Below are 288,358 nucleotides of genomic sequence, written 5' to 3'. Positions count from 1 at the left end.
GGAAAGGATGATGGTGCCTTCCCTCAAGTGTATTCTCTAATGACCAAGCCAGAGCACTGCCTTTCCTCTTCCAGGAGGTTTTTGAAGAAAGCTATAGAAAAAGATGATTAGTATCCCTCCCTGGGAACTTTTATTTTTCCTTCTCTGGAACTCAGTGCCTGTGTCCTCACCTCCCCCTGGGCTCCTGGGCACAGAGTCACACACACCTTCCTTCCCCGGCTCCAAATGCTTTGACCTACCTTGAGAGTTAAAGGTAGCCTGAACTGCTATTCTGGCCAGACCTGGCAGGATGTGCTGTGACTTTTGCACTGTTAATGTGGGACATACAGGCACCCTCTAAGAAGTGTACATGTATAACAGAAGGAAGAATTGTTGTAAAATTTTGCAGAAACCTTCCATCTGATATGGACAGGAAAACATCCTCCTTCAGGGGGAGTCCTGGCCACAGCCTGTTTACATCTCTGTGTTCACATCCCTGCTTGCCTTCTTCATGTTCCTTTTATTCCCTCTTTTACAGGTTTAATTGGGGATATCTATCTGAACAATTTTCCTTTAAGAAAATTTAAAATCTATAGCCTGGATATGAAAACTCAGTTTCTACAAAGGTGGGTGCCAGATCATTGACTCAAGGTGACTGATCAAATATGGTTCTGATTTAGAGATGGAAAGAAGCTCAGAGACCATCCAGACTAACCTCCTTAGTTTTCAGATGAGAGGTGAGATCCACAGTGTTGAAGGAAATGACCCCAAGTTTCATAGTTGTCTGGGGCAGAGTGGTGACCCTCCCCTCATTCACCCAACTCCTGGTCTGCTGATTTTTTGTTTGTTTTTTTCTGCATTGTGCCCCCTTCAAGGCATGTGCCTGTGCTATAAGATGAATGTCGGGCTTGGGCAAAAAGGAGACTTACCTCAAAATTCACAACTGACACACAAAGAAGGGCATGACCTTTCTACTGGTGTTTGATTCCCTCTTAGGGACCTTCCTAACATCTGGAAACCAGCTTTATTCAAACATCGGGGCCCTGCCTTCTTCCTTGGTATCCTGAGAATGGGTAATTACCCCAGAGACACCTTCATAAAAATGGAGGTTAGTGATATTTCTCCCTTGCCCATCCCCCCGGCCCCCATCCCAAAAGGATATTTGGGAAAAATCTCCTTGGTACATGGGCCCTGTCCTGTGAAAGGAAATGTAAGCTCCCTGGGACATCAGCCACTCCACAGCTATCTGGAGGCTGTCCCTTCCCTGGTGTTAACAAGGGTGAGGGGTGGAAGCTTAACAAATGCAACAAAGACATAAGTAGTATATTTTAGTGGGGACAGCTGTAGAATCTAGTGCATGAAGAATTTAGTGAGTGTGATCCACTTGTCCCCAGACATAATCCAAGACATTGAGACCCTCAACCCCTTTAAGACACACATCCAGTCTGTGGTGGGGATGTTGAGATTTTAATGTACATGTACGGCCAACCCAAAATTCTACAACTCAAACTATGCTTTGGGCCCAGCGAGTTTTGGTGAATGCCTGATGGTCAATGGAAAGACCCTTCCCTGACTTGGCACAGATGAGTTAGAAATCAGTACCTTCCTTCTTGAGGCCTGGGTGTTGAGCCAGCCCCGGGTCAGGGGCAATAACATAGACCTGTCCAGGTAACCTTCCATTTAAGACCATGTGTGGTAATCCACTCCATCTAGGTGTGACTCTGACTATGATCGGGTGCGTTTATGGGGTGTGTGTGTGTCTTCACCCTAGTTTCATTACATCTAGAACTCAGGTCTTGAATCCTTCATTCCAATCTTTTCAGGGCTGGACAAAAGGTGTAATATTCATCAATGGACGAAACCTGGGACGCTACTGGAACATAGGTCCCCAGGAGACCCTCTACCTTCCAGGACCCTGGCTTCATCCTGGATCAAATGAGGTAAGCTCCGCCCTACACCTCCCTCATCCCAGTCCACTTCCTTTGGCCTTTGCCTTGCAAAGAGTCAGAACTTGAATCTCATGGCCACCCAACCTCCTTCTTTACAGATCATTGTGTTTGAGGAATTTAAACCTGGCCTGGAGATCCACTTCACAAACATATCTCATCTAGGTATGGTATTCTGGAGGGTAAATTTGCAGCCTCTGAGACAATCCTTCTGGGTCTTTCTAGCTGGGCTACTATCTCCCAGGAACCTGAGTACCTCCTCACTGCCTTTGCATGATAGCCAGGTTTTCTCTTAGACCTGGCACAGCTCTACTCACCACCTCCCATTTCCAAGTGACCTGACTAGCTCACTCCTCTAACAGCCTTAACCCAACTCCCTGGGCCTCCCTTCCTTCCAGATGTTTCCACTGTGTTCTCTGGATCCCTCCCTTATTGTAAACCAAGGTCCCAACATTTTGCACTTCTTGCCTTGCTTCATACTGCTCTCTCTTGTGCTGCCATGTTTCATCATCCCAAGGCACTTTTCCTAGTACTGTTTCTCAGGTTGCCAAAGGGAGGGACTGCATGGCCCAGTTGCCACAGGTGAGAAGGTTGCAGAGTCTGCCTGCCCATAGTGGATGACTGGTGTCTGTGTGCCCAGCCTCCCTGATCCTCATGTTGGCAGCAGGATCCAGATGTCCTTTTGGAGAATCACCCTTGTCCCCTTCATTAGAGTCTTTGTGGGACTGATAATCACGCTGCCCTTTCTTCCCACTTGCAACTGTCCTTCTCTGCCAGGGGCGGGCATATGATGTACAGTAGACCAATCAGACTTTCTTTTCCAGGATATTGAATCTTGAGTATTATGACATAACGTAGGAAATTGATTGAGATGAGTCGCTTCAACAGCGGGGCTGTGAGTAACCTCTTTATCCTGACACGTTGCTGGAACTACCCTGGCTTCTCCACTTACCCAGTCCCTGCTTCGAGTCTACCATTCTCTTCCTAATTTGCTAGTACATTCCTCTTTTGGCGTAGGTTAGCTAACCTTTTTCTGATGCTCATAACAAAATGACCTACTTAGTGCATACCCCTTGTCATATTGCTACAATAAAGGCTGTTTGACCACCAAACAAAATGCTGAAAAAATGAGATGCTCAGAATACTTGACCCCACAAATGTAAATTTGAAGCAAAAGCGATCTTTCGAAGAAATCAAATAAAATGTAAACATTAATGCAGTTCATATACACTTTGTGTTTTCAATGTATTAAAAAAATATATTTTCCTTTTACCCTTCAGTGCTCGTTCCATACTATACCACTGGCTTTTCCATAGTCAGGGGAAAGCCCTGCTTCTTTGAAACTCATGACACCAACTGCCTGGTCTGGTGCCTCCTTATCACCTTATTATTCTTTATCCACCTTCTGGCTACCACCTTTAGTACCTGATATGCAGCTCTTCTTGAGTCCATGTTGTACTCCCTGTCCTCTGGGTGCTGCAAACCTTCTGAGCCATAATGAGAACACAGGGAGCCATTTAAGTGTCGGAGATGCATCAACTGCCTGGGCAGGCAGAGGGGAGATCTGTGGAACTTCACTTTCTAAAGCTGCTGCAAATTTCAGCATGGTATAAACTGGCCCTGGGGTTAGCTGACAGGCTTCTGGGAAACTTGGGGGAGTGGGTCACCATGAAGGTGAGTTGGCACTGCATCAGGAGCTGTTGAGACTTGTAAGCCAAGACCAGAAGGAATCACAGCCAGACTTCAGGCCAGTTGTACAAGAGGCTGCATTCCTCCCAGAATCAAGATCCTGAGTCCACTCTTTGCATCTGCAAATGCCGGGGGACCAGCAGCACCCATGTGGACCAGGACTTCCACAGCCCAAGGAGGTCGGAGAGCATGATCTCCCTGCTTGGTCCTTCCTTCACTTTCCACTCCACCACCACATCTCTCAGTCCAAACCTGCCAAGGAGGAAAGAGCAAGCTGGCAGCAGGATTTCTTTCTTCTATCTCTTGGTTCCCCACCCACCATCACCCAGAGCTGGAAAGGATCAGTGGTCCTGTGTCATAGCCTCTGACTTCCATAGAGCATAAGCCTTAGTGTGGGCACCACCTGGAGGGCTTGTTAAAACACAGATTGCTGGGCTCGATTCCCAGAATTTCTAGTTCAGTAGATCTGGGGTAGGGCCCAAGGATTTGCATTTCTACCAAGTTCCCAGGTGATGCTAATATTGCTGGTCTGAGGACCACACTTTGAGCACCTTTGTCCTAGAGCAGGATCTCAACCTGTCTTAACACTTTTACTCTTTTGAGCCAGAAAAGTCTGTGTGGCAGGGGCTGCCTGAGTATTGTAGGATGTTGAACAGCATCCCTGGTCTCTATGCACTAGATGCTGGTAGCACAACCCCCTTAGTTAGGACAACCAAAATGTGTGTAGATACTACCCAGTCTCCTCTGGGGGCAAAATCCCTCCAGGTGAGAAACACCACCATAGAGCATACCAGGTTCTCCTAGTCAGAAGTGATGCTTTCCTTGCCTTACAGTAAAGCACAAGGAGTTGGGAGCCTTGGGGATCAACCTTTTATAAATAAAAGGCAAAGATGACAGAATTTGGGAAATCTTCTTTCAAGACAATAGTCTATGACTCTGTTTTTCTTCTGCATGATCCTCGTTCTGAATAACAGAAACAGCTTATTCTTTCTTTTTTGTGCTACTTTTGAAAGAAATTCTAATATCCTCACAGATAAATGGATTCCTAGGGTAAACTGGGGTTAAAGTCCTATATGGGGTAGACTGAAAAGAAAAATCACATTACATTTTTACAAATATTACTCCCTTTACATCTATAAACAAACAAGCACAATATGGTGTGATGTTATAAAAGGTACAGCTCATTACTAGTGTCTGGTCTTCATGATTCCTTAGGATCCTGGGTAATGTAGACAACACTCAGGCCACTCAAATATTCTTACCTAATCCATGTTATCCTACTGGAAGAAGCTTTAAAGCCGATTTAATGTTATTTTTTCCCCCAGATAACCAGACGTTAGTGCCTTGGGTGAAATACCAGGTTAATTAATAGCCTAAATGCAATTTCTCTATCCAAATGAGTTGCAGTGTGAATATTTGTCCTTCTTTAATTGTTGTGTCTTTAGGGTCAATCAGTGTTAGGCAAAGAGATACTCAAGCAAAATTTAGTGACACTGAATATTTTCACATATATTCTGCCAAAAAAGCTCAAACAGGAGGACTAAATGCCTGTTCTGTTCTTCCAGGGGCAGGTTGAAGAGGTTGAGGACTGACAGAGAAGTCTGTCCTCTCCTGTATCATACAGATGTCTTTGTATAGTAGGCAATATTTCAATCCATAAGCTGCCTACACTTCTAACCTTAGGAACACAAATCTATCTGGGAAGGGAGTGGAGAACCTGAAACTGTTCTGTAATCTGCTAAACACTTAGCTGGTTTCTAGAAGTCCTTTCTCTCTCACCACTCTAAGCAACCTAAATTTATACAGAAAATACAAGCTCTGCTCAGTTTTTGACAAATCCATGGAAGGAGAGAAAGTTAATCAACATGGGGGCCTGGGAGGTCATGTTTGTTACCCTCTGTAAACTTGCTGTCTCTCAGGTGATAACTTGCTCTCCATTGCTGCGCCAGTGTAACACCACCGAGGGCACAGACATCCGCATCCAGGTCCAGCCCCTCCCTGCCTCCTGAAGTCCAGCTGATAACTGACTCCCCATCCCTGGCTTACTAACATTTGGGTGAGCAAATGTCTCACTAGTTTTGACTGACCGGGAGAAATCCTGAGTGGCAGCCTCCAAATTCTGAAGATACTGCAAAACCAATCCAATAGAGAACCTTGTATTCTGGAAACAAGAGCGGTAGATCCATTTGTCACCTAACCATCAGAGAACCATCCTCTGAGGTCACTTTAGTAGCTGTTGCCCCTAGACTAGGTGACAGACCCTCCATGACTGCGCAGCACAGACCAGAAGGGAGGCTCCTCAGGGAGAGAGGACAGGCAGTGGTCCCTGCAGGAGCTGCGGTGCTTCTCTGCTTGATTACACCACTTGCAGTAAGATTCCTTTCAGTAAAAGCAAGACATTTCCTCTTGATATTTTGCTTACTGAAACCCATGAAAAGGAAGAGTGAACCCACATCTTCTGGAAAGAAGAGATTTTGTCAAATAACAGATCCAGGATCCAAATAGAGTTAAGAAAGGGGCCAAATGCTCTTGACCTGTATAAGATAGTGGTTCTTCACTCTTGGTGTATATCAGCTCATTTGGAGAACTAAAAAAAATATAGTGGTCCAGGCTTACCAAAGTAGCATGAAGCCTACACCTCATAGTCTTACCAAGTTCCCCAGGTGATGCTAATAAACACCAAAACTTGAGAACTTTGTTCTAGGGCACTAGGGCACTAGTTCTAAACTTGGCTACACATTGAAATCATCTGGGAAAGTTTATAAAAATAATGTTTAGGTCCCACCTCCAAAGGATTTGATTTGATAGGTATGGAGTATAGTGTAGATATTGAGTTTTCTTTTTCAACTTAATTATTAATTCACTAAAAATAAATTCAATAAACTCATTTTTTATTAAAAAAATTTTTAGGGGCGCCTGGGTGGCTAAGTCGTTAATCGGCTGCCTTCGGCTCAGGTCATGATCCCAGGGTCCTGGGATCGAGCCCCGCATCGGGCTCCCCACTCCACGGGAAGCCTGCTTCTCCCCCTCCCACTCCCCCTGCTTGTGTTCCCTCTCTCACTGTCTCTCTCTCTCTCTGTCAAATAAATAAATAAAAAATCTTTAAAAAACTTTTTTTAAAGTATACTTTAAAAATTCAGTGAGAAATATATCATTGTTTTACACTTTGGCAAATGTCTTTAGGCTTAATAGATGATATCTGGATTCTCATATCTGCTTCTAGATTCAATCCATTGTGTTATGTTGTTTTGGTTGAAGCATATGAAGAAAATACAGCTTAACACAGTTCTGTAACTGGAAAAAGATAAGTATTTTAATAGTCTTCACAGGAAATTATTTTGGATATTCTTCTTTGGTATTACACCAAAATTTTACAAGAAGTAGTTTCTTAAAGATTAGTAGAAATGTGGAATCTAAAATCATATAAATAAACTTCTTGAACTCAGTTACGTTAAAATCCATTGGTCTGACTTGGCATGGATCTTTCACTCAAGCATGATCTGGTAATGTCATGCATTGGTTCACAGAATTATTCCAATCTTCAAAATATTGACATATTTCATTATCCAATAGAAAAAATTCAGTAATTATTTTTAAATTTAAATTCAATTATCCAACACATAGTACATCATTAGTTTCAGATGTAGTGTTCAGTAATTCATCAGTTGCATATAACATCCAGTGCTCATCACATCACGTTCCCTCCTTAATGCCCATCACCCAATTACCCCATCCCCCCACCCACCGCCCCTCCAGCAACCCTCAGTTTGTTTCCTATAGTTAAGAGTCTCTCATGGTTTGTCTACCTCTCTGATTTCTTCCCATTCAGTTTTCCCTCCCTTCCCCTATGATCCTTCTACACTGTTTCTTATATTCCATATTCATATGTGGTCCCTGCAGGAGCTGGGGTGCCTCTCTGCTTGATTTCACCACTTGCAGTAAGAGTCCTTTCAGTAAAAGCAAGACATTTCCTCTTGATATTTTGCTTACTGAAACCCATGAAAAGGAAGCGTGAACCCACATCTTCTGAAAAGAAGAGATTTTGTCAAATAACAGATCCAAGTGATAATTGAAAAAAATCCACAGTCATTAATATCACCACCAATATCATAGGAAAAGTCTTTCAAGATTTTAGGAGCTGTCAAGCTACTGGTGGTGGATACAAGTTTTCCGAAATACTAATTTTTAATGGAAAGCTCAAGGTTTTTTTTTTCATTAGCAACAAGTACTGCCAGTTGTTATCCTTCAGGCGACAGGCTCACTTCATTTTTCTCTTTCTCTTTTTAAATAACAGTTTTATGGAACAAACATAAAACATATCATAAAATCAATCTTTTTAAAGTGTAAAATTTAGTGGCTTTTAGTATATTCAGAGTTGTTCAGCCATCACTACCATCTAACTCTAGAATGTTTTCATAGCCCCCCTACCCATTAGCACCAACTCCCCATTTCCTCCCCCTCCCAGCCCCTAGCAACCACTATTCTACTATCTCCAAGGATTTTGCCTATTCTGAACATTTCATATAAATAGTATCCTACAATATGCAGTCTTTATGACTGGCTTCTTTCACTTACCATAATGTTTTCAAGGTTCATCCATGTCATAGCATGTGCCAGAATTTCATTCATGGGATAGCTGGGTGGTGCCGTGGGTTAAGCATCTGACTCTTGATTTGAGCTCAGGTCATGATCTCAGAGTCCTGGGATTGAGCCCTGCATTAGGCTCTGTGCTCGGCATGGAGTCTGCTTCAGATTCTCTCTCCCTCTGCTCCTCCCCCTGCACTCACTCTTGAGCATGCTCTCTCTCAAATAAATGAATAAATCTTTTTTTAAAAAAGAATTTCATTCATTATTTTGGTTGAAGAATATTCCATTGTATGGATAGACCACATTTTGTTTATCCTTTCATCAGTTGGTGGACATTTAAGTTGTTTCCACTCTTGGGCTATTATGAATAGTGCTGCTCTGAACATTCATGTGCTAGTTTTTGTGTGGACGTGTATTTTCATTTCTCCTGGGTATTCTCCCAGGAGTGGCATTGTTGGGTCATACAGTAGCTCTATGTTTAACATCTTGAGGAACTGCCAAACTCTTTTCCAAGGTAGCTGTGCCATTTTACAATCCCACCAGGAATATATGAGGGTCCCAATATCTTAATGTCCTCACTAACATCATCAGCTGTCATTTTGGTTTTAGTCATCCTTGTGATTGTGAAGTGGTAATTCAATGTGGTTTTGATTTGCCCTTCTCTAATGATGATATGATGATAATGAATGATAGTGTGGAGCATTTTTCGTGGGTACTGGCCATTTGTTTACGTGCTTTGGAGGAATGTCTATTCAAATCTTTTGACATGCCCTTAATCATTTTTAAAATTTGGCTTATTTTTAATTGCTGAGTTATGAGTTTGTATATTTTAGATATAAGTCCCTTATCAGATATATGATTTACAAATATTTCCTCTCACTCTGGGGGTTTCTTTTCATTTTCTTTTTCTTTCTTCTTCTTTTTTAAAAGATTTATTTATTTATTTTGGAGAGAGAGAGTGTGCGTACATGTGCACCTGGGTGGGGGGAGATGGGAGGAAGAAGGAAAGAATTCCAAGCAGACTCAGTGCATAGCGTGAGCTCAACACAGGGCTTGATCTCATGACCCATAAGATCATAACCTGAGCTGAAACCAAGAGTCAGATGTTCAACTGACTGAGCCACCCAGGTGGCCCTTCATTATCTTGATAGTATCATCTGAAGCACCATACATTTTAATTTTAATGAAGCCCAGCATATCTATATTTTTTTCTTTTGTTGTTCATGCTTGATGTCATTTATATCTAAGAAACTATTGCCTAGCTCAAGGTTATAAAGAATTTAATTCTATGTTTTCTAAGAGCTTTGTAGTTTGAACTCTTAAATTTAGGTCTATGATACATTTTGAGTTAATTTTGGGGGTCCAACTTTATTCTTTTGCACAGGGGTCTCCATGTGTCTCCTCACTATTTGTTGAAATGACTGTTTTTCCCCATCAAACTGTCTTGGAAGCTTTGCCAAAAATTAATTGACCATAAATGTATGAGTTTATTTCTGGACTGTTAGTTCTGTTCCATTCACTTTTATGTTTATCTTTAGGCCAGTACTACACTGTCCTGATCACTGTAAATTTGTATTAAGTTTTAAAATGAGGAAACGTGAGTCTCCAAATCTTGTTATTTTTTCCAAAGTTGTTTTGGATATTCTGGTGGACACAGAGATTTTTAAATGATTTCCGGATGATTCCATTTTGCAGCTAGGTTTGAGAATCATTGTTTCTAGCAGACACAAATTATCTAGATATCCTTGCCACCTTCCTAAAACTCATCACTTGTAAGTTTGTCAGTTGTCTTTTAAATCTTTTATCTACAAATTCTGATAGTTTCTGTCTACTTTTTAACATCTTAATCTTATTTTCCTTTTTTTTTTTTTGTATTACTGGATTGGATATAATGACAGCAAAATTGTTTTCTATTCAAGTCTTTCCCTTTTCTTCCTTGCTAACAGACCATGATTTTGTTGGAAGGCAATATACCCCTGGACATCAGATTTAACTGTCATCAGGTTAACAATCAATATTATCTACAAATCTTCTACCAAGTATATTGTGGAAAAATAGCCACATTAAATTCTGGAGAAACACAGGAGCTCCACTATTATTACCATCTTTCACCATTATGTTGGCAGTCCTAGCCAACAAGACAACAACAACAAAAATAATATGTAGAAAAAAGGGTTGAAATATAAAAGGCAGAAATTGTAATTGGTCGTCTTTATACAAAGCTCAGGAGAGTCCATTAACAATCTATTAGAAATTAATAAGTTACTAGATTCAAGGCTGAAATATAAGAACTACTCAAGAGCCTACACACCAGCAAGCAGCAATTATAACATGTCATAGGAAAAAGATATTGCTCATGATAGCAACAAAAACTATAAACTTTCTGGAAATAAGCCAACATAATGTGCAATACCATTATGGAGAAAAATATAAACTTCCTTTGAAATACATAAAAGAAGACCTTAATAAATAGAAAGACATACCATGTCTATGGATCGGAAAACTTAATATTATTAAAGTTTAATTAATGTACACTTTAATGTAATTCCAACCAAAATCCCAAGAATTCATAGCATTTATCAGAGTAATTCTAAAATTCATGTGGTCCAATAAGAAAGCAAGTTTCATTCTGACACTTATTAAAATATATAGCAATAATTTCAAACATTTATACAGTGTTCATTAAATGCTAGGTACTGTTCTAAGAGCTTTATATTTACTATATTCACTAATAGGATCAGTCCTTATAAGTGGACCTATATTGTAAGCATATTAATTACTAAGAGAACTCATGTCAAGAAGCCCTGAATGAGGCCCAGAGCACGAGAAGGCTGGCAGAAAATGCAGGGCACCTGGCAGGTTAACAATCTGCACCTAAAAAACAGCTCTTGACTCAGTGCAGCCCTGAGACACCAAGGGATCACCACATTAAACTGCTATTGTAAAATGCTACATTTGAAACCTTTCTCCTAAAATAAATATGTGAGAAACAGGGTCCCATTATTTTCTTAACTCCAGATTTTCAAAAAGGTAGTAATAAGCTGGAGCAGTAGGGGGAAAAAAACAAATCCCAGGCAAATGCTCTCCTCTGCCAACTCCCCACTCTGTCCTTAAAGCCTGCTGCCTGCCTTTCTGTCACTGGTCCACTGTCTCCTTCTGCACCAGGTCAGCTAACTTGGTCATTACATCTTTGCATATTTTTGGGGTTGGGCTAGGAGACTTGCTAGTGTAGATCTTATCAGGAAACAGGAGTCAGGAACTGCAGTATTTTTCTGTTTTAATAATTTTTAAAAATAAGATGCACAAAAAGAAGAATTTTTTATTTCAAAGCTTAATGCATATGCAAAAGACATTGCAATTAATGATTCTATATAAAAGCGTGAAAAACAAAATATTAGGAGAGAGAAGAGCTCGGGGTTGTTGCAATTCTAAAATAAGTAATTAAATGTATTTAGCTCTTTGTAAACATGTAATCAAGGTTTCCTATTGCTGCCCAACACATAACATGAGAGACTCCCAGGAGAGGGAAGGAACAGAACACCTCACAGACATGCTGATGGTGGCAAAATTTATGCTAGAGTTTTAACTTTTACTATGCTAGGGAGAAATTTTGTTTACAAAGAATCCTAGAGAGACAGCAAATACTGAAAAACTCAAAACCCCACAAACACAGAGGGCTGTCATTTGACATGTGCTTCAGTTTGGATTGAAATTTCTGGTGTTCCAGTACTTTAAAAAGATTTGTAGGGCATCAGGGAACCCCTGACATAATTTAAAAGGCAGAAAGTGAAGGAAAAGAGAACCTTCTTTTAGTGGTTCAGATTTTGGGTGAGAATTGTTTATTTTATTTTATTTTTTATTATGTTAGTCACCATACAATACATCATTAGTTTTTGATGTGATGAACCACGATTCATTAGTTTTTTTTGTTTTTTATTGTTATGTTAATCACCATATATTACATCATTTGTTTTTGATGTAGTGTTCCATGATTCATTCTTTGTTCATAACACCCAGTGCTCCATGCAGAATGTGCCCTCTTTAATACCCATCACCAGGCTAACCCATCCCCTTACCCTCCTCCCCTCTAGAACCCTCAGTTTGTTTTTCAGAGTCCATCATCTCTCATGGTTCGTCTCCCCCTCTGACTTACTCCCCTTCATTCTTCCTCTCCTGCTATCTTCTTCTTTGTCTTTTTTCTTAAAATATGTTGCATTATTTGTTTCAGAAGTACAGATCTGTGGTTCAACAGTCTTGCACAATTCACAGCGCTCACTGTAGCACATACCCTCCCCAATGTCTATCACCCAGCCACCCCATCCCTCCCACCCCCAACCACTCCAGTAACACTCAGTTTGTTCCTGAGATTAAGAATTCCTCATATCAGTGAGGTCATATGATACGTCTTTCTCTGATTGACTTATTTCACTCAGCATAACACCCTCCAGTTCCATCCACGTCATTGCAAATGGCAAGATCTCATTCCTTTTGATGGCTGCATATATTCCATTTTGTATATATACCACATCTTCTTTATCCATTCATCTTGGCTCTTTCCACAGTTTGGCTATTGTGGACATTGCTGCTATAAACATTGGGGTGCACGTACCCTTTCGGGTCCCTACATTTGTATCTTTGGGGTAAATACCCAATAGTGCAATTGCTGGATCGAATGGTAGCTCTATTTTCAACTGTTTGAGGAACCTCCATACTGTTTTCCAGAGTGGTTGCACCAACTTGCATTCCCACAAACAGTGTAGGAGGGTTCCCCTTTCTCCACATCCCCACCAACATCTGTCGTTCCCTGACTTGTTAATTTTAGCCATTCTGACTGGTGTGAGGTGGTATCTCATTGAGGTTTTGATTTGGATTTCCCTGATGCCGAGCGATGTTGAGCACTTTTTCATGTGCCTGTTGGCCACTTGGATGTCTTCTTTGGCAAAATGTCTGTTCGTGTCTTCTGCCCATTTCTTGATTGGATTATTTGTTCTTTGGGTGTTGAGTTTGATAAGTTCTTCATAGATTTTGGATACTAGCCCTTTATCTGATATGTCATTTGCAAATATTTTCTCCCATTCTGTCGGTTGTCTTTTGGTTTTGTGGACTGTTTCTTTTGCTGTGCAAAAGCTTTTTATCTTGATGAAATCCCAATAGTTCATTTTTGCCCTGGCTTCCCGTGCCTTTGGCGATGTTTCTAGGAAGAAGTTGCTGCGGCTGAGGTCGAAGAGGTTGCTACTTGTGTTCTCCTTTAGGATTTTGATGGACTCCTGTCTCACGTTTAGGTCTTTCAACCATTTGGAGTCTATTTTTGTGTGTGGTGTAAGGAAATGGTCCAGTTTCATTCTTCTGCATGTGGCTGTCCAATTTTCCCAACACCATTTGTTGAAGAGACTGTCTTTTTTCCACTGGACATTCCTTCCTGCTTTGTCAAAGATAAATTGACCATAGAGTTGAGGGTCCATTTCTGAGCTCTCGATTCTGTTCCATTGATCTATGTGTCTGTTTTTGTGCCAGTACCATACTGTCTTGATGATGACAGCTTTGTAATAGAGCTGGAAGTCCGGAATTGTGATGCCGCCAACTTTGCTTTTCTTTTTCAATATTCCTCTGGCTATTAGGGGTCTCTTCTGGTTCCATACAAATTTTAGGATTATTTGTTCCATTTCTTTGAAAAAAGTGGATGGTATTTTGATGGGGATTGCATTGAATGTGTAGATTGCTCTAGGTAGCATTGACATCTTCACAATGTTGTTTCTCCCAATCCATGAGCATGGAACATTTTTCCATTTCTTTGTGTCATCTTCAATTTCTTTCCTGAGTATTTTATAGTTTTCTGAGTCAGATCCTTTGCCACTTTGGTTAAATTTATTCCTAGGTATCTTATGGTTTTGGGTGCAATTGTGAATGGGATCGAATCCTTGATTTATCTCTCTTCTGTCTTGTTGTTGGTGTACAGGAATGCCACTGATTTCTGTGCACTGATTTTATAGCCTGCTACTTGACTGAATTCCTGTATGAGTTCTAGCAGTTTTGGGGTGGAGTCTTTTGGGTTTTCCACATAAGGTATCATATCATCTGCAAAGAGTGAGAGTTTGACTTCCTCTTTGCCGATTTGGATGCCTTTCATTTCTTTTTGTTGTCTGATTGCTGTGGCTAGGACTTCTAATACTATGTTGAATAGCAGTGGTGAGAGTGGACATCCCTGCCGCGTTCCTGACCTTAGGGGAAAAGCTCTCAGCCTTTCCCCATTGAGAATGATATTCGCTGTAGGTTTTTTGTAGCTGGCTTTTATGATATTGAGGTATGTACCCTCTATCCCTATACTCTGAAGAGTTTTGATCAAGAAAGGATGCTGTACTTTGTCAAATGCTTTTTCTGCATCTATTGAGAGGATCATATGATTCTTGTTCTTTCTTTTGTTAATGTATTGTATCACGTTGATTGATTTGCGGATGTTGAACCAGCCTTGCAGCCCAGGGATAAATCCCACTTGGTCGTGGTGAATAATCCTTTTAATGTACTGTTGGATCCTATTGGCTAGTATTTTGGTGAGAATTTTTGCATCCATGTTCATCAAGGATATTGGTCTGTAATTCTCCTTTTTGATGGGGTCTTTGTCTGGTTTGGGGATCAAGGTAATGCTGGCCTCATAAAATGAATTTGGAAGTTTTCCTTCCATTTCTATTTTTTGGAACAGTTTCAGGAGAATAGGTATTAATTCTTCTTTAAATGTCTGATAGAATTCCCCTGGGAAGCCATCTGGCCCTGGGCTTTTGTTTCTTGGGGGATTTATGATGACTGCTTCAATTTCCTTAGTGGTTATAGGTCTGTTCAGGTTTTCTATTTCTTCCTGGTTCAGTTTCGGTAGTTGATACATCTATAGGAATGCACCCATTTCTTCCAGGTTATGGAATTTGCTGGCATAGGGTTGCTCATAATATGTTCTTATAATTGTTTGTATTTCTTTGGTGTTGGTTGTGATCTCTCCTCTTTCATTCATGATTTTGTTGATTTGGGTCATTTCTCTTTTCTTTTGGATCAGTCTGGCCAGGGGTTTATCAATCTTGTTAATTCTTTCAAAGAACCAGCTCCTAGTTTCGTTGATCTGTTCTACTGTTCTTTTGGTTTCTAGTTCATTGATTTCTGCTCTGATCTTTATTATTTCTCTTCTCCTGCTGGGTTTAGGCTTTATTTGCTCTTCTTTCTCCAGCTCCTTTAGGTGTAGGGTGAGGTTGTGTATTTGAGACCTTTCTTGTTTCTTGAGAAAGGCTTGTATTGCTATATACTTTCCTCTCAGGACTGCCTTTGCTGTATCCCAAAGATTTTGGACAGTTGTATTTTCATTTTCATTGGTTTCCATGAAATTTTTTAATTCTTCTTTAATTTCCTGGTTAACCCATTCATTCTTTAGTAGGATGCTCTTTAGCCTCCACGTTTTTGAGTTCTTTCCGATTTTCTCTTGTGATTGAGTTCTAGTTTCAAAGCATTGTGGTCTGAAAATATGCAAGGAATGATCCCAATCTTTTGGTACCGGTTGAGACCTGATTTGTGACCTAGGATGTCATCAATTCTGGAGAATGTTCCATGGGCACTAGAGAAGAATGTATATTCCGTTGCTTTGGGATGGAATGTTCTGAGTATGTCTGTGAAGTCCATTTGGTCCAGTGTGTCATTTAAAGTCTTTATTTCCTTGTTGATCTTTGCTTAGATGATCTGTCCATTTCAGTCAGGGGGGTGTTAAAGTCCCCCCCTATTATTGTATTGTTGTCAATGTGTTTCTTTGCTTTTGTTATTAATTGCCTTATATAATTGGCTGCTCCCATGTTCGGGGCATAGATATTTACAATTGTTAGATCTTCTTGTTGGATAGACCCTTTAAGTAGGATATAGTGTCCTTCCTCATCTCTTATTACAGTCTTTGTTTTAAAATCTAGTTTGTCTGATATAAGGATTGCCACCCCAGCTTTCTTTTGGTGTCCATTAGCATGGTAAATGGTTTTCCACCCCCTCACTTTCAATCTAGGGGTGTCTTTGGGTCTAAAATGAGTCTCTTGCAGACAGCATATTGATGGGTCTTGTTTTTTAATCCAATCTGATAGCTTGTGTCTTTTGATTGGGGCATTTAGCCCATTTACATTCAGGGTAACTATTGAACGGTAAGAATTTAGTGCCATTGTATTGCCTGTAAGGTGACTGTTATTGTATGTTGTCTGTGTTCCTTTCTGATCTTTGCTGCTTTTAGGCTCTCTTTGCTTAGAGGACCCCTTTCAATATTTCTTGGAGGGCTGGTTTCGTGTTTGCAAATTCCTTTAGTTTTTGTTTGTTCTGGAAGCTTTTTATCTCTCCTTCTATTTTCAATGACAGCCTAGCTGGATATAGTATTCTTGGCTGCATATTTTTCTCGTTTAGTGCTCTGGAGATATCTTGCCAGTCCTTTCTGGCCTGCCATGGTCTCTGTGGATAGGTCTGTTGCCAATCTAATATTTTTACCATTGTAGGTTACGTATCTCTTCTCCTGAGCTGCTTTCAGGATTTTCTCTTTGTCTCTGAGACTCATAAGTTTTACTATTAGATGTCGGGGTGTTGACCTATTATTATTGATTTTGAGAGGGGTTCTCTGTGCTTCCTGTATTTTGATGACTGTTTCCTTCCTCACATTAGGGAAGTTCTCTGCTATTATTTGCTCCAATATACCTTCTGCCCCTCTCTCTCTTTCTTCTTATTCTGGGATCCCAATTATTCTAATGTTGTTTCGTCTTATTGTATCACTTATCTCTCGAATTCTGCCCTCGTGATCCTGTAGTTGTTTCTCCCTCTTTTTCTCAGCCTCTTTATTTTCCATCATTTGGTCTTCTATATCACTGATTCTCTCTTCTGCCTCATTTATCCTAGCAGTTAGTGCCCCCATTTTTGATTGCACCTCATCAATAGCCTTTTTGATTTCGACTTGGTTAGATTTTAGTTGTTTTATTTCTCCAGAAAGCGTTTCTCTAATAACTTCCATGCTTTTTTCAAGCCCAGCTGATATCTTTAAAGTATGATTCTGAACTCTAGGTCCGACATCGTACTAATGTCCGTATTGAGTAAGTCCCTGGCTGACGATACTACCTCTTGTTCTTTTTGTGAGGTGATCTTTTTCGTCTTGTCATTTTGTCCAGAGGAGAATAGATGAATGAAAGGACAAAATGGTAACAGGTTTACAACATCCTCAGCAAATATACTGTATACAAATCAGAAAAGACCTGAAACCAGGGCAAAAGAAAGGGAAAGAAAGAAAAAAGAAAGAGAAAAAAATAAAAAAAGAAAAAAAAGAAAAAAAGAAAAACAGAACAATACAAAAAAAGCAGAATATGATCAAATATGATCAGGCTAGTGCATAGATCAGTGCCACACACTACATTTTGGGCGTATTTTGGTCTGTTAGAAATAAGTGCCTCCTAAAATTTTAAAGGAAGAAAGACATATATGTACAAAATAAGAGTTGATACAATGAAGTGTAAAAAGATGACTGTAAAGATGGAAATTATAAAAGATTTTATAAAAGGACTTGATAAGATAAGAAGTTGTTTGAAAAAAGAAAGAAGATTAAAAAAAAAAAAGAAAAAAGGGAGAGAATGTGATCAGGCAGGAGACTAGAACAGAGCCATACACTAGTGATTTAGGGTATATTTTGATATGTTAGAAGAAATTGTATCTCAAAATTTTAAAGAGAGAACAACTTATATATATATATGCCAAAAATAAGGGTAACTACTATGAAGGGATAAAATATGACTCTAAAAATGAAAAATAAAAAATGTTTTTTTTTAAAAGAGATTGATAAGATGTTGGTTGAAAAAGGGAAAAAGAAAAAAAAAAACAGTTAACAAAAATTAACTTTGATGAACTAATGAATCATGGTAAAAAGAAGCCATGAATTCTATGTGCCTTATTCCCCTAGCGCTGGAGTTCTCCCGTTCTCCTTGATTGGTAAACTTGGTCTTGGCTTGCTGGCTGTTTGGGGTGATCTTCTGGGGGAGGGGCCTGTTGCTGTGGTTTCCAAATGTCTTTGCCGGAGGCTGAATTGCCCTGCCCTTGTCGGTCCGGGCTAAGCAAGCTGCTCGGGTTTGATCTCAGGAGCTTTTGTTTCCTGCAAGGTCTCAGTACAGCCTTGGAGGACCAGGGCAAAAATGGTGGCCTCCCAATCTCCACCTGGAGGAGCCGAGAACTCGGGGCCCTGCTCCTCAGTGCGCCCACAGAGAAAAGTAGTCACTCCCTTGTCCCAGGTCTCCGGCCGCTCTCCGTGCTCACCTGGCCTGTGACCGAGCGTTGCTATCTGTGGCACCCAACCCCGTGTGGAGTCTCCAAACCCAGCAGATCCCTGCGGTGCGTTCCCGCGCCGCTCCTCCCCGGGAAGGAAGGGGAGTCTCCCCGGATCTGCCACCTGTTGGGTCCCTGCTGGAGGAGCAGTGGCCCAACTGGTCCGCGGATCACAGTTTATGGCAACCCCAAGCTGAGAGCCCGCGCCTCGGCTCCGTCTCTGCAGCCGGCTTCCCCGCTCCGATACCTGGGAGCTCTGGCGCACTCAGGCTCCCCTGGTCTTTCTGTGACCCCAAGGGTCCTGAGCCCACACTGTCCCGGGAGGCTTCCACCCCCTGCTTAGCCACTGCAGCGACGTCCCTCAGCGGAGCCGACTTCTAACAGTTCCGATTTTGTGCTCTGCGACTCTATCACTTGCCAGAAGCGGCCGGCGGAGGCCCCTCCCCCGCCGTCTATCCTCCTGAATATCGCCTCGGATTCACTTCTCCGCACGTCCTACCTTCCAGTAAGTGTTCGCTTTTCTGTTCAGAGAGTTGTTGCTACTCTCCTCTTTGATCTCCTGTTGAGTTCGTAGGTGTTCAGAATGGTTTGATCCCTATTCAGCTGAATTCCTGAGACCAGACGAAATCTAGGTCTCCTACTCCTCCGCCATCTTGCTCCGCCCCCCTTCTTCAATTTCTTTCATGAGTGTTCTGTAGTTCCTAGAGTATAGATCCTCTACCTCTTTGGTTAGTTTTATTCCAAGGTATCTTATGGTTTTTGGTGCTATTGTAAATGGAATCATTTCTCTAATTTCTCTTTCTACAGTTGCATTGTTAGTGTATAAAAAAGCAATTGATTTTTGTGCATTAATTTTGTATCCTGCCAAATTACTGAATTGCTGTATGAGTTCTAGTAATTTGGGGGTGGAGTCTTTTGGGTTTTCCACATAAAGTATCATGTCATCTGCGAAAAGAGTGAGTTTGACTTCTTTGCCAATTTGAATACATTTATTTCTGTTTTTTAAAGATTTTATTTATTTATTTAATTGACAGAGAGAGAGAGAGACAGCAAGAGAGGGAACACAAGCAGGGGGAGTGGGAGAGGGAGAAGCAGGCTCCCCACTGAGCAGGGAGCCTGATGCGGGGCTCGATCCCAGGCCCTGGGATCATGACCTGAGCCTAAGGCAGACACATAATGACTGAGCCACCCAGGCGTCCCTGAATACTTTTATTTCTTTTTGTTGTCTGATTGCTGTTGCTACGACTTCTAGTACTATGTTGAACAATAGTGGCGAGAGTGGGCATCCTTGATGTGTTCCTGATCTTAAGGGAAATGTTCTCAGCTTTTCCCCATTGAGGATGATATTTGCTATGGGTTTTTCATAGATGGGTTTTATGAACTAGAGGAATGTTCCCTCTATCCCTATACTCTGAAGAGTTTTAATCAGGAAAGGATGCCTTATTTTGTCAAATGCTTTTTCTGCATCAGTTGAGAGGACCATATGGTTCTTCTCTCTCCTCTTATTAATGTGTTCTACCACATTGATTGATTTGCGAATGTTGAACCACTCTTGCATCCCGGGGATAAATCTCCCAGTTGGTCGTGGTGGATGATCCTTTTAATGTATTGTTGGATCCTATTAGCTAGGATTTTGTTGAAGATTTTGGAATCCGTATTCATCAGGGATATTGGTCTGAAATTCTCCTTTTTGATGGGGTCTTTGCCTGGTTTGGGAATTAAGGTAATGCTGGCCTCATAGAGTGAATCTGGAAGCTTTCCTTCTGTTTCTATTTTTTGAAACAGTTTCAGGACAATAGGTATTATTTCGTCTTTGAATGTTTGGTATAATTCCCCAGGGAATCCATTAGGCCCTGGACTCTTGTTTTTTGGGAGGTTTTTGATCACTGCTTCAATCTCGTTACTGGTTTTTGGCCTATTCAGGTTGTCAATTTCTTCCTGTTTCAGTCTTGGCAGTTTATAGGTTTCCAGGAAGGTATCCATTTCATCCAGATTGCTCAGTTTATTGGCATATAGTTGTTGATAATAATTTCTAATAATTTCTATTTCAATGGTGTTAGTCGTGATCTCTCCCTTTCATTCATAATTTTATTAATTTGGGTCCTTTTTCTTTTCTTTTGGATAAGTCTAGCCAGTGGTTTATAGATCTTATTAATTCTTTCAAAGAACCAGCTTCTAGTTTCGTTGATCTGATCTACTGTGTTTCTGGTTTCTAATTCATTGTTCTCTGCTCTAATCTTAATTATTTCTCTTCTGATGCATGGCTTAGGCATTGTTTGTTCTTTTTCTCTAGTTCTTTAAGGTGTAGAGTTAGTTGGTGAATTTGGGATTTTTCTATTTTTTTTTTGAAAGCGAGGCTTGGATGGCTATGTATTTCCCCCTTAGGACCGCCTTTGCAGTATCCCATAGGTTTTGAACCAATATGTTTTCATTCTCATTGGTTTCCATGAATTGTTTAAATTCCTTGGTTTCCTGGTTGACCCAAACATTCTTGAGCAGAGTGGTCTTTAGCTTCCAAGTGTTTGAATTTCTGTCAAATTTTTTCTTGTGACTGAGTTCCAGTTTTAAAGCATTATGATCTGAGAATATGCAGGGAATAATCTCAATCTTTTGGTGTCTGTTGAGACCTGATTTGTGACCCAGTATGTGGTCTATTCTGGAGAAAGTTCCATATGCGCTCGAGAAGAATGAGTATTCTGTTGTTTTAGGGTGGAATGTTCTGTATATATCTATGAGGTCCATCTGGTCCAGTAATTCAAAGCTCTTGTTTCTTTGTTGATTTTCTGCTTAGATGATCTGTCCATTCCTGAGAGTGGAGTGTTGAGGTCTCCTACAATTAATGTATTGTTATCAATATGACTCTATTTTGGTTAACAGTTGGCTTATGTAGATGGCTGCTCCCATGTTGTGGGCATAGATATTTACAATTGTTAAATCTTCTTGTTGGATAGACCCTTTAAGAATGATATAGTGTCAGGGGCAGGGAAAGATGGTGGAGGAGTAGGAGACCTGCATTTCGTCTGGTCTCAGGAATTCAGCTGAATAAGGATCAAACCATTCTGAACACCTACGAACTCAACAGGAGATTGAAGAAAAGAATAGCAGCAACTCTCTGAACAGAAAAGCGACCACTTACTGGAAGGTAGGATGTGCGGAGAAGTGAATCCGAGGTGATATGGGAGGATAGACGGCGGATAGCGGCCTCAGTCGGCCGCTTCTGGCAAGTGCTAGAGCCGTGGAGCACAAAATTGGAACTTCTAGAAGTTGGTTCCGCTGATGGACGTCACTCCAGTGGCTAAGCCGGAGGTGGAACCCTCGCGGGACAGTGTGGACTCAGGACCCTCGGGGTCACAGAAAGACCGGGGGTGCCTGAGTGCAGCAGAGCTCCCAGGTATTGGACTGGGGAAGCCGGCTGCAGAGACTGAGCCTAGGCACGGGCTCTGAGCTCGGGGTGGCCATAAACTGTGATCCGCGGCCCAGTGGGGCCACTGCTCCTCCAGCAGGGACCAACAAGCAGCAGAGCCGGGGAGACTCCCCTTCTTCCCCGGGGAGGAGTGGCATGGGAGCACACCGCAGGGATCTGCTGGGTTTGGAGACTCCACATGGGGTCAGGTGCCAGAGACAGGAACACTCAGTCACAGGCTGGGTGTGCACGGAGTGCAGCCGGAGACTGGGGAGATGGGAGTGATTGACTGCTTTTCTCTGGGGGCGCACTGAGGAGCAGGACCCCAAGATCTCAGCTCCTCCAGGCAGAGAGTGGGAGGCCACCATTTTCACCCTGGTCCTCCAAAGCTGTATCCAGAGCTTACAGGGAACAAAAGCTCCTGAGAGCAAACCCGAGCAGCTTGCTTAGCCCAGACCGACAAGGGCGGGGCAACTCTGCCTCCGGCAAAGACATTTGGAAACCACGGCAACAGGCCCCTCCCCCAGAAGATCAGCACGAACAGCCAGCAAGCTAAGAGCAAGTTTACCGATCAAGGAGAACGGGAGAACTCCAGCACTAGGGGAATACTGCACATAGAATTCATGGCTTTTTTACCATGATTCATTAGTTTTTCAAAGTTAATTTTTTAACTGTTTTCTGGGGGTTTTTTTGAATTTTTCTTTTTCCCTTTTTCAACCAATATCTTATCAATCCCTTTTTTAAAAAAAAATTTTATTTTTCATTTTTAGAGTCATATTTTATCCCATCTTAGGAGATACTCTTATTTTTGGCATATATATATAAGTTGTTCTCTCTTTAAAATTTTGAGATACAGTTTCTTCTAACAGATCAAAATATACCCTAAATCACTAGTGTATGGCTCTGTTCTAGTCTCCTGCCTGATCACAATCTCTCCCTTTTTTTTCTTTTCTTTTTTTTTAATCTTCTTCTTTCTTCTTTCAAACAACTTCTTATCAATTCCGTTTATAAAACCTTTTATAATTTTCATCTTTACAATCATCTTCCATCCCTTCATTTTATCAACCCTTATTCTGTACATATATAAGTCTTTCTTCCTTTAAGATATTAGGAGGCACTTTCTTCTAACAGACCAAAATACACACAAAATCTAGTGTGTGGCACTGATCTATGCACTAGCCTGATCATATTTGATCATATTCTGTTTTTTTTTGTTTTGTTCTGTTTTTGTTTGTTTTTATCTTTTTTTTTCTCTTTCTTTTTCTTTCTTTCCCTTTCCTTTCACCTGGTTTCAGGTCTTTTCTGGTTTGTTTAGAGTATATTTTCTGGGGATGTGGTTAACCTGTTAGCATTTTGTTCTCTCATTCATCTATTCTCCTCTGGACAAAATGACAAGACGAAAAAAATCACCTCAGCAAAAAGAACAAGAGGTAGTACCATCTGCCAGGGACCTACTCAATACGAACATTAGTATGATATCGGACCTAGAGTTCAGAAACATGAGTTTAAAGATTCTAGCTGGGCTTGAAAAAAGCATGGAAGTTATTAGAGAAACCCCCTCTGAAGGAATAAAAGAACTAAAATCTAACCAAGTCGAAATCAAGAAGGCTATTGATGAGGTTCAATCAAAAATGGGGGCACTAACTGCTAGGATAAATGAGGCGGAAGAGAGAATCAGCGATATAGAAGACCAAATGATGGAAAATAAAGAGGCTGAGAAAAAGAGAGATAAACAACTACAGGATCACGAGGGCAGAATTCGAGAGATAAGCGATACGATAAGATGAAACAACATTAGAATAAATGAGATCCCAAAAGAAGAAGAGAGAGAGGGGTAGAAGGTATAATTTGGAGCAAATTATAGCAGAGAACTTCCCTAATGTAGGGAAGGAAAGAGGCATCAAAATCCAGGAGACACAGAGAACCCCTCTCAAAATCAATAAAAATAGGGCAACACCCCGATATTTAATAGTAAAATGTACGAGTCTCAGAGACAGGGAGAAAATCATGAAAGCAGCTCAGGAGAAGAGATATGTCACCTACTATGGTAGAAACATTAGATTGGCAACAGACCTATCCACAGAGACCTGGCAGGCCAGAAAGGACTGGCATGATATCTTCAGAGCACTAAACAAGAAAAATATGCAGGTAGAATACTATATCCAGCTAGGCTGTCATTGAAAATAGAAGGAGAGGTAAAAAGCGTCAAGGACAAACAAAAACTAAAGGAATTTGCAAACACAAAACCTGCCCTAAAAGAAATATTGAAAGGGGTCCTCTAAGCAAAGAGAGAGCCTAAAAGCAGCATAGATCAGAAAGGAACAGAGACAATATACAGTCACAGTCACCTTACAGGCAATACAATGGCACTAAATTGATACCTTTCAATAGTTACCCTGAATGTAAATGGGCTAAATGCCCCAATCAAAAGACACAGGCTATCAGATTGGATTAAAAAACAAGACCCATCAATCTGCTGTCTACAAGAGACTCATTTAACACCCAAAGACACCCCCAGATTGAAAGTGAGGTGGTGGAAACCATTTAACATGCTAATGGACACCAAAAGAAAGCTGGGGTGGCAATCCTTATATCAGACAAATTGGATTTTAAAACAAAGTCTGTAATAAGAGATGCAGAAGGACACTATATCTTACTTAAAGTGTCTATCCAACAAGAAGGTCTAAAAATTGTAAATATCTATGCCCCGAACATGGGAGCAGCCAATTATATAAGGCAATTAATAACAAAAGCAAAGACAATAATACAATAATAGTGGGGGACTTTAAGACCCCCCTGACTAAAATGGACATCATCTAAGCAAAAGATCAACAAGGAAATAAAGCTTTTAAATGAAACACTGGACCAAATGCACTTCACAGACATATTCAGAATATTCCATCCCAAAGCAACGGAATACACATTCTTCTCTAGTGTCCCCATGGAACATTCTCCAGAATTGATCAGATCCTAGGTCACAAATCAGGTCTCAACCGGTAACAAAAGATTGGGATTATTCCCTGCATATGTTCAGACCACAATGCTTTGAAACTAGAACTCAATCACACGAGGAAAGTCAGAAAGAACTCAAATACATGGAGGCTAAAGAGCATCCTACTAAAGAATGAATGGGTCAACCAGGAAATTAAAGAAGAATTTTAAAAAATCATGGAAACCAATGAAAATGAAAACAAAACTGTTCAAAATCTTTGGGATACAGCAAAGGCAGTCCTAAGAGGAAAATATACAATACAAGCCTTTCTGAAGAAATAAGAAAGGTCTCAAATACACAACCTAACCCTACACCTAAAGGAGCTAGAGAAAAAAAAGGCAAATAAAGCCTAAACTCAGCAGGAGAAGAGAAATCATAAAGATCAGAGCAGAAATCAATGAACTAGAAACCAAAAGAACAGTAGAACAGATCAACGAAACTAGGAGCTGGTTCTTTGAAAGAATTAACAAGATTGATAAACCCCTGGCCAGACTGATCCAAAAGAAAAGAGAAATGACCCAAATCAACAAAATCATGAATGAAAGAGGAGAGATCACAACCAACACCAAAGAAATACAAACAATTATAAGAACATATTATGAGCAACTCTATGCCAGCAAATTAGATAACCTGGAAGAAATGGGTGCATTCCTATAGATGTATCAACTACCAAAATTGAACCAGGAAGAAATAAAAAACCTGAACAGATGTATAACCACTAAGGAAATTGAAGCAGTCATCAAAAATCTCCCAAAAAACAAAATCCCAGGGCCAGATGGCATCCCAGGGGAATTCTATCAGACATTTAATGAAGAATTAATACCTATTCTCCTGAAACTGTTCCAAAAAATAGAAATCGAAGGAAAACTTCCAGACTCATTTTATGAGGCCACCATTACCTTGATCCCAAAACCAGACAATGACCCCATCAAAAAAGAGAATTACAGACCAATATCCTTGATGAACATGGATGCAAAAATTCTCACCAAAATACTAGCCAATAGGATCCAACTGTACATTACAAGGATTATTCACCATGACCAAGTGGCATTTCTCCCTGTGCTGCAAGGTTGGTTCAACATCCACAAATCAATCAACGTGATACAACACATTAATAAAAGAAAGAACAAGAATCATATGATCCTCTCAATAGATGCAGAAAAAGTATTTGACAAAGTACAGCATCCTTTCTTGATCAAAAATCTTCAGAGTGTAGGGATAGAGGGTACATACCTCAATATCATAAAAGCCATCTATGAAAAACCTAGAGCGAATTTCATTTTCAATGGGGAAAAGCTGAGAGCTTTTCCCCTAAGGTCAGGAACGTGTCAGGGATGTCCACTCTCACCACTGCTATTCAACATAGTATTAGAAGTCCTAGCCACAGCAATCAGACAACAAAAATAAATCAAAGGCATCCAAATCCGAAAAGAAGAAGTCAAACTCTCACTGTTTGCAGATGATATGATACTGTATGTGGGAAACCGAAAAGACTCCACCCCAAAACTGCTAGAACTCATACAGGAATTCAGTCAAGTAGCAGGCTGTAAAATCAATGCACAGAAATCAATGGCATTCCTATACACCAACAACAAGACAGAAGAGAGACAAATCAAGGAGTCGATCCCATTGACAATTGCACCCAAAACCATAAGATACCTAGGAATAAACTTAACCAAAGAGGCAAAGGATCTGTACTCAGAAAACTATAAAATACTCAGGAAAGAAATTGAAGAAGACACAAAGAAATGGAAAAACGTTCCATGCTCATGGACTGGAAGAACCAACATTGTGAAGATGTCAGTGCTACCTAGAGCAATCTACACATTCAATGCAATCCCCATCAAAATACCACCCACTTTTTTCAAAGAAATGGAACAAATAATCCTAAAATTTGTATGGAACCAGAAGAGACCCCGAATAGCCAGAGGAATCTTGAAAAAGAAAAGCAAAGCTGGCGGCATCACAATTCCAGACTTCCAGCTCTATTACAAAGCTGTCATCATCAAGACATTATGGTACTGGCACAAAAACAGACACATAGATCAATGGAACAGAATAGAGAGTCCAGAAATGGACCCTTAACTCTATGGTCAACTCATCTTTGACAAAGCAGGAAAGAATGTCCAGTGGAATAAAGACGGTCTCTTCCACAAATGGTGTTGGGAAAATTGGACAGCCACATGCAGAAGAATGAAACTGGACCATTTCCTTACACCACACACAAAAATAGACTCCAAATGGTTGAAAGACCTAAACGTGAGACAGGAGTCCATCAAAATCCTAAAGCAGAACAGAGGTAGCAACCTCTTCGACCTCAGCCGCAGCAACTTCTTCCTAGAAACATCGCCAAAGGCAAGGGAAGCCAGGGCAAAAATGAACTATTGGGATTTCATCAAGATAAAAAGCTTTTGCACAGCAAAAGGAACAGTCCACAAAACCAAAAGACAACCGACAGAATGGCAGAAAAGGTATGCAAATGACATATCAGATAAAAGGCTAGTATCCAAAATCTATAAAGAACTTATCAAACTCAACACCCAAAGAAGAAATAATCCAATCAAGAAATGGGCAGAAGACATGAACAGACATTTTGCCAAAGAAGACATCCAAATGGCCAACAGGCACATGAAAAAGTGCTCAACATCGCTCGGCATCAGGGAAATCCAAATCAAAATCTCAATGAGATACCACCTCACACCAGTCAGGATGGCTATAATTAAGAAGTCAGGATACGACACATGTTGGCGGGGATGCGGAGAAAGGGGAACCCTCCTACTCTGTTGGTGGGAATGGAAGCTGGTGCAACCACTCTGGAAAACAGTATGGAGGTTCCTCAAACAGTTGAAAATAGAGCTACCATTCGATCCAGCAATTGCACTATTGGGTATTTACCCCAAAGATACAAATGTAGGGGTCCGAAGGGGTACGTGCACCGCGATGTTTATAGCAGCAATGTCCACAATAGCCAAACTGTGGAAAGAGCCAAGATGTCCATTGAGAGACGAATGGATAAAGAAGATGTGGTATATATACACAATGGAATATTATGCAGCCATCAAATGGAATGAGATCTTGCCATTTGCAGCGACAGGGATGGAACTGGAGGGTGTTATGCTGAGTGAAATGTCAATCAGAGAAAGACATGTATGATATGACCTCGCTGTTATGAGGAATTTTTAACCTCAGGAAACAAACTGAGGGTTGTTGGAGTGGTGGGGGTTGGGAGGGATGGGGTGGCTGGGTGACAGACATTGGGGAGCGTATGTGCTATGGTGAGCGCTGTGAATTGGTCAAGAGTGTTGAATCACAGATCAGTACTTCTGAAACAAATAATGCAATATATGTTAAGAAAGAAAAATGAAGAAGAAGATAGCAGGAGGGGAAGAATGAAGGGGAGTATGTCGGAGGGGGAGACGAACCATGAGAGACAATGGACTCTGAAAAACGAACTGAGGTTTCTAGAGGGGAGGGGGTTGGGGGGATGGGTTGGCCTGGTGATGGGTATTAAGGAGGGCATGTTCTGTGTAGAGCACTGGGTGTTATGCACAAACAATGAATCATGGAACACTACATTCAAAACTAATGATGTATGGTGATTAACATTAACAAGAAAAAAATTTAAAAAAAAGAAGTGGTATATATACACAATGGAATATTATGCAGCCATAAAAAGGAATGAGATCTTGCCATTTCAACGACGTGGATGGAACTGGAGGGTGTTATAGTGAGTGAAATAAGTCAATCAGAGAAAGACATGTATCATATTACCTCGCTGATATGAGGAATTTTTAACCTCAGGAAACAAACTGAGTGTTGCTGGAGTGGTGGGGGGTGGGAGGGATGGGGTGCCTGTGTGATAGACTTTGGGGAGGGTATGTGCTATGATGAGCACTGTTAATTGTGCAGAACTTTTGAATCACGGATCTGTACTTCTGAATCAAATAATCCAATATATGTTAAGAAGAAAAAAAGAATATAGCAAGATGGGAAGAATGAAGGGGAGTAAGTCGGAGGGGGAGATGAACCATGAGAGACGATGGACTCTGAAAAACAAACTGGGTTTTCTAGAGGGAGGGGGGTTGGGGGATGGTTTGGCCTGGTGATGGGTATTAAAGAGGGCACGTTCTGCGTGGAGCACTGGGTGTTATTCACAATGAATCATGGAACACTACATCAAAAACTAATGATGTAATGTATGGTGATTAACATAACAATAAAAAATTTAAAAAAAGAACAAACAACCTAAAATGAAACAAACAAAAAAAAGAATGATATAGTGTCCTTCTGTGTCTCTAACTGCAGTGTTTAGTTTAAAATCTAATTTGTCTGATATAAGAATTGCTACCCCAGCTTTCTTTTGAGGTCCATTGGCATGGAAGACGGATCTTCATCCCTTTACTTTCAGTCTGGATGTATCTTTAGGTTCAAAATGAGTCCCTTCTAGACAGCATATGGATGCGTCCTGTCTTTTTATCCAATCTGCAACCCTGTGCCATTTAATGGGAGCATTTAGGCTGTTCACGTTGAGAGTGGTTATTGAAAGAAATGAATTTATTGTCATTATGTTGCCTGTGAAGACCTTGTTTTTATAGATTGTCCCTGTAAATTTCTGCTGTATATCACTCCTGGGGGCTTTCTCCTTTTATGGAATCCCCCTTAATATCTCTTGCAGGGCCGGCTCAGTGGTCACATATTCTTTCATTTTCTGCCGGTCTTGGAGGCTCTGCCTCTCTCCATCCATTCTAAATGACAGGCTTGCTGGATAAAATATTCTTGGCTGCATGTTCTTCTCGTTTAGTACCCTGAGTATGTCTTGCTAGGCCTTTCTGCTTGCCAGGTCTCTGTGGATAGGTCTGACGTTATTCTGATGTTCCTCCCTCTGTACATAAGTAATCTCTTTCCCCTAACTGCCCTTAAGATGGTTTCCTTGGTTCTAAGATTTGCGAGTTTTACTATTACATGCTATGGTGTTGGCCTGTTTTCCTTGATCTTGGGAGGGATCCTTTCTGCCTCTAGGACATGAATGTTTGTTTCGTTCCCCAGAATAGGGAAGTTCTCAGCTACAATTTGCTCAAATATATCTTCTAGTCCTCTCTCTCTCTCCACCTGCTCCGGGATTCCAATAATTCTGACATTGGAATGCTTCATGGTGTTACTTATTTCTCTGATTCTATTTTCATGGATTCTGAGATGTTTTTTCCTGGCCTCCTCTTTTCCCTCTTTACTCTATTAAATGGTCTTCCAGGTCACTAATTCTTTCTTCTGCCTCACTTACCCTAGCTGTTAGATTATCTAGATTAGATTGGATCTCATTGATAGCATTTTTAAGTTCTGCCAATTCAGCTTTCATTTCTGCCCTTAGAGACTCTATGTTGCCATTAATTGATTTCTCCATTCTAGCTATTGTCTTCACAATTGCTAGCCTGAATTCCATCTCTGACATCTTGGTTATATCTGAATCCATTTTTAAATCTGTGACATAAGTCATAATCTCTGAGTCTTTCCTATTTTAGGGTTCTTCCTCCTAGTCATTCTGTTGAGGGGTGGTTGAGGGAATGTATAGAGTACAAATTATTGACCACAACCCAAACAAGATGCACCTGTTTTCTTGGGACCTTAGGGTTGCTGGCCTCTTGTTTTCCCAGCCTGTCCTCTGTGGGAGGGGCCTGCTGCACTATTACTCAGGCAACTCTGTTTGGGCAGAGTTGCCCTGCCCCCTGTGGCAGGGTATGGGCTCAGTGGAAACCGGTTTTTTGGGGCTTTTATTCTCTGGCGGCTTTCTGCGTGTCTTCTGAGAGTCAGAGCAGAAGAGACCATTTCCAATCCTCTGCTTCAGAGCAGAGAGATCACACACAGTCTGTTCTTCAGTGAGCTCTCCAGGCCACACTATCTCCATTTCTGTCTGTGCTGCTATAAACTGCAGCGTCCTGGGTTGTGTGCCCCTCCGCAGGGCTCCCAGTCCTCACCTCCAGGTGGGGCACATCTCTGCACTTTGTGCTTCTAAAACCACCAGCTGTCCCCAGTTCGCACGTGCAGCCCCACTGCTCTGGTTTCTATCTGGGGAGTTGCCCTAAAGTCCTTTCCCTGCCACTACTGGTCTGCGAGTCTGTGCCAGGTCCCCAGTGCTGGAGACTACCACTTACTGGCGGTGTAGTTTCCCCATGGCCAGACTCCCTCCTGCTGCTGTTTATCCTCTGATATCAGGGCTCCCTGCTTCATACCTCAAAACCAACCGCCTGCAATATTCTGTTTGTAGAGATTCAGATCTATCTTCTTACATCTCAGGCTGATTTTGTGGGTGTACAGAGTGGTCTGGTAGATATCCAGCTCAATTCCGGGGACCGGTTGGGATAGGGTCCCCTACTCCTCTGCCATCTTTTCCCCCTCGAGCATTGTTATTTTAGTCTTAAAATGGAAATGCATCCATTTTTCTTTAAGAACTCTGATCACAGAGGCATTCAAGCCTGTCATATGGGCTTATAAATCTGGAATGAACGCTACCCAATTATTAAAGAACTAGAATCAGGATCATGTGAAACTGGTCTGAGCAGGCTCAAGCAGACTTGTTTCCCCACATGCCCTGCAACCCCCTCCAGTGCACTCTGGCCCTTAAAGCTGCATCATCCTTACCTCATGACTGGCATGAGGGGTGACATTTCTCAGAACAGATAATCAGAGAGAAAAGAAAAGGAAGGTGCACTGTAGATGAGTACACCTATAGGCCAGTAAGATAAATGAATGAAGTATCTTTCAGACTTGCCCATTTATGGCAGTAGTCATTGAGGGAGTGGGGGAAGAAAAATAGTCTTTCAATTTCTGGTCCTTAAGAAAGCATACTTCATTATAGCATTCCACAAACATTACATGGCACCCAAGCACAGCTGATTGAGAAAGGATGGGTATTGAATGAGGACAAAATCCAAGACCTAACTTCCTAAGTGACCATTTTAAGAAATATCTTTGGGCTGTAGCCTGAAGGGACATTCTTCAACCAATTAAAGGTAAACAGCTGGTCCTTTAGCCACTAACTACAGAGGAAAAAGCCTAACACTTGATCAGCCTTTTTGAAAATATCTAGACAATACATCTCACATTAGGGAATTTCACTAATGCAACTACTGAAATGCAACTGGCCAAATTTCACTGGGACTCCCTACAGCCAAGAGCCTTGTAAGTAATCTAGGAGAGAATAATTCATCCTTGTCCCAGATCTCCTATCTTCTCTGATTCCACAGAATTACAAGTATTTGTGGCCATTTCAGAACCAAGTGGAACCTCTGAAATAAAGCTCCACTGGCATTATCAGTCTCTGTGCTTTTAGGCTTGAGAACTTCTTCCTTTTTCTGAGAAGCTATGGCAGACAGGTTGCCTCATAGAATAGTCATGACTCTCTGACCTAGCATTTTCATCTTGAAATTGGTCCTCTCATGGGGCGCCTGGGTGGCTCAGTCGTTAAGCATCTGCCTTTGGCTCAGGTCATGGTCCCAGTGTCTGGGGATGGAGCCCCGGGTCAGGCTCCCTACTCAGCGGGGAGTCAGCTTCTCTCTCTGTCTCTGCCCCAACCCCCGCTCGTGCTCTTTCTTTCTCTTCAATAAATAAATAAAATCTTTTTTTAAAAAGATATTATTTATCTATTTGACAGAGAGAGAGATAGCGAGAGCAGGAGCACAAGCAGGGGGAATGGGAGAGGGAGAAGCAGGCTTCCTGAAGAGCAGGGAGCCCGATGTGGGGCTCAATCCCAGGACCCTGGGATCATGACCTGAGCTTAAGGCAGATGCTTAATGACTGAGCCATCCAGGCGCTCCAAATAAATAAAAATCTTTAAAAAAAAAAAAAAAGAAAATGATCCTCTCATCACTAAATTTCTGTTTTTGAAAATTTGCATTCAATTAGCCATCATATAGTACATCATTAGTTTCAGATGTAGTGTTCAATAATTTATCAGTTTTGTATAACATGCAGTGCTCATCACATCACATGCCCTCTTTAATGCCCATCACCTAGTTGCCCCATCCCCCCACCCACCTCCCCTTCAGCAACCCTTGGTTTGTTTCCCAGAGTCAAGAGTCTTTCATGGTTTGTCTCCCTCTCTGATTTCTACCCATTCCATTTTCCCTCCCTTTCCCTATGATCCTCTACACTATTTCTTATATTCCACATATGAATGAAACCATATAATTATTTTTCTCTGATTGACTTATTTCACTTAGTATAATACCCTCCAGTTCCATCCATGTCAATGTGAATGGTTAAGTATTCATCCTTTCTGATGGCTGAGTAATTTTCCATTGTATATATAAACCACATCTTCTTTATCCACTCATTTGTTGAAGGACATCTCAGCTCCTTCCACAGTTTGGCTAATGTGGACATTGCTACTATGAACATTGGGGTGCAGGTGCCCCTTCATTTGACTACATCTGTATTTTGGGGGTAAATACCCAGTAGTGCAATTGCTGGGTCATAGAGTAGCTCTGTTTTTAACTTCTTGAGGAACCTCCAAACTGTTTTCCAGAGTGACTGTACCAGCTTGCATTCCCACCAATAGTGTAAGATGGTTCACCTTTCCCTGCATCCTTGCCAACATTGGTTGTTTCCTGTCTTGTTAATTTTAGCCATTCTGACCAGTGTGAGCTGGTGTCTCATTGTGGTTTTGATTTGTATTTCCCTGATGCCAAGTAATATTGAACATTTTTTCATGTGTCTGTTGGTCATCTGTACGTCTTCTTTGGAGAAGTGTCTGTTCATGTCTTCTGCCCATTTTTCTTGACTGGATTATTTGTTTTCTGGGTGTTGAGTTTGATAAGTTCTTTATAGATCTTGGATACTAGTCCTTTATCTGATATGTCATTTGCAAATATCTTCTTCCATTCCATAGGTTACTGTTTAGTTTTGTTGACTATTTCCTTTGCTGTGCAGAAGTTTTTTATTATGATGAAGTCACAAGAGTTCATTTTTTCTTTTGTTTCCTTTGACTTTGGAGACGTGTCTAGCAAGAAGAGCTGCAGCAGAGGTCAAAGAAGTTGCTGCCTATGTTCTCTTCTAGGATTTTGATGGATTCCTGTCTCACATTTCGGACTTTCATCCATTTTGAGTTTATCTTTGTGTATGGCATAAGAAAATGGTACAGTTTCATTCTTCTGCATGTAGTTGTCCAATTTTCACAGCACCATTTATTGAAGAGACTGTCTTTTTTCCACAGGATATTTTTTCCTGCTTTGTCAAAGATTAGCTGACCATAGAGTTGAAGGGTCATTTCTGGGTTCTCTATTCTCCTTCATTGAACTACGTCTATGTTTTGTGCCAGTACCATGCTGTCTTGATGATCACATCTTTGTAATATAGCTTGAAGTCAGGCATTGTGATGCCCCTCACTTTGGTTTTCTTTTTCAACATTCCTCTGGCTATTCAGGGTCTTTTCTGGTTCTAGCTCTGTGAAAAATGTCTATGGTATTTTGATAGGGATTGCATTGAATGTGTAGATTGCTCTGGGTTGCATACACATTTTAACAATATGTATTCTTCCAATCCATGAGCATGGAATTCTTTTCTATCTCTTTGTGTCTTCTTCAATCTCTTTCATGAGTATTCTATAGTTTTCTGAGTACAAATCTTTCACCTCTTTGGTTAGGCTTATTCCTAGATATCTTATGGTTTTTGGTGCAATTGTAAATGGGATCGATTCCTTAATTTCTCTTTCTTCAGTCATATTGTAGTGTATAGATATCTAACTGATTTCTGTGCATTGATTTTGTATCCTGCCACTTTACTGAATTCCTGTATGAGTTCTAGCAGTTTTGGGGTGGAGTCTTTTGGGTTTTTCACATAAAGTATCATGTCATCTGCGAAGAGTGAGAGTTTGACTTCTTTGCCGATTTGAATATATTTTATTTCTTTTTGTTTTCTGATTGCAGAGGCTAGGACTTCTAGTACTATGTTGAACAACAGTAGTGAGAGTGGGCATCCTTGTTGTGTTCCTGACTTTAGGGGGAAAGCTTTCAGTTTTTCCCCATTGAGAATGATATTCACTATGGGCTTTTCCTAGATGGCTTTTATGATATTGAGGTATGTACCCTCTATCCCTACACTTTGAAGAGTTTTAATCAAGGAAGGATCTTGCATTTTGTCAAATGCTTTTTCTGCATCAATTGAGAGATCATATGGTTCTTGTCTTTTCTTTTATTAATGTGATCTATCACGTTGATTGATTTGTGAATGTTAAACCACCCTTGCAGCCCAGGAATAAATCCCACTTGGTCGTGGTGAATAATCCTTTTAATGTACTGTTGGATCCTATTGGCTAGTATCTTGGTGAGTATTTTGGTATCCATGTTCATCAGGGATATTGGTCTGTAATTCTCCTTTTTGATGGGGTCTTTTGCCTGGTTTGGGGATTAAGGTAATGCTGGCCTCATAGAATGAGTTTGGAAGTTTTTCTTCCCTTTCTATTTTTTGAAACAGTGTCAGTAGAATAGGTATTAATTCTTCTTTAAATGTTTTGTCGAATGTCCCTGGGAAGCCATCTGACCCTGGGCTCTTGCTTTTTGAAAGGTTTTTGACTACTGCTTCAATTTCCTTGCTGGTTATTGATCTGTTCACATTTTCTATTCTTCCTGTTTCAGTTTTGGTAGTTTATACTTCTCCAGGAATACATCCATTTCTTCCAGATTGCCTAATTTCTTGGTATATAGTTGCTCATAATATGTTCTTAAAATTGTATTTGCTTGGTGTTGGTCATGATCTCTTCCCTTTCATTCATGATTTTATTAATTTTGGACCTTTCTCTTTTTGATAAGTCTGGCTAGAGATTTATTGATCTTATTAATTCTTTCAAAGAACCAGCTTCTAGTTTCGTTGATTCGTTCTACTGTTCTGGTTTCTATTTCATTGATTTCTGCTCTAATCTTTATTATTTCTCTTTTCCTGCTTGGTTTAGGCTTTATTTGCTGTTCTTTCCCCAGCTCTTTTAGGTGTAAGGTTAAATTGTGCATTTGGGATTTTTCTAATTTTTTAAGAGAGGCTTGTATTGCAATGTACTTAACTCTTTGAACCGCCTTTGCTGTATCCCAAAGGTTATGAACCAATGTGTTTTCATTTTCATTAGTTTCCATGAATTTTTAAAATTCTTCTTTAATTTCCTAGTTGACCCGTTTAGTAGGATGATTTTTAACCTCCAAGTGTTTGAGTTCCTTCCAAATTTCTTCTTGTGATTGAGTTCAAGTTTCAAAGCACCATGGTCTGAAAATATTCAGGGAATAATCCCAATTTTTTGGTATCTGTTGATACCTGATTTGTGACCCAGTATGTGATCTATTCTGGAGAAAGTTCCATGTGCACTCAAGAAAAATGGGTATTCTACTGTTTTAGGATGGAATGTTCTGTATATATCTATGAAGTCCATCTGGTCCAGTGTGTCATTCAAAGCCTTTGTTTCTTTGTTGATCTTCTGCTTAGATGATCTGTCCATTGCTGTGAGTGGGGTGTTAAAATTCCCTACTATTAATGTATTCTTATCAATGTGCTTCTTTAGTTTGGTTATTAATTGGTTTATATAATTGGCTGCTCCCATGTTGGGGGCATATATATTTATAATGTTAGATCTTCTTGTTCGATAGACCCTTTAAGTATGATACAGTGTCCCTCTTCATCTCTTATTACAGTCTTTGTTTTAAAATCTAATTTGTCTCATATTAGGATTGCTACCCCAGCTTTCTTTTTAGGTCCATTAGCATGGTAAATTGTTCTCCAGCCCTCACTTTCTGTGTGAAGGTGTCTTTAGGTCTAAAATTAGTCTCTTGTAGACAGCATATGGATGGATCTTGGTTTTTTATCCAATCTGATACCTTGTGTCTTTTTATTGGAACATTTAGCCCATTTACATTCAGGGTAACTATTGAAAGATATGAATTTGGTGCCATTGTATTGCTTGTTAAGTCCCTGCTTCTGTAGATTGTTTCTGTTTCTTTCTTGTCTATGTTACTTTTGGGCTCTCTCTTCATTTTCAGGATCTGCCTTAATATTTCTTGCAGAGCTGGCTTGGTGGTCACTTATTCTTTCAGTTTCTGTCTGTCTTGGAAGCTCTTTATCTCTCCTTCCATTTTGAATGACAGCCTTGCTGGATAAAGTATTCTTGGCTGCATATTCTTCTCATTTAATACCCTGAATATATCATGCCAGTCCTTTCTGGCCTGACAAGTTTCTGTGGATATGTCTGATGTTAGCCTCTTCTCTTGAGCTTCTGTCAGGATTATCTTTTTCTCTGAAATTTGCAAGCTTCAGTATTATATGTTGGGGTTGTTGACCTATTTTTATTGATTTTAGGAGGGGTCCTTCTACCTCTTGGACATGAATGATTGTTTCCTTCCCCAGATTAGGGAAATTCTCAGCTATGATTTGCTCAAATATTCCTTCTGGCCCTCTCTCTATCTCTTCATCCTCAGACACTCCAATAATTCTGACATTGGTATGTTTCATGGCATCATTGATTTCTCGGAGCCTCTCTTCATGGGTTATTAGCTGTTTTTCTCTCTTTTCCTCAACTTCCTTTCCATCAACCTGTCTTCTAGATCACTTATTCTCTCTTCTGTCTCATTCACCCTAGCATCCAATTTAGACTGCATCTCAGTTATAGCATTTTTAATTTTGGCCTGATTAGATCTCATTTTTGCACTAAGAGATTCTCTAGGGTCTTTTATGCTTTTTTCAAGCCCAGCTATTAACTTTAAAATTGTTATCCTGAATTCCATCTCTGACATGTTACTTGTAACCATATTGATTAGATCTGTGGCAGACAACATTACCTCTGGTTCTTTCCTTTGTTGTGAATTCTTCCTTGTAGTCATTTTGCCCAGAGAAAAATGGGTGAGTGAGAATCAAAATCAGAATCAAAAATATCAATCATGACTCAAGCAAAAATACACTCTAGACAAATCCAAAGAGATCAGGAACCAAAAGAGAAAACAAAACAAAACAAAAAGCGGGGAGGGAGGGGTGAAGAGAGAATATAATGTTACAAGGTGGACAAAACAGGATGATCCACTTGTTCCTGAGTGAATTTTGTTCTGTTTGTTAGAAGACACTAAATCCCAAAATTGCAAAGAAAGCAAAACTTATATATATACAAAAATAAAATTGAATAGAGTGAAAAAAGGCCATAAATGAAGCATATATCATCAAATGTAGATGTAAAAAAATAAAAGTTAAAAAGTGTCAAAAACAAAGAGTTGAAAAAATAAGGAACTAATTTAAAAGGGAAAAAAGAAAAAAAGAAGTAGAAAATTTTAGACTGAAAGATAAATGAATCATGAGGAAAATCCTCAAGTTCTATATACTACTTTACCCTAGCACAGGAGTTTTACAGTCTTGTGGGATCCATAAACTTGTGCATCTGTTCATCCAGTTGGTTTTCTGGGGGAGGGGCCTGTTGTGCTGCTTCTCAGGTGTCTTTGCCTGGGTGGAGTTGCACCATCCCTTGTGAGGGGCTGGGTTCAGTGTAAGATGGTCTTCTCTGTGGCTTTTGTTCCTTGAAGGCTTTCCGTTCCTTTTTAGAGGATCAAAATAAAAATGGCCATGCCCCGATCTCCAGCCTCAGAGCCGAAAGATTGCAATCCCCCACTCCTCAGTAAATCCTCTGGGACAAACAGTCTTCACTTTTGTGTGTTCCAGACTCCACAGACTCCTGCAGTGCGTGCCCACAGCTATCCTCCCTTGGGAGTGTGAGAGTTTTGAGTTACTGCCCTTTGTAGGGCCCTGGGGCCGAGAGCAGTTACGGGATCGTGTGCATACCCATTCTGCCACTCCTAGGCAATGGTACGGTCCCTGAGTTCCAGTATGCTGCTGGATGCTCAGGCAGAGAACGGTCACCTGATCTGGCTGGCTCGAGTTTTCTGGCAAACCGAGCTGAGAGCCCCCTCCTGGATTTGCTGATGGTAACCAGTTTCCCCACTCCACTGCTTTGACATTCTACCAGCTCAGGCACCCCTGTTAGTTCTGACTCCTGTGGTCCCGAGACCACACTGACCCACCTAGAATTCTGCCCATTTCATCTCCTGAGCCCCTTTCAGACAGGGATGTCTCTTACTAGAGCAGATTTCTAAGAGTTCTGATTTTGCCCTCCAGGGCTATATCACTCTCTGGTAGCCAGCTTATGGAGGCTCCCTCGCTCCTTCATTTATCTTCTGGTATCTCCCCTCAGATTCACTTCTCTGCACTTCTTACCTTGCAAAAAGCAGTTGTTTTTCTGCTTGTAGAGTTCCAGATATTTTATTTTTACATCTCAGGCTGAATTCATGGGTGTTCAGATGGTTTGATAGTTATCTAGCTAAATTCAAGGGACCAGATGAAACAAGGTCCCCTACTCTTCTGCCATCTTGTCTCCTCCTCCTCATAGCTAAATTTCCATCTGGTGAAAAAAAAAATTCCAAAAAGTTTCATTGTGATATGAAACTGATACATCCTATTATGAGCTACACTTGGCCCCAAAGACCAGTAACACCTTCATATACAGGGGTCCTTCTCTTCACCCCAAGTTACCCTTGCCTATTATATTACTGGATCAGGGTCTTGTCTATAAGATTTAACACCTGAAAAGACAGCCTGGTTCACAGGTGAAATAGTTTGCCCTAAGGTGGAAATAGCCAATAGAATTTGCATCCATCTAACCTATAGGTGATGAATTGCCAATAGCCCCACAGCACTGAATGCTTTTACAGTAGACTGAATTTCAGATGGTGTTCTTGGCTACAAAACAAAGGCTGAATACCTTTACACAGACCAATGGACCAATAATAATGTCTTAACTGTAATCTAGGACTGGATTATGAAATACCTCCCTATGGAAACAGATACAATTTACTAGGTACTGTCTTTATGTTACATGTGGATACAACAATGCACATGTGCATGAAGCAACTCTGTCTAAAGAAAGGCATTTGGTGATTCAAAGGGGCACATACATCCCAATGTTTATAAAGCAATGTCCACAATAGCCAAAATATGTAAAGAGCCCAGATGTCCATCGACAGATGAATGGATAAAGATGTGCTATATATACAAAATGGAATATTACTCAGCCATCAAAAAATGAAGAAATCTTGCCATTTGCAACCATGTGGTTGGAGCTACAGGGTATTATGCTAAGGAAAATAAGTCAGAGAAAGACAAATACCATATGATTTCACTCATATTTGGAATTTAAGAAACAAAACAGATGAACATAGGGGAAGGGAAGGAAAAATAAAATAAGATAAAAATTGAGAGGGAAGCAAGCCATAAGAGACACTGAACTCTAGGAAACAAACTGAGGGTTGCTGGAGGGGAGGTGGGAGGGGGAAGGGATAATTGGGTAATGGGCACTAAGGAGGTCATTTGATGTAATGAGCACTGGGTGTTATATGCAATTGATGAATCACTAAATTCTACCTCTGAAACTAATAAAAAAGCAAGCAAGCAAGCAAGCAAGCTATCTGGACTGACAGCCAACCAAACATGTAAAACCATCATATCTAGGAATGAAACCACTATAGAAGACTGGGTTCCCCCCAAACAGTTCTTTTAACATGTATGGGAGCTACCATTCTCTCTAAAGACAGCCTCCATGGAATCAGCTCACATGGCTCTTGTCAGTCATGTATGTGTCCCTCACAGCCATAGCACTCTATTCTTGGCTTAGCAACTAGGTACCCAGAAATGAGGAGCTGGGGAACTAGGAGAATTTGAGGAGGAACAGAACATTTCTCTCCCTTTTTTTATGGCACAATACCCAGCTCTTTTTTTTTTTCCCTTTGTGTCTGTTCAATCTCAGCAGACAGATGGATATAGATCACACTGTGCTTTCTTTGAATTCAATGGATGGTCTGACAGTTCATATTGGTCAGAACCAAAACCCACCTGGAAAAACTTGAACTTGGACATTGCCTCATGTTGTCCTCTGGCCACCTCATTAGCTTCTTTGGTCACTTGTAATAACAGCATGGCAACAGTGGACATCATTGCTCTGGAAAAAAAAAAAAAAGACTGGCTTATTTTTAAGAGAGGATGATAAATTTTATTTTTTTAAGATTTTATTTTTTATTTGACAGAGAGAGAGAGACAGCGAGAGAAGGAACACAAGCAGAAGGAGTCAGAGAGGAAGAAGCAGGCTTCCCACCGAGCAGGGAGCCCAATGCGGGGCTCAATCCCAGGACCCTGGGATCATGACCCGAGCCGAAAGCAGACGCTTAACCAACTGAGCCACCCAGGTGCTCTGGGGATGATAAACTTTAATTAGTTGGGCATATGTAAATCAGAACTTGAAGAGTGGGATGGGAAAAAGGTAGAGTGAAAAACTCTCTTTTCCTATTACAGAAATGGAACTAAGAGCCCCAAATAGCCTTCACAACTGTTCTAGGCAGTAATTCATCATGAGAACACCTCATGATGCTGGATATGTTACCTTCATCTGTCCTTGGGATATTATTGATGTCTCATTCCTAGACAGAGTCGTGGAAACCACTATCAATGAGAAATGGTAGAGATAGAGATAATACTATATTTAATGAGCCCTCAGGGATGTGGCACAGTGGATTTATAGGTGATAAACCTGAATGACCCTGGAGTTTCCTGTTCTCCTAACATGTCATTGTCTTAGCAGAAAGCTGGCTTAACAGGTCTGAGTTAGTTCAACAGAAGGCTAATATGAGCTGATATCAGCCTGAGATTTTTCTTTCTAAGAAGATCACTTCTGGGGTGCCTGGGTGGCTCAATCGTTAAGCGTCTGCCTTGGGCTCAGGTCATGATCCCAGGTTGCTGGGATCGAGTCCTGCATCGGGCTCTCTGCTCCATGGGAAGTCTGCTTCTCCCTCTCCCACTCCCCCTGCTTGTATTCCCTCTCTCGCTGACTGTCTCCCTGTCAAATAAATAAATAAAACCTTTAAAAAAAAAGAAGATCACTTCTTCAACCAGAGAAACCCCATTATTGTATAGACATGTAGATGTTTCCTGCTCTCCTGACCTATATATATGTAGGACATTATAGGTTGGGGCCATGATGCACAGTGGCCACTTAGCTTAAGCACTGGGATGATAAGAGCTGAGGGGAGGGAGAAATTGTATGTGTTCTACTACTTTACTGCTTGTACGTTTGTCCCCAATAATGCTTCTTGTGTATATGTATTCAGTGGCAGTAATGGTGTATGTTTGGGATTCCTTTGTACAACATTTCTGAACATCCATTCTTTCATTCTTCCTGGTGTACAAAACTTAAGCTTTGCTGTGGGAGCTACACCTTAGTAAAGGATAACCCTAATTGCTGGTAGAACTCGATTTTAATGCTGTAAGCCAATTATGGTAATCCTGTTGTGTTTGTCAGTGATTGGTTTGGAGGTGGGCCTATGCTCCTATAATGAATCATGAGACACAAGGGAAGTCTGCTTGAAAACTTTCTCACTTTTAAAAAAGAGATATACAAATAGGGGCGCCTGGATAGCTCAGTTGGTTGAGCGTCTGCCTTCAGCTCAGGTCATGATCCCAGGGTCCTGGGATCGAGTCCCGCATCGGGCTCCCTGCTCAGAGGGGAGCCTGCTTCTCCCTCTCCCTCTCCCTCTACCTGCCATTCCCCTTGCTTGTGCTCTCTCTCTGTCAAATAAATGAGTAAAATCTTAAAAAAGAGAGAGATATACAAATATATATGAATGCTGATGTGGCTGAGTCTGCATTTGATGCCTGAAGCCCTCACAGCACCAGGCCACTAGCTGGCTGCCATCTGAGCAGTTTGGATCTCAATGTGCAGCAGAAAAGATGAGAAAAGGTGAGGTGAGTAAATAACTGACCCTAGAATCATTCTCATACAGATTTCTTGTTTTGAGAAAAAACAAAATATTATTGTAAGACAGTTGAATAAAAACTTTTTGTACTGATGCAGTACCTTTTATGTAGAAGAATTTCCACTCTACTTCTAGTTTTCTGAAAGTATTATTTTTAATTTTATATGTATATTGAATGCTTTTCTCATCTATTGAGATGATTAAATGGCATTTTTCTTTTGATCTGTTAATGTGGTAAGTTACACAGATTTTTCCCCATGTTGGAAATGAGCAGCTACATTGCTCAGATAAACCCGACTTAATTGTTATTGTTTTGGCTTGGATTTGCTATATATACTTAGAATTTTTGCATCTATATTTATTAGTCATTTAGTATTATTTCATTATTATTATTTTATTATTTTTCATTATTATTTTATTATATCATTTACTATGATTTTCTTTCTTTTCCTACATTCCCCTTGTTTAGCTAGTTTGCTGCATAAAATGGGCTTGGTAGATTTCTACCTTTTTCTATTATATGGAATGACTTGTATGGGATACAGGTCATCTATTTTTGTAAACATCTCCTGTAACTTTGTTTGAGCTTATAGTCTTGCTGCCTCTGAAACAGCACTGGTGTGCAGGGCATTTATCAGGAGTGCTTGGGATCAATACCTTCCCCCACTCATGCACAGGCAGCAGTAGAAAACTGCAGGACTTCTGTCCTCCCAGAACATAGAGAAAAGCAGAGAAAACTCAGTTCCCCTGTGTAGTCTGGCTCCACAAAGCTCCAAATGTTGATGTGTAGCATACCAATTCCATTCAGTTCTAAGAATTTAAAAATATGTATTCTGATTTCTTTTTTAATCCATGGATTATTTTAATGTATGACTTTCATTTCCAAATACATGGTTTTTTAAATATTTTTTTAGAATACAAATAAAAGTTTATTGTACAAAATTGAGGCTTTCATATTCCATAGTTCACTAAGACTAAACAAAGACTAGGTATTTTTTTAATCATTCACAAAAATTTCACTTTCTTTCCCCTCCAACTATTAAAATGGCCTGACCAAATGTTATCAAAACAAACACTATAAATAACACCAAGTCCTTTAAAGACAACTATCCCATAGCTTATATCTTGGCATAGGTGATCTTCATGGTGTGGGATGGTGTGATTTTAAATTCCTGTAAAGCATCCTTAGCAGATCTAGCCTTTCCATCATTTTCAAATTCAACAAAAGCAATGTCATGCTTTGCAGGTACCAAACAATATCTACCATGTGGCCAAGCTGAGAAAACAGGGCATTAGGGATCTCTTAACTCTTTTTTAATTTTGTCATTCATATTGTTGTTATAAACTGTATGATTTGGTCTGACACCCATGTTTTTGGGTTGAACTGTTCAAATAGCCTGAGGCCTACACTGGTCTGCTATTTTATTTGTTTGTTTGTTTGTTTACTCCAAGTTTTTATTTAAATTCAAGTTAGTTAACATATAGTGTAATATTGGTTTCAGGAGTAGAATTTAGTGATTCATCATTTACTTATAATACCCAGTGCTCCATGATGTGATGAACACTGGGTGTTATATGCAACTGACGAATCATTGAACACTACATCTGAAACTAATGATGTACTATATGTGGCTAATTGAATTTAAATTAAAAAAAATACCCAGTGCTCAATGCAATGAGTGGCTTCCTTAATGTCATCACCCATTTAGCCCATGCCCCCACCCACCTCCCCTCTAGCAACCCTCAGTTTGTTCTCTATAGCTAAGAGTCTCTTATGGTTTGCCTCCCTCTCTGTTTTTATCTTACTTTATTTTTCCTTCCTCTCCCTTATGTTCATCTGTTTTGTTTCCTAAATTCCATATATGGAGTGAAATCATATGGTATTTGTCTTTCTCTGACTGATTTATTTCACTTAGCATAATACACTCTAGCTCCATCCATGTTGTTTGCAGATGGCAAGATTTCATTCTTTTTGATGGCTGAGTAATATTCCATTGTGTATATACATCTTCTTTATCCATTCATCTGTTGATGGACATGTGGGATCGTTCCATAATTTGTCGATTATTGACAGTGCATGTACCCCTTCAAATCAGGACTTTTGTATCCTGTGGATAAATACCCAGTACTGCATTTGCTGGGTTGTAGGGTAGTTACATTTTTAACTTTTTGAGGAACCTCCATACTGTTTTCCAGAGTGGCTGCGCCAGTTTGTAGTCCCACCAACAGTGTAGGAGGGTTCCCCTTTCTGCACATCCTTGCCAATATCTGTTATATCCTGAATTGGTAGTCTGTTTTTTTTTAATCTTTTTGATGTTGATTTCCACTTCGGTGTTTGTGTATGAAAAATACTCTTCATAAAATGTCAATTACTTGAAATTTTCTAACACATCGTTGGAACCTAAAGTGTAGTCAAATGTGGAAAAAATTTGTATGTGTTTGTTGTGCCTGTAAGAGACTCTGTATACCTCTTGACTTAAGCTTATTAAAAACATTATTCAATTTATTTATTTTTGTCTGATTGAGCTGTTTTCAGTGAAGTATGTATTTAAAGTCCCCTATTTAACATTGAATTTGTCAATTTCTCTTTGTAATTATGTTACTTTTTACTTTATGTATTTTGAGATTACATTGTTAAATTTATATATGATCAGGATTGTTAGGTTTTCTTTGTAGATTTCCTTTTCCTCACTTAAGTTCTAGCATTCCTTAATGCTATTAAATCTGTTTGCCTTAAACCCTATTTTGTCATTTATTAAGTGTTACTCTACCCATTATTATCTGTGTCTATCTCTTTATATATTTTTTCCTGAGCTCAAGTCCTTTCAACGAATTCTGTCTGCTCTAATTTTATATTTTTGTCCCCCTTGGCCTAGCTTAACACCCTTAGAACCAAATCCCATACGTGATCCCCAGACTCCTGTTGATACCAATTGGTAAAATCCTGACACTCTTTAATCTATAGACCATTTTCTCCTGGACCAGGCACTGCACTCTGCTAGTGGGCCATGGTGGGATGGGGGACAGCTGATTTAGGGGAAGGTTGGAGGGATTTGTTCTCAGCTCCATCTGTGTCTGCTGGTGGCATGACTGAGTCCACTCTTACTATACTAGCCTCCATCAAAGGCTTTCTTTTTCTTCCCTTTCCCTGAATTGGACATTCAAAGCTTTTAAGTTGTCTTTTCTCCACTTTTCTTGGGCTGTGTACACATCCTGACTACTTTAGTCTTTGTTGCCATGGGAACCAGTGCCCAGCCCCTTGATCTCATGCCTGCCTTTCACCTGCACTCCACCCCATGCCTGTCTGGTGACGGTTTGAGTACTCATGCCACCCATCAACACTGTTGACATCCCATTTCCCTCCAACAAGAATGTTATCTATGTGGTTATTAAACATCTTTGTAACCTAGTCCCAAAACCTCATCTTAAGGGTTTATTATCTGAGGCTACTTCTGGTATCAATTACTCTACCAGTTAGGTTTCCATCAGGGAAGAGGGGTACACTCAGAAGAAGTGTGATTGAGGTGAGTTTTGTTAGGGGTGAAGTTAAAGAAAACCAGTGAGGGATGATGAAACACTTTGGGGCTTGCACCAGAAGGAACTAGGGATGCCACTTCCACCCATAGGCCTAAGGGCCAAAGGGAGTGAGCTGCTACCAGAGCTGGCAAGATCTGCAGTTGGATCAAAACACTCTGTCTACAGTCTGTCCATTGGCCTCCTATAACTCCCAGATCTCATCACTCTAAGCCTGGGGCTCCCATATGTTTCTCCTTTCTTCTGGGGGGATAGGTCCTCATCATGGCCATTCTAAGTGGTTATGCTCTCTTACAGAATCCCATTTGCTTTCTGTTTCTATGGGATTCCTGTTTTCTGAACCTCTGAGCTTTTTTCCACCTTGCTTTTGAATTTAGTTATATTCACTTATTGAAAATAAAGTCTTGTCTTCTTGATCATTTCCACCATTTGGTATAAGGGAGGAAGATTACAGATATGTCCACATAGCTAAATTGAAACTAGAACTCTATGTACATTGCAATAGTAATGTCAAAATTTTCAAGTTTACAATCCCTTATGCATAATTCTGGCATTTACAAAATTTTGTGAAACCTTGCATTTTTCCCCCAAGTCATTTGACAGCACATCTTGAGCCAATGTGAGTTAATTTAACAAAATTAACAAAATTAACAAAACCTGTTTTGAATTTACCTGACACTTTTTAATTGTCTTTATTTATCCTCCTTAATATGAATGTCCAGATGTATCACTGCAGAAATATATATATATATGTATATATATATAACTTCTATAGATTTATTCTGTTAAAATATCCCTTTTCTATGATTTCAGGTTGGTACAGGTGGAAGAGTTGAGCAGGTGCACCCAGTACTTTGTGGAACCAGTTCTGGGCTCTCCCACTTTGGGCAAGTTGTTCAGACAAAACCTTCATTCTGCAGATAGAAAATGCAGGTCATATTTGTACTGATATCAGTTGGCAAAAGTGAGATAACAGCCTATTTTGTCTATTATTTAGCAAAATGCTTGAAGCACAGTGAGCTCTCAAAACTTAGAGGCTGTTACTGTTACAATGATCTTTTTTAGCAAGCAACTCACATATGAATGGGACTGTACTGTGCATACTGTTCTGTAACTTGCTTTTTAAATTAAACACTAGTGTGACCTGGTTTTCATGTCATTAATTTGATCTTTGTGTTTTCATGGTTTTATAGTATAACCTCTACTGACCCCTACAATTGCATTCCTTCTGATACCACCCAGAAGTGCTTGCTGAAATATGAATTTGAGCACATGTCTCTCTGTTCCAAACCTTACTGACTCCTCTTTCCTTAAAGTGTCAAGTCTAAAATCCTAGCATAGACTGAACACTCTGCTTCTGTAACCTCAGCTGCTGAGCCCATCACTTTTGGGTTCTGCTTTAGGAATTCCAAGGAGTTGTATTTCACTATTTCTGGAAAATTCCTTGTAATTTCTTGGCATTCTGTTTTTACACATTTTGTTATGGCCTAAAACTCCTTCCACATTTATACATCTGAAGAATTTCTCACTTTTCAAAAGCCTGTTCAAGTGAACAAATCCTTTCCTGACTGAATGAATCCCTTTCTCCTCATAATGCCTTGTGTAGGGCTCTCTCCACTGTGGTGCTTAATACTGTCCAGAGACTTGAACTTTTCTTTATATGATTATCACCTCATCAAGGCTCAAACAACCTGAGGGTAGGTAACATATCATTGGTCTTTGAGTCTAGCACAGTATCATCCAGGAGATACACACACGTATTTTTGAACAAATAAAAAATTTGATTATGTTGCACATACTTCTCTAATTCTAAATTTCAGGAAGTAAGGTGATTTCTTTGAAACATTATCTGTGTCCTCTGGTAAAAGGTAATCTTGTGGAGGACCTGTGCCAGATCTCATTTGTTACAGCTTCCTCACTGTCTTGTACAGTACCTAACACAACAACTAACAGTGGAAACGTAGCAAATAGGACTAAATTTAACCATGAGGAGAAGCATCTCAGAGAACTAAGTAAATTATCTGAAGTTGTGCATTTAGCCAGTTGAGGACCTGAGGTTAGAATTCTGGTTTTCACATTCTGGGGATGTACTTTTTCTTGTCTTTGCAAATATCCTTTCTTCTTCAGTTCCTAGCTCTGTGCTGACCAGTTGATGTGCTTCTGCTCTGTCACCTAGAGGTATTCAGTTCTTTACGTATCCTCACAATAGCTTTTAGCATCAAAAGAGACTTTGTTTCTCTCTTTCTAGTCAACATAAATTTCTCTCAGATCAAGTTGCTTGCTGGGGTTTATTTTTTGTAGTAGTCACATCAAAGAGGTTTGGTAACATCTCTGTACTTGCTCAGTATTTAGAAAAAGAAGCCACGGGGCGCCTGGGTAGCTCAGTTGTCAAGCGTCTGCCTTCGGCTCAGGTCATGATCTCAGGGTCCTGGGATCAAGCCTCACATTGGGCTCCCCGCTCAGCGGGAAGCCTGCTTCTCCCTCTCCCATTCTCCCTGCTTGTCTTCCCTCTCTCGCTGTCTCTCTCTCTGTCAAATAAATAAATAAAATCTTTAAGAAAAAGAAAAAGCAGCCACAACAAACTTGCAACACAATCTAGAGTCTTATATTGGATTTATTCTCACCATGGAGTCTGACTTCCACATGGTCGGGGCTGCTCTGCAGGTTCCCAGATTGCCTATGAAGAAAACAGTAGGGGATATAAATCTCCTTTGGTTTGTCTTTCCTTGTTTTCTCTGGATTTATTTAAACTAGGAGGTGGGGGAGTTAAGGGATGGGCAAGGGAGGTCCCCTCCATCTTCACTTTCTGCCTTTCTTCAAGCCGGGAACCTTGTGCTTGGGCTCTCTTTGTCACAATCCCCAGGGCATTTTTTATTCTCTCCCACTCGAGTTTACCACCCACACACTTCCAGCGTCCCTTTGACTTGTTTTTTTTTTTTTTGTTATGTTATGTTAATCACCATACAGTACATCATTAGTTTTTGATGTAGTGTTCCATGATTCATTGTTTGCATATAACACCCAGTGCTCCATGCTTTGACTTGTCTCCCTCATCTGGCCCCACCTTACCTCACTGAAAACTGAGATCAGTTTTACTTGTATATATCCTCACCCTCTGATTTATTCTGCCTCTTGGCTGTAACATATGTCACTTTTTAAAAATATTTTTTTTATTTATTTGAGAGAGAGAGCGAGCATGAGCAAAGGGAGAGGCAGAAGGAGAATCTCAAGCAGACTCCCTGCTGAGGGCAGACCCAAATGCAGGGCTCAAACTCATGACCCTGAGATCATGATCTGGCCAAAACCAACAGTCGGATGCTTGACTGACTGAGTCACCCAGGCGGCCCTCACTCCTTTTTTTTTTTTTAAAACCAAAGAGAAATTTCTAGACCCCAATCCTACAGCTGTTCCACTTGAAAGTCCCCACTTGAAGGTGGAAAATCAAACTACTTTTTTTCATTTATCAGTCTTTTTAGGGTCTATAATTCAAGCCTTTCCTTAGACTGGAGTGATTTGTCTCTAGCTAAAATAGTTTTCCAATCTACCATAGGTTAAGACTCTTTCTTAGAGTGACTGAACAGGAAACTGCTCCATTGAGGACAGCCATCGGATATTTTCTTAACTTTGGGTGTCTCTTTCTTATATTATTGGGAAGCCAGTTTATAGGTCATTCTTAAAAAATACACACTCAGCTCTTCAGTGACAGCATCTGGTCCTGAAACCAGTTCTCATCTGTCCACAAACTCTTTTATGGGTTTCCCTGGGTTACACTTCCCACTCCTGATAATATGGATGCCAGTCCCATTTGTGGGGAGAGCTGCAGGTGTGTACTGGCTCCCACTGGGTTAAGTTTGGATTTTAAAGTGCACTAACTTCAGGTCACAGAAGTAGTTATGGAGACATGTGAACTCATGGTTCTTTGTTTTATAGATATTTTTATTAATTTCACCCTCCCTAGTAAAATTAAAGTGCACATTCATTTCAGTGTAGAGAGACTATTAGAAAACCCAAGACAACTTTGACAACTCAGTTCTAATGGTATTCCTATTAAGTCATGCATGTTTTTTCCTAGTGGAAGCATAGTTAGCTAGTTTCACAAAGACCGATGACTTGTCTTTTTATCTCAAAGGATGGCCAGTCCTGTGCTCTTGCTTCTTTCTTCCAAAACTCATTCCCAAGACTCCAGAGGCTTCCCTCCTTCTGAGCCTGTACTTCACACCTCAGGCTGGCATTTCTTTCATATTAGGAGGATCCAGCCCTTCTCCTGCAGTTGTCTAAATCATTTATCAGTCTTACACAATTCACAGCACTCACCATTGTACATACCCTCCCCAATGCGCATTACCCAACCACCTTGGAGTGGAGATTTAACACTAAAATGAGGAAGATTTGGCCACTGACATGAGAAGGTCATTTTCAGGACAAGGAGAGGAGCTGTGTGTGAGCTCCGAGAGCTGGTATAAATGGGATGAGGTCTTGGGGTCCTATCTCTGGTAAGGTATGCAGGGCCTTGCTTGTTCACAGGCTAGAATCATGTCAGTGACCTTTATTAGTGTCAGCCCAGGTCTCTGTGGAGACAGCTAGTGCATTTGTTGGTGGGGCCATTTTTATATGTCCTACTTCATGAACCATGATAGGGGGTGTTAAAAGGTAAACTGAGTCATATTAAAAAGTTTTTAAGTTTATTTGAGCAAATCTTCGAATTGGGCAGCATCTAGTCTTGCAGAGAGAAAGAAGCTCTGGGGGTTTAAGGAAATTATACTGCCAAAAGAGTGGGCTGCTTTATGCAAAGTTACTTTCCTCTAGGGGATGACAGGGGTGTATTAGCAGATTACCTCACTAGTGCTGATCAGGTGATTGACTACTTTAAAGTTCCATTCCTGGGAAAGCTGAAAGTATAATTCTCAGTTTGGTGACACGAGGCTTCACTTAGGTGACTCCATTGGGCCTGTTGTCTTGATATCTTTTAGTTTCAAAGAACATGCAAATTTGCATTTTTCTTCCATTTCCTTATCAATTTGGGGTTATTTCCAAGAGGATAAGGGGAAACCACAGCCTTTGCTCTACCATTTAAACAATGGAAATTCTCCTTATTTTATTTGTTAATCCAATCTTTGCAATTGTTCTTTTCTTTTAGTATTTAGATCGACTTAAGTATTTGGTAAATTCTTGAGAAAGACAATGAGAAACATCTTTCTAAACAATTTCATTCATAAAAACGAGCATCTTTTTAGTGTTACCAGATAGGAGCATTTGGATATCAAAATTCACTGTTTACTGCATTAAGTTTTATTTTGAGTGACTACTTCATTTAAGGAACTCAGATTCTAGAAGGGGACAGGATAAAAGGCAGATTTAGAACATGTTTTCTGCCTTCAAAAGGCTTATGATTTAATAGGGAAATTATAAGACATTCAGCTACAATGTTAGTTCATGATTCATCCATGTTAGCGGGAGAAAGCATTTCAAACTGGAGGGATTTGAAAAGAAAGGACTCATGAGGGGGGCATAGATTCAAGATAAGTCTACAAATAGGTAGAATGTCTGAAGTGAATGGGGAAAGTGGATCCCAGCTGGAACAGGGGTGGGAAGAGAGTTGCAGCATGTGTTTGAGGAGGCTGCTTATTTTTCAGCTTATGGTGGTCTGGGGAGAGTATGGGTAGGAAAGTCCAATAAAGTTGGAAAGGTACATTGAGCTTGAATTTAGAGAGTCATACATGCCAAGTTAAGAAGTTTGAATTTTACTTGATCAGCAAAATACACAAGATGTTTTTAATCAAGAGAAATGTTGAGGGTGATGCATTTGAAGGAGAGTTTGAAGAATGGCTATGGGGAGGGACAGTAGACTAACCCAATCAGGAGGTGATGGTCATAATCAAATGCATAGTAATTTGAGTCTCAACATGACTGCAGGTGAGAATGGGCAGATGTGAGGGACAAGGGGGCTGGTGCTGAAAATGTCCAGCAATGTGACTGCCTTTGGGAGGTTCATAAGCTAAGAGGTCTTACACAGATCTAAGGGACTCACTGGATGTTATATTTTCTCTTTCATGGTTTCGCTCTTCTTTAAGGACATTTGGTGAAATTGTAGCATGATTAAATCGACATTTCTCACAAACACTCTTAATTTTGTTTTCTGAAAAAGTTCCCAAATGGGGTCTATAGTTAGCAAGGATGTGATGCTTACTGCAGAACACCAGAAAGCTCTGAGCTATTGTCTGGCATTTTCCAGTTACACACAGAAACAAAAAATAAAATGCTGGTCAATAACCTTTGATTGAAGAACATCTTCTGTGTGACTGGAGCCATACTAAGTGCTGGGGGCATACAGAAGACTAGAAGACAAACTTTACCCTCTGAGGGGCTCATTGTTCTAGGAGGGTGGACAGACACATCTGGAGTATAACTATAATAGCTATTTAACATCCTTTTCTGCTAGTTCCTTCACATGTGATAATGTTTCCACTGATTAAATTTTCTCCTGGTTCTGCATCATACTTTCCCTGGTAATTTTTTAAAAGATTTATTTATTTATTTATTTGAGAGAGAGAGGGAGAGAGAGAGAGCATGAGCAGGGAGAGGGATGGAGAGAATCCTCAAGCCGACTCCCCACTGAGCCAGAGCCTGATGCAGGTGTTGATCCTAGGACCCTGAGATCATGACCTGAGCCGAAATCAAGAGTTGGCCACTCAATTGACTTAGCTAGCCTGGTGCCCCTCCCTGGTAATTTTTGATTGTATGATGGACATTGTAAATTTTATGTTGTTTGCTGGATTTGCTATAATTCTTTATGTATTTCATCCCAGAACGGGATGTCACTATGTCACTTGGAATTAATTTGATCATTTGAAGGATTGTTTATAAGTTTTTGTTAGAAGGAATATATATTGCAATATCCTTATTAGGACTCTACTGGGTTCTCCACGCATGAGGAGATCGTCTTCCCACTCTGGCTGGTGAAATGTGAAACTTTCCTAAACCTGGGAAAGCCCTGAGGATTATTTTTCTGCTTATTCTTTTTTAGTAATTCTTTCCCTGGTCTTGGTAGTTTTCTCACATGCATGCCCAGTTCAGAACTCAGACAAAGACGCGTGGGAACCTCTCTGCAGATCTCTGGAGCTACCTGTGCAGATTTCTCTTGGGTACTTTGTTCTACAAAGTAGCTGTCTTTTTTTTTTTTTAATTTTTTATTGTTATGTTAATCACCATATATTACATAATTTGTTTTGGTGTAGTGTTCCATGATTCATTGTTTGTTCATAATACCCAGTGCTCCATGCAGAATGTGCCCTCTTTAATACCCATCACCAGGCTAACCCATCCCCCTACCCTCCTCCCCTCTAGAAACCTCAGTTTGTTTTTCAGAGTCCATCATCTCTCCTAGTTCGTCTCCCCCTCTGATTTACTCCCCTTCCTTCTTCCTCTTCTGCTATGTTCTTCTTTTTATTTTTCTTAAAATATGTTGCGTTATTTGTTTCAGATCTGTGATTCAACAGTCTTACACAATTCACAGCGTTCACCGTAGCACATATCTTCCCCAATGTCTATCACCCAGCCACCCCCTCCCTCCCACCCCCGACCACTCCAGCAACCCTCAGTTTGTTCCTGAGATTAAGAATTCCTCATATCAGTGAGGTCATATGATACATGTCTTCCTCTGATTGACTTATTTCACTCAGCATAACACCCTCCAGTTCCATCCACGTCGTTGCAAATGGCAAGATCTCATTCATTTTGATGGCTGCATAATATTCCATTGTGTATATATATATATATATATACCACATCTTCTTTATCCATTCATCTGTCGATGGACATCTTGGCTCTTTCCACAGTTTGGCTATCGTGGACATTGCTGCTATAAACATTGGGGTGCACGTACCCCTTCGGGTCCCTACATTTGTATCTTTGGGGTAAATACCCAGTAGTGCAATTGCTGGATCGAATGGTAGCTCTAATTTCAACTGTTTGAGGAACCTCCATACTGTTTTCCAGAGGGGTTGCACCAGCGTGCATTCCCACCAACAGTGTAGGAGGGTTCCCTTTCTCCACATCCCCGCCAACATCTGTCGTTCCCTGACTTGTTAATTTTAGCCATTCTGACGGGTGTGAGGTGGTATCTCATTGAGGTTTTGATTTGGATTTCCCTGATGCCGAGCGATGTTGAGCAATTTTCATGTGCCTGTTGGCCATTTGGATGTCTTCTTTGGAAAAATGTCTGTTCATGTCTTCTGCCCATTTCTTGATTGGATTATTTGTTCTTTGGGTGTTGAGTTTGATAAGTTCTTTATAGATTTTGGATACTAGCCCTTTATCTGATATGTCATTTGCAAATATTTTCTCCCATTCTGTCGGTTGTCTTTTGGTTTTGTGAACTGTTTCTTTTGCTGTGCAAAAGCTTTTTATCTTGATGAAATCCCAATAGTTCATTTTTGCCCTGGCTTCCTGTGCATTTGGTGATGTTTCTAGGAAGAAGTTGCTGCGGCTGAGGTCGAAGAGGTTGCTACCTGTGTTCTCCTTTAGGATTTGGATAGACTCCTGTCTCACGTTTAGGTCTTTCAACCATTTGGAGTCTATTTTTGTGTGTGGTGTAAGGAAATGGTCCAGTTTCATTCTTCTGCATGTGGCTGTCCAATTATCCCAACACCATTTGTTGAAGAGACTGTCTTTTTTCCATTGGACATTCTTTCCTGCTTTGTCAAAGATAAGTTGACCATAGAGTTGAGGGTCCATTTCTGGGCTCTCGATTCTGTTCCATTGATCGATGTGTCTGTTTTTGTGCCAGTACCATACTGTCTTGATGATGACAGCTTTGTAATAGAGCTGGAAGTCCGGAATTGTGATGCCGCCAGCTTTGCTTTTCTTTTTCAAGATTCCTCTGGCTATTCGGGGTCTCTTCTGGTTCCATACAAATTTTAGGATTATTTGTTCCATTTCTTTGAAAAAAGTGGATGGTATTTTGATGGGGATTGCACTGAATGTGTAGATTGCTCTAGGTAGCATTGACATCTTCACAATGTTGGTTCTCCCAATCCATGAGCATGGAATGTTTTTCCATTTCTTTGTGTCTTCTTCAATTTCTTTCCTGAGTATTTTATAGTTTTCTGAGTACAGATCCTTTGCCTCTTTGGTTAAATTTATTCCTAGGTATCTTATGGTTTTGGGTGCAATTGTGAATGGGATTGACTCCTTGATTTGTCTCTCTTCTGTCTTGTTGTTGGTGTATAGGAATGCCACTGATTTCTGTGCGTTGATTTTATAGCCTGCTACTTTACTGAATTCCTGTATGAGTTCTAGCAGTTTTGGGGTGGAGTCTTTTGGGTTTTCCACATAAGGTATCATATCATCTGCAAAGAGTGAGAGTTTGACTTCCTCTTTGCCGATTTGGATGCCTTTGATTTCTTTTTGTTGTCTGATTGCTGTGGCTAGGACTTCTAATAATATGTTGAATAGCAGTGGTGAGAGTGGACATCCCTGCTGCGTTCCTGACCTTAGGGGAAAAGCTCTCAGCTTTTCCCCATTGAGAATGATATTCGCTGTAGGTTTTTTGTAGATGGCTTTTATGATATTGAGGTTTGTACCCTCTATCCCTATACTCTGAAGAGTTTTGATCAAGAAAGGATGCTGTACTTTGTCAAATGCTTTTTCTGCATCTATTGAGAGGATCATATGATTCTTGTTCTTTCTTTTGTTAATGTATTGTATCACGTTGATTGATTTGCGGATGTTGAACCAGCCTTGCAGCCCAGGGATAAATCCCACTTGGTCGTGGTGAATAATCCTTTTAATGTACTGTTGGATCCTATTGGCTAGTATTTTGGTGAGAATTTTTGCATCCATGTTCATCAAGGATATTGGTCTGTAATTCTCTTTTTTGATGGGGTCTTGGTCTGGTTTTGGGATCAAGGTAATGCTGGCCTCATAAAATGAATTTGGAAGTTTTCCTTCCATTTCTATTTTTTGGAACAGTTTCAGGAGAATAGGTATAAATTCTTCTTTAAATGCCTGATAGAATTCCCCTGGGAAGCCATCTGGCCCTGGGCTTTTGTTTCTTGGGAGATTTTTGATGACTGCTTCAATTTCCTTAGTGGTTATAGGTCTGTTCAGGTTTTCTATTTCTTCCTGGTTCAGTTTTGGTAGTTGATACATCTCTAGGAATGTATTTCTTGCAGGTTATCTAATTTACTGGCATAGAGTTGCTCGTAATATGTTCTTATAATTGTTTGTATTTCTTTGGTGTTGGTTGTGATCTCTCCTCTTTCATTCATGATTTTGTTGATTTGGGTCATTTCTCTTTTCTTTTGGATCAGTCTGGACAGGGGTTCATCAATCTTGTTAATTCTTTCAAAGAACCAGCTCCTAGTTTCGTTGATCTGTTCCACTGTTCTTTTGGTTTCTATTTCATTGATTTCTGCTCTGATCTTTATTATTTCTCTTCTCCTGCTGGGTTTAGGCTTTATTTGCTCTTCTTTCTCCAGCTCCTTTAGGTGTAGGGTTAGATTTTGTATTTGAGACCTTTCTTGTTTCTTGAGAAAGGCTTGTATTGCTATATCCTTTCCTCTCAGGACTGCCTTTGCTGTATCCCAAAGATTTTGGACAGTTGTGTTTTCATTTTCATTGGTTTCCATGAATTTTTCAAATTCTTCTTTAATTTCCTGGTTGACCCATTCATTCTTTAGTAGGATGCTCTTTAGCCTCCATGTATTTGAGTTCCTTCCGACTTTCCTCTTGTGATTGAGTTCTAATTTCAAGGCATTGTGGTCTGAAAATATGCAGGGAATGATCCCAATCTTTTGGTACTGGTTGAGACCTGATTTGTGACCTAGGATGTCATCAATTCTGGAGAATGTTCCATGGGCACTAGAAAAGAATATGTATTCCGTTTCTTTGGGATGGAATGTTCTGAATATGTCTGTGAGGTCCATTTGGTCCAGTGTGTCATTTAAAGTCTTTATTTCCTTGTTGATCTTTTGCTTAGATGATCTGTCCATTTCAGTCAGGGGGGTGTTAAAGTCCCCCACTATTATTGTATTGCTGTCAATGTGTTTCTTCGCTTTTGTTCTTAATTGCCTTATATAATTGGCTGCTCCCATGTTCGGGGCATAGATATTTACAATTGTTAGATCTTCTTGTTGGATAGACCCTTTAAGTAGGATGTAGTGTCCTTCCTCATCTCTTATTACAGTCTTTGTTTTAAAATCTAGTTTGTCTGATATAAGGATTGCCACCTCATCTTTCTTTTGGTGTCCATTAGCATGGTAAATGGTTTTCCACCCCCTCACTTTCAATCTGGGGGTGTCTTTGGGTCTAAAATGAGTCTCCTGCAAACAGCATATGGATGGTCTTGTTTTTTAATCCAATCTGATAGCCTGTGTCTTTTGATTGGGGCATTGAGCCCATTTACATTCAGGGTTACTATTGAAAGGTATGAATTTAGTGCCATTGTATTGCCTGTAAGGTGACTGTTATTGTATGTTGTCTGTGTTCCTTTCTGATCTTTGCTGCTTTTAGGCTCTCTCTTTGCTTAGAGGACCCCTTTCAATATTTCTTGGAGGGCTGGTTTCGTGTTTGCAAATTCCTTTAGTTTTTGTTTGTTCTGGAAGATTTTGATCTCTCCTTCTATTTTTAATGACAGCCTAGCTGGATATAGTATTCTTGGCTGCATATTTTTCTCGTTTAGTGCTCTGAAGATATCTTGCCAGTCCTTTCTGGCCTGCCAAGGCTCTGTGGATAGGTCTGTTGCCAATCTAATGTTTCTACCATTGTAGGTTACATATCTCTTCTCCCGAGCTGCTTTCAGGATTTTCTCTTTGTCTCTGAGACTCGTAAGTTTTACTATTAGATGTCGGGGTGTTGACCTATTTTTATTGATTTTGAGAGGGGTTCTCTGTGCCTCCTGGATTTTGATGCCTGTTTCCTTCCTCACATTAGGGAAGTTCTCTGCCATTATTTGCTCCAATATACCTTCTGCCCCTCTGTCTTTCTTCTTCTTCTGGGATCCCAATTATTCTAATGTTGTTTCGTCTTATCGAATCACTTATCTCTCGAATTCTGCTCTCGTGATCCTGTAGTTGTTTCTCCCTCTTTTTCTCAGCCTCTTTATTTTCCATCATTTGGTCTTCTATATCACTGATTCTCTCTTCTGCCTCATTTATCCTAGCAGTTAGTGCCCCCATTTTTGATTGCACCTAATCAATAACCTTTTTGATTTCGACTTGGTTGGATTTTAGTTCTTTTATTTCTCCAGAAATGGTTTCTCTAATAACTTCCACGCTTTTTTCAAGCCCAGCTAGTATCTTTAAAGTCATGATTCTGAACTCTAGGTCCGACATCGTACTAATGTCCGTATTGAGTAGGTCCCTGGCTGACGGTACTATCTCTTGTTCTTTTTGGTGAGGTGATTTTTTTCGTCTTGTCATTTTGTCCAGAGGAGAATAGATGAATGAGAGAACAAAATGCTACAACGTCCCCAGCAAATATACTGTATACAAATCAGAAAAGACCTGAAACCAGGGGAAAAGAAAGGGAAAGAAAGAAAAAAGAAAGAGAAAAAAAAAAGAAAAAAGATAAAAGATAAAAACAAAAACAGAACAATACAAAAAAAGCAGAATGTGATCAAATATGATCAGGCTAATGCATAGATCAGTGCCACACACTAGATTTTGGGCGTATTTTGGTCTGTTAGAAAAAAGTGCCTCCTAAAATTTTAAAGGAAGAAAGACATATATGTACAAAATAAGGGTCGATACAATGAAGGGATAGAAGATGCCTGTAAAGGTGAAAATTATAAAAGATTTTATAAAAGGACTTGATAAGATAAGAAGTTGTTTGAAAAAAGAAAGAAGATTAAAAAAAAAAGAAAAAAAGGGAGATAATGTGATCACGCAGGAGACTAGAACAGAACCATACACTAGTGATTTAGGGTATATTTTGATCTGTTAGAAGAAACTGTATCTCAAAATTTTACAGAGAGAACAACTTATATATATATATATATGCCAAAAATAAGGGTAACTACTATGAAGGGATAAAATATGACTCTAAAAATGAAAAATAAAAAATGTTTTTGTTTTTGTTTCTTAAAAAAAAGAGATTGATAAGATGTTGGTTGAAAAAGGGAAAAAGAAAAAGAAAAAAAAACAGTTAACAAAAATTAACTTTGATGAACTAATGAATCATGGTAAAAAAAAGCCATGAATTCTATGTGCAGTATTCCCCTAGCGCTGGAGTTCTCCCGTTCTCCTTGATCGGTAAACTTGGTCTTGGCTTGCTGGCTGTTCGTGCTGATCTTCTGGGGGAGGGGCCTGTTGCTGTGGTTTCCAAATGTCTTTGCCGGAGGCTGAATTGCCCCGCCCTTGTCGGTCCGGGCTAAGCAAGCTGCTCGGGTTTGATCTCAGGAGCTTTTGTGTCCTGCAAGCTCTCCGTACAGCCTTGGAGGACCAGGGCAAAAATGGTGGCCTCCCAATCTCCACCTGGAGGAGCTAAGAAATCGGGGCCCCGCTCCTCAGTGCGCCCACAGAGAAAAGCAGTCACTCCCTTGTCCCTGGTCTCGGGCCGCTCTCCGTGCTCACCCAGCCTGTGACCGAGCATTTGTATCTCTGGCACCCGACCCCGTGTGGAGTCTCCAAACCCAGCAGATCCCTGCGGTGCGTTCCCGCGCCACTCCTCCCCGGGAAGGAAGGGGAGTCTCCCCGGATCTGCCACCTGTTGGGTCCCTGCTGCAGGAGCAGTGGCCCGACTGGGCCGTGGATCACAGTTTATGGCAACCCCGAGCTGAGAGCCCACGCCTCAGCTCCGTCTCTGCAGCCAGCTTCCCTGATCCGATACCTGGGAGCTCTGGTGCACTCAGGCTCTCCCGGTCTTTCTGTGACCCCAAGGGTCCTGAGACCCCACTGTCCCGCGAGGGTTCCACCCCCGCTTAGCCACTGGAGCGACGTCCTTCAGCGGAGCCGACTTCTAAAAGGTCCGATTTTGTGCTCCATGGCTCTAGCACTTGCCAGAAGCGGCCGGGGGAGGCCCCTCCCCCGCCGTCTATCCTCCCGAATATTGCCTCGGATTCACTTCTCCGCACGTCCTACCTTCCAGTAAGTGGTCGCTTCTCTGTTCAGAGAGTTGTTGCTACTCTCCTCTTTGATCTCCTGTTGAGTTCGTAGGTGTTCAGAATGGTTTGATCCCTATTCAGCTGAATTCCTGAGACCAGACGAAATCTAAGTCTCCTACTCCTCCGCCATCTTGCTCCGCCCCTACAAAGTAGCTGTCTTGATACAATTTAGCTGACTTGGTCCTCCTGCATTTCGACCTCTATTTGGATGCCTCTCACTGGTGCTGTACCTCTGGAAGCTGCTTGCAAGCGCTAAGCTCATGCAGTCATAGGGCTTATCTTGTTGGCATCCCTTATCTCAAGAATCCCAGTCCTGTGCTGCCTTCTGTCCAATGTCTGAAAAACATTGTTTTAAATATTTTTGTCTGGTCTGGTTTTCTAGCTGTTTAAGGAAAGACAGTAAATCTGTTGCATGTTTTAAATGTTATATGTTACACCTTGGTTGGATCAAGTTCTCTAACTAGATTTTAAGATTATGGAAACTGCTCTAATTTTCATCTTATTTAAATGCCTAAATTTAATGAATGATAAATATGAGAAACTGAATAATATATAGTTTCCTATAGTAAGGATAATTAATTAAGAATGTTGGGTTAATTTATAAGAAATTTTCAGAAGTTGGAAAAAATATATAAATATGAGAACCAAGCAAGAAGCCTGAAGTTTTTTAGAATATTGAGTAATAACTGTTAAGTAAGGGTTGTATGATCAACATAATCAATATAACATATATAATGTACTATACTATAATTTCTTAGCTATGATTTTGATGCTTCACATAGCAATGTATTTTTACCCACAAAAACAAATACCATGATCCTTTATTATATTTAATTTTTTTCCTTGAATGTATTAGAAGCAAGAGAGAGAACTATGTCCTAGATTCATTATGGTTATTTTGTCCTAATATTTTCCCACTAATACAAAGGCATTTGGCACATTTTCTATTACAGATTATTTTCATTTCTTATTTCTTAAGATCATTATAGCATTTTCTTCCTTCCATCTGACAACTTTCCTCCTGAATACAATCCAAATAAACTAAAAATCTACTTTCTTTTCTACAACCAAATACATGAATTTCAATTTGGAGACATTACCAGATGATATGACCTGTTCTAACAGTTATGGCTTTAAATATTTTTATTATCCTTGTTTATATCTTAGTGTAAGTAGTTTTCAATTTCTATGTATAGGACAGTTCTTCCAAAATTGAAAGTGTGACAGATTTTGTACACATTTCTTTTAGGCTTAGGTTTTTGTATTAATACTCCAAATAAAATACCAAGTTGTCAGTTAGAATAGGGACTCCCTTTCCGTATCCAGTGACACCAAGGCAGGCACAATAGGAAGAGCTTCCAGCAACAGCAGGGGCCACTTTGGGGAGTCTCTCTCTTTTTGCAGTCCTGAGACACTCCTGTGTCCAAAGACATCAGGGTAGGCAGGGACATAATCACAGCAGGGGATAGAGGGAAAGATCCAAGAATTCCCAATTTGAACAACAGAGAGCAAATAGGCCAAATAATAATAATAATAATGATAATAATAATAATAATAAATCAGAAACTCAGGGACCTGTGGGAAAGTAACAAATAATAAAACACATCTAAGATTTACATCATTGGAATCTGATAAGAAGAGGAGAAAGAAAGTTGGGTTGAAAGAATTTTTGAAGCAATAATGGTTATCCACTCCAAGGAACATACCCCACAGGTTAAGGACTCAATCTCACATGACCATCCGCTGCCTACCCCATTTGATGCTGGTCCCAGGATGTCACTTGTATTTCTGATTGGTTACAAATCAGTTTTTCAAAACTCTCTCCTCATGTTTGATATTTGCTAGAACTGCTCACAGAACTCTGGGAACACTTAGGTTTACCAGTTTATTATAATATTATTATACCAGTTATAATTTTGATGCAACTCAAAAGCAGCCAGGTGGAAGAGATGCATAGGGCCAGATATGAGAAAGGAGCATGGAGCTTCCACACCTTCTCTGGGCTTACCACCCTCCCAGCACCTCATCACGTGTCCATCAACATGGAAGCTCTCTGAACCGTTTCAGTTAGAGTTTTCATGGGGACTTCATTATATGGGCATGATTGATTAAATCACTGGCCATTGGTAATTAACTCAGTCTTTGGCCCCTCTCCCCTCCCCAGAGGTCAAAGCTGGGGTTGGGAGGGGAGCAGAAGCTGAAAGTTCCAACTCTCTAATCACATGATTATGTCCCCTGGTAACCAGTTCCTCATCTTGAGGGGCTTTCCAAAAGTTACCTCATTAACATAAATTCAGACATGCTTGAAAAAGGCTTGTTAGGAATAACAAAAAATGCTCTTCTGTTCTCTTTCACTCTGGAAATTCCAAATATTTTGGGAGCTGTGTAGCAGGAACTGGAAATGAAGACCAAATATATATTTCTCATTATATCACATAATATCACACACCTGCAAATTCTATATCTGGCAAAAGTATGTTTCAGGAAGAAAATTAGGATGGTAATGTTATAAAAAATGAAGACAGGATCCAAGTATTTGACAAAATTCAACACCATTCATAATAAAAACTCTCAGCAAATTAGGAATAGAGAAAACTACTTCAATGTGATAAACAACATATACACAAGCCCCACATCTAACATCATACTTAATGCTGAAAGACTGAATATTTTTTCTCTAAGTCTAGGAGCAAAGTAAGGATGTCAGCTCTTACCACCTATTCAACATAGTACTAGAAATTCTAGCTGCCACAATTAGATAAGAAAAAGAAATAAAATACATACAGAAAGAAATACAACTGTCTGTATTTGTAGATGACATGATTGCCTCTGTAGAAGATCCCAAAGAATTGGATTTTTAATTCCTAAAACAACCACCTAGAATGAATAAGTGAGTTTACCACGGTCACAGAATCCAACATCAATACAAGAAACCTAATGGCATTTCTAGATGCTAAGACTGAACATGCTGAAACTGAACTTAAAAATATAACACCATTTAAAATCACTCAAAAGAAATTGCAACACCGAGGTATAAACCTGACAAAACATGCATAGGATCTGTGTAAAAAAAAAAAAAAAAATCACAAAATTCTGATTTAAAAAAGTGGAAGAAAACCAAAAGAAATGGAGACACATAGCATGTTCATGGATTTGAAGACTCAACATAGTAAAGATGTCAAATCTCCAGAATTGGATCAAAGGGCGATAGCAATTCCTATCCAAATTTTAGCATGGCTTTTTGTAGAAAGAGACAAGCTTATTCTACATTTTATATGGAAAGGCACAAGCCCTAGAATAGTTTTTAAAATCTTGGCAAAGAATAAATGTTTGTAGCTCTTAAAACCAAATTTACAAAACAGGGTATATTCAAAGAAGATAAATATCATTCTTCTGTGTAAGATGTGGAAAGACCCAAAAATCCATTGCTTCCAAGCTAAGACTGAGAAAAAAGATGGATAATCTACAGAGTTGCTGAAAAAAGTATACGTATAATAAGTGAGACAACAGGAGAAAACCCATCATATTTCCTGAAAACTGTAGTCCTAATTGCAACCTGATACCACAGGCTTTGTTCTTTCAAATGGGAGAGAAAAAGCAAAGACTTCGAAGAGAAAAATCAGAAGGCTTCTCTTCATTACAGGGACTTCAAATCCAGCAGGTTCCAAGCTGGGTACATCACTGTTCTCTGTTTAGTCAAACCTCTGCCACTTCCTGTGTTTCTCATCTCAGAAAATGTCACGACCATCTACCCCAGTCACTTAGGCTGAGACACGGTGTCATCCCAGACTCCTCTCTCTGTATCATCTGCCTCATCCAATCACTTAATCAAAAGCTACCAGTTCTACCTCCCCAAATTTTCTTAAATCAACTCCATCCTCTTGCTTAATATTACCACCATGAGAACAATTCCATCCCTTATCCTGGGATCACCACATATATTGGGATGACCTGTCTGTTTTCCATCCAGCCTACACCTTGCAGTCTCTCCTGATCTCCAGAAAATTACTATCTGACTTAGTTTCTGCTTGAAATCTCTGGAAAGAGGCGGACTGAAGCAGTTCATTGTCTCCACTGCCCTCCCTGGCCTGCCTCCTCCTGATCTGATCTCTCCAGCCCCATCTCCTGCTAGTTTGAAACCAAAGAATTCCACGCTGTACTTCTTGCATAACCTATGTAGATACTTCCAAACTGTTCCACTGATAGGAACAGCACTCCCTTCTCTGCTCTGATAACTCTCTTATTTTACAGACTCGGTTTGGTTAAACTATACTCCTCCAGGGTAGCCTGTGTCCCTCACCTGCACCTCTATCGCACCCTGTAGAACCTTTATTTTGGCATTTACCCATCGTTTTGGAACTATTCGTCTGTGTGCACACTGTATCCATTGGTTTGGACGCGCTGTCTTCAGCAGAGGGGCACTCACCACAGTCGCTGAGCCCGCGGAACACGCGTAGGCAAAGTTTTCCTTTTTTCCTCCCATTTATCGCTGCCTTTCCCTCCCAGTTGGCTGGTGACACACAGTATAGGAAAACCAAGGTCATGGCCATAGCTCAAGACCCTCCCACATTACTCGCACCAGCTGAAAGGCATCTGCGCACACAGGCAGTTCGGACACGCTGGGTCGGGTGTGGTGCCCGGCCTTCCCTGCCCCCTCAGAGCCCGAGACCTCCTTGGCACTGCTTGGCAGGCTCCCCCGCTCCGGTGCGCGGCGTCGGGGTCCGCGGAGAGGCGGCGGGGAGCAGCGCGGGACCTCGGCTCCCCCCGGCGGTGCGTGATGGGCAGCCCGCGGCGCTTCAGGTGACCTTGCCCCGGCAGCGCAGCCCGCAGTTCCAGGCGCAGCGGTCCTTGCGCCCAGCCGGGCTGCTGGGTAGCCCCGAACGCGCTAATCCGGGGGCCCTGCTAGAGCTCCCTCCCGGTTCTGTTAGTCAGCCGGCCATCTACAGGAGTTTATTTCGCTGGGCCCCGGGTCATTATGTGGAGCAAGGGCCCCTTTGGACTGGGACGTCGCCCTGGGTCCTCCTATCTGTCTGAGCTTCTCCTCATCGACTCGCCTTTCAAGCTTTCGGTCCTCATGCTCTTCTGTCCACACCTTAGATCCGCCCGAGCCCTGCTGAGAGTCTGTTCCATTATCCCAGAGAGAATAAAATCAGCGTGTGGATGGTGACAAAATGCCCCAGGGATCGGACACTGCAGCCTTTCTGAGAGCTCCCACCTCTCATTGAGCCCCTTAGCCCTCCTCCACCTTTTCCTAGGATCGCCTCTCCCCAGTTCCCACGGTTGCCCTGTCCTGTTCCTGGCTGTGGGCTTCGAGGACTGTCTATCTTCATCTTTCTGTCGGGACTGAGGTGGGCTGTGGGACAGCCGGGGTGGTGCAGGGGACCTCAGTGGATGCAGGTAAAGCCGCAGTCTCCCTGCGCATTAGGCTAGCCTAGAAGACCTACCTTGATGTGAGTCTCCTCTGTGGCTCTTGCAACTAACCTGCCGCTAGAGCAGCATTTTAATCCTTAGAGTTTGATGAGCCCAGTGCCTTCCCCTGGTCATTGCCCTTTTTTCTCTTTTCAGCCGGTGTCTCTCCTGGAAAAGAATCCTGTGCATCTGTTTCGTGCCACTTATCTTATCAGGTTTTGCTCCCCGAGTGAAAGATAAAGTGGGTCTTATATATGCAAATGCACAGCTACAGCCAGCCCCGTACAGGTTTGCCTGAGTGGGGGAGGGGGGTTCTCCTTTCTTGGAGAAGATAATAGCAGCAGGATGCTCAGAGAGTGTCCTGCCCAAGAACGTCCCTTTCCGCTAAGGCTATGGCGGCCTGGCCGATCTCTCTCTCTCTCTCTCTCAGCATGTTTAATTGGTCTCACCTGACCCCCCTCACACTGAAGGACCGATCTGTGGGACTTGAGACTGAAAGCAGAGTCGGAAGTAAGCCATACTTCACCCTGGGGGGTCACAAGTTCCTGATTTTCGGGGGCTCCATCCATTATTTTCGGGTGCCCAGGGAGTACTGGAGGGACCGCTTGCTGAAGCTGAAGGCCTGTGGCTTCAACACCCTTACCACGTGAGTGCTGGCCCTCTAGCCCTCTGTGACCTTCCTACCCTATTCCTAACCCCTGCATCCAGGCTCAGAGCCTCTGGACTTGGGACCCCCGCCTGAGGGTTTACCTTCTGAATAGTCATCTCTAGCATGTGCCTTATATGCTTCAGTGTCACACTTCACACTTAGTTTGCTGTGGTCAAAACCTTGGGTAGGGATTAATGAGAGAAAGACAGAAGGAGTAAGTGATTGCCACAAGAATCTCTCTAATGGGAGAGTCACTGGGTCCCTTAGGAGCTCTCAGTTTAATGACAAAGGCTCCAAGTATACTTAGAGATAAATAAATACATGGTGTTTTTTTTTAAAGATTTTATTTATTTGAGAGAGTGTGTGTGTGCGTGTGTGCACGTGGGCACACACAAGCTGTGGGTAGGAGCAGAGGGAGAAGCAGACTCCCTGCTGAACAGGGAGCCCGATTAGGGGCTCCATCTAATCCCAGGACCCTGGAATCAAGACACCCGGGAGCCTCAATACATGGTGTTTTAAAAACAATTTTTATTTATGTATATGGAGATGAGCTTGTAAAGGAATAATAGTATCAAAAGAAATGAATACGTCAAAGGAAATCCCAGTATCACTAAAGTGAAGTTTAATGGCATTAAGGGAATGAATACTGTAGCTTAATGATTAAGAGCATAGGGATGCAGGGTCAGACAGACCTGTCTTCAGTCCCAGCTCTGCCTCCAAGCATCATATCCTAGGGCCCTGGTGTCCTCGTCCATAAATGGGCAAAATAAAAATTGCTTCATAAATTTGTATTGATGATTAAATGAGATAAAACCTTTACCTTATTTATGTGAAAAGTGCCTATCACAATGCCTGGCACGTATATGTACTAAATTCTAATGGCAAAAAAAAGAAATGCAAACTTACTTTAGTCAATCATAAGAATTTAAATATAAATGTAACGTGATTAAATATACATTTAACACGATAAATTTAGCGTGATCTTTAACATGATTAGGTGTATAGTGACAAAAGGTAACGTGTATTTAGGGTCTACTGATGGCTGGGCATTTTGTAATTATCTTCACAAAATCACTTAATCTTCACAACTAGCTGTCCTGTGAGATGGATAGTGTAATTCTCACTGTGCAGTGGGGTAAATGACAGAAGCATAGAGGGCTTAACTAGCTTGCTCAGGGTGAGTCTCCTCCCACCTTCTTCTCAGGGTGTGACCCTCCAGCTGTGAGTGAGGATGCTGTCCAGCTCACACACGGGCATAGGCTCCTGCCTGTGCACAGATGGCCAGTCAAATGAAAACCAGCCCGAAGCAAAAATCACATTTGAGTTAGGAACAGTGGCGATTCCTTCATAACAAACCTATTTCCAAAAATGCCTTGAAGTTCAAAAAGGGAGTTGATAAAAGTAGGTTATTAGGTAAGCCTCAAGAAACCATTCCAAGGAAGGCAGCCCTGTAACAGGTGCACGTGAAAGAACATGAGGTTAACTTCATGGGAACGGTGTTTTTGGAATCGGAGAAAAAGGCTGGGGTGCCTGGGTGGCTCAGTCGTTCAGCATCTGCCTTCGGCTTGGGTCATGATTCCAGAGTCCTGGGATCAAGCCCTGGGTCCGGCTCCCTGCTCCACGGGAAGCTTGCTTCTCCCTCTCCCACTGCCCCTGCTTGTGTTCCCTCTCTAGTTGTCTCTCTCTGTGTGTCAAATAAATAAATAAATAAATAAGTCTTACAAAAAAAAAAAAAGGAGAAAAGGCAGGGGAGCCCACCCTTCATATAACAATGCTGCCATTGACAGAACACTGAGATCCCCATCTACATATATCAACACTATAAAGTATGACAACCAGTTTTAGTTATTCAGCGAACATGTATGTAGTATTTACACTTAGCCAGGCATGTTCTAAACCCTAGAAAATATTAATTCACATTGTCCATATATCAATACTAGATGGTGAGTAGGGTAATCACTATCTTATATAGGTGAGAAAACTCAGGCACTTGCTCCAAGACTCATAGCTAGTAGAGCTATGCTTTGAATTCAGACACCTGGTTCCAGCAGCTAAGCAACTCAACCGCCTTTCATAACTGTGGACTTCGAGACTGAGGATGACATTCAGAGCACTTTGCAACCCTGCTTGTAAAGTCTTGTAAAGTTAAGTCCCCTCTGCAGGGCATTTTATCATTTTATGAGACAGAACTCATTTTTCTGTTTCTTGGTGAGATGTTTATCACCAGCAATCAGAAGGATATGTTGTCTTCATGGTCAAGCTGTGGGATTTTATTAGTAACATCAGGAAAAAGTAAAGGCAGCCCCGAGAGGCTTAAACTTACAATATAGAAGGGGAAAGAGCAGAAAAAAATGTTAGCAAAACTCTATGGGGCATTTAAAGTAATGTAATGTTTTACATCTGTAACGATATTAATTATGTCAATTGAAAAAATAGTTGAGTTCCCTTGCCTTTCTGGGCAATTCTACATTGGTTGTTATGGATTATACTTACAATGCATTGATTATTTAAAAAACAAAGAACCACCAGATGTCCTGACCCACCTACACCACTGATAAGACCTAGCAGGACCATAGAAATGCAAAACCTGCACTGCAATCAGAAGAGACGCCCCTTTTCTCCAGAATGTCTCTCCACCGTCCTCTTGTGGCAAAGATAAGCACAGTACTCACTACAAAGGACAAACTGCTTCAAGGTCAGGCTGCATCCATTACTGCAGAGCCGATACTAAAGGTTGCATCCGAAGCTGGGAGGCAGTAAATTGATAATTGGCTCATCTAATATACAAAGAATTTAATCAAAATAATCATTGAGTTTTATTGAGAGCTTTTCTACATCTAATGAAAAAATTATATGGTTTTTCTTCACTTCTTTATTAAAGTAGTAAATTATAGTGACAATTTTTCTGATATTCAACCAATCCACAGCTCTGGGATAAATTCTATGTGGTTACGAGACATGCACATGTGAATATGCAAACACACATGCACACATACAGATTGCTAGACTTGATTTATTAGTGTTTTATTTCAGATATATATATTTATGATTATAACTGAAATTGATTTAAAATTGTATTTCTGTCAGTATCTTGTCCAGTTTTGATCAGTCTTATAATAAACTTATCAAGTGACTATATATTTTTTCTCTTCTCTGAAACTATCTTGCAAAAGAATTCTCTTTACTCTGAATGTTTCTTAAAATTCACCTGTAAAATCTCTGTGACTACTATCTTTTGTGGTTGTGAGGTGAAGATTCAACTTTCTTGAATGGTTATTGTTTTTTCTTCTAGAGTATATACTATTTTTATTCTGTAGATCTTTTTTCCTTTTCTTTCTTCTTTTAGATCGACTAGGACTTTTAAAGATTCTCCTTTCTTTCTTGGAAGTTGTACATCATATTGTGTATTTAGGCCTTTTTCTTTTCTTGTCTAAATATTTAGTCTTTTCAAAGAACTAGCTTGTAGCTTTATTAATATTCTCTATATCTTTTTGTTTTCTAGTTGATAATTTCTGAGTGATGCATAATTTCCTCTCTTCTACCTTATTTGATTTAGTACCTTCTCCCTCTCCTCTCCTCTTCCCCTACTTGCTCCTCCCCCTCCTCCTCTACCTTCTCCTCCCCCTCCTCCCTATCCTCTACCTTCTCCTCCCCCCTCCTCCCCCTCCTCCTCTACTTTCTCCTCCCCCTCCTCCTCTACCTTCTCCTCCCCCCTCCTCCTCTACCTTCTTCTTCCCCTCTCCTGCCCCTCCTCCTCTACCTTTCCCTCCCCCTCTCCTCCCCCTCCTCCTCCTCCTCCACTTCCTTCTTTTCTCCTTTTCTCCTGAGTTGAATATTTAGTTCATTTTCTTTCCAGGATTTTGCATTTTCTAATATATTTATTCAGGGATATGAGTTTACCTCTAATTATTGCTTTGGTTACATATCCCATAAATTTTGCTGTGTAATACTTTGTCATCCGGTCTCAAACATTTCAGCTATTTGGGAATATGCTTTCTGTTTTATTTATTTATTTTACTTTTCATATTTTTAAAGCATAATTTTCTAATGTAGTTGCCTTTATCTTGGGGTCATGGACTATGTGATGTAAGTTTTTGAGATCTGTTGAGATTTATTTTGTATTTTATGACTGTTGCATATGTTTTTAAGAGTATATGTGCTCTACGTTTGGCTACTGAGTTCTCTATGTATTTCTTAGATTCAGCCTTTCATTTGTGTTATTCAAACTTACATCCTTACAAGTTTTTGCTGTTATTTTCTTTGTTTCTTAGGGAAGTATTTTAACTCTTCCCACTATGACTATGGATTTATCCCTTTCTCTGGTTCAGTAAATTCCTCCTTGACTTGAAGTTATGGTTACAGAGCACATGAAGTCGTGATTACTGTATCTTCTTGATGGATCATTTCCTTTCTTTTTATTTGATGCCTTTCGACATCTATTTGTGAGGGATTTTTTTTTTTGCTTTAAATTCCATTTTACCTGCAATTTAAGATTGCTAGAATAATTTTGCCTCATCTATATCATTTTCCATCTTTTTGTTTTCAACTTTTCCCAGCAATATCCTTTAAAGTAAGTCACTTGTGAGCATCATTTAGCAATTTTTTTCATTCTGTTCTCTTAGTGCATAGCTATAAACTTTATCATGCATTTTTAAGTCTTGAGCAAACCAACTTTTCATTCCTCCTCACAACGAAAGATCTTTAAAAAAGTCAGTTCTACCACAATGCAACATATGGATTCTAAAAATCTACATTGTGCACAATTGTGTAATAAGAAGCTAACGAGGTATAATACAGAGCTAATGATAAAAATGAGGTTAGATGCACAACCCTCAAGAACTTTGTTGGTGACAAATACAAAAAAGATAGTCATCTAATAAAAATATCACCTAATAAAAATTTTACACATATCCCTTTGTCCCTATAGGCTCAGCCCTGTGGGGGGAGGTGCCTAGCATGGTCCTTCTTGCTAAATCTAAAACTGGCACTTTTCTTCATTGCATCTCCATTATCCTTGTAGGAAGTCCTCCTCTATTCTTATTTTGGTTAATTCTTAGCAAAAATTTCTTGGCATACGTAGGCATTTGAGGGTTTTATCCTTTTCGTTATAGGTTTAATGGGTATTACGTAGAATGGGGTGGTGAGTGGGATAATTTATGTATAAATTCAAGGAATCTAGAATCATAGGATTATTGGCAGCCTGGACCACAACTGGGTAATATTGACAATAATCAATGTTCACATAATACATATTTAATTGCCATTAGAAACTCCAACTTATTCCAAAATAGAGCTATCCCAGGTGTTGGCATGGATTTGGGGCTGACCTAGGAATTTAGAGGAAAGAAATCTGAAGATGTTTATTGTACTTCCCCCTTCCCTATTACAGCTATGTTCCGTGGAACCTCCATGAGCCAGAAAGAGGCAAATTTGACTTCTCTGGGAACCTGGACCTGGAGTAAGTGCTCTTGCTGCTTCTATAGCCTGGCCTGGGGTGGGGAGGCAGAGAGGTGGCCCCTTGGGGTTGATCAGGAACCATGGGACCATCTCGGTTCTGCTTTGAGAACCAGAGAGAGGCGGGTCAGGAGCCTTGTTCTCAGGACCCACATGCTCTCCATGAACCTGTTACTCCTGGGGGTCTGGGTCTGCCTCCTCTGAGCCCAGACCTCTTCACTGCAGCCCAGAGATGCCTAATCCCCAGTGTCTGCCCTGCTTTGCAGTGTGGGCCAGCTGCCTGTGCTGGGACTGCAGTTGCCCCTCTATGGTCTCAAGGCTGTTGGGGTCAGGTTCACTGTTAGGACCCCCCCGTACCCTGTTTGATGCCCTTCCTCCTTATGCCCCCAGTGGGGCTGTGCAGAAGGTCCTGGGCTGGGAGCAGGTGAGAACCCAGCTCCCAGGGCCTGTGAAGGGAGGGAGGAGAGGAGCTGGGCAGCTCCACCACCTTGTGATGCTGGGCTTGTCCCCATCCTCCCCTCTGTGTCTTGAGAGCTGCTGACACTGACCTCCCTAGGGCCTTTGTGCTGATGGCTGAGGAGATCGGGTTGTGGGTGATTCTGCGTCCAGGCCCCTACATCTGCAGTGAGATTGACCTTGGAGGCTTGCCCAGGTGAGTGGGGCTGTGAGTCCAGAGTTGTGGTTGTAGTAAAGTTCATTTGTTGGCTTTACTAAACATAAAACTTCAGTCTAATAACAAATGAGCATATCCTCTGTGTCTTGCGCTGTTATTTGCCTTACATACATCATCTCAGGCAGTGGTTGCAGTAATATGGTGAGGTGTAGGTGCTCTTGTAATCCCTATTTTATAGATGACACATCGTCCCGGTGCTCTGGGTGTGTGGCCAAGAGTGTGCAGGGGGAGAGGAAGCATCAGGATGATCATAGTCTTTTTTCCGCACTGAAGGGAGCTATGCCCAACTCTGGCCTGTGGTGAGAAGAATGGGAGGAAGCCTTAGACACTGAAGAATGGGCTTGTTCTAACCATGTCTGATTTTTCTCTTATTTTGTCAGTGGAAGACCAAATTCTCTGTACTAAGAACCTTCAGTCCCCCTCCTTTCCCTCTCATTTTTCTTTGCCTGATCTCTCATCTGTGATGCTTGCCCTCAATGCAAACAACTAAGGTTCAGGGTGAGAATTCAAGAATGCTCTTCTGGTACTGTCAGAAGCTGACAGGACTGCCCATTTAGTCCATGGCTCTGCTCCAGGCGAGCACTTTTACTTTCCTTTGTCAGGTAAAAGCATTACTTTTCTCCAAGATGAGCTTGTTCTCCCATCCCAGCTCAGGAGCAGAAAATACCTGACCTTGAAGAAGAGGGTGCCTTAGAGGAGAAGCAGTTCATGGTGCAGGTTAGCTGGATCCCTGCCCAGTATTTTACAGGTGATCTGGAGGTGTGCTTACTGGCTTATAAGCTCTTACTCTGTGCTGGAAGTCTCAGCTCTTACAGGAAATGCAACCTCTGCCCAAGGTGTATACACTGTGCTCAAGAAAAATGTTTTTAATGACCTGAACAAGAATAGAGGAGAGTATTCAACGAAAGGTTAAACTACCTCTCATTAAGATGTGGGAATACAGGTCTTGATAGTAAGTTGTAAAGTGTCATGTCGATGGAGTTGGTATCTTTTCTTCTAAATCTGTGAGAATGGTCCAAAAACCTGACATGGACACATCCCTTCAGGACCCCTGAGTGCTCCAGGACCATGGACATGAGCTCAAAGGATGTAAAACTGCGAAAGCCCCACCCCCACTTACCCTCACCTCTACCCTCCCACCTCCGACACTGAGCTTGTCCCCTTTGGCCCCCAGCTGGTTGCTGCAAGACCCCAAGATGATATTGAGAACAACCTACAAGGGCTTTGTTGAAGCAGTTGATAAGTATTTTGACCACCTGATTTCCAGAGTTGTTCCTCTCCAGGTAAAGCAAATTTCCTGTTCCTTCTTTTATTTTTTTTTTAATATTTTATTTATTTATTTGAGAGAGAGACAGAGAGAGCACAAGCAGGGGGAGGGGCAGAGGTGAGGGAGAAGCAGGCTCCCCACTGAGCAGGGAGCCCAATGTGGGACTCAATCCCAGGACCCTGGGATCATGACCTGAGCCAAAGGCAGATGCTTAACCAACTGAGCCACCCAGGCACCCCTCCGGTTCCTTCTTTCTTATCTTTGCTTTAGGAAATTGTTTTTCTGGCTTGTTCACAGAATAGGCCATGCCCAGTCTCTAAGAGAATTGAAGCTGACATTCTTGCAATTTTCAATTCTAGACCCTCGTCTTAAGTACAGCCTTTACCCCAAGGTTTCTAGAGAGACACACATCATACAAGGGACTGACAAAGGGTGTTCATTTGTGGTTGTCATTGTTCTGAATGTACTCGATATTCATTAAGCTCACTGACCTTCATACTGCTTATTTTTACTCTTAAATTATCTTTGTTGTTTTAAATAGTTAATACAGGCCCTTGGTGATAAACCTCAAAAGAATATAAAAGAGTTAATGGTGAAATAATTCTCCCCTCTTACCCTGAGCCAAAGCCATTCAATTTCCTTTTCAGAAGATAATCAATTTTGCCAGATTTTTGTGTGTCTTTCCAGAGATTTCCTACACATATAGAAGCAAGTTATTTATACATACACTTACACATGTGTATGTGTATTTATGCATACTTTTTAATTAAAAAATACACAATTCCCACTGACCTTTTTTTCACTTAAAAATATATTTTTGAAACCCATTCTTTTTAATGTCTGCATAGTATCCCACAATTTGTATATATTGTGATTCATTTAACTAGTACCTCATCACGGACATTTGATTTTTCCAGTTTATGCTATAATGCATAACTTGGCTCATATGTCATTTAGTACCTGTGTGAGGATATTTGCTATTGCTTACATTCCAGTTTGTTTTAGTTTCATAAATGCACAGAGCACAGACCCCATGCATTTTCCTTTCTTCATGGAGTCTCCAGATCTTATGCAAGGTACCCACAGCAACACAGACCAGTCTGTGATAAAAAAGAACGTATACCCTGCAGTCTACAAGGCAGCAATTATTTGGTCATTATGTTTGATTTTTAAAATACAACTCTTTTCCAAAGAAGAGGAGGCACATGGCTATTATTTAAATAAAAATAAATCTTATTTTGAGAGCATATATCTTGATAAAACTTGAGAGGCGATAAAAACCAATTATTAGGTAGTAGACCAATAGCTTATTATCGTAGACTCTTTTTTGGGGGGGAAATATGATGCAGATCTAGCCCTTTGTAACTAATTCTCAATTGTGAATTATGAGTTACTCTTAGAATAATTTTAAAGAAAAGAAACTGCGGATTAGGAATGGAAATAAAGGGAAAGACAGATTAGGAATTATGTCTCTGCAGTACAGCTTTAGGAGAGATGACCAATGCTGCGGGGAAGAAGACATCGTCGTTAGGATTAAACTCTGGGTCTCTTAGGCGGAATTGAGGTACATCTTTCATTAGAAGGGCTAAAAACCATATGTTTCTGGCTGCATTTCTGCCATATAGGGGGGACCAGATGCAGGAGCAAAAATCTCTGAGCCTTAAAACTAGAAAGACTTTGGATGTTTGGCTGGAAGTTCAGGCACAAGTACAAATGCCACATACCATTAGTACAGATGCTGCAAGCAAAGCAAATTTACAAACACCCCACTGAAATTATGAGGTAGGAAATCCTAGGAAACTTTTAAAAAGCAAGGAATTTTAAGTGCAAATGAAATTTAGAGGGCTTATCATTACTAAATTGTTAGTATTTTAAGGTTTTCTATTTGGTTATCTTGTTTTAATTATTACATTTAAGTAATTTTTATTTATTTATTTAAAGATTTTGTTTATTTTTATTTTATTTGAGAGAGAAAAATGAGAGATAGAGAGCACTAGAGGGAAGAGGGTCAGAGGGAGAAGCAGACTCCCTGCTGAGCAGGGAGCCCAATGCGGGACTCGATCCCAGGACTCCAGGATCATGGCCTGAGCCGAAGGCAGTCACTTAACCAATTGAGCCACCCAGGCGCCCCTACATTTAAGTAATTTTTAGAGTGTCTTCACTATTTCACATGGGACTTTCATCCTTCTAACCCTGTTTGTTTTGTAAGGTCAACTGTGAATTTATGATGCAGTTTTTAGAAATCTCACCCTCCAGGTTGGGGAGAAGATATGGTTCAATAATACAAAAATTTTTCTTAATTCATCAGTGTGGAATACTTATGTTCACTCAATGGGTAATTACTGAGCACCTGCTATGCGCCAGGTGCTGTGTAGGAGCTAAGCTTCCAATGGTGAGAAGGACAGACATGGTTCCTGCCCCATGGAGACAAATGACCACTTACAACATGAGGGATAGTTGCTGCAGTGGAAGAAGTGCGGGACAGCCCTCACAGGGTAGCATCAAGGGAGGAAGGGAGGCTCAGGGCATGGCTTTCCAGAAAAAGTAACTTAAACAGTGACCTGAGGCATGGGCAGGCATTAGCAATGGTCAGGAGGATCCAACATGGGTAAGGATCAGAGAGCAAGAGACAGAATGAGGAGTTTGAAGAGCTGGAAGTAGAAAGTAAGGTGGGAAAGAGGCAAAAGATGAGGCTGTAGAGGAAAACCCACCCCACATGCTCACTCTCTTCTGTTCCAACACAGGGGCATGCTCATTCTCTTCTGTCCCATTGTCCGAAAGGGAATACCTCTCTCTAAAATTGGCATTTACTCTATAGGCCATAGGAACCATGTGGGGGGTGGAGTGGTCAGGCTGTCAAGAGCTCACTCTGCCTTCAGTATGGAGAGGCTTCTGCACTACAGTGTGGAAGGACATTGAAAGATTAAGTTAAACAGTGAAAACTTATAATGTCAGTATAATTTCAACTAGGTTACTGTTGATGACAGGTGGCATGATGGCATTGGCAGAATTACCGTGGTGGTTTGAGGGGTGGAGTCGAAGTGAGAAAGCAAAGCAAAAAAACCAAACCAAACCAACCAAAGTGAGAAAGCAGAGAGAACTGAGTGTAGACAAGCAGTAACTCTTTTAAGAAACAGGGCTCTTAAAAAGGGAAGAGCAAGAGAACTGTGGGTGGGCTAATAGTCCTGGGTGCTCTCCCTCTCCGATGTGAGGGTTCCGAATACGTTTCCATGATGCTGGAGGTCAGTTGATTTGGAAGGAGAGGTTGAAAGTACAGAAGGTAGACGGAACAGGGCAGAGAGTAGGAAGCAGGGAGACTCCACGCACAAGTGGTGGCATTATCCTAAGGCAGGAGGGGGAAGGAACACCTCTTTCATTTGCTGGGGAAAGGGGCTAGAGTGGGCAATGAAGCTGGGGAGTTTGTAGGTTTGAGATTCATATTTAAGCAGATAATTAGTATGAGAAATAGAGGGAAAACTGTGGGAGTTGCTTATCTCCAAAGACTAGGGAAGGCAGGACTCTGTGCAACAGCTGAAGTGCCTGGAGGTGATTGAATCCAGGACCTGGGGGAAGAGAGGGAGCACCAAAGGAATATGAGGTAACTACTTGGATCAAAGCTTACCGCACCAGGTGTGTGATCTTAGCAGCAAACTCAGAGAATCCAGCCTTCTCCCACCCGTAGCTTCACATTTCCCCTTGATTTGCTTGTTTCTCAGTACCACAGGGGAGGCCCCGTCATTGCAGTGCAGGTGGAGAATGAATATGGTTCATTTGCCAAGGATAAAGATTACATGCCTTATGTTCAAAAGGTAAGAGACACTTGGTGTGTCCTCGTATTTACATGCTTCCTTCCTCACTCTGTCATTTTTACAGGCATGCATTTTCGAGGCCCTGCTGCATGGGTGACCCTGTGGTAGGTGCTGTGGGGGATGAGACTATGTGAGATCAAGTTCAGTGTCTCTGCGAATCTGCAGTGTTGTCAAGATGTACTCAGATAACTTTATTAAGAGATAAAACATGATGTGGAAAGATTATACCTTTCTCTTGCTATCTCTATGACCCATAATTCTCCTTAAACCTGGGGGCTGGTAAAGTTACATCCATAGTAAATAATGCTTCATGAACTTAATGACAACAGCTCTCGTCCTGTGGCTTTCTGACCTGTAGTGTCAACATTCTTTCTTCTGTTGCCTTTACTCCTCCATGGGGGGCGGGGCATGTCTCAGGCCAGGGAATAACTGCAGTCTTGCCTGGTTGCCTTTCTGATGGCTCAGGACTCTTCCCGTCCCTGATTTCCCACAGTGAAGAAGCTGATGAGTTTCGAGTGTAAACTGGACCTCCTCCCCAGGTTGCTAAGCAGAATGCAGGGTCACATGTTAGCTGTGCCCACACATAGACCCCTGGGAGGGACGACCCAGAAGGCAGTGGGGAAGAGCTGCCTCCTGGGCAAGGAAGAGTGAGCCGGTGACAAGAGGGGGAGGAGGGCAGTGCTGGGCTCCCCGGACATCCTGGCTCCTGCCACACAGCTCTGGCCTCTGGGGCTGGACAGGCTCTGTGAGGGACTCCCCCCTCTAACTTTTCTCAGGGGCATCACATTAGACCCCCTCAAATCAGTCTCATTGAGCTAGCGTTGTTTTTCCTTGACTTTCAAAATTTACTAGCCTACCCCGCCAGGCCTGGACATGGCTTAGTGAATAGGTAAGACACACAGCTGGGGTCCTCTTGCCCTCTGGTCATCTGTCTGCTCCTCAGCCCTTAGTAAATGCAATCTGCAAATTAGATTCCCCCTCCTTCCCTGAAGCCATGACAGACTTTCTTACTTCCTTTGAGTGTCCAGGTAGGACCCAAGTTTTATGAAGTTTATCTGTGATCCCCACAGCCTTGGCTTCTTCCCTTCAAGCACAAAGTGCTTCAAAACCTCTCTTTCTCTTGGATTTAGAGCCTCCCTCAAGTGCTTCCTCATAAAAGTCAGCCTTGGGGTTTTCCCCTTGAGACTGTGACCATGGATGTCAGAGCTCCTAACTCAGCTGCTCTTGTGGTTATCCCTGGGAACAACACAGGCTGGGACAGAGACCAAGTTTCCCCTAATTTACTGAATTGCAGATGGTCAGACTCTAAATTCAAACCTTTCTCTCTGGCTCACACATTGCCCAAGTGAGCCCAAGCTATATTTTTCCCTAATTTCCTTATATGTCCTTCTTCTCATGGGAGCAAGGGAAGTAGGTTCATTTTGTCCAGTTTTCTCAACAGGCCCTGCTGGAAAGAGGGATTGTGGAACTGCTCATGACCTCGGATGATACAGAAAATGTGCTAAAAGGCCACATAAAAGGAGGTACAAATTTAGACTTATTTTAAGGAAGAACTGAGCCTCTTCACCAGCCAATTTGAATCTTGAACCAAGTATATCTCAGATGTCTACATTGGAGTGGACTCCAGAAACTTGATACTGATGAGGACTCAAGGTCCAAGTGAAGAGCTCACACACCAACCCCATCTCTTTCCCTCAGTCATGTTGTCTTTAAACAGAGCTATAACTGAGATCTTCTGGTCTCAGTACACTTTTCCATCTTTCATAATTTTTCCGTGGGCTAAGAATCTGGATTGGTGCTGGGCATGGCTTAGAATCCCGGTCTTCTGCACCAATGTGGAGAGACACATGGAGAAACAGAAGATAGATGTGTGTCAGGAAGATGGCCTAGGCCAAGTTCTAGTCCTGGGATCTTATAGCCAGAAACTCACTGTGGACTCTGAGTAGAGTTCATCCTAGAGAGTGAAGTAACAGAACAGTTCAGACCAGAATCATAAGGTGATGATAGTGAGGGAAATGACCGTGGTATTATCAGCAGCCATTTGGGTCCAAGGGAGTATCTGTCAGGTAGTCCTTAGTTCAAGACCAGTTACTTCCATATATTGCTGTTTTCCCCTCCTTTTTGGTGGCTCTTCCCCTCACTATTATGGTACAGTGAGAAGTGTGCTGAACTTGGGTCAAGAGACTTGTATTCAGTTCCTAGGTCTAATCAAGTTGTATGATCTTGGCTTGTTCTACTTCTCTACACAAAATGTGGTTAATTTCAATTGCCCTTCTTATCTTGCATTGTCCTTGCAAGTGTCCAGTGATGTGAAGACTTATATGGCAGCCCTTTGTACTTTGCAAAGTGGAATATAAGTAGTGTCTCATTATCCTTACTAATTAGCACACTTTCCTTCTGTGTGCCGGGGCCTCCAACTATCCCCTGGTGGCACTGGCACAGTACCTCATGCAGCACCTGTCTCTTTCTATAGTTCTGGCCACCATCAATATGAACACATTTGAGAAGAGTGCTTTCAAGCAGCTTTCCCTCCTGCAGGTAAGGATGTCTTAGAGATGAAGAGTCTTTGCTCCTTTGCCTGCCCAATCCTCCCTAGCCTGTGCAGCTGGTGTTCAATGAGAACAGGCCTGGCAAGGTAACTCCTGCTTCCCTCCACCCCCCAGGGCCTCAACTAGGTTCCAAAGCAATTTGGGGAGTTTATGCCTTTTGTAATGGGGAATGAAGACGAAGTCCTGCTTCCATCACCACTGTTAGTGAAGCACCTCATGGAGATGACTAGAGGGAAGGTGAGGGGATTATGTGGGGTAAATCAAAGGGAGATGATGTTCTTTTTCCTCTGCAAGGACAGAGCTCAGAAGTTGTCTATATACATTGCTGAGAGAGGACTCATACCTAGCTTTGCTGGATTCAGCCTATTTTAGCCAGACTGCAAATTATGGAAGTGAATAACTGTTGTACATGAATTCATTAACAACCATGGATGGAGTAGTTCCTATTTCCTCTCAGTGGGTTGTCCCTTGTGATAGTTTCAAAGATGGACAAATTATGGTCTATGCCTTTGGGGATTATATCCTTTCTTCACAGAACAGCTAGACTGAGCTCTTAAAGACCAAACTGATTATGGTTTCCTCTGCTTAACATACTTTCCTGGGTTTCCTTTGTGCCCAGGATATATCCAAAGCTGGTGCCATGGCTGGCGAGGCCTGGTAGGACCTGATGCAGTCTTCCATTCCACGCTCAGCCCTCACTGCTCTTCTCCCTTAGGTGGGAAAGCCTTCTTCAGTACTGCAAAGTAAGAGGCGCACTGCTCACGTGGCCAGAGTGTCCCGCGGTGCTTCCTCTGCCTTACACCCTCATACACAAGTTTTAATTAAAGAACAAATTAATCTTATTTCCTCTTCTCACTAATTTCTACACATCTTCTGACCTAGTAAATGGAAGGGACTCTGCCAGGGCTGGCTCCATGGCTTTCTATTTTTTTCTTTTTTTTTTTACCAACAGATTCCAAAAAGTTAACTTTGAGCAAAATCAAATGGTATTTGTCTTTATCTGACTTATTTCACTTAGCATAATACCCTCTAGGTCCATCCATTTGTTGCAAAGGGCAAGATTTCATTTATTCTTTTTATGGTTGAGTAATATTCCATGATATATATATATAAATAATCCCTTCTTCCTTATCCATTCATTTATCATTGGACATTTGGGTTGCTTTCACATCTTAGCTATTATAAATAATGCGGCAATAAACATAGGAGTGCATGTATCTTTTCAAATTAGTGTTTTCATTTTCTTTAGGTAAATACCCAGTAGTGGAATCACTGAATCACATGGTACTCCTATTTTTAATTTTTTTGGGGAAACACCATACTGTTTTCCACAGTGGTTGCCCCAATTTACATTCTCCCTGACAGTGTACAGGGTTCCTTTTTTTCCATATCCTCATCAACACTTGTTATTTCTTGTCTTTTTTTTCTTTAAATTTTTTATTGTTATGTTAATCACCATACATTACATCATTAGTTTGTGATGTAGTGTTCCATGATTCATTGTTTGTGCATAACACCCAGTGCTCCACACAGAACGTACCCTCTTTAATACCCATCACCAGGCTAACCCATCCCTAATCCCCCTCCCCTCTAGAACCCTCAGTTTGTTTTTCAGAGTCCATCGTCTCTCATGTTCGTCTCCCCCTCCGATTTACCCCCCTTCCATTCTTCCCTTCCTGCTATCTTCTTCTTTTTTTTTCTTCACATATATTGCATTATTTGTTTCAGAGGTACAGATCTGTGATTCAACAGTCTTGCACAATTCACAGCACTCACCATAGCACATACCCTCCCCAATGTCTATCACCCAGCCACCCCATCCCCACTCCAGCAACCCTCAGTTTGTTTCCTGAGATTAAGAATTCCTCATATCAGTGAGGTCATATGATACATGTCTTTCTCTGATTGACTTATTTCACTCAGCATAACACCCTCCAGTTCCATCCACATCGTTGCAAATGGCAAGATCTCATTCATTTTGATGGCTGCATAATATTCCATTGTGTATATATACCACATCTTCTTTATCCATTCATCTGTTGATAGACATCTTGGCTCTTTCCACAGTTTGGCTATTGTGGACATTGCTGCTATAAACATCGGGGTGCACATAACCCTTTGGATCCCTACATTTGTATCTCTGGGGTAAATACCCAGTAGTGCAATTGCTGGATTGAATGGTAGCTCTAATTTCAACTGTTTGAGGAACCTCCATACTGTTTTCCAGAGTGGTTGCACCAGCTTGCATTCCCACCAACAGTGTAGGAGGGTTCCCCTTTCTCCGCATCCCCACCAACATCTGTCATTCCCTGACTTGTTAATTTTAGCCATTCTGACTGGTGTGAGGTGGTATCTCATTGAGGTTTTGATTTGGATTTCCCTGATGCCGAGCGATGTTGAGCACTTTTTCATTTGTCTGTTGGCCATTTGGATGTCTTCTTTGGAAAAATGTCTGTTCATGTCTTCTGCCCATTTCTTGATTGGATTATTTGTTCTTTGAGTGTTGAGTTTGATAAGTTCTTTATAGATTTTGGATACTAGCCCTTTATCTGATATATCATTTGCAAATATCTTCTCCCATTCTGTCGGTTGTCTTTTGGTTTTGTGGACTGTTTCTTTTGCTGTGCAAAAGCTTTTTATCTTGATGAAATCCCAATAGTTCATTTTTGCCCTTGCTTCCCTTGCCTTTGGCAATGTGTCTAGGAAGAAGTTGCTGTGGCTGAGGTCAAAGAGGTTGCTGCCTGTGTTCTCCTTTAGGATTTTGATGGACTCCTGTTCCACATTGAGGTCTTTCACCCATTTTGAGTCCTTTTTTGTGTGTGGTGTAAGGAAATGGTCCAGTTTCATTCTTCTGCATGTGGCTGTCCAATTTTCCCAACACCATTTGTGGAAGAGACTGTCTTTTTTCCATTGGACATTCTTTCCTGCTTTGTCGAAGATGAGTTGACCATAGAGTTGAGGGTCCATTTCTGGGCTCTCTATTCTGTTCCATTGATCTATGTGTCTGTTTTTGTGCCAGTACCATACTGTCTTGATGATGACAGCTTTGTAATAGAGCTGGAAGTCCGGAATTGTGATGCCGCCAGCTTTGCTTTTCTTTTTCAACATTCCTCTGGCTATTCGGGGTCTTTTCTGGTTCCATACAAATTTTAGGATTATTTGTTCCATTTCTTTGAAAAAAGTGGGTGGTATTTTGATGGGCATTGCATTGAATGTGTAGATTGCTCTAGGTAGCATTGACATCTTCACAGTATTTGTTCTTCCAATCCATGAGCATGGAATGTTTTTCCATTTCTTTGTGTCTTCTTCAATTTCTTTCATGAGTATTTTATAGTTTTCTGAGTACAGATTCTTTGCCTCTTTGGTTAGATTTATTCCTAGGTATCTTATGGTTTTGGGTGCAATTGTAAATGTGGGATCGTCTCCTTAATTTCTCTCTCTTCTGTCTTATTGTTGGTGTATAGGAATGCCACTGATTTCTGTGCATTGATTTCATATCCTGCCACTTTACTGAATTCCTGTATGAGTTCTAACAGTTTTGGGGTGGAGTCTTTTGGGTTTTTCACATAAAGTATCATATCATCTGCAAACAGTGAGAGTTTGACTTCTTCCTTGCCGATTTGGATGCCTTTGATTTCTTTTTGTTGTCTGATTGCTGTGCCTAAGACTTCTAATACTATGTTGAATAGCAGTGGTGATAGTGGACATCCCTGCTGCATTCCTGACCTTAGGGGGAAAGCTCTCAGTTTCTCCCCATTCAAAATGATATTCACTGTAGGTTTTTCCTAGATGGCTTTTATGATATTGAGGTATGTACCCTCTCTCCCTATACTCTGAAAACTTTTGATCAAGAAAGGATGCTGTACTTTGTCAAATGCTTTTTCTGCATCTATTGAGAGGATCATATGATTCTTGTTCTTTCTTTTGTTAATGTATTGTATCACGTTGATTGATTTGTGGATGTTGAACCAACGTTGCAGCCCAGGGATAAATCCCACTTGGTCGTGGTGAATAATCCTTTTAATGTACTGTTGGATCCTATTGGCTAGTATTTTGGTGAGAATTTTTGCATCCATGTTCATCAAGGATATTGGTCTGTAATTCTCCTTTTTGATGGAGTCTTTGGTTTGGGGATCAAGGTAATGGTGGCTTCATAAAATGAGTTTGGAAGTTTTCCTTCGATTTCTATTTTTTGGAACAGTTTCAGGAGAATAGGTATTCATTCTTCTTTAAAAGTTTGGTAGAATTTCCCTTTGAAGCCATCTGGCCCTGGGCCCTTGTTTGTTGGGAGATTTTGGATGACTGCTTCAATTTCCTTAGTGGTTATACATCTGTTCAGGTTTTCTATTTCTTCCTGGTTCAGTTTTGGTAGTTGATACATCTCTAGGAATGCATCCTTTTCTTCCAGATTATCTAATTTGCTCATAGAGTTGCTCATAATCTGTTCTTATAATTGTTTGTATTTCCCTAGTGTTGGTTGTGATCTCTCCTCTTTCATTCATGATTTTGTTGATTTGGGTCATTCCTCTTTTCTTTGTGATAAGTCTGGCCAGGGGTTTATTAATCTTGTTAGTTCTTTCAAAGAACCAGCTCCTAGTTTCGTTAGTCTGTTCTACTGTTCTTTTGGTTTCTATTTCATTGATTTCTGCTCTGATCTTTATGATTTCTCTTCTCCTGCTGGGTTTAGGCTTTATTTGCTGTTTTTTCTCTAGCTCCTTTAGGTGTAGGGTTAGGTTGTATATTTGAGACCTTTCTTTTTCCTTGAGAAAGGCTTGTATTGCTATCTACTTTCCTCTTAGGACTGCCTTTGCTGTATCCCAAAGATTTTGAACAGTTGTGTTTTCATTTTCATTGGTTTCCAGGAATTTTTTTAATTCTTCTTTAATTTCCTGGTTGACCCATGCATTCTTTACTAGGATGCTCTTTAGCCTCCATGTATTTGAGTTCTTTCTGACTTTCCTCTTGTGATTGAGTTCTAGTTTTAAAGCACTGTGGTCTGAACATATGCAGGGAATGATCCCAATCTTTTGGTACCGGTTGAGACCTGATTTGTGACCTAGGATGTGATCTGTTCTGAAGAATGTTCCATGGGCAGTAGAGAAGAATGTGTATTCCGTTGCTTTGGGATGGAATGTTCTGAATACATCTGTGAAGTCCATTTGGTCCAGTGTGTCATTTAAAGACTTTATTTCCTTGTCATGGGTATCCATTTTTTAATGGCTGTAGTAAGTCTTTTTTGTTGTTGTTGTTAGTTCTTTTTCTCTTGTCACTTTTAAAAAATTTTTAAATTATTATTATTTTTTTAATTTAAATTCACTTAGCCAACATATAGTACATCATTAGTTTCAGATGTAGTGTTCAATGATTCATTAGTTGCATATAACACCCAGTGCACATCACATCACATGCCCTCCTTAATGCCCATCAGCCTGTTATGCCATCCCCCCACTCACCTGTCCTTCCACACCCTGAGGAAGTTTGTTTCCCAGAGTCAAGAGTCATGGTTTTTCTCCCTCTCTGATTTCTTCAGTTTTCCCTCCCTTCCCTTATGATCCTCTGCACTGTTTCTTATGTTCCACATATGAGTGAAACCATATGATAACTGTCTTTCTCTGATTGTCACTTTTTTAAAAAGCAGCTTTGTTGAAATATAATTTATACACCATAAAATTCACCCATTGTCAGTATACAATCCAAGATGTAGAGTTTTACAACCACGGCCATAATCTAAAGAGTTTCCCCACACTCATTTGTGGTAAATCCCCTGCCCCGTCTCCAGCCCTAGGCAAACACTGATCTGCTTTTCATCTCTATAAACTTGCTTTTTCTAGACATTTCATATAAATGGAATCATGCACTATCTTGTCTTTTGTATCTGGTTTCTTTCAGGCAGCTTGATGTTTTTGAGGTTCCTCTGTACTACAGCATGAATCAGCAGTTCATTCCTTTTGATAGCCGAGTAGATAACGTTCTTGTATCCTATGTCTAAAGTCATAGCCAAAGCCAAAGATCATGCAGTTTTTCTCTTATGTCCTTCTTTCGTACACTAATATGGTTAAACATGGGTTTTGAAAGTTGATCCAGGCTTGTATTCCTGGTATTAATTCTACTCGTTTGTGATGCATTATTGTTTTATATTCCACTGGATTCAATTTCTTCATATCTTATTGAGGAGTTTTACTTCCATGTTCATGAGGGATATTGGTCTTTGGTTTTCTTTTCTTATAATGTCTTTATTTTAGAATCAGGGTAACACTGGCCTCATAAAATGAGTTTGGAGGTATTTCCTCCTTTTCTATTTTCTGGAAGAGGTTGTATAGAATCCATAGCATTTCTTACTTAATGTTTGGTAAAATTCACCAATGAAACCATCTGGACCTGAAGTTTTCTTTTTAAAAAGACTTTTAACTAGAAGTTAATGTCTCTAATAGATGTAGCATAATTTAGATTATTTCTTGTTGAGCAAGCTTTGGTAGTTTGTGTCTTTTAAGGATTTATTCTATTCTATTTCATCTAAGTTTATGAATTCATGGGCACAGAGTTGTTTGTAATATTCTGTTGATATCCTTGTAATGTCTTTATTGTCAGTGGTGGTGGCCCTTCTTTCATTCCGATATTGGTAAGTTTGTGTCTTCTCTCTTTTTATCTCAGTCATTGTGACTAGAAGTTTAACAGTTTTATCGATCTTTTCAGAGAATTAGCTTTTGGCTTTTTTTTTTTTTTTTTTTTGCTTTATTTTCTTCTTGTTCTCTATTTCATTGATTTCTTCTCTGATCTTTAGCATTTTGTATTTTGCTTCCTTTGGACTGAATCGGCTCTACTTTTTCTAGGTTGTTTGTTTGTTTGTTTGGTGGAAGCTTAGATTACTGACTTGAGAATTTTTTCTTTTCTAATATGAGCATTTATGGCTACAAAATTTCCCTGAATGCACTGTGTGATATGCTGTATTTTCATTTTCAAAAATGTTTCAAAAAATGTTCAAAACATTTTAAAATTTCCCTTGAGAATTCATCTTTATTCTATGTATCAGAAGTATGTTGCTTAATTTTTGAATCCTTGGGGATTTTCCAGGTATTATTCTGTTGTTGATTTCTAGTTTAATACCATTAAAGTCCAAGAATATACTTTGCATGATTTCTGTTCTTTTACATTTTTTAAGTTTTGTTTTATGACTCATAAGATGGTCAGTTTGGTGAATGTTCCATGTACACTTGAGAAGATGTGTATTTTGCATTTGTTTTTAAATTTCCGTTAGCTTAAGTTGATTGTTGGTACTGTTCAGGTAATCTCTATTCTTACTGATTTTCTACTTACTTATTCTATCAATTATTAAGAGAAGAGTGTTGATATCTCTAAATATAATTGTGGATTTATTTATTTGTCATTTCAGATCTATCCGCTTTTATCTTTGTGTATTTTGAACCACTGTTTTTAGGTATGTGCACATTTAGAATTGTTGTATTTTCTTGGAGAATTCATCCCTTTATCATTATGTAATGACCATCTTCCTTGTTTTGAAGTCTACTTTGACTGATATAAATAGAGCTATTCCAGCTTTCTTTTGGTTAGTGGTTTGCATGATGTATTTTTCTTTATTCTTTTACTTTTTACCTTTCTTTTTCTTTAAGATTTTATTTATTTATTTGAGAGAGAGAGCATGAGCAGGGCAGAGGGGCAGAGGAAGAGGGAGAAGCAGGTTTCCCCCTGAGCAGGGAGCCAGACTCAGGGCTTGATCCCAGGACCCTAGGATCCTAACCTGAGCTGTTAACTGACTGAGCCGCCGAGGTGCCCCAATTTTTACCTTTCTTTAAGTATTCATATTTAAAGTGGATTTCTTGTAGACCGCATATAATTATGTATTACTTTTTAAAATATTTAATCTGACAGTTTTTGTCTCTTAGCTGATGTAGTTAGATAATTCACATTTAAAGTGATTATTGATATAGTTGGATTAAAATCTAGCATCTTGCTAATTCTTTTCTATTTTTCCACTTGTTATGTTTCTTTTCTCTTCTTTTTTTCCCTTCTCTTGAATTAATTGAGCATTTTTTATGATTATATTTTATCTCCTCTATGGACTAAAAACTTTTCTCAGGGTTTAAAGTTTTAGGTGTTGCCCAAGGATTTAAAATGTACATGTTAAATTAATCTGAAAGTACTTTCAAATACTGAACTGCTTCACATGTAGTATCTTATGCATATCTTATATGCGCTATCTTATAATAGTATATTCCTAAATTCTCATTTTAAAGATGCTATTCTATTGTGTTGGGTTATTTTGTTGTTTTGTTTCGTTTTGGCTTTCATGGTTTCTGATGATAAGTCTATATTAATTCTTGCCTGTGGCTTTTGTAGGTGATTTGTCTTTTTTCTCTGACTGCCTTTAGAATTTTCTCATTGTCTTTGGTTTTCAGAAGCTTAAGTATAATATACTTGGGTGTGGTTTGTTTCTTAGAGTTTATCCTGCTTGATGTTCCACAGATTGGATCTATGGTTTGGTGTCTGTAATTAATTTTAGAAAATTCTCAGCCATTACTTATTCAAGAATTTCCTCTCTTCTCTCTCTCTTCTTCTGGAGGTCCAATTACATGTACATAAGATCATTTGATATTGTCTCACACTGCTTGGTTGGTGGTTTTTTTTTTTTCTACTCTTTTACTCTTTATTTTTTAGTTTGGTTAATTTCTTTTGACTTCTCTTTAAGTACACTGATTTAGTCCTCTCCTCCATTGAGTCTACTGGTGAGCTCAGTGAAAGACTTCTTTATTTCTATTACTGTGTTCTTGATTTCTAGTTTTTCATTCACTTCCTATAGCTTCCATCTGTCAACTAAAGTTATCCATCTGATTTTGCATGGTGTCCACCTCTTCTATTGCAAACTTTATCATATTAATCATAGTTATTTTAAATTCCATATTTAATTACAACATCTGTCTTATCTGAGACTGTTCTTGATTATTGCTTTATCTCTTTGAAATGTGTTTTTTCCTTGCCATTTTGTAGGGCTCATAGTTTTGTTTTGTTTTTAAATGAAAACTGAACATCTTGTGTGGGACATAGATACTATCTTGGAGGTAAGCATGCCTTTCTTTCTGCTAGCCTTTTAATGTGGGGGGTTTGTGTCAATCTAGTCAGGAGTTGGGCTGAATTTGAGGTTTCTTGTTGCTAAAGTTATCCTCCTTGAACCACAGCCTTCAAATTCCTCTAGAATATCTCATGTCTAGTGTGAGGGCTAGTTTTTCAGAGGTATTTTCTCTATGTCTGGACTCCTCTTGGCTTCCGTTCTTCCTGCTTTGCATTGCACCCCAAGAGAGTCTGTCTTTCCCACCTCTCCCAGCTATATTATATGTCATTTATACTCTATACTGGTTAGCCTCATGGTGAGGGAGGAAATGCATTCCCTGATGTTATAATTAAGCCTCAGTCTTAGGCAAGCACTGTGTGCCTGGGTCTGAGGGGTAGGCCTTTCAAGGCTCCTGTTTCTTTGCTAGCTGTATTTCCAGGCCCAGCACAGGTTCTTGCTCCTCTCCCAATGGTAGTGTTTTGTTTTGTTGGTTTTTCCCTGCTCTGTTTCTCAGAAGCAGTAGGTTTCTATGAGCGTCCTAAGGTGACAGCTTTTGTTTTTCCTGTCTCTGCAGATTAAGTCTTTTGTTCCCTAGAAGAGAGGAGTATGGGAGATTTGGCAGAGGCTGCCGCTTCCCTTCCCCAGCCAGTATTGGGAAGGAAGCCAAAGTACCTCAGGCCTGTTGGCTTAAACAGTATTTATCTTCTCACAGTTCTGGAGGCTAGAATCCGAGATTAAGGTGTCAAAAGGGTTTGTTTCTTCTGAGGCTTCTCTCCTCAGCTGACTTCTCTGGGCATCTTCACAAGGTTCTCCTTGTGTGTGTGTCTGTATCCTAATCTCTTCTTAAAAGGGTACTAGTGATATTGGATTAGGGTCCACCCTGATAATCTCATTTAAACTTAATTAACTGTTTAAATACCCTTTTCCCGAATATAGTCATATTCTGAGATACTGGGGCTTAGGACTTCCAGTATAAATGTGGGGAGGCCCCACAATTCAGCCCATAACTTTCCACCTTCACCCAAATTTAGGTCCTTCTTGCATGCAAAATATATTAACCCCAGGCCTGCAACCTCAAAGTCCAACTTTTTTTTTTTTTTTATTCCAGCATCAACTCTGAGTCCAAAGTCTCATCTCATACAGGTAGAGATGAGACTCCGGGTATGATTCATCCTAGGCAAAATGCTTCTTTAGGTTTGAACCTGTGAAACCAGGCAACAAGTTATCTGCTTCCAAAATACAATGTAGGATAGGCACAGGATAGACAATCTCATTCAAAAAGGGAGAAATTGGAAAGCAGAAAGGGGTCGTGGGTGGCAAGCAAGTCCAAAACCTTGTAGGGCAAATTCCATTAGATTTGAGGCCTCAGAATAATAATTAAACTTTATGGCTTAATAATAATTCCCTGTTCTCTATGTTTACCAGGGTGGGCTTCCCTTTCAGGCCCACCAGGTGACAGCTCCGTAACCTCAGCCCTGGGCATTGGCTGTGACTCCTCTGGGACCTAGAAAAAGATGACACAGCCCCATCTGCTGGGCTTTTGTGTCTACAGTAGTAGTGGTAGCCTGCTGACTTCTCAATCACCTTCAGCGTCATTCCTCTTTTTTCTTGAAGGATAATGTATATTTGCAGCCTGATAGCTCTATTGGCCCATCCTGTAGAATCCCAGAAGTCCAACAGCTTTCCTTCATTTTGCCTCAGCTCTGTCCCCTTCTGTCCAAGTCAGTAGCATTTCGGCTAGTATAAAATTTTTAAAAACCTACTGGCCTCCCGTACAATTCATGGGAACCCACGCCATTAGACGTGGGAACTTTCCTAGATAGCCCCACCTCTATTCCTGGCCTCTGTTGAGTTGGCTAAATGGATCCATAAGTCACCAACAACCTCTGTAGCAAATGATTGTCCACCCACATCTTTGATGTTCTCTAATTGCACCTTTTCAATTTTTACAATATAGGTAGGCTGAGAATTTTACAAATCTTCAAGTTCGGGTTCCTTTTTGCTTAACAATTCCTTCTTCAGTTTATCTCTTTCCTCTTATATTTCACTATAAGGAACAAGGAGAAACCAGACCATGACATCAACATTTTCTTAGGAATCTCCTCATCTAAATATTGAGGTTCATCAATTGCAAGTTCTGCTTTCCAAAATACTAGAACTCAATTCATCCAAGTTCTTTGCCATTTTATAACAAGGATTAACTTCCCCTTCCAGTTTCCGATAACATTTACTGATTTCCACCTGAGATCTCATCAGAAGCATCTTTAACATTCATATTTCTAACAGCAATCTGTTTATGATGACATTTATATTCTCTAAGATGATACAAGTTCTCTCTCCAGCTCTCCTATTCTTTTTCCAAGCTCTCACTAGAATTGCCTTTAATCCCATATTTCTATTAACAGTCCCTTCAAGGAAATCTAGGCTTATTTTTAGCAAGCACTTCAAGGTTCATCCAGCCTTTCCCCATTACCCAGTTCCAAAGCCACTTCCTTATCTTTAGGCATTTGTTAATTAATAAACAATCACCCCAGTACCCCCCCAAAATCTATATTAATTTCCTTGGGCTGCCGTAACAGAACACCACGGGCTGGGTACTTAAACAACAGTCATTTATCTTCTCACAATTTTAGAGGCTTAGACATCCAAGATTGAGGTGCCAGCAGGGTTGTTTTGATCTGAGATTCTTTTCTTGGCCTGTAGATGGCCTTCTTCCCCTCCTTATGTCTTCACATGGTCTATGCTTGTCTATATCCAAATTTCCTCTTTTTATAAGGACACCACTCATTTTGGAGGCCCTGTAGCCAAATACAGTCACATTCTGAGGTCCTGGGAATTAGGACCTCAATATATGATTTTTTTTTGGTTGGGGGGGGACCCAGTTCACCTGTAATAGAAAGTTACTGAGGATTCTCCCTAGTCTTCCCACAGAACATGTGGTGGGATTTGTGGAGGTAAAATCTGCATAAAGGTGTAAGACCCAACCACATCCAGGCCCCTGGAGGATTCACATTTTCATGCTAGCCCAATATGTTTTCCTATGTTCTTTTTTTTTCAAGATTTTATTTATTTATTTGACAGAGACAGAGATAGCGAGAGCAGGAACACAAGCAGCGGGACTGGGAGAGGGAGAAGCAGGCTTCCCCCCAAGGAGGGAGCCCAATGCGGGGCTCGATCCCAGGACCCTGGGGTCATGACCTGAGCCAAAGGCAGACGCCAACGATGAGCCACCCAGGCGCCCTTCCTATGTGTTCTTTCCCATATCTTTAAAAAGACAATGAGAAATAAATGAAGATAAGAGAATAACCCACTCTCATTATAAAACTATCATTTGTATCTGTTTAGGATTTACTCATTTGGGGTGTTCAGTAGGTTCTTCTCCCTTCTTCTTTTTCTAAGGTTTTTTTTTTTTTTTAATTGAGGTACAATTGACGTATAGCATTATATTAGTTTTAGGTATATAACAGAATGATTTGATATTTATATATATTGTCAAGTAATCACCACAATAAGCCTAGTAAACATCCATTACCATACTTAAAAATATTTTTTCTTGTGATGAGAACTTTTAAGATCTACTCCCAGCAATGCTCAAATATGAACACAGTATTATTAACTATAGTCACGATGTTGTGCATTACATCCCCATGACTTATTTGTTTTATAACTAGAAGTTTGTACCTTTTGACTCCCTTCACCCATTTCACCCAACCCCCCATCTTCCCTTCTTCCCTCCATCGGGCAACCAGCAGTCTGTTCTGTTTCTCCAAGCTTTGGTTTTTGTTGTTGGTTTTTAACTTTTTTTTTTATGATTCAACATATAAGTGATATGATATTTGTCTTTCTCTGTCTGATTTATTTCACTTTTCATAATGTCCTCAGGTCCACCCATGTTGTCACAAATGGCAAGATTTCATTCTTCTTTATGGCTGAAATATTTAGTTTCTCATATATATCACATCTTCTTTATCCATTTATCCATCAATGGACACTTGGTTTGTTTTTATACATTGGCTATTGTATAATGCTCTAATGAACATGGGGATGTGTATATCGTTTTGAGTTAGTGCTTTAATTTTTTTCAGATAAATACCCAGATGTGGAATGCTGGATCATATTGTATTTCTATTATTAATGTTTTGAGGAACCTCTACTGTTTTCCGTAGTGGTTCCACAAATTTACATTCCCACCAACAGTGGATTCCTTTTTCTCTTCATCTTCACCAACACTTGTTATTTCTTGTCTTTTTGATGAGTCATTCTTACAGTGAGATGATATATCACAGTGGTTTTGATACACATTTCCCTGAATTGTTAGTGATGTTGAGCATCTTTTCATGTACTTGTTGGCTATCTATATTTCTTCTTTGAAAAATGTCTATTCAGATCTTCTGCCCATTTTTACATCAAGTTATTTGTTTTTTTGCTATTGAGCTATATGAGTTCTTTATGTATTTTAGATATTAACTGGTTATCAGATATATTATTTTCAAATATTTTCTCACATTCAGTAGGTTGCCATTTCATTTTGTTGATGGTTTCCTTTGCTGAAGAGGAAATTTTTAGTTTGATGTAGTCTCAATTGTTTATTTTTGTGTTTGTTGCCTTTGCTTTTGATGTCAGATCCAAAAATCATTGCCAAGACCAACATCAAGGAGCTTACTGTCTATGTTTTCTTTTAGGAACTCTATGGTTTCAGGTCTTACATTCAAGTATTTAATTTATTTTGAATTAATCTTTATGTAAGGTATAAGATAGGTGTTCAGTTTCATTGTTTCACATTTGGCTGTCCCTGTTTTCCTAACACCATTTATTGAAGAGACTAAAGTTTCCCCATTTTATATTCTTGGCTCCTTTGTTGTAAATTAATTGACCATATGTGTGTGAGTTTATTTCTGGGCTCTCAGTTCTGTTCTACATTGTTTGATTTGTGGATGTGAAACCATTCTTGCATTGCAGGGATAAATCCCACTTGTTGATGGTGAATGATTCTTTTAATGTATTGTTGAACTCAGTTTGCTAATATTTTATTGAAGATTTTTGCATATATGTTCATCAAGTGTATTGGCTTGATATTTTCTATTCTTGCAGTATGCTTGGTCTGGTTTTGGTATCAGGGTAATTCTGGCTTTGGAAAATGAGGTTAGAAATACTCCCTCCTTCTATTTTTTGGAAGAGTTTGGAAAGGATTAGCATTAGTTCTTCTTTAAATGTTTGGCAGAATTCACCAGTTAATCCATTTGGTCCTGGACCTTCATTTACTGGAATGTTTTTGATTCTCTAAAGTTTCATGATTCAGTCTTGGCAGGTTGTATGTTTCTAGAAATCTAAGTATTTCATCTTGGTTGTCCAATTTTTTAGCATATTCATTGCATGTTCATTGCAGTCTCTTATTTTCCTTATATTAATGTGGTATCAATTGTAATATGTCTTCTTTCATTTCTGATTTTATTTATGTGAATCCTCTATCTTTTTCTTGGTAAGTTTAGCCAACCGTTTGTTTATTTTGTTTATCTTCTCAAAAAACCAGCTCTTAGTTTCATTGATGTTTTCTATTGTGTTTTTAGTCCCTCATTTTTTTCTACTCTGATATTTATTATTTCCTTTCTTCTATAAACTTTGGGCTTAATTTGTTCTTTTTTTAGTTCCTTGAGATATAAAGGTAGGTTGTTTATTTGAGATCTTTCTTGCTTTTTAATGTAGGCATTTATCACATGAACTTACCTTTTAGAACAGCTTTCGCTGCATCCTTTAGGTTTTGGTATGTAGTTCTATTTTCATTTGCCTCAAGATTTCTTGATTTCTCTTTTGATTTCCTTTTTGACCTATTGATTGTTCAGTAGCATGTTTAATCTTTTATATACTTCTGAATTTTCCAGTTTTCTTCTTGTAATTTATTTCTAGTTTTATACTATTATGTTTGGAAAAGAGCTTGATATGATTTAAATATTCTTATATTTATTAAGACTTATTAAATAAATATTTACAAATGTTATATCCTCTTGTTGGATTGACCTCTTTACATTGCTCCCCTATATAATGACCTTCTTTATCTCTTATTACAGTGTTTGTCTTAAAGTCTATTTTGTGTGATATGAGTATAGCTTTTTCCCAGTTTTCCTTTGGTTTCCATTTACATGGAATATCTTTTCCATCTCTTGCTTTCAATCTATGTATGTCCTTACATGTGCAGTAAGTCCTTTGTAGGCAGCATATAGATGGGTCTTATTTTTTTTACCCATTCCACTATTCTATGTCTTTTGATTGGAGAATTTAGTTCATTTACTTTTATTTATTTTATTTATTTTTAATTTTTATTTATTTATTTATTTGAGAGAGAGAAAGGGAGGGAAAGAGAGAGCACAAGCAGGGGGAGCGGCAGGCAGAGGGAGAAGCAGGCTCCCCACTAAGCAAGGAACCTGATGCGGGACTTGATCCCAGGACCCTGGTATCATGACCTAAGCCAAAGGCAGATGCTTAACTGACTGAGCCACTCAGGCAACCCTATTTTATTTTATTTTTTAAAGATTTTATGTATTTACTTGAGAGATTGAGAGAGAGCAAGAGCAGGGGGGAGGGCAGAGGGAGAGGGAGAAGCAGACTTCCCGCTGAGCGGGGAGCCTGATGGGGCACTCCATCCCAGGACCCTGGGATCATGACCTGAGCTGAAGGCAGATGCTTAACTGACTGAGCCATCTACATGCTCTTCCATTTACTTTTAAAGTAGTTATTGATAGTAATGCACTTATTGCCATTTTGTTCATTGTTTTCTGGCTGTTTTATAATTCCTTTGTTTCTTTCTTCTTTTCTTGCTCCCTTCTTTTGTGATTTGATGATTTTCTCTAAAGGTATGCTCAGATTCCCTTCTTTTTATCCTTCATATATCTACCATATGTTTGCTTTTTGATTACCATGAGGCTTGCATAGAACAACGTAAACTTATAACCCAGTCTATTTTAAGTTGATAACAACTTAGTTCAAACACATTCTAAAATTACATTTTTATTACCCTTCCCCATGTTTTGTGTTTTTGATGTCAGAATTTATTCCTTTTTATCTTCTGTAGCATTACTTTTTATATTAAGGCAAGTTTCAACTGTTGTTGATATTGCCATACCCGATTTCTTTGTTTAATCTATAAATAGTATATCATTTTTGTGTCATCATTTTACTTTTAATTTTACTGTAACTTTTTAAAATTTAATTTATTTAAATTCAATTAGCTAACATGTAGTACATGATTAGTTTCAGACGTAGTGTTCAATAATTCATCAGTTGCATATAAATATAACACCCAGTGCTTATCATATCACATGCCCTCCTTGATGACCACCACCCAGTTCCCCCATACCCCCACCCACCATCCCTCTAGCAACCCTCAGTTTTTTTCCTATAGTTAAGAGTCTCCCATGGTTTTTCTCCCTCTCTGATGACTTCCCATTCAGTTTTCCCTCCCTTCCCCTATGATCCTCTCTGCTGTTTCTTATATTCTACATATGAGTGAAACCATATGATAATTGTCTTTCTCTGATTGACTTATTTCACTTAGCATAATACCCTCCAGTTCCATCCATGCTGATGTAAATTGTAAGTATTCATCCTTTCTGATGGCTCAGTAATATTCCATTGTATATATATATACACCACATCTTCTTTATCCATTCATCTGTCAATGGACAATATTTATCATATTTTGCTATTTATTTCTTATATCCCAGATATTCTATTTAGGATTATTTTTCTTCAGATTGAAGTATATCCTTTAGAAATTTCTTTAGGGGCACCTGGGTTGCTCAGTTGGTTAAGCATCTCACTTTGGCTCAGGTCATGACCTCAGGGTCCTTGGATCAAGTCCTGCGTTGGGCTCCTGACTCAGTGGGGAGTCTGCTTCTCCCTCTCCTTCTGCCTCTCCCCGACTTGTGCTCTCTCTCTCTCTCTCTCAAATAAATAAATAAAATCTTTTAAAAAAAGGAAATTTTCTTTGTGATATCTGCCTATGACATAGTCTATTTTTTTCCATTTCTTTTTTTTAATTTATTTTTTTATTAGCATATAATGTATTATTTGTTTCAGGGGTACAGGTCTGTGATTCATCAGTCTTACACAATTCACAGAGCTCACCATAGCACATAGCCTGCCCAGTGTCTATCACCCAGTCACCCCATCCCTCCCAACCCCCTCCACTCCAGCAACCCTCAGCTTGTTTCCTGAGATTAAGTCTCTTATGGTTTTTCTCCCTCTCTGGTTTCGTCTTGTTTCATTTTTCCCTCCCTTCCCCTATGATCCTCTGCCTTGTTTCTCAAATTCCACATATCAGTGAGTTCATATGATAATTGTCTCTCTATGATTGACTTATTTCACTTAGCGTAATACCCTCTAGTTCCATCCACGTTGTTGCAAATGGCAAGATTTCATTTTTCTGATGGCTGCATAATATTCCATTGTATACATATACCACATCTTTATCCATTCATCTGTTGATGGACATCTAGGCTCTTTCCATAGTTTGGCTATTGTGGACATTGCTGCTATAAATATTGGGGTGCACGTGCCCCTTCAGATCACTACATTTGTATCTTTGTGGTAAATGCCCAGCAGTGCAACTGCTGGGTCTAGGGTAGCTCTATTTTCAACTTTCTGAGGAACCTCCATAATGTTTTCCAGAGTGGCTGCACCAGCTTGCATTCCCACCAACAGTGTAGGAGGCTCATCCTTGCCAACAACTGTCATTTCCTGACTTGTTAATTTTAGCCATTCTTACTGGTGTGAGGTGGTATCTCATTGAGGTTTTGATTTGGATTTCCCTGATGCCAAGTGATGTTGAACACTTTTTCATGTGTCTCTTGGCCATTTGGATGTCTTCTTTGCAGAAATGTCTGTTCACGTCTTCTGCCCATTTCTTGATTGGATTATTTGTTCTTTGTGTGTTGAGTTACATAAGTTCTTAATAGATTTTGGATACTAGTCCTTTATCTGATATGTTATTTGCAAATATCTTCTCCCATTCTGTCGGTTGTCTTTTGGTTTTGTTGACTGTTTCCTTTGCTGTGCAAAAGCTTTTTATCTTGATGAAGTCCCAATAGTTCATTTTTGCCCTTGCTTCCCTTGCCTTTCACAATGTTTCTAGGAAAAAATTGCTGTGGCTGAGGTCGAAGAAGTTGCTGCCTGTCTTCTCCTCTAGGATTTTGATGAATTCCTGTCTCACATTTAGGTCTTTCATCCATTTTGAGTCTATTTTTGTGTGTGATGTAAGGAAATGGTCTATTTTTTTTAATACCTCAGTCTCTCTCTCTTTTTTTAAATCATTTTTATTTATTTATTTGACAGAGAGACCGCAAGAAAGGGAACACAAGCAGGGGGAGTGGGAGAGGGAGAAGCAGGCTTCCTGCTGAACAGGGAGCCTGACAGGGGGCTCGATCCCAGGACCCTGGGACCATGACCTGAACCGAAGGCAGACACTTAACCACTGAACCACCCAGGCGCTCCAATATCTCAGTCTTTCATTGGCTCTGGAATTCTCACTTGGTAGTTGCTTTCTTTCAGCACATAATCTGCTGAATTTATTGTTGCATTTAAAAAGTCCCTGTCAGGCTAACTCCTCTGAAGGTAATTTTTACTCTGTTGTCTGCTATAAAGAATTTTGTCTTTTGGGCACCTGGGTGGCTCAGTTGGTTGAGCCTCCAACTCTTGATTTTGGGTCAGGTCATAATCTCAGGGTTCTGGGATCAAGCCCCATGAGGTTGGGCTCTGTGTTCAGCAGGGAATCTGTGTGCCGATTTCTCTCCCTCTACCTTGGCCCCTCCCCCCATTTGCACACGCATGCTCTTTCTCTCTAAAATAAATAAATAAATCTTAAAAAGAATTTTGTCCTTGTCTTTGGTGTTTTTTTCACTTAGACCGTAACTTGTTTATGTGTGAATGTATTTATTTATTATTTTTTCCAATTTGTTGAAATTCTTGGACATGTGTATTCTCAGATAGTATCTCTTCAACTATTGCTCCTGCCCTATTGTCTCACTCCTTTCATTCTGAAATTCCAACTACAGTTATGGTAGGCCTCATGTGTGCTTTATATCTGTTTTAGTTTGTGTATTTTTTCTTCTTATGTTTCCTTTTGGATACTTTCTTCTGATCTATCACATTCTAATATGTACTAATTCTCTTTTGAGCTATATTTAAGATCATCTGTTTTATCCAACATCTTTTTTTGTCCTGAATGAGAAGGTGGGTTCAAATAACATAGATCATCATTACTGAGATTGAAAGTTTTCTATTATATCTTTTAGTATGTTTCTTGACTTGCTATTTGGTTTATTCTGTTCAGGGACACAAGTTTTGTATAGTGCAAAATTTTTCATCGGTCTTTCACATGTCCTTTGTCCATTTTTCTCTAATCCTTCTACTTAAGTTCATGTCCATTTAATTTTGTTTACTTTTCACTACTTTTTTTGTCCCTCGCAGTGTTTATTTACCTTTTAGCTTCTTCCAGTTTTGACTTAGTATTTTCTATTTTATCTCCTTTTTTGTTTTGTTTTGTTTTGTTTTACTCCACAGGTTATATTTTAGCTCCTTATGTTTTCTTATCCTGTCCTTTTTGAGTACTTTTAGTTTTGTCTAATGCCTCAATATATAGAAGTAATTGTTTCATTGAGATTTTTAACTTCACACCAATATTTTTGGGCCACAATTTTGACCTGCTCCATTGCAAGTTTTTGGTGTTTCTCCTCTCTAATTTTGTTTTTTCATTTCTCTTTTTTTAAATGGTAAATTTAAAATTAGTTTCTGTTCTTATTCCTTTTTTTTATTAATACTCTGTTTTGATTAGATGAGTTCTTATTGGCTCAAGTACTTAAGAGAAGTTCCTGTAAGTCTTTGAGTATAGGACTGCATTTCAGGGTAACAATATATCTTAATGGCCCATTGTTGTATTCAGGGATGAATTCTTTTCTTTACCTACCTCCTTTTTCCCATTCCTGGCTCTCTCAGGGAGGCAGTTGAAATTGTAAGACTGATGTCAGATACCTCACAAGCAGACTTCTTTCTACTAAATTTTTTATCTGTGATTCTACAATAGTTATTTTCTTTCAAGCTCCTGATATATTGTATTACACAAAATGTACTCCTTTTACCAACTTGTGAACCTCATTCTGTAATTACAAATAAGACATTGTTGATGTACTATAGGGTATGCTTTCTACTTGGAAGAAATTTGTGCTGGTACTCTTTCCTAAAATCTTCAACAAAAAGCATTTTCTTTCTACATTTGTCCAACACTTGATAGAACTTCAGGGCTTTGGCACTCTTTCATTTTAATTTATGTTTTGAAGTTTCAGATGTCAATTAGATTCATGGAAGATGTTTGTGTTTCCATTTCTCATTCTTCATTATGATTTTGAGGATTTCCAAGAGAATGTCAAGTGCACCAATAGCACAGTGCTACTTTAATACCAGAAATCAGTCTTCCCTCTTTAATACAAATGCTATTTATTTAATAAAAGTTTCCAGTGAAAAATAATAACTGCCAAAAAAGAAGAAAATGGAAGCCAGGGAATATATACTTAATTCAGGAAACAAATATCAAAAATGCTTATTAATATGCATAAAGATATGAATAAAATTATTTATGCATGAGATAAGAGTAAGATATTAAGAAAAATGGATATTCAGAGAACCAAAAGAAATCTTTGACATGAAAATCTAATATTTAAATTAAAAGTTAAATATGAGTTAGAGGTAAAGTTGAGGAAATTTCCTAGAAATACAGCGAGTCAACAGGATATAAAATATGAGACAACATAAATGTCTCATAAGATCAATTCAGAAGGCCCAACACCTCACTAATAGTTATGAAAAGAGGACAAAGAACACAGAGAAAAGGAAATTACAAAAAACTAATGTAAGAAAACTTCCTTTAACTGAAGGATATGTATCTCCAAATTGAAAATGCCCTTCAAATGGTCAACACAATAAATGATTTTAAAAAGGGGGGCACCTGGGTAGCTCAGTTGTTAAGTATCTGTCTTTGGCTCAGGTCATGATCCCAGGGTCCTGGGATCGAGCCCCACATCAGGCCCCCTGCTCAGTGGAGAGCCTGCTTCTCCCTCTCCCACTCCCCCTGCTTGTGTTCCCTCTCTTGCCGTATCTCTCTCTGTCAAATAAATAAATAAAATCTTAAAAAAAAGACCCACATTGTAAAACTAATGTGGAATGAGGAAAACTGTAGGCTTACTATATACCAAGCAATGAGAATCAGGCTTTTAAAATATTGACATTGGATGACACAAAGCAATGAAATATATGTTTAAAATTCTGAGGATAAATGAATTTCAACTTAGAATTTTATACCAAGTCTAAATATGAAGAAACTGTATTGCAGAATAAAGATATTTAAGGGCTTAGGTTACTTATTTTCTATTCACCCTTTTTATGGAAATGTTTGGAGGGTGCAGAAATAAGGGATTAATTAAGATAGAAGAACACATAGGATCTAGAAAACATAATATTCAACTCCAGGGATCAGCTAAGAAAAGGCCCTGGAGGACAGGTCTTCAGGCTTACAGTATGGCCATTTTTGATCATGGCAGGATGCTGGAGGACTCCAGGAGTAAAACTGAGAACGCACAATATGAATGCCTGATATATTCCCCAAGAGAAGCCCACCATAATTTTCCATTGTAATATACATGGGACAGTAATTTCCCCTCCTGCTGTGGAGATGTCAACTTTTTAAAAAAGAACCTGCATTTTTCAGTAGCATTGAAATTGTCAGGCTAGAAGCGGAATGCAGGTATCAGACTGAAAGCCTATGGCATCTGACACCAATAATATGAATTTTAAAAGAGATGCCTATATTTTTAGGCAAGAGTTAGTTCAGAAGTTTTGAGAAATGGAATTGCTTTGATATGTTCTCCTCTAGTTTTAGGTAATAAGTCATTTACATTCCAGATGCAATATGGTGTAATGGTTAAGAGTGTGGAGTCTGGAGGGACGCCTGGGTGGCTCAGTCAGTTAAGCAGTTGCTTTCAGCTCAGGTCATGATCCCAGTGTCCTGGGATCGAGTCCCGCATCTAGGTCCTTGCTCAGCAGGGAGCCTGCAGCTCCCCCTGCTTGTACTCTTGCTCACTCTTTCTCGCCTATGCTCTCTCTCTCTCTAGCAAATAAATAAATAAAATCTTTAAAAAAAAAAAGAGTGTGAAGTCTGGAGGTAGCCTGGCTGAGTTCAAATCCCAGTTCTAGCACTTCCTAGCTGAATGAACTTGGATGGGTTATCTGACCTCATTTTCTTCATTTGTAGAATAAAGACTCGTAATATCTACCTTACAGTTTGTTACACAGAACAAAGTAAGTGAAGTACTTCAAACAGTACTCAGCACATGGTAAAAGTTTGATAATCATTAGTCATTTTAATATGATAATAATTGCTTTATATAAATAAAAGTTACAATCCATAAAGACATAACATTTATGAATTGTTATATATCAAATTGTTTATTAACAAATACAAAGTAAGAATTGTTAGAAATAAAAATAAATAAATAAAATAATTACAATGGATCAACACAGATGAGGTAGAATAAAATTTAAATAAAGATATGGAGAAAATGAATGAAATACTTAATAGGTAGTATAACTTAGTAGCTGATAGTTTGGCTTAGACCTGGATTTGAGTTGTAGCTCTGCCTTTACCAGCAACGTGACCTCTGAGCCTCAGTTTTTTTTTTTTTCAAATTTTTATTTAAATTCTAGTTAGTTAACATATAATGTAATATTGGTTTCAGGAGTAGAATTTAGTGATTCATCACTTACACATAATACCCAATGCTCATCATAACAGGTGCCCTCCTTAATACCCATCACTTGTTTAGCCCATCCCCTACTCACTTTCCTTCCATCAACCCTCAGTTTGTTCTCTAACATTAAGAGTCTCTTATGATTTGATTCCCTCTCTCTCTCTTTTTCCCCTTCCCATACGTTCATCTGTTTTGTTTTTTAAATTCCATATATGACTGAAATCATATGGTATTTGTCTTTCTCTGACTTACTTATTTCGCTTAGCATAATACACTCTAGCTCCATCCACACTGTTGCAAATGGCAAGATTTCATTCTTTTCGATGGCTGAGTAGTATTCCATTGTATATATATACCACACTTTCTTTATCCATTCATCAGTTGATGGACATTTGGGCTCTTTCCATAATTTGACTATAGTTGATCATTCTGCTAGAAATATCAGGGTGCATGTACCTCTTCAAACCTGTATTTTTTATCCTTTGGGTAAATACCTAGTAAAGCAATTGCTGGATCATAGGGTAATTCTATTTTTAACTTTTTGTGGAACCTCCTCCATACTGTTTTCCAGAGTGGCTGCACCAGTTTGCATTCCCACCAATAATGTAAGAGGGTTCCCCTTTCTCCACATCTTCACCAACATTTGTTGTTTCCTGACTTGTTCATTTTAGCCATTCTGACATGTGTGAGGTGATACCTCATTGTGGTTTTGATTTGTATTTCCCTGATGACAAGTGATGTGGGGCATTTTTTCATGTGTCTGTTGGCCATCTGGATGTCTTCTTTGGCAAAATGCCTATTCATGTCTCTGCCCATTTCTTAACTGGATTATTTGCTTTTTGGGTGTTGAGTTTGATAAGTTCTTTATAGATTTTGGATACTAACCCTTTATCAGATATTTGAAAATATCTTCTCCCATCCCGTAGGCTGCCTTTTAGTTTTGTTGGTTGTCTCCTTTTCTATGCAGAAGTTTTTATCTTGATGAAGTCCCAATAGTTCGTTTTTGCTTTTGTTTCCCTTGCCTCTGGCAACATGTCTAGTAAGAAGTTGCTACAGCCAAGGTCAAAGAGGTTGCTGCCTGTGTTCTCTAGGATTTTGATGGATTCCTGTCTCACATTTAGGTCTTTCAACTATTTTGAATTTATTTTTGTGTATGGTGTAAGACAGTGGTCTACTTTCATTCTTCTGCATGTCACTGTCCAGTTTTCCCAACACCATCTGTTGAAGGGACTGTCTTTTTTCCATTGGATATCCTTTCCTACTTTGTTGAAGATTAGTTGACCATACCGTTGTGGGTCCATTTCTGGGTTTTCACTTCTGTCCCCTTGATCTATGTGTCTGTTTTTATGCCAGCACCATACTGTCTTGATGACTACAGCTTTATAATATAGCTTGAAGTCTGGAATGGTAATGCCTCCTGCTTTACTTTTCTTTTTCAGGATTGCTTTGGCTATTCAGGGTCATTTGTTGTTCCATAAAATCTTAGGATTGTTTGTTCTAGCTCTGTGAAAATTGCTGATGGTATTTTGATAGGGATAGCATTGAATATGTAGATTGTTTTGGGTAGTATAGATATTTTAACAATGTTTGTTCTTCCACTCCATGAGCATGGAATGTTTTTCCATTTCTTCGTGTTTTTTTCATTTTCTTTCATATGTGTTCTGTAGTTTTTAGAGTAGAAATCTTTTACCTCTTTGGTTAGGTTTATTCCTAGTTATCTTGTTGTTTTTGGTGCAATTATAAATGGGATTGATTCTTTAATATTTCTTTCTGCTGCTTCATTATTAGCAAATAGAAATGCAACAGATTTCTGTATGTTGATTACACCTTGTGATTTTGCTAAATTCATGTATTAGTTTTAACAACTTTTTGGTGAAGTCTTTTGGGTTTTCTGCGTAGATACCATGTCATCTGCAAATAGCGAAATTTCGACTTCTTCCTTGCTGATTTGGATGCCTTTTATTTCTTTTTGTTGTCTGATTGCTGAGGCTAGGACTTCCAGTACTATGTTAAATAGTAATAGTGAGAGTGGACATCCCTGTCTTATTCCTGATCATAGAGGAAAAGCTCTCAGTTTTTCCCCGTTGAGGATGATATTAGCTGTTGGTCTTTGGTATACGTGCACCTCAGTATCTGTGTCAAGAATTGTAGTCAGGTCCTTGTTTATCCAAAGCCAATTGTTTTAAAACCAGCCTCACATATGACAAGGTTAGAATCATAGATGATGATATCCAGGTACAGCAGTGAGGCACATAAAGTATAAGGAGTATGGACAGCATGAATGTTTAGGAGAGGTGGAGGAACCAAAGCTATGGGTGATGGTAAAGGTATGATGGGTGATGGGAAAGGAGGGAGAACAAAGCACTGAATTTTGAAAAAGTGAACAGCATGAGTTCCTTAAATTCTCATCTGTTGTGTTTAGCTTTTCTGGTTTTCTTTTTACATTTTGTCAGACTTGGTATTTGATTTGGTTTCTTTCTAGAGCAATAAGCCCATTATGATCATGGAATTCTGGGTTGGCTGGTTTGACACATGGGGAGGTGAACATATGGTTGGTAATCCTGAGGGTAAGTGTTTTGCAGTGTTGAATCCTGAGTAGAGGTGGTCCTGAGTCATGGATCATTCACACATTTCTTTTCTAATTAATTAGCTCATTCAGCCATAACTATTCATTCAATACCTATATGTACAAGGACTTGGCTAGGTTTGAGTGTATACTGATGAATAAAAATGACCTGGTTTCTACCCCTAGGGAGCTTGTTATTTAGTAGAGTTGACAGAAAATTAAGAAGTAAATCAAGGGTTCCACATCTAACAAGTGCTTTGAAGCAAACAAACAGGTGCAGTGATAGAAAAGACAGGGACAGGCCTGCAGAGGTAAGGCAAGGTGGTCATGGAAAGGGTCTTGGAAAGGCAACATCTCTGAAGAAGGGGATGCATTGCTAAAAGTCTTAATAATCTCTGGCAAATGCACAGGCCACTGCTCTGGTGTTGTCAACTAAGTGGTAGTCATTGTCAGGAAACAACATGCAATGATGGTTTAAAGCATGGATCCTGCAGCCAAAGAGGTCAGGATTTCAATCTCAGCTCTACTAGTCTGCATGACTAGCTGCATGATCCAAGACAGCTTTCCTTGTCTGCTAAGTCTCAGTGTCCTCATTGAAAACAGGAAGTATCATGTAACCTACCTCATAGGGTTGTTGTGAGGATTAAATGCAGGAAACAACTCAGAACAGTGCCTGGCAGATGTTGACTTAATAAAAGTATTTTGCTAGTAAATATATTCTGCTGTCAATATTATGAAAATAAGCTCACTTGTACCAGAAGTAAAGCAAACCAATGAAAAATACCAGGTAACTTAGGAGAGCCTGCTTGGGCTGAAACAAAACAAAACCCACCACCAACAAACAAGTTTTTTGATCGCTTTTGTGTCAGGCACTATGGTATGTTTCTTACCTATATTCTTTCATCAGTCCTATGAGGTAGTAGGAATTAGGACTTTTCATTTAACAGATAAAGAAGCAGAGGCTCTGAGAGAAAAATAGACTGTCCAAGTTAATGCAAGTAGTAAAGAGCACAGCCAGAATTGAATCCTATATCTGACTACCTTTTAACAAACTCCCTATGATGGCCAGTGGAAAGTTGATCATACCTGTTAAAATCATGGTAAAAAAATAAGAGTTTCTCTGGCTGAAGATTGGGAACAGCTACTTGTGGACTGTTGCAGTGGTTTTATATTACCCTAGAAGGGAGTAATGAGATTATACTAATTAATTCTATAATTTCAAAAAATTTAATGAACATTAGATATTTAAGTAACATAAGGGTTCTTAGGCTATTATTTAATAGATATAACATGGAGCCAAATTATGTCCATACTCTGGGGAAAATAATTTCAAAATGGCTCTTGGTATTGATAATACTTGGTTTCCTGGAATAGTTTGGCCAATTCCACCTATTTTCTGGTTAGAATCTCAGTGGAGGTTGAAACACAAAACTGTTAAGTTGATCATGGGGTGGGGTTGAGAATAAGATTTCATCAGAGACTTCTGTCTTAATTTTTAATTTTCCCTGTGTTCTTGTCTTTCTCCTTTACAGATGTTGCGGAAACTGTGTCCAAATTTATCACATCTGAGATCTCCTTCAATGTATATATGTTTCACGGTGGAACCAACTTTGGTTTCATGAATGGGGCCACATATTTTGGGATACACAGAGCTGTTGTCACTAGCTATGGCAAGTGCTTGCTGGTATGGTCACCTCCCAGCATAAGGCGTACTGGAGCTTTACAGAGGAGGCTCCAAAAGCATGTTCTGAGCATCACTGAATTCTTGACTTATAACCTATGCTGAGCATTCAGGATATTCCTATCTATTTTCCTTTCTTCCGTGATGTTCATAATGCCCCCAACAAACTGTCATTGCAGTAGATGGGGTGCCTCAGACCTATAGCCCTGCTTCACTCATCATATATACTGACCCCTTGACTTGAACCTTCTAAGACACACAGAATACAAATGGTGGCTGCTGGCACTGATAGACATACCTAGGCAATCCAGATTGAGGGAAGAAAAGGGTGTACATTAGAAAGTAAAACAGAAGGATGAGTCCAGTGCTTGGCAGCCTCAGATCCCCAGGACGGTTGTGGGGAGTGTTCCCAGAGTGGCATAACACTCCCCCCTCACACACACACAGCTGGGATGCACTGGTCCAGGGGTGGGGAAGATGTATCTTCTATCTCCCTCTGGTAGCCTTGGCCCATCTCATGCCAGCAGTGCTGAAACAGGGTCTGCTGTGGATGATTGCCTGGTCAGTGACAACACTCTTGTGTCTTGCAGACTATGATGCTGTGCTGACAGAGGCTGGGGATTACACAGAAAAATATTTCAAGCTTCGAAGACTCTTTAGATCTGTCTTAGGTACTCAGCAATCATTTTAATTTGAGGGATGGCTCTCCTCATGAAGTGGAAGGGTGGGGGGAGGGAAAGTTCCCCCATGGGCAAAAGCTTGGAGCCTTAAGGCCAAGTGCAACCTTAAGTTCAAATCCCAGTTTTCCTACTTAAAAGATGAGTGGCTTTGCTTGAGTGTTTCAAGCCTCTGAAGCATATTTCTTCACTGAAATATGAAGACAATGATATTCATCTCCTATAATGACTGTGAAGATTAAGTATGTTACTGTTTGTAGAGCTCTTAGTATGATGGCATGGTACCCTCACATACAATAGCAAAAGCCATCCTACTTAGTTTTATTTATTTAAATAAAGTTAATAATATACTATGTGCTAGAAAGTGAGCATTGTCAGAAGGCACAAGGCAGAGTTCTTGCTCCCTGAGAGCCCTCGGTCCATACGACCAACATTACTTTATAGCTATCCATGCATACAAAACTCATTCCAATTTAGTTATTTACAGTTTCTTATCGCTCTTGGAGAAGTATACACATATGCCAGGATAGGACCCATTTCTCTTGTTGGCTCTGGGATATGAGAGTTCATGGGTAGGGATGGGGAAATTTAGAGAAGGCAGTAGTTATTTCAGGCACTTTTTGCCCCATGGCTTATTTTCATTTCAGCAGTGCCTCTGCCCCCTTTACCCAAGCTCACTCCCAAGGCTGAATATCCTTCTGTGAAACCATCCCTTTACTTGCCACTGTGGGATGTCCTACAGTACTTAAATGAGGTGAGTACTATCTGGCACTGAAATGGGGGCTTGGCTATTGGGGGCCATGGGGGAGAAGGCTTTAGGCCACAGAGTAGAGATTCCTTCAAGTACTTTTTATTATGAAGGGTGAAAATAAATCTTTTAGATTTTGTCCAAATTTAGAACTATTGGGTAAGAACCACAAACATTTTCTCTGGGTAGACTGTAAAGGGGTTTGAACTTGAAGAATGAGTAGGGGTGGGGGAAAGCAGGATATTAGAGGATCCTCTTTCCCTGCTCAGATGAACCATCTGGTAGATGCTCTTAGGTGGGACTGCATGATCCATATGGGAAAGACTGAGAGCCAGGAACCCATAAAACTGAGTTTCTGACTCTTCTTCACCATCAAATAGGCCAAATCACTGAACTTTTATATGTCCATATTCTCCCTTTAAAATTAGACTACCTATTATATTTTGAAGAAAAGGTGAAATTGTTTGAAAAATGTTGACTTTTGAATTCATATTAACTTCACCTCTGCTATCACTGGGTTTTAGATAAATATAGTTATTGGCACATTGTAGATGCTAACTAAATGTTTGCTTTAGTGCATAATTCTTATTTGACTTCAGTTATGTTAAAATACAATTTATTCACTTCATTAATTCTCATGATTACAACAATTGTTCCCTCTACGATGCTCCTATTATCCCCTGAGTTTCCTGGTCAGTGGAGATGATGCAAATTATCATATAGCACTTGTTTTAGTATTTCTTATCCAAAAAACTGTTGGGGACCATTAGGAGGTACAACAAAAAATGACAAGGGCCTAAGGAAGAAGGATCCCAACTTCTCATCACCCTGGCTTATGTCTCTCTCATAGCCAGTTATATCTAATACACCAGTCAACATGGAGAACCTCCCTATAAACAGTGGGAATGGCCAGTCCTATGGATTCGTGCTTTATGAGACTTCCATCTGCTCTGGAGGTTCTCTCCATGCTAATGTTCAAGATACAGCACAGGTAGGTGTCAACAGGCTATCTATGAAGGTAAGCAGAACCTGACTGTGTTATTGGGGAGAGTAGTCACTGGTCAACTTTACTATTAGGTGATATTTTCAAGCACCTACTATTTGTGAGGCTTTGGGAATATAAAGTCAAACCAAAGAGACTTGTTTTTGGCTTTATCACAACTTAAGCCTATGAGGTCCTCCTGTTCAGCTTCTAGCCATCTGTGATCACCAAGGCTAGTCTCTTCCTTCAAAATGCTCTGCTTCCTAAACCAGAGCCTCTCTTCTTTCTTCAGGTGGGCCTGTAAGTCTGATGCTGGCTCTTCTTTTGCAGGTGTTTTTGAATGAGATAAGTATAGGACTTCTGGATGATCATACTAAGAAGTTGAATATTCCTAAAATCAAGGTACGTGATTCAAGAGTCTGGGTGCTTCCCTAGACCTCTGACTCAAATGCAAGCATAGCCTGGTCCTGAGGCAGACTACCTCCTTTCTCTGTCACTGCCCTTTGGTATTATTTCTCACTTGGGGTTCCATCAACAAGTACTTAGGGCTATAAGTGTAACTGCATCTCCCAGGGCCAGGTGTAGTAGAGTTGCAAAATACATGCTTCAGTGTAAATGGAACTTTAGGACCCATTAGGCCCTGAGTCAAACATCAGCCCCTGGTTGGGTCTCTGATCAAAGGCACATAGCTGAGTCTCTCTGCCTTTCCTAAGGCAGACCAGCAAATGAAAGGGAAGATTGAGTTTGGAACAGGAACACAAATGGTCCTTATGAGAGAGGAGGACTGCTGCACTCTGGAGCCCCCTTTGCTCCCATTTGCTTGTCTTTCCTCTGGGACTCAGAGAAAGAATGGGTTCTAGTATAAAAACTCTGTGAGGCCATGTAGTCTCTGTGAGCTGGTCTATCCCAAGCAGGAATGCCAACTTCCTTCTTTTTTCTTTTTTTTTTAAGAAATGTCAACTTCTAAGGATCCTGGTAGAGAATCAAGGACGAGTCAATTTTTCATGGAAAATTCAAGATCAGCGGAAAGGTAGGAAATAAGCTGTAATATCTCTTTGTGGTTACTTGGATCCTAAGATTGGGGCAATGTGCAGTTGGGAGGAGAAAATGAGCCCCTTGAGCAGTGGGATACCTAAGTCCCAGGACCAGAGACTACCTCTCCTTTGTCCTGCCTTCTTCAGGTCTCCTGGGTAGAAAAGCAGAACAGTTAGATTGGGCCCTGGCTTATTGTAGAGCAGGGTCCAGTCTCCTACTGGGAATTTCAGAGAAAGTTCTGATACAACGTGGGAAGCTTTCTTGGTAATATGGAACCATACAACAGGAAACTTTTGGTCATAGCGGGTCAGACAAGTGTTTGCCCTCCTGGCTGATTCCTTGTCACAGGCATATACAGTCAGCATTTCTTTATCCCAGACACTGGAGAATGTCCAGTCCCTGTCCATATTTTTTCCTACCCTTACCTGCAGGATTAACTGGATCAGTTACCATCAATAACGTTCCCCTGAAAGGTTTTGTTATCTATTCTCTGGAAATGACAATGAGCTTCTTTGAAAGGTATGTTCCTCCTTACACCCATTAAACACTTGGAAGGATCAGGGGGCTTACAGATGTCAAACTCTTCACTTTGCAGATGAAAAGCTAAGATTTGGAGAACTGAAATGATTTACCCAAGATTATAGAGTGCTTTGGGGTCAGGACTAGAACCCCAGAACAAGTCTCCTGACTCCTGATTTTAATGCTTCTAGTCTAATATATGTCCCTGGATCAGAATCCTAATCCTTGGGTGGGGAAATCTAGGTGTTGGCACTAGAGTGGAGAAGGGGTATTTTCTCTTCTTCAAGGCTCTGTTCTTCCTCCAGGCTCCGCTTTGCCCCTTGGAGGCCTGTCACAGAGAGCTATTTGGGCCCTGCCTTCTACCTTGGTACCTTGAAGGTTGACTCTTCACCCAAGGACACCTTCCTGAGTCTACTGGTAGGTGAGCTGCCCTCAGCTGTTCTGGTGTCCCAACCACTTCTTTTTTTTTTCTTCTTTAAATTTTTTATTGTTATGTAAATCATCATAAATTACATCATTAGTTTTTGATGTAGTGTTCCATGATTCATTGTTTGTGTATAACACCCAGTACTCCACGCAAAATGTGCCCTCTTTAATACCCATCACCAGGCTAACCCATCTCCCCACCCCCCTCCCCTCTAGAACCCTCAATTTGTTTTTCAGAGTCCAACCACTTCTTCTTTTCAGAAGAGTTTTAAAGCAAAGCCATAGTGTTCCTGGCAGGAGTGTTTCCCCATTTTCCTTGTTTTTCTCTTCCTCATTTCTAATAAGACTTCCAACATTTCTGTCTTCCTAATGTATCATTATTTTAAAAATAATAAATCAAAACACAATGGAAAACCTGAAATAATAAGATAGAGAGAGCAAATGATGGAGTTCCTCTTTCCAACACACCCTCCATTCCAATTCCTTTTACTTTTCAGAACTAAACATTACCACACTACCTGTGTCACTGGACCGAAGTGGGACACTCCTTGCTCAGTTACAGACACACTACACCAAATAGGGTTGCCTCACAAGTCATTTATTTATACAAACAAGGAGATTGTGGGGAATAATTTTCAAAGTTCTGTCTTCCTGAAGATGGGAAAGCAGAGCCTTTTATTAGGGCTTGGGATGAATATTTAGAAGGGGATTTTAATGTAATCATGAGGCTGAGGTCACTTCTGGCACTTTCTGGTTCATCTGAACAGGTGTGGCCCTCAAATGTTTCTTTTTCTAGTCTAGCAGTCCATTAGTTCCTTTCTAAAAGGTAAAATCAACAGCTAGGCAGAAGCCTCTAGGAGTTTATTTCCTAAAAGATAACATTGACAGGCAGAAGCTTCTACTAGAAATTTCCTGAATTCAGGGGGTTAGGCTGGTGACACCAACAGTTTGTGGTATTTCATATATAACTTTGCCTAAACATATACACAATTACTTTTTACACTAATGGGTTCATTCCCTAAATTATATTCTGCAACTTGCTTTTTAAAAATACTATACCTCGTATAGCTTTTTATATATAAACACACATAGTGACATACATGCACATAATAAATGCACAGTTCAATAAATTTTCACAAAGTGAACACCATGTACTTCTTTTGAGATGAAAAAAATAAAATATTGTCAGCACCCCTCCCAATCACTGTCTCTCCTTGTTCCTAAAAGTGAACCATTATCTTGACTTCTAACACTCCAATTCAGTGCTTCCCCTTTTATTTACTTCATGTAAATTGAATTGTATAGCATCTTTTTTGTGTGGCTTCTTTTTTGCTAAGATTCAACCATTAAGTGATGTTGTGGTGATTTATTCATTTTCAGTATTGTATGGGGTTCCATTTCATAAAATACCATACTTTATTTAACCATCCTACTGTTGATAGACATTTGTATTATTTCCAGTGTTTGGCTATTGTAAATATTAAGACTTCTTTTGTGTTTATGTTTGTGACTGAGACATCTTTGTCATGTTTTGGTACCATGTTTTAAGACCCCCATAAATGATTTGAGAAGTAGAGTCTGTGTAAGCCTGTTATTACTTCTTACATGTTTGGTAGATTTCACTTGTGAAGCCATTTAGGGTTGACTTTTTCTTTGTGGGAAAGTTTGTAAGTGTGGATTAAATTCCTTCAAGATTAAAGTACTAGTCAGACTTTGTTTCTTTAAAAGTTAATTTTAGGGGCGCCTGGGTGGCTCAGTCAGTTAAGAGTCTGCCTTCGGCTCAGGTCATGTTCCCAGGGTCCTGGGATCGAGCCCTGCCTTGGGCTCCCCGCTCAGCGGGGGTCAGCTTCTCTCTCTCCCTCTGCCCCTCCCCTGATTCGTACTCTCTCTCTCAAATAAATAAATAAAATCTTTTAAAAAAAAGAGGTTAGTTTTAATAAAATTTATTTTTCTGGGAATTTTTCCATTTCCTTTTAATTTTCAATGTGTTATGTTTGAGTTGTTCATTTTTAATGTTTAGATCATCTGTAGTATTGTCTCATTTTGTCTTGATAAGTTTCATCAGAACATTACCAAATTATTAATCTTTCAAAGAATCAATGGTTGGCTGTGACTTTTACCATATCATGTAGTTTTTTTCTGTTTCATTTCTGCCATTTTCTTTATTATTATTATTCTTATTATTTTGTTCTTTTGTGAAATCCTGCACTACCTTTGCAAAGTTTGTATAGATCTGAAACTATTTTAAAATAAAAATATATTAAACATTTTAGTATGTTTCTAGTACATATTATTTTAATTGTTCAACTTTTTTTTTGAAGATTTTGTTTATTTATTTGAGAGAGAGAGAGAAAGCACAAGTCAGGAGGAGGTTCAGAGGAGAGGGAGAAGGAGAAGCAGACTCTGCTGATCAGGGAGCCCGACACAGGGCTCAATTCCAGGACCCCGAGATCATGACCTGAGCTGAAGGCAGATGCTTAACTGAATGAGCCACCCAGGTGCCCCACAACTTTTAAATACTAATCATTTCCCCTATCACGTAGTCCTATAATTTTGCATTTTAAAGTTTTTTATTCAAGTATAATTAACATTGTGTTATATTAGTTGTACAATTAGTTATATTAGGTGTACAATATAGTAATTCAGCAATTGTATACATTTCTTGGTGCTCATCAGTATGAGTACTCACAATCTCTTTTATCTATTTCACCCATCCCTCTACCCACTTCCCCTCTGTCAACCACTAGTTTGTTCTCTGTATGTAAGAGTCTGTTTTTCACTTGTCTCTTTTTTCATTTGTTCATTTGTTTTGTTTTGTTTCTTAAATTCCACATATGAGTGAAATCATATGGTATTTGTCTTTCTCTGTCTGACTTATTTCACGTAGCACTTAGGTCTCCTAGGTCCATCCATATTGTTGCAAATGGCAAGATTTCATTCTTTTTTGTGGTTGAGTAATATTCTATTGTGTGTGTATACACACACACACACACACACACACACACACCCCACATCTTCTTTATCCATTCATCTCTCCATGGACACTTGGGTTGCTTCCTTATTTACTAATATAAATAATGCTGTAATAAACATAGAGGTACATATATCTTTTTTTATCTATTTATATTTTTTACATTTTTAAAGTTTTATTGTTATGTTAATCACCATACATTACATCATTAGTTTTTGATGTAGTGTTCCATGATTGTTTGTGTATAACACCCAGTGCTCCATTCAATACCTGCCCTCCTTAATACCCATCACCAGACTAACACATCCCCTCACCCCCCTCCCCTCTAGAACCCTCAGTTTATTTCTCAGAGTCCATAGTCTCTCATGGTTCGTCTCCCCCTCTGATTCCCCTGCTTCATTTTTCCCTTCCTGCTATCTTTTTCTTTTCTTTTCTTTTTTTAACATATAATGCATTATTTGTTTCGGAGGTACATATATCTTTTTGAATTAATGTTTTTGTTTTCTTTGGATATATACCCAGTAGTGGAATTATTGGATCATATGGTAATCCTACTTTAAATTTTTGAGGAACCTCCATACTGTTTTCCACAGTAGCTGTGCCAGTTTGCATTCCCACCAACAGCGCATGAGCGTTCCATTTTCTCCACATCCTTGCCAACACTTGCTATATCTTGTTTGTTCGTTTGTTTGTTTATTTGATACTAGCCACTCTGAAGGTGTATTTTGTTTATTCTACTTTTTATCTTAGGAGTTATCCTCTTTCTTTTTGTAATTTCTTGAGATGGGTGCTTAGATAACTGACTTTTAGTCTTTATTCTTTTTAACATATGAATTTAGGTGATTTTTCATTTAAGTATGAATTTGGTTGTACCCCATAAGTTTAAAACATTTATTGAGGTGAAATTTACATTAACATAAAATTAATCATTTTAAAGTGAACAATCCAGAGGCATTTGGTACATTTACAATGAATGCAATTCTTCCTTATATCTAGTTCCAAAACAGTTTTATAACTCTAACAGGAAACCCTGTACCCATTAAGCACTTACTTCCCATCTTCCCTTCTCCTCAGCGCCTGACAAACAATACTTTTCTTCCTGTGTCGATGGAATTGCCTATTCTGGATATATATTCCACGTTTTTATATGTTTTATTTTCATCACCAATCAATTCAAATATGTTACAAATTTCCTCATGATTTTTGCTTTGGCCTCTGCGTTATTTAGAAGTGTACGTGTTTCTTATTTTCCAAATATTTGGATACTTATAAAGTAATTTTTTGTTATCAGTTTCTTGTTTGACTGCACTGTGGTCTGAGAACTTTAAAATATAGCACTTGTTTAGTCCAATATAGGATCAAAGTTTTAAAGATTATTATGTATACTTGAAAGAATAGGTATATTCTGCATATATTAGATCAATGTTCTATATATGTCAATGAGTTCAACTTTGTTAATTACCTTATTTTGAATGTTTTATGTCTTTATTGATTCCTGTTTGCTTTATCTATTAGCTATTGAAACATTGTTTGAAAATTTTCCATTACAGTTTTAAATCTTATTTCTCCTGTTATTTCATCAATTTTGCTTATATATTCTGAATCTATACTTTAGCTTTTCTGTATATCATTATCACCCAGGGTAGATTAAGAATTTTATTATCAGGAGATATTCCTCTTTATTTCTAATAGTACTTCTTGCCTTAATGTCAAATTTTTCTGATATTAATAGAACTATAGTAACTTCCTTTCGCTTAAGGTTTATCTATTTTATCTTTTTCTGTTATTCTTTTATTTTTACAATTCCTTTATATTTCAGAAGGTTTTCTTATAAATATCATATAACTGCTTTATTTAATGTCCAGCAATCTTTGTTTTTTAATTGGAGCATTTCAGAGGCTCCAATTTTATGTTAGAACCATTTTGTTATATCTCCTTTTGTCTTCCTGTCTTGTCTGCTTCTCATTCTTCTTTTCTCTGAGCTTAATTTTGAAAACTTTCTTTCCTATTATTCAGTTTACTAATTCTATATTTAGCTATATCTCTATTTAGTTTATCTAGTCTGCTATTCAAAACATCTGTTAAATTATTAATTTTAATTATTACATTTTTTAATTTTAGAGTTTTCATTCTATAACTTGACTTTTTTATAGTTTCCATTTCTCTGTCAAAATTTTAGCTCTTGTCTTTGATCCCTATGAGCATGCTAATTTAATAGGCAATTCTTTTAAAGCCTGAGACTTATAAATCCATTATCTGCATCACCTGTGCATCTATTTTTATTGTCTGTTGTTCCTTGTAGTTTTTTTTATTATATTGTCTTTCCCACCCCATCTGCTTGATTTTTTTGAGTTCCAAAAATTATATATGAAAAATGCTAGAAATAACTTAAAGCCTAAGAGGATGTCAGAGAATTTACATCCATCTCTGGAGTTAAGTGCACTAGTAATCATCTTACTACAATTAAGAGGATGGAAATGATTTGAATCAAGGCTTCTATACAATGGCCAGACTAGTTCTAGTTCACTCTTCTCCTTGGGTATAGGCCCTCAGGATCACAGCCCAGAATGTAAATTATTTAATAAGGTTCCTTGGTATTCAATTTTTGTTCCCTAAGCTTGTGAGGCTATAAAATGTTCTGCTCAGCTTCTCAGCCATCTCTTCCTGAATAAGCAGATGCCTCTATTGGAAAAGCTGTCTCAGTGTCTTCTTGTCTCTCAGTTTTCTTTGCCTAGATCTTGGTCCTGTCACTCATCATTGTATTGCAAGCAGATTTTTTTTAAAAATGTATAGCTTTTATAATGGTTCTTAGCATTAGCATTCATCTTTATTACCTAATACTTATCTCTGGAAACAGAATAACTGCTTTTTAAAAAACCATAGCATTATATATCATGGGTCAGGAACAACAGTAGCATTAGCATTAAAGGTTTGGTTCATGTTTTTCTCTGTCATCCCTAGGCCAGCTACAGCTTAGTAGAGTTTCTAGAACATCCCATTCTAAACTCACTGCCACTTTCAGTGCCACAAAGCATTGAGTCTTGCTCTCACTCCCAAAAGTGCCTTAGGTTTTACCTTGCCAGTGTGAATCTGTTCCTATGTCTTAAGACTCCATTCCTTCCAGACCTGGAATTCTGGATTTGCATTCATCAATGGACGTAACCTTGGGCGATATTCAATTATTGGACCTCAGGAAACACTTTACCTTCCTGGTGCTTGGCTTCATCCAGAAGACAATGAGGTGAGTCACCCCTACCACTGCTTTTATGTTTCATAAATGTTGAGATCTGCCTTCATCCCGAGAATGCAATTCAGGGTCGTTCTCATCCTATACTGAATAGGCTTACACTTTCTTACTGTCAACCTTTTTTTCTCCCTAGATCATCCTGTTTGAGAAAAGGAAGAGTGGTTCATACATACAAACTACAAATGAACCCATGCTGTAAGACTGTGTTATAATACATTTCTAGGATTGTTAGATTTCATCTACAAGCATTTTTTTTAGTAGGAAGATTTATGTTGAGAATATCAGTGTTGCCTACAATAGCAAAAAATGTAAAAATAACCTAAAAAATAAAAAAGGAAATTGTTATGAATATTATAGTATATCCACATGATGTCTATTTTTAGGCTTTAAGAAATCTTCAAAATATTTAATGACTGATTTACCTAGTTAAATACTAACCCTTAGCATATTCTTATTCTCTAATCAAATATGCCTTTAGGCAGATATGAATAAAATAATAACAAATTTTATTTCTGACTCTTCATATTCAGTTGGAAGGGAGAAGAGAGTCTCTGGCTTAAGAGAGAGTAAGGATTACTGCTCTCTCTAATGCCAGAGAAAGTACCGTATATGCTGATTGGCAAATTTCTGGTGTGTGTGTGTGTGTGTGTGTGTGTGTGTGTGTGTGTGTGTGTGTTTGTAAGAGGGAGGGAATACAAGGTGCCATGAACAATGTCTTCAGACATTTCCCTACAGTCTGTGTGTCTCCAGGGTGACCTTATGGGTCATATCCAATCAGAGAAGGTATAGCAATTTGGTTGCTTGTTTCTGACAGGTATGACAGCAAAGCCTGGCATGGAGCACTCTGTGTCTTACTATTTCTCAGCTATCTGGATATAGTCAAGACTCTTCTTACTGATAGTGGACAAATATTAGTCAAACGAACTTCCTCAAATGACACCATTGGAAATGAATCACATTTTTATAATCAAATTATATCACATGACCTAAATTTGAACGATTGCACTATAACAAGATTTTATCACCTAGTTAGATATGGTGCCTAGGAGCTTCAACAAATTTAGCAAATAATCTGATGTCGAAAGGGAAGAAGGAAACTTCCTGCTTGGATGAGGACTAAGGAGTCAGATGATCTTTTCTCCCACTAGTCTGAATGTTTGGCTCACTGAAGGAGAATTTTATCATGCACCCATACAATTTCTACATAAAACTATATTCTCTGGGGCTATAACTCAAACCCATAAAATCTAGGGATAAACTATAGATCAAGGGAAAAAAACAGAAATAATAATCCTGAAGATCATATGTATGTATTATATTTCAGGTAATATATATGTTATTTTTAATCTTAGCAACCATGCAGCTTTTCCACTTTGTAGATAGAGAAACCAAGGTTCAAAGAGGTGTTTGAATACATGTCTCTCTGATTTGTATCTCTGCTTGTTATTATACCTCAGCTCCATACCTGTGTCATTTTTTTATGAATGCAAATATGAATGCAACAAAACTATCCAGAAGATGTAATGTTGTTTTCAGTGTACTTAGAGAAAAGGGCTCACAGCTTAAAACTCTTTACCCAACAACACTGTCCTTCAAGAAAAACAAAGCAAAAGAAAACAAAATATAGACCTTACAGACAAACAAGGGCCAAAAGATTTTATATCATCAAAAGATCCATGTGCTAAAGGGAATTCTGAGGCAGCCTTTCTTAACTGGGGTCCCATAACACCTTACAGAAAATGTTTTCAGTGATTAGTTTCTTATTGTAATATTATAGATGCATACTAGGAAAGTTATTTCATTACAGACCATGGATGCCTTAGGGCATTACAGCTTAAGTCTCTCAGTAAACCTCAGTGGAGAAAAGATATCCTAAAGAACATATGTCAGCCGAAAGAAAATGACCCCAGTAGTAAGATCTGAGATTCAGGAAAAAATGCAAAACAAAGGAAGGATGTTGAAAAATATGCAAATACATGTGAACAAACATTATTTCAATAAAAAAAATAGATCAATGTCTAATTTGAGGGTAAAATCTGTATAAAATTCTAAGACTAGGAGAAAATATCTATAGAAAGGGCTGTAATAGCAAAAAAACAAAGGGTGGGATCTAAGGTTTCTGTAATGCTCAAATATTAACTTTAGACTTTGTTGAATATGTATGTTAATAAATTTAGCTTAACTGTTTATTGTATATAATGCTTCTAACTTTCAAAAAAAAACACAACAAAACAAAGGGGACAAATAGAATGAGAGGGAAAAAGGCAACTAGAAATTTAACCAGTAAAAGGTAAAAGGGAATAGACAATAAAGTAAAAAATAAGTACAAGTAGAAAACACATATTAAGATAGTAGAAATAAATAAAAATATATTAGAAACCACAGTAAATTTTGTAAATGTACTAAACCCTCAGATTAAAAGATAGAAGTTGTCAGACACAATAAAAAATGAAATACATAAGTTTTACAAGAGATACACCTTTAACATAGTACACAACATGATAGAAAGTTAAGATAAAAAACATACCATGCAGGACACCTGGGTGGCTCAGTCAGTTAAGCGTCTGCCTTTGGCTCAGGTCATGATCCCAGGATCTTGGGATCGAGTCCCCCATCAGGCTCCCTGCTCAACAGGGAGTCTGCTTCTCCCTCTGCCTGCCCAACCCCCTGCTTGTGCTCTCTCTGTCTCTCTTACTTGCTCTTACTCTCGCTCTCTCTTTCTCTGGCAAATAAATAATAAAATGTTTTTTAAAAAAATACCATGCATGAATTAGCAAAAAGAAAAATTAAAATGATCCCATTTTCAACTACATCAAAAAGAATAAAATACCAAGAATAAATTTAACTAAGGAAGTGAAAAACCTATACTTTGAAAACTATAAGACATTGATGAAAGAAATTAAAGACAACACAAATAAATGGAAAAATATACCATGCTCATGAATTGGAAGAAGTAATGTTGTCAGGTATCCATACTACACAAAGCAATCTACAAATTCAATGTAATCAAAATACCAATAGCGTTTTTCACAGAACTAGAACAAAGAATCCTAAAATTTGTATGGAACCACAAAAGACCTCAACTAGCTGAAGCAATCTTGAGAAAGAAGAACAAAGAGAGATATCTCACAACCCAAGATTTCAAACTATATTACAAAGCTATAGTAATCCAGTATGGAACTGGTACAAAAATAGACACATAGATCAATAGAACAAAATAGAGGGCCAGGAGATAAACTCATGCCTATATGGTCAATTAGTTTACAACAAAGGTAACAAGAGCATAAAATGGGGAAAAAATAGTCTCTCTAATAAAGGTGTTGGAAACATTGGACAACTACAAGCAAAAGAATGAAACTGGACTACTTTCTTATATATATATATATATACATATGTAAACTTGAAATGGATTGACAACCTAAATGTCAGACCTGAAATCGTAAAACTCCTAAAAGAAAACATAGGTTGTAAAATCTTGGAAATTAGCCTTAGCAATATTTTTCTAGATATGTCTCCCTAGGTGGGGGAAATAAAAGCAAACAATTCAGTAGTTTTTAGTGTAGCATATTCATAAAGTTGTTGTAACAATCTTCTAAATCCAGAACATTTTCATTACTCTGAAAAGAAATCTTGTATCCATTAACAGGCACTCCCCTGCACCCCTCCCCAGCTCCTGGCAACATTAATCTACTTTTCATCTCTATGTATTCACCTATTCTGAACATTTCATGTAGATGGAATCATACAATATGTGGCCCTTTATGACTGGCTTCTTTCACTTGGCATAATGTTTGTAAGATTCATTCATGAAGCATACATCAGCACTTCATTCCTCTTTAGGGATGACTTAAATTTTGTTATCTGGATACCACATTTTGTTTATCCATTCATCAATGAGTGCATATTTGAGTTCTTTTTACTTTTTGGCTTTTGTGAATAATGCTGCTATGAACATTCACGCTCAAGTTTATGTGTGAATGTATGTTTTCAGTTCTCTTGGGTATATACTTAGGAGTGGAATTGCTGGGACATATGATAATAACTCTATGTTTAATTTTTTGAGGAAACACTAAACTTTTCCTAAGTTGCTGCACCACTTTATGTTTCCACCAACAATGAATGAGGGTTCTAATTTGTCCACATCCTCACTAACACTTGCTTTAATCTTTTTATTATTTTTTACTACTACAGCCATCCTAGTGGGTGTGAAATGCTATCTCATTGTCGCTTTGATTTGCATTCCCCTAAACATGTATCCTTTTAAATACTGAATGTAAAAATGTAGCAATGGAGTAATGTAACTATACCTTGAGATAACAAAAATAATCTCTGAAATTTCATCTGCATTTTAGCTTTCATTTTCACAGGGTACTAGCATTCCTCAGCAAGTGTTATGTTAGGATAACTTTTCCTCTCAAAGCATATCAATGTGTTCCTTCTTCAGCAGGTTCAAGAAAATAAATCATTTGCTGTTTGTATGGCCTCCTATGTTGCTATTATTTTCTGTAAAGTATAGTATTAAGGCTTTCTTTTGCTAAAGCTTAAATTTTCTTTTTAAACATGCATTAGCTGCTATTCAATCTTTCTGACCATCTTCCATAAAGTAAAAGGACAAGAGTTTCAAAATACCTTGTGTGTCAAGGAATTTGTTTTTGGTTGAAAAATGCTTACTTTATACTATGCTGAAATTACTTTCTAAATATGAAGCTGAAAGGCATAAATGAAGCTACACATTTGTAATTCCTAAATCATTTATGGCTTTAGCCATGTTTGTCCTTTGCCAATGACAAATACATAGCACCTGTATTTCCTAATTTTTCATTTTATAAATATTTCTTAGTTTGCTGTGCTAGACTAAGAAATCATGGTAACAAAGTAAAGGAGAAGCATAGCTAAATTCATCATTAATTTATCATGCTGTCAAGCTTTAAGAAAATTTCTATTTGTTCCTAAGTGTCCAGATATCTGGTATACAAAATATGGATATTTCATATCACTAACTGATGCATAGCAAAATATAATTTGGGAAAAATGTTTTCAGTGACATGTATTGTAGAAGGACTTCACACCTGGGAACCATAAGTGGGTCAGATTTCAAAAAATCTTTTGGCGAGGCGGAGCAAGATGGCGGAGGAGTAGGAGACCTAGATTTCATCTGGTCTCAGGAATTCAGCTGAATAGGGATCAAACCATTCTGAACACCTACGAACTCAACAGGAGATTGAAGAGGAGAGTAGCAACAACTCTCTGAACAGAGAAGCGACCACTTACTGGAAGGTAGGACGTGCGGAGAAGTGAATCCGAGGCGATATTCGGGAGGATAGACGGCGGAGGAGGGGCCTCTGTCCGACGCTTCTGACAAGTGATAGAGCCGCAGAGCACAAAATCGGACCTTTTAGAAGTCTGCTCCGCTGAGGGACATTGCTCCAGTAGCTAAGCGGGGGGTGGAACCCTCGCGGGACAGTGTGGTCTCAGGACCCTCGGGGTCACAGAAAGACCAGGGGTGCCTGAGTGCGGCAGAGCTCCCAGGTATCGGAGCAGGGAAGCTGGCTGCAGAGACAGAGCTGAGGCACGGGCTCTCAGCTCGGGGTTGCCATAAACTGTGATCCACAGCCCAGTCGGGCCACTGCTCCTCCAGCAGGGACCCAACAAGCGGCAGAGCCAGGGAGACTCCCCTTTCTCCCCCGGGAGGAGTGGCGCGGGAGTGCACCGCAGGGATCTGCTGGCTTTGGAGACTCCACACGGGGTCGGGTGCCAGAGATACAAATGCTCAGTCACAGGCTGGGTGAGTACAGAGTGCGGCCGGAGACTGGGGACACGGGACTGACTGCTTTTCTCTGGGGGTGCACTGAGGAGCGGGGCCCCAAGTTCTCAGCTCCTCCGGGTGGAGATTGGGAGGCCACCATTTTCGCCCTGGTCCTCCAAAGCTGTACCGAGAGCTTGCAGGGAACAAAAGCTCCTGAGAGCAAACCCAAGCAGCTTGCTTAGCCCGGACCGACAAGGGCGGGGCAATTCAGCCTCCGGCAAAGACATTTGGGAACCACGGCAACAGGCCCCTCCCCCAGAAGATCAGCACGAACAGCCGGCAAGCCTGGACCAAGTTTACCGATCAAGGAGAACGGGAGAACTCCAGCGCTAGGGGAATACTGCACATAGAATTCATGGCTTTTTTTTTACCATGATTCATTAGTTCATCAAAGTTAATTTTTTTAACTCTTTTTTTTTAATTTTTCTTTTTCCCTTTTTCAACCAACATCTTATCAATCCCTTTTTTAAAAAAAACATTTTTTATTTTTCATTTTTAGAGTCATATTTTATCCCTTCATAGTAGTTACCCTTATTTTTGGTATATATATATATAAGTTGTTCTCTCTTTAAAATTTTGAGATACAGTTTCTTCTAACAGATAAAAATATACCCTAAATCACTACTGTATGGTTTTGTTCTAGTCTCCTGCCTGACCACATTCTCTCCTTTTTTTTAAATCTTCTTCTTTCTTTTTTCAACAACTTATCTTATCAATTCCTTTTATAAAATCTTTTATAATTTTCATCTTTACAGTCATCTTCCATCCCTTCATTGTATCGACCATTATTTTGTACATATATGTCTTTCTTCCTTTAAAATTTTAGGAGGCAGTTTTTTCTAACAGAACAAAATACGCCCAAAATCTAGTGTGTGGCACTGATCTATGCACTAGCCTGATCATATGTGATCATATTCTGCTTTTTTTGTATTGTTCTGTTTTTGTTTTTAATTTTTTTCTCTTTCTTTTTTCTTTCTTTCCCGTTCTTTTCCCCTGGTCTCAGGTCTTTTCTGATTTGTATACAGTATATTTGCTGGGGACGTTGCAAACCTGTTACCATTTTGTTCTCTCACTCATCTATTCTCTGGACAAAAATGACAAGACGAAAAAAATCACCTCAGTAAAAAGAACAAGAGGTAGTACCGTCAGCCAGGGACCTACTCAATACGGACATTAGTAAGATGTCAGACCTAGAATTCAGAATCATGACTTTAAAGATACTAGCTGGGCTTGAAAAAAGCGTGGAAGTTATTAGAGAAACCATTTCTGGAGATATAAAAGAACTAAAATCTAACCAAGTCGAAATCAAAAGGCTATTGATGAGGTGCAATCAAAAATGGGGCACTAACTGCTAGGATTAATGAGGCAGAAGAGAGAATCAGCGATCTAGAAGACCAAATGATGGAAAATAAAGAGGCTGAGAAAAAGATAAACAACTACAGGATCACGAGGGCAGAATTCGAGAAATAAGTGATATGATAAGATGAAACAACATTAGAATAATTGGGATCCCAGAAGAAGAAAGAGAGAGAGGGACAGAAGGTATATTGGAGCAAATTATAGCAGAGAACTTCCCTAATGTGAGGAAGGAAACAGGCATCAAAATCCAGGAGGCACAGAAAACTTCTCTCAAAATCAATAATAATAGGTCAACACCCTGACATCTAATAGTAAAACTTACGAGTCTCAGAGACAAAGAGAAAATCCTGAAAGCAGTTCGGGAGAAGAGATATCTAACCTACAATGGTAGAAACATTAGATTGGCAACAGACCTATCCACAGAGCCTTGGCAGGCCAGAAAGGACTGGCAAGATATCTTCAGAGCACTAAACGAGAAAAATATGCAGCCAAGAATACTATATCCAGCTAGGCTGTCATTAAAAATAGAAGGAGAGATCAAAATCTTCCAGAACAAACAAAAACTAAAGGAATTTGCAAACACGAAACCAGCCCTCCAAGAAATATTGAAAGGGGTCCTCTAAGCAAAGAGAGAGCCTAAAAGCAGCATAGATCAGAAAGGAACACAGACAACATAAAGTAACAGGCACCTTACAGGCAATACAATGGCACTAAATTCATACCTTTCAATAGTTACCCTGAATGTAATTGGGCTAAATGCCCCAATCAAAAGACACAGGCTATCAGACTGGATAAAAAAACAAGACCCATCGATATGCTGTCTGCAAGAGACTCATTTTAGGCCCAAAGACACCCCCAGATTGAAAGTGAGGGGGTGGAAAACCATTTACCATGCTAATGGACACCAAAAGAAAGTTGGGGTGGCAATCCTTATATCAGACAAATCAGATTTTAAATCAAAGACTGTAATAAGAGATGAGGAAGGACACTATATCCTGCTTAAAGGGTCTATCCAACAAGAAGATCTAACAATTGTAAATATCTATGCCCCGAACATGGGAGCAGCCAATTATATAAGGCAATTAATAACAAAAGCGAAGAAACACATTGACAACAATACAATAATAGTGGGGGACTTTAACACCCCCCTGACTGAAATGGACAGATCATCGAAGCAAAAGATCAACAAGGAAATAAAGACTTTAAATGACACACTGGACCAAATGGACTTCACAGACATATTCAGAACATTCCATCCCAAAGCAACGGAATACACATACTTCTCTAGTGCCCATGGAACATTCTCCAGAATTGATCACATCCTAGGTCACAAATCAGGTCTCAACCGGTACCAAAAGATTGGGATCATTCCCTGCATGTTTTCAGACCACAATGCTTTGAAACTAGAACTCAATCACAAGAGGAAAGTCGGAAAGAACTCAAATACATGGAGGCTAAAGAGCATCCTACTAAGAATGAATGGGTCAACCAGGAAATTAAAAGAAGAATTTGAAAAATTCATGGAAACCAATGAAAATGAAAACACAACTGTTCAAAATCTTTGGGATACAGCAAAGGCAGTCCTGAGAGGAAAGTATATAGCAATACAAGCCTTTCTCAAGAAACAAGAAAGGTCTCAAATACACAACCTAACCCTACACCTAAAGGAGCTGGAGAAAGAACAGCAAATAAAGCCTAAACCCAGCAGGAGAAGAGAAATCATAAAGATCAGAGCAGAAATCAATGAAATAGAAACCAAAAGAACAGTAGAACAGATCAACGAAACTAGGAGGCGGTTCTTTGAAAGAATTAACAAGATTGATAAACCCCTGGCCAGACTTATCAAAAAGAAAAGAGAAATGACCCAAATCAACAAAATCATGAATGAAAGAGGAGAGATCACAACCAACACCAAAGATACAAACAATAATAAGAACAGATTATGAGCAACTCTATGCCAGCAAATTAGATAACCTGGAAGAAATGGGTGCATTCCTAGAGATGTATCAACTACCAAAATTGAACCAGGAAGAAATAGAAAACCTGAAGAGACCTATAGCCACTAAGGAAATTGAAGCAGTCATCAGAAATCTCCCAAGAAACAAAAGCCCGCGGCCAGATGGCGTCCCAGGGGATTTCTATCAGACATTTAAAGAAGAATTAATACGTATTCTCCTGAAACTGTTCCAAAAAATAGAAATGGAAGGAAAACTTTCAAACTCATTTTATGAGGCCAGCATTACCTTGATCCCAAAACCAGACAAAGACCCCATCAAAAAGGAGAATTACAGACCAATATCCTTGATGAACATGGATGCAAAAATTCTCACCAAATTACTAGCCAATAGAATCCAACAGTACATTAAAAGGATTATTCACCACGATCAAGTGGGATTTATCCCTGGGCTGCAAGGATGGTTCAACATCCGCAAATCAATCAACGTGATACAATACATTAACAAAAGAAACAACAATAATCATATGATCCTCTCAATAGATGCAGAAAAAGCCTTTGACAAAGTACAGCATCCTTTCTTGATCAAAACTCTTCAGAGTATAGGGATAGAGGGTATATACCTCAATATCATAAAAGCGATCTATGAAAAACCTACATCGAATATCATTCTCAACGGGGAAAAGCTGAGAGCTTTTCCCCTAAGGTCAGGAACGCGGCAGGGATGTCCACTATCACCACTGCTATTCAACATAGTATTAGAAGTCCTAGCCACAGCAATCAGACAACATAAAGAAATCAAAGGCATCCAAATCGGCAAATCACTCTTTGCAGATGATATGATACTGTATGTGGAAAACCCAAAAGACTCCACCCCAAAACTGCTAGAACTCATACAGGAATTCAGTAAAGTAGCAGGATAGAAAACCAATGCACATAAATCAGTGGCATTCCTGTACACCAACAACAAGACAGAAGAGAGACAAATGAAGGAGTCAATCCCTTTTCCAATTGCACCCAAAACCATAAGATACCTAGGAAGAAATTTAACCAAAGAGGCAAAGGATGTGTACTCAGAAAACTATAAAATACTCATGAAAGAAATGGAAGAAGACACAAAAAATTGAAAAATGTTCCATGCTTATGGATTGGGAGAACCAACATTGTGAAGATGTCAATGCTACCTAGAGCAATTTACACATTCAATGCAATCCCCGTCAAAATACCATCCACTTTTTTCAAAGAAATGGAACAAATAATCCTAAAATTTGTATGGAACCAGAAGAGACCCCGGATAGCCAGAGGAATATCGAAAAAGAAAAGCAAAGCTGGCAGCATCACAATTCCAGACTTCCAGCTCTATTACAAAGCTGTCATCATCAAGACAGTATGGTACTGGCAGAAAAACAGACACATAGATCAATGGAACAGAATAGAGAGCCCAGAAATGGATCCTCAACTCTATGGTCAACTAATCTTTGATAAAGCAGGAAAGAATGTCCAATGGCAAAAAGACAGTCTCTTCAACAAATGGTGTTGGGAAAATTGGACAGCCACATGCAGAAGAATGAAACTGGACCATTTCCTTACACCACACACAAAAATAGACTCCAAATGGTTGAAAGACCTAAACGTGAGACAGGAGTCCATCAAAATCCTAAAGCAGAACACAGGTAGCAACCTCTTCAACTTCAGCCACAGCAACTTCTTCCTAGAAACATCGCCAAAGGCAAGGGAAGCCAGGGCAAAAATGAACTATTGGGATTTCATCAAGATAAAAAGCTTTTGCACAGCAAAAGAAACAGTCCACAAAACCAAAAGACAACCGACAGAATGGGAGAAAATATTTGCAAATGACATATCAGATAAAGGGCTAGTATCCAAAATCTATAAAGAACTTACCAAACTCAACACCCAAAGAACAAATAATCCAATCAAGAAATGGGCAGAAAACATGAACAGACATTTTTCCAAAGAAGACATCCAAATGGCCAACAGACACATGAAAAAGTGCTCAACATCGCTCGGCATCAGGGAAATCCAAATTAAAACCTCAATGAGATACCTCCTCCCACCAGTCAGAATGGCTAAAATTAACAAGTCAGGGAACGACAGATGTTGGCGGGGATGTGGAGAAAGGGGAACCCTCCTACACTGTTGGTGGGAATGCAAGCTCATGCAACAACTCTGGAAAACAGTATGGAGGTTCCTCAAACAGTTGAAAATAGAGCTACTATACGATCCAGCAATTGCACTACTGGGTATTTACCACAAAGATACAAATGTAGGGATCTGGAGGGTTATGTGCACCCCGATGTTTATAGCAGCAATGTCCACAATGGCCTAACTATGGAAAGAGCCAGGATGTGCATTGACAGATGAATTGATAAAGAAGAGGTGGTATATATATACAATGGAATATTTTGTAGCCATCAAAAGGAATGAAATCTTGCCATTTGCAATGACGTGGATGGAACTGGAGGGTGTTATGCTGAGTGAAATAAGTCAATCAGAAAAAGACATGTATCATATGACCTCACTGATATGAGGAATTCTTAATCTCAGGAAACAAACTGAGTGTTGCTGGAGTGGTGGGGGGTGGGAGGGATGGGGTGGCTGGGTGATAGACACTGGGGAGGGTATATGCTATGGTGAGCGCTGTGAATTGTGCAAGACCCTTGAGTCGCAAATCTGTACTTCTGCAACAAATAATGCAACATATGTTAAGAAAAAAGAAAAAGAAGAAGATAGCAGGAGGGGAGGAATGAGGGGGGGTAAGTCAGAGGGGGGGACGAACCATGAGAGACGATGGATTGTGAAAAACAAACTGAGGGTTCTAGAGGGGAGGAGGGTGGGGGGATCGGTTAGCCTGGTGATGGGTATTCAAGGGGGCACGTTCTGCATGGAGCACTGGGTGTTATGCACAAACAATGAATCATGGAACACTACATCCAAAACTAATGATGTAATATATGGTGAGTAACAAAAGAATAAAAAAATAAAAAAAATCTTTTGGCAGTTGGAAATGACTGAAAATAGCAAAATAGAGCAATTATTTTGAGACTTTATTTTTAGCCTCACTAGACTCAAATCTATAAGAAATTGTCTTCTTAAAATTTTATAAGTCTGTCCTTTTGAAGTTTGGTAGTGAGAACAAAGTGTACCTAATTTTTGTTTAATGATTCCATCCTTTTTTCACATGTTGTTCATTCTTTGTTCTATCTGGATTGAACATGGTTTATCATAGATGTAGCTGCATATCATGTTGTAGCTTTTCCTCCTCATGAAATTTCAAGGTGGCAAGAGTTCCCAAAGATGACTTTTTTCCAAGACTCACAGCTGCAATGAAATTATGTGATACAATTAAATTCAGCTTACAAAAAGTATGCTGTTTAATGTTATGAATGGTAGACATCAAACAGTTCTAAAGTAATAAAATTGTGATATAACAATATTGATAGCTCTTAATTATTATGTATATTTTTAAATTTTTAAGCTATATAAATATATGTCTATCATCTTTATTTTTTTAAGGTTTATTTATTTATTTTAGAGAGAGGGAGGAGAGAGATAGCGCATGTGGGGGGAGGGAAAAGGAAGAGGAAAAGAGGGAATGTTTAGCAGACTCCCTGCTGATTGCGGAGTCCAACATGAGGCTTTATCTCATAACCCTGAGATCATGACCTGAGCTGAAACCAAGAGTCAGATGCTTAACTGAATGAGCCACCCAGGCGCCCCTATCTTCTTTATTTTCTAAAGATCATCTATTTACATACATTTGTTGGCTCAGAGAAGATATCATATTCTTTCTTAGAACTTATAAAGCTAATGTACTCTCTTAATATTCTTAGTGGCTATTAATGTATTTCTCCATATGCTTAAGAATTTGAAAGTTCTTAATAATTACTTCTGTACATTATGGACACACATATCCCAGAATATTATTAAGCCACTTGCAACAACATGGATGGACCTTGAGGGCATCATGCTAAGTGAAATAAGTCAGGCAGAAAGACAAATACTATATGATCTCACTTATATGTGAAATCTAAAAAACAAATACTGAACTCAGCTGCAGAGAACAGATTGGTAGTTGCCAGAGGCAGGGAATGGGTGGTGGGTGAAATGGGTGAAGAAGGTCAAAGGTACAAACATCCAGTTATAAAATAAATATGTCCTGGGGATATAATGTAGGGCATGTTGACTATAGCTAATAATACTGTTGTATATTTGAATGTTGCTAAAATAGTAAATCTTAAAGGTTCTCATCACAATAAAAACAAATTTGTAACTATACGTGGTGATGGATATTAACTAGCCTTACTGTGGTGATTGTTTCACAATATATACATATATTTAAGCATTATCTTATACATCTAAAATGAATATAATGTTATATGTCAATTATATCTGAATAAAAAATTATGAACATGCAAAAAATTACTTCTGTACATTATGGTAATAGTTTTCATAATAATCATTAATCATTATTTTGCTTAAACTTATCAATAAAATTTTAATGTTTTACTTCATGTCACATCTCAAATGTATACATACATTTGAAAGTTAATAATCAGATATTAACAACAAATTCAAACGATGCGTCCAGTTCTCATTTCTGACAATGTTGCACTGTCTGTATTTGAAATTAACCTAAGTGATCATTCTATCACAGAGAATACAGTGATACCTTAAATGATCCTATATATGCTGACTCGGTCACCCGCCCCTATCCACTTCACCTACTCAAGGATATTGCTCCAGAGATTCTGCAAGGGATCTGCTACTTCACAGTTTTCACTCTCTTTTGATCATGATCACTCTCAGCATATGAGTATGTGGTAGTTTCTATCTAAAATAGAAATGAAGATAGAATACTACCCCTGACTCCGAGTTAAGAACCACCAGCTACTGTTCCAATTATTGATTCCCCTTTCACTCTTAGATTCTTCATCCTTTCTAAACCTATTCCAGTCAGCTTCCCTGACCCTAACCCCCACCTCCACCTAAGCTGCCTGCATCCTAGTCACCAAACCCCTCCATGTACTGAATCCACTGATTCATTACCAGCCTTTCCTTAACTTGACCTGTCAGCACCATGTAACAGGTCATTACTGCTTCCTCCATGGTAACTTCTCTCTCTTGGCGTTCAGGATGGCATCTTTTCTGAGGGTTCTTCCTGCCTCACTGGCTGCTCCTTCTAGTTCAACTTTGCTGGTTTCTCCTCTTTTCTCAGTGTCAGGTGCCCCAGGGCTCATCCTTGGTCCTCTTTCTCTGCCTGCACTTACTTCACTGGTGATCTCACCCAGGCTCATGCCTTTAAATACCAACGATATATCAATGTCTCAATTTACATCTCCATGCCAGACCTCTCTCTTGAACTTCAGGCTTGTGCATTCAATAGCTTATGTGATATCTCTACTAGCACGTTCACAGCTATCTCAAACTCAACCAGCCCAAGTTGCGCTTCCGATATGTTGGAGTCATTCTTGAATCCTTATTTCTCTCACCCGACAAATGATCCTGGAATCACAACAATCCCCCAGTCTCTGCTTTCAAACTATTTCCAGAAATCCAACACTTCCCATCACCTCCTTCCTACCACCCTTGTGCAGGCCAGCATCATCTCTCACTGGGATTGCTGCCTCAAAGCGGGTCTCCTTTCTCCTGCTCTTGCCCACTTCTGGTGAGCCTCATCACAGCAGCCAGAGGAGACTTTCAAAGCATAATTGATGTCCAAAGCCTGCAATGGCTCCCATTTCATTTGGAGTCAGAGTCCTCCTCTGAAAGGCCTTCCATCATTAGGCCCCCGTACTTCTCTTACCTCACTGCTTGTAGTTCTCCCCCTCCCTTTCACTTCCCACGGGGACCTTGCAGTTCCCAGAACACCCTGTCATGCTCCTGCCTGAGAGCCTTTGCACTGTGGGTTCTCTCTGCTTGCATAGCCCTTCCTCCAGATATTTGCATGCATGGTTAACTCTCACCTCTTTCAGATCTTTGCTCATTAACATTGTTTCAGTAAGGCTTTGTCTGTGCACAACCCTCCCCCCAAGGCTCACAATCCCCTTCTTTTACCTACTTCCTTTTTGCAATGCAATTTATTACCTTTGGACATACTCTACAGTTTACTTATTCATTTCTTAATTTTTGTCGTTTTTCTTCCTCAGCTAAAGTATAAATTTCAAAGGGAAGGACCCTCATCTGTTTTGTCCACTGATGGATTGTAAGCACCTAAAACAGTGTTCAGCACATAGTAGTCATTAAACATTTGTTGCTTGCTTCTTAATGAAAGAAATATTGAATTAGGTCTTTGGCTTTTCTGCCTTCCAAAGGCTGAGGCTGAAAAGTGATATTTTTGGACTACAAAGGCCAATGATGAAGTTCAGTGCATCCCTCCCCGATGGATACAGGTCCCTTCCAGTCCCAGGGACACATCTCTTGGAGTGAGAAGCCTTGACTACTTATCTCAACTTGATTCTGCTTTCTTTTTCTCTTTCCAAGGCCAAAATCACCTTCCTGGGACTTTCTATTTTCTTTTTGTCTACGGTTGAAATTGCCCTCATTTATTCCCAGAAATTCCCCCATGTTCTTAATTTCTTTGCTCAAGACTCTTTCACAACTTGACATCATAACAGGTCTTGTCATGTAACATGGAGCAAAAGAGCTGGAGGGGGTGGGTGGGGAGGGTGGGTCCGGGTGTCTGTCTATAAGGAGGAGGGTGAAGAAGAGCTGGTTGTATCATGGTCCAGGGGCCCAAGTAGCTGCTCTACAGAAGCCATATTTTGCATCTTGTTCTCATGACTTTAGGAAAGACTTCATCAATGTTTTTCTAAAATTCAGATACATTATACTTAAGGCATTAGCACAGTGCACTAAAAAATAAGACATGTTAATAAATGAGTAATTGATCTATAAACCTGTTTGTTACCTATTAAAAATAAAAATAAAACAGCCAATAAGTTTAGTTTGATATGATTATTTTTCTTGAGAGCCTTCATTGACTGATCCTGAATGACTGTAGCTTTTATTCCCCCCACCCCCCCGCCCCAGGGTTCTTTGTATACTATGTGGGAGAGGTGACTTCTCAAAGAAGGAACTGTGCTCTCTGGGTCTGTTGGAGCTCTAACTTAGAGTCGTGGGCTGAGGATGTCAACAGGATTTTATAAAAAAAAAAAAAGTTTTGTATGTTTTCTAAACCAAAACCCTGACACCAGAAATGTAGCTTGTGAAGATTGATTCCTGAGCATCAGAGATTTGTTTCCATCCATGAGCCTTGCCAGACCGCATTTTTACATCTCCACCAGGCCAGTTTATTAAACTGTAGCTTCTGTTCCCAGATTTGAGTATTTCATTGTCTGCTTTGGGTTAAATTCATTACACTTTTTGGAAAGGAGTATTTTGAAGGAGTATCTTGCTAATATTTTAAAAACCAGAAGAAGTCTCGACTCCTCAGCAAAACACCTCTCAGATTAATGCTATCTTTGTAATGCTCTCGGTGGTATTATTAAAGCCAGATAAAGTGAAATTGTTCCTAAATTGTGGGTAGCTGTATCTACAGTTCTGAGCTTCCCAGAAAGTTAAGGGCTAATGAATTTTTTTAAAAGAGCTATTTATGTTTTCTTTCATAAATAAAAACAAGGGATACAAGGATGGGCTAAGAATTTCAGAGGTTTTATAGCTCATATTAACAGGTTTTTACTAATACCTGAAAAAAATATGGAGATGCTGGTATTGATTATTAACTTCAGGATACCCTGACGTGTAATAGATTGTACTACTGCCCAGCAATATCACAAGGAGTGAGGGGTGAGTGTTGGGTATGTGCCAGGAATAGGTCTCCAAAGGTAAAAAAGGGGCTAACATTTGACACTTTATCCATGTCTCATGGGCTAGCTTTTATCCCAACTATATGAGAATATTTTCATCATAGTCCAAAATACTACGAAGCAATTATATGTCTTTAAAAAAATGGACTGAGGGTTGCTGGAGTGGTGGGGGGTGGGAGGGATGGGGTGGTTGGGTGATAGACATTGGGGAGGGTATGTGCTATGGTGAGCACTGTGAATTGTGTGAGACTGTTGAATCACAGATCTTACCTCTGAAACAAATAATGCAACATATGTTTTAAAAAAGAAGAAGATAGTAGGAAGGGAAAAGTGAAGGGGGGGGAATCGGAGGGGGAGATGAACCATGAGAGACTATGGACTCCAAGAAACAGAGGGTTCTAGAGGGGAGGAAGTGGAGGAATGGGTTAGCCTGGTGATGGGTATTAAAGAGGGCACATATTGCATGGAGCACTGGGTGTTATATGCAAACAATGAATCATGGAACACTACATCAAAAACTAATGATGTGATGTAAGGTGATTAGCATACATAATAAAATAAAATAGAAAAATTATAAAAAAATAAATGCTGCCTACTTATCAAAAAAAAAAGAAAAAAATGGGGAAAAGGTACTGATTTTGTAGAGTGTGAAAGAGGAGCTACTTCTCTCTCTAAATGTCTCCAGGAATGTTTCTGGCCCTGCTATCTGCCCACCCCCCCCCCCAACTTGTTTGGTCGTTTTTTCCTCTCCTTGGTTTAACTTTTGCTCCATACTTACTATTTGCGTAATGCTTGTCAAAGGACCCTTCACACCAAACTCTGCATGTCTTTGTTCTGAGAAGTAAAATCTCATTTTGTTCTTATCAGCTTTACAAGTTCAAAACTATATACAAGTGTAGGAAGTGGTTTTGAAACATGCAACAAGGGATATTTTCTAGAAATTCGGATGCTCTGAAAAAACATTAGCCTTCCTAGAAAATGTTTCAGATTTTCTTTCAGTAAAATTGAATTTTGTTCTTGGGATGAAGTGGGTGTGTGATTTTTAGAAAGCATAAGTTTGCTCAAATATTACACAATATCCTTTGTGGCATAATTCTGTACCCATAAGAATTGTATTCATCCTTTCATAAAATTTGGGGGTTTTATCTGGACTTTTTTTTAAAGATAGAAATTAAAGGCAAGAAATATTTTGGTGCTCCTTCCTCTGCACCTTACCACCCCCCATGCTATTCAAACGTGAACCATACTAAGTCATAAAATATGTCTAAAGGAAATTCTACAATGTTCTTCCTTTTCATATGATACTTCACTACTTCAAATTTTTTTTTCTTCAAAATCTGAATTGTTTTAAAACAGCGTGTTGGCTTTGCAGGCGCCTTTAATACATGCTTGCTAATGTAGCGAGGTGGGGGGGTGTACTCTACGATGCGCAAGGACTGGGCGACATGGGCCCAGTATTTTTGCACTTGTTTGCATATCTCGTGAAGGAAAATAGCAACAGCCAGCTCCTCCCTGAGACTAGGGGCAGGTGGGCGGGGGAGACCCCTAGAGCCTCCCGGGAACCTTCCGGGAGCTGGAAACTGCTCCAGGAGGCAGCCCGCCCCTCCTCCGTTGCAGGCCCCGCCCCCGCCTTCGCTAGGCCCGCGGCGCGTGGGGCGGGCCGAAGGCCTCAGCCAATGAGCGCCTGCGGGCCGGGCGGGACGCGGGCCGGTTGCCCGGGCGACCAAAGTGCGGCCCCGCCCCCCGTCGCGAGCCCGCGAGCTGGGCAGTGCAGGTTACAGTGCTAGCTGCGGTCCCTGCACCGCGCGCAGTCGCGCGATGGGCAAGTGGAGCATCGGGCGAAAGCCAGGCCGCGCATTCGGACTCCTGCTGCTGGTGATCTTGAGTTTCCTGGTGCTCTGCAGGTGAGAGATCCCCGTCCCGCACCTGTCGGACTCCAGACACCTCAGCCTTCCACACCCGCAGTTTGCGTCTCCCCTCTCACCTGAGGGAGGCAGTCCCGGGAATCCGCGTCCCGCGAATCTCCACCGGGAAGGGCTATCCGGCCTCTTCTTTGTTGGGTCTGGCGTCCTTCTCCACCACTAGGCACTCTGCTCTTGCCTCGAGATCCAGGATTCCGGGTGACACTAGGTGCTGTCCTCTGCGTCTGTGTAGAGCTTCCCCACTTTCTCGAAGCTGGTGATGCTCGGGCTCTGCTTTCTTCGTGGATACTCCCAGCTCTTTGCGAAGGCCAGCAGAGCTAGCCATCAGGTCTCTTTCAGATGTCCCAGATCACTGCTCCGCCCCTAGTCCTTGGGGAGCCCGCTTCTGCTGTTCTCTCGGGTCCCCACATTTCCTACCAAGCCTGCTGGGAGGCTTCTCTAGTCATCAGAAGCCAGAGCTCCAGGCTCACAGCTATGGTCGATCTCACCTGCCCAGCGCAGTCATGAGGTCGCTGTCCCTTGGGTCCTTCAAGATCCTCAACCCTGGACTTATTAGTCCCACTTCAGGATTGATATGTCTTCTCTCTCCACTTTCCCACGTTGGTCAGTCATCTGCTCACTCCTTCCCAACCCCCTTTTACAAAGTGTTATCTTTGACAAGTGGTTGTGTTTAGTGATAGAAGGACTTACCCACAGCCTGTGTGGGTGCCCTAGCCCAGAACTTTTGTAAAGTGTGTCTATTTATAGGATTCTACAGTCCTGACCATGTCTTTCAGGTCGATGGCTGGCACTTTCCATATTCAAAACCTCCAGTGTTGCTGGGAAAGCAGACCAGCAGTATCAAATACTTGGGCACTGAAAGTTAAGTTCGAAGCAGGTGATGTGGAGGCAGACACACCACCCCTTCAGCTTTATCTTTTGCTTCTTCCAATCCCTTTTGTTAGTTTCTCTGACTCTCCTCTGGGAGATAGGGAAGTTTTTGATGGAGATGAATATTTGAATGTTTTTGCTGCCACAGAACACATTCAGAAACTATTTCCACCTTTTTTTAAGACATTTGGCTTTGGAGTTGGTAAGGATGTCATAATACTGTTTGAGAGAAAGAAATGGTGCTCTTCTCACTCTGGGGCCCAGAAAACTTAAGAGGCATTTTGTTTCCCGAGTTGTTCCCAAGACTATTTTCCATCTTGTCAGTGATCTCTAATCCATTCCTCTCTGAAGACTGATCCTGGCTCTTGTAGGATGCTCAGCCTTCCTCCTGACGCAAGGCTGATGCAAAGCCCAGAAGGATTACTCAAAGCAGAGGCAACAGAGCCTCCAGCATGCAGCAGGGTATCAAGGAGCCCACACCCCAGAGAGAAAGGCCAGAGGTGTGCAAATAGCATGTGGTTTGCCCATTGTTGGAGGTCAAGGATATGGCAGTCCATGCAGAGGCATTGAGGGGCAGCTCTGAGGGGCTTGAGTTGGGCCAGGTAGTGAACCTTAATAGTCCACAGGGAAAGGTGTGGGAAGGAGGCTGGGTGTTTGTTGGTGTCTGGCAGGAGGGAAGATGGGGTGTCAGGTAGCTGACTGGCCGTGAAGAAGCCTGAGCTTCTCATAGGTGAGTTAACCATGTCCCTACCTGAGTTGGAGTGGCCATAGCAGGAGTCAGTCAGGGGCTGATGGAGGTGCCTGAGAATAGCTACAACCCAAGCCTGAGGAAATAGTTGAAATGCTTAGTAAAGTCATTGTTGTTCCTGATATCCCTCCTTTCTCAGCAGGTAAGACAGAGGCCAGAGAAGCTCTGACCCACATTCAGGGCCATCTCTTAGGGTACTTCAGAATATGTGTGTTTTGGGCATTTTTTAATTTTATTACCCTCATGGTATTGGGCTTTTTGCCATGGGCAAAAGGATTATCTCTGGAGGGCAGAGGAGAATACACTCTTTGTTGCTTCCTCTTCTTGCCTTGCTCTGGCTTTGACTGGATATTAACTTCGTGGGAGGTGGGGACCCCTCCCAGCTGTTGCTGGGAATGTGGATATAGCCAGTGGAATATAGGGGAATTGGGAATGGGAATTGGCTACTCAACTGGCAGCTTTGTGGAGCTAAGCTGTCAGGATCAGCCTTTTCCTGTACCTCAGAAGGCAGGTATTTGGGTAGGGAGTGCCTGCCGGGCTCCAGCTTTTTTTTTTTCCCAAGAACTTTACCTTGGGCTGGTTCATGGTCAATCGTAGCTATTTGATTATTTCACATCCAAGAAATAGGAGGACCAAGATGACTTTTGAGGATGATTTCAACCTTTGATATTTTTTAGCTTGAACAATGGTCTGAAATTTACCTTTATTGTAGTATAATTGTCATGCAATAAGCTGTACATGTTTAGCTTGTACAGTTTGATAAATGCTGGTGTATATATCCATCTGTGAAAATACCGCCACAATTAAAAGAGTGAAAATATCCATCAGCCCTAGAAATTTCCTTGTGCCCTTGTGCATCTCTCTCTCCTGCCCTTCTCTGCTCCCCCACCCCTAATGACACTGATCTGTTGCTTTCTGCCACCATATATTGTATGCATTTTCTAGAGTTTTATGGAAGTGTAATCCTAAAGTATGTACTCTGTTTTGATTTGGCTTCTTTCACTCAGTATATTATTTGGAAATCTTTGATGCATATCAATGGGAACCATGTCTGAGTTAGTTGCCTTTCCTCCTCCCACTCCATGGTTGCAAGAATGCCTGCTTGATATGATCAAGGCATGGTTCCCACTCATGACTCTTTTCCTTAATATAAATGCATCACTGAGCAATAATACAATGAACTCTGCATCTCTTATACCTGATATATTAGCTGGCAAAAGTCAGGAGAGGAAATTGGCCAGGTAGGTGCCCTGCATCATGCCTTCTTAAAGGCAAGTTCATCTGTTTGCCCAGCTCTACCTCACTCAGTGCTCCTACACTGGCATTATCTGGATTCTAGACCCCAAACTCTGCGTGAAGGAAAGAAGAGGAGCCTATCAAAATCTTCTTTTTAGAGAAGGTGGATGACTTAGCAACATGACCTGGTCACCTTTGATCCAAATCATGGCCAGTTCTGCCTTCCAAGGATGTGTGGGCAAACTGTTCCTCCCTTCCTGGGCTTCTGTGAGGTCATTGATTTTATGAGCTTTGCCTGTTCTAGGACTCTACCCTGTGATGCCTGAGTCATATTCCCTGGAATGTTTGAACTCTTTGAACACTGTTCCTTTCATCTTCTAATAGTAAAGTTTTCAGCATCTGGGAAGTGTCTCTTTCAGCAGGTAGTCATTTCTCTGACACAAGTGGAGAAACATGGCTACCTGGGCAGTGGCTCAGTCAGAGAGAGAGAGAGAGAGAGAGAGGTAGGATGTCTGAACCACCCTGTTCTGGGAAGATAGAGCTGGCATTGGGATTCTTTCACTGCCATACTAGCCAACTGAAGGGGACCAGAGTGTCTTAGAGCAAGAGCATGGACATTATTACTGTATTTGTGATTAAAAGGATTGGGATGCCCAGGAGATTCAGGGGGAAAGCTACACAGTCTTGGCAGCAGAAGTATCAGAAGGTTGGCCAAAGAGTTCTCGGTACCTTGGGTCAAAGAAGTAGCAAGTGAAATAAAAGCACTTAATCTTTGATGAAATGACTCAGACTTCCATTATATCACCTTGAATGCTCTTCTAATGAAGATTCAGAAGATGCTGGAGTTTAGAGAGGTCTTTTCAGAACATTTAGCACCTGAAAAAGACTCTGGAGGCCAGCCCCATCTCTCTGGTCCCTCCCCCATCATCCAGCGCAGTTCTGCTGGTATAGGGATATTTGCTGCTTCCTCCCCACTCAGTTTTATTTCTTGCTTAAGTCTATTGCTCTGGATATTAAAGGCCATGTTGAAAAAGAGTTCCCATTGTGTGAGACTTCTCCTGGGAAAGAAGGGCAAGGGTATTTTTAGAGGCTAATGGTAATGAAGCAAATAACTCTTTACTGAGGTCTACTAGGTAGAGACTCTTATTTGATGATACTGCTTTCATAGTCACACACTCAGCAAGACAGAGAGTGGCATTTTTCCTTTCAAAAACATGTTTTCCTGCAAAATTTATTTTGTGAGTAGGTAATCTATGTAAATGATTAAATGTTCAAATAATATAAGGAGGAGAATAAAGCCCCCACTCCCAGCCCTTAGGCACCCCTCTCCGCCCCACCAGAGGTGATTACTAATAATAGTTTCTCCCAGGGATATTCTGTGCATATATAAGAAGGCAGCTATACGTATTACCCCGTTTGTCCATTAGGGATATAATTTATTCAAACAGTTCCCTGTTCAAGGGCATCGATTGTTTGCAATCTTTTAGCTACTGCAAAGTTGCAGTGTATGTTAACTACACTGGAATTGAAATAATATAAAGTGAAAACAACAACAAAAAACCCCCCAAATTTTGCAATGAATATCCATTGGGTATATTTCTGTCCCTAGAATTGCTGAGCATATGAAGTATTCATTTTAAATCCTGGTAGACTTTTTTTTTTTTTAAGATTTTTATTTATTTATTGGAGAGAGAGAGGTAGCTAGAGCCCACGAGTGGCGGGGGGGGGGGGGAGGGCAGAGGGCGAAGCAGACTCCTCGCCAAGCAGGGAGCCCAATGGAGGGCTTGATCCCAGGACCCTGGATCATGACCTGAGCTGAAGGCAGACACTTAACTGACTGAGCCACCCAGGTGCCCCTAATCCTGATAGACATTTAAAATAAGTAAGTAAAAATAAGTTAAAATAGTAAAATAGCACATTCTATTTCTGTTGGATCAATGTGAAGAAGATTCTGAGCTCTATAGTCTGAGCTCTATAGTCTGAAGGGGAAATTCTATTTCTTCCTCATTTGTATAGGTTCTTTGTATCTTTAAGAACTAGTCCATCTCATATATCTATGTACATAAGCCTCATGTGGTGGATTTTAAAAAATACTGAACATATTTATGTTTCCCCTGTTTCACAAATCATTTTATTCTGATTCCACAAGCATCTCTAAGAGCAGAGTCTTTTTTGTTATGTTAATCACCATACATTACATCATTAGTTGTTGATGTAGTGTTCCATGATTCATTTTTTTGCGTATAACACCCAGTGCTTCATGCAGAACGTGCCCTCCTTAATACTCATCACCAGGTTAACCCATTCCCCCACCCCCTTCCTCTCTAGAACCCTCAGTTTGTTTTTCAGAGTCCATAGTCTAAGAATAGAGTCTTTTGGGTTATCTAACAGAATTTTCACCCCTTTCTAGGTTGGGATATAACCCTTTTTTATTTGTGATGCCACAATGGAAATTTTCCCCCAAATGAAAAATTTCTGTCATATAACATCAGGTTACTTTTTATTATTAATATGTTGTTGATTACTATTGTTAATATGTAGTTGAGCAGTTTTGTTGCTTCACCAATGGGTCTCAAGGTTTTGGTTTAATAAGTGTTCATTAAACTTCCTACAGTATTTGGTAGATGTTGCCCTCTGAACCAGCAGCATGTCCCTGGATCATGTAGACAGCCACTTGGCCTGACTTGCTGGAGCCTGGGTGCTAGGCCATTTCCTGGCTTACCAAGAAGCCTTTTCAGAGGGAAGGACAGAGGTACTAAGTTGCAGTAGTGCCATTGACCTGAAAAATGCTACAAAATGACCTCGCATCTCTGCAAAATGAGTATACTAGCTTTTGGAATGGAAGGTTCAAGCCCTTTGGAAATATTTAATGCTGTTCGAGCAAAGCAGGAGCCTAAAGCATTGGGCCCAGGCCAAGGATCACATTCAGGAAAGTTGGATCAGCTACAAGGACAGAGTTCCATTTTGCTGGGGCTGAAGTTCTTGGGGTTCCAGGATTGATCCAAGAGCCGTTATTCTGGATTAGAGGCATTAAGGGCACTGGCCTGGGACAAAGAGTGGGCAGCTCCTTCCTTAGGCCCTCAAGTTCTCCTGCTGAGGGAGGAGTGTACAGCCTAAAGACTGGTAAGGCCAAAATATCCTCAAGTGTGCAGTTGAAAGGAATGGAATGCCCAAGGCAATGGGACCTCATGGGAACCTGTAACCATATCAGAGTCTTGGAGTGATGACTAGAAATTTGTATTTTAGATCCAAATGAGGAGATTTCTATGCATGATGGTGTCTTTTGGGCAGTTTAACGTAACTGCCATCTAAATAATTGTCTCTGGCATGACCACTTGAATGAACAAAGAGGTGAGTGTTTTCTTGGTCTTTAATGTGGTGCACTGGACTCAGATGCAGGTGAACCTCTGTTTAGGGTAGCCCTAGTAGGATCACAGTGCATCTGGAAATTGGATTTGTAAGTTATCTCTCAAGTATACATTATGTATAGTGACAAAATAACCAATCCGTAGGGTCAGCGAAGATTTATGCTCTGTGAATTGTAAGACTGTTTCTGCAAATTCCTACCTTTTTACTGAGCTTGTCCCCACCCTTGGCCAGCGTAAAATTGCATGAGCATTGCCTGGTCTCTGCTGGGGGCCAATATACCTCAGAAGTTGATGATGCTGTCTCTGCCCCATCTGGTTGGGTGGATACTACGTTGTCTGAATCTGGTCAGATTGTGTGGTATGACAGAAGGCTGAAGGAGATGGCTGTGACTCCAAGTGTAGCCTCAGTCCTGCTATGGCCTCCATTACTGATCAATATTTGCAGGATTTACAGGTGACACAGGGATGACTTCTGGAATGGCAAGAGCCATTTCAGACCTGCCTTGATCTTTAGCACATTCTGTTCAAGGAGATCATTCAAGTAGGTGACTGGATCTGGCTCTTCTCCCATCTCACCTGGAAGACCATCTCTGAGAGCTGAGAATCAATTCAGGGGCCCATTTCACATGAAAGAGGTTGTAAGCTTGTCACCAGCTCATCTGCCTTTTTTCCATATTCAAGCATACTAACCCAGCACTTTTGACCATGTTCAGTGACATCCGGCCTGTGTGGAGCCTGCACTGTGTCCTTTGTCATCATGATCCACGACAGTGATAAAGTATAAGAAGGATTCGTTCCTCTGCCCTCATCATCCTCCCAGTCACTGCCTGATGGCAACTCCTGACCATAGGGAACTCAGGCCCCAAGTCCTCTGCCTATGGTTTCTGCTGTAACCTGTTGTTGCGTCCATGGCTTGCACAACCTAATATCACCTGCCAAAAGGGATGGTAGTGACCAGAATACAGAGGTCTTGTTACATGGTGTGAGGCCCTGTCAGAAATCGTGATACATGTGCCTTCTTCCAGGAACCTCACTATGGACTGTGGACAGAGTATGGCTCTGAGCAGAGCAAATTTGAGGACGGGTCAGGTTGGTGAGCAAGGCCTGCTCTTCCGTTTATTCTCAGACTGAAAATTTACTTAGCCTACAGTGAAGCAAAGATACAAAGGCAACAAAATTTCCAGGAAAAAGTAATATATGCTCCAGCTAGAGAGAAGGCAGATGCCCGGGTCTCAACAAAAAATGTTTCAACAAGGGGCGCCTGGCTGGCTGGTGGAACATGTGACTCTTGACCTTGGGGTTTTGAGTTAGAGTCTCACACTGGGCAGACATTACTTAAAAAAAAAAAAAAAAAAAAAAGCTTTCCACAAAGCTTTCCAATTAAAGCTTTCGACAATCTAAAGAAAAAAAAGTTTCAACATGACTTGCTTGCTCACTGGGAAAAGCAACAGAAACGAGGGTTTCCTAAGGATTTGGTTATCACAGCTCCTAATTTAGAAGGGAAGTCTCTGACCTGGTGTAACCACAAAGTTTCCACTTTCTTTATTTTGTTATTACTGAGTTAATTACTCAGGAAGCATGGGGTTATTATTAATTTATGATCACTAGTACTAATGATATTATCAGTATTAACAACTATTTGCATAGTGCTTTCTCGTTTATGAAGCTCTAATGTGTATTATCTCATTTTCTCACGGTGAATTCCTTGGAGAAACCCCACATTTATCATCCTCATTTTCTCAGTGAATTCATCCTTTTCATTAATATATTAAAAACTCAGTTAGTAACCAAACAGAAGATTTTCAGAAAGAAAACAGTTGAATTCTCCAGAATTTAGAATTTGATATGAGCTAGCTTTTGTTATTTGCAGTGTTAGCTTCATGCTTCTTAATAAGCACTGAGAGGAAATATTTTTTAAAAAATCTAGAAAATAAGAGCACATAAAGACAGTAGCAAATAGAAGCTCTATCCAGGAAGAGATTATATATAATATATCAAAGGACAAGATACAGATTAGTGCTTCTCAAACTTTACCTTGGGGTCTGGTTGACATGCAGACTCAGGCCTGAGTTTCTGCATTTGTAGCAAACTCCAGATGAAGACACCCTGCAGGTGCAGACCACACCTGGAGACATAAACCCAGAAGGAGGTTTCCTAATGACTAGGTACCTGCTAGGGGACAGATTAGGGAGAGTGTGTTACCAGCAGGGAGTATGTTGGAACAAGGAGTCACAGGGTGTGCTTCCAACCGTGTCTACACCTCTTCACTGAGCGGATGGGGAGAGGGAGGCTCTCACAGCATTTGGGAGACACCTTAAACAAAAGTTAAGGTCCGTGATGTGAGCTTGGTGAGTTGGAGATTGTTCTTTTGAAGTTCTGGCCAGTGAATAAGGAGTGCTGCCCAGTGGAGTGATTGCTAAATTGTATTTTCACTGTCTTTAAAAATAATGAGATTTTGTGTGTGCATGTGTGTATTTTCACCACTGGACTATCAGTATACCCCTGTGTTAAAGAAGAGACTCTGTCCATCAGTTCTTCCTCATTCTAGCCTGGGGCGAGCCTGGAGGGTGGGGCACCCGAGGGAATGCCTGGGGGTGTCAGGTGGGGAGAGTATGTAAAGTCTAGTGAGTCCATGAGGCAAGAAGGCAGAATGTGTTCTTTGGAGCAGATGTGGTGAAAACTAAGGGAGACCAAACTCTCCTGTGCCTGCAGTATGAGAGACTTCAGACACAGCCAGAATACCAGGAGCTTGTGGCCAAAGGAAAGAGTGGGGGTGGGGAGGTGGGGGGGTTAGTGAGAAGAGCCAGACCAAGGAGGTGGCTAGGAGGCCCCGACAGTGGTCATGGGGGGCCTGAAGCCTCCTTTGAGTATCCCAGCCCTCATCCTTTAAGGCAGGGTTGGCAAAGTTTCCTGTAAAGGGCCACATAGCAAATGTGTTCAGCTTTGCAGTGTCTATTCCAGCAACGTCACTGTGCCCCAAAGTAGCCACAGTCAGGACTGAAAGGAGTGGGCATGGCACAGTGTCAGTAAAACTATTTATGGACATTGAAATGTGAAATGTGAAGTTGATATAATTTTTTTGCCCCCAAATCTTGTTTTTTGGGCTTCTTTCCAACCACTTAAAAGTGTGAAAGACATTTGTAGCTTGCTGGCTGCACAAAGACAGGAGGCAGGGTGGCTTTGTCTCACACCTGGGGTTTGCTGGGTTGGTTTGACAGGATCCTGGTGGATAGAACTTTCACTGCAAAATTTTAGAAATAGTAATAAGATGGCACAAAATCTTGCATATAAAATATGATTAGACAATAAATTAAATGGTTAAGAATGGAAAAATTGGGATTATTCCATAATAAGGACATAAAAAAACCCCACTGAGGTTGTTCTTTCTAATATGCAAAGCATGCAAAAATAAACTTATTTCAAACAGTGACAAAATTCTTTTATAGCACATTACAGAGTATTCTGTTTATATCTGACGTTCATAGCAGTTAGGACAGGCATGCACCCCATTTCACAGAGGAAGAAACTCATGCCCACAGAGCTAGTGTCCCTGACCCAAGGTGGCCGTGCTACAAGAGAAGGGCCAGGAGTCATGTCCAGATCCTCCCCTTACAGATACTCTTCTTGTTTTTGCTTTCCCATATAGGTGGTCCTTTGGAAGGACTGTATTATTTTTATTTTTTAAGTAGGTGCCATGCCCAGTGTGGAACCCAACACGGGGCTTGAACTCATGACCCTGAGATCTTGATCTCAGGGCCTAACCGACTGAGCCACTCAGGTGCCTCTAGAACTGTATTCTGAAATATGCTTTCTAAGTCACTTGGAACATGGAACTTTTCTCTTTAGAGAAAGAAAACAATAATTAGGTCCCCAGGCTATCCAAAAATGACCATTTCAACTGTAATATAATACAACTGCAGTCCGCAGAGCACTAGGGGTTCTGGGTCCTGGGGGCTATGAGAAGTAGGAAGGAGGGGTCAAATTAATTTTTTTTGCCCATGAGTGGCCATCGACAAAATTTCCAAGCAGTCAGTGATGTCTGTGGCACTTCTGTCTTGACCTCCTGCTCTCCCATCTCTGGCCATCAGGGTCCCTGATTTGCCCCCAAGCCCTCCTGTAACACCTTCCAGGAGCTCAGCCTCACCCGGATCTGTGGAGGAGCTTGTAAAAACTACCAATCCCTGGGGTCCACCTCCACCGTCATTAATTGGTCGGGGTGGGGCCTGCGCATTCCTCAGTTTTAAGCTTCCCAGGTGATTCAGATAGGGGGCCAGCTTTGAGAACCACCGTGGTGGCTAAACCCAAACCTCCCTTCTAGTCATGTGGCCGACTTCAGCCAAGTGCTGGGAAAGCTGCTGATGAAGCAATTTCACACCGGTTTGGTCTCACGCGTCCTGCATCCCATTTGGTTACTAAGCCTGTTAAACCGAACTGGTCAATATGTTTGTCCTCCCAGCTCTGATCAAAACTGCCCGAGGCCAGACTGTTGTTTCTGGTCTCGAGGAATATTTCTCAGTCTCTCTGTGCTGAAGAATCATTTTCCTTTTCTTCTTTAAAAGTTTTTTTCCCTCAATGTTACTTTATCAAAGACATTGAAAACGCTTTACTAGAAAAAGGAAATGAAGAGATCCACAAAGTACATGCCCCAGTCTTTTATGATGAGCTTCAACAGACATAAAATGACTCTCATTGCTCTAAAACTATCTCCGTTTCTGTACCAGTCGCGGACTAGCAGGAGGTTGGCAGCGGTGCGTGCCCTCGCCAGGCCCACGCTGTGGAGGGGCCCCGGGTTGCGGTGCGTGCTCACACAGCCTCCTCACCTGTCTGCTTGCCATTCCCTGAGTAGATATGCTTTCACTTTTTAATGCTTTTGCCCCTAGTTCCCTCTGCTTTCTTATATTCGCTGCCTTCAAACCCGTGAATATGTCATCTTCTGGACGAAGCTTTCTCTGACTCCACCTGGATGATATAGATAATTTCTTCATTTGACAATTACGTGTGTGTGTGTGTGTGTGTGTGTTTCAGCTACCGTCCTCTGCTGTTGCTAGGCCACACTACCTAATTTGTGGAGCCCGGTGCATAATGAAAATGTGGGGCCTCTGTCTAAAAAACATTGAGAATTTCAGGATGGAGATAGTGTGTCTGAAATCATGTGTACAGTGTGTGCTCTGATACATTTATATATTGTAATGTGATTGCCACTGTAACAATAATTTATCACATGACATAATTATAGTACAATATGGTCTATATTCATTATACTGTGGATTAGATCTCTATGGCTTATTTAACTACTTGTTGCAAGGGAGCCTTCTGAGCTTGGGGCCCTGGGTGGACTGCATGGATCACATGCCCCAGAGGCCAGCCCTGGACTTATCTTTGCGCTTGCCTTACAGCGGCACACATGACACCGACTTGTAATTATCTGAGTGTGCATGGAGGTGGAGAAGACTGTATGTGTCAGAATGCCTTATAGGGACCGTGGAGTCTGTGGCCCAGAGGAACTTTGGTAGGATGGGAGCCAGCTTCCTGAGGAGCATGCACACCTGTAGTGGATTTTCACTAAATGCCATTAAAAATTTTTCCACCAATAGCAGGGCTCCGGCTGCTTTACAGTGTAGGGTATGCACGTTTATGTTCCAAGCTGAAGCTCTTGGCACTGTAGGTGGAGGAGAAGCTGGTTGTCGTGTAGGAAAAGGACGCAGCAGGAGGACAGGGCTGTGGCGGTGATGGAGAGAGAGTGGAAGGGATGGCTGATCCCATAAGCATACTAGGAGAGTCAGCAACGGGATATGCGACATGCATGTGCCCTCTGCCCCCATGACCTCCACTCCTGGTCCCCATGGAGGCCAAAGCTCTGTGAAGGAGCTGCCCCTTTGAAGGACAGAATTGTTGAATCCAGAATCAAGATTGAAGCTCTTAGCCTAATTTTGCCTCCTGCATCTCTGTTTCTTCTAAGAGACGACAGTCTCCCATCAGTGTGTATCGATATGGATTGAGTGGAGCAGTTTGGGCCTTAAGCAGAGCATGTCTCTCAGTGGCACAGTTTTAGCTAGTGTTACAAAATCAATGGAAAGACCGATAGGCAGCAGTTCAGGGAGCTTTTTGATGCAGAAGAGCCCTCTGGGGCAATACGCCCTCTAGTGTCAGGAACTGTAATGAAAAGTGGGTGCGGAAAAGGCACCAACGGAAATTTGCTTTCCCCTCAGACACTCACTCACGCTGTTTTCTGTCTCCAAACTCCTAAATTTCTTGGCTCCCCCAGAGTCTCTTGCTGGGTTTCTCTCATGGCCTTTGGAGCCTGGGGAGGGAAGAGAGGGAAGGAATTCTAGTCATGGGGATCAGTTTGAGGGGACTCCCCAAGACCTACTTTTTTAGGGACTAGCACTTTCCAACAGCCCTCCCAGGTGGGGCTCTCTGTTGTGCTGGATTATCTCTTGAACTTGATCTTTAGATAATAATTAATACTTGGAATGTTGGTCAATTAACAGATGCTGTTTCTAACCCAGATACCTCCTTCTAGGTATTTGCATCTCAGGCCGGGCAGCTATGACCATGAGGCGCCTCAGAGGTACTATTTGAAATAGCTGCTTCTTTGATGCTTAGTCAAATGGCCTGGACAAGCTGGCCATTTGTAGGAACCTGCGTGTCACACCTGCCCTGGGCACCCCGCACGTCCCTGAGAATACCCTTTCCATGCTGTGTGCCCCCACCTCGTCTCTCTCCTGTTAGCACACAGCTTTCATGTTGACCTTTGTGTTTGTCTTGTTCCTGACTATGGCCTCAGCTTGCTCTTCCCCTGCAGTGGGATGCAGATGAGTAGACTGAAGAAAGGCTCCTTCTAAGGTTTGGCTGAATCGGAGGGTGGGGAACTTTTTCTGAAGGCCTCAGAAGCAGGAGCTCTTAGAAAGGCAGAGGGCCTGCAGAGGAGGAGAAAAAGCCTCTCTCCTAAGACTTCTGTACCCCTGCTCACTGCTGAGGATGAGCCAAGCTTCTCGGCTGCCTTTTCTCTTTGCAGATTGGATTGGTATAATCTGCTCCCTGCATGGCTTAAACAACGGCAGTCAGGGCTGCAGGCCAACGGCCAATACTTCATGCTGGAGGACTCCACTTTCTGGATCTTCGGGGGCTCCATGCACTATTTCCGTGTGCCTAAGGAATACTGGAGGGACCGTTTGCTGAAGATGAAAGCCTGTGGCTTGAATACCCTCACCACGTGAGTGCTGGCCCACCCCACCACCAAGCATTGGCATCTGTCGCATCTGTGTCCTGGGCTTCTTCAAGGCACCCCAGACTGTAGGTCTTCATTGTGTCAGGATTGGGGGAGCCCTGCCAGATCCTGAACGTGAGCTGTCCCTGAAGAGAATCTTTAGGCTGAGCTTTGTGGGGAAAAATATAGGAGGAGCCCACCCCTCTGCATAGGTCTGCCGGGTTCGACAGCCTCCTTCCCTCACCTGCACAGAACTCCCTGTTAGTGCGGATGAGAAGACAGGATGGATGTATAAGCTTTAGAGGAACAGAAAGAGCAATGGCATACAAAGGAATACAGTGAAGGAGGTGAGTGTAGGTGTAGGAGGTGATTAAATTATCCAATTTTTCTTTTTTTTAAACAAGCACTCCAGCCCCCAATTTATTCAGCAGATGAATGTGATCTTTTTCAAAATAGCTTCCTTGGGAAAGCTGTTTTCAGGCAAAAATATATGATTACAGATCAAGGATGTGGATTTTCTTGAGTGGTTCATGAGCTAGCTTTGAAGACAATTTCTAAAATGAATTACAGGAATGTTCTGGGCCATCACAGCATAGATGAAACAAATGTATATGGTTTTCCAGAAGGAGTACTTAAAAGGATCCATTTATTTGCATATGTAAATTCTGGTCCTGGGGATACATTCACACATCACAGGACTTCTGAAGCTTGTGGGAATATTGCAGGCTAAGCATTTTACCTTATAAAAGCTAGGTAATCTGTATTTTCTTCAACAGGGATCTCCTGAGTCTGAATTGGAAGCAAGCAAACCTCCTCCCCCTTTACCTGTGCACATTCTTTACAGTTGGAGAGGGCTCCACTGGAAGCCAGGGGTGGGTGGGAGTCCAGGAGAGGAGCGGCTGTGTTACCTCTACCTCTTGAGTTGGGCCCCTTAAAGAACTTATTTCCTTTCCTTATCTTCTAAAGAGAAGATATAAGGAAAGAATTCTTTGGAATTTTGATTCCTTCAGTAAAAATAGGACTGACCACTGAGGTTTCCTCTTATCTTACTTTTAACTTTTTCTTTTAAGAAGTTACTTTTTTTTTCTCCTCTGATGAAGAAAAAGTGGGAGAGATGGGGAGGGAGGGAGGGAGGAAGTGGGGGGAGTGCATGCTCAAGCTCACCTGTGGTCACATCTCATGCTTCACCCAAAGCTTACTGGCCTTCTCTTCCTTCTCCTAAGGAGATGAGGTATTAGCCTCCCAGGGACTGGCCCTGGATTCTCTAAGGTCCCTAGGTCTCTTCACTTAGTTCTTGGTTCCAATCCTGACACCATTAAGACCTGTACCTAAGAAATACATCTTCAACCATCATAGTGGGTTTTGGGGTAAAGAAGGTAATCTAGAAGACAAAGTGGAATAAATGAAAAGCTCATTCCTGTAATTATCTATTACAGCTATGTTCCATGGAACCTCCATGAGCCAGAAAGAGGCAAATTTGACTTCTCTGGGAACCTGGACCTGGAGTAAGTGCTCTTGCTGCTTCTATGGCCTGGCCTGGGGTGGGGAGGCAGAGAGGTGGCCCCCTGGGGTTGATCAGGAACCATGGGACCATCTCAGTTTTGCTTTGAGAACCAGAGAGAGGCAGGTCAGGAGCCTTGTTCTCAGGACCCACATGCTCTCCATGAACCTGTTACTCCTGGGGGTCTGGGTCTGCCTCCTCTGAGCCCAGACCTCTTCACTGCAGCCCAGAGATGCCTAATCCCCAGTGTCTGCACTGCTTTGCAGTGTGGGCCAGCCGCCTGTGCTGGGACCGGGGTTGCCCCTCTATGGTCGCAAGGCTGTTGGGGTCAGGTTCACTGTTAGGACCCCCCTGTACCCTGTTTGATGCCCTTCCTCCTTATGCCCCAGTGGGGCTGTGCAGAAGGTCCTGGGCTGGGAGCAGGTGAGAACCCATCTCCCAGGGCCTGTGAAGGGAGGGAGGAGAGGAGCTGGGCAGCTCCACCACCTTGTGATGCTGGGCTTGTCCCCATCCTCCCCTCTGTGTCTTGAGAGCTGCTGACACTGACCTCCCTAGGGCCTTTGTGCTGATGGCTGCGGAGATCGGGTTGTGGGTGATTCTGCGTCCAGGCCCCTACATCTGCAGTGAGATTGACCTTGGGGGCTTGCCCAGGTGAGTGGGGCTGTGAGGGGCTTCAGCTGTGGCTTGAGCTGGACCTCTGTGCTTCTGCAAAACAGTAATCACAATTGGAGGTTTAATTTTGCTGCTAAAGTATATTCTTCATTCTGTACTGAAATTCCTTTTCAAAATAAGTGATGCCCAAAGGAGGCCATTTTAAATGATGTCACTTTATTTGATAAAGTATAAGAGAAACAAATTATCGTTTTTGTTTTGTTTTATCTTCAAATCTCAGGCTTTAATGAATTATGGAGTAGAAATCTGGACGGTAATCACCTGGTACCACATTCATTCCTTGTCCTCATCATTACTGCCATTAATTTTCAACAAAAAGACTTTCTTTTAATAGGCATAATCTTTCCCATCTTCAGGGTGTTCCAGACGGTTAGATCCACTTTCTTCCTACCCGATGCCGCCCCAAGGGGGAAGAAGGCTGGTCCTGTTTGCCTTGTGGTCTTCTTCGGGAATGGCCTCTCCCCACAGCACAGCCACCAGGCCGGGCCTTGTTTTCTCTCCCGTCTCCAGAGCGACCCATCCCTTCCCTAAGGATCCCAAGCAGGCTCTATCTCCATCTCCTTCACTCTCTAGGATCACTTCTCTGTCTCTGTGCCCTTGACAAGGCTGTGCACACAGCCAGTGTGCCCTCCCCCTGCACCTAGGGATTAGAAATCTGTGTGTCAGCGATGTCCTCTGGCTCAGCCGGAGCTGCCAGGGGAAGGACAGGATTTAAGTGTTGGCTTAGAAGCAGCTGGAGCTCCAGCACTCAGCCCTCCTCCTGGGCGGCACTGTCCATTCAGGTCCTGGCACGTGGGCACACCCCAGGGAGGCCCAAACAAGCAGGGACCCAGTGTTGATGAGAAGCTAGACCCTTTTAGGTGAGATGGAGGGTGGAGGTATCTAGAGGAAGCTGCTCTCTCCTTAAACATTTTTACCTAACATAAATTGATAATTTTCTGACTCTGTTCAGGACTTGCAAATTAGGACAAGAAGCATCAGAGCCTTTATAAGAAAATATAAGTGTTTTCTCAGAATTTCAAGTGAGAAGGAAAAGTTCCTGACTCCAGCTCTGGAAGGAATGATCTGTGTACACCTGGGGAATATGATCACAATGGACAGGTTGTGGGAAGCATTCACCTTCTTGCTCATCAGCAACTTCCCTGAGCTGAGCTCTGAAGAGCTGAGGAGGCTGATGCTAATGAGCCCCCTGGGTCAGCCTAGAGAGAAGTGGGCAGAAGTGGGATTAGCCTCTCATGGCCTCTCTGTTGGGCCTGGTTTTCTGGGTGACACTGGAAGGTTGCATCTGGCCCCAGTGATTCCTTAACTGCTTTGGCTTCACCCCTTTGTAAGGAGATGTTAGAATAAATGCTTGAACACTGGGCTTCAGTTCAGTGAAAAGCTTTTCTCGCTCTGACTGGCAGCCAGACCTATAGCCACAAAGCTGGAAATAAAATCCCTAGCAATGCTGGTTGTCTTTTCGTAGGGAAGCAGTGCAGAGTGCAGGGCTGGAGCTGTAGCAGAGTTTCCCCCTGATCTGTTTGCACAATCTCCTGCTCCTGGCTGAGTGGAGGGAGTGGGGTGGGAATGGTCCCACTCTCCCCAAGACTCTGAAGCTGCTTCTTTTCTCCCCACCATCATCCTGCCCAGAACAAACCCACAAACAGTGCAACTAATTCCCACCCCCCCTTTTATTCAAGCTGGTTACTCCAAGACTCTGGCATGAGGCTGAGAACAACTTACAAGGGCTTCACCGAAGCAGTGGACCTTTATTTTGATCACCTGATGTCCAGGGTGGTGCCACTCCAGGTAAAAGCGAGGAGCCTCCTCTTTGATCTTCAACTGTCTTCCTACTGGGAGTAAATAGTCCTGGGGGACCTCTCAGACCAGGGGCTCACAGTTCCTTTCAACACAGGAATGCATTCTTCCCCACTGCCTGAGATCTATAATTGGAGGGGTTTGTAATAGTTGTCTTTTAAAAGATGTATTTCGGTGTCGTCTTGGGGGGTATAGTGCTGAAGGGACAGACAGGCACAAGGACATACGTTCATCCAAACGGTGTCAGAGCTGCCACGTGTGATGTGTTGGTAACTGAAAAACCCACAAACTGGTGTCCCAATAGCATACTAACCGGCTCAGTCCTACATGGAGAGGAGCGTAAATGGATGGGCCCTTACCTGTAAGACAGCAGGACTTTTTGTAGTTATAAAATTACAGCTGATGACTTTTCAAGGTACATCTTTTTGCTACCTACCAAAAAGGGGTTGTGTGTATGGTATACATTTTATCCAAAACATAGGTGATAAAAATGAATTTTGGGGAGAAAGTATATTATCATTGCATGTAATATTTGGAAGCAATAAGAAGGCAGGAATGGGAATAATTAATCCAAGAGCTTATATAAAAATTAGAAGAGTTATGCTGAGAAATTAGTACATTTATAAAAAAATTAGTAAGTACATCTATAAAATTGCTCTTGAGTCAATGGTTTGGAATGTTCACAGCACACATAGATCAAAGGAATTACTTGACCATTTGTAGGGTAGGCAAATAAAACACAGGGTATTCAGTTAAATTTGAATTTCAGATAAACAAAGAATATGTTTTTTAGTATAAATATGTCCTAAATATTGCATGGGACATACCTGTGTTAAAAATATTCATAACTTATATAAAAATTTATTCATTGTAAATTCAAGTTTATTTTTTTCAGATTTTTTTATTATTATGTTCTGTTAATCACCATACATTACATCATTAGTTTTTGATGTAGTGTTCCATGATTCATTGTTTGCGTAAAACACCCAGTGCTTCATGCAGTACATGCCCTCTTTAATACCCATCACCAGGCTAACCCATTCCCCCACCCCTCCCTTCTAGAACGCTCAGTTTGTTTCTCAGAGTCCATAGTCTCTCATGGTTCGTATCCCTCTCTGATTCCCCCTCCTTCATTTTTCCCTACTATGTTCTTTTTTTTTAACATATAATGTATTATTTGTTTCAGAGGTACAGGTCTGTGATTCAACAGTCTTACACAATTCACAGCACTCACCATAGCACATACACTCCCCAATGTCTATCACCCAGCCACCCCATCCCTCCCACCCCCCACTACAACAACAACCCTCAGTTTGTTTCCTGAGATTAAGAATTCCTCATATCAGTGAGGTCATCTGATACATGTCTTTCTCTGATTGACTTATTTCACTCAGCATAATAACCTCCAGTTCCATCCACGTCGTTGCAAATGGCAAGATTTCATTCCTTTTGATGACTGCATAATATTCCATTGTGTATATATACCACATCTTCTTTATCCATTCATCTGTCGATGGACATCCTGGCTCTTTCCATAGTTGGGCTATTGTGGACATTGCTGCTATAAACATCGGGGTGCACATACCCCTTCGGATCCCTACATTTGTATCTTTGTGGTAAATACCCAGTAGTGCAATTGCTGGATCGTGTTGAGCTCTATTTTCAACTTTCTGAGGAACCTCCATACTGTTTTCCAGAGTGGCTGCACCAGCTTGCATTCCCACCAACAGTGTAGGAGGGTTCCCCTTTCTCTGCATCCCTGCCAACATCTGTCGTTCCCTGACTTGTTCATTTTAGCTATTCTGACTGGTGTGAGGTGGTATCTCATTGAGGTTTTGATTTGGATTTCCCTGATGCCGAGCGATGTTGAGCACTTTTTCATGTGTCTGTTGGCCATTTGGAGGTCTTCTTTGGAAAAATGTCTGTTCCTGGCTTCTTTGGGTGTTGAGTTTAAGAAGTTCTTTATACATTTTGAATACTAGCCCTTTATCTGATATATCATCTGCAAATATCTTCTCCCATTCTGTCGGTTGTCTTTTGGTTTTCTTGACTGGTTCTTTTGCTATGCAAAAGCTTTTTATCTTGATGAATTCCCAATAGTTCATTTTTGCCCTTGCTTCCCTTGCCTTTGGCGATATTTCTAGGAAGAAGTTGCTGCAGCTGAGGTCGAAGAGGTTGCTGCCTGTGTTCTCCTTTAGGATTTTGATGGACTCCTATCTCACATTGAGGTCTTTCACCCATTTTGAGTCCTTTTTCGTGTGTGGTGTAAGGAAATGATCCAGGTTCATTCTTCTGCATGTGGCTGTCCAATTTTCCCAACACCATTTGTTGAAGAGACTGTCTTTTTTCCATTGGACATTCTTTCCTACTTTGTCAAAGATTAGTTGACCATAGAGTTGAGGGTCCATTTCTGGGCTTTCTATTCTATTCCGTTGATCTATGAGTCTGTTTTTGTGCCAGTACCATACTGTCTTGATGATGACAGCTTTGTAATAGAGCTGGAAGTCCGGAATTGTGATGCCGCCAGCTTTGCTTTTCTTTTTCAACATTCCTCTGGCTATTCAGGGTCTTTTCTGGTTCCATACAAATTTTAGGATTATTTGTTCCATTTCCTTGAAAAAAGTGGATGGTATTTTGATGGGGATTGCATTGAATGTGTAGATTGCTCTAGGTAGCATTGACATCTTCACAGTATATGTTCTTCCAATCCATGAGCATGGAACATTCTTCCATTTCTTTGTGTCTTCCTCAATTTCTTTCATGAGTATTTTATAGTTTTCTGAGTACAGATCCTTTGTCTCTTTGGTTCGATTTATTCCTAGGTATCTTATGGTTTTGGGTGCAATTGTAAATGGGATCGACTCCCTAATTTCTCTTTCTTCTGTCTTGCTGTTGGTGTATAGGAATGCCACTGATTTCTGTGCATTGATTTTATATCCTGCCACTTTACTGAATTCTTGTATGAGTTCTAGCAGTTTTGGGGTGGAGTCTTTTGGGGTTTCCACATAAAGTATCATATCTTCTGCAAAGAGTGAGAGTTTGACTTCTTCCTTGCCAATTTGGATGCCTTTTATTTCTTTTTGCTGTCTGATTGCTGTGGCTAAGACTTCTAGTACTATGTTGAATAGCCATGGTGATAGTGGACATCCCTGCCGTGTTCCTGACCTTAGGGGAAAGCTCTCAGTTTTTCCCCATTGAGAATGATGTTCGCTGTAGGTTTTTCCTAGATGGCTTTTATGATATTGAGGTATGTACCCTCTATCCCTATACTCTGAAGAGTTTTGATCAAGAAAGGATGCTGTACTTTGTCAAATGCTTTTTCTGCATCTATTGAGAGGATCATATGGTTCTTGTTCTTTCTTTTATTAATGTATTGTATCACATTGATTGATTTGCAGATGTTGAACCAGCCTTGCAGCCCAGGGATAAATCCCACTTGCTCGTGGTGAAGAATCCTTTTAATGTACTGTTGGATCCTATTGGTTAGTATTTTGGTGAGAATTTTTGCATCCATGTTCATCAAGGATATTGGTCTGTAATTCTCCTTTTTGATGGGGTCTTTGTCTGGTTTGGGGATCAAGGTAATGGTGGCTTCATAAAACAAGTTCGGAAGTTTTCCTTCCATTTGTATTTTTTGGAACGGTTTCAGAAGGATAGGTATTAATTCTTCTTTAAATGTTTAGTAGAATTCCCCTGGGAAACCATCTGGCTCTGGGCTTTTGTTTGTTGGGGGATTTTGGATGACTGCTTCAATTTCCTTAGTGGTTATACGTCTGTTCAGGTTTTCTATTTCTTCCTGGTTCAGTTTTGGTAGTTGATGCCTCTCTAGGAATGCATCCATTTCTTCCAGATTATCGAATTTGCTGGCATAGAGTTACTCATAATATGGTCTTATAATTGTTTGTATTTCTTTGGTGTTGGTTGTGATCTCTCCTCTTTCATTTGTGATTTTATTTATTTGGGTTATTTCTCTTTTCTTTTTGATAATCTGGCCAGCGGTTTATCAATCTTGTTAATTCTTTCAGAGAAGCAGCTCCTAGTTTCATTGATCTGTTCTACTGCTCTTTTGGTTTCTATTTCATTGATTTCTGCTCTGATCTTTATTATTTCTCTTCTCTTGCTGGGTTTAGGTTTTATTTGCTGTTCTTTCTCCAGCTCCTTTAGAGGTAGGGTTAAGTTGTGTATTTGAGACCTTTCTTGTTTCTTGAGAAAGGCTTGTATTGCTATCTACTTTCCTCTTAGGATGGCCTAGGCTGCATCCCAAAGATTTTGAACCATTGTGTTTTCATTTTCATTTGTTCCCATGAATTTTTTTAATTCTTCTTTAATTTCCTGGTTGACCCATTCATTCTTTAGTAGGATGCTCTTTAGCCTCCATGTATTTGAGTTCTTTCCGACTTTCCTCTTGTGATTGAGTTCTAGTTTCAAAGCATTGTGGTCTGAAAATATGCAGGGAATGATCCCAATCTTGTGGTACCAGTCGAGACATGATTTGTGACCTAGGATGTGATCAATTCTGGAGAATATTCCATGGGCAGTAGAGAAGAATGTGTATTCTGTTGCTTTGGGATGGAATGTTCTGAGTATATCTGTGAAGTCCATTTGGTCCAGTGTGTCATTTTAGGTCTTTTGTTCCTTGTGGATGTTTTGCTTAGATGATCTGTCCATTTCAGTCGGGGGTGTTAAAGTCCCCCACTATTATTGTATTGCTGTCGATGTGTTTCTTTGGTTTTGTTATTAATTGCCTTATATAATTGGCTGCTCCCATGTTAGGGGCATAGATATTTACAATTGTTAGATCTTCTTGTTGGATAGACCCTTTAAGCAGGATATAGTGTCCTTCCTCATCTCTTATTACAGTCTTTGATTTAAAATCTAATTTGTCTGATATAAGGATTGCCACCCCAGCTTTCTTTTGGTGTCCATTAGCATGGTTAATGGTTTTCCACCCCCTCACTTTCAATCTGGGGGTGTCTTTGGGTCTAAAATGAGTCTCTTGCAGACAGCATATCGATGGGTCTTGTTTTTTTATCCAGTCTGATAGCCTGTGTCTTTTGATTGGGGCATTTAGGCCATTTACATGCAGGGTAACTCTTGAAAGGTATGAATTTAGTGCCATTGTATTGCCTGTAAGGTGACTGTGACTGTATATTGTCTGTGTTCCTTTCTGGTCTATGTTACTTTTAGGCTCTCTCTTTGCTTAGAGGACCCCGTTCAATATTTCTTGTAGGGCTGGTTTTGTGTTTGCAAATTCCTTTAGTTTTTGTTTATCCTGGAAGCTTTTTATCTCTCCTTCTATTTTCAATGACAGCCTAGCTGGATATAGTATTCTTGGCTGCATATTTTTCTCATTCAGTGCTCTGAGTATATCATGCCAGTCCCTTCTGGCCTGCCAGGTCTCTTTGGATAGGTCTGTTGCCAATATAATGTTTCTACCATTGTAGGTTACAGACCTCTTGTCCTGAGGTGCTTTCAGGATTTTCTCTTTGTCTCGGAGACTCGTAAGTTTTACTATTAGTTGTCAGGGTGTTGGCCTATTTTTATTGATTTTGAGGGGGGTTCTCTGTGCCTCCTGGATTTTGATGCCTGTTTCCTTCCCCAAATTAGGGTAGTTCTCTGCTGTAATTTGCTCCAATATACCTTCTGCCCCTCTATCTCTTTCTTCTTCTTCTGGGATCCCAATTATTCTAATATTATTTTGTCTAATGGCATCACTTATCTCTCAAATTCTGCCCTCGTGATCCAGTAGTTGTTTATCTCTCTTTTTCTCACATTCTTTATTTTCCATCATTTGGTCTTCTATATTACTAATTCTCTCTTCTACCTAATTTATCCTATTAGTTAGAGCCTCCATTTTTTATTGCACCTCATTAATAGCCTTTTTGATTTTGACTTGGTTAGATATTAGTTCTTTTATTTCTCCAGAAAGGGTTTCTCTAATATCTTCCATGCTTTTTTCAAGCCCAGCTAGTATCTTTAAAATCATCATTCTGAACTCTAGTTCCAACATATTGCTAATGTCCGTATTGATTAGGTCCCTGGCAGTCAGTACTACCTCTTGTTCTTTTTGTTGAGGTGATTTTTTCTGTCTTGTCATTTTGTCCAGAGGAGAATAGATGAATGAGAGAACAAAATGCTAACAGGGTAACAACATCCCCAGAAAGTATAGACTAAACAAATCAGAAGAGAGTTCCCAGAAAGTGGTCACTTTCCTGTTCAGAGAGTTGCTTCTATTCTTTTCTTCGATCTCTTGAGTTCGTAGGTGTTCAGAATGGTTTGATCCTTATCTAGGTGAATTCCTGGGACCAGATGAAATTTAGGTCTCCTACTCCTCCGCCATCTTGCTCTTCCACCTCATAAATTCAAGTTTAACCGGCTATCTTGTATTTTTATTTCTTAAGCCTAGAAGCCCTAATCATGAAAGAAGTAAGAAGCCAGAAATTTATTAGCCTGGATTTTTGTAAGGAAGCTGGGATTACTGAGATGATTCAGCAGGTTGTAGTAGATTGGGTTCTGGAGGTAGAGGCAGGGTTGTAGGGAAGTTCATGCCAGGAATATGGCTCAGGAGCATTGTTAAATATTTAAAAAAAAATCTGGGTATAACATAATTATTTTGTTTTTTGTTGTGGCAAAATATACATAAAATTTACTAGTCTTACCATTTTCAATTGTAGAGTTCACTGGCCTTACATCTATTCACATCATTGTGTGAACATTGCCACCATCCATTTCCTGAACTTTTTCATCTTCCCAAACTGAAACTCTATATCTATTAAACATTAACTTCCTATCTCCCCTCTCCATAACCTCTGGCCACCACCATTCTACTTTCTGTTGCTATAAAATTGACCATTCTAGGTACTTCATATAAGTAGAATCATACAGTATTTGTCCTGTTATAACTGGCTTCTTTCACTTAGCATGTCTTCAAGGTTCATCCACATCGTAGCACGTGTAGCAGGTGTCAGCATTTCCTTCCTTTTTAAGACTGAATAATAATCCTTTGTATGTACCATATTTTGTTCATCTATTCATTCATCAATGGACACCTAGGTTGCTTCTGCCTGTTGTGAATAATGTTATTATGCTAGTTAATCTTACTAAAGGTTTGTCAATTTTGTTAATCTTTCCAAAGAACTAACTCTTGGTTTTGTTGCTTTTTCTCTATTTTTTTTATTATCTGTTTTTATCTCCGTTCTAATCTTTAATATATCCTTCCTTCTGCTACCTTTCAGTTTAGTTTGTTTCTTTTTTCTATTTCCCTAGGGTGACTAGTTAGGTGTTGACTTAAGACCTTTTTTCTTTTTTAATGTGTTTACGGGTATAAATTTCCCTTTTAGCACTGCTCTTGCTGCATCCCATAAGTTTATGTTGAATTTTTATTTTCAGTTGTCTCAAGATATTTCCTGATTTCCTTGTTATTTCTTCTTTGAATCATTAGTTGTTTTTAATAATGTGTTAATTTTCACATATTTCTGGAATTTGAAATGTGAATTTTTGTGTTCTTTCTGCTTTTGGTTTCTAGTTTCATTCTGTTGTGATTGGAAAAGGTACATTGTATGATTTCAGTCTTTAAAATTATTAAAATTTGTGTTGTGGTTTAACATATGATCTGTCCTGGAGAATATTCCATGTGTATAAATTTGAGAAAAATGTGTATTGTGTTATTGGATGAACTGTTCTATATATATTTGTTAGGTTCATTTGCTCTATAGTGTTTTTCAACTCTAAATCTAGATCTTTTCATTGGGGAGTTTAATCCATTTACATTTAAAGGAATTACTGATGGGGAAACATTTACTTTGGTCATTTTGTTATTTGTTTTCTCTATGTTTTATAGCTTTTTTCTCCCATATTTCCTCCATAACTATTTTCCTTTGTATTTAGTTACTTTTTATAGTGACAAGTTTTAATTCCCTTTTCATTTTTTTGTGTGTATATTCTATAAATATTTTCATTGTGGTTACCATGGAGATTACAAATACTGTCCTAAAGTTATGACATTCTATTTTATATTGGTGTCAACTAAACTTCAATCACACACAAAAACTACTCCTTTATAGCTTCACCTCCCTGTATGTTATTGATGTCACAAGTCAAATCTTTATATGTTGTGTCCTCATTAATATAGATTAGTAATTATTTTCAGCATTTGTCTTTTGAGTCCTGTAAAAAAGAAGTAGATTTATAAATTAAAATTAGAACAATACTGGTTTTTATATTTTTTAAAAAGATTTTATTTATTTGACAGAGATACAGAGCCAGAGAGCACAAGTGGAGGGAATGGCCGAGGGAGAGGGAGAAGCAGGCTCCCCACTGAGCAGGGAGCCCAACGTGGGGCTTGATCCCAGGACCCTGGGATCACGACCTGAGCCAAAGGCAGACACTCAACCATCTGAGCCAGCCAGGCACCCCTACAATTTTCTTTTTTTTTAAAGTAATTCAAGAGGTAGTATTTAATGATTCATCACTTGCATATAACACCCAGTGCTCATTACATCAAGTGCCCTCCTTAATGCCCATCACCCAATTACCCCTTTCCCCCACCCACCTCCCCTCCAGCAACCCTGTTTGTTTTCCTAGAGTACAGCATCTTTTATGGTTTGCTTCCCTCTCAGTTTTCATCTTATTTTATTTTTACTTCCCTTTCCCTATGTTCATTTGTTTTGTTTCTTAAATTCCACATATCAGTGAGTCATATGGTATTTGTCTTTCTCTGACTGACTTATTTTGCTCAGCATAATACTAGTTATATCCACATTGTTGTGAATGGCAAGATTTCATTCTTTTTGACATTTACCTTTACTAGAGAACTTTGTATTTTCCTATGGCTTCAAGTCACTGTCTAGCATCTTTTCATTTTAACTTGAGGGACTCTATGTAGTATTTCTCATAAGTCAAGTCTAGTGGTATCAAACTCCCTCAACTTTTATTTGTCTGAGAATGTCTTAATTTCTCCCTCATTTTTTGAAGGACAGTTATCCTAGATGTAGAATTCTTGGTGGATAGTTTGTTTTTTTTCCTTCAGCACTTTGAATGTATCATCCTTCTGTCACTGCCCTGCAAATTCCTGGTGAGATAGCCACTGATGGTCTTATTGGGGATCATTCATACATATCAAGTTGCTTTTCTCTTGCTCCTGTCAAGAATCTCTTTTTGTCTTCAGCTCTGACAGTTTGATTGTAATGTGTCTTGGTTTGGGCTCTTGGTTAATGCTACTTGGAGTTCACTGAAGATTCTTGGATTTGTATATCCATGTCTCCTCAAATTTGAGAGGTTTCCAGCCATTAATTCTTCAAATAATCTCTCTGCCCCTTTGCTTTCTTCTTTTTGGGATTTCTGCAATGAGTGTATTTGTCTGCTTACTGATGTTGTGTATGTCCCTTAGGTTCTATTCACTTTTCCCCATTCTCTGTCTCTTTTTGCTCTACAGACTGAATAATTAAAATGACTTGTCTTCAAGTTATCCCATTCTTTCTTCTTTCTGTTTGAATCTACTGTTGAACTTCTATGGTGAATTTTTCTATTCAGATATTGTATTTTTCAGCTCCAGAAATCCTGTTTAGTTTTTTTATACTTTTTCTTTATTGATATTTTTCACTTTGCTGATATAGCCTCTTCCTGATTTCTTTGTCCATGTTTTCTTTAGCTCTTTGAGCATATATATATGGCAGTTTGTTTTAAAATCTTTGTCTAGTAAGTCCAGCATGTGTTCTTTAGAGACTGTTTCTAGAGATGTATTTTATCCTTTTGAATGAGCTGTGTTACCCTGTTTCTTTGCCTTGTGTTTGTTGTTGTTGTTGAAAATTGTATGTGCACCCCAATGTTTATAGTAGCAATGTCCACAATAGCCAAACTGTGGAAAGAGCCAAGATATCTATTGACAGATGAATGGATAAAGAAGATGTGGTATATATACACAATGGAATATTATGCAGCCATCAAAAGGAATGAGATCTTGCCATTTGCAACAACGTGGATGGAACTGGAGGGTGTTGTGCTGAACGAAATAAGTCAATCAGAGAAAGACATGTATCATATGACCTCACTGATATGAGGAATTCTTAATCTCAGGAAACAAACTCAGGGTTGCTGGAGTGGTGGGGCGTGGGAGGGATGGGGCAGCTGGGTGATAGACACTGGGGAGGATATGTGCTATGGTGAGTGCTGTGAATTGTGCAAGACTGTTGAATCACAGATCTGTACCTCTGAAGCAAATAATGCTATATATGTTAAGAAAAAAAAAAAGATAGCAGGAGGGGAAGAATGAAGGGGAGTAAATCGGAGGGGGAGATGAACCATGAGAGACGATGGACTCTGAAAAACAAACTGAGGGTTCTAGAGGGGAGGGGGTGGGGGGATGAGTTAGCCTGGTGATGGGTATTAAAGAGGGCACGTTGTGTGTGGAGCACTGGGTGTTATGCACAAACAATGAGTCATGGAACACTACATCAAAAACTAAGGATCTATGGTGATTAACATAACAATAAAAAATTTAAAGAAAAAAAAAGAAAATTGGGCATTTGAAACAACAGTCACCTCTCTCAGTGTTTGCAGACTGGTGGGGAACACCTTCATTATTTGGCGGGCTCCTAAGCATTAAAATCAGTATGGGGTGATGGCTTTAGATCTTCTCAGATGTTTTCTGGGCACGAATCTAGTCTGGCCTGTGTGTGCGCCACCTTTCTTTTCCTCCCAGCTTTCCCTGGCTGCTTTTACATGTCTTAATTTCCCAAAGAGTCTCACGCCAGCTTTATTTTGTGGCCTTAGATCTTCTATCATATTCCTCTGCCTATCATCCCTTGCACCCTGGCATACATGGGTCTGTAGACCCCCTGAAATTTTCATATGCTGTGCTCTTCATTGCCTTATGTAGCTTCCAACCTGAGGTCCAAGCTATGCCATTTCCTGTCTGAGCTCCAAGTCAGATAAGACTGAAACTAGTCTACTGGGCAGCCTACAGACAGCCCAGAATATTGCAAACAAATTCCATTTTGCCTCTTCTGTCTTGAGGGAGGGAACTGGGAATTGGGTTGCTTTATTCTGACAATGCCATGCTATGCCGGGGAGGGGGGTAGGGCGAGAGTGAGCAAAGACACCATGAGATTTCTTATCATTTTAAACTATGTGTTTTCCTTGATTTGCTTAAACATTTAACTGGTTTCCAGAGCTTTTATAAAGTTATTTTTGTCAGTTTGTAATTGTTTATTTGATGTTTCCATAAGAGAGCAAGGACCTGGAGCTCCCTACCTACTCTCTGTCTTACTGACATCATTCTCAATTATATAACCAAATCTTTTCAGACTTTTGCTTTCAAATGGAATATTTTGCTGGTAATTGGTGATAAGTGTGGTGAAATTAGTACAGTGTCCACTATAAACTCAGCTTTTGTTTGTCTCTATCCCCAGTACAAGCACGGAGGCCCCATCATTGCTGTGCAGGTGGAGAATGAATATGGTTCCTATAACAGAGACCCTGCCTATATGCCTTACATCAAGAAAGTAAGAGTCAACTTGGTTTATTTCTTCATATTCCTTCCTCTGAAATGTAGTATGGGCTATGATGTGACATGTTGGCCTAATTCTTTTCTCATATTAATACCACATTTCCTAGCACCATTTATTAATTAGTGAATCCTTTCACCATACTTTTATTTCAGTGGGGTCACCACTTATTTACCCTTTATCGATTGAGTCTAATTGGGGGTTGCACTACACACATGTAATTGCAATGGCTGAGAATAAAGGGATGGGCTTCATTGAGTGTGATGATTAGTGAAGTCTCTCTGTAGAGTCTGCTTTCATTCTAGCATCTAAAGCAAGGGTTCCCAGCTTCATCTGAACATACACTTTAAAAATCCCTATGCCCAGGCCACATACCATACCAATCAAATAAGAATCGCTGGGGTGGTCCTCAGACATCTGATTTCAATATGTAAGTTAGTTTGAGAACCACTGATTGAATGTGTGGCAGATCAGCATATGGCAGGGCTAGATGACACTTAAAAAAACAGGCCTGTTTTTTTAGATCTGGTTTCTATCCTTTTGTAGCTAAGGCCTTGAGCAAATGCCTTTTAATTTTTCTAAACCTCCATTTTCTCTTCTTTAAAGTGGAACTAGTGAGAGAATTTGCCTCTCTGAATTGTGCATGTGTGTGAGATCACCTGGCTCAGGACTGTTCTAGGCATGTAGTAAGTAGTCAATAAATAAGACTTTGATAGATTATTGGCAGTGGTTTTAGGGTACTTAGAAGGACGGGCCATGGTGTGGGTTGAGGAAATGTTAAGTGGCCTCAGAGAGTCCACCTAATTAAAGCTGCTTTAGTTTTGGCCCTTGATGTCAGCATCTCTTTTGCTGTCATAGGCAGATTCATTTTCCATCTGGAAATCACTTAAGTTCCTGCACACAGGCAGACCAAGCTCAAGCACTCTAGCTTATAGGTTCTCATCTACTCTTGCCCCCTTCTTATCACCTGCAGAAAGCCCTGTGTAGGGAACAAGCCTGTATCTAGGAAGAGGCATTCCCAGGCATCCTGATAGTCAAGCCCAACTGCGGCCTGTTTAGACCATACCTCCAGCTCCATCTTTGCCTTTGAATTAGCTAGAAAGATTCCAGCCAGGGCTCCATGATAGGGGAGCTTCTCCCACTATAACTCCTTCCCTTGGACTGTCTCTCAAATGCTGGGGCTTCTCCAGCAGGTGTCTACTGAGTCCTGAGCTGTAGAGAAGGAGAGTTCTGCTAATAGGTGGGGAGGAGAGGGCAACCACTTCAAGGGGCTTCTCCAGCTCAGTCAACACTTCCTTGGTGTCTGGAGAAGGTATCCATATGTGAGACAGATGGACAAAGAGAAGCTGCAGCACCCACCCTCTGTCATCCTGACCTCTTGGGAGGATCCCCTCTTAAGCTGTCTTGCAGCTTCTCCTGGGTGTTGCGGACATAAGGACACCATCATCACAGGATGACCTTGGGTAAATCACCTCACCTTTTGAGCCTTAGCTTCATCATGTGCTGAATGGAGACAGATTATAGACACAAGACCCGTAACTCTGCTTGGCAGATCACTGGTGCTCAGGCTATAGTAATTACCCCTAACAGTGTGCAGTCAATAAATTAATGCCTGTAAAAAGTCAAGTGTAATAGTACAGCTGTAAAAGAAGGTTACACCCTCCCAACCCCCGCGATCTTATATGCATAAGGTAGGAACTGAGGCAAAGCCTGTTACATATTGGCGAGTGACTGGCTGGAGAGTTGCGAGGTGCTGGATCCAGGGCTTTTAATAAACATCTCACCTTGCTTAATGGATTGAACATCTGCAGTTCTGTTGTCTCTGAGAATTAGGGCCCCCTCTGCTCTTTCCTTACTGGCATCAGGCTTTAGACATGAACATTATGTACCCACTGGATTATCTCTCTGTCTCACCTATTTCGCAAAGAATTTGGTTGAAATAAGCAGTCTTGTCAAAATATCTGCAGGAAAAATTAGAGGAAAGTCCCCCTTGCCAGGGTTTCTGATCCTTTAGAGCCCACAGCCCCAGAGCAGACCTTCCAAGGTGGACAGACTCTGGATTCAGGTCCATACCATCTAATTTGCTCTGTATCCCTTAACCCTTTATTCAACCTCTCTGAGACTCTTCCTCTGTACAGTTATTAATTGTGAAGAGTGAATAGGAGAATCTATGTAAAGTGTTTAGCAGAAGGCCTAGCATGATTGTAAGTGGTTCATATATGGCAGCAGGAGTAGTAAAATGGTTATTGCCTCTCAGCATAGTGTGTAACTCCTTCCACTTCTTCATTTGATGACTTTCAAGGAGGTTTTCCTGTTCTACTGGGTACGTGCAATGTGTCATGGGCATGTGACTGTGTTGGACAGAGCCCTCCCTGGCCCAGTGTGGGGGAAGAGTGGGCTGCTTGCTTCTGGTGTAGGGGGAGCTGGAGGGTCAGGAGGGCCTGGCCTGCTCTTGGAAACCATGTAAGCCGGCCTCTGAGTGGGGCCGTCTAAGAATAAGCGCACGCACTAGCCAGATCTGGCACCTCACCAGATCTGAGGCAGCCAAGGGATGCCAGAGTCTGACAGCCCTGCCCCTGCCACAGCTGGACTTCAGCTAATAGGAGCTTTGTTGACCATGTTGGGCACAGACAGGATAGGTTTCTGTCCACTTTTTGCAGAGAAGTAAATGCTTTATTTTGAATCTTTCCCTCTTTCTCTTGTAGCTGACACCTTCCCAGCTCTGAGGAACGACAGATTGACTTGTTTTCTTTTCCCCCACAGGCCTTGGAGGACCGAGGTATTGTGGAATTGCTTTTGACTTCAGACAACAAGGATGGCCTGCAAAAGGGAGTCATGGATGGAGGTGCCTGCCTGGAAGCTGTGCGGGTGCGGGGGGGTATGGGGGGAGGCGGCACCCTGGCCTCACTCTGCATGCATCCCTAAATGGCCTGGGCCGCAAGTGGAGTTTCCCTGATGTCTGGGCTTCTCCCATTTGCATGGCATTGGGCCCAAAGCTCTGGGCCTCAGAGGGTTGGAGGATCTGTGGCAGACGGATCTCTGGTCTCCCACTTGTGCTGAGCACTCACTCAGGACACTAATAGTGCTCTGCAGACTGCAACACAGGAATGGTGAGCTGGTCATCCTAGACAGAAGTTCTCTGAATGCCTGCAGAGAGGGCAGAGCAGATGAAGCATTATGGGGTGTCCTGTGAGGGTGGCTTACTCAAACGCTGCCACAATCATGGAGATGGCTGACCACCACCCAGGGGGCATGTAGCCCCTGTGGTGATGGCAGCTGGCTGGGCAGCAAGTGAACAGAAGATGACTGTGGCTGCCCTCCATCAGCGCCGTCTGTTTTCCTTACTCTGCGTCTCTTCCCGTTACTGTAGAGGCACTGGCCCAGCTTCACCCTTGTGCACCAAGCCCCTTGTCCCTCAGTTACTCAAGGGCATTGCTCCAGCAACTCCTGCTTCTGCCCTGGGTCGTCAGATTTTCCCTCTCTATTGGGTCATTCCCATCTGCATGTAAACATGTTATTTCTCTCTTGTAAAACAAATCTCTTGATTCAGTTCCCTTTCCAGAGGCTGCTGTGTTTCTCTGCTCCCCTTCAAGAGATCTCCCCATGTCCATGCTCAATGGCTGCCCCAGTCCATTTCCTCTCCATCTCTCTTAAACCATCGGGGTCACGTTACCACCCTCACCATTCCACTGTTCTGCTCTTTTCAGAGTTGCCAGTGACCTCCATGTTACAAATTTAAATGCTCGTCCTTGTCGCCTCTGACCTCTCAGATTTTGTCAGCAACCATCAGTCTCTTTCCTCCCTTGGTGTCTGAGACCCAGTTTCCTGTTTTTTTCTCTGACCTCACAGGCTGCTCCTACTTGGTATCTTCTGCTGGTCACTTCTCTGTTCCTGAGTTCTGATGTTTAAATTCTTTACTTCTCACTCCTTGGAATGAATGTTCCTCCTCTCTATACACTCACCACCCTGGTGATGTCATCCAGGTGCCTTTAGGTCTGACCTGTGTGTTGATGAGTGTGAGATGCACGTCTCCATGAGCAACCTTCCTGAACTCCTGCCTCACGTGTGCATCTGCCTACTGGGCACAGCACCCCGGGAAGGCTGCCGGTCTCAGTGGAGCCCGTGGGGAACTGAACTTGTCTGTTTCCCTCCCAGAGCCTGTCCCACCTTCCGTCTTCTTTTTCTCAGTAAATTGCAATTCCATTTCCCCCAGTTGCCCAGCACCTAAACTTTGTAGGCACTTTCAGGCCTCTCCTTGTGTATGCCTGACACACAGCAAATCCTACAAATCTTTAGCTTTATCTTCAAATTTATCCAGATGCAAGTTAAGTTTTACCCCATCTGCTATTACCATCATTCTCATGTGGGCTGTTGCAGCAGCACTGAACTGATCTCCTTTCTTCACTGCTGACTCCGACACCACTTTTTCTCAACAGAGCAGCATTTGCAAATGTCATTTGGATTGCCTCAGGCCTCACCTTAACTCCAGGTACATCCTGCCTTCCTCACACTGAAGCACAAGTTATGAGAAAGGCCTCGAAGGGCCTCCTTTGACCTGTGACCTCTGTGACCTGGCTAGGTGTCTCCTGGCCCCCCTCCCCTGCCATCCTGTTCCACCCTCCTCCTGGCCTCCTATCTCTTTCTGGAACATACTGGACATCCCCAGCCTTCCTGCAAGACCTCTCCTCCCACTTTTCTCCCAGGTCACCTCGAAGTGAGGCTTCCTCTGAGCATCCATTTGAAATGCAGCTCCTTCTGGAGCTCACCCAGCCCTTGAGCCCTGCTTTATTTTTGCCTTCTAACATTCTGGGTAGTTTGTTTCATTCACCTGTTTGACTGCAGCGGTAAGATCCACCAGGGCCTGGGTTCCGTCTTGTTTGGTGGTGCCCCTGTGCCTGGACACGGTTCATGCTCCGCAAGGATGATGGTCGTTGAAGGGCCTCCTATCAGCTGCCAGATACTTCCTAAGGGCTCCCACCACCTGCTTGCCTCTGTGGCAGCATGCCTGGCTTCCCGTTCCTTCTGCGTCGCCCTCCCCTCTACTAGAGTGAACAGATAGAGCCTTTCATCTCCGCGGCCCTAGGTCAGCGCCGGCTTGCGGGGGGCACTCGGGGGTGTCTCGTTGGATAAACGGGCAAGAGAAGGCCTTTTCCCCAGACCCACTGAGCTCCTCGAGGACCAGCCGCGATTCCCGCCGCTTCCACGCGACGGCAGTCTCCTTGTGGCTGCTTCCAAGGCCTCCGCCTCTCCATCGCTTCCGGTGGGGCCTGGGAAGGGCTATGGCCAGTGCCCGCAGGCAAGACCCTTTGGAGGCGGGTGCACAGGTTTAGCGCGTCAGCACCGCGCTGAGCAACGCCTCCGACGCAACGGAGGGAGTGGACGAGGCCGGCTGCCGGACTCCAGGCCCTCCTCCACGGCCCGCTCCGCCCCTCGCCACACCCCCGCCCCGCCCCGCCGTGCCCCTCTCCCCCGCCTTCGTCCCCGCTGCCCCGCCCCCTATCCCCTCCTCTCTGACCCCGCTTCCGCGCCGCCCCCGTGCCTCCCCTCCCGGTGCCCTGCACCCCAACCCTGACCTCCGGAGCTCTGCCTGCTGTCGGAAGGACTTTTCTCCATTACTTAAAAACGTAATTAGAGTGAAGACATCCACAGGTGTAGAGTAAGATCACAGAAATGCTGCCTCCTCCTCCCCGTCCCCAGACGTGACCCTGGCCCGCGGCATCCCGGCGGCGTAGCTCCCCGGTGATTCTGACCGGCTTCGTGGGCCGGCCTTATCCGCGTCGAGATGCCCCCCTGCCCGCTGCGGTGCGGTACGAGCGGTATTCGGGGCGGTGTTGTTGAACTGACTCGCTTTCGCTGGGCTTAGTTTTCACGTTCAGTGTAACTATCCCGTTTCTTTTTCTTTTCTTTCAATTCTCTCTTCTCTCCCCTTTCTCTTTCATTGTTATTTTTTGTTTAAATTTGACTTGACACACATAGCTGACACACGTTACATTAGTTTGTGTCCCCCCTCTTCTCTTTTAAACAAACGCTTTACCAAAGATTTTCCAAACTCCTGTCACGTGTGTTTCAAGTACCTGTACATATCAGACTCTATGTCAAGTCCGATGGGTCTGAGACCCGACCACCCCTGACCTGATGGAAGCCGGCTACCAGGCTTTACCGGAGGCTAAACTCTGGGTCTCCTGCCCAATTCCCCCCTTCTCTGCGCTGTGGCCAGATTTTCTAGCACCCACCGTCACCCTGAGGTACAAGGACATTCTGGTTCCTGATCCTTTTATATGTTCTTCCTGTTTTTTTTCCTTCCCATTTCTAGAAAATTACAGCATTTTCCCTTTATCCTGGGTATTCTGGTCTATCTTTGGTGTGGGATTTTTTTCCTTTTGTGGAACTTTTGGGCGTCATTTGAATTGAAACAGTTGGACATCCAGTCAGTGGATTTTTTTTTTTTTTTTGAAATGCTTTCCCTTCTTTTTTCTGATCTTTTGGTCACTCCTGTTATTTGTAGGTTGGAGTCTCATATCTATTCTCTAAGTTGCTTATATTTTTTATATATGTCTGCTCTTTAGTTCCACTTTCTGGGTGACTTCCTCAATTTGTCTTGTAATCCTCATATTTCCTGGGTCTTGTTTCCTTGAATATATTTATTTTCTCATGGCATAGTTTTTAAATGGACACAATCTTTCTTACTTTGCTCTGAGGATATTTTACTTTTACTTTTTTAATATTTACCAGTTCTGCTCAATCTTCCATGTGACGGGATTTTCTCAGTTGTCTGGCTCTGGACTGAGCAGTTTAAAGAGGAGGCACTAAACGGCCAGTTGGGAGCTGAGTGCCAGGAGGGGCTGGGGCAGGTGTGCTCCCTTATGGGGTGTTGGGGCTGGGGTGTGCTGTTTCCAGGAGGGAAGCCCAAATGTCAGTGTTTGGAGATACTCTCTTTAGCTCTATTAAGTGTTTCCAGAGACAAATCCTTTGGTCTGTTGCTGCAGATATCCTGGGAGCAGACAGGAGGAATGGGCAGGAATCCTTTGGCTGAGATGGCCCTTACTGACCAGCTGCAGATCTCTTAACTTCACACTCTGCTGCGCTGATCCCTCCCAGCCTGGAGACACTCAGCTTTCCTAGAGAATGTGGTCCTCCAGGGTGAGGCACCAGTGGGGAAGAGGCTTGAGGAGTGTATGAGGCATGGGATAGAAGTGTGTTCCCTGCTGCACAGTGCCTGGGACGTGAGACAAGGACTGGGGCTGGAGGTGGGGAGCCTGTTGAAGCTTCTTCCGCTCTCCTATGCTGTTTACTGACCCACTGCCCTTTGCAGCCTCCTGAGATTTTCTTGAAACTTCCTCTCGCTTTGTCTCCTCTCTAGGTCTTGTTCTTTATGACCTTCCACCTTTGGATTCCTTTATTTTTATATTAGTGAGGGGTCAGGAAGGCTAGGAATAGATGCCATGTTTTTAGCCATGCTAATCCTGTTCACTTCTGAGATTTCTGCCTGCTAGGTTTCAGACGGGCATCCTATCTTCAAGGTTTCTCCTTTAGGTGAGGAGGGGTCTGGATGTAGGGTCTTATCCAGTGGCTTGCTAGAGGATGGTGACATCACAGGACAATGGGTCAGTGTCAGATGGGCCTGGGTTGCAGCACTACTCTGCTGCTCACCGGTTGTGTGACCTTGAGGCAAGTTATTTAACCTCCTGGAGCCTCATCTGTTGTTTGTTTTTAATCACTGGTAATCAGTGGCTTATGTCTACCAGGAGAGTGTCAGGGTGGCCAGCTTGGCAGGCTGGTCAGTCTTTGTCATGCATTCCCAGACCTGCCCGAGCTCAGGCCAAGCCCAGTGCATATGAGGCCTACTGTCCAAGCAGACAACAGGCAGGCAAGGAGCCTCAGAGCCAAGTTCTGCAGCTGGGGTAGGCCAAAAGGTCCGTGACCTTTTGGCCAAATGTAGCACATCTTTCTTGGGCATACCTTTCACTGATGCCATTTAAAATATAATTCTAAACTAAAAAAATGGACATATTATGGAATGAAATAGAAAATTAGCCCTCACTTAAGAAATAAAAGGGAAGTCTTCATTTAGATCATTACTTCGCACTAGATGCTTGAGGTGCAAAACAAAGATCAGACTCTGGGCTCCTATGAAAGAATAATTACCAGAGAGGTACACTCTGCTTGTAAAAATTACATTAATCAAGAACAGATGCCCAGTGAGTGATTGCCCTGTAAGCTCTGAGCTGAGTGGTGGTTTCTGAGAGGAACAAGATAAATCTCCTGACATCAGAGCAACTAAACTCTAATGTGAGGTGGGAAACAATGTCAAGATTAATTTATTTTGCTGGTAAATTGGGAAAGGTCTGGGTTAGTTCAGAAAGTCTCCCTGGCTTTTAAGACAATGCTTTGTTTCTCTTTCTCTTTTCCATTTACAGTGCTGGCCACCATCAACCTGCAGTCACAACATGAGCTGCAGTTATTAACCAACTTTCTCTTAAGTGTGCAGGTAAGTCTGGCCCAGGGGCAGCTGCCTGCTCTGCTTGGTGCAAGTGTAGAAAGTCCTAGAGTCAAATGGAGCCTCTGTTAGGAAGTGTGCAGTGCTGTGAGGTAGCTGCAGCTATGTCCAGGGCTCTAGGATGGGGAGAGGATGACTCTGGGCTCGCTCAGCCTATCACCTCCCAGCCATCCTTCTGCCTCTGCATCCTTCATCCTCTGCCTCTGCATCTCATCCTTCATCCTCTGCTTCAACCACAGAGGCTCAGGACTAGAATTCTGTGGACTCCATTAGCCCCAGATATGCTCATCTTGGGATTGAGAGGAGTAATGCTTTCCTGACCTGTACTGTGTGTCTGACTTTAACCCGTAAGACTCCTCTGGGCCTAGAAAGGTTATTGTCATCAGCATGATGGGAACCCTGGGCCATTCCAGGTCAGAGGAGAGAGGAGAGGAGTTTCCGAGTACAAATTCACATCCTTCAGGTTGATGGGAATTTACAGTTAAATCCTATTCTGATTGATTTCTTTTCTTTTGAGTTCACATGCCTCTCCTAAGGAGGCAGATGGTACCTGGCCACAGTAGTGGCAGCCCATTCACAGAGCTAGGGCTCCATCCCTCACCGTGTCTTACTGAGGGTGTGAATGCCCCGGACTGTCACCACCTATTAGGTGTAGGCATTGATTCCCCGGGCCTAGTGGGGAGCTGTTGGAACATTAGCATCACCCGTGAGTAGATGCCTGCAGAGATGCTGGGGCTGTTCTCCATTCCACCTGTTCATTTCTTAGAGCAGAAGTAGGTCCAAAGGCACATCCATATGAAGTCACCAGGGGAGTGTGAAGCTGTGGAGGATGAGGGCCACCTGTGTGTATGATGTGGCTACTATCTGAGTTTAGAGGGACAAGCGGAATGCTCAGGGAAGGTGACCAGGAAGAAATGGGGCAGGATGGGACCTGACACCAGGCAGACTTTGTTAGGTTGAGTGGGGGAGAGACAGTGGGTCCCGGTGGGCCAAGGTCCAGCCCCTTTCTCCTTTCCTTCCTTCCTCCAGTGTTGACTGAGTGCCTGCTCTGTGTGTGGAATGTGGCTAGGCCCTTTTACCCTGTGGTGACGAAGATGGCAGGTCTTTGCCGTACGGGTTTGTGACCAACCTGGGGAGTAAACAAAAATAAACAATAGCCCAGCAACTAAATAGGATCGTACCTGAGTGCTGTCTAAGGCAGGTATAGGATATTGTGAGCTGTCTCTCTGCCCACTTGGTAGTGTGACCCCTCTGCTTCTCTTTCCTCTTCTGTGAAGTGGGGATAATGATAGTACCTGCTGAGGGGATTGTTTGAGGATCAAATGAAGAAATATTTGGAAAGCACCCAGGAAAGCAAGGCTTCGTGTTGGCTCCTTTATGGTCATCCTTAGATAGGGGCCCCACGGCTGTATAACCAGGCCGCGTCATCCTGCTGACAGATGCACCGTTAATGGCCTTTCTGTCTGCAGTTCAGTTCAGTGATGTTTTCCTCAAGGAAGGGGACTTAGAACAGAGTCTGCTTTGAATGCTCAAACAGGACAGGCCCTGCTCTGCTCAACTTTGGGATGTCCAACAGCACTCTGCTGGGCCCTCATGTGCATGTCCAGTGATGATATCTGATAATTAACGTGGATGTTTCTTGAGCACTTCCCAAGTGCTAGACACCATGTGCTAAAGGCTTTACATGCATTATCTCATTTAATTCTCCCAGTAACCAGGTCAGCTGGATATCGTGGTTACTGTTATACAGTTAAGGAGACTGATTTGAGAACAAATAGAGCACCCAGTAAGTGGCAGGTGAGGAGGTGCGGCACAGTCTGACTGAGGCAGAGCTCCAGCTCTTAACCACATTGTGCGGCGCAGTGACCTGGGCCATTGGTGGGCCTCCCCGTACCTTGGCCCTGGCACCCTTAAGTCAGGGAGCCCCTTCCTAGCCCTGGAGACTATTGACATGTGGCATGTAGAATCTACTTCACACTTAGTGACTTAAACATGGCACAGTGTATCCCCTTCTTGGGAGGTGGACAGATATAAAAAAAAAACAAAAAACCAAGCCACCAGTCTTGCTAAAAAAATTACTGTGACTACTTTGGCTTTTCGTCTGGCATGGTTGGTATCTTCTACTCAACAGATAATAAACCTATCCCATCACTCTGGACCAGATTTTGTTGCTCTGTATGTGTTGCCCTCTAAATGTAAGGCCATCACTAACAGAGAAAGTACTTGATGAATCCTCGAGGACGGCTCTCCGGTGTGGAACCTGAAACACCAGCATGTTAGTCCTTCTATCTCCCCCCGATGCTCTGGTGCTTCTGCAAACACGGCACAGTAGAACATGGTTCTCGGAATGGTTTCTGCATCCCTGGGGCAATCCCACACCAAAGTCAGCATTCTGAAGTAATATTAAAGACTTAACTGTTATCGAACATCTAGCCAAGGTATGAAGCCAGATACTGCGGCTGCAGGGCCTGCACTGGAAAAGCTGTGCTAAATAACTCCCTAATTTTCTTGTCCAGTTTTGTAAACTAATGTTTAAACTAGACCTCAAAGAGGGGCCCACTCTACAGCCCTCTGACTCTTCCAGCTAAAGGGAAACAGCAACTGAGGGGTCTGCATCCACGGGGTGCCCATCAGAAATGGAATTATCCTGATAGAACATTCTCCTTCCCTGAGAGAGGATAGGCAAAGCTTGGCTTGACCCAGAAAGCAAATCCACGTAGGAAAAGACTCCCAGAGCACATGCTGCATTCTGATGCAGACTGACTTTGAACACATCCCTGTGTTTTCTTGCTAGTTCCGTATGCAACATTAAAACTACGTTAAGGCATCAGGGTCTCACCTGCATCAGCTTTGCTAGTTCATTCCACTTTCTACCTGCAGTGTGAGGCACATGTGGAGGATAAGCTGGTACAGGTGCATTTAGTCCTCACCTGCGCTCTGCTTTTGATGGCCTTTACAGCAAGGAGTGTGTGGCCAGGGAGGAGTTGGGAGGGTAGAAGGGCTGGGATATCCCTGAAAGAAGAACTCCTCTCTGCCTCTTTTGGCCAGCTAACTTCTCATTTTGTGGTGCCCAGAGGGTTCAGCCCAAGATGGTGATGGAGTACTGGACAGGGTGGTTTGACTCGTGGGGAGGCCCACACAACATCCTGGATTCTTCTGGTAAGTGCTTTGCAGTACCTACACCCAACATGTGTATTGACCTATGAAGTAAAAATCAGTTCCAAATAACGTGCTAATTGATGTAAATGAGCTGTAGGGTGCAAGGCTCCTGGGATTATCTGCATGTCAGAGTCAGCTCTTGATATTCCAGACTCATGTGTCTTGACATTTGAAGTGAATGGTAGGACTCTTAACACTGCTTTATTATGTTTTTATAATTAGATAGGCAAGGCACACCTATTGCAAACATCCAGCAAATACAGAAAATGTAGGAAGAAGAAATAAAAACCCCAGAGCCCGAAGAAAACACGTACAGTTGACTTTTGAACAAGGCAGCAGTTAGGGGTGCTGAACCCCCTGCACACTTGAACTTTTGACTCCCCCCAAACTTAACGATTAATAGTCTACTATTGGCCAGAAACCTACTGATAACATACAATTGATTAACACATATTCTGTATATTGTCTGTGTCATATACTGTATTATTACGATAAAACCAGGTAGAGAAAAGACAATGTTATGAAGAAAATTGTAAGGAGGAGAAAATACTTTACAGCACTGCACTGTAAGAAATCATGTGTAAATGGAGCTGTGCAGCTCAAACCCGTGTCATTCGAGGGTCAGCTGTATATTGTGCAGGCAGTTCTGTGTCTCTGTCTGCAGCCCTGCACGCACGCAGAGATATGGATGCTCGTAGTCGTGACTGCTCTTTGTTACCTGCCTGTGCCCTGATTGACACAAATGAACAGCCTTCTATACTACTAGAGATTCCATCCCTGTTTTAAAGAATGCAAAGAACTCTGTTGTATTGGTGATTAAACCACAATTTATTTAGCCATTCTCTTATTGATGAACAGTTAGGATGTTTCCAGTGGTTTTTGTTAATTGAACACCATTGCAGTGAACATTCTTGAAAATCCAGTTTTGCAAATCTGGCATATTATTTCCCTAGGATAAGTTCCTAGGAATAGAATTGCTACATTAATTCAATTTTGATATATATATGTACTAAACTCTCTGGGAAGATTATAACAATTCTTACTGTTATTAAATGAGAAGACTTACTTTCCACAGATTCATCAACACTGAGTATTAAAATAATTTTTAATATTTGTCAATCTGATTGCCAATATATATGTATGTGTGTATACTTTATATTTCTCCTTTGATGTTATCTTTTCACGTCTTTGGCTAATTCTCTAATAGAGGTGGGATTAGGGAGGTGGTCAGAAATTACATCTCCGACTAGGAGTCCAGTCTTTTGCATCTTACCAAGTGTGAGTAAGGGTTGAGAACAGTGGAGGTGGAGGCTGTCATTGGAGACTTGGCCATGATGGAACCAACAGCTGGAAGACTGCAGCTCAGGGGCTGTGGTGCTGGCCCTTTCGTCTTCACACCCCTCATCTTCTGTGATTGCGGTTCTAGTGGAAGCTGAAGGGCAGAGCTATAGAGTTGAATTTGATGGGGTTGGAGAGGGGTCAGGAAAGCTGAGAGGCCAACAAGTTTGTGACTTGTCCCAAACTCTTGACTCGCTCTGCACATCCCCTTTCTCCCTTCCTCCTGCAGAAGTTCTAAAAACAGTGTCTGCCATCCTCGATGCTGGCTCCTCCATCAACCTCTACATGTTCCATGGAGGTACCAACTTTGGCTTCATAAATGGAGCCATGCATTTTCATGAATACAAATCTGATGTCACCAGCTACGGCAAGTATTCCCCAACACTGACCCTCCCTGGAACACTCCACATTAGCATGTCTGGGGCTTTTTATGCAGAGTCCTTTAGGGGCAGTGTCTGGCACCTTTAATGCATTTGGTTCTAGAGTGCCTGGGGAAGGGATGGTTTTGCCTGGATTATTACTTTTAAACTTCTAGAGCAGTAGGAGACTGAAGCCCACTCACATGCCTGTGAGCCTTTGGAAGTCATTGGAGGAAGTGAGAAGTATAGCCAGGATGGGGGAAGGTCCTTTGATGAGGGCAGCCTCTTCTCCCTGCTCAGGCCCTTGAGATGTGTGACTCCTGCACCCTTTAGGTTGAGAGTCCCCTGAAGGTAGGCAAGATGCAGGAAATTGAGGGTCATGCCATGGCCATGGCACCTTTGGTGGTACTTTATAGTATTTAGTATTTATTGTATTCTGACTGATGGCTTATACCAGAAGTGTTCTGCCTCCCAAATTGCTGGGATGAGGACCTTGATGCCATGCCCCAGCTTCTCCCTTCTCTTTTTGCTGCTGTGGACACTGTCCTGTGATACAGGTGACCAGTGACAGCATCCTGGTGTCTTGCAGACTATGATGCTGTGCTGACAGAGGCTGGGGATTACACAGCCAAGTACTTCAAGCTCCGAGGTTTCTTTGGCTCTATCTCAGGTACCTGACAGACAGCAGACTCAAGCACCAACTTGGGCCCTTGCTTTTGCTCTGAGACCCCTGAAGAATTACTTCTTTACTACCCCATCTCAACCCCAGTTGACCTATGTACAAGAATGTCCCTAGCCAAGGACAGGCAAGTTTGGGAGACTGTTTTCATCATGGTTTGTGTGTCATCAGCTTTGCCTTTCTATGGGCATTAAGACTCCTGAAGATATGAGAAAGTAAAATCCCCTGCACCCCCCCCCTCCCCCATGTTGCCTTCCTAGCAGGGCCAGGCAGTCTAAGAATGTTTCCCTCTTGGCTCTAGGATAAAGGAGCACATTGGGCCGTGGACAGGAGCCAGGGGCTGGGGAGGCTGGAGGTGGCAGTGACTTTTTGGGTCCTCTTGGGTTGGCCCTGTTGTCTGTATTGCAGGTGTCCCTCTTCCTCCCCAACCTGACCTCCTTCCCAAGACTGCGTATAAGCCCTTGAGACCGAATTTATACCTGTCACTGTGGGACGCCCTGCAGTACATGGAGGAGGTGAGTGCCTTGGGGCAGGGAAGCTGGGGCAGTCACTAGGTGGGCCAGTGGGGCTGTGGAGGGAGAAAAACCAACTCTGATAGCTTTGAGGTCCACTCCTTGACTTTAGAGCTCAGAGGAAAGAGCATAAACTTGTGCTAGAGTATGAACTGGGAAGGAACAAAAGGAATTTGAGGAAAACCTGGGTAACACAGTAGGTAGTCTCTCTCTCCAGCCTTGGTGGACAGGGAGGAGGGTGAATAGGCACGTGAATGGGATGTATCCCCCCTCTGAGAAGAGGGTGCCCCCCTGGAGCTGACCCAGTGGGGTGCCGTGATGCAGAAATGATGGTGGATTGAGAGACTACAGGTCTGGTACATCTCTGGGCTTCATTCCATTGTTATCACACATCTGCCCTCCCTGTGACCCTGGACAGCCTAGGGCTAATGAGATGAGAAGTCAAAATCAGAATTTTGGAGCTTGAAGAGCCAATCGGCCGGATTGGCTCCCTATGTTTGTATAGTGAGAAGTCAAACTAGAAGAAAAGTTTAGAGGGCCTCTTCCCCCAAATCCCCAGTCCCAGGTGGGGATCTGTCTGCTGTCTTGCACTCCCCCGGAAGGCTCAAGATGAGGTTGCTGCCCCCTTTCTCCTCTTCCTAGCCTGTATCTCCCCTACTCTTCTCTGTACAGCCAGTCAATTCTGAAAAACCAGTCAATATGGAGAACCTGCCAATAAACAATGGAAATGGACAGTCCTTTGGGTACACTCTGTACGAGACCACCATTGCTTCATCGGGCATCCTCAGTGGTCTTGTGCGTGACCGGGGACAGGTAGGGGCGATTTCTCTTTTTTTAAAAAAAAAATTTATTTAAATTCAAATTAATTAACGTATACTATATTATTAGTTTCAGAGGTAGACTTTAGTGATTCATTAGCTGCATATAACATCCAGTACTCACTACATCAGGTGCCCTCCTTTATGCCCATCGCCCAGTTATCCCTCCCCCACCCCCACCCCCCACCTCCCCTCCAGCAGCCCTCAGTTTGTTTCCTAGAGTTCAGCATCTCTTATGGTTTGTCTCCCTCTCTGGTTTCATCTTACTTTATTTTTCTTTCCCTTCCCTTCCCTCATGTTCATGTTTTGTTTCTTAAATTCCACATATGAGTGAAATCATGTGGTATTTGTCTTACTCTAATTTGTTTCGCTTAGCATAATACACTCCAGCTCTATCCATGTCATTGCAAATGGCAAGATTTCATTCTTTTTGACAGCTGAGTAATATTCCACTGTACATATATACCACATCTTTATCCACTCATCTGCTGTTGGACATCTGGGCTCTTTTCATAGGTTATTGTGGACATTGCTGCTACAAACATTGGGGTGCATGTGCCCCTTCAGATCACTACATTTGTATCTTTGGAGAAATACCTAGTAGTGCAATTGCGGGGTCATTGGGTAGCTCTATTTTTACCTTTTTGAAGACCCTCCATACTGTTTTCCAGAGTGGCTGCACCAGTTTGCATTCCCACCAACAGTGCAGGAGGGTTCCCCTTTCTCTGCATCCTCACCAACATCTGTTGTTTCCTGACTTGTTAATTTTAGCCATTCTGACTGGTGTGAGGTGGTGTCTCATTGTGGTTTTGATCTGTATTTCCCTGATGTTGAGCATTTTTTCATGAGTCTGTTGGCCATTTGTATGTCTTCTTTGGAGAAACGTCTGTTCATGTCTTCTGCCCATTTCCTGACCAGATTTTTTTGTTTTTTCGGTGTTGAATTTGCGAAGTTCTTTATAGATTTTGGATACTAGCCCTTTATCTGAGAAGACATTTGCAAATATCTTCTCCCATTTCATAGTTGCCTTTTAGTTTTGTTTGCTGTGCAAGAGCTTTTTATTTTGATGAAGTCCCAATAGTTCATTTTTGCTTTTGTTTCTTTTGCTCTTGGGGAATGTGTCTAGCAAGAAGTTACTGTGGCCAAGGTCAAGAGGTTGCTGCCTGCATTCACCTCTAGGATTTTGATGGATTCCTGTCTTACATTAGGTCTTTTATCCATTTTGAGTTTATTTTTGTGTATGGTGTAAGAAAGTGGTCCTGTTTCGTTCTTCTGCATGTGGTTGTCGAATTTTCCCAACCCCGTTTATTGAAGAACTGTCTTTTTTTTCCATTGAATATTCTTTCCTGCTTTGTTGAGGATTAGTTGGCCTTAGAGTTGAGAGTCCATTTCTGGGTTCTCTATTTTGTTCCGTTGATCTGTGTGTCTGTTTTTGTGCCAGTACCATACTGTCTTGATGATTACAGCTTTGTAATAGAGCTGGAAGTCTGGAATTGTGATGTCACCAGCTTTGGTTTTCTTTTTCAACATTACTTTGGTTATTTGGGGTCTTTTCTGGTTCCATACAAATTTTAGGAGTCTTTGTTCCAGCTCTGTGAAAAATGTTGATGGTGTTTTGATAGGAATTATATTGCTTTGGGTGGCATATACATTTTAACAATATTTGTTCTTCCAAGCCATGAGCATGGAATGTTTTTACTTTTTTTTGTGTCTTCATCAGTTTCTTTCATAAGTGTTCTGTAGTTTTGAGAGTATAGATCCTTCATCTCTTTGGTTAGGTTTATTCCTAGATATCTTATTGTTTTTGGTGTAATTGTAAATGGGATCAATTCTTTGATTTCTCTTTCCTGTTCTTCATTGTTAATATATAGAAATGCAACTGACTTCTGTGCATTTATTTTATATCCTGTCACTTTGCTGAATTCCTGTATCAGTTCTAGCAATTTAGGGTGGAGTCTTTTGGGTTCTTTACATAGAATATCATGTCATCTGTGAAGAGTGAAAGTTTGACTTCTTTCCCGATTTGGATGCCTTTTATTTCTTTTTGTTGTCTGATTGCTGAGGCTAGGACTTCCAGTACTATGTTGAATAATAGTGGTGATAGTGGACATCCCTGTCATGTTCCTAACTTTGGAGAAAAGCTCTCAGGTTTTCCCCATTGAGGATGATATTCACTGTGGGTTTTTCGTAGATGGCTTTTATGATATGCGGTATGTTCCCTCTATCCCTACACTGTGGAGAGTTTTAATCAAGAAAGGATGCTTTATTTTGTCAAATGCTTTTTTCTGCATCAGTTGAGAGGATCATATGATTGTTGTCCTTTCTTTTATTAATGCCGTGTATCACATTGATTGATTTGCGGATGTTGAACCAACCTTGCAGCACAGGAATAAATCCCACTTGGTCGTGGTGAATAATCCTTTGAATGTACTCTTGGATCCTATTAGCTAGTATCTTGGTGAGAATTTTTTTATCCATGTTCATCAGGGATATTGGTCTGTAATTTTCCTTTTTTGTGGGATCTTTGTCTGGTTTTGGAAACAAGGTAATGCTGGCCTCATAGAATTGAGTCTGGAAGTTTTCCTTCCATTTCTATTTTTGGAACAGTTTCAGAAGAATAGGTATTAGTTCTTCTTTAAATGTTTGGTAGAATTCCACTGGGAAGTCATCCGGCCCTGGACTCTTGTTTGCTGGGAGATTTTTGATTACTGGTTATGGGTCTGTTCAGGTTTTCTATTTCTTCCTGTTTCAGTTTTGGTAGTTTATATGTTTCTAGGAATGCATCCATTTCTTCCAGATTGCTTAATTTGTTGGCATATAATTGCTCATAATATGTCTTAGAATTGTGTGTATTTCTTCAGTGTTGGTTGTGATCTTTTCTCTTTCATTCATGATATTATTTATTTGTGTCCTTTCTCTTTTATTTTTGATAAATCTGGCTAGGGGCTTATTGATCTTACTGATTCTTTCAACAAACCAGCTCCTATTTTCCTTGATCTGTTCTACTATTTTTTTGATTTCTATACTATTGATTTGTGCTCTAATCTTGGGGCATCTTATTTCCTGTGACCCTGTGGTCATCAAGTCCTACCATATGCATCTGACTCTCTCTCCTCAGTGCTCACATATCTGCCTATTACCAGTGTGTAGAAATGGCCCATCACCATCAGTTCTGCTGTCCTTTTCAGCTACAATCATGGGCATTCATTTTTCCTCTATGCCTGGCTAACCCCCATTTTCACTGCACACACATAATGTTACCCCTTTCTTTGCTTATGAGAGATCCCTCTTATGCCTCCCTCCTGTCAACCCATGGATGCTTTCTGTCTGTTCATTTGGCAGGTATTTGTGAACACAGTGTCTGTAGGATTCTTGGACTATGAAAGGAAGAAGATTGTTATTCCCTTGATCCAGGTTTGTTATCCTGGGGAGCTGGGTGATGGCTAGCACCAAGCTGCTTCCCGAGCAGGTTTGGTGGGAGTCAAAGAGGAAGACCTGGAAGACAGGAGGCTCCTTAACCACAGAGCTGCTGATGGAAAGAGGGGCAAAACATTGCTATCTGATCAGTGGGTACTCTTTTACCCCTATTCTCAGAGTTCAGGGAAGAACTGGGGTTCCACAAAGAAACTCTGAGGTGCAGCTGTGATCTTATGGCTGGGGAATCAGGTGGTCATCATCAACCACTATGTTCCTGGCAGGGTTACACCAGGCTGAGGATCTTGGTGGAGAATCGTGGGCGAGTCAACTACGGGGATAACATTGATGACCAGCGCAAAGGTGGGTCATAGCATGTGCTGAGAGAAGAGCTTCTAGTGCTCAGCAATGCCTGGCTATTTTTTCTTCAAACCAGTGCACCAGCTGGTCATGGAGGCTGACTGTAGTGAGGTGGAGTCATGGTGGCCCATTGGAGGGAATTGGGTTGTGGAAACCCATTGAAGGGAGGTGGGTTATGGAGGCCCATTGGAGAGAGGTGGATTGCAGAGGTCCATTGTGGGGAGCTAACTCATGGAAGCCTATTGAAGAGAGGTGGAAGTGGGCCTTCCTGAAAGGCCCATGTGGGTTCTGACCTCTTTCTTATGCATGTTGTCCACATGGCCATGGTGAACACACAGGGAACACTGAGCCAGCCTCTCCAGATCTCCCTGCGTTGTAGTCTGCTTTAGTAGGGGACTGTCTGCTGGCGCTGGGCTGGGGGTGGTGAGGCTTAAGGAAGGGGATTCCCAGGAAGCCAAAATGGGCATAGGACGCCTGCCTTCTTGGGTCTCCACACTGAAGTTTTCTTTTCTTTTCGAGTTTTTATTTATTTATTTATTTATTTATTTATTTATTTATTTATTATTTAGATTTTATTAATATATTTATTTAGAGGGGGAGAGAGAAAGAGAGCATGTACACATGTGAGTAGGGGGAGGGGCAGAAAGGGAGGGAAAGGGAGAGAATCTTGAGCAGACTATGCACTGAGCATGGAGCCCGACAGAGGGCTTGATCTCACAACCCTGAGATTATGACATGAGCCGAAACCAAGAGTTAGACACGTAACTGACTGAGCCACCCAGGTGCCCCAGCATTTCTTTTCTTGATCCACTGTGGAAACCCATTGATGATCTCATTTGTGTGGGGAGGAGGAGGTAGTACATGCAGTAAACAAAATGCTCTTGATGGAATGCTCCCCTAGGAATATCTCACCAACTCATTTTATTTTTCCTGGCCTTCTAAAACTTCTCTGCTTAAATTTGCCTCTTCCTTTTCATCTATCAAAATGTTGGTGGTTTCATGTAAGTTGTAAGAATTCAGACAAATAAATCCTACTATGGTAAGGGATACTGGTGGCCTCCCAACTCTCTCATGGGTGTTTGCCTTTGTAATGAGGAAATTTGTGCATTCCTTCCTTTCCTGCCTGGGAAACGCTGTGGCCCAGCCATTGGGGGTTTCTTGGGTCTTGGGGTTTGGCCCTCTCCAGATAGGCCTCATGGTAGCTTCTAGTACTGTCCAGGCTTATCTTCCTTTTCCCCTAAAGAATCCCCCAGTGTTCCTCTTTGGATATTGGCTTCTTCCCCTAGGAGCTCCATCTGCAGGCCCATCTTCACTTCCTTTGCTCTCTTGTGGGCAGGAACGGATTGCCAGGCTCACCCCAGAGTAAGATGTGCCCTGGACTCTCACTGTGGAGTAATTATCCCCTAGAACAGTTCAGTGTTTATAAGTCAAAGACCTCCCCGCCCCAACCTGTACCTGTAATTTAAGAGTCTGTAGGCTCTATGAAACCTGTTTGCACTTCCCAGCCTATTCAGATTCCCTCTCTAGCAATTCAGCAGCTCCATGATTGTGAGGACCATGGGAGCTGCTCCAGGACTAACATTGCTGGCCCCTTCCCCAAGGACTAGCTAATCACTATGCAAGTGTGTGTGGGTCCTCAGACTTGGATACCCAAGTCATATTGCCATCTGTTCACAATTTAAATACTTAACATATCTTCAGTCCTAGGTCATGTAGAAGATTTCTGGCTGAGTTATTAGGTCTGTTTAGTCTGGGACCCTACTGAATCTGATCTTGAAGCTAAGTTAGAACTGCTGTGACCTCTTGATTATCTGCCCTTTGGGACTCATTTTGGTCCCCAAATGGAGCTTCCCCTTCAGAGAAAAGCCAGAGATTGTTCTCACCCAATGACATTCTCAGTTCCCATTACCCTCAGATGTATTCTTCTGTGCAAATCCTAGGGAGGTCCTGGCCAACACTGCTGTTACTCATTCTTTTCTCCTTTGGGATTTCTAGAGAAGGTTTTATGCCATATGAAGAGCTCTGTAGGGAGTATATACTTCTGGAGGAATCCTCACTGGAACTTTTCAGAAATTCTCCATGTATGTGCAGGGCCTTAGCTGGGTCAGCTCTGCCCCTGCCTTTGGCCTCATTCATGTTTCCTTGGCTTCTTCCCACAGGTTTAATTGGAAATATCTATCTGAATGATTCTCCCCTGAAAAAATTCAGAATCTACAGCCTGGATATGAAAAAGAGCTTCTTTCAGAGGTGAGTCCCCACCGCATAAAGTGTGTGAACCCATGGATAAGGTACAGTAAGAGGCAGGAAGGCCCAGAAAACTGCTCTGCCCTAGCCCCTCCCACTCAAGTGTAAACAGACCCAGAACCCAGAGCAACTTGCCCAAGGTAGGGGCAGTACCAGCACTAGAGACTAGGGAATTTCCATGGTACCCTGGTTAACAGGTGGGGGTAGGTGAGGGTATTTGGAATGCCTTTGTAGTTAGATTCGGAACAGGGTCCAAATCTGAGTAAGTGCCCCCCTTTCTTTCTTGTCTTCCATTCTTCTGTTCATAGGTTCAGCATCGACAAATGGAGCCCTATCCCTGAAGTACCTACGTTCCCTGCTTTCTTTTTGGGTGCCTTGTCTATTTCCCTTCCCCCTTTTGACACCTTCATGAAGCTGGAGGTTTGTAGTCCCCTCCCTGCCTGGGCTCTCCAGCCTTCCCTCAGAGAGCTCTGAGCCCAAGACCTGTACCTGTCCTTGCTGGAGCCCTCTATACCACTTGTACCCAGAGATTCTCTGTTTTGCCCTCTCTGAAGGGCCCCTGGGGCCTCCCTGGGGTGGAGGAGTGGATTCAGATCAGAAGAACCACCTGGTGGTACTTCTCAGGGTCCAGGTCTGCTCTTGGGTACCTTGCTGGGGAGCTCAGAGCTAGTGGATTCAGGAGATAGAACACCCTTGTGTTAACCTCATGGCTGTTGAAATATTCATTCATACTGGTATCTTGGAAGCTGAGAGAAGCACTCATGGCATGTGTCTGTCTCTGTCTTTCTATGTGACTTTATATTTGGTGGCTTTCATGGTCAACTAATCCTTTTCCCACTCTGCTTAAAGGGCTGGGAGAAGGGGGTTGTATTCATCAATGGCCAAAACCTTGGACGCTACTGGAACATTGGACCCCAGGAGACCCTATACCTCCCAGGTGCCTGGTTGGACCAAGGCATCAACCAGGTGGGAGCATTTGCAGCTTCTTCCCTTGACCCAGCCCTCCCTGGTATCACAATGTTTTCCTGGGAGCGGGGTTCAGGTAACAGTCTATTTAGGCTCATTACGGTAGGAGATGGGTCAGAAGGTTTAGCCAGCCCCTTCTGCATTCCTCCTTGGTGATGATGAATTGTGGGTCCCTGTTCCTTCCAGTGTGGCTCTCAATCCCTTCCCCTAAGGCACCCTCATCTGGCTCCAAGACAAACCTTTACTGCTGTCATACACCAGCCCTTCTTTCCCCCAGGTTATTGTTTTCGAGGAGAAGATGGCAGGCCCTGTGATACAGTTCACTGAAACACCCCACCTAGGCAGGAGCCAGTACCTTGATTGAGCAGCACCACCCCGCGCCCCCTGGTGGCGAGAAGCAGGAGAGCACCACAGTCCCCCGTCAGCTGACCGGAGCCTGGTGCTCTGCTCCTTCACACCCTCCCATGCAGGAGAGTTTCCTTAAGTAGCATCCTCAGGCAGCCATGTGGCTACAGCAAGGCCCACTCGTTCAGTTCAAGACCCTAAACTTGGAAGAACTGAAGAAGAAAAGTGGGATAGGAGGGTGGGACCCCCTCCTTACCTAAGTGGCTTTAAAAAATTTTTTTATTGTTATGTTAATCACCATACATTACATCATTAGTTTTTGATGTCCTAAGTGGCTTCTTGACTGGGCTTTGTTGCTGGCACCTTTCCTACTTTCCTTTAACTTCTGGGAGAAGACAGAGGGATGTCCCTCTAGGGTAGGAATGTCTAATCAGATGTCCACGTGATGATGCCTGGGGCCCTCAGTTGGGCATAACTTCTAGACACAGGTTTGCTCCTATGATGTTCTCACCTGTGCTCAACCATGCCCCTCCTGGCCCCTTTTCATCTGAAATAGGAGGTTTGTCACCATTTGTAGAGGATAGGGAAGCGGGTAGGTGTCTCACCTGAATCATCTTTTTTCTTCTCAACCCTCCCCAAGCCTTCTCTGGGATTCTGGAAGAAACTATGAGAGACACACACATTTTCTCCTTCTCATTTTCCACTCTAATTGCATCTGACAGGATGACAAGCCAAGCTTAGGAGAAACAGAAATACTCAGCCACTTACTTTCCTGAATTAGAGAGTATTTCCAGTTTTACTCAATGAGAAGAAGCATCAACTGAGGAGGGAATGCAGGCCCTAGTAAGAACCACACCCTGATCTGAAGGCCCAGCTCTGGGGGCACGGGCAAGTAGTCTCCCTGGAATGTTGGTGTAGCCACGGGGCCCACAGGCCTAGTCCAGATCTTGCATCCAGCTCAGTCTCTCTCCCTCAACTCCCTGTAACTAAGCAGCAGGGAGGAGAAGCAGCCTTCCTTTGCAATTGTCTGTCCAAATTTGAGGCGCTTGTTCTAGGGATTGAATTCACTGGGTTAGCTCTGGTTCACTGTCCTGAATTGCAATAAAGCAACAGAGTTGAATCAAACCCTTTTTGGTGATACTTTTCTTCTGATTCAGATCAGAAGAACCACCTGGTGGTACTTCTCAGGGTCTAGGTCTGCTCTTTGGTACCTTGCTGGGGAGCTCAGAGCTAGTGGATTCAGGAGATGTGCTTCTATTTATCACAAGCAAAGGTATTGTGGGGTCAGGTACCCACTTAGCCCATCCAGCACTCAGAGTCTAGACAGACTTTACCCGGTTAGTAGGTGCTCCAGCCCCTGGCTCCTTACCACCTCCCTCCTGACCTTCATTCTGCCTGAAATGTCATCGTGAATCGGCAGTGCCCTTGGGGAGGAGAAGTCATATACAGATCCATTCTGGTGCTGGTGGGCAGGTGCTGAGGTTCTGCTGGACAGCCAAGAGCTCTCCATGTGAGGTAGCGGGTGAGTTTTCCTCACACATAACATCTGGATTGTACTGCCACAAACTATTTTCAATAGTAATCAAAGTTAGATAGCCAACACCTCCTCGGGACGGTACAGGAGCCCATAAAGACCTTTGCGGAATAGCAGGCCATGAGGCTCCCAGCAGCCCCATGGCTCCCATCTTGGGCTTGCCTAAGGAAGGGGGCATTTGTGGTGTGTAGCCATTGGGCCCACGAGCCGAGCCTGGGTCAAGGACAGACAGTTAGTTACAAGGGGCTGGGCCCAAGGGTCCACAGGGGCAGAGAAATGGAGCTTATGAAAGTGAATTTCATGGACAAGGGGTGGGGAGCCAGATACGGGTAAAGTCCTCAGTCTTGCTCAAACTCATCTGCTGTTCCTGAATTGCCTTGCAATGGAAAGCACACAGCTAACACTCGGATGAGACCAGGGCTTGGGCATGGCCAGCACTGGAGAGTGTGTCATTGCACCTTACTTTACACCTGAGCGGAATTTTACAAAGGTGTATGTAAAAGTTGGCTTCTGTTGGAAAATGTGATAGGGAACTGGAGTTTGAAATGAATCTTACGGTGATCCTTTTGTAAAGTGAGGAATCCCCTTGAATTGCTTTTATCCAAATCTGTGCAGGGCTGCTTTGGTCCTCTTGCACCAACTCACTGTTCTTGACCTTCTTATCTGCCAGCTGACCCTGCAGCTTCTCTCTGTCAAAGCCCCTTGGCAGAGCTCATCTTCCAGAGTTTATTCATGGTTTGTCCAGACCTTCCTGCTGGATGGCCTCATCACAGAGTCTTTAGAAGACTCCTCATAACCCTTAACCTCTAAATGCTGAAGGTCTTCAGGCCTGCTCCTTGGGGCTTTTCTTCTGTCCACACTCACTGTTGGGGGGCCTCACTGACTTGGGGGGTTTGTAAATAGCCTCAACATTCATGCTCTCTGATGTTTTTCTCCACCCAAGCTCCAGGCCCACTCACTGTCCACTCACCTTCTCTCCTGCGTGTGACACCACACTCTGATGACTGCCCCCGCGATCCCTCCTGCACTCCACCCCGCAGCAGGAAATGGCAATTCTATTCTGTGTCTTAGATTTGTTTTGGCTCCTCTCTTTCGTATTGCATAGCCACTCCATCAGGTGATTCTCCTGGCTGTACCTCAAAACACGTCCAGAACCTGACCGCTTCTCTCTGCCCCAAGGTTTGCTCTTCTGACTCACTGTCCTCTCCTGCCTGGATCATGGCAGGAGCGGCCTCACCTAGCCTATCCTGCCCTCTGTTTATCATCAGCACAGGAAGGGGAGTGATTTCTTTACAGGCCAGTTAGATCGTGTTGGTCCTTTGCTCCAAACCCTCCAATGGTTGCAATTCCCTTTTCCCTTGGGGGAGAAGCCGAAAGCTTTGCCCTGGTTTCCAGGGCCAACGTATTCTGCACCCTCCACCAACTGCGGTCCATTCCCCCCTCCCACCCTACCCCTTCCCATCTTGCCAGTCACTTGCAGGCACACTGGCCTTTTTGCTGCTCTTTAAACATGCTAAGTACTCTCTGCATGGGAGCAAGTTCTTTTCTGGAAAGCTCTGACCCAGGTAACTGCTGCACTGCTCTGTCCCCTTATCAGGGAGGCTCTTCTGACGGCCCTAGAGTAGGGATCAGCTCCTCCTCAGCTCCACTCTGACACCTCCATCCAGCCTCATACTTCTCCTTAGACCAGATCACATCTGAAATACTGTAGATTTGCCTAGTGTCCGTGTGTCTCGTTTCCCAAGGAGGGAAGCTCCATGAAGCCAAGTGCTTTGGTTTTTCACTGCTCTGTCCTCGCTCCTACAATCATGCCTGCCAAATAACTACTTGTTGGATGGTTAAAACAGTATATGAGAATAAGGCAGGGCTACGGAGGGTTAGGGCTGTTAAAAACCATGTTTGACTTTTAATTTTGGAAACAAATTAAATACAGTTAAATTAAAACCGACCAGATGGTGCAGCTGCATGGGCTCTGTTCTCCGGGCTCTGAGCCCCCAGCCTCACTCCTTTGCGGTGGGGGGCAGGAACAGACTGGGTCTGGGAAACAACTTGTAGTCATGGACCCAACTCTGACTTGGAAAAAACCCATTCCCAACAAAGATGAAAGCTGCAGTCCACCAGGGTTATAATTATAAATAAATACACATGCAGCTAAGAGAGGCTATTAGGTGAAAACAACGGAAATAGCATCCGCCAAAAAAAACAAAAACAAAAACAGAGAGGGAGGATATCCCATTTTGTTGTTCATTATCAATTTCCTGAAAAATGAGCCCTGGGTTTTTGGCTAAGAAGGTAGCCTAAGACCAGCCAGGCTGACCTGAGCATTCAGGGCTGGTTTTGGTGAGTGAGGCAGTGCCGTGCCTGGGCATAAATTCACTCATTTGGGGGGTGCCCTGTGCACACCTCCTCGCTCCCCTCCCACGCCACCCCACTTGGTTCTGAGGGGTTGATTCCAGAGCCACCATCGAAAGTGTAAGAGGCTAGGGAACGTCCTGCACAAGGTGGCTCAGGGTTCTCAGGGATGCGATCCCGTGGGGTGGTTTCACGAATGCTGTGGGAAGTTAAATCCATTTCAAAATTGGCAGCCAATGCTATTTTTTGAATGTTAGGTTGCTGGACTGAATCCTACCCACCCACCCACCCAGGAATGGGTTCTCAGCGGTCCTCAGACTGGTCCTGTGAGTTTAAACGGAGTGGGGGCTGTTAGCGTTAAAAAATAAACACCTCTTCAGTAGGCTCAGGCCTTTCCTTTTCCTCCACTTGGGAGGGAAATTGTGCTTCCAACTTTCAGGAGCATGAGTGAGAGAATCAGAAGAGGGCTGTCCCTGTCAGTGGCCTGTCCTGGTGCAGGGGGCAGTACATGCACACTGTTCTTTCTCTGTGGGGGCGGGGGGGGAGAGGGGACAAGCAGCAGGCTTGTTCCTCGTGCTCCCAACTCAGGGACAAGGGAGGTTTTCATTCCCATTTTGTGTTTAAAATAGAATGATTTCCAAAGTAGTGTGTGCTCAGGTCTCTTTTCCCCTCAGGGTCCAAATGATCTCTGCCCCTTTTCCACAAATTCCTCTGTTAATCCAAAGCCCCATCGCCCCCAACCAGGGGCAGAAAGGAGTATGGAACTGCCCCTGCCTCCCTCCTCTTTCCACCTTGCCACCCAGGCTCACTTCAGCCCCTGAGGTCTGTGGTTCTCAAGAGCTCTGGAAAGAGGGCTCCTGGCCTCCCCAGTCCTGGCCCAGGCAAAGGGCCCTGGGGCCCAGTGGGCAGGGGGGAGGCAGTGTGTAGACTGGGGCCTGCATGGTCTTAGTCCAGGTCAGTCCATGACCTGTGCTGGCTCGAGGGCCCACCTCCTTCTCTGTGCTGGAAGGAGCAGGCTTGAGGGATGTGTGGCCAGAGTAAGGGGCTCCACTCCTACCACAGCCTGGGGTATGGGGGAGCCTGATGGCAGGCCCAGGCTCCCCTCATGCAGGGTGGTTGCCTGTTGGGATCAAAGACAGCCTTATGCTCTGGAAATAGGAACCAGAGGAAAGCCAGAGAGGTATGTCTACTTGAGAACAGCTCTCTGAGGAGGGGAGGGGGTGTTCCTGATGCCTGGGCAGGGGGCTGCTCTCCGGTCTTCAGAATTCCCTGGCCGGATGGCCTGTGTGGTCGCGCTGGGCCCCAGGAGCAGGGAGCCAGGGAAGGCCACACTGCACTGGACAGCCGGGGTCTTTTCACCCCTCTCCCAGCCTGGCGTCACTCCAGGGCTTCGGTGCCCACTGTGTCTGCTCCCGCAGGCCCTGTCAGCGCGGGAAGCTCTGGGGAGGCATGCTGGGGCACTGGCTCGCTGACTGGCATGGCTCGACTAGCAGGGGGGCCCCTGGTCGTGCTGGATGGGAGAGAACAACAGGTCTGGGATTTCTGTGCTTTAGGTTCTCCGTCCTTTGTCCTGGCATCAAGCTGGGCTCTCTCTGAAGCCCTTAGAATAGAAAGGAGGGTGATGGTGATTCCTTAGGAGTTTGCCTCGGAGGGACCATCAGCCACGGGAAGAGGATGGAAGGCCAGGAACGGGGTCTGAGAAGGAGGCTCCTGTGAAGGGGAAAGGAGGAACATGGGTGAGGCAAGACGAGGGGCGGCAGGGAGGGGCAGCCGGTCCGGCCAAATGGCCCAGTCCTGAGCCCCCTTCGGAGTCCACCCAGGAGCTCCGCAGAGCCCAACCCCTGGGTCCTCTGTGGGTCTCTCACTGAGAGGCGGCTGGGCTCTTCCAGTGACCACTGGAAGTGAGGAGGCAGGCAACGGGGCTGTGTACTGGTGCATTTTCAGCAGCACGGGTCAAGCTGATTTTTTGGTTCAGGGCACAAAGCGGGCCGACTGACACCCTGTGGTCTCCTGTGGGCAGGGCAGTGGCAGACATGACAGGTACACTGAAGCTCAACTCTGAGGCCAGAGGACAGATGTGTATTCCACCGTCTGAGCTCCCACCTCTGTGATGACATTATAGAAAAGCCCACGGACGATTCCCGACTTGGAAAATCAGCTGGCACAATTCACTTCATTTAGCTTTTCTGAACACCATTCCTTTACCTCTAAAATGTAGATAGGTCCTGTGGCCTACTTCAATAGAAAGTTTTATTTATCTATCTACCTATCTATCTATTTATTTATTTATTATGTTAATCACCATACAGTACATCATTAATTTTTGATGTAGTGTTCCAAACAATGAATCATGGAACACTACAAAAGTTTTAAAGAATCAATTAAAAATAGCAACACTTATATAAGACTCTTTGTGTACCAAAGATTGTTCCTGGTGCCCCCAACAGCCCATTTTACAGATCAAGAAACTGAGACCTAGAGGAAGAAAGTCAAGTCAGAGGGTGAAAAGTGGTAGGCCTGGAGGCTGAACTAAGCTGTGGGGTCCGTGCCTTCACCCCTGCACTACATGGTTACTACTAAGAGACACATGGATGTGCTCGATGAGGGAGAAGCAGTGAGTGAGGGGTCCCTGTCACAGCAGCATGGCGAAGACCACAGGGGAAGACAGAACCTAGGAGAAAGAGTGCACATGGCAATGCCTTGCAACAGGACCAGTGTCATGGCCAAGATAATAGTAATGACAGGAGGTTGTCATGAGGCCATGTCTAGAAGGTGAGGCCTTCAAAGTTGCTGGTGGCAGAAGGACCCAGCTGTGTGGGGGAAGTTGGCTCCCGTTAACTTGCAGGTGGTACACTGGGATGGGGACTTCAGCTATGCCCTTTCCGCTCTTGCCCCCCTTTGTCCTGACCTCCCACAATTAAAAACCAAGACGAAAAGCCTCAGCAGATTTATTCTGCATCCAAACTTGATGTGCCCTTGCCTTGTGTGTGGTTTACCTTCATCCCTGCCATACCTGTATCCTGGAGCTCAGATCTCCACAGTGGGGTCAGTGAAGCCTTTCTTCCCCTCATTCACCAGCACCGGCTTCTCCGTCCGTGTGTGCCAGACCAGGATCTGTGTGTCCAGAGACATAAAACAACATGGAGCAGGCCCCCCGACCTCAGCCTGCCACCTCCCTGTTCACTCCCATGCTCCGCAAGTACTTTTCCTGCCCCTCCTTTTCTGTCCTTGTTCCATCAAGATTTTCTCCATTGTTCTTTATTTTTACCTACCCCCCCATTCTTGCTGTTTATACATAAATGATGCATTCAAAATATCTGTTGGAAACAAAAAATATGTAGCTACAGAAGACAGACAAGTCAGTTCCAAGATCTCTTCTTCCTTTTCGTCTTCCCCTGTCTTCATAGGTCTCTCTAGAGAGGGAGAAATTTTCAGGAGGCTTTGGCTCAGCCAAGTGATAGTTCAGGCCCTAGCTGGAGAAATCCAAACAGGAAGTAGTGTGTGTGTGTCTGCGTGCATGCGTGCATGCATGCGTGTGTGCCCATGGGTGTGTGCATGCACCCAGGCAAGCACGTGTTTGTACATATGTGAACACACATATCTGGCAGGGCGGTCGTGGAGCCTAGCTCTTTTGAGGTTTGGGAGGGAAGGCAACCCTTGGCCCTGCTCACTGACCACCACCCTATTTCCCTGCTTGACTTTAGTGTGATGGCCTCTGACAGGATAAACTACCTTCCTGAGGAAGGCATGACTCTAGGCTGGTCCTTTGCAGGGCTGTTTTGAGGTCTTTATTTCCTTCCCTCTGATCTGTAGGAGGGTTTGGATGGGCTGGAAAAAGCTTGCATTATAGCTTTCAGTTCTGGGAGGGTTTACCTTGGTGCAGTTGGCTGCCTTGGGCTCCAGGTCATTGAGGGTAACAAGTTCTCGGAGGAGGCTGCTTTCCTGGTAGCCTCCTTTCACGCCACGCAGCTTGAAGTAGGCCTGGCTACGCTGTAGAATGAGCCTCAGGTTGACAGCAAATCCAGCCATGTCTATTGCAAATGGTCGGTGCGGGTCGAACACTGTCTTCCAGCCGACCACCTTCCCTGCCCCGTTGACACGTGGGGCCTCGTACCGAAGGCCACCAACGAAGGCAACGGGCCACACAGACACCCTCCTGGTGCTGCGCATCTATAAGAGGGGATCCAGAATCAGGACACGTGGGACTGTTGATAGGGAATGAAGCCTGGCCCCAGAGAAGGGGAAATTGATGAGCTCTATGCAGACAGGCCATCTGAAGCCATACCAGGGGATCCAGCCCGGCCCTGTCTCCAGATGTATTCTCCATGGTGGGCATCTACAGGGTAACCTGCCTCACTGTGGACAAGGCCTGACCTCTCACCCAGCTGACATGCTGCTTCTCCACAAGACTGGGCAGCCCAGCTTTCTCTCCTGCAAAACCTCCATCTTCCTAATTTAGAGTAAAATGACTCCTTCCCCTGCTCCAGCCTCCCATGACTCACAAACCCCAAGGACAAACTGTTCCACATAGAATGACCCCACTCGAGGCCTTCACTGAGACAATGCCTCTAAGGCGAAGACTTTGGTCTAAGAGCTCCACCACCCACTTTCTTCCCTTTAACCAACGGTGACTGCTGAAACTTGGCAGCGAGTTTTTTCCATCCCTTTCCTGGTTCCCTGTACTCTACACTGACCCCAGTTGGCACCCGCCGCCCCCACCCCAACCCTATGGTTTCTCTAGGTGTCCATTCCAAGGGATCCCTCCGCAGGAGTCCCGGGGCCCCACACCAGAGGCCCTGCGCCGGCATCCTCCCGCCCCTTCCCCGCCTTCTGCCTGGTCCCACACCTCCTCAAAGAGCTCCAGACTGTAGGTGTTGTCGTCGTCGGCGAAGTACACCACGCCGGGTTGGCTGGAGTTGCGCGGGAAAGTCTCGCGCAGCCAGCGCAGGGCCAGGTTGCGCTGCATGGTGCCCCGCGGGATGCGCGGGTCGCGGGCGTCGCCGCGCAGCTTGTAGTTGCGGGGCGTCTCCACGTGCAGATGCGTGTAGTTGAGGCCGGTGTCGCGCAGCAGGCGCGCGGTGAGCGGCGTCCGGCGCGGCGCGTCCTCCACCACCAGCCAGTGCAGGTTGGGCACGTGCAGCAGCGTGTTGGCCATGCGCGTCAGCTCGGCCTTCTGCACCGGGCGGCTGTAGGTGGGCGTCACCACGTGGATGGTGGGCAGCGTGTCCGACCACGGCGGGGGCCGCGTGTACACGTACTCCGTGCGCACCACCTCCACGATGTCGCGGTCCGACATGCAGTACTCCCTGGGGTCGGCGCCCGGGGGCGCATCGCGCGGGGGGTCGCTGCCGTCATCTGTGGGGTTGGGAGACACACGGTGTGGGGAGGGGCCGCGCAGGCCCCGGCTCTGGCCTCAGGTACTGGGCCGGAGGCCGCCCACCCCGCTAAGACGAACCTCTCCTCTGCTCCTGCAGGATTGTCATGGGAAACCCGCCTGGGGCTCTAACTTTTAAGCTAACCGAGAAAGCTGCATCTCTGGAATGCTCTCGGGCCTTTTCCTAGTTCTGACTCCCGAAATGACACAGAAATAACCTCTTCCGCCTTCTCACATTTGACAGCTCTGTAGCTATTTGAGTGTGGCTGGCCAAGTTCCAAGGCTGCCTTCTCACTTCCTAAATGTGTTGGGTTTTATATGACAAAGTGTCCTGACGCTTCCCACCCTAGTGCCCTCCCCATCTGGCCAGGGCTGCCTGCACTTGCCACCCCCGCGCCCCCCGCCCAGGATTGGGCTTGCCTAGCACATGGCACTGCCACCTGTACTGGTGTAGATGCCACAGTGCCCAAGCACAGTGTTAGGGCTTTCCTAGACACAGCACACTGTGGACCCCATGCGTCTGAGGTTGGCTCAGTCCTATTTTTCACAAATTTCTACTTAAGTGGGGCCTCTCCCTTCCTGGTCTTACGAATCTTGGTGCAGAATTTTATACTTATCACGTTTTCTTCCAGGGTTATGCCTATAGTTGTCAAGATAATTTTGAATCCTGAACCCATTGTTTGTACTTTTAGATGTTCTTAAATTTTAGCCTACACAAGAAGACAGAGTGGAAACCTGTTTTAGCTCTTCTGTTGCTTCGATGTCAATCTCCTGATCTGTACTTTTGGACTCATTCAGCCATCTGGGAGACTAACTTGACCACTGACCCCAACTGTGCTAACATCCAGCTAGTGTTTATGCATTACTCCCCAAGACACCATGAGGGACAGTGTGTGGAACATTGCAGAGTTCTGGCCTCTGGTGGAACACTCACAGTCCTGGGGAACCCATTCCTTCCCGATGGCAACCTGTTTCAGTTGGGGCAGCTCTAACCAAGCCTTTTCTAGATCCTGGACATTTTTCTCATTACTAATGCTAGTAGTTCTGTCAAGAGGAGAAATCAGCGCCATTGGTATTCTTGTTTTTAATGAGCTCCTCCTCTCCAAGTTATGTTTTTCTGTTTGAACAACTCTGTGGCCCTCACTGCTCTTACAGCATCTCAGCAGGAGGTGGTATGGGTCAGAGGACATACCCAGGAATGTGAATGTCTGGGCTCAGACCCTGTCCGGTTCTATCACTTACTATTGCCCTTGGGCAGGTCACTTAGCTTCTGGCGCCTCAATGTTAGCAACTGCAATATGGAGCCAATAATAGAATTAACTTTATTGAGTTACTATATGGATTGAGTCAGTATATGTAAAGGACTCAGAACACTGCTAGGGAAGACAGTTGCCAGCCCTACATCTGCATGGCTTCATGCAGCCGGAGAAGAGCATTCTCACCATTGGGTAGAAGTATGGTTCCAGGGAGGATGCTGGGAATCAGTCATTCTGTCACCTCCCTTCCTTCCCATCGCTGTTCTTAGCAGATGAGGTGTGTGTGTGGTGTTCATATGAGACGTGCCGCTGGGCTCTGGGAGGAGGTACAGATGAACCCAGAAGAAGACCGGCTCTGGGCTCTTGGGGAGTTCACATAGGCCAACGGCACAATAAGACACACAGCGATAGTGAGGAGCCTGAGCCAGGGAGGGAAGACACACTGCCCCCGGGGGTGTGAATGCTCAGCCTCTGTTGATCAAAGGCGACTTCTTGGAGGGGTTTTGGGGTCAAACAAACATAACAAAGTTGAGGAAAGAGAGGTGGATGATGGGGATTCTGACCAAGATATATATAAGGGTTTATTTATCCTGCAGTCAGTGAAACTGAGGCCTGGGAAGAAAGATTCAGAGCCATCTTCCTCACCTTTCTTCCATTCAAGTCCTCCCAAACAGGCGGGTCTGGGCCCTGGGAACGTTCTCCATGCCTTCTGACCTGGCCACAGCGTGAGCTTAGCTCTTTGTGCTGGCTTCAGGGCTTCTGCAACCTTTGAGTCACAAAGGCCTCCTGGCCACCCTGACATGATTTCACTGCAGCTTTCCTTCAGCCCCTCTTGGCATACTCTGAGGAGACAGAACGCCAGCTCCCCATCCTCAGGCACTAGCATCAGTGCTTAGCTAAACATTCTGACACCTCTGACCTTAGAGCTCTGCCAAGAATGGAATCTACGTGATATTATGTCACTTGGTATATGGTAGCTTTAACCCTTCTGGCATGATGTAGTTGTAGGATAACAATTCCAAAAGCAAGAGCACCAAAGAGAGAAGTTGGAGGATAAATGTCAGAAGAGACTCTAAGTGCCCAGCATTGGGCAGTGGGAATTCCTTGATCTTCAGCCTGGAAAATCTTCCTCATGGAAGCTTCAGGAACTACTGGGGCTGAGCAGGACCCACTGCATAACTGTGGAGCAGCCTGCCTTCTGACTATGATTTTTGGCTACTGCCGGCATCCAAATCACTCGGGGTTACGAGCTACATGTGGATTTGCAGGCCCTACTCCAGACCCATCCTCTCTTTCTCTGGGATGGGCCTGGGTGCTTTTGTATTTTATCCTGTAATACGATGCACGTTTCAATAGGAGAATTGCTGCCTTAGAGTGCTGAGTCTGTACGTGAATGGAGTACATTGGAGGGCAGAAGAGTGTGAGATGAGAGACCAAAGAATGAGGGGGCAGGCCAGACAGGGGGCACATGGAAGTGGCCAGGGTATGGGGAGCCCCGTGTGAGAAGGAAAGGCAGCCTGGTGGAGGGGAAAAATCTCTGGACTCAGAGCCAGGAGAACCTGGCTCCAGCCTGTTCATCCACGAGTGCTTCGTGGGACTTTTTCTCTAGCTGGGCCTATTTTCACTAGGTAGGACTGACTAGGTTAGGGTTGTCTAAACAGGAAAAAGGAGCAAACACTATGCTCTCCCTGAACGGTTTTAGAACACAGGCCAGAAACCCCGTCCATCGCATCCTTCACTACCCACAGCTTAGAGCAAACAATCCTTACACATCCTGAGACTGGATGCAGTGTCGTGCATGTGTGTCTCTGCACTGTGTTTTTGCATGTGTGTCTCTGTGCATACATGCGTGTGGCGCCATTCATCAGATTCCCGAAAGGACCAAGACCTCCACAAAGGTAAGGTCACTGGCCTGGACCATTCTATGGCTCCTCTCAGCTGCCTCATACATGAAACCATGAACTCCATCAGTGTTGGCTGTGGTCATTCTTATGACAGAAGCCTGGCTGGGGCTGGGGGCCAGAGGTTGGGGGGCTCACCCTTGTGCGTGGTGAGCAGAGGCGTGATGGTGCTCTGGTGCCACACGGTGACTAGCAGTGTCCAGGGCAGTACGATGAGGACGATCGCAAGGATGTCCCGTCTCTTCGGCATCTCCAAGGCTGGCTGGGCCCACAGCTCCTCGTTACCTGAGCGGTGGCAAGGTCAGGAGAAGGGTGGCCCCAGGGGCGACGGCGGCAGACAGTGGCAAGCACAGGGGAGAAAAGAACAGGAATGGGCCGGGCAGGCCAGGCACAGGGAGAGCAGAGAAGCCGAATGTTGGCTAGCAGATCTTACCAGCACTCACAACCCACCCATTGCGGAAGCAGGTTTGCAGAGTCTGGCCAGACCGGAGACCGAGAAGGGGTGGCTGTCCAAGGGCATGATCAGGAACCCTGTGAAGTGGACACCTGCAAGAGAGAGCAGAGCAGGATGGCCAGAGACCTGGGGCCTTGCTGTGGGGCTCACAGCATCGGGGTTTTCACAGTAGAGCCTGGACTGCCATCTCTCTGAGGACTGCTCCGGCTTCCCTGCCTGAATGAAATGAGCCTCTGTCCCCCACAGGCATGGGGACGTGGCGCTGCCCAGTTCCATGATTCAGCAGGGCACAGAAGTTAAGGGCACGACCTTCAGACACATGTGTCTTGTTTTAAACCCCAACTCTGCCACCAACAAGCCACATGCCCTTTTTACCAAGTCACGGCTGCTCTCCATGCCTCTCTGTTTTCTCATCTGTGAAATGGGGTATGATCACTACCTACTTCACAAGGTTGTGAGAATTAAATCAGTTCGTACCAACAAAGGCCAAAGCATGGTGCCTGGCATGTATGTATGTGTGTGTATCTCAAGACATGTTGGCTAGTTGTCCACATGTATCCAGGTGGTTTCTTTCATAGCTGAGATAAAGGGGTGAACACTGGGGTGAGGGCCAACAAGACATGTTTTGGGGGATAGGCCCGGGGAGGAAATGCATCAAGTGCCTTCCCTTTGTCAATGTCTGTCGGGAATTTTTGTGAAATTTACATGGCTTGGACATGAAGAGGTGTCCCTGTGGGGGCTGCCATATGCTGAGGAGACGGCACTCACAGTGGCAACAACAGGGGCTCCAGGAGAGATACCCCTTCTGTGAGGAGTGTGAGCCTGCTAGAATTTCTCCTCAGTTCTGCAGAGGGCGTGTCAGCAGCATCCTTCTCTGGGCCTTGCTGTCTTGTGCCCTCGTGACCACCATGGAAATAGTCACATCCTGTTCTCTGCCTCCCTTTCCCTTCTGTGCTGAGCCCTGTGTAAGATGCGGGATCCGGGTAGCCCCTGGCTGGTCCTGGCATGCTCACCACTTCTGGTGGCCAGCACTGCGCAGTGACATGCCTGAGAGAGTCCAGCTGCCCCGTCCAGCCCAAGGAGCACATGCTCTTCACCTCTGGCAGTGTCAAGAGCCAAGGTCAAGAACTTCTGTCCACCCCCCCACCGACCCCCCCAGCTTGGGAAACAGTGTGTTTTCCTCTCCTTGTCTGGTCCTCTCTCCAAATAGTTTTGTCACCTTGTGCAAGAGCCAGGTGTGTCTTCTAGTAAAGCGCACCATGGTTCCCAGGGTCGGCCAGCATGTCCCAGCCAGCCACCTACCCAGCAGAGACCTGCTCGGCCTCCACCATCTCCTTGTAGGCAGGTGGTAAACAGGCTGCCCCGCTTTCCTCAGGGAAATGGAAGGTCCAACAGGCTGCAATGTTACAGGCAGGGGCAAACGATGTAGACACAGAGCAGGGAGAATAAGTCTACAAACTCCTCTTTTATGCCCCCCTTCCCCCAGGTGACAGAACCCAGTGTCCTGCCCCAGGAGCCCTGTCTGGTTCTTGTGTGCTCAGTATGATAAAGTGGAGTGACCTCTCGCCACCCCCATCCCCACCCCGATCCCCCCACTCCAAGGCCACTGACAAGGCTACAAAGGGCTGAGTCAAGGCCTTGGTTTGGCTGGGTGATCTTAGGCCACATTTGATGGAGGACAGGGGAGCTTCTAGGAGGCCTGGCTGCGAGATCTCTTTTGGATTCTTAGTGACTCAAAAAAGGAGCTTTTCCAAATGTCCTTCATCTTGGGGAGGGTTAATTCCAGGGTGGAGAAAGCACCGGAGAGGCAAGCTCCAGGCCAATTTGCTACATGCACATCCAGCCTGCTCACTCTGCACGTGCCTGCTTTTACACCTTTTTCCTCTGGGCGGCCTCTTATCCCAAGCCTCCTACCTCTGGCACCTGCTCAGCCTCCCACTTGTCTGCTTGGACTGTCATTAGTAAAAACAAGCTGTGAGGCAGCACTTGGTGATGTTCAGAAATGACGCTCAACTCTTCACAGTCAATCCTCATGACGCCTCTGGCCACAGGTGCCATTGTAACCCCATTTCATGAGGAAGTCATTGAGGCCAGAGAGGATCAGGGCTTGTCCAAAGCAGCAATCAGGTCACGGTGGAGCCAGACAGAAGTCCTGACCCTTTGGCTGTATGCGGTCAGCAGGAGCATGGGAAGAGAGGTTCCAGGTCCCAGAGCCTTGAACCTGGCTCAGGTGCAGAGTGAGCACAGGTCTACATAGACCGAGGCCTAGCACTGCTTCAGAGCCAACCCTCTTCATGAAAGCTGCCTCCACTGTGGGGTCCCAGCACCTCCCTGAAGGTGGGAGCAGGAAGCGGGTTCTGGGGGAGGAATGATGTAGGCAAGGGTGCAAGGGAGCTCTGGAGAGAGAGTTCTGAGCCCATCTAGTCTTTTTGGTCAAAACATCTATGAAAGGAAAGGGAGGAGGGAATAAAGGAGAAAAGCTCTAAAAATAAACTTAGCAATAAACCCAGTTGTGCATTAATTACTCTGGAAGCCATTACGGCTTGAAAACCCCATAACTTTAATGGAGGCTATTATAAACATAGTAGCAAAATCATGGAGCTAATTACCAGGCAGTTTTTAAGCAGCACAGAGAGAGCCCCCAGCCTTGGAGAAAGCTGGCTGGCCAGCAGGGGGCAGGTTTGTGGGGAATGGGACCTGGGGCAGGGGAGGGTCCTGGGAGCTGCAACCGCCTCCCCACCCCCAGACCCGGGCTCGTGTGTAAGATGGGAGGGCAAGGATGACCACCCGGCCACAGCCTGCTGTTCTGCTGCACCTTGGAGGGGAGGCAGTGGCTTGCCTGTGGCTGCAGGCTCAGGCCCCAGAATTACTCCGGGCCCTCACTGGCTAGGGCAGAAGGATCAACACAAAGATGGAGCAGGGGATTGGCCACACCATGAGGCCAACAGAGGGGAGGCGGCCAGGTCGGGAAGAATGGGATGTTTGAGGAAGCGGTGAGGGGTGGCTGACAGGAAAGTGCAGGGGCCCGCTGGCGCCATGACTCCCCACCTGAACCTCGTCACTCTTGTCTGTGACCAGCCTCCGCTGTCAGTTGTTCCCCAGTAAGTGCAGACATGAGGAGGCCCTTCCAACCCCCTGGTGCTCCAAGAAGCCTCCACGGGACACAGACAAAGGCTGTGCTGTGGGTGGAGGGTGTGGGCCAAAGGAGGGGGGACAGTCATTTGGCGACAGGAGCAGGGCACTGGGCAGCTGTGACAGGGAGACAGGGCAGCAGTGGCCTGGACAGTGTTCTGGGTGGTGGACAGTGTCCCCCTTCACTGGGGGACCAGGTCCCATTGCTTGCTCTCCTTGGCCTCCACCTTCATCTTAAAATACAGAGTCTGGGTTGGGAGAGTGCTAATGAATTTTCAGTTCTGCCATTTTAAGCAACCTGAGGTTGAGACATTTAGGCCTCTGTGACGATGAAGAAATGTCCTGTGTGAGAAAAGTGGGGTCAGGTGGGCATCCAAGGCAGGAAGCCAAACTAACAACTTTGCATGGAACTTAGTCATGATTTAAGGACCAATTAGCTATGGAGACTGGCCATGTCTGCGAAGACCTATTTATAGGAATTTGCCTCTGGGTTTAAGGGTGTCATGGTCTGTGTGTGAGAACCAGGGGGCATCCTGAAGGAAGTGCCCAAGAATGGGGCAGAGACAGTCAGGCCGGACAAGAGATGCTGGGCCTGGGGAGGCAGAGCTGGATGCCAGACTGGCTTCAAGGCTGGATGATTCCAAATGCATGGAAAGGCTTCCTCCCGAGCCTACAGGTGTTCCAACGAAAACCTCATCAATGCCCCTGGTCCCTGAAGAGGAGGGTTATTTAATTACATTCAACAAATATTAACTCAGCATCTGTAGTGGGCAGGCACTGTGTTAGGTTCTATGGGCAATGCAGCAGCATGGGAGAGGGAGGCAAGGGCTTCCTTCCAGCATCTCGCAGCCCAGAGGGAGAGAGGGACTTTACACAGGTGTCTGTGAGGCCCCCACATCATCACTCAGGATGATGTGTGATGAGTACTCTTGTTGTAGAGAGGGCGTGTGTGTGTGTGTGTGTGTGTGTGTGTGTGTGTGTGTGTGTGAGATGGAGGTTAGTTACTAACAAGCTCAGAAACCATCCAAGCCACTTGTCTCTGGAGGATGATAAAGCCATGTTACCTAATAAGTTTGGGAACAGTAGTTGGCTCCTCAAAGGAATCCATTAAAGTGAAGAGTCCTTCAAAATGCACACATATGATACATGTTTCAACTTAAGTAACTTTTAAAGAGCCAAGAGCTCAATAGGTGATGTTTTTCCAGGACTGCACCATATGTGGTCATTTTCCCCAAATCCAAACCACTCAGAACTGGCTAGCTTGTAGCACTTCTGCTGTTTTGACACAGGGCCTTTCCTAGGGCCGACAGACAGCTGAGGCGAGTTCCCTGTGGCCTTGCCGACATCATCCACATCCCAGTGCACTGCCTGTGGCCTCCAGGGCTGATTTCTTCAAAGTGCTCCAGGACCTGAAGGACATCTGGTGAGCAAATCAAGTGCTGCATCCTTTAAGATTTTTTATATTTCCCACCCATCTTCACCTAATTTGGAGAACTTTTTCCCTAGACTCATCTTAGGGAGTCTTTTGAGAGTATTCAACTTAGTTTTCATAGAGACAACACATTTCTTTCTTTCCAGCTTATGTTTCATGGTTCCTATAATAGCCCATAATGGTGATAGCAAGCATGACCATTGAAGCAGGCTGGGAGCAAACACTCTGGCCTCTCCGTGCATGCGGCTCAGCTGGTACAAGCGGGAGTGGGCCGCCAGAGGGGAGGTCCGGCATCAGGCTTGCACAGGCAGCTGGTAGTGTGCTTTACAGATGGGGTGGAGAACATCAGTCATGTGCTCAGTCAGTCGAGGAAAGGTTGGTTAAGAGAGCTTCTGCTTGTACATGGGAAGGGGAAAAGCTGTCCTCTGTCATCTGAGAGCCTGAGACCCCTGGGGCTGATGAGGCAGATGCTGAAGCCTCCTCAGGCAGAAGCATAAGCAGCTGCAGTGGTTCGGGCCCAGAAGGAGGGGGTGGGTGGGTGAAGAGAGCTGGGGCAGCCAGCATGGCTAGGGAAGGCATCAGGCCTTTGAGCATGGGAGCAGGGATGTGGCAATAGCAGGCAGAAAGAGGGGAAATTTTAAAAGAAGAGAGTGGGAGGGATGCTGGTCAAGGCTCCAGCTTTACCCTTTAGCCCCAGACAGCGCCCCTCTCAAAGAGAGGCACAGATTTGTCCCAGAGACCCGCAGGAGCCCCTAATGGGATCAAGGGATTAGTATTGATTCTGCTGCCACTGCTCAGGAAAAGCCCACTGCCAGAGCTAATCAGCGCCTGGGCCAGTCAATCCATACTTCATTAACCCAGCCCCAGTCTTCGGCCACCTGGCCCCCCCACCCTCCATCCCCCCAACCTGGCCCTGGCTTCCAGCCACCGGCTCTTGCTGGGATGGCAGCAACAGGCACGGGCCGCTCTCTGCCCACCATTCCCCAGGACACTCATGGGGGAGAGTGTCCAAGGAGCTGCACTGCCCGGGCTTCCTGTTCCTCCTTGTCCTCCCCTGCCCCCATGGCCTCAGAAGAAGTGAAGAGAGGTCCTGTGGGACACCTGGCTGGGGCTGTAAGCCTTTCCTGTAACAGCGCAATGCTGGGCCAATAGGATTCATCTTCCTTTGATCTTCACAACAGCCCTGCGAGGCAGGTAGGAAAACCATACCCCCATTTTATCTTCAAGGGAACTGAGACTTAGATGGGCTGTGTGACTGGCCCAGGGCTCAGAGTCGGCCACTGGCAGAGAGCATGCTCAGGCCTTTGGACTCCGAATCAGCGTGCCCCCCATGCCCATCCTGCTTCCCTCGCTGCAGACCTGGTACTTGCTTCCTGCCTCCCCCACCCGGCACTTCTGCCCCAGGCACACGGCTTCCTGAGCTGGCTGGGGCCCACCACTGGCCTGCCCTCCTGGTGGTCAGGCCGAGGGCCCCGGGGAGGGGCTCTCTCACCATTTCTTCACGGTGGGGCACTGAGGAGAGGAAGACCCGAGCCCTGGGGAGGTCTGCCTCCTGCCTTGGGGCCTGGCCACTGCTGCCTTTCTCTCCTGGGTACTTCTGATAGGAAGGATGACATGGATTCCTGATCTTCCACCATCTTGTTCCTTTCTAGCTAGGAAAACTCATCCAAGGGCTTGGGCTGAAAGAAGTGTTCCTTCAGTTCGGGCTTGGCATAAAGCATACTCTTAGGCTTTGGTTTTCTTCCAGCCCAGCAGTGACAGAAAATGCAACTCATGGTTTGTTTGTTTTAGGTAGCTCCTTTGTCTTTTTTCTTTTTGGTTTTTCTGAAACAGCCTTTAGATTCAATTTGGATTATGATTCAGTAAGAAATGAAAACTGGGGTTTGGTTTCATGTGGTACTCTGCAAGGCAAAGTCCATTCTGGTTCACTGCAGGAATTTAAACAGAACAAGAGATGGGCCCCAGCTGGTTTCACTGAAGTTCCTTGAATCATGTAGCTTGTGGGCTTCAGGCAGACAGGCAGCCACTCATTCCAGAGCCTCCAGGCAGGAGGCCCTTAGAGAAAAAATCCAATGTTTCATTTTGTGGGGACATCGGTCGCTACTCTCAGTTGGGGCTTGCAGAGGCTGGGGCCCAAGCACACAGATGACCACAGCTCGGGAGGGCGCAGGAGCCAGGGAGACAGCAAGTTGAAGGACACAGGCTGGATGGAGGGTTGTGAAGAGCTGGGCAGCGGCCCACCAGGCCCACGGGGCAGCCCCGTGCAGGGCTAGCATGCAGCGGGTCGTGAGGGCTGACTGCGGAGGGCTGGGTGGGCAAGACGGTCAGCAGTGACATGCTGATCTCCAGCAGGACAGTGGAGAGTCCCAGTGAGGGCACATGGCCACTCAGCCCTTGCCTGCATGCCGGGGGAAAACAGTGAGGGTCACGCCTAGCTGTGGAGTTTACAGACGGGGGAGCAGTCCCTGCAAAGAGCCGTGCAGCCCCGTTTCTGGCACGGCCTTAGGCATTCGGCTGGGGCCTTGGGGCCAGGGGAGGACTCTGGGCCTGTAAAGTGCCACCGCCCTCACCTCCTTTGCCTTTGTCCTTGCTATCTGTCCACCTTCACCCCAGGCCCATTCTGGCAGCCATGCCGACTTTTCGAAAGGAAGGTCACTGCTCCTGAGAGGAGTGCCTTCGTTTTCTGCTGCTATCCATCAAGCTATCAAACACTTAGCCACTTAAAATGACACTCGTCTATTCTCTTCAGTTTCTGCGGCCCAGGAGCCCAGGCATGGCCCAGGGGCTCGCAAGGTGCAGTGTACTGGCTGAGCTGCACTCTCCCCTGGAGGGCTCACCAGGGAGGAACCTGCTTCCAAGCTCAGGCTGTTGGCAGAGTCCTCTGCCTTTCAAGCATAGGACCGCGGGCCGCTCTTCCCACTGGCTGTTGTCTGGGGGCTGCTCTCAGCTCCTAGAGGCTGCTCGAAGTTTCTTGCCGCATAGGTTTCTCCAGTATAGCTACTTACTCCATCAAGCCAGCAAGGGGAGGATCTAGAGCAAGTCTGCTAACAAGACAGAGTCCTATATAACATAATTATGGGAGCGATAGTCCATCACCTCTGCCACGTTCTACTGGTGAGAGGCTGGTCACAGGTGCCATACACACCAAAGGGGAGGAAGCTATCCAAAGGCATGAACAGCAGAGTCAGGAGTCATGGGGAGACACCTTAGAGTTTGTCCCCCCAAACAAGGAGGCCAGGTCCCCTCCTGACCCTCAGCTCCTGTCTGGCCCCCACAGCTGCTGAAGGTGACAGCAGGGTCTAACCACAGTCACGGCCTTCTGTTCCCTCCCTTCATCTTCGTCTGTTCTCTGCCCCGAAAAGTGGCACACAGGTGGACAGTGAAGTAGTGGAGGGCCTGTGCCCTGGAGCCCGAGAGCCCTGGGCACAATACTAGAGCCCCTCCTCCTCGGCTGTGTGACTTAGGCAAAGTAACTTCTCTGGGCCTTGGTTTTCCCACCTGTAAAATGGGAATAAAAATAGTGCTTCCCTCACTGGGGTTGATAGGGTGATTAGGCAAAATCAGTATAAACTATCTGACACATGATTGGTATCAGTAAGAGCACCTGTTACGACTGCCAACCTTGCAGCCCTGGAAAGGGCCTGAGATGGGTCTGCTTGGCCTTGCTTCCCTCCAACTCCCTCCAGCTGCTGGAGCTGAACTCCTAGCTGCTGGAAGGCAGGGTGGAAGCCACAGAGCCTGAAAGCCCCGATCACTCCCGGAGGAGGAGGAAGCGAGGATGGGTGACTGGGCTAGACAGAAGGGATGCCTCCCTGTCTCGAGGGCTGACCTTGGCCTTCTACAGTGTGAGGCCATTGATAAGTACCTTTAATTTCTCCAGCCTCAGGTTCCTCATCTCCAGCTGTTTTGCCTCTTTTATTGTCTGGCATATCCCACTATGACCTTAAATACAACATGACTAAGGTTTGAGTATCATCTTTTCTCCTAGACTAGCTTCCCACCCCTCCCTTCCGTCATTCAACTTCAGCCTGTCCCAGGAATGCCCCAGATCCCTCCCCCTTTTTGCATCAGCTGGGCCTCAGCACCTTTGGCCTGGCCTGCCCCTAGGCCTTGGCCTGCATCCCTCTGATGCAGGGCCGGGTCATCTCTCTCCTTCCCCAGCCACCCACTGTGATCTTTCTTCAGATTCTAGCTCACTGCCTGGCCCCTCCCGCCTTATGGATTTGCTCCCACTCAAAACCTTTCGTATCTCCTGCTAACTGCAACTTACTTAGCGTGGCATTCAAGGCTCTTTACCATGTGGCCCAGTCCACTGCTCTAACTGCACCCTCTTCTGTTTCCTATCTACCTCCTGCCCATGGCAGTCTCTGATCTCTACCATCCAGAGCCTTCTCTTCTCCCTGTGGCACTTGGGAAAGCTCTGGAAGCAGGTAGACCTGCTTGGTTTATTTAGATGGTAACTGCCCATTCCTACCTAGGGCCGGCATCTGGGCCAGCCTCAGGGGCAGAGGTCTCTTTAGAGTCAAGATGTCCTAAGACCAAGCCAGGCCTGGCCCTCGCAAACTAGCATCCCCCCTATTTCCTTCCATGTGCAATCCTGCTTCTTCACCTTGACCTCTGACCCCTGTTGTTCCTCTTTGCCAGACCTCTGCCATCACCCTACATGGTGGGAGAGGGTGGTATATAACCGCACCTGCTGGCTGTCACAGGTCCTTGCCCTGTGGAAACCTGAGTATGAGTTTGGGGTGTGTGGCCCTCTTGCCTCTTACTCACCACCCTCTCTACACTGTCTGATTGGGAAAGGTGACTGAAGCACCCTGCTTCACATCCCCCTGGCTGTGGAATTTGTCATTTCACTCAGGAGAACGGCCAGGCTGAGTCCTCCATTCTAACAAGTCCCAAGGCTATGCCGGCAAACTCCAGAGCCCCCCCCTTCAGAGCGATTCCACAGGGCAGCAGCTCACTGCACACACATGTGCACGCAGTTCTGTGTTCACGGCCAGCACCCCATCTGAACGAGTACACGCGTGTTCACTGGCACATGCAAGCACGCCCCTGGCTGGGTTTGGTTATTGCCTCTGAGCCCTGTTGGAGAATCCCATGATTGGGTCTCTGTTCAGATGAAGGATTACCTCATGTGCCCTTGGCCTCCAATGGCCTCAGGTCCTAGAACACAGATCTGGACAGGCCAATTCGCTTTCTCTGTGGTGCCGTGGGCAGTGGGCAGCCTCCCCTAGAAACTACTGAGAGCGCAACTCATACTCAATAGTGATTTGCAACTTCCCAAATGATTTCATATTGGTCATCTCATTTAATCAATAAACGCTTGTAATTCCAAAGCTTTATTGATGCTTTGCAGATGAAGAAATTGAGGCACAAGGGGGTTGAGTGTCTAGGTATCCTGGGTCCAGTCAGACAGCGGCCCAGCCTTACGCCTGCCTGAGACCTGCTCTCTGGGTGGCAGTGGCCCTTTCAGGGGTCCTGGAAGTGTGGCCCTTCTCTCTCCTGGTCCATGCTCCCTGCAGGCTGCCTCTCGGGGGCACTCTCCCACCTCTGTGCTGGCCTGGGTGGAAACTAGGGCTCCTCCTCCTGGCCTTGGAGCCCATACTGGGCATCTGTGCTTAAGTCACCCCCCTTGGCCCTGTCCATCAGAGTGGGTGTGGCCATATATTATCCAAACCAGGGCCCTCCAGACTGTGCTGAGGTAAGGAAAGCAACAGGAGTCAATGCATCAGCCATAGGCACGGTCAGGGGCTGGTCTGGGCACAGGGGACAGTGGTCCCCTTAACTGGAGCCCACTGTCACCCAGTATGTGGCACCCAGTTATGGGAATGAATGTCAAGGTAGACCGAGTGCTTCTCCCCTCTGCCTACTTCCTAAACCGGTCTTCAATCATGCAAAGGCTGCCCAAAGCACAAATCAACACATTTGGTTTGTGTTGTGAGCAAATCCAGAACAGCTCCTCTGCCCTCTGCATTATGAGCTCTGGGAGCACTGGGGTTCTCACTGCTGCTAGGAACACCTCCCCATATCCTCTGCCCGCCCTGGCCTCGCCTCAACCCCTTGGAGACAGGGGAGCAGAACTGGCAATGTGTATTACCCTAGCACAGGTCAAGGCCACACCAGGATACTGTCCTGCCTTGGATTCCACGTATGGCTTTAGCAAAATGCTCTTGAGCCTTTCAGCTAGCTTGCTGCAATACTTGCTCTGGGAGAGGTCGGGGGCAGCTCAGGACGCAAGGTGGGGCCTTGCCTTCAAGTGGCACACACCCACGGTGTCAAGCCGCCAGGGGCACCTAGCTGGCTGAGCGGAAGTGAGGGGAGTAGAGTGGAGGGCTCAGCAGATTCTGATACAAGACGAACAGCAGGGGCTAGCGGGGCAGGGCAAGCAAATCGACAGCTGCTAGTGCAACAGTGTTGTCAAGAGACACGCAGGCTACTGTGCGACCCTCCTTTTTGCCAGGCTACCTAGCAAGAGCAGTGCGGGGAGCCTGCTACCCACTGAGGCTGAGGTCAGGGCACACTCCAGAACCCAGAAAGACTGCAGTACCCTAGCGTCCTGGGCTCTGGTTGCCGGGAGGGCACAGCCCTCATCTCATGGGCCCTTGACTATAGAGGAAGCCCAGGGAGAATGAGACTAGCCCAATGCTGGGCTAGTGGGAGCCAAGCACTGGTCGCAGTGAGGGTCCATAGCATGGAGCTGGGAACAGGTCATGACTGACTTGGCACCCACTAGACCCCTGCAGACTGGTGGGCAGGGCACGTGACCAGGGCCTGGGGACCGGAACCAAGCAGGCCAGGTGATCCTGTGGGTCTGGCCCAGGGACTGAGGGTCCATGGCGAGGGTGGGCAGGGATAGGCAAGCAGAGCCTCTCAGACTGTGGGTGAGGCTGGGATTCAGACATCTTGTGGAGAGGGTGTGAGTAGCCAGAGCTAATCTGTCCCCATAGTACTGTCCTTCCCGACCTCATATTGTCCAGGCCACTCTCTGCCTCAGTTTCCCTTAGTGCTGATATCTGTGCAGTTCTGGGTGAGGGTGCTGACTAGGTGAGGCCATCCTGAGCCCTATGCCCTCAAGCCTGCCCTTCCTGCTTTGAAGCCTTTCCTGGCCATGCTCTTCCCCAGGCCTGAGCACTCAGTGTCCGTGAAGCCAAGGTCCAGCCCCGGAACCTTCTGTGTGCTTGTTGGTTTTTATGTTTGTCTCCAGCTCCTGGGCCATGGGTTCCTCTGGAACCCATGAAAGGGTCCAGGCCCTGACACAAAGCAGAAGTTGCACCGATATCCCTGTGACTCAGTTTCCTTATCTGTAACTCTTACTGGGCTATTTTTGGATCAAATGAGGGAATCCATGGAAAACATCTAGCATGGGGCCTGCAAATAATGAGTACTAAAAATGTTAGATAATGTAAAGTAAAAAAGTAATTACAACCACCACCACCACCACCTTGTTTTAAGATTCAGCTGAATCGGGGTGCCTGGGTGGCTCAGTCATTAAGCGTCTGCCTTCAGCTCAGGTCATGATCCCAGGGTCCTGGGATCGAGTCCCGCATCGGGCTCCTTGCCCAGCGGGGAGCCTGCTTCTCCCTCTGCCTGCCACTCCCCCTGCTCATGCTCTCTCTCTCTGACGAGTAAGTAAATAAAATTAAAAAAAAAAAAAAAGATTCAGCTGAATCCAAGTGTCTGAAAGAGAAAGGGAGAGAGAGGGAGCATCTCAGTTCCTTCCTTCCAGGTCAGCACAGACCAGCCTCTGGGGCAGCTTTTCTAGCAGATTCCTTCCTCCAAGGATGAGGCTGTGTTGAGACTGGACCCCACAGAAAGCAGGCACATCAGCATGCAGCAGGGTAATAAAAAGAGGTGCCTGTGTGCCGGAGCCTGGAGAAGGCATACTCGCCACAGCGGGGAGGCCAGGCCTAGGAAACCTGGTACTCTGGCCCTCGCTCCCCAGCCCTGCTCTGACCTCCAGGCTGGGCTGACCCCTCTCACGGGCACTTCGGAGTTTAGCAAGCTCTTTCACGTACAGTTGCCCACCACTGCCTCTCAGCATAGCTCCCTCGGGAAGGCACTGCTTTCCTCGTTCCTCTTTTACAGATTGAGAAGCTGAAAGGCTGTGCTATGGGTAGACAGCCGGGCCTGCCCTGGTGTTGGGACACTCAGCCCATGTCTCTGCCCAACCCTCTGAGACACGCACTCAGGGAAGGACTGTGTATTTCAGAAGGTCTGGTGCCCCCCTTCTCTTCCTGCCTCCAGAGTTGTAAGAACACCGAGACTCTTGCAGCCTTGGGGCTGAGAGTTGGGCATCAGCAGAAGGCTAGTGTCGCTGACCCCTGGGCCCTGTCATTCCCTGCCCTTTCTCTCCTGGAAGCAGGCCAGGTTCCTGGAAAGCTTCATCTCCCCCCTTGGAGGCTGTCCAACTTTCTCTCTTATTTCTGCCTTATCCCTTAGATCCCTCCTGGCATCAGCTCACCCTATTGTCTGGATGAGGAAGAGTTAAGGGAAGATGTTGAAGGGGGGTGTGTGTGTTGCGGGGGGAGTCCAGCCTCAGCTGGCCTGGAAGTCTAGAGTAGGCAGTGTGTGCTCTCCCTGTGACCAGGCAGGCATGAATGTGATGAATAGAGGATCCCTAAATCTCAGTCCCCCAGACGGTAGATTACGCTGACACTATCTCTGTTTTACAGGCTGTGTATTCTACAGCTAGCAACACGGTGGCTACAGATCATGAAGAAGGAGCCTACACAATGCAAAGGCCTGTGCTAAGGAAGGCTTGCCACAGACACAGGGGCTCTCTGGGGTCACCGAGGGCCCCTGCCCCTGGGGAACAGCTCTGGGAGTATGGGGCTGATTCTTCCTCAGGGTCCTGAGAAGGTGGCAGGTAGGGAGGGGTCTGGGCCAGGATGCTGGCATTACTTCACCGGCAGGTGTCTCTGCCTGGAATGTTTTTCTCCTCACTGTTCCTAAATGTGCTGAGCTCCTGCTTGACCTTCAAGGACCGGGCCAGGTACACTTCTAGGGAATGCCACACATGGGCTGGGCACTGGGGATGCTCAGTCAGCACTGGGCAGTGAAGGGAGCAACCAGAGGTCCAAAAGAGAACACCATTCTCTTCAAATAACATGGGGCTCCCTCCTCTCTGCTCCTAAGATGCCTGTCATGTAGGTGAACTCGGAGCACAGAGGGCTCTGCTGGGCCCTTATATTGAGACACCCCCTGAATGGCAAGGAGGGTCAACTGGGGAGAACCACCATTATCAAGCACTTTTTGCTCCACTGCCTGGCACCAAAGAACCTGTCCACTGGCTGACCAGATAAACACTCGGCAGCGTACACATACACTGGAATATTATTCGGCCTGAGAAAGGAAGGAAATCCTGAGCGATGCTGTAATATGGATGAGCCCTGAGGACACCATGCTAAGTGGAAGGGGCCAGTCACAAAAGGACCAATACTGTATGATACCATTTACATGAGGTATCTAAAGTAGTCAAACTCAGAAACAGAAGGTAGGAGAGTGGTCACCCGGGGCCGAGGAAAGGAGAAGTGGAGAGCTGTTGTTTAATGAATATACTTTCCAATTTGCAAGATGAAAAAGTTGTGGAGATAGACCGTTGCATGACAATATGAATGTACTTGATACCACTGAACACTGAGAAACGTTAAGATGGTAAATTTTATGTTATGTGTGTTTTGTTTTGTTTTACTGCACACACCAAAAAGAACTGGTTGTCCAGAAGGTCTGGTTAGATCTGCCAACAATGACACATCCCTTAGGGCCTCCACACTAGGCAGGGTGAGGGATGGAGGGTCAGAAGGCTTTCCTGGCAACAGGGATGCAGTGGGCGGGCCCCTGGCAATAGAAATTGCCAGGCAAAGCACTCACTACTGCATGTTCTGAGTGATTATCATGATTAACTGTAATGATTCGTTCTCTCCTCATAAACATCCTAGTATTATCCCCATTTTAGAGATGAGAAATCTGAGGCACAGAAAGGATAAGTAAGTGGGGCTCCTGGGCGCACCTACCTGCTGGCTGTCATGGGGGAGTGTTGCCGTGAGGAAACGTGCACAGAGCACCCTGCAGAGGTTCCAGATGTACTGCTAGGAGTGAGCAAGATGTGGTGGAGGAGTGTGTGCACACATGAATGCATACACACACTCACACACGCACACACACACGCATATGGCAGCCTGCTGTGTTGCCTCGTCATGGGGGCTGGAGAGGGACAGAGCCAGAGAAGCTGGGACATTTGTTTCCAGAGAGAGATTTATGAGTGGGAGAAGTTAGTATCGACAAGTGATGAGTTAGGCTAGTAATACTTCAGCTTAAGTTCAGAAGCTCTGATGGAAAAAGAAAATAACATGCCCAGAGGTTGTATGTCAACTTAAGCAGGCTGAGGCATGAACAACCTGCTGCCCAGGAGCGGGGATCCCGGAGCCCTGGGTTGGGGAGGGGGGTGCCGGCCAGCCACTCCTTTGGAACACGGGGTTGTCCTTCCTGGTCTGTGCTCTGTGCATGAAGGGGATAGAGGAGAAGAGAGCACGAGGTACTGAGTGGGAAAAATACATATACGCCCAGGATGGCCACAGGGAAGAAGTGTCTCCTCGAGGGCCCTCGTGTGGCCTGCTCACCCTGGCTGCATTATTCTATTAACTACGCCTCCCTTAACTACGCCTTCTGGGGGACAGGGCGCTAACATCTCTAGGAGTCAGCACCTACCTGTCTTAGGGCATTAGGATGCCGGTGATGGGGGAGGTGAGCTGAGAAGGATACCCGGATTTCCTCAGGCTTCATAAGACATCCCCTAGGAAACCCCCAATCAGCCAATAGGGACCCAGAGGGCTTCAGGTCTGGGCTGAGCTGGAGCCAGATAGCCCCAGAACCTCAGTGTCAAGCTATGGAGGGCCCTGAGAGCTCACTCAGCCTGATGATTTCCAGGCTGAACTTATTCTTTTGGTCAGAGTGTACATGGACATACAGTAGCAGGGTAATGATTCACTGATTTAATTAAAGTTCTCTATGTATTTTTAATGTGTTGCCAGTGGCCTGAAGGATCTGACCTTCCCTGGGGTCCCGTCAGAGATAGTTTAGGTTGGTCCTCTTGGGCCAGTTGTCAGAGGAGGGGAGAGAAGACTTGTTCCATCCTGGATGAAAGGGGCCCTGGGGTCTCAAGTGTCAGCGTCTTACCCCACGCCTGGGTGAGGCAACTCCTGCTTCCATGCGGTGCAGGGCAGGCAGCCTGACAGAGCAGGAGAAGCAGGGCACTGGGAGACTTAGGTCACAGTCTAGGACAAGGCACTACAGCACGGTGTGACTTGAGATAAGCCTAGAACCTCTCCGTGCATTGGTTTTCTTATCTATAAAAAGAAGGAAGCAACCCAGAGTCACAGAATCCCAAATTCTGCACAAAGCCTTATAGGCTGGAGAGTCTTCAGTGTTCATTGAACAGTTTGCGGCTACAGATGGCACGTTCTTGCTTCTCAGACCCATTTCCTTCACCAAGGCAAGTGGTATAATTCAGGTGGGACAATGTTCACATGGTTCCTGCTCCTCATATTTTAGATGAGGAAGATGAGGGTCTACAAGATTGTCACAGTGAGCTGCTGATGCAGCTGTGACTAGTCACTGGGTCAGCCAGCTGATGGCGGCATCCTGCCCAGCCAAGGGCCCTTCTCCCTCTTCCTGCTGCTGAGCTCAGGGCAGCAGGCTCCTGGCTTGCTTTCCCTTAGGACCAGGGAGGGGGTGAGCCTAGGCAAGAGCCCCTCAAGTCTGCTGCCTCCCCACTCAACAAGATGCTGGAGGTAGCTGGGACCTCATTTGCCCCTTTTATGTTGAACTAATGGAGGCTTAGGAAATGCTTTTTGGTGAGAGTAGTTCCAATAAAAAGAGAATTTAAGTTGTATCCACTTCCAAAAATGTCAGCCCCTGTTTATCCAGAAGTATAGTGGGCAAAGGAAGACATTCCTCTTCTCATTGCATCTCACCAGGGGAGAGGTGCAGGGGTTATTACCTGGCACATTCCCATCACAGGTGAGGAAACTGAGGTTCAGGGAGCAATCACATGCTGATGACTGACAGCCCCAGCTCCTGGCATCATGCCCAGTATAAAGTATGTTGTTCACTAAGTGTTTATTAAGTGAGTTGTTAAATAAATGAATAATAGAAATTGCCAGGCAAAGCGCTCACTATTGCATGTTCTGAGTGATTATCATGATTAACTGTAATGATTCGTTCTCTCCTCATAAACATCCTAGTATTATCCCCATTTTAGAGATGAGAAATCTGAGGCACAGAAAGGATAAGTAATGTCCCAAGGCCACACAGTTATTAAGGAGCAAAGCCATATTTGAGTTTAGCCAGTCAGGCTCCAGAGTGCATGCTCTTAGCCACTTGCTAAACCATCCATGTCAAGTCCAGAATGGCACCTTCAGTAGAACTTCCTGTGATGCTGGGAATGTTCTGTATCTGTGCTGTCCAATATGGTGGCCACTAGCTGCATGTGGCTACTGAGCTCTCGAAATGTGGCCAGTGTGAGTGGGACACTGCCCACCATGGGAAGAAAAGCAGCCCACCCCACATCTAGTGTTGGGCTATGGAGGTTTCTGGATGATGGTCAAATGAATAGCCCAGGGTCTTGAGCCTAAAGAGACTCATGGCTTCAGAGGCCAGATTGCACAACTGCCTCATAAGGAAAGAAGCAAGATGGAGAGAAGTGAAGGAGGGAGAAGGGATGAGCTCGGCCACACACAGCCAGTCAGGGAGGACTGGCCGAACCAGGCCCCCAACCTCAGGGCTGGTCCTATAGTTCCACTCCAAATAACCAAGGACATACTATCTAATCTCTGCTACTTCTAGCCTTCTCCCCTTCATAAAGAGATAATAACAGCTCACAGTTCGCACATACAAGAAGAAAGACGCCCTGACCATGGCTCTAATACTTTGTGAGATACACAGCCCCGTGGGCAAGGTTTATCCCTGAATCCAGTCAACTCTTGGTGATCCAGATTGAAACTCTCCACTTTTGGGCTTATTGGTGGCAAAGCCCTAATCCCTGCCAGGCACTTGGCTGGGAGGCTGCCTGCCCTGCTGTCAGCTGGTGTGCGCAGGGAGCGCAGACTCATTTTAATATTGGCTGGAACTGAACCTCATTAGAAAAGTAAATTTGCTGTAGCTGCAAAAAAAAAAAAAAAAAAAGCAACCCATATAACCCTTCCAAAAGCTAAATAAAAACTACAGATTTTGGATTACTTGATGCCTATCACTGGCCCAGAGCCTGGAACACAGTAGGTGCTCAGTCAACGTCTGTGGAAGTGAAAGGAATTTTGAGTGATGTCTGTCCACCTTGCCATCTTTCAGCGTGGATATTAAGAGGTCACAGAGCTAGAGTTCTTGTAAGTTGCATAAATTGTTTTGGGGAGTCACTGGCTGATGAACTGGAACAATTACACTGACCACTAATTAGACATGGAAACACTGTAGTTGCTGTTGTTCCAAGGAGACATGAGAGTGTCCTTGCAACAGAGGCACATCACAGGTGGGCCTGGGGAAGGCCCAGAGTCTGGAGGAGTGGCAAAGCAGATGGGGTGGAGGGCGTGGGAGATGGCGAGACTGTAACCATCCCGGTGTAATTGGTTCCAGGGTTGGCCAGAGAATTGCTACTCCAAATTCTAGGGCCATCCAGATCCTGGAAGAATGTGGGGGAGGGTATATAAAATAAGTACATAAATTAACATTCATCGGACACTTCACCTAAAAACAGCCTGGTGAGATGAGGCTTCCTTAGTTTAGGTCTTTAGGAAACCAAGGCTTAGAGGGCTCAGTTTTTCCCAAAGTCCACTCGACTGGTCATGGAGGGCCCCCCAGGCCTGGCTGAGAACCTGTGTTCTGCACTGCACTACTTCCATGCCCCCCAGTGCTCTTCAGCAGGGTCTCCAGAGGTCTTGTCTGGAGGCCTGGGGATTCCTGAAAGAGGTTTTGCTTTTCCTTCTCCCCAGAGCCAGTCTCTCCAGAGTCCACACCCTTCCCCACCCCACTGCATCCCAGGCCCAGGAGGGGTAGTAGAGCAGGGGCAGGGAGATGGGGGAAGCCCTCAGCACTGGGGGATAAACTTGGGCCAGAAGGTCTTCCTGAAGACCCCTGATCCAACAGCCAGCCCTCTGCCTTCAGGCATCCCTCTGAACCATCCCCTGCATTTATCAGAGGCATGGAAAGGGCCTGCCTGTCTGATTGCTCCCCTGAGGACCTGCGCCCCCCTGCCCTGGTGGATGACTGCTGATACTGTGGAGCTTCGGAGGGCCGTGGACTGGCCCCAACAGCACCGCTGGGCAAGCCAGACCTCTGCCTCTGGGCCCCCCGCCCCATCGCTCTGTGAGCGTGCCTCTGTGTCTTTGTCTGTTGTTCAGGCTGACTCCACTGCCTGCCTCAGACTCCCGGATTCCTTCTCTTCCTGAGCCCTGCCTCCCTCACCAGTGTCAGCAGACAGCTCTCAGGCATCTCTACGCCTGCTCATTCCTCTTTCCTAGCCAAACTGAACCAACGCGCTCCCCTATCCTTTAGCCTGACTCCCAATCAGCTCATCCTCCTGCACTTCTCACACTTGCAAAGCTCCTGCCCTGCCTCCTCACCCTGTGCTTCACAAAAAGAAGTACAGTCCACCTGTTCCCCTCACCCCTCGAAAACTATTGTGGGTGAATCCAGGTCTATCCAGATGCCTGAGGCAGGGAACTGAGCTAACTCCCCCCACCCCCAATCTTCCTCTGGAGCCCCTGGTCTCTGCTGCAGGCTCCAATCCTGTCACTGGAGCTGTCCCACCTCAGTGATTTACCTGCCCCATGCTTCAGGTGGGCCAGTTAGGGCCTGCTCATCCAGAAACCTATATGCATATATTCAATCCAGCACATATGAACTTCCAACATGCCTGAAAATAGAGTGATTTTCAAGCATCTAAGACCAGGTAGAGAAATGGGCACAGCAAGCCACTTGGTTCCTGTGCTGAATGGGGGACAAATTCATTAACCCTCCCTGTTCCATTAACCCTGGCAAGCTTTCTTGTTCCCACCTAAAGGGGCAGAGGGCAATGGCATGCAACTCCAGAACCCTTGGGTATGCTGGACATGGACTTGGCAGAGGGGGCAGTTTCTTAGAGAGTCTCATGGGAAGGGTCTTCATTCCATATGAAAGAAGGGGGAACTTGTTTGGCCCAGTAAGCCAATAATGGTGACCATTTAAGCAAGTTCTGGGAGGAAATGTCTCAGTCTCTGTGGTGGCTATTGGCAGAGGTAGGGAGACATGAGGCACAGAAGACAAATCTTAGAAAACCCTAGAGCACCAGTCCTGCGAAGCCACACGCTCCCACAACCCCAGTAACTTAAGAAGGTGTGTGCTTCCCATTTCCACACAAACACATAATAACTTCACAGAGCTATGCACTAAGACATTCACACCCAATCCTTCTACAGTGCATGTCACGGAACCCAACCGGGTCCCAGTGGGTCCTCCATCCAGACTGGTACCCATGCAGATAGAGCTGCCCCACCAGCCCAGGGCTAGCAACTGTCAACAGAGGTCCCCTTCAGAGTCCTGTGAACTGGAAACCCCTGGAAACCCCAGCTTCTATAAGAATTCATCCAAGTAGTTCATGGCTGACAGTAGGCCTGGCTGGGTGGAGGCAGGGGAAAGGGAGGCTAGTCAAGACTGTTTGTTTATGTATTCATATATGTGTGGGGGAGGGGATGTCTCTTGACCTTAGCTGCCTGGTACCGCGCTGCCACCTCCTTTCTCTGGCACTGTTAGGTCCTGCGGCTTCCTCCTTTCTTCTATCCTGCCTCACCTCTCAGCTTCCTTTTCTGAAGTTGTATGCTCTGACTTCGAAGGAATCAGCACCTCAGATGCACAGGGGTGGGTGGTGAACTTGGTCATCATGTCTCCTTCCTGGCTACCCTGACGGGCCGAAGGGCCCTTTGCCACCCTTGCCACCTCACAGCCCCTCAGGCTCCCCAGTAGAGTGGTAGAGGCTGGGTCCCCTGACGAGAGTTAACTTGCCAGTGCCTGCAGCTTCAGAGCAACTGGGAACGACTGCTGGGGAGCAGGGGTGCGGCGGGTGTGCTGGCCCCTGACTCCTCCGGGCGACCAGGAACCACCTGCTGAGGTGGAAAGGGGCCCAAGCCCTAGAGCCTGGGCCAGTTGTTGAATGCTGCCGAAAACCAGCTCTCCCCTTGAGGCCGGCCGGAGGAGGGCAGGCATCGCCCGGGTTTTGTTTCGCAGCCCCTCGGCGGCAGCGCCTCCCAGCCCCGGCCCGGTTCCCGGCCCCTTTCCAGCTGCCCCCGCTGCGCGCGCGCGCGCACACACACACACACACACTCGCACCCGGGAGGACAAGGCGTGGGTACCGATGGGGACGCATAAAGGGACTCTGTGCGCCGCGGCGGCGCGCGGGGGGCGCGGGGGCACTGACCTGCGGCGGCGAGTCCGGATCGTCCCCGGAGCGGTCCATGGCGGGCGGCGGCCCCTACGCGCCTGCCCCGGCGCCCCTCGGCTGCTGCCCTGGGCCGCGCGCACCTCCCTCCCCGGGGGCTCTCGGGCTCCGGGCCCCCGGGGGCCACTTCATAGCCGCGGGGTCCGCGCGCCCGCCCGCCGCCTCGGTTCGGCTCCTTCTGGGCTCAGGGAGGCGGCAGCCGGAGACTGGGAGCGCGCGGGAGGACGCAGGCAGGGAGACAGGGGGCGGGGGAGTAGGGGAGGGGGAGGCACAGGGGATGGGGTGGGGGAAGCGAGGGGGACAGGCCCGGGGGGCGGCGAGGGGGAGGCGCGGGGCGGCCGGAGCCGAGCCGACCCGGCCGGTGCGGAGTCCCGTCGGCGGCAGCGGATGCGCCGGTGCAGCCGCGGCTCTGACAGCGCCTGCCGCCCCGCCCCCACCCCTTGCTCCCCGCCCCCACTCCCCCCGCCCCCGCCCCCGAGCGCGCGCTAGCTGCCGGCGGGACCCGCGCTGCTAATGGGCGGTACCAACCTCGCCAGCTGAGGCGGGGGGCACGGGGAGGAGGTGGCGAGCCCCCCCTCGGGATTGGTATCGCTCCCCCGCCCCCTACACACAAACCCTCCCCAGCCTAGGCGGCTCCGGTTTGAGGCGCTGGAGCAGGGGCTGCGGGCTGGGGCCGAGCCACGCCGGTCTCGGCTCTCTAGAGTTAAAGCTCGCCCGGCCCGTTGCCTGCACCCCCATCCCACCCCGCCTCCATCCTGGCTGTTCCTGGCGCCCAGCTTGGCAGCCTTTCTCAAAGGGTGATTGTTTCCGGGCTGGGCAGTTGGGGGGCGGTTCTCCGGGACCGGGAGGCAGAGCTCGGGAGCGGGGAGGGTGCGGCTCCTTCCTTGGCTTCAGGCACCCAGGAGTGGGAGATACTGGTGGGGGTAGGTGGTACCTGCCGGGCGGGGTAGGGGCTGCCTATGTGGGGTAGAGATGGGGGTCCTCGGGCACCGGCCAACAGGACGGCCCCACCTGTCGGCACTGCTGCCTTGTCAAAGGGCATGTCCAGCTGCTGAGTGTTAGCCTCCACTCCCCCTCCCACAGTGCCCTGGACATTCCAAAGAGAAAGCAGGGAGGCAATGCGTGGGGTAGAGAGGGAGCTGGGAAGGAACAGGAAGGAGCAGAAATGGAGAGAAGGGGGCTAGTGGGCTATCCAGTAATTTCCCAGGGCTCCTTGGGCAAAGAAGCCCCTGCATGTTTCCTGCCTGTGTGTGCTGGATGGGCTGAGGGTGTGTGTGGCCAGGGAGTGCTTGTGTAGGCACATGTGTGTGCATGCATTGTGGGGTACAGATATAGGCATGGCAGGTAGCTAGCTATGGAGACACTTCCAAACGCTCTTGTGTCAAGTTGCAGAGACTTAGAGGCTATCGTCATGCATGTTTTAAGGATTTGTACCCCCCAGGCTTGTCCTCTTCCTGGACACCTGTAGTCAGAGCCACCCCGTGTTCTCTTCACAGCCCCAGGAGAGGCCAGCTCCTGTAGCTGGCGTTCTGGTCTTAGCAGGGCCAGAGGATGTCAGTATTTTTTAGAAGCTCAAACTCTCCCACAAGGTCTGATGCCTTCTTTCTTCCACCAACTCTAGACCCACTGTCAGGCATTGCAGAATCCAAGTAGTATCACCAGGCACTGTTTTTCTATGTACCCTGAGCTGATGCTGAGAAGCACGGGACCCCTTCCCTTACCACCTTCCCTACCCTGGTCACTACCCAGCAGGCCCTGCCCTGCTCCTTCCCTGAATATGTATGGTGAGTGGAGGATGGGGGTAGGGGCAGAGGCTTCAGAATCAGCTACTTTGGTTAAGATCTGGAGATGAGGAAGGGGCCTCATCATCCATTACCATCTCACAGATATTTGAAAAAATAATTACTGCCTCTGGGGACAGCTGTTCCATCCTCTCATTCCCTCTTCCTTTCCTGTGTTTAACAGCCCTCCTTGCCAGCAAGGAAGTTCTTCCAAATCTGACCTGAGTACCTTCTGCTACAGTGCAGGATCATTTCCTCATTCTCTTAATGAAGCATGAATTATAGCAATCCCTACTCTGTTTTTTCCTTCCCCTTTGGAGTAACCCTTACTCCTTAGACTCTGCTAAGAGAAACCTTTCAGAGACCATGTTTTCCTTGTCTCCACATTCTGCTTCCCCACCACACCAACTGGAGCAGGAAAGGGCAGATAGGGAGAGCACAGAGGAGAGACGTGACCATGAGTTTGCATGGAGTACAAACTGCCTGTCTCCCCAGTTAAACCTGCTGGTCCTGGATATGCAATCACCAAATGGTAGGACAGAAATGCCCTTGTAGAGTTGCTAGTTCTAGTCCCTCGTTTTACAAACAAAGGAACTGAAACCCACAGAAGATGTCAGCATCAGCAATGTGTGCACTATGTGCGTGAGGATATGCCAGGCATTACACCCATTTCGCCATCAATTCCCCCAGGACAGGGCACAGCCTCCTTGTGGTAAGCTCAGGCAATGAAGAGCTTCAGGCTGATTGTGAAGACACTACCTGGGTGACTGGGTGGTCAGTCTTTCACAGCCACTCTTTTCAGTAATAAAACTAGGTGTTAGACTAAATGGTCACCAGTCCTGTCTGGTCCTGACAGGCTGTGGCCAGGTGGACACTTTCCGCAGGTGTTCTCCGGTACTGTCCCTTTCACTAAGGGGAAGCTAACCAGATGGAACAGGATGCGTGACAAACTTCACCCTCACTATTCTTATAAGAACAATAGTGATAATAAAACCCCTTTCTAGGGACCTGTCTTGTAATTTTGCACCAGGCTCTGTTTACGGAATTTTTTAATATTAATTTTTAGAGCCAACTTAAAACAATAATGTGGGATTAAAATTAGCATGATAAACCTCAGTGAAGAGAGAACAGCCTGCCATTAGTTTCGGTGGGAAGTTTTGGCAACACCCCAAGTGCGTGAAACATAAATACACAAACAGCTATATAGATACAAAATGTGCACAAAGAGGCAGGTACACATGCAGACACACACAACTCTCCTACTCCTGGGAGTGCCTTTATGCATGCATGCATGCAGATGTGTATACCTGAACACCCAAACACATAGACATGTATGTGCACACACATACACCAGTCTCCACAAGGTGGTTGGGGCCATAATGATTGCCTTCTACCTTCTTCTCTGTTTTCCTTCATGGTCTCCTTCCCGTCCACATCTGGATTTAGTGCATCCCACGATTTGGCCCTTGCCCCAAACATCTGGAGTAGTCCCTGAATCTCCCTGCATGATTGATCTTCCCCTTCCCCCTCTTCCCTGCCAGGAGTAAGTGAGCTCCTCTGCTCAGAGGCCCCCAAAGCCTACCATCAAAATGTTCAGTATGCAGAGCCTGGGTCTGTCCTCTGGGACAAGCCGTTATGTGTTTATTGTGTAGTTAAACAGGATGGGAGCCCTGTCCCTGCTCTGGTCTTGGCCCAGCTCCTGCAATCTGACTCCCAGAAGGATTGCATAAAACCATCATCTGCAATGCAAAACCCAAAAAACATCTGGGAGGGTCTGTAGGTTTTCTTGAAATCACCTGTGCCCTAATTTAATATGAATAACAATTAGTTTACTCTTATCAGTTAATTGTTCCCCTTGTGGGTTCCCTCTGCCTCTGCTGGCCTCTCTTTCAGCAGGAGCTTTGGCCGTCTCCTGATTTGTAATGGTATTTCCTTTTCTGACCACCCTTCCTCCTCAGCTAACCAACCACCCCAGAGAGGTAACAGAAGGCACCTGAGCTGCTCTCTGCCTATTTGGGATCCAGTGCTGGGCTTTGCTGTCTAATTGTTAGGGCCCCCATTTCTAGGGAGCCATCCCCCACCTCGGAGTCTATAGCAGTGATTTGGCTGATGTGAGTGTACTGGTCCAGGAAGACTCCCTACCCACCCATCACACCCTGCATGTGCTCACCCATTATTGCAGCCTCTCCCTCACCACAGTGGTGGGAGTTGAGAGGATATGCAGTCAGGGTGAATTCCCCAGGGCCCTGAAGTGTCTGGCAGGCACGCATGGCTTGTTCCTGCAGTGGCTCTTGCTGGATGTGTGTGCATGTGTTGTTTTGGGTGGTTGAGCTCATGGCCCAGAGAAAGGAGAGGAAACCTTTAAGCTCTTCTTCATCAGGAGGTCTCTGGTCAGAACTTTGGATTTTGAATATTCCCGTTTCCCCATAACAAATTGGAAATGGTCCTTTGGCCTCCAGGACTCTCAGCCTTCCCACCCTGCTCCCTCCCTTCCTCTCCAGCAGGGCCAGGATTCTTCCTGAGCTGTAGTGAGAAGGCTGACCTTGCTCTTCTCAAATCCCTGCATCCTTGGGGAGGATGCAGTTGCATGGCTTTAGACTCCCAAAGTGATCTCAGTTTTTTAAATTCCAGTATAGTTAGCATACAGTTTTATATTAGTTTCAGGTATACAATTTAGTGATTCAACAATTCTATTCATTACTCAGTGCTCATCAGGATAAGTGTACTCTTTTTTTTTTAAGATTTTATCTATTCATTTGAGACAGAGAGAGAGAGAGAGAGAGAGAGAGAGAGAGAATGAACAAGGGGGAGAAGCAGAGGGAGAGGGAGAAGCAGACTCCCTGATGAGCTCGATCCCAGGACCCAGAGATCATGACCTGACCCAAAGGCAGACACTTAAACATCTGAGCCACCCAGGCGCCCCTGGATAAGTGTACTCTTAATCCCCTTCACCTACTTCACCTATTCCTGCTCCACCTCCCCTCTGGTAACCATTTGTTTGTTCTTTATAGTTAAGAGACTGTTTTTTGGTTTATCTTTTTTTTCTTTGTTGGTTGGTTTTCTTAAATTCCACATATCAGTGAAATCATGGTATTTGTCTCTCTCTGACTATTTCACTTACCATTATACTTCTCTAGAGCCATCCATGTTGTTGCAAGATTTCATTCTTTTTACAGCTGAGTAATATTCCATTGAATATATATGCCACATATTTATCCATTCATCTATCGATGGACACTTGGACTGCTTCCATAATTTGGCTATTGTAAATGATGCTGCTGTAATGTAGGGGTGCATATGTCCTTTTGAATTAGTGTTTTTGTATTCTTTGGGTAAATACCTACTAGTGCAAATACTGGATGGTAGGGTAGTTCTATTTTTTAACTTTTTGAGGAACCTCCTCCATACTGTTTTCCAGAGTGGCTACATCAGTTTGCATTCCCACCAACAGTGCACAAGGGTTCCTTTTTCTCCACATTCTCACCAACACAAAGTGGTTGTAGTTTTGTTTTGCTTTGTTTTTCCTGTGGCTGAGGGAGGCATGAGAGACTATGGAAGCAGAGCCCTGTGACTTGGAGGTGCATCTTTCTGAGGCAAACTTGGGAACAGTCTCTGTCCTCTTGGGGCAGTACAAACCACCCCAGGTTGCCCCTTGACCTCTCCAACTACTCTCTAACTATTCTCCAGAATCCATTTCTCCCAAGTCCCTTTAGAACTCTTTATGACCCGAGCCTGGGTCAGGCACAGTGAGACCTAGGGGCTCCCTCAGTTCCTCCAAGAGCCTGCTCTGGCCCTGCTGCCCTCATCCTGCAGCCTGTCCTGACTGAGGCACCTCAGGAAGTAAGCTGCTTTCCTCTCAGTGCATCACACCTTCTCTGGGCTTCTCTGGAGGTTCTTATTCACGCATGGATGCTTTCGTTTGTTCACCAGATATTCTGAGTCTATTATAAGCTCCTCTATGCTACACTCTGAGCTAGGCACCAGGATAGAGCAGTAATAGTGGATGTGGCAGTAAATAACAGCAATGAGAAAAGTTAACTTCCACTAGGCCCTTTATATGTACCAGGTAATGTTTGAATTCTTCATGTGCATTAACAAATTTCATGACATTTGTTTATGAGGCACTGTTAACGATAAGGTTCTATCATAAATTCCATTTTATAGGTCAGGAATCCAGGGCATAGTATTTAGGTAATTTAATCAAGGTCACATGTTTAGTGAATGACAAAGTTGGCATTTGATGCAGGCAGTCTAATTCTAGAACTCATGCTGTTCATCATCCCAGTATAGCTCAGGAGCTTATAGGGTAGGGGTATAATAGACAAGCAAACACGCTGAATAAACACAGATGTTGAATGAGTTATAAGAAGGAAATCACAGGGCAAAGAGTTAGGGAGAATCCTGGGAGGGGCTTTTTACATGGGAGGATCAGGGAAAGCCTCTGTCAGGAGGTCAGAGTTGAGCTGTAACTTGCAGGATGGTAGGGCCAGTTGCATGCAGAGCTGGAGATCTGGGGCTCAGTCCTAGAGAACAGCAATAGGCAAAGTTAGGAGGCAGGAAAAGGCTCAGTGTGTTTGAGAAACAAAAACAAGGCAAGTGAGGCTGGAGTGTGGAGAGCAAGCACAGAACAATGTGAAGTGAGAAGAACATTCCCTTTCAGAGTTTGAGGATTCATGTGCGTGACTGACCTCCTGCACAAGTGTCTTCTAGAGAGGAGCTGTTCAATAAATATGATGGATGTAGTTGCTTAATTTCCTGCCTAGACTCCCCTCCACAGCCAGGGTAATGGGCAGACATCTTAGACCTCCAGTGTTAGCAGAGCTTCTGCAGAAGTGGCTTCCTCCTCCTGAGCCACTCTCACCTTCTTTTGGAATTTGGAAGACAAAGAAGGTCTAAGATTCTTCCCTTATGGGTGCTTTGATTTCATTCAATCGTTCATTCAACTCAGTTTCTGGGAGGCTGCTCTGTGCCAGGACCTCTACTAGGTGCTGAAAAATAGGGAAATGAAAGATTTGGCTCCTGCTTTCAGTCTGGCAGTCCTCTCAAGCCTGGGGTTTCAGTGTTTCAATTTGCCATCTGCTTTGCCCATGTGCCCTACCACTGGATTCTTCTGAAAGAAAGAAGAGGAATGGGTTGTCTGGACAACAGGCTGAGACCTGGGCAAGGATGCTGCCCAAGACAAAATGTAGGAGGGGAGGAGAGGGGAGGCACTGGGCAATGACCTCCAAATTTTTCTTATTGCCCAAGATGCTTGGTATCATGACTTCTTTTGGGTAGGAGAGGAAGAATAAGAGGCTGTAACCATTGCAGGTAAAATTCAGACTTAAAGTAGTGATTTCTGATCAGGCATATTCTGAAAGAAAAGTTTGGTGTTAAAAGGTCTGAGAAATCATTTTTTTGTGCTTAGTGTATCAGAAGCAGACCTCTCTCCTTCCTCTCTGGATTCCTTAGGCCTGTGAATTTCTTTTCTTTTTCTCTCCTCTTCTTTTCCTTTCTTTTCTTCTTTCTTTCTTTCTCCACCCCTCTCTCTCTTCCTTTTTTTCCCTGGAGCCATGAGAATGGCAGAGTTGAGGAGGGGATACTCAGAATCAGTGTACATTGATGCTCTTTACCCAAACTTCGTGTGGACTGATCTATGTGTTATGGAAGACAGGAAAAGAGAGAATTCACACTAAACACTCTCTGACAGCCTCATTGATCATGGGAAGCCAAAGGGACTGAGGAATACATCCGTTCTGGTTTTCTCAAACAAGCAAAGAATCTGTCAGGATTTCTGGGCAGCAAGGAAAAGGTATGGATATAAGAGTGGAAAGTGTGCTGAATGTTGAGGGTCAAGCTTTTCCTCAGACTTTGGGAAGAAATGATGGAGGCAAGGCCACTTGAAAGCCTGGACACTACTCAGAAGCAGGCTGTTCAGTGAGATCCCAAAGATGGCAGTCTTGAACCTCCTGCTCAGATGATTAGCCTTCAGGACACTGTGGCTGCTCACCAGGTCGCCCACCCACAGATGCCTGCACCCAGGCCTGTAACTGGGAAAACTGCCTTTCATTCGATGTCTACTTCCTGGCTGCGTTCATTCAGGGTCTTTGTAGGGGAGCTGGTGATCTGTCCTCGCATAGCCTACTGATGGATAAAGGGTGGGAAAGGAGTCAGGGAGAGCTCTAATAGGGCCCTCTGGGTTAGAGCACACATCTGATAGTTATAATTCTCCAGCTCCGTTTTCTGCAAATGGATGGTCATTTTGGGCTTTCTGGTCTCTAATCCTTCATTCAGCAAAGCAAACACCCTAAATCCTCAATAATGTAGGTTTTACTGTCTCATATATACATATCTATGTTTCAGCACCGAGGCCAGCGCCACTCATGAGCGGCATATGTTCTTGCATCTGGACATAAGCAATATTAGGACTCTGGAAGCCCAACTTGGGCTTGGCAGGAGGGCATCACGTTGTGGAAGCCAGGCTGACATCCACATAAAACGCTGTTTCCAGGCCCTGTAGCTGTGTTTCTTTGAAAAAGACAGAATCTTCTTTAAAATGACAGCTAGAAAAGGCATAGAATAGAAACAACATATTTGGGGACTGATTGGAAAAGGTTAACAGGGCCCATGTTTCAAATGAGGGGGCTGACCTAGATCAAGGACGGCAAATCAATTTTATTTTGCATGCCAATTTCAGTGACTTGGTTGTGAATGTATGAAGTGTTCTGAAACTACATCTATGGTAAGCAGGACAGAGTGCCATGACCCATTAGTGATTTTGCCTTGAGTGGGTGGTAGGATATAGGGATAGCCATTTCTGCTAACTAAGTGATATCTAAAATCCTTTTGACTTCTAGGATTATATGTCTTTAAAAATCAGTTTCCATGTGTTCTCTTCTTTCAGTTTTTCCTTTAAAAAAAAATCCACTCATTTGTTCACCCATTCAACTAACATTGACTGAGCACCTGCTAGATGCTTGTTTCCATTCCAGGCAGTACATTTTACTTACCTTCAATGAGCTTGCAGTCTAATAGGGAAAAGGGACAACTAAGGAGATACAGCAGAGTGGGTAAAGACAATATTCTATGGAATTAATGACATGTTTTTGGTGTAGTGACGGTATGATGATGTCCAGGCACAGTGGGTCCCCCAAGTCAAATTACATTCCTTTCAACACCCTGGTGGCCCAACTGGCAGAATCTGAAAGCAGGCTTCCCATGACTTAACTCTGAGGTTGAGAAAAGAGGTCTCCCAAACTGTGGGTCATCAGCTTGCTGGTAAACCCACCTTGTTACGTGACATTAGCCTATTGATGTAGCTAGGGCAATTCCAGAGTACTCTCCTAGGCCTAGCCTAGCTACGGTCACCCACAGAACACCTAGTAGAACTCCACAGTTGCTATACAAGAAGCCTCAGCATATCTCCAATTTGAAACCACTTTTAAAGCTCCTAAATTTTGGGGGGAGGAGGATACTGAAATGTCTTTATTACGGATTATGGGGGAGGCTGGGAGTGTCTTGGGAGTGAAAGAAATTAGGAAGACCACCAGAGATGCTGGGATAGGCCATTTCTAATGAAATTTTCCTTGTTCTCTGGTAAACTGTTATCATTTTTTTGAGTTTCAGAAGATTTATTTGCAATAAATCAGGCCTAAGAAAACTTAAGCAATGGGAGAGTGGACATCATAGCTTTACAACTAGGCACACTGAGGCCATGCATGGTCAGTAGTCCTCCTGCATACTCAGACCCCCAGCAAGCCTGCAGAACCAGGACATTATAATGTGAACCTCATTTATACCTGACCATTATAATGGTCAGGGGCCCTCCTGAGACTGAAAGCTAAAACCTAATCCAGTCATCTCAGTGGTGAATGGTGAATCTGTCTGCCTTTCTTGAAGATCCCACAATTAAACAGGCAGAGAAATGTATTTCATAAAATATGTATATTATTTGCTTTGTATAAAAGCATTTTAATCTCTCTTAGCTCGTAGCCAAGATGAGCAATGGAAGGAACAATCTTTCACTGTACATTACAATCAGGCCCTGGCTAGCAGTATCTTCTGGGGTGAATGCCTAATCATCATTATTGTCATCATTATCATCACCACCATCCCTACTATTTATTAGGTAAGTGTATAGTTTCACATGAGTTCCATGGAACTTCAGACTGTGACTTATTTATTAAATCAGCTCTTTTACCTAGCAGTGTTTGGTACACGCTAGATGTCTAATGAATATCAGATATTATAAATGTTTATTAAAAATGAGTGAATGAATAAATGAGGTTTCACATAAATTATGTTGTTTGTTCCTAAGTATAATCCCATGAGGTGGGTAGGGTAGGTCTCATTACCCTCCAATTATGTATAAGGAAACTGAGGCACAGATGGGTGCCTTGTCTTTACCTGGCCCTGTCTTGGGATCTGACCTCATAGAGGTAATTGTCCCGCTGTGCTCAAGTTTTTTTCCTTGGGTAGAATCTGATCACTAATCTCCCTCTGGCCCTGGCTGGGAGCCTCTGTTGGGGGAAGAAGGCAGCCCTTAACCTATTTGATTCCTGTGTTCTATCAGACTAACCTCACTCCTATGGATAATGGCTCACTGTCAGCCATAGAGCCCGAGGAGCAAATTCTTCATTATTGGATGGAGCTGACATGCAAGAACAATTGGACTAAATTGATTGTATTTTCCAAATCATCACCCAGCTTCTAATTCTAATTCTATCTATGAGATGGACTAATTTGAACAAGAATTAGCTTCTAAATTAGGAATCCAAGCCCTTGACCAGGAAGGTCTAGTTTTCTATTGGACTCTAGACCTGTCCGTGTAACTTAATCTAGATGTTGGAATGGGGTGGAAGTGACAGCAAGGCATTCTGAGGCAGGGCCTTAGAGGCCTTGTAGATCTTTGCTGCTGCAGCTTCTTCTCCTTCTCCTTCTCCTTCTCCTCCTCCTTCTTCTCTTTTTTACCTTTACCATGGCTGCGAGATGAGTTGCTGCCCCCTTGACCTGGCCCTGGAATAACTACATGTGGAACCCCAGCACTTGCAGACCTATAGCTCGAAGCTGAGTTCTCCCTGTTGGCCTGCTCATCTGTGAGAACAAATGACTTGTTTTAAGCCACTGAGGTTTTGTGGGTCTCTTTTCACTATGTAGAATTATTATAGCAATAGCTAACTGATGCTCTTGGGGCAATATATCACTCAGTACACCTTTAACTTTTGTGTACAAAAGAATCACTGAGGTTCCTGTGAAAACAGACTCATAGGACCCTAGGAGATTCTGATTTACTAATTTGGGAGGGGGCCCAGGAATCTGCCTTTTCAGTTGGTGCTTCATGGTTCTGCGACAGGCTATTTGCCTCATACACATTGAGTGGGAAGGGTTTGTCTCAGTTCACCAGCAGTGGGGGTGAGGGCTAGGAGTGTGGGAGTGCATTTTCAGGACTAGGACTGCTGGCTCTCAGACTCCAGATATCTTCTCTTCTAGCCCAGCTATGGCAGGGGGTATGTGTGTGCGTGTGTGTGGTGGGGGGATTACAGCAAGTACATTAGTATTGCCACCCGGGACCCTACTCTGTGTGCTATGAATGCTGTAGTTCTAATCTAGCAAATTATTCCAGGAACTTGGTTAATGCTGTGCTCTGAACTGCTCACAGCTGCAGCTTCTTGAAGAGAGCTGCCCTTCCCCCACCACACACGCGCACACACACGCACATGCAAGATGGCACTTTTCTTTCTGCAAAGATCAAATTGGCCTCCTTGTAGCAGGCTCAAAGCAGCTGTTTATTTGTTGTTTTCATGTTTTCAACTGTTGTGATGAGGTTTGCTTCCTTCTCCTTTAACTGAATTACGTGTCATTTAGCTCTTGAGCTCAAGCTGCAGACTGAGCTGGATTCTTCTGCATGTGGGGCTTCAAATTCCTTCTCTGACACAACCATCAGGCACTGGGGCCCTATAGCCCCTCACACACACAAAAAAGACCAGAGGCACAAGTGGTTCCTTTGGTCAAGCTTGATGTTCTCCCTCATCTTAACTCCCTGGGAGTGTAGCTCTGGATCAAGGACCAGGTAGAAAGTGAGGGTGACCCAGAGGAGTGTATTCTCCCTCCTGTACTTGTCCTGATGCCCACATTCCATGAGCATTCAGGAATGCAGAAACCCAGATCTCATTTACCTTTGTTCACAGGTCCTTTGGGTGCATTTCACTGGTGCATGTTAGCTGCGTTGAGTACAAGGGAAAGAGAATGGTAACAAATTTGCTTGCAAGAGAGCCTGTGAGCACACTGAGGTTACTGGAGGGAGTGGATGGACCAAATGTTTTTCAGAAACTTCCTTTTATCTCTTGGGACCCAAGTTCTATCAACACTGACCTTGAAGAAGCCAGAGAAGCTCACCATTAGCCAAATGTCACTTCCATTTTCCTGCTATTGAGCCCTGGCCTCCACCCCTACCATTTAGTCCTGCTCTTGTCTCCAAGCAAGAGATACCTAACCCATCTCCATCATGCTGTAGTGTCCAGAGGAATCGTTATTACCTTTATAAGTGATTGGCTTGCTTTGTGACTTCTAGCACTCACTTCCCTCCTTGGGGCTTGAGTCTTTTTAACCTTGAAATGGGATAGTTGGTCTAGATGAGCTGGGTCTAAGAATCTTCTTAATTCTAAATGTCTTTGACGGCATGTATGTCTATGTCTAAACTAAGTACTTCGTAGTAATTCTGCAGCGAATTAGTCTGGTATAGTCAGTTTAGCACCACAGTGATAAAGAACCTTGATCCTCAAGTAAAGGAGGCATGGTGATGGGCTTGACAATATCCAAAAGGAACTTGGCAGACTCTAGAACCGAGGTCTCCTAGACCTGAAGCTTTTACTTGAGAGCAAGTACATCTGGGGATGGTGAGGTCAAGAGATGGGGCAGTGCAGGGCAGTGCAGGACAGCAAATACAGCAGGTGTTAACCGCAGAGAAGCCAGTCAGATGGCTCACAAAGGCAATGCAAAGTTGAGGTAGGCTAAAAGCCTGGCAGGTAGGGAGCTTGGCACAGAGGAGCCCAGGAGAAAGTCAGGCTATCAGACACTGATACAGTAAGGTCTGATGGCTATAGAAAGGGACCTCCTGTATGGACTGAAGTTTCTAGTCTGTACAAAGGTTGGGGTAAATACTAGGAGTACTGACTCTAGAGGAAAGCAACTGCTGAGCAGCGAACAGACAGGAATGTACCTAGGAGTCTGAGGCTTGAACTGCTGCTTAGCATAAAATATGCAGGGCCCACAAGTACTAATACATCCCTACCCAAGCCTGCTTGTTGGGTGTAAGTATATTTAGCTGAGGGACACACTCCAAGTGAGGGGAGGACCAAGCTCGCCTTCCCTTTCCTGGATGTCTATCAGGGTAGGGTCATACTCCTCCCTGCCCTCCCTTGCACCTGGCATATCAGTAGGGACAGTGGAGTGCCCAGCTAGAAGCCAGGAGCCTGGAGGGCTTATAAACCAATGATGGCTCTGTTCTGGAGGACTCACTGTTCCTCAGCCCCTCCCAAGTAAATTGCAGCTCTTCACAGCAGGATTAACTGATGCTTTTAATAACAATGCAAGAAGATTATATATTTTTTTCTTCCCAATTAAGCCTCTATAAAGAAAAACACTAACAACAGAGTTCTGAGCAAAGGAATGCTATTTCTTAGAATCAGCAAGCCAGTGTTCTTTCCTTCCAGTAGGAAGGGAAGGAGATCTGCCCCCAGGAAGGCTCGCCCTTCTGCTTCCATGTGTCAGATCGACCTTTCAAGGAAGCACTTTCTTTTTAATCAACAGATGAGGAAACCAAATGTCAGAGAGGCTAAAGCACTTGCTCAAGGGCACATAGCTATGGCAGGAGGATGATAATGCCCAAGTCTTTCTGGTCCAAGCTGTCTGGTTGTGTGGGGAAAACGTTACCTGACATCCTGGTCCTTTCATGCCACCTCCTTCTACAAGGATGTCCCCTCACGGGGCTGCCCACGATACCGACTTTAGCCAGGCTCTGCTCTATTCCCCAGGTCCACTGAGGATACCAGACCTGGAACAAGAGCCAGAAAGATTCTTAGAGATCATCCAGTCCAGTGGTGTACATACTTGGTTCTTCCAAACAAAACTGTACGAAATGCTCCACTATTTAAAACAGGTAAAAGATGCCCTCCAACAGACGAACGGATAAAGAAGATGTGGTCCATGTATACAAGGGGATGTTACTCAGCCACCAGAAAGGATGCATACCCACCATTTACAATGACGTGGATGGGACTGGAGGGGCTGATGCTAAGTGAAATAAGTCAAGCAGAGAAAGACAATTATCATATGGTTTCACTCATGTGTGGAACATAAGGAATAGAGTAGAGGACCACAGGGGAAGGGAGGGAAAACTGAATGGGAAGAAATCAGAGAGGGAGACAAACCATGAGAGACTCTGGACTCCAGGAACCAAACTGAGGGTTACAGAAGGGAGGGGGGTAGGGGCATGGGGTAACCGGGTGATGGGTATTAAGGAGGGCACATGTAGTGATGAGCACTGGGTGTGATATGCAACTAATGAATTGTTGAACACTACAACAAAAACTTATGATGTACTATATGTTGGTTAACTGAACATAATAATAATAAAAAAAGAAATACTATATCTATATATATATATACCCTCCCCAAAAAAGTTAGCTGTTAACAGTAATTTCCAAATAATAATAGAAAAAGAAATACTATATATATATACCCTTCCAAAAAAAGTTAGCTGTTAACATCTTTCTCATCATAAACCTTCCATGATTTCCCAACCTTATAGAATTAAAAGTTCAAATTGTTAAAAAAAAAAAGTAACAGAATTGAAAAAGTTAAAAAAAAACAGTTAAAAAAGTTGTTGTTTCTGCTTCAGGGAGGTGAAGCCATGTGAGCTGGGGCAGTGAGACGGGGTGGGGTGGGTGCAGGGCTTGGAGAACCTCCACGGTGTTCCAAGTACCTCAGGGGAGCTCCAGATGTTGGAAACCTTCGACTGACCCAATACACCCATTTTCTAAATTTGGAAACTGAGGCTCCAGGTGATCTGCCCAACATCACAGAGTGTCTGAGAGCTCCGAATAGAACCCAGGTTTCTCTGTCCTTCAATGGGTCAAATTAATATGTCTGGCCAACTGAGATAGGATCTGAGGAAATTTCTTCTCTCTGCAGGGAAATTTCTTCTCCCTGGGCATTGGGAAGGGGAAACTATAGCCCTTCATGACCTCTCCTTCAGAGTCGCCTGGGAGCCAGAATCAGTTGTCAGTGCATTAACCTGCAAAGTACTTTATTAGTTTTGCTTAGGATGGGTTCATCACATCCCAACCCAAAGCATAATGAAGTTAATTCACCCCTTCCTCCAAGAAGCTTCTTTTTCTGGTAGTTCTGGGTACTGGGTTTTATAACTATTGGCTTCTAATGATTATATTCACTTCAGTAATTAGAACTCCTTAAATGGGTCACCATATGCTATTTAATTTTTATCTTAATTTTCTAGATTTTTGGCTTAGAAAATATGGTCGCTATAGGTAGAACTCAAAATTTAGGGGTCTCTTGGCAAAAGCAGGCCCTCTGGTCCCATTGTGGGGTGGTATTTCTGGGTTGGGGGATGTTTCACCGCCAAAGTGCCCACTTTCCTGGCAGTCCCTCTCCTTCTTAGTGTCCATAAGCTTCCCTCATGCCCACTGCCCCTGCTTCCCGAAGTTAACTATTAGGCAGCTCTAGGTCCTCAGTGCATGGACTTTTGGTGGAATTTAGGTCTGTTTAAATTTGTCTTTTGCTGAGTGCCTATTATGAGCCATGCACTGGAGACACAAATATGAATAAGATGTAGTCTGCCCTGGAGAAGCTTACACTCCCGGGAATGAGATTAGATAAACAGTATGATGTGGTAGGTTCTGGGCACTGCAAACTGAGCCTTGAAGGGGAATGAGGAGTCCTAGGGGAGAGGGACTGGGAGAAGGCATTCCACACATGGGTAGCTGCAGATGCCCAGTGACCCAAGGGACATGTCATCTACATTAATTTTTCTCAGAGAGTCAGGGAGTGTATCTGAATCCTCTGATCATATTTTCTTGGAAAATAACATCACAGTGAAAGAAAACCACTGTAGGAGAGTCCCGTGGTTCTAGCCCAGAGGCGGCTGTCCAGCTGTGAGAGCAAAGCCAAGCCAGAAAATAGCTCATCTTCTGACTGCCCAGCGATGGAGAACACCCCTGGGGAAGGTTAACACGGCAACATCATCATTAGCTTCAGCAGGCAGAAGGCTCCTCTCAGAGATGCAGGCTGCCTGCTGGATGTGTCTAATGATGGGAATTGAGCACTAATTACCATGAAGCGACCCTGCATGCAGCCACACATCAACTGCATGCTCTGTGGGGTCATTAGAGAGGTGCGCTTCTCCATTCTTTAAAAACCACAGAGTCTTACCTTACCTTTTCAAGGCACTTTTTGTTAAAGAACATTCACATCTGTCTACTGATCTCCTGTCTGCTGTGTGCATCATCATTCCCATTTCACTGGTGAGGAAGGAAATCTTGAGCAGAGGATCCAATTTACATTGTTAAGATGGGGGGAGCTGGTATGTGAAATGTTTATGACCACATTTCTTTCTAATTTATCTCTGCTTCTGGGTTGATAAAGAGGAAAGGACGAAAGTAACATTTATTGATTACATCTCCTGTGTAAGGCACTTTACCAATGCTAACTCATTTAATGAATAATACCCATTTTATAGGTGAAGAGACAGAGGCTCAAAGAAGTTAAACAATATACCCAATGCTGTACAGCTGCTGAGTGGTTAGCTTGGATTTGGCTTCAGATCCAACTTCACTGTATCATTACTCTTCCTATGATGTCCCCAGATACTTCTAGCCCTGTAACAGGGCTGTGTTCCTTATCAATTGTTCCTTATCCATTCCTGATTCAGGCACTATGAATACTGTGGATTCAGGCACTGTTAGGTCACTTAGGTCTGTACAATAGAGCTTTGCAGAGGAGTCAGCTATTTTATCCATTTATTTTAGTCAGGGCTATACTTGGTGGGCCTCTGCAAAGCCTTGTCTGGGTTGATGGGTGTTTCAGATTAGAACTCACCTCTGCAGCAGTGAGGACCCAGGGAATGGGTCCTTCCCCTCGAAGTCACTAGAAGTCACTGGGGATCTGACTGTACACTTTGTAGGAGTATGAAGGCTTACCCTGAAGACTTCGAGCCCACTACAGTGTCCATGGCACTCAGCACTTTCTGCCTACTGCTGTCCTGCAGTAATAAGCTGTCCCCTGTGCCTGCTCCTCTCAGAACCTCCCAAGCCCTGTCACTTTGGCTGTGGCCCCCATGCTGGTCCCATTTCATTGGTCATGGAGGAAGGGAGACTGACCAGATCGTTGTTATCCAGTCTTGACCCTCTGACTCCTATCCCCATGCCCTGCCTCAGCATGGGGGCAAACACCCTAGGAATCCAGTTCAGTGCCTTTTTTATTGTAAAGGTCACAGATAATAATGCCGAAGTTAAACTGTGTTTTGTATAATTGGGGTTAGGGACCAATGAACGGGATCTTCCAAATTTTTCTAATCAGTAAACAAATGTAGGTACAATAGTTTGCAAGTTGGCTGGTAGAAGCTCAGAGAAGAAAAAGAATTTCAACACTATCTAATCCAACCTATTCACTTCACAGATGCAAAAACCAAGCCCAGAGAGGGGAACTGATGTCCTGGTTATGCAGCTGGTAAGCAGCAGAACTAAGAATGGGATTCATGTTTACAAGTGCTTTTTAAAAAATTTCTTTTTGTAATTATGCCATGATATTGCTACTTTCTGCATCCTATTTCTTATCTTACTTTGGCCCAAATTACCAAATTATTTCAGATCAAAATGTTCATTTGGGCTCTAAATTAGCTATTGATCCTGCCTAAAAGAGCTGTCGTTATGGATCTCATACCGATAGCTCTTTCAGAGGGCCCTCCACACCAGGATGGGCATAGCTCTGCCCTGTGCCCTCTGCCAGGAGGCCTGGGTGCTTCCTAGAGTCATGGCACACGCCATGGCCTGCCCTCATGCCCCACCCAAACAAATAAGAAAGGCAAGTGGGAAGCCTGGACATCATAAATATATCAATTCTTCCCTTATTAACTCATAGGTTTCATTTTTCCTCAAACTCCGAGTTTTTTCATGGGGCGAGGAAGACTTGACAAAATAATTTTTAAGTTCATTTGAAAAAATATGCAGGTGAAAATAGCTAAGAATTATGACAGAGAAGTTGAATGAGGGGGTTTGTTTTACCATATATTAGCACATATTATAAATCATCACTAACTAAGACTGTGTAGTAGTTAAGGAAGAGGAGAGAGATTTAGAGCACAGGATAACCCAGGTAAGGGCCCTGAATAGAATATAGGAGGTATGGCATCTCAGTATGAGAAGAGGTGAGTGATTGAACACTGTTGAAAAAAATGGCTTGTTCTTTGGGAAAAGTAAGCAGCTAAGAATTTCACTTTATACTGTATATCAGAAGAGATCTATGTTAAGAGGAGAAAATCAAGCCATATTGAAATTAGAAGAAACTTTAAGTCTGTGCTTGCCTCTAAATGAAAAAGGGAATTCTAGGCATAAAAGTGATGAAATAAATAACAGTGGATTTGATTACATTTTAAAAACTCTATGCATCAAAAGTATTTGGCAATGAAAAGGCAAATGTAATGGAAAAAGTTAAAGCTATCAAAAACAAAGAATAAATGATCTGAAGAGCTCATGCCTATATTAGTAAGAAAAATACTAAGACCCTTGTAAGAAGATGGGCAAAAATCATACATGGAAGGGTCAAAATAACAATGCCTAAGAAACATTTTAAAAATGTTAACTCTTCCTAGGAGTCAAATAAATGCACACTGACATAAATGAGATACTGTTTTCACCAACTGTATTTACAGAGATTTAAAAGGTAGACTTTGGATGTGCTGCAACAAGTCGAGGACATACTAGCATCATTCTCTTATGCCGGCTGCCGAAATAATCTGCCTTTACCTGAGATAGTGTGGACACACGTATTAAAAGCCTTTATATATGTCCAAACAATCTGAGTAAATACTTCTCCTTTGTGTTTGAGATTCACCCACAAGGATGTTCATCCCAGTGTTGTTTAGTACAATAGCAACCCAAATGTTCATTTCTTCTTTAAATCATTTATTCAATAAATTTCAAGATCGGTAAGGTTCTAAGTACTATAGTTGATGTTGGGGACATGTTGGTGAATAGAAAGGACATGGCTCCTGTACTTTGTGAACTTACCATTTAGTGGGGGAGGCAAGAAGCAAATGAGACAATTGAGACTGTTCATCATCACAAGAAAAAACACCGTAACATGTGAAGAGATGGATGTTGTGTAAACTTACCTTGGCGATAATTTCACAATATACCCATGCACCAAATCACTAGGTGATACACCTAAAACTGGTACAATTTATATGTCAATTATATCTCAATAAAACTGTAAGAAAAAAAAGAAAAACGGAATTGTTTAACAATTATGGTATAATTATAGTATGTCCTTATGACAAAATATTATGTTACCATTAAATATAAAGAATGACATCCACCCATCCAACAAATATTTATTAAATACCTAATATGTATTAAGAACTATACGACGCATAAATTATCAAAACAGACACATTTCTTGCCGTCATGACCCTCACATAACAAGGCAATTTTCATAAGAAGTCAGGACTGAAATAGCCCACAAGAGAGACCTTTACCTGAGGTGAGAGTGGTCGGAGAAGTCTTCCTGGAAGAAAGACCATCTGAGCTGGGATTCCAAGAATGAGCCAGTCAAGAGATTTGCAGACAATTGTGTTACAAAGAGACGTTGGGAAGTGCTTAAGAAAATGGATACACAACTGTACATATAACGTGACATCGGCGGTATAAAATCTGTAAAAACATACTAGGAGGAAATTTACTAAACTGTTAGCCGTGGCTGGTGGGATTATATTTGACCTTCATATCCTGCATTATTCCTCTCTTTGGAAGTCAGGCTGCAGAGTTTTAAACGCTGCCTACTCCTCCCAGGTTCCCCCGCGTAAGTGCTGGTGAGTCCTCAGGCTTGGCCACCGGCGGTGGCTGGCTGCCATTGCACCAAGGACAAGAGGGGTCGTCTGGGCTCCCAGGGCTTCAAGAGAAATGGTGTGTCTTGTGAAGAAAGTGCCCAGAGCAATAAGGGAAGAAGGGAGCTCTTACCACCCACAGAGAGAAAGTGGAAAATTGTATTTTCAAGATAAATTGTGTTCAGGAGAACTTGATGTTTCCATTTTGCTTTTGATAGAAAAACCTCTTTCTGTATAACGAGCAGCAAATGCTCCACATGGTGTGAGTGATGTTGGAGGGAAGGGCGCTTGTCCTCTGAGTGGCAAGGGGCACACCCCCAAGGGTGGGCTGAGCAGGCCTTGGAGACTGTGGTTGGCCTGCCTCCTGTGCGCCTATCCCAGTTTGCCAGACATCACAGCACCGTATCTCTAGGATCTTCTGCTTCTGAATGGGCAAAACGCTCCTCTCCTCAAGCCACTCCCTTGGATTTCACATTTCACCCCTGCCACGTCCATTAACAAGCTCCCGATTCGGTGGTCATGGGTTCCAGATGTCCTGCTATCTGCTCCTTGTCGACCTTATCCTCTATGTGGAATGAGCTCCCCTTTCTCTAGCTGTCCAAGCAAAGCCTGCTTGTTTTGTAAGATCCTGTTAAAAACTTCGCTCTCTGTATAGTCTTTCCTGACCACCCCAATTCAAATGGGCATTTTTCTCTAACTTGTCTGGCATTTACTGTCAGAGACACTCATTTGACATTTATCACATTCTGCCCCTTATTGCCCGTTATTTGTTACTGTGCTTGCCACTCCCCTCTCCAATGTGTAATGCTGTTCTCTTTACTTAGAAGGTGATCATTCTCTTTCCCAGCTGCAGAACTCCTACTGAACGGCTCCCAGGCCCAGCTCAAAAGTCACCACCACCCTGGGCTTCCTCTCTGTTTCTTTGTGAATCAGAATTCATTTTTATCCAACAGAATGCATTCCTCATAAGGCTAGAAAGTGTGTCTGACTTATCCTAGCATTTCCGGAGGTGCCCCCCTGAGTGCTGGGGCCTCACAGGTGATGAAATTAAATGCTGAGTCAGTGCGTGAATGAATGGAAATGAGTGAGTGCTTTTTGAGGACTGTTTTCAGTGTGTTAAAGGTTATGGGTTGGCCGTGGTCTGCTTTTGTTTCTATTGCGCAGGAAGTCCTATGCACATAACAGGTGCTTAATGAATACGAAATGTTTATTAATTGCGATATATATATATATATATCAATAACTTTAGTGTTGACGTCAATACTACCATCCCTGACGGAAGTCTGTCAGAATGAGGTAGGTGTTTGATCCCTTTCCCTCTCATGAAGGAGGACTTCCTTCTGAAGCTGCTCCTGATCATAGAGGAAGACACTTGCAGTCCTCAAAGAGGACAGCCAGACTGAAATCCAACCCTTGTCTGCATCTGGGGGAGGGTCCTCTGACGAGGGTCCAACTGCTGTCCCCAGGCGAGGTGCTCTTACAAAGCTCCCCCACGGGAAATATGACTTCCACGCAGGTCCGTCATGCCCTGTGAGGGCCTCGGGTGGCTGGACAGAACTAGGATTGGGGTCAAAATGCCTGAACAATCCTAGGAGGCATAGAACTGGTTAACTGGCCGGAAATCCCCACTTACTACTCTGACTTGCCCGTTAAGACAGGGGTCTGAGCTCTGGGCCTGCTATCAACCTAATTGGCTTATTCAGACACTTTTCAGAGCCATCAGTTCTTCCCTCCCTTCTCCTGCGGAGCATCTTAGTGAGAGGAGGTGTCTGTGCCCCACAGCAGTTTTATGAAGCATCTCCGCAAAGAGAAAAGAAAAATAAAACAAAACCCCCAAAACTCTAGCTCAGCAGAGTCATGCTATCCGGCTGGCTGTATTTATCCTGAGAGTTTCTGTCCCTTGTTTTTTTCCCCCCCTGAGGTAGAGATGTTCTTTTGGTCCCAGCAGCTCTGAGAGAGAAGCGTGGCACAGAGATAATTATTTTTTGAAGTTGCTGAGGCATCATAGCCATTGGAGAGCTCCGCCTCTGTGAGAGAGCAGATCCTGCAGGGAGAGAGTCTCCCAGGCTTTCCCCTCCATCCTCGATGTGAGGGGCCTTGGCTGGGTGCCAGGTCACAGGCACAGGTCCCAGCCCCCCGGGCCACTGTTGAGACCCCAGCCAGCCCTGGCTCTAAGAAGAGCCCTGATGCCATGGGTTTGGGTCATGTTGTTCTGGCAGAAATCTTTGTCGGTGACTGACTGAGTTGTAGAAGGACCCGGGGGGTAGATCCAGGGCCACTCAGAGAAGGAGGTAGGGGTTAGGGGTGAGGAGAGAGCTGGCAACAGCCTTCACCACTGATGGGAACACACAGAAGAGCGACAGATGGCAATGCTTCAGACTCCTTAAGGAAGCAAAGCCAGGTGTGGTGGGAATAGAAATTTGGTTTCTCAACCCACGCATTTCCTCCTTCTTTCAAATCTACCCTTGTGGAGGAAGAAATGGATGGCATAATGTCCATTTGGGGTCAGGTAAAATTCTGGGAAGTGCAGACAGAACACAGATCCCCATTCCTTTTTGGTTATGCCAGACTGACTCCTGAGCCAGGTTTATGGTAAGGGGGGGTGACGCTCCCCCACCCCTTCTAGGCACCTGGCTAGAAAGCCCACCCCAGGGTGAACAGAAGTCTGCAGGTTGTATCATACTTCTGAGGTGGTGCTAACTCTTCTGGATCCGTTGGGCTGGGGCACGCCTCTCTTTATTCCTGGGCCCATCCCCTCCCCACGGGCTTTCAGAGTCACACAGATCTGAGTGAGAGCATGCGCTTGCCCCTTATTTCCTGGGCCACTCATTTAAACCTCCTTGAGCTTCTGTTTCCTTGCCCATGAAATGAGAGTAGTTTGAGAGTCTAGTCAGGTAATTTGGGTGAAGCCCCTTGCAATCTCTGTCCCTTGTGGTCATTCTTCCCAGAGGGGTGCAGAGTGTCCTCCTAGAGCACTGAGGTCACTGCTGGGTGCCCTCACCCCTGTGCCCCACTGGTTCTGGGGAAGCCAGTGTGGCATTTGGAGTGGCTTTTCTATCTCCTACATTTGGAACTATCTCTGTGATTTGGGGAGGACACAGAACACAGAACCGCACCTTTGGTGACTGGGGCTAGATGGGTTCTGGGCTGTGAGGCCCGATAAGGAACAGTGTCTCCATAGTCACACCCCAGCCAGGGTCAGGGGACTTCCCAGATGCGTTTGGATTGGGAGGTCCAGACTCTGCAGTCCCAGGAATTTAAAGTTTTGACTCTATGAGAGCCAGTGCTCTGGGTAACAGTAGCTTCTTAAATCACCCAGAGGTAAGAAAGCCTCCATCTAATCTCTGCATTTTCCCTGAGGCTTTTGTGGCTCTTTGCTGAAGCACCAAAGCTGCATTAGTGAGCACCAAAGCTGCTTTACAATGGTCAGTGACTTTGGAGGTCTGCTCTCTGCTGGAGCCTCCTATTTTGGGAATTGTGGGTGGAAGGGGCATATTGGAAGCTTTAGGAAAAACTCCTGATGAGACTGTATATGCTTCCGGCCTCTACACTTCAATCATCAGATGAGACAGCTCATATTCATGACCTGAGAACTAACTGAAAGATGCACAGTTTTGTGGGTGGGTCCTAACAGTGATGGCCTTTCTGTCCTCATAAACCTGGGTGAACCTCAAGATCCAGCTTGTCAGGCCCAGTGAGGAAATATTTAGCCCTCACAATCCAGAAATGAGTGATCGCCTACCGGCTTCGCCTCTGGCTGGTTTTGGGCAGAGTGGCCCTCCCATGCCTGCCAGCAACCCTCCCAGCTTTCGTGGTTTGCCACAGGGATTACTCTGGTTTCTCTTTCTAGGTGGGAAGTAGCAGCAGTGATGGTGGATTCATCTGCCCTGAAGATGAATTTAAAGAAAGAATGAGAAAGAGATAGAGAGAAAGAAAGAGACCCTGTAGGCAGGCCCCATCACAATCCATAAAAGGGAAAAAGACCTAGGGTCTGAGCACAGGTGATAAAGTTGCCCAGAGAGAGGGCAGGTACCAGCCCTGCTCTTGTCACTGCTGATCTTCTCACTCCTGGGCAGAGAATGACCCCATCATTAAAAGGATCATTTCTGTGGTAGTGCATCACCTGGAGGGATCACCTCTGCAGAGCTGATGGGTGGGCTGTCCCCCAGCGGTGGGGCTGGTTTTGTCCTTTGTGGGGAGCCTGTGTCAGCTGGAACTCGCAGCACACAGCGATTCTTGGTTTGCTTGTTACTCCCCTGACAGACCTCCCTTTGGCTCCCTTTTTCTTCCTGTCTGCTGGGGTGGGGGCCCTGGAGGACCTCTCCTTACTGCCTTTCTTTTTTTCCACGCATATTCCCACAGAGGATTCATCCCCTTCCCTGCAATTTCAGACTCCTTTCCTTAGCACAAAGCCTGAGGTGCAGAGTATGCCCACGAGGTGTCAGTGAGGTGTGAACTCTCCCCTCAAACTGAAGGCAGACACAGACTCTTCCTTCTCTCCCAAGTTCCAGGCTGGCCTGTACCTGCAACTCATCACATTCAAAATAAAACCCTTTATCTTCCATTGGTTTCTGGCATCTCCCTTCCCCTGATGACTTCTCAAGCCCCAGAGTCATCAGTGAACCCCACTGCCCCTCACCCATGTCCATCCAGTCTCTGTGACCTGTTGACTTTTCCTTCTTGCTTTCTGCCCACCTCCTTCCTGCCAGATCCACTGTCCTGACTCAGGCCCTCTGGCCACACATCCGGGCCCCGGGCAATAATCTCTGCCTGGGCTCCCTGCAGACTGCAGGCAGATTAATCGTCCCAAGGCTCTGCTTTGATGATATCACTTTTATAGACACATAAAAAGAAGCATTTAGGCAGTCAGTCATGTTAAATCTTAACCATCTTTACAGATTTTTTTTAGTGCAGCCCATCAAAACTGTCACCAGCCCTGAAGGTCCCACATTTGCTGTGTCCATGATAGTGTCTCCTATGGTGGGAGAGAGCAGGTACCTGGAGATGCAGGGCACCAGGCTGGCATGGCGGAAGACGTTCTCTCCCGGGTCTGATCTCACACGGCCGCTGCTGGCTCTGACTTACATCTAGGTCCATTTCCTCCTGGGTACCACCTGGAGCCTGCTTATTTTACTCAAGAGGGGTAAGTAATCACTCCCTCTGGACACCATCAGCACTTGTCTGCAAGAGGCAATATATCACAGCAGTTAAAAATCTGTCAGGTATTAATCTTTCAGCTGCTCGAGGGGGGAGGCCTGGAGGTCCTAGGGAAGTGCTAGAGTGGGCAGAGGGGAAAGGCTTCAGCTGCAGCTATAATCAGCCAGTATGGGAGCAAATATGTCACTCAGTGGTAGGGAATAGAAGAAAATGGGAAACAGGACCCATTGTCTTGACTTGTGGGGTTGGGCAGTGGGTGATTGTTTTCTGTTAAAGTTGATACTGCTACCACAGACAGTAATAATCAAAAAGACACTACTTCTGAAGAAATAAAGGCACTGGGAATAAAAACAACATGGTGGGTTCTGGAGCCAGACTTCCCGAGTTCAAAATCTAGCTCCCACACTTACTGGCTGTGTGACTTCGGCCCAGTCACTTACCCTCTCTGGACCTCAGTTTTCTTGTTTGTAAATGGGTATAAAATGGTATCTAGTACATGGAGCTGGTTTGAATAAGTGCCTTAGGACCTGAAAAGTGCTTAGATAGTGCTTGGGTACAGTGAATGTTCCAGACTGATGAGTGGTTAGTGGTATGGTGGTGTTGTGGGCATACTGATGTTGGAGTAGGTGGTTTGGGTTAGAATGCTAACCAGCTGAACCTCTGGTTTGCCTTGTAAACTTGCCTCCTGCGCTTTGCTGGCACAAGTCTGCTGTCCTAGGCAGGGGGTCTGTAGGTTATCCTCCTGACATACCACATCTGTGCCTTGCCTGTGCACACGGCATGCCTCTCCTTCTACCCACTGGAGTGCCTTGACAAGTCCTGATTATCCAGCAAAACCAACCTCATCTCCATTCCCCTCAGGAAGCCTTTCTCTGACTGCTTCAGCTCACCGTGGCCTCTGCCTCCTCTGGGCCCCAAGGACTTACTCTTCCAACTGTCTACTTGGCACTCCTTACGTGGCTCCCAGAGTTGTTTATGTATCCATGTTCGTGGGACTTGTTTTCCCAACAACTTTGTCTATGTACTTACTCTTCAGTACACAGGTTCTATTTAAATTCTGCCTCGACCTAAGTGTGCATGATCCTAAGTACTCCAGGAATTGTCTAACTAGGGCTAATTCACTCCCGAAGCCTTGTGCTTGTGGCCTGGTGGCCGGTGGGGACTATGGGACTAAGAATGCACTGGTCCATGTGGGGCATTGACCACAAGCTTGATATTGGCTCTGCCTTTTTCTCTTACTGGTGCCCCCCAAAGCAATCTATGGTAGGATCAGAATGAGCAGAGTCCAGCAGGCTCTTCTGCCCCTCACCCTCCTGAGATAGGGAAGAAGAAGGCTCCCTGAGTAGTCCATGTAGTGGGGGAAATGTGAACAGTTGATTTGGATGACAGCCTTCCTTGGCTGTACAGGGGCAAGACACTGCAGAAGCACATGTATCTCCAGGTATGGACTTAGCCTCAGGGCTTCCAAAGGCAATGGCAGACCAATCTGGAGCATCCTTACCTCTGAGGGGTCATTGAGAGGTGGCCAGTTCTGCCGTGCACTGCACCCTCAGTCCATGCAACCAGCTTGCTTTCTATGCCATTAAATAATTAAGTTGGTACTACAAAAAAGCTTTAGTATTAGGAAAAGGCCTCAATTAATTGCTTTCATTTTAGCTGTGTATTGCATCTCCAAGAGGAGATAAGAAAGAGGAATGTAGGTTTTGAAGCCAAGAGGAGAGATGCCCTCCTAAAAGGTGACAAATGTCCCTCTCATCCATTTGGGTCTACTCAATTACACAAGCGCAGGGGGTGGCAGCCACTACCAGTCCCAGGCTCTGGCTGTCTTCCATGGCTCCTGATGAACTGGGGCAAGAGGTGTGGGGATCCAGCTTCTTGCTGTTGGGTGGCCATGTGACCGATGACCTCTGATTGGCTGACCCAGTTCTGTGACAGACGGCAGCAATATTGGGTTGCTTTATGGTACTCCTGCTGGAAAAACCTTCTGAGTCATCACACACCTTCTTTCTGGGCCTTGTGAAAGAGGCCAGCTATTTATTGCAGGTGGCTGTCAAGGCTGAGGACATGCATGGTATCTTGTGATGTTATCACATATACGAGATGATGAGGTGAGGAATAACCTCATGATATTTTATACTTGCCTGAATTAGTGCCTGCCTCACTATGTTGTTATTATTTGGTTATGTATCAATCTCCCCCACTAGATGTCCTATTCTGTGAGGGCAGAGACCTTCCTTCATCTCTGTTTCCTGCCTGGAGCACAAAGCCCAGGGTCCTCTCCCACCAGATGGGCTGGTCCATGGATTATGATGTGGACGATGCCTCCTGGAGTTGTGTGATCCAGTGGCCCTGACAGTACGTGCTTAAGAGATTATTTTGAATGAATAATGAGATTCCACGGATGTTTATTGAGTGTTCATTGAGTTTTGGGGACAATTGTGTGCCCTGGGGTTATGGTTAGACCAAGAGAGACAAAACCTCCTTCATTGAGCTCATTAATGAGGGAAGATGACTGTAAACAAGTGAGAAAGGGAAATCTATAGCATCGTGAAATGATAAGGGTGAAGAAGAACAATAAACAGTGGGCTAACAAACTCCAGGGCGGCAGTGAGGAGGGAGGGAGTGTCAATGTTAAAAAGAGTGGTGAGGGAAGTCCTCACTGAGAAGGTGATATTGAGGCAAAGACTTGAAGGAGAGGGTATTACCATGTGCATGTGTGAGAGAAGGATTTCTATGCAGAGGCCCCGAGGTGAGTGCAGACCTGGCATGCTTAAGGAATCCCGAGGAGGCTCATGTGGCTGGAACCAAGTGAGCAAGAGAGAGTAGTAGATGTTGACACCGAAGAGGTAACTGGGGACCTGATTGGGCAGGCATTGTCAGAGCATTAGCTTTTTTTTTTTTTTTTTTTAATAGGAGGCCACTGGCTAGCTTTGAGCCTCCAGAGCCACATAATGGTAGGTAACAGTGGCCCCCAATGATGCCCACATTCTAATTCCTGGGCCCTGACGTTGTGTGCAGTTGACCAAACTAAGGATCTTGAGATAGGGAGATAATTTCAGATTATCTGGGTGGGCCCAGTGTGAGCATAAAGATCCTTGTAAGAGGAGGCAGGAGAGTCAGAGAGAGGAGATGCGATGACAGAAGTGGGTCCGAGAGTCACAGAGAGATACGAAGATGAAGGATGGAGCCAGCAGTCAAGAAATGAGGGCACCTCTAGAAATTGGAGAAGGCAAGGAAACAGATTCTCCCATAGTGCCTCCAGAAGGGAACACAGCTCCACTGACCTGCTTTGGACTCCTGGCCTCCTGAATATTTGTTATAAGATAAGAAATGTTATGTGGCTTTAAACTCCTAAGTTTGTGAAGATTCGGTCCCGCAGCAACAGGAAGCAAATACAGAGGTCAGGAAAGGCGTTCCATAACTTGTGGGCAATCCTCTGAATGATTCGGGTGTGTGATACCATCGGACAGAACAGAGCTGGAGGTTAGGAAGCCTGGACCCCTCACCACTTAGAGGTGGGTGATGGAGAGGGTGAGGTCACCAGGTGAATGGAAAATGATAAAAAAACACATTGTGTTCTGGTGAGTGACCCAGGGTCAGGAGTCCAGCAGGAGGGGACAGGTAAGCAAAGCAGACGTGACTGGAACATCTGGAGGGAATCACCTGTCCCCTCTGTGAAAGTGGAAGTCTCTGGGGAAGTCTCTTCCCCTGCCAGAAAGAGCACCTTCATAGGGATTTTGCCCAGGCCAGTCATTTGAAGTCTTTGCATTTCCCGGACCAGCCCTGGTGACAATACAGAAGGCGACCCAAGAGCTGGGCAGGTATTTGCTACTGGAGGCAAGACACAGGGTGGACGAACCTCTAACAGGACATTCTGCACTGACCTTAGAGGATGGAAGGCTTTTCCCCTAGGGAGGGTGGAAGGAGGCAGGCAGCTCCTCAGGCTTTCTCTGGCCTTTTGGGCATGATGAGGGCTCAGAGGAGGGCCAAAGCTAGAAAGTTGTGGCCACTGCTCAAATTCAGACTGGACTGTTCAACCTGAAGAACTGGTTCTCCTCATTGCCTCCTCCACACATCCACGAGGCCTGGACTTCCATTCAACCTCTAATGACTTCTTTAATGCAGGCCATATGCTCTTTTCCACTATCCAGCAGTGTTTCTTCCCCCTAACAGGGTTTTAAATTTTCCCTCCTTCTAGAAACCTTCCAAATTTGGTCGGGGAATCCTGGTGGGCATGTCTTCCTATAACCATCCACTTTCAGTACATTTTTTCTCTATGTGTCTCTGATATTAAATGTGCCACTATCAAGTTACTCTAGTCCATGGTGGGCTGACTCCCTATGCCCTACCGAATTTTTTTTTCAAATAAATGAACTTTACAGTATCTTAAATAGGACTATGGCATGAACATATCCCTAGAAAACATATCCATCCATCCATCCATCCATCCACCCATCTATTCAATACTTACTGAGCCCCTACTGTTATGCTTCGATCTGTTCTCAGCACCAGGGATATAGTTGTGAATAATGCAGGTATATAGCTCCTGTCAAGGGGGTTGCAACCCAGCACTTCTGACCCAGTGGTATGAATCAACATTTAATTAAATCTTTTGGACATTGATTACCTCAGAGATGGACAATGTCAAGGCTGGAAAGGACCTGAAAGATCATCTAGTAAAACCCTTTCACAAATGAGGAATCTGAGGCCAGAAAAGAAATGCAGGTGGCCAGAGGTCCCTAAGCTGGTCAGTGGCTCAAACAGACCTGAACCCAAGTCTCTGTCCAGTGTTTCCCACTGCATGGTGCAGTAAAACCTCATGCTGTGATTTTCCAGGCTTAGACTTGGTGTCCGTGAGTGGATGATTTACAAAGCCGATGTGGCACACTGTAGTCACAGTTGGAACAGGGAATATAGTGACATTTCAGATGATTGAAATCCAGGATGAGAAAGGACACTTTAAAAATGGAAAGTCTTCAGGTCTGTGTGATGCATGGTAATGTCTCAGGGAGGGATGCTACCAGGACATCCCTAGAAAGACTTGGCCCTGCAGATGTTCACCTGGATTGGATTTGAACCCCGAATCCAGGCTCCCCAGTAGGGTGAACAACCCCTTACTCCCTGTGCTAACCCTGCCAGGCTGCACTCATGTTGCCTGCAATTGCACCTTGAGTCCCTTCTGGGTCCTCCATGCTATTCCCTCCTCAGGGTCTGCAATTCAGACATTAGCTTTGCTGGGAAAACTGTTGAATTGTGGCTGGCTGGACCCACTACATTTATATCATTTTTTATTCATTTCTTCTTGATTTTTTTCACAATGCTTCCTGACCTTGCTTCTTTTTCATGTCATGGTATACACAGAAAATAATATTTGAATGGTGCACTGGAGCAACGGAGGGCATTTTGTGCTATCTATATGGCACATGGTGAAAATATACATTACATTCTTTTAATATTAAAATTGATGAGAAATTTAAAAAATATACAATTCTAAGAGTATGTTAAGTATAAATTTTTATAAGAATTCTAGATATCCATGAAAATTTTTAAATGAGAAAGTTGAACCGGTTTCCATGAATGTAACTTTTTTTATAAATCAGTTTTGGTGCTTAAAATAGCTACAATGCAATTTATGCCTCAGACTTAGTGATAATTTGTTCAAATTCTTGATAGGCACCATTGACTGGAAACTTTGTTCGCACAAGTAGGCGATAAAAGTTTTAATACCGTTTTTTTACAACCACTCAAAAATTTACAACGTTTGAAATTATATTTAAAGGCTCAAACTGTTCTTCCTTTTCTTTCACTGACAAAAGTAATGTTGGAATTTCTTGCAATAATTTAAATAGATATCTTATTGGGCTTTTTCATACCAAGTATTTCGAAATAATGACTATGTGTGCACTGTTAGAAAAGCCAGTTTGTCCACTGCTGAAGGGCACATCAGCTGCAAATGGTATGTGGGCATATACATACGGGCTCTTCGCCTGCTGAGCCTCCCATGCCCCTACCACAACAGGCTGCACCTTGGCTGCATGTGGTGCCCTTGGCCCTTTTGTCGACCAGGAGCAGGGGCTCGGGAGCAGATGTGCGTGGGACCTAGCATCTCCTCGGACATACTCAGAGCATCACGATGTGTAGTGTGTGCCCCAGGTCCTGTGAGTGCTGGAGCCGCTCTTTTGAGAATCTCCTCTGCACTGCTTGGGACTGCAAGGGCCAACCTGGTCCTCTGTCCTCAAGGCTGGTGCTCACAGGCTCATGGTGCATGAACCTGTCTTGGCCCCACTGGCTAGGAAGCTCTGCTCAGCATATTGCTTCCAGAGGCAGTTCTACATCGTCTCCACGTTACTTAACCCTCTAGCGCTTCCTCCATCTGTCTCATTTTAAGCAGATGACATTTTTTTCTTATTTTACTGAGAAGGTTGAAATTATTCAGTGGAAATTCCCATTTCCCTTCTTTTGTATTTCAAATTCTCCATTCCCCATCTCTGTCTGTTTCTGGCCTCCTATTTTATTTTCCAAATATTTGGTCACTGCCCAGCTTATGCTGGACACGCTGTTAGGTGATGGGGGTGTGTAGTGTGGATGAAGAAGAACAAGACAGATCTCCTACACCTGGAGACTGCTGGGCCTGGCAGGAGGTGAGCAGGGACTCAGCTGACCCTCCCCAGGTAGGCCCTCTCTCCCCTGCATCTTCCACATCTCTCTCTCTTCCTGGCTGTGTCTCAGACACACTCCCGAGCCCCTCTTCTTTACAAAATCTCTGCAACATACCCTTACACCTGGTTGCTGTTCCCTCTCACTAACTGCCTGGTTTATCTGATGCTGGTGTTCCCTCTGGCCCTCCCATCCCATTTGGTCTTCAACTTCACAGCCTCTGGGGCCTGTTTTCTTCAAGGTCACCAAAGACTGAAAAGCTGGATCAGTGGCATTTCCTCAGCCCTCCCCTCCCTCAGCCAGTCTGCGTGATCAGACAATGATGATCGCCTTTTACTCTGGCAGCTCTTCTCCCTGCCTCCTCTCTCTGTGACACCACATTCTCTTGCTCCCTTTTACCCCCCCGGGGGTTCCTTCTTATCACTACTGGAAAAGCCTGTCTGGAGAATGAAAAGTGGTGGGAGAGTGCCACTGAGCCCGAGTACAAAAGCCAGGGAACCACGTCTTCTATGTCCTTAGATTCAAGGGCTTCTGTTTATTTACCTTTAAATCTTTGGATTTTCCCCTTTGGTTTTTATCTCTTGACATTATAGGTAGGGAACATCCTCAGTAGCAGAAATGTGCTTTGTGTTTTTTAAAGAAACGGTAGGGAACAGGTGAGTGACCAGACACTGTTTTCCAGATCAGTTATTTGGATGAAATGCAAATTTCCAGAAGAGCCAGGCTGCCTGGGCTGTCCCTCCAGTCTCCTAGGCAGAGAAGCCACACCAATCTGTCCATCATCCAAAGGCTCCAGCATCTCTCTTGGAAGGTCTGTTCTCTACATTATCAGGACCAGCAGAGTCCTTTCCTCTTCTGCTGTATAAATGAGGATCTCTCCCAAAAGTTTGTGTAGAGTCTCTGTCTTCTGCCCCTTTTTCTCTGACAACTCACCTATTCCAATGACACAAGCCTTCTCTTCTCTGCAGTTGAAGTCCAAATTCATAACACTGTAGTCATTGTCTTGCCTAGGTTTTCCCTGAAAGCAGGGCCTGAGAAAAGGTCTTGGATGCAGACCATTTGTTTGGATAGTGATACCAAGGAACCAGGGTGAGAGGCTGGGACAAGTGAAACAGGCAAGGAGGAGAGCTTTTCCAAGGGCAAGTTGCTGAGCTAGCCATCACTTCCATACCAGTGGTTGGACCAGCATAGTTGTCATGCTGGACTGTTCTAGATCTCTTGATGGTAAGTGGAGACTGGAGCTCGGTGATTCTGAGATTTGGCTTTTTTCCAGCACATCTGAATTCTATGATGCTTAATCCCATCACAAAGAGTTTAGCTCCTGTACAACCTTAGGGTTGTCAAACCTTAATCTCCCCGAAGGTGGAGGCTCTCTGCTTGTCCTCTGTCTAGCTTTGTCCAAAACACCTGGGAACCTAATAAATGCTGTTCAATGAGATCCTTAGGTCAAGAACCCAGAAGGCCTTATCTCAGCCATCGGATGTGACTTCCGCAGGAAAAAAATTGACAGTAATGATGGTAATCCACACCTTTCAATGACAATGGTGAGAGTGGTGGTAATCCATGTCTATATAATTACAATGACCATGGTGATGGCAATTCATGTCTTTATAATGATTATTAATATAGATGGTATTCTTGAGGCACCTGGGTGGCTCAGTTGGTTAAGCATCTGACTTGATTTTGGCTTAGGTCATGATCTCAGGGTCATGAGAGCAAGCCATGCATTGGGCTCTGCACTGAGCATGGAGCTTGCTTAAGATTCTCTGTCTCCCTCTCCCTCTGCCACTCCCCGCTGCTCATGCACTCTCTCTAAAGTGTATATATATATATATATATATATATATATATATATATACACAATATTCTTTACTTCTCCAAACCATCATGGGGATAAGGCAAAGGGCACATCTAATTATCCTGACTTTACAGATGAGGGAGTTGAACCTCTGGGAAACTAAAGTGACCTGCCCAAGATCCCCTTTCCAGTCGTCAAATCCAGATCTTCTGTCTCTTACTTTGGATCATCTAGGAATAGGCAGGAGGGGGAGAAGTGGTGGTGAGGTGGTGGTGGGTGGGGTGACTCTTGCTAAGGGCCAGCAGAAACCCAGATGGGATGAGACCACAGCACAAATTTTCGTGTCTTTCCACACAAATGCTCTGTGTGGAAAGACAAATGCTGTGACATTTGCAGAGGAGAGGGAGGTGGGCCAAGCCCTTGATAGATATCAGCTGTAAAGCTGTGGCACTGACAGGTGTGCTTTTGGTCTGTGCATTGGTGGAGAAAGAGGAAAGGAGGGGCCATCCCAGCAAAGTGCAGACTGTGCAGCCCTCTCAGAAGAGGTCCGTACTGGATTAGAGACTATGCTGCCAAACACAGGACCATATGAGAGCTTCTGATAAATATAAAAACGTATTTTACATTGAGGAAGAGCTGGAGGCCAACACCAAAACCACAGTGTGTCTTTATAGCTGCTGTATGTAACCCTATAGAATCGACTCCTACTTATTTCTCATTATAGAGTGTGGGCTTGAGCATTCTCAGTAAATGCTTTTGCTGTCTTCCTTAGGTCCTGAGTAAACAAGCCCTCTAGAAATTATTTTACATAGCTATCTGAGCTGTAGACTTTACCTGATTTTGAGAAAATGGCCAGGGGAAAACCATACTGGGGATTTTGTGAGAACTGTGTTTGAAGAAGGGGAAGGGACAAGAGACATGCTCACCAGTGTGATGCTGGGGACCATTACACATACATAGTCATTACAGGCTTTTGTTCATATAAAAGTTTAATCTGAGACTCCTCTACGAATTCCCTTGGGGTCATTCAGATTGGAGAGAGATGACCTTCTGATATCCAGCAGGTGAGAGGAAGATAAGCTCTGTATCATCAGAGAGCAAAGTTCCAAGAGGCCATTTTTTGAAAGATACATTTGTCCAGTAACATATTTATGATCAATAAGGATTTCACAGTGTTTATCCAGGGGAATAAAACATTAATGATCCTTTGGTTATTTGAACGCTGATTTCCTTTCTCTACTGACCTGAAGTACTCTCTTATTTGAAGTGGGGGCTAATATCTTCATCAAAGGGCTCAGAGAGGGAAAATCAGAGAGCAGTCCCCAGAATTCTGTACATTCGATGTTAACTTGTTTCAGGCCGGTGTTCACATGGTATTCTTTCCTATGCGCCTCATTTAACCCTATAACAACTCTGGGGGAGCAATAATGTGCAGGCCTGGCCCAGATGCCAGAAGCAGAAATGCCAGTGTAGTGCTGGGGGTGTCCATGCCCTCAAACTCAGCCCTTCCCTTGTAAGGTCTCACTGTTCTTGAGCTCTGATTGTTTCCCCCAACAATTTAGTGGGATCCTTTGAACTCTACACAGGAGAGCCCTCGAAGTGCTGGTAGACCACTACCATCTCCTCTGAGAGGCTTGGTGAAAGCAAACACTGTTCCTCTTGTCAGACAGACCTGGGCTATTGCCCGCTTTCTTCACTGATGTACTGTAAATTGGAGCAAGTTGCTTAATTTCTCTGATCCTTGGTTCTGTCATCTGTAAGATAGGGATGGTGACAGTGCCACCTTGACATGGTTGCTGTGTGGACTACGTGGAGCAAGGTGTGGGCTCGCGTGGGCCAGTGACTGCCACATCACAAGAGCCCTGCAATTACTTAATTTGAATGTGTTATTGATATGAAAGGCACATTTGCCCCCAGATTTCAGCACCTCTGCTGTAGGAATGCATCACAGCTTCTCACGGTGGCTTCAGCGATGTGAGTTACGACACTGTACTTGTTGCTGGCACGTGTACAGAGGTTAAAAGCTTCAGCCTTCAAACTTGCAGACTGGTGTCAGTGGCCTAGAAAACCACCCAGGGGACAATATGGATGGTTTTCTAACCCACAGGGACCAAATTGTTGGGCAAGGTGAATCAGGCTTTTGTTAGCAACTTTTCCAAAGCAAGAGTCAAAGTTGGTTAGTCTACATGATTGCAAAACCTGTTTAAGAGCTCCCACATCTTTTTTTAGTTCTTATATAGTTTCCTTTAAAAATGTTGCACCAGCCAATCTTGTGATGGCACAGATGGTCTCATGGGGAAAATCCTGAACATCACCAGCTCTGAATCAAAAGTGATTCAGGAGAGTTAGATTCTGAATGGGAAGCAGTTTTAAGAATATTTTACTCAATTTATCTGCTATTTTTCTTTCTACATATGTAAAAGAGTAACATATAATAAAAGACATAGCCAAAATAAGCCTAACAAGCTCTTTGAACAAATATAAAACAAAAATTATATCATAAGAATGCATTGTGTCCAGATTTAATTGGCAGTCCCTTCTTTCTTAAGAAATAGTACATAAAATGTATTATATGGTGACTAACATAACATAATAAAGTAAAAAAGAAATAGTACATATAATTAAAAAAATACAATTGTTAATGTGTTACATTCAGTGAAATATAGTGTTTAGGTCGACCACAAATAAATAATTCTCATATGACATGGTCACGTAAGTTGTATTTCCTCTTCTTTGGATGAGCTAGTTTGATTGACAATGTTTCTTTGTGATGGGTAATTTTTTGTGTCAACTTGGTTAGGCTGTGGTGTCCAGTTTTTTAGTCAAATGTTAGTCTAGATATTGCTGTGAAAGTATTTTGTAGATTTACTAAACATTTACAATCGATTATTTTCCATAATGTGGGAGCAGGAGGGGCTGATCCAATCAGTCAAAGGCTTTGAGTCGCCAACACTGAGTTTTCCCGAGGAAGAAGTAATTTTGCTTCCAAACTATAGCATCAACTCTTCCCTGAATTTCCAACATGCTGGCTTGTTCTATTGATTTTGGACTTGCTGGCCCCTAAAATCACATGAGCCAATTCCTTAAAAGTAATCTCTGTTTCTTCCCTATTGGTTCTCTTTCTCTGGAGAACCCAGACTAATACAATCTTTTAACATGTATTGGATAGATTTGAACAGTATGACTAATGTGGAACAGAAGAGGGGGGTAGACTTTTGGAGTTATATGTAGAGAAAACTTTTCTTGATGCAGACTATTTTTGCACCAGCTTGTTGCGTGGCAGGTTTACTTTACTTGGTGACTCCCGTTGTAAACCCCACACCTCCTCACCACCATGTACAGACCCTTATATCCATCCCAAATAATTTCTATTTCATTGACTGTGCCCTTTGCTTCAGGCATCCTTTATAACTCAGTGGACCATCATGTGGTGCTACCCTCACATCTGCAGACCCTAAAAGTCCTGGAGGCGGTGACTTCTGCCAGTGCAGGTGTGGTGGTGCTGATGTCCTTGTCACCATCAGGCATGGAATGGCCATCTCGCTGCAGCTCAGGGTCTCCAGAGTCAATTGTTCTGGGCTCAGGCTGCACATGGGCAGAAGTGAATGAGCTGTATTAATAGTTTCCCTAGCATAATCCATCATCCCCTCAACAATGCATTTCTGACAGTTAATTAGAATCCACACAGTGGAATAACGAACATCGTGCTTAGAATTACAATCTATTGCTAAACAACAGATCAGACAGCCTGTTGTCTTGTGTCACCCTGGATGTCTTAGTGTTCAGCTTCCGATGCCTGGTTAGCACTCTTTAGCCAGTAATTCTGCCAAATGGTTTCAGATGGCTGAATCATATTGAGGGGGTGGGACCTGTACCTGTCCATGGGCAGGAGTCCAAGGAGGGAGAGGAGGAAAGCTGCCGGTGCCTAAGGCAGCAAAGGATTCTTTCCCCTGGGCCTTGTCTCCTGAGCCTGATGATAGGGATACAGGAAGTCTGAGCAACAAAATGTGAGTTACGAGGGGACTCAGGGATATTCAGTTCAATCCTTTCTTCATTCAGAAGCTTCCTGGGGATGTAGATGTAGCCTCCGAACTCCCAACCTACTGTGCTTTCTTCTGCTCCCCTACCCAGTTCAGGGGTGTTGCTGCTTTTTGGGCTCAGGCAGCTCTCACCAACGTCTTAGCTGGCTAAGGGAGGATGCCAGGGTCCTCATTACAGTAGTCAGCTGCTTGGCCAATTGAGAGTCTTCCCGTCTGGCTGACCCCACTGTCTCTGGCCCCACTGAGGAGGCAGCTACCCCTGCCACCCGGCTCTACCTGGTGAAGTTTGATTCTTGTCCTGTTGCCACCTTATGGGTGGCCTTTCCCACACCAGAGATCAAGGGAAGTGTGCTTGTGGGGCCAGGACCCTGAGGGTCCAGATCTGGGAGACTCATTGTCATTCAACAACTTGGTGTCAGTGGCCCCCAAAAGAAGTGTTCTGTGTTCTGCCATAGTCCTGTTTGGGGGTATGCTGAGGTCCCTGCAGTGGTTCCCAGGATGCCCCTGAGGTTAGAACCCATCTCCACAGTGTTGGGTGATCCTGGCTTTAGCTATGGAACTAGACCTGTGCACTTAGGGGTCTCTGAGATTCAGTTTCCTTATCTGTACAACAATGGGCATAAAACAAGTATTTATTTCTTAAATTCTAAAAAGAAGGAATAATGTAATCAGGTAAAGTATTCAATAAATATGTGGTCTGTGTGTGTGAGAGAGAAAAGGAGAGAGAGAGAGAAAGAAAGTTCACTTTCGTGATCACTCACATTTATTCTTGGTTCCCCCAACATGGGCAGGAATCTGCATCCTTGGGAGAGATGGCACCTTCCCTTCATGCCTTGAGGGTGGGGGTGGGTGGACATATCTTTAGATCACTTCTGACTTAACAGAGCACTTTGCTGGCCTAAGGACATGAAATGTCAGAATCAGTTTAAGAATAGGTTAGAGACAACCAGAATTCACTTTATTCTAGCCCTTCAGACTTGGAGGTGTGGTCGTGTGCCGATAAGTGTTTCTCACCTGGCAGGGGGAAAAAAAAAGCCTTAGTGTGTGCTGGTTTCAGTAGAGTAAATACTCTTGCCATGGCTGATTGTGAGCTTCCAGTGTGGTCACTCATCTTGGAGTTGGAAGAAATGAGCACAATTGGCTCTCACGAGTGGGTCTGAGTGGGCTCCGCCACCACTGGGGAGGTGTAGATACGTTATAAGTGGGGTTTAGGCTGCTTGGTGGTTGAGTACCCCCTTATTAGCCACCTGTCATCCCACCCTGAGCTGTCAGGCTGTGCCGAAGGTGGGGATACCTGTTCTCCCAGCTGTTTCCTAAGTGCCTTGCTCCAGGGCTGGAACCCGCGGTAGCACTGGTTGGTTCAGGGGCCCCATGCCGCAGCCCCCGGATCTCTGAGCTCCTGCATGGAATAGCTGTCCTGGTATCCCCTGCTGGGTGGCATTTGCCACCTTTGTAACTGCATTCCCCACCCTCCCACCCTTTTCTGGTCCATAGCCAGGCGTGTTGTAGGCGTTTTATGAATGTCTGTTCAATGACAGGCGTTTTCAGTCACGAGTCACCCGTGGGCACAGGCGAGGAAAATTAAAGAAACTTTGAAGCTTCCCTTTACCCGAGCCCTGGAAAAACCTATAAGGGCCTTTGTCTTTCCCGTCAGCGCTCTGGGCTCTCACTCAGGGGCTTACTTGTTCCTCTTCTGTATTTAGCAGTGACAGACAACCCAGTCCCTCTGTGCTTGTGGCAGACTGGCTCTAAAGTGATTCTGCTCCGCCCCACACCCCACTACTGGGGGCTGGGTTCACAGCTCCTTCCAAATCCTCTAGACTAGTGCCTGACCCAGAGAAGCCTGCCGAGTGGACAGGGCTCCACTCCCCAGCTCCTGGCTCCGGAGGCAGGAGGAAGACACACTTGAATGACTCAGAGTTGCAATGCCTTGCTATGGCTTTATGAATAAATTGGGTGCCTTGCAGAAAGATCACTGTATCTCTGATGCAAATCCCCACAAGACAAGAAATATAGATTCCTTTGTTGTAATCACAGCAGCATCTTGATCTGCCTGCGGTGATTAAAGTGTAACCAAACTGTCATTTACTTCCATTCCAGGCCATTTCCAAATTGTGTTGTGTAAAGACATCTTGATACAGAAATATCCCCTGCAGCTCAGGCCCTGTTGGGAGGGACTGTGTTCTGAAAACTCAGGCTTCTGCTGGGGGATGAGCTCCGATTTGGCCACGTAGGGTGCCTGTGCCCCTGCCACCCCTGCCTCCTCGTCTTGGCCTCTCTCACTGCGGAGACTGTTCCTGTTCTACACTTTGGGAGCCTCTTCCATCCTCCCATCTACTGATGGAGAAGCTCAAACCACATCTTAGAGAGGATGAACCCCTTGCCACATCCCCTTAATGAAGGCCCGGAAAAGAACTGTTTTGGGAAGGTTCCACCCATCCATTCCCTTTGGGGGGCAATGCCCTTTGCCCTTGATGGCTTCTCCAATGAAGACGGCTTCTACTGGAGGTCTGCAGAACTCTCCTAAGCAACACAGGGCTTACCTAAGCCAGAGGGAGAAAGGCAGGAGGCCTCATGTTAGCAGACGTGTTTGGGGGCATGAGCTGGGAGGAGGCCAAAGGAGCAGCCAAGGGGCAACCAGGGATTTAATCCAGCCAAATTGGCGGGGCTGGCCCCTGTGAGCTTGCTGTCACTGCCATGGCAGCCAAGCAGCCTGAGTCATCTGCGTTCCCTGTAGCAGTTCATCCAAAAGCTTGAGAGCCCATCTGTAGAGTGGCTCTCTGGCCAGCACCGTGCCTGCAGGGGAACTGGGAGGGGGCCCTGTTAACAGGTGGTAAGGCTGATTCAACATAATCAGTGGAGAACCCCCAAGAACACCTTTCCATCCTTTTGGCCCTGGGAGGAGAAAGAAACATGGATATGGTCTATAGGTTGGAAAAATGCATTGGCCCCTGGGAGACAAAGGGGGTGGAGGCAGAGGAGGGGGTTATCAGCTTCTGTTGTCCACCTGCAAATGAAAGAGGTTGCCTTAGGTTATATAAGGTCCTTACAAATCTGTGATCCTTGAAGATTCCAAAATAGGAAGCAAGGAAAAAGGGTGCTGAGTGGTCCATCAGTTCCAGCCTTCAGCATAACTCCTTCACCTCATATCAGGAATTTTCTTTACATCTTTGATGAGTTCAAGCTCTACTTGTCCTGTGTGCTCCATTTATTTATATGGTCCCTCCTTTTTCAGTATCCATTTATATAGGATATATATACAGGAAATGTATCTGTTGTTTCAGAGGAGAAATTATGTACTTGCTGTGGTGTGTGTGTGTGTGTGTGTGTGTGTGTGTGCAAATGGTGTGAGCTCTCGAACTGTTGGGATGAACAGAGCAGGAGAGGAGAGTCTGGTTGCCCAGGACTAGGAAACCTGGAGGTCCCATTCTAGAACTGCTACCTATAGTCCAGGACTGAAGGGACGGTCTTGGGGAAAATTCTGAGCATATTAATTGTGAAGCTGCAGAAACCTCCTTTCTTTCAAACTGCCTACTCTCAGGACCTACTAACAAGACATGGAAGCTCACGGCAAGAGCAAGCCAGCATGAAGAAGGTCTAGGCAATGGCCTAGCACAGTTGAGATAGACAGCAGAGATCACCAGCTGAGGTCATCTTGGCAAGAGAAAGTCAAGTCCTTGGGCTGTGTTTTCTGCAAGGCTAAGGACTCCTCGAGGGGCTGTATCTTCTCTCCATGGGACCAGCACGGGGCCCTGCACAAATGCTGGCTCAGTGAAAAGAGGTCAAACCACAGGTCAGACAAATAGCCAGTTGAAACCCAAACTGTCCCCCCAAACCTATTCCTCTTTATCTTGGTGCATGGCCCTGCTCAATGCCTGTTCCCCGAGGGCACATATCACCACTGTCCCCCCCACCCCACCCCATCAAGCTCCAGTGATGAGCTTGATTTTACTGCCCTCCAGCCCACACTCTTTTCTCCAGCCCTGGTATCACCACTCTGGCTCCACCATCATTTCTCACCTGTCTGTAGAAGCAGCCTCCTGACTGACCCCTGAGCTCTTGTTAAGCTTGTGAATCTATGCCCATTATCCCTCCACTCTAATCCTTCAAGGACTTCCCACTGCCTGCAGGGTAAAGTCCATGCAACTTTCTGGGTCTTCATGATCTGAACTCCACTTACTGTTCCAATGTCATTCGCCTCTGCCCCGCTCCCCAGGCTTCCAGACAAACAAAACTTCCCCTAAAGCACTGCACTCTCTCTTCCTTGGATGTTTGCATCTCCTGTTCCCTCTGCCTGTAATCCTCTTATCCCCTTGCCTTGGCCAACTCCTTGACTTGCAAGCTTGGCTTAGCCATGAACTTCTGTGGATACCTACACGGCAGTCCCAGCTGGCTCCTGAAGGACCCTCTAAATATCTCAGATGACCTCTTAATGCACCTGTCTCTTCATAGGCCTGGGAGCCTCTTGAGGTCAAGAACCATGGCTGGTCCTGGTGCCTCACACAGTGCCTGGTCCAGAGTCAATCCTCAAATGCTATACTGTATTTTCTTGGATCTAAGGAAATTCTTTAGGGTGAAACATGCCATCTGCTTGCATTGTAGGAGGATATGGACATTAAATGTCTGCCCAATTATTTTTGACTATGCATTTATCTAAGCTACTGTGTGCTTCTTCAGGAAGGACTGGGATTAATGTTTGGGTCTGCCTTCATTGCATTTGGAATGGAAACGTTCTTCACCATGGGAGCTGTGTTGACAGTTCTGCAGAGCCTCACAATGGCCACTGCGTTCCTTGGGGCATGTTTGATGTAGACCCCTGGAGCACTTTAGGATTGCCAATGTAATTTCAAGAATATTGAAAAATACTGTGATTTCTTCTGCTTTTGCTATTTGATTGAACTCAGTTTTCTTTTTCTTTTTTTTTCTATATTGACTTATGTATTGCTGGAAGTGAAACAGCCTGTCTCAAAAATGAATCTAACACTTTTGACAGATGCTGTTCTGCTCCTGAGTGGTCCCTCAAGACGTGTTCTGTAGTCCATCCCCTCCCAGGTTTGAGGATGCTGCAGTCTATGCTGGAAGCTGGGCAGCTTCAGGTGCCTGTCATTACACCACAGGTAAATGAATGGCAGTCTCCAGGATGCATGATTACTTTTCCTTCCAGTGTTCTTGTCATGGGGTTGTCTTTCTGAAGAGACTTTTGGTGAAAATTACTGATTCACATAAAAGAGAAAACTCTACTTATGTGATACTACCAAAGGAAATAACCAATTGAAACTTCTGTCGGATAGATACTTTGTATTATTTCTATACTTCCTACAAATGCGCAAAAAACCAGACTTACTTCTCTGCTTGCTCTCTAGCAAGTTTCTCTGGATCTTAATTGTAAGACACATTTGATTTCATAAATGTTTATCAGTGAAACTTAGTCTGATGTAACCTGAGAGGGGAGGGTCATGGTAAATGAAGCCGACATGACCCTGACTCTTTTTACTAAGGCTTGGTAGTGTCTACTAGACCCCTGAATGGTTATTTAATTGTCTCTGTGAGTGTTGTGTTTCCTCTCACGTCCACATCGTCCACATCCCCACATAGACAAGGGACTCCTCAGGGCTGGGGTGGTGACTTCCCCCTATACTCTAGCTCCTATTCGGCTGTGTTCCCAGACGTTTCTGGTAAGAGCGGGTGTCCCCAGCCCAGACGCAGAGGATGAACATTCCCCATCTAAGGAAAGGCTTCCGTTGTCTTTATTGTGAAGAGAGGCACCGCAGGGTCTGGTTTTCCTAGCCTGGTGGTCCATCCGTTCCAGCCTTCAGCGTAACTCCTTCACCTCATATAAGGAATTTTCTTTACATCTTTGATGAGTTCAAGCTCTACTGGTCCTGTGTGCTCCATTTATTTATATGGTCCCTCCTTTTTCAGTATCCATTATATAGGCTACAGGGGCTTTGGAAGACAACGCCAGCAGGCGGGAAGCGGGGGGGGGATAGAGCGCCCTTCTGCTGGGCAGTCTATCCTTGGGGGCCGTGGTGCCCGCGTCACATCCTGTAAGCCTCTTCTCTCCCCCAGCAGGGTCGTGGGTGGAGCCCGTGCCTCATTCTAGCTAAGTCCTCCCCCTGGGTCTCTTCTTCCGCCCTCTAGCCTGTTTTCCGGGCGTCCCTGGACATGGAGGAGGCCTCAGCGAGTGGTAAGATCCACGAAGAGACGGTGACCTCAGGGAATAACAATTATTCAGCTTTGAAAAACCAAAACCACCGCGTCAGTGAGACAGAACACCTGGGTTTCCCGTGGCTTCTTTCCTCCTAAGGCCTCCGTGGCTGTGCCTTCACACCGTCCTTGCGGCCAGAGGACACAGAGAGGGAGGTAGGCTGTAATGACAACTACAGGACCATCCATTTTGAATCATTATTTGCAAACTGCAAAGCACTCTTATTCAGTATATCACAATCCCTTCTCACATTAACACTGTCACATTCATTGTAGTCCACTTTTTACAGACACGGGCAGTGTGGGTTTATTCATTCACTTATTTATGTATTTATTCATCCACTCAAGAAGCATTCGCCGAATATATAATACATACATATCTCTGAGCTACGTTGTGTAAGGAATGCTCTCTGAGAGCCCATAATCCAATGGGCAAAATACAATATAGTAATATAAAATATGAAAATGTGAAATGTAAAAATAATAAAAGAAGCATAGAGGTAAAAATTGCTGTGGGATCACACGTGAAAGGGGCAATTAAATCTGACAGGGATTTCGAGGATTATTTACGGGGAAGGGCAAGTGGTCTGCTGTGGTTGGTACATAGGGGACAGAGAGGGCTGGCTGGGGCAATGAGGCTAAAATTTCTTTTGGGAACTGACAGATGGTGAAGGTTTTGAAATGCCAGGCTAGGAAAATTGTACTTTGAGAGCAATGGGGATACTTGGAAGACATTTGAGCAGGGAGTGAGGGTCATGACCCTTTCTGGCCGGAATGGGAGAAACAAGGACTCCGAAGGGGGCCCCAAGGTGCGAGGTGACCATTGCCTGAGGCCCCTCAGGGGTTAGCCAGTAGTGGGTGAGTACTGAAACCCCAAATCCTTGTTTCTTTCACTGCCTTTTCTTGGAAAATGTCCCATATTATGAGTAAGGAATGGAAGCAGGGAGAAGTGGGGGACTGCATGTCAGTCACCCTGGGGTCAACACCAGTGAGGGGTGGCCAGCTTGCTACTGGGCCCATGACTTGTTCACTCTTTTGTTTTTAGTGCCCTGCCCAGTGCTGACAAGCAGCAAAGTGTGCAGCAGAGAGGAGTAGGGATCGCCCCAGGGCCTCCTTATTCAGGAGGTTGCTTTGCCCTGGATGTGACAGCTCAGCCAAGGGTTCTCCAGGTCTCCCCCTTAGAACACACTTTTATGGAGGGCCTGGAGCATGGCAGCTAAAACAAAGGACTTTCCTCTTGCTCCTGGCCCCTCCTCACAGTCTGGGCCAGGGCATGAAGTGGGCAAAGTCCAGCAGGGCTGGCCCCTGTGCAGGTCCCATAAGCAGGGAGGAAGGAGATAGCAGTCAGCTGAAGGAAGGGACCCCTGCAAGAGCTTAGCTCCGGAGTGCTCACCCTGCAGAGAGCTGATATTGTCATCTTTGTCAGATCTGAATTCTCAGAGGTGACAGCTTTGACTTCAGATCTGCTTCTTTAATTGAGTCTTTGTCACTCCATTGATGGTAATTTACACATCCAATAACTATAGCTAGTGTGGACTGAGGCGTGGGTGATGGGACTGGAGCCCGGCTGTAGATGCCAAAACCTTGTGCGAGAGCCATCTCCATACAGCTGGGGCCCTAAACTGGGGTTTCTGGATGCCCTGCTGCCTGAGGCTCAGGTTGGGGAGCCCCAGGGTTCTTTTATCATTTACCAAACATCTTCTGAGCTCCAAGTCAGCTAAGGATGGTGGGGATATAACGGTCCATAATAAATGGCCCTTGTTTTCTAAGAGTTTCTAGTCTGATGAGAGAAATAACTAGACGTTGAGACTGTATGTGAGGTCCTCATAGAGTGCTTCTGTGCTTTGGGATCAGGGAGCCAAACAACCCCCTTTGATTCATCTATATCCAACTTAATTCAACCACCAGTGCTGAGCACCTGTTTCTGGTAAACACACTGTGGAGTGATGGGCTGGATGTGGGGAAGCAGAGACTGCAAAGACTATGGCGCTATGTATCAACAGGGCTAGCTGCTCTTTCGTCCTTTGTCCCTCTCTCCCTCTCTCTCTCTTTCGCTCTCTGTGCCTCCCACCCCCTCCCTCACCTTTCCCCCTCCCTCCCTCCCTCTCCTGGCTCTCTCTTTCTCTCTCTCTCCCTCTCTTTCGATTTCTCCTCTCATCCTTTTTCATTCAGTCGAGCAACAAATATTGGTGGTGCTCTCACTGTGCCCAGACTCCCTGTTTCAGATCTGGGTAAGAATGGTGAGCTCAAACTGATTCCATCTTGTCCTCATGGAATTTACCCAAGTGTGTGGGAGACACAACCATTAATCAAATAAGTACCCAAGTGTGTAATTAGGAACTGTGCTGAGAAGGGTACAGGGAGCTGTAAGAGTGACTCATGGGCTGGTCTCACTGATGGGCCCCAGGGACCTGGTGGGCACATGCCCCAGCAACTGTGGAACACTCAAGACCTTTTATTCTTTATTGTGGGTAAATGAATGTTACATTATGTATTCATATGCCATATATACCTATATATTATAATACTGTATTATGTAATACACATTATATTATGTATACATATATATGTATGTTTTAAATTTCAATCTGTAGAGTATGATTTCTGGCAATAAGAATGAGTCTGTTTAGAAAGCTGAACATTGACAGAAAATGTAAATTGACTCTCAAAGATTTAAAATATTAAAAGAGACTAGGGAAATACTAGAAGAAAATGCGAGTGAATGTATAATCTTTGGCCGGATAAGGCCTTTCAAAAACATGAAGGAAACAATTCATAATTCTGGTCACCCAAAACTTTAGAGCTTTAGCAAACCACCGAGGAAGCTGAGTGACAAGTAAAAAACCAGTGGGCTCCTGCTTCACAAGGTGGCAGGCTGCTGGCTGAGCCTTGCCGGCAGGGGTGGGGCAGGTGAACTGCACGCAGGGTACTGCCTGCCTTCTGCACCAGTTGGTAAAGAACTGCTTCCCTTAACCTTCGAGTGACATGTGCCTTGTCTCTGGCTCCCTTCGGACCAGTCCCCCTACAACATCCAGGAATTTGCAGATTAATGCTTCTAGGATCCTGCTCCGATGCAACAGCTGCTTTTTGCCCTAATTGGTTGATGCCCATCCTACACAATTGTCAAAATATTTTGAATTTTATATTATTTACATAATATTACTGAATGCTTATTATGTCCTAGGTACTGTCTTATCTATGTTAGACTCTCTAATTCATATAATCCTCACAACAACTTTGGGAAGGGGATATTAATACTATGCCAGGCTGCAGATAAACAGAGATATGGAGAGGGCAACTACCCGGGTGCCCAGGGTTAGATAGTTTGAGAAAAGTGGAGTGAGGTTGAATGTAGGCAGTCTGGCTTTGGATCTGATATTTTTTTTTTTTTTAGAAAAGCCTGAATGAACTAAGACACCAAGTTAATAAGTCAAAAATAAAGAACAGCTAAAATTACAGAAAAATTTCATAAATACAGTGAAAATGCTAAAGCAGAGATATTGTCCCCAGTCTTTTGTTTTTACATTTTTATTATTGATGTATAGTTGACCTACAATGTTATATTAGTTTCAGGTACACAACATAGTGATTTGACAACTCTACACATTATGCAGTATGGAGCCAATACTCTTAGCCATGGAGCATCACTGCCTTTTCCAAATCAGCAAGAACAAGGAGGAGAACAACCCAATAGACGAATGGGTGAAAGGTTTAAACAGGTAATTTGAACATACACAGACACAGAAGAGATACATTTGCACAATAAACATATGCCAAGGTTTTCATCTCCACTAAAAATTAGATAAATACAAATAGCAGCAATTATGAGATATTTTTCTATTATCATATTGGGAAAAAAATTTAGAGTTGGACAAAGCCCAATGTTAGAAATGTTGTGAAGACTTGGACAGTCTTTTTAGTAGGGGCTGTTGTGATGTTTTGGGGGTAATTTGGTAATATGCATCAAATTCATATGTTTACCCTTTGAAACAAATCTACTTTTAGGTTTACTATAAGTACAGAATTACCACATTGCAGAAAGGTATGTACTCAAAGATATTCATAAAAGTATTATCTATTATCACAAAACATTGGAAATAACCAGAATGCCCACCAATAGTGAGTTAATAGAACAAACAATGGCAAGTTCTTATAATAAAACATTGTCACCCTCAGAAATCGTGATCAAACCAAAAATGCCTGAATGACATTTTGCACAAAATAAGAGCACAGCACAGTGTGTATAGTAGGAGACCACCTGTAGAAAATTAGATGCATGTGAGTGCATGTACATGTGAGGGGATGACCTGGAGGGAATATCACTGAAGAGTAAATGGTGGGTGTCTCCAGGTGTGGCAGATCTTTTTCTCTCCTGTTTTGGGGGCAAAATCTATATTGTTTGAATTTTTAATTAAAGCAGTAAATATAATTAAATAAAAGAACTATCAGTAAGATATTGGCTACAGCTTCTGGTTGAGACTTCCGGAAAGCATTGTGCTTCCTTTAGAAAAAGTTTTTCAAATTACAAGTTAAAATTCATTACTCATTCTAAAATCAGTGTGTAGGTTACAGACAGCATTTAAAAGTGAAACAAAAACAAACATACAAAGCTGAGTGTTAATTTGTGAAATAATAAAAATGTAGTAAGTGTGTTGTGCTTTGTGAGGTAAAATGTTCTCTAGGGTCAAACACACTGCTTTGGGGTATGCTAAAAATATGCTTCTGGTCAGCCAGATTCCCGGGATACAGACACTGAGGAGGTTCTTCTGCCTCCAACTATCTGGAGCAAAGAAAATAAAGGGCCCAAAGAGAAGAGGGCTGGCTTTTTTTCCCTGGTCTATGGAACCCAAAGTTGTCTTTCTCCTTCTTTTTACCCAAAGCACTAAATGTACTATGGGTTTGTTGAAAGTATGTTTCTTACTAGCCACGTCAGGTATTATGGAGACACAGTTTTTCCAAACAGAGCCAATAGCTCGCCGAGGGCAGGGCTGCTTATATCGCAGAACTGTATGTTTTTATCTCGATCTTGCAGTGTGAGAACCCCAGCGTTGGCAAGATGCAGGGCCACGTTGTGAGGTTTGTGTAGAGAATAATTTTAAGGTTTCTTCTTGATCACATAAAGCATTATGTTAGTAATGAGCCCAAAAGAAGCCTATAGGTAGAAAGACTGTGCACAGCAATAATAATACCGATACTATTCATAAAATATTTTATAATCCAAATGCAAATGTAACCTAATAACAACAAGTCATTGCAAAGGGTTATATTAATCATGTTTTTTTTTTTTTTCTTTTCTGTATTTTATGATGCTTTGACAACTTGGAGCCTTGTGACTAGGGGAGGGAAGGCCCTAATAACTAATTCCTAGAGTTAGCAAACAACTTGCCTGAGTGCAAGTCTTTGATATTCAAACCAACAAATCCAGAGCCTATACTCCTACCTGCCTGCTATTTATGATCAGGCTCCTGCAGTCTGAGGTACTATCCCCTGCCCTAAATCTCCCCAGGGCCAGGTACTGGACAACTAGTAACCACCTCTATAACCCAGAACCTGCCCAAATCCTCAAACTATCCAATCCCCAGCCTGCTCAGCTGCACACCCGGCTTCACCCATGACTTCCCCCAACAACCACAGTAAAGGCTTTGTTCATGTTGTTTTCCTCTTGCTCCTTCTGATTGCTGACAGATCCTGTTGCTTCCCTGTAGCTTTCTGTGGTATGGCATCTTCCTTTCTCTTGGGAACTGTAAGTAACAAACTATCTTTTCAGTGGCAACAATTTCCTGATTTGTTGGCCTTACCATGCCTGATTATAACAACCAGGGAAAACTTTCAAACAAGTGTCAATCGATGCGGAGTAACGTAGGCAGTCAAAATTCCCAGATTATTCAGAATTATTCATAGGCTCAAGCCATTTGAAGATTTACATCCCCACTTTGCTAATAGATTTTATACTGTGCAAAACTTATTCTATGAGCAGAGGAGCGCCTTGGAAGGTGAATGGCATTTAAACTCCATCAGAATGAAATCCAGAGATTCGCACAGCTGTGATCTTAAGGATTCTTGTAAGAGTTAGCTCAAGAGATCTAGATTGAGATGATTTTCAGTGCAGAACATTTGCAAGAGCATTCATTGGTGGCCCCGAGAGCAAGGTGGGAATCAATTCTGTGATGTGTCAACAATGGGAACAATGTGTTTCAGACCTTTTCTCAAAGATCTTTTGCTGCAAGTGTTAGGCTGCCTTGCCCTTCCAGATTACAGAGATTTTATGCCTGGAGCAAGGTTGTGAATGAGCAGGGGCTCTCTCTCTTTCACGGAAAAGCTTCTCATCATCCTTGCAAAAGAATGGCGTAAAAGCTTTCAGGCCAGTTCACACCAGGGAGATTGTATGTTGGAAGCATTCATGCTGTTAGAACAACTTGACAACAGGAAATTGTCAACTGATTTCTTAAACTCCTGGGAGCTTACCAGTGGAGTCAGGGATCATTCCTTCTGGATTTGAAAACTGTACCACTTTACTTATGAAAGAGAAATGTTTTAAGAGAACAAGAGGGAAGCATCTAAATATCAAATTGAACAAGGTTGGCTCAGAGCTTTTCCACATGTCTGGGGTATAATCCTAGAAGCTCCTGGTAGGGGACAATGGTGGAGGCCAGAAGTGCACTGTGAGGCACTTTGGTTTCCCAACCTTGCTGTCAGTCCTGCTGGACCTGCTTGGGTAGGAGGGGAGGTTGGGGTGGATGGCGAGAGACGTTGCAGTAGAAGACACTGTATATGCCTATGTCTAGAAATAGCATTTTCATAGGCCCTGATTTCCTGGATTTGGGGAGAAGGAGCCATTTCTCACCAATATCTTGATGACGGATGAAATAAGGAGCTTATAGTGGAAGAATGCATGTCCCCACAATAGTAGGACTTCATTCTCTGTGAACTGTCGTTGCTCACATATGCTTGGGGCTTATCAGTATCAAGTTCCTCACATTCATTTCCTCTTTAATCCTCATAACAACTGTGTGATATTATTGTTACATTTATGGCTATGGAGCCTGAGACTCAAAGGGTTAAAGGTCTTGCCTGAAGTAACAGACAGTGAGCCTCAGGTATGGGTTTAAGCCACACTCTTGCTCGTACTAACTCAATCCACACTGCACCAGTGGGATCTGTATCAGGCCAAAATTCACCATGTGTCTGTTCCAGAAGGTAGGAAGAGGGTTGGCTTTTCTTTTCTCTTTCTCTCTCTCTCTCTCTCTTTTTTTAAAGATTTTATTTATTTATGAGAGAGAGAGAGAACACATGAGCGAGGGGAGGGGCAGAGGGAGAGGGAGAAGCAGACTCCCCACTGAGCAGGGAGCTCAACACGGGGAGAAATCTCAGAACCCTGACATCATGACCTAAGCCAAAGGCAGATGCTTAACCTACTGAGCCACCCAGGTGCTCCGAGGGTCAGCTTTTCTGAAGCCATTCCTCTCCAATCATGCTTTCCTTACCCCAGAGGCAACCGTTACTGGCCACTCCACATGCTGAAGAGGCTCACTGTGGCTTGCAGTCATCACCCGGGGCATTTTTCAGGGAGTCAAGCCGCTGTTGTCTTTGGAGTCTGTGTGACTTGTGAAGAGCACAAAGCAGTTTCTTAACCACAAAGAAAACCTTCCTTTTCTTCACTCTTAAGTGCAGGCTGGTGAGGTGGTGGTTGTGGTGGTGGGGGTGGGGGTTGTGCTTGGCCACAAGAGGCCTGTGGCTTTGAGGCCCTTTGGGCTTGCTGACCCCTCAGAGGGATAATGTTATATTTGTGTAGAAGGTAAGGAGCTCCTACTATGAATCTGTACTTGATCCTTTTTGGGGAACCCTTGCTTTTCCTTCATTATACAGTCTGCACCAACTTGATGTGCCTTTGCTGTGCACCGCACTCTAATTCCCAGGTAGGGCCTGATGCAGGAATGCAGTCTGCAGGAGGATTTGGGGAAGGTGGGGCAGAGGGCCGCAGAGACCCAGCACGGGGTGGACTGGAGTCACGTGCTTTCCAACTTTACTTACCTTCCCTGAGACTCAGTTTCTTCATTCGCATCTCAAAGGATTGTTGTAAAACTTAAAAGAGATTAAATAGGTAAAGCCTTTCATGTTAGGCTCTCAATAAATCCTACTTATTACCACATTCCATTCCTTATCCCTCCCTGCCTCCCCCTTTCTTTCTTTCTTTCTTTCTTTCTTTCTTTCTTTCTTTCTTTCTTTCTTTCTTTCTTTCTTTCTTTCTCTCTCTCTCTTTCTTTCTTTCTTTCTTTCTCTTTCTTTCTCTCTCTCTTTCTTTCTTTCTTTCTTTCTTTCTTTCTTTCTTTCTTTCTTTCTTTCTTTTTCTTTCTTTCTTTCTTTCTTCCTTCCTTCCTTCCTTCCTTCCTTCCTTCCTTCCTTCCTTCCTTTCTTTCTTCCACTCTCATTTCTATTTTCCTTCCCCTCTCTAAGGCTCACTATTTTCCTTCCCCTCTCTAAGGTTCACTCTCTAAGGCTCAGCTTCCAGAACCAGATGCTGTCTGGTGGCTTAGGGCAAGATGAGAAAATGCTGACCCCCTTGGGCCGTACAAATGTGGCAGAAGCCTTGAGCACAGCTCCCTGATCTCTGGAGGCAAGATCAAGGCACAATTGCATTCCTGCTTTCTAATGGTACATGCAGGGTGGAAAAATGGAGATTGAAGGGCAAGACAGAAAGAGGGCTATTTGATTGTTCTCTCTTTCCTCCTCTAGATAAAAGTGAAATTCCTGTACTGGAGAACAAAAATACTCCCTCACAAAAAGAAGACAGTTAAAATTTACTTCTGCTGCCACTGTAATAAAGGGGAAAATAACCCTCAACATCAGGAAATGACTACATGCTTTCCCCCTTTATATTTGAAACCAGAGGTCCTTACTGCTTCTGGCTTATTCATCCCAAGCATTAATTTTCTATCATGAACAAAATTAATGAGTTTAGCTAATTTCTGGTGCTCGTAAAGTTGTGCTTTTCATCACCAAAGTTAACAGCCCTGAAGACACTTCCTTTTGGCAGGGTTCCCACAGAGCTGGGACTGACTGATGCCACCCTCTGGGGCTCAGGGCAGACCTGCACCCCATCCTGATCCTCAGACACCAGATGCCTCCTTCTTCTCCCTTAAACCCACAATCTCCCCCATTTATTAGTCTTCCAGCTTAAAACTTAGCTCTCCCAGGAGCATTTCCTGACTGACCCTGAGCATTATGACCACACTATGATGTCATATTCTTTTAACACTTACACAGAGTTTGTGACAGATTTAAGTCTGATGGGGGAGACAGCCAGTCTGATGGGCCCATGCTGGGGAACCATTGACCAAAACTCCTCACCCAGGGTAAGGTCAGGAAGGTTTTCAAAAAGATGTGCTACTGAAGTGTGTAGCGGGACACACGGCTATGGAAGTAGGGACTCCTCTGGGTCTGCTTTGTGTCTCTTCCTATAGTGCAGCTCTGTAGACCAAGGGTTGGCCATTCGCAGTCCACTGGCCAAATCCAGCCCATTGCCGTTTTGGTAAATAAAATTTTATTGGAATACAGCCATGGTCATTCATTTATATGCTGCCTATGGCCGCTCCTCGTTATGACCGCCCCACTGAGCAGCTGCAGCAGAGATGGTAAGCCTACACAAGATATTTGCTGTCTGGCTCTTTATGGAATAAGTTTGCCCACCCAGCTCCAAGCTTGTTCTGCTGTTTGCAGTAAACCTTCCTGATGCTTGATCTCAACCAAAATATTCCTGTCCCCTGTACTGGGGAATTGAGTCTCATTGTAGCTAAAGTTAAAGTGTTAAGGATTAATACAGTTATAAAATGTGAACACATGGGTTTGGTTGTTCAAACCTGTGTTTGGATCCCAGGTCAGGCTAGTCACTAATGACTGTATAATAATAATAGTAAATGCAGAAATGGTTTCTGTTTGCTCAGCAACTATTATATGATAGGTCTTGGGTTGGGCTTTCAAAATACATTATTTCATTTAAGTTCTCACAAAAAAATCTTGAATGTAGGTATTTTTTATCCCCATTTTACAGATGCTGAAACTAAGGCTCAGAATAAGTGGTGAGCTTAAGAATCATGTCCACCTTCTAGGAAAAGAAGAGGATATACAAAACCAATAGCTTAAACAAAATTGAATGTTTCCCCCACCCTCTTCCCACAATAGAAATCTGGACGTAAGCAAACATGGTAGATGTTGTGGAAACTTCACCTATGGTTATGTTCTGCATTCTTATCCCATTATTTTCCAGTTTTCAGTTCTCATGGACCAAAACTCTGCTGGAATGCCACTCATCATGTTTATATTCTAGTTAGGAATGATGAAAAAAAGAGAAAAAAGCAAAAAAGGCATTTCCCTTCAAAGAAGACACAAAATCTTCTGTTTGCAGCTCTTGGTCAGATTTTAGTCACATGGCCATAACTACCTGCAAGGGACATGTAGATTTTTCGCTGGCACACTACTGCCCTGAATAAAATAGGGATATGGTCTAGGAGAGGAGTAGAAGACTATTGGAAATGCTATTAGAAATATCTATTCCTTCTGCCATGTTGCCTCTCCAACTTCTGTGGACATAGCTCTTCCTACACAGAGAACCCACGCCTCTATTCCTAAGTCATTCCCACCCCCAAATCTTGTCCAGTTACTGCATCTGGCTTAAAGGTCCAGAGCCTTTTAATATTGTGCTCTGGGCAGCCCTCTCCATCAGTCCCAGATGTGACTTTGTATAGCCTGGTGACCCATAAACTAAATGTCAGGCTACTTGTTCCTAGGCTACCCAATACATCAGTGTGGAGAAAGAGAAAACAACCACAATTAAAAGCAAACCAGCCTTCCATTCAGGAAAGGGGGAAAGAGTTGTAGAGATGACTGGTCCACAGGGATGGTTAAATTCTTCTGGGCAGGGATGGTAGGGCTTGCTGCTTGGACAGTGGGCTGAGTGGCTTCCTTGCCCAGCAGGTGTGGCTGCTGCTCTCCAGCTCGTGGGAGTGGCTTCTTGGATAGTGTGGTCTCTGGCTCTGCTTCAGAGAGGGTCCTCCCTCTTGATCATCCTCCTGCCTCCTTGGAATGGGGCATGGGAGAGCTGGTCCTTCCTAGGGATGCACAGTTTTAACACCTTGCAGTGTGGGGGGCAGGACCAGGGAAGGGAACTCTTTTAGGACTTTTGTAGTCTCAGGTTGTTGTACACTGGGCTTGAGGTTGTTTTAGAAATGTTTTCTCAAGACCCAGATTGGTTTCTGGTCTACTTGCTTCTGAGCATTGTAATGTGCAAATAACTGTAACCACATTTCTTAGCGTCTAGATACCATTTTTTAAGCTGAACTATTCATGTTTTACTCCCTGGCCTCTGTAGCTTGGTCCATCCTCTTAGCTTGTAAATTAATGATGACCATAGACCCTCATCTTTCGCAGAGAACTCTTAATAAAAGGGCTTGAAAAAGGCTTGGGGTCATAGTTTTATCTACCATTAGAATTCCCACTTCACAGCCCCCCTTTCACCACTTCCCTTCAGGGTATAGCAGCATTCCGCTATTTTTTAGCTTCGTGAAAACTCTTACTCAACTTATACAGGGCGCGCACGGACAATGCAGCATTCCCTTCCCACTCTGCTCAGACACCAGCAAGCTCTAGCGGAAGTACACCTCTCTCTTGCAGGACTTTGTTGAAAGTGACAAGAGTGAGTCAAACCACACCAGCATCACTTTATTTCTCCCACTTCCCTTGCCCTAACTTCAGCAGGCATGCGGTCTAACTTCCCATGGAGTGGCAGCAGGCAGCCTTGACCAAACGCTTTCCCACTGCTTACAAGGGTTGCCCGCTTTCCGGGGAGTGGCTTCACTCTCCATGTGTGCCTGATTGCCTTCCCAGAACTCATGGTTCATTCTACATTCAGGTTCTATTACAGGTAGCCCCACACCTGTGAATGTCCTATTAGGTAAATGAGCACAGGCCTGGCCCCTACTGATAGCAAACTATCAGTGGGAAATGGCATCTGGCTCTTAATAGAGCCCTAAACTTGTGGTTTAAAAACCCAAGGGTTTAACTGGTATAGTGCTTGGGCTCATTCTAAGATTAAGCAGTAGAGGCAGCATGGACGACCAGGGCTCCCTGACTCCCAATATAGTGTGGCTCTGTATGGTATTGCCAAAGCAAACTCGACTGAACTTCAGTTTCTCTAGCTATAAAAGAGGCATAATCATTCTACTGCTTCATGGGGCTGTTTTGAGAATGAAATGAGATATGGTATAAAGTGTTGTGAATATTTGACATTATCATTAATGTGTTTTCCCTTCCGGGAAACTGATTTGCATTTTAAGCAGAACTTTCAATGTCCAGTCACAAAGGAATAAGGTTAATGGGGAAATTTTCAGGCACCACACAGGCCAGGATTAGAAATGGTGTAGGACATAAGCAGCAACTTCCATCCCCTTTCCCGTCATCCTTTATAATTTCCTCCTTCTTATTTCCTTCCCATCCAAAATCCTTTCTTCAGCCTCTGCCTTTTCTCCCCACCATGACTCTGAGCAGGTAGATAGCCTGGTATGTTAGGAGGTCTCTATCTGAAGCACCATTTTTGATTATGAGCCAGAAGGTCAGGAAGGAATCAACAGTCCCTATGTCCCTGGGATTAGGAGGCTTTTCTTGTGGAAGCTGGCACAAAGGATGTGGGTACTCCCTCCTCTCCAGCTGCCCCCCGCCCCCGCCCAGGGGAGCGCTATAGCTGACCAGAGCTGCCTCTGCATTCCACAGAACAGATAGTGCCGGGGTGCCTGACCACATACATCCTCTCTGCCTGAGCCCTGGCTAGCTGGCAGGCTGCAGGGAGGACCCAAACATGCCATATGGGGGGGACATTGTGAGGATGTCATTAGAAGGTTTGGAAGGTTGAAATTCTGGTTGTGGGAAAGAAGGAAGCTGGGAGTCGTGTGGGTTGGGGGTGGCCTGTAGATGCAGCTAAGTGGGAGGAAAACCCCCCCATCGCCCTGGGCATCTCCTATCTAGTTGGGATCTGTCCTCAGGGGGGATGGTGTAGGAGCCTTTCATTATAGCAAGGAACCTCCTGCCTAGACCTGGGAAAGCATTTCCTCGGTATGGGAATTAAAACCAACCTATATACTAAGCGCTATTTAGGAAGAACATAGTGCCATTTTCTATATAAATTAGTTCTTTTTCCTAGTGATTATAAAATAAAGTGCCAAAGGTACAAAGAAGAAAATAAAATTCACTGAATCCTATCACTGAGAGATAGCCACTGTTGCCATTGCTGCCTGTGGACTTTCTGACCTTTCTCCACGGATACGTATACAGAGGGAGAAGTAAATCATTTGGTGGTCATGGAGTCATACTCTTTACAGTGCAAACCTGCTTTCCTCCCTCCTTAGTTTTTTTGTTGGGGATGTCTGTCTTTGTCAGCTAATAGACCCATGTGGATCTTTAGCTCTAGAATCTTCTACTTTTATAAACAGAGTTAGTTTGCAGGGGGAGTAGAGTTGTTAAGCTGTGTGGGATAGCCTGAGCTTTGATTGGAAGGGCTTTCCTAGGGCTTCCTTTGTCTGACTGTGAGGCATCCTGAGGGCTCCTGGCCCCACACCTGTGAATGTCCTATTAGGTAAATGAGCACAGGCCTGGCCCCTACTGAAAGGGTTGGGGGGTTGGCGGGAGCAGGGTTGATGCTGTTCACCCATCCAAGCACATACCTGTTGATGGGGCTGTGGAAGTGTTTGTGAAACAGCATTGTGGGAGCTCTGGGACAGCACCCTGAGCAAGTCTCTGCAATGGCTCTGGCATGCAGTTAACGGCAGCCACCTGCATTTCATGGGGCCAAAGCCTATGGACATTGGGCTGGAAGCCAGAAGTCTGATTCTTTTTTTCCTTTGGCATTCACTGCCCCAGTGCATCCTGATGTCTTGGACCACATACCTAATCAATCAAAAATTCACCCTCTTATTGCCAAAGTAATTTAGCTAAAATGCAGACTGAACGTGGTCACTTCCTTGCTTAAAAGCTTTCAATAGTTCCCCAACACCTAACCAAAGTTCTTATTCTGAAGAGAGGTTTGTGAAACCCTTGTAGCCTGGCTCCAAGACCTCCTGCAACCCATAGCCCCCAGGGAACCATCTGCTGCCAAGAAGGACTTCCCAAAACTGGACTGCTTCTCACCTTCATGCTTTTCTTCTGCTTAGGATGCCCTCTCAGCCTCTTCTGGTCAACTCCTAGCCATACTTGAAGACTTGGCTCAAGCACCCCCCTCCAGGGAGCCTTTTCAGCCCATTTCTTCCCCCTTCACCCCAGCCACAAAGCCCTGCGTGCAAATCTCTGAAGAATGCCTGCACCCACCCTGAAACTGCATGCAGCTGGGTGTGTATGTCGGACTCCCATGAGGTCTGGGTCCCTTGATTTTTGTGTCTCTGGACTTGGCAGTGTGCTGTATATGGAATTGGTACCCAGTGCATTTCTGTTGAATCAGGGATCAATGGGATCATCATTTTCTCTAACCTTTGGCTTGGAGGTTGAGTCAATGTGCTCATGGAGGAGTGTTGGGGGAATGGGGACAAGTCCAGTGACCAAGGAGTGCTGGGTCTGGGTGTACTTGTCTGCCACTTGCCAGATGGTGGTTTCTTCCAGGTCAGCAGCTTTGGAGCCCTGGGAAGTCAAAACCATTGTGAAGCCTGGCTGCACTTCGCAGTGGTTGGTGCACTGCCTAAAGCTCTACCACATAGTCCAGAGATTCAAACTCCAGCTTTGGCTTCCCGTGTAGCTGGTGTATGTGAACTTGGGTGAATCACTTTGCTTTCCTGGGGCTTGGGTTTCCCATATCTAAAATTAGCTGTGAAATGATTGGACCTTGATAGTGGCACAAAAACTTCCTTGCTGTTTATGGACCAGACCTAATATTGATTGTACCACTTAGTTTAGGAGTTTTTGCCCCTGCTCAAAGGCAAATGCCTCAATTTGTTAAAGTGATAGAACATGTCCTACACAGTCAAGGAAAAACCATGTTCCTTTGCCATTCTCCCAGTTTTGATATTCTGTGTCTCTGAGCTCACTCTGCTTGGAGAATTGCCTAAAAAGCAGAGGCTTGGGGAAAGGAGAGAAGAAAGAAGTAAGGAAGGTAATTCCTCTGCTCCACTAAACTTTGGAGGAACCAGGGCCTTTAAGTCACAAGCAAGGGCCTCCCTCAAAGGCCCATAAAGAAAGCCAAAGTGACAATTTCACAAGCCAAGGCAAGGCTCCTTTGCTTTCTCTGTAACAGGCCCTTACCTGGGGGGATCATAGCTAGGAAGCAGGCTCCATACCTCAGAACCTTGTCCCCTCACCTTCCCCCTGCCTCTCCTACCCTCCTCCTCCATAGCCAAAGATGCTGGGTTAAGGGATGAAGCCTCCTTGGTGGGCCTTCACACGGGGGTTTCTAGCTCTCTTCAGGACATTTATAGCCGCGAGATTTCTGGAATCTCTTGTCAATATTTCACAAAGTCTAATAGAAATGGAGCTTAGATCTGTGTTAAGGCTGCAGAGGTTAACTGAAATGCCAAAGACTTTAATTCTGGCTTGAATTGTAGCAACTTGGTGTGCTTATTTCATACCTAATGGCAACCCTAATGAGCACTTATAACATCCATTGAGTTGTTTAAAAAAAAAAAAAAAGGAAGACAAAGCAATAAAGATAATCCGGTAAACAATTCTTTGCAAAATCAGGCAGACGTAATAAAAAATAAAGGGTCTGGAATAATTGGGAGGAAAGACCTGGAAGCCACAGGCTCATCCATCATCTGAGAAGTGAGGAACCTGCACATAGGACGGGTCACCCCAGGCCGATGGGGTGGGTGGGACCTCCACCTTTGTGGTTTTTCCTTGACTGTGTAGGACATGTTCTATTGCTTGAACACATTGAGACATTTGCTTTTTGGGGTACAAAGACTCCACTGAGCAGTGCAATCAATGTTGGGTCTGACTCTTGGGCAGTAAGGATATTTTTATGCCATTACCAAGGTCCAGTCACTTCCCAGGTTGATGAAAAATGCCCCAGTGCCTTTTTGGGGAGTGTGCGCTAATGAAAACATCATTTTGTAAGGGTGTTCCATTCTGTTAATGCCCTGAGCTCTCTCTGCAAAGGTTCCAGAGTGTGGTTTTCACAAGTTTGGTGTGAGGGCAGGACTGGTAGCCTGAACCCTGCTAAGGATGAAGCAAACAAACAAAAAAAAAGCCTGCTACCAAATGTATGAATGTCCCACACTGGCAGTAGGAGCTGACTGGAGGAAAGTGTATTCTATCCACTTACAAAACCACCTCCTGTATGATGGGGTCTATGCTGAGTGGTGAGGGTGTAGAGATAAACCAGGATGCCAGGTACCATTGGGCACTGCAAAGATATGTGCACAACTAAAATCATAACGGGTACAGGGTGCCTGGATGGCTCAGTTGGTTAAGCATCATCTGCCTTTGGCTCAAGTGGTGATCCCAGGGTCCTGCCTCAGGCTCCCTGCTCAGCTCTGCCCTCCCTCCCATGTTCTCTCCCTCTTTCTGTCTCTCTCCCAAATAAATTAAGAAAATTAAAAAAATAAAATAAAATCATAACAGGCACACAGTAAAGACTCAGAAAACATTTTTGGATGAGTAAAGAAGTAAAGACAATGAGTGTTGTATTTGCTGTGTAGACAGCACTATTAGCATGTTCCGGAAGGTGCTATCATTGCTCATTTGGGAATCAGAGAAGATCCAGGAAGTTGTGAATTAAAAAACTCAGTGGGTAGTGAACCTGAGAAGGCACTCCAGGCTGAGGGCACAGCCTGGGCAGAGACACAGTTTTGGGAGGGTGTGGGATGTGTGGTCTGTTGTATCAGGCTCAGAGTCCATGTGTGTGAAGCAGCTGGGGGCAGATGTGGAGGAGGAATGAAGGCTGGGGCTGCACTGTAGCAGGCACTGACTGCCAGGGAAGGATGTTCTATCTCTACTGCAAGGGACCTGGAGTCCCTAGAGAGGCCCCCTCAGATCTCTGCCTAACTCTGTTTGGTGTTAAGTTTGAGGACAGAGGGGACTGGATTGTCCAGGCTCCATGTTCTCTGGCCTCTGAGTCCCTCCCATGCCTGCCCATGTATAATCTTAGGAGAATCAATCAGGGAAAAAATGTGACTTGGGTCCTGGCTGGGAGCCCCCTCCTCAGCCTCAGAGAGGGAGGAATCTCTGGGTGTGAGGATATTAAAGTGCCAACAACCCACCCTCAGCTTGGCTCTGTTAGCTTGGGTCAGGGAAGTCAGCCGGAAGGTTCTTCTCAGGGGCCAGGTTAGAGTGAGCTGCAGAAGCATGGAGGCTGTGCTTGCCAGCTGGGAAATGACAACAAGACAGAAGCTTCCTCAGCTGAAAGGAAGGAGGGGACTAGTGTTTGTTGAATGCCTACTTGTAACCAGGGACTAGGCTGAGCAGTTTAAGTAGGCTATTTTATTTTAATGTTTGTAACAAACTGTGTGGTTTGCTCTTGTTTTACAGATATGGCAACTCAGGCTCAGAGTGTTGAAGCATCTTGTCCTGAATCATGTTGTTAATAAGTAAAGATGCAGGGATTTGAACCTAGTTACCTACCTGAAGGTTCAGTGTACTTCCTGCTCTGTTCTCCTCCCCTCCTTACTGACCATATTGGCCTGAGATCTGAATGGGGTCCCACTTTGAACCATGTGTAACCTTGGGAGATTTGCCCAGGGCATGAGGAGCGCTCTGCCCCTTCTTTCTTGCCCCCACCTCCACAGCTGGATCCCTTTAAGAAGATGGCTACTTCTCAGGTCATCTACAAGTTGAGGTCACTGCTATTCCTTTCTTTTCCCTCTTATCCACCACACTGACAGTGCAATACCCCCTTGACCTGTTTGAAGTTTGCTTATACTTTGCTCAGCCCTGGTGAGTGGCTGTTGGTGGAATTTAAGTGCACAGAGGACCCCAGGACTAAAGGGGCACAGAGGAAAGAGATTCACAAGTCTGACGTTGGGATTTGGTGGCTTCATCTTCTTTGTAGATTCAGCTTTGGAACAAGATCTTGCTGTTCTCTGGACTCCCTGATGAGCTGTTCCTCCTGCTGAGGTGGAATTCTTCCCCCCAGTGCCTAATGGGGGCGGGGGGGTTTGCACAGAGGCTTCCAGGGAACAGAATAGCAGCTGGAATGGTGCCACAGAGTGATTATCCAAATGGTGACCCGAAGCTGGGCGAGGAGGCGAGGCTGTAGGTGCCTCCACCCTGCTGGTGGCTCCTTGCTGAGATAAGCACAGTCTGCAGCCCCTCAGCTGCCCATGGAGGCAGTTTAATGCATTCCCATGATTGCAGAGGGCTTCCTTGCCAAAGAGATGTTATTCCCCATGAGCCTGAGGTCTCTCAGTGCCTTAGTGCTCAGGGAATTATAGCCAGCAATTTCCATCTCAGTTCACTGGAGAAGGAAGCAGTGGGCACCTCAGTACCATTAACTCTGTGCTGTGATTAAATGCATCCCAATGAAACTCTTCCCTGCGGGACAGCTGCCAAGGGCTGGAATCACATAGTAATTTATTCCTGTGGTTAAGTATCTGCCCTCATTAGAACTCAAGCTTACTGAGAAGGGGCCACTAGGAGCTATTTGCTCTCAGTAATATACTTAGTGAGGATGAAGATACCTTGTGCTTATTAGGTGACCATGAGCTGGGAGGGAAAGGTATGGAGGACAGGGCAAAGGTGAAGTAGGGAAGCCCACAGTTAGCAATGCATCCCCATAGGAGGATGCAGCAAGAGAAAGCATCCTGAAGGCAGAGACTGGTGTATGCTGGCATCAGTACCAACTAACCAACTGCAGTGGCATCTTGGGTGTCTTTTAGCTACTTTGGACCTCAGCTTCCTCATCTATAAATAGTGGATTTTGAATATTTACAGATTTTATCAGTTCTGACATTATGAAACCTGGTAGCCTTTAGAGAAAAGATATGGTGTCTTCATTATTTTATCATATTTGATCTTTGATCTTTTTTGGTTGGGAGAGACTATAGATAGAGAACAAGCTCAGTGAAAAAGCTGAAAGGCTAGTGGAAAAGTAAATTAAATTGATCCTCTGTGATTCCAGGAACCCAGGAAGACTTTTATTTCAGTGTTTTGGTTGTGTATGTCTCCTCTGAGAGTAGAGATGAACAATGTGCACTTTTAAGAGATTATGCCCAAGGACGACATTGGCAAGAGGGGTAAAGAACTGTCCAGCAGGGAAAGCTCCTGAAACCACGAGGGAGAATTCCATTTCTGTTCTTACATTGTGCTTCACAATGTGCTAGATGCCAAAGAGGGAGACCAGAGAACACTGACCTTGTCCTTAAGGAGCTTACACTCAGGAAAGGACATTAGGCACAAACACTGGAACATCTAATACTTGGCTCTCAAAAAAAGAAACTCAGTAGTGGAGGGGTTCAGAGAACAGAGAGGAAAGTGAGCTGTAAAGACCTGAGGCACGTTGGGATTTGCAGTGGGCTTTAACCACGATTGGATACAATTTAGTGGCATATTGGGGGAATTTCAAGCAGAAGGGATGGCATGGGCAAAAAGAGGTTTGTAATCTTTGCAAAGAGGAGGGGAGGGAGTGGTGAGGAGGAAGGACAGGGAGGAGGAAAAAAATGAGAATAGTGGAAGGGGGGGGAGGGAGAAAAAGAAATCAATATGGAAGGAGACTCTGAATACAAGCCAGTGTGCAGGCCCATGTGCTTCTCAGGCACCACTCCAAGCTGTGGGCTTGGACTTTAGTCTGTGAGGAGAGCAGAATATGGGGAAGAGAAAGACACAGAGAGGAGAAAAGAGGAAGGCATTTCACATTGAAAGGGGGGAAAGCCCCTAATGAAGCAAATGTTCCCAAGAGGGCCCTGACCCCTCCTGCACTTAGGAGAAAGTACCCCCACAAACAGCGATGAGTCCAAGATTTAGGAGCCTGAGCCATTAGGAGCCACTGAAAATGTGCTAAGCCTCCCTTTCCCTCTTTCCTGCTGAATCCATCCTCCCTGGGCTGCTTTCCTTAGCTGTTGGATCATTTTTCCCTTGGTGTAAACTTCATGGTCCATGACTTGAAGATTGGAAGTTGGACAAAGGGTCTATTTGCCCTGCTATTGGGGTGTCAGCTGCCTCCATGAGAATGTCTACTCTTTGGGGAGATATAATAGCACCAGCACTGCTGTATCCCCTCTCCAGCACCCAAGGACATAAGGCTGCCCTCCTGCTCTCTCCTTCCCCTCTGTGGGGAAGTTCCTTGGAGCCCACCTGTTTCAGCATTCTTATTGCCTAAGCTCCCATGCCAGCAGCATCTTTACTCAAAGATTAACTGTTTAATTTTTCACTCAATTGTTTAGACTTGGCTTGTTTTTTTATTTCTTAGCCCCTTTAAATAGGCAAGCATCTATACCTGGACACTTGCCTTCTTTCACCCTTACACTGGTCTGAGAGGAGGGTTTTGTGTTAGAGTGAGATTTTGTTTAATATCCCCCACAGCAAAATACATTAGGCTATTTCTGTGGTGGAGTTTCCCTTCCCCACAATGATCTCCTTATTCCCCTCCCACCTAGAAATTGAGGGAAGAAATGGGGTGGGAGATAGAGCTTTTAGAAAGATACTCTTCAGATAAGACAAAGGCCTTTTATAGCAAGCAATGGCTATTGGAATTGTTTCCTTTTGTTATTTATTGCTGGGGCTTTCACATAGGAGTTCATCCCACGCTGTCAAGTCTTTAGTGTATCAAGTAACAGTTGGGACCAACTCCCTCCTGCTGAAATGCAAGAATAATAATCTTTCATAGTGAGACAGATTTAGGTTACATTCTGTGAGAAATTCCAAAGTGTCAAGAATTGATTTCCTTTGGTGCACTTTATTGGGGAGAGGGGCTCCCCAAAGGCCCCAGGTGGAGAAGGATGGTTGATCCATCTAGAATACATTAAAACGAGTACAGGTTGAAGGTACTGGTGGCCTGGACAAAGTGACCCCTAAATCTCTGATTTTATGACATTTCCATCTCTGGCTGAATACAAGTTATCACCCCTCCCTCCATGCTGCCCTGGAGAGCTGGGGACTGTTTTCCCCTTTCTGAAAGAGAAGGGAAACATCCATTATGAAAACCAATTGATACAATTTGAACCTGCATGCAATTAAAAACTAAATTAAGCAGGTTCATAAAATCTAACCTCCTGGTTTAACAAGCTTGATTCTGGAAGTGGCTTCTCAGACTCTGGCTGAAGGGTGGTGGTGGGGAGTGGGGCAGGGGGAAATTCACAGGTATCAGGAGAGAAAGTCCTGTTATTCTCCACCACTTCTGTCCAAATGGGTTTTGTGGCCATCTGACCCAGGGTTGCCAAGTCCCCTGCAGTGTGGGTGTAGGGGGGAGGCACTGCAGGTCACACAGGTCACTGCGGGCTCACCTGATGGATGCCCCATCTCTGAAGTCTGTGCCTGGTTGGGAGAGGTGCTGGGCCATACCTACAGCAGACCTAACAGTGGTGTTCACAGCCAAGTCCTGGTGTTCCTGCTCCACTTCCCATCCTTCATCACTGCCCACTGTTGACCGGGTACCACAGCAGGAGAGGATGACACACACATTGCAGTTATAGGCTGTGATCTTTCTTGTTTCATCTGTGCATCCGGGGAAAAAAAATGCAAAAATCGAGAAATCCTACCTTGACTCTAGACAGTTGAATGGAATTGAGGGACAGGCAACATCAGAAGGTATATATTTTCAGTTACATATACATACCTCATTTCAAAAAGATTTGATGAGGCTGGTAGAATGGAACTTAGAGAAGACAGCCTCCACCTGTGAGGAGAGTTATCATTTCAGTGTTTATGACCAAGCAAATCGTAAGCGATGGAAGAAGAGATGGGAGGAACTGGCAATCCTGCCTCTTTAATTAGGGTAAAAGGAAACCAGCCCCGAGGAAGTTGATGAAAATCTGGCTGAGTTAGGAGACAAGCACTGCAGCATGGACAAGCCAAAGGAAATGTAGGCCAATAAAGATCCAAGACAAATTTATAAAGGACGGCTCTTGCATTCCTGTAAATAGACATTTGGTTAATTTACCGCAAAGGGCAAAAGTTGAAAATTGGTATGATTTTTATCTAAATGTACTTATATGTTTATGTTCTTTTAAATAATTCTTTAAACTATATGTCTGATATTAGTGTAACTTTCTTTAATTGTATTTAATTAAGTTAGCTGCCTCAATTTAGTTTTGGAAATAGCATACATCTGAAATAGTATCCTTTCACATTTTTGCTTGGCTGTAAGGTAATGTGCTTTTATATGGCAACTGTATTCCAGTAGAAGAGCATGCGCCAGCTCTTCTGGGATGCTTGAACTAGGGCATCTTGACTATTGGAGGCCTCACATGCAGTTCACATTATGAAGTGACAACCCAGATGTTAACG

The 288,358-nt window shown here is 43.7% G+C and overlaps 4 protein-coding genes across 5 annotated transcripts in view; 3 read left to right on the top strand and 1 right to left on the bottom strand.

Moving 5' to 3' along the window:
• The window catches only part of LOC114222340 (beta-galactosidase-1-like protein 2), an 83,376-nt gene extending 77,753 nt beyond the window's left edge, over positions 1-5,623 (top strand). Inside the window, exons 16-21 of the mRNA XM_028120830.2 lie at positions 518-605; positions 976-1,087; positions 1,803-1,919; positions 2,027-2,090; positions 3,529-3,599; positions 5,534-5,623. Coding sequence (XP_027976631.2) covers positions 518-605; positions 976-1,087; positions 1,803-1,919; positions 2,027-2,090; positions 3,529-3,599; positions 5,534-5,623 — 542 coding nt within the window. The remainder of the gene's footprint in view (positions 1-517; positions 606-975; positions 1,088-1,802; positions 1,920-2,026; positions 2,091-3,528; positions 3,600-5,533) is intronic.
• Positions 5,624-65,111: 59,488 nt separating this feature from the next.
• On the top strand, positions 65,112-118,049 carry LOC114222341 (beta-galactosidase-1-like protein 3). The gene is made up of 20 exons (XM_088017616.1): positions 65,112-65,134; positions 65,900-66,031; positions 66,114-66,389; positions 71,782-71,850; positions 72,403-72,498; positions 73,694-73,802; positions 77,503-77,595; positions 79,037-79,118; positions 80,069-80,133; positions 105,481-105,565; positions 107,097-107,234; positions 107,836-107,916; positions 108,570-108,676; positions 109,521-109,661; positions 109,983-110,054; positions 110,604-110,682; positions 111,119-111,206; positions 111,512-111,623; positions 117,728-117,844; positions 117,984-118,049. Exons 1-20 carry the CDS (start codon positions 65,112-65,114, stop codon positions 118,047-118,049), a joined length of 2,031 nt encoding a protein of 676 aa, XP_087873742.1.
• Positions 118,050-136,613: 18,564 nt separating this feature from the next.
• LOC114222302 (beta-galactosidase-1-like protein 2) lies at positions 136,614-189,439 on the top strand. The gene is made up of 19 exons (XM_028120765.2): positions 136,614-136,699; positions 149,958-150,155; positions 151,586-151,654; positions 152,206-152,301; positions 154,002-154,110; positions 165,528-165,620; positions 168,387-168,468; positions 174,041-174,111; positions 177,195-177,279; positions 178,847-178,984; positions 179,566-179,646; positions 180,064-180,170; positions 180,840-180,980; positions 184,328-184,399; positions 184,684-184,762; positions 186,919-187,006; positions 187,312-187,423; positions 187,853-187,969; positions 188,247-189,439. The coding sequence occupies exons 1-19, from the start codon at positions 136,614-136,616 to the stop codon at positions 188,331-188,333; spliced, it is 1,911 nt and encodes a 636-aa protein (XP_027976566.2). The 3' UTR covers positions 188,334-189,439.
• A 5,788-nt stretch (positions 189,440-195,227) lies between these two features.
• Positions 195,228-200,981, bottom strand: B3GAT1 (beta-1,3-glucuronyltransferase 1). 2 transcript variants are annotated; one of them, XM_088017633.1, is made up of 4 exons: positions 200,851-200,981; positions 197,047-197,545; positions 196,074-196,370; positions 195,228-195,314 (listed from the first exon to the last, which is right to left on the bottom strand). In XM_088017633.1, exons 1-4 carry the CDS (start codon positions 200,979-200,981, stop codon positions 195,228-195,230), a joined length of 1,014 nt encoding a protein of 337 aa, XP_087873759.1. The 2 variants fall into 2 exon arrangements, with proteins under 2 accessions (XP_087873759.1, XP_027976638.2); XM_028120837.2 differs by having other exon boundaries at positions 197,047-197,555; positions 200,870-200,981.
• Between the last annotated feature and the right edge of the window lie 87,377 nt (positions 200,982-288,358).

Source organism: Eumetopias jubatus, unplaced genomic scaffold, assembly GCF_037043125.1.
Source record: "Eumetopias jubatus isolate StellerSeaLion01/CBP00866 unplaced genomic scaffold, mEumJub1_p1.0 scaffold_13, whole genome shotgun sequence".
Lineage (NCBI taxonomy): Eukaryota > Metazoa > Chordata > Mammalia > Carnivora > Otariidae > Eumetopias > Eumetopias jubatus.
This window is presented reverse-complemented; position numbering and strand designations above follow the sequence as displayed.

Excerpts from the sequence above, each read along its gene's own strand:
- LOC114222302 (XM_028120765.2), top strand. The coding sequence starts at position 136,614 with ATGGGCAAGTGGAGCATCGGGCGAAAGCCAGGCCGCGCATTCGGACTC. Across the intron at positions 152,302-154,001 it reads GACCTTGGGGGCTTGCCCAG|CTGGTTACTCCAAGACTCTG; the intron begins GTGAGTGGGGCT and ends CTTTTATTCAAG. Across the intron at positions 154,111-165,527 it reads CCAGGGTGGTGCCACTCCAG|TACAAGCACGGAGGCCCCAT; the intron begins GTAAAAGCGAGG and ends CTCTATCCCCAG.
- B3GAT1 (XM_088017633.1), bottom strand. The coding sequence starts at position 200,981 with ATGCCGAAGAGACGGGACATCCTTGCGATCGTCCTCATCGTACTGCCC. Across the intron at positions 196,371-197,046 it reads GTCTGGAGCTCTTTGAGGAG|ATGCGCAGCACCAGGAGGGT; the intron begins GTGTGGGACCAG and ends CCCCTCTTATAG. Across the intron at positions 195,315-196,073 it reads AGGCAGCCAACTGCACCAAG|ATCCTGGTCTGGCACACACG; the intron begins GTAAACCCTCCC and ends CTGGACACACAG.
- LOC114222341 (XM_088017616.1), top strand. The coding sequence starts at position 65,112 with ATGGGCAGCCCGCGGCGCTTCAG. Across the intron at positions 66,032-66,113 it reads CTACAGCCAGCCCCGTACAG|AACGTCCCTTTCCGCTAAGG; the intron begins GTTTGCCTGAGT and ends GTCCTGCCCAAG. Across the intron at positions 108,677-109,520 it reads TCCTACAGTACTTAAATGAG|CCAGTTATATCTAATACACC; the intron begins GTGAGTACTATC and ends TCTCTCTCATAG.